Source organism: Lutzomyia longipalpis, chromosome 3 (assembly GCF_024334085.1).
Source record: "Lutzomyia longipalpis isolate SR_M1_2022 chromosome 3, ASM2433408v1".
In the NCBI taxonomy this organism is placed as follows: Eukaryota; Metazoa; Arthropoda; class Insecta; order Diptera; family Psychodidae; genus Lutzomyia; species Lutzomyia longipalpis.
Window position 1 is genome coordinate 27,734,987 of NC_074709.1, and position 285,362 is coordinate 28,020,348.

At 34.6% G+C, this 285,362-nt stretch overlaps 22 protein-coding genes and 1 long non-coding RNA gene across 56 annotated transcripts in view; 9 read left to right on the top strand and 14 right to left on the bottom strand.

The window, feature by feature from the left end:
• The window catches only part of LOC129793599 (homeobox protein rough), a 14,960-nt gene extending 13,032 nt beyond the window's left edge, over positions 1 to 1,928 (bottom strand). The window contains exons 1-3 of the mRNA XM_055833727.1: positions 1,212 to 1,928; positions 117 to 339; positions 1 to 38 (exon numbers count right to left, since the gene is read on the bottom strand). The exon at positions 1 to 38 is cut by the window's left edge and continues 59 nt beyond it. Coding sequence (XP_055689702.1) covers positions 1 to 38; positions 117 to 339; positions 1,212 to 1,651 — 701 coding nt within the window. The 5' untranslated portion in view covers positions 1,652 to 1,928. The remainder of the gene's footprint in view (positions 39 to 116; positions 340 to 1,211) is intronic.
• A 13,144-nt stretch (positions 1,929 to 15,072) lies between these two features.
• Positions 15,073 to 22,161, bottom strand: LOC129793602 (UBX domain-containing protein 4). Of its 2 annotated transcripts, XM_055833731.1 has the most exons (5): positions 22,071 to 22,161; positions 16,976 to 17,105; positions 16,749 to 16,883; positions 15,522 to 16,680; positions 15,073 to 15,454 (listed from the first exon to the last, which is right to left on the bottom strand). In XM_055833731.1, exons 2-5 carry the CDS (start codon positions 17,055 to 17,057, stop codon positions 15,268 to 15,270), a joined length of 1,563 nt encoding a protein of 520 aa, XP_055689706.1. In that variant the 5' UTR covers positions 17,058 to 17,105; positions 22,071 to 22,161; the 3' UTR covers positions 15,073 to 15,267. The 2 variants fall into 2 exon arrangements, with proteins under 2 accessions (XP_055689706.1, XP_055689705.1); XM_055833730.1 differs by lacking the exon at positions 22,071 to 22,161 and having other exon boundaries at positions 16,976 to 17,107.
• Positions 22,162 to 22,192: 31 nt separating this feature from the next.
• Positions 22,193 to 26,501, top strand: LOC129793601 (erythroid differentiation-related factor 1). The gene is made up of 3 exons (XM_055833729.1): positions 22,193 to 22,417; positions 22,505 to 25,001; positions 25,081 to 26,501. The coding sequence occupies exons 1-3, from the start codon at positions 22,373 to 22,375 to the stop codon at positions 26,151 to 26,153; spliced, it is 3,615 nt and encodes a 1,204-aa protein (XP_055689704.1). The 5' UTR covers positions 22,193 to 22,372; the 3' UTR covers positions 26,154 to 26,501.
• On the bottom strand, positions 26,102 to 28,649 carry LOC129793603 (uncharacterized). The gene is made up of 3 exons (XR_008750946.1): positions 28,182 to 28,649; positions 27,935 to 28,109; positions 26,102 to 26,248 (listed from the first exon to the last, which is right to left on the bottom strand). It is a non-coding gene; the product is annotated as an uncharacterized LOC129793603 (long non-coding RNA).
• Positions 28,650 to 30,109: 1,460 nt separating this feature from the next.
• On the bottom strand, positions 30,110 to 31,475 carry LOC129793604 (uncharacterized). Its single transcript, XM_055833732.1, has 2 exons — positions 31,248 to 31,475; positions 30,110 to 31,176 (listed from the first exon to the last, which is right to left on the bottom strand). Exons 1-2 carry the CDS (start codon positions 31,392 to 31,394, stop codon positions 30,163 to 30,165), a joined length of 1,161 nt encoding a protein of 386 aa, XP_055689707.1. The 5' UTR covers positions 31,395 to 31,475; the 3' UTR covers positions 30,110 to 30,162.
• Positions 31,476 to 31,819: 344 nt separating this feature from the next.
• On the top strand, positions 31,820 to 34,261 carry LOC129793607 (uncharacterized). The gene is made up of 3 exons (XM_055833737.1): positions 31,820 to 32,679; positions 32,906 to 33,507; positions 33,928 to 34,261. The coding sequence occupies exons 1-3, from the start codon at positions 32,009 to 32,011 to the stop codon at positions 34,197 to 34,199; spliced, it is 1,545 nt and encodes a 514-aa protein (XP_055689712.1). The 5' UTR covers positions 31,820 to 32,008; the 3' UTR covers positions 34,200 to 34,261.
• A 44-nt stretch (positions 34,262 to 34,305) lies between these two features.
• On the bottom strand, positions 34,306 to 34,973 carry LOC129793608 (zinc finger matrin-type protein 5). Its single transcript, XM_055833738.1, has 2 exons — positions 34,809 to 34,973; positions 34,306 to 34,754 (listed from the first exon to the last, which is right to left on the bottom strand). Exons 1-2 carry the CDS (start codon positions 34,963 to 34,965, stop codon positions 34,378 to 34,380), a joined length of 534 nt encoding a protein of 177 aa, XP_055689713.1. The 5' UTR covers positions 34,966 to 34,973; the 3' UTR covers positions 34,306 to 34,377.
• A 343-nt stretch (positions 34,974 to 35,316) lies between these two features.
• On the bottom strand, positions 35,317 to 40,530 carry LOC129793605 (solute carrier family 12 member 9). Its single transcript, XM_055833733.1, has 3 exons — positions 40,379 to 40,530; positions 39,965 to 40,261; positions 35,317 to 38,449 (listed from the first exon to the last, which is right to left on the bottom strand). Exons 2-3 carry the CDS (start codon positions 40,227 to 40,229, stop codon positions 35,844 to 35,846), a joined length of 2,871 nt encoding a protein of 956 aa, XP_055689708.1. The 5' UTR covers positions 40,230 to 40,261; positions 40,379 to 40,530; the 3' UTR covers positions 35,317 to 35,843.
• A 31-nt stretch (positions 40,531 to 40,561) lies between these two features.
• On the top strand, positions 40,562 to 43,572 carry LOC129793606 (probable ATP-dependent RNA helicase DDX23). Of its 2 annotated transcripts, none has more exons than XM_055833734.1 (2): positions 40,562 to 40,742; positions 40,805 to 43,572. In XM_055833734.1, the coding sequence occupies exon 2, from the start codon at positions 40,822 to 40,824 to the stop codon at positions 43,327 to 43,329; it is 2,508 nt and encodes an 835-aa protein (XP_055689709.1). In that variant the 5' UTR covers positions 40,562 to 40,742; positions 40,805 to 40,821; the 3' UTR covers positions 43,330 to 43,572. The 2 variants fall into 2 exon arrangements, with proteins under 2 accessions (XP_055689709.1, XP_055689710.1); XM_055833735.1 differs by having other exon boundaries at positions 40,566 to 40,742; positions 40,809 to 43,572.
• Positions 43,573 to 46,939: 3,367 nt separating this feature from the next.
• On the top strand, positions 46,940 to 47,503 carry LOC129792340 (basic helix-loop-helix transcription factor amos). Its single transcript, XM_055831252.1, has one exon. It carries the CDS (start codon positions 46,940 to 46,942, stop codon positions 47,501 to 47,503), a length of 564 nt encoding a protein of 187 aa, XP_055687227.1.
• A 12,480-nt stretch (positions 47,504 to 59,983) lies between these two features.
• Positions 59,984 to 60,565, bottom strand: LOC129792341 (transcription factor Atoh7-like). The gene has a single exon (XM_055831253.1). The coding sequence runs from the start codon at positions 60,563 to 60,565 to the stop codon at positions 60,035 to 60,037; it is 531 nt and encodes a 176-aa protein (XP_055687228.1). The 3' UTR covers positions 59,984 to 60,034.
• A 1,255-nt stretch (positions 60,566 to 61,820) lies between these two features.
• Positions 61,821 to 68,640, bottom strand: LOC129793609 (regulation of nuclear pre-mRNA domain-containing protein 2). Of its 2 annotated transcripts, XM_055833740.1 has the most exons (8): positions 68,467 to 68,640; positions 67,974 to 68,396; positions 67,726 to 67,901; positions 65,143 to 66,019; positions 64,753 to 65,066; positions 64,454 to 64,655; positions 62,806 to 63,292; positions 61,821 to 62,038 (listed from the first exon to the last, which is right to left on the bottom strand). In XM_055833740.1, exons 1-8 carry the CDS (start codon positions 68,630 to 68,632, stop codon positions 62,002 to 62,004), a joined length of 2,682 nt encoding a protein of 893 aa, XP_055689715.1. In that variant the 5' UTR covers positions 68,633 to 68,640; the 3' UTR covers positions 61,821 to 62,001. The 2 variants fall into 2 exon arrangements, with proteins under 2 accessions (XP_055689715.1, XP_055689714.1); XM_055833739.1 differs by having other exon boundaries at positions 67,726 to 68,396.
• Positions 68,641 to 69,099: 459 nt separating this feature from the next.
• Positions 69,100 to 70,757, top strand: LOC129793611 (unconventional prefoldin RPB5 interactor-like protein). The gene has a single exon (XM_055833742.1). The coding sequence runs from the start codon at positions 69,256 to 69,258 to the stop codon at positions 70,705 to 70,707; it is 1,452 nt and encodes a 483-aa protein (XP_055689717.1). The 5' UTR covers positions 69,100 to 69,255; the 3' UTR covers positions 70,708 to 70,757.
• A 2-nt stretch (positions 70,758 to 70,759) lies between these two features.
• Positions 70,760 to 73,246, bottom strand: LOC129793610 (dolichyl-diphosphooligosaccharide--protein glycosyltransferase subunit 2). The gene is made up of 2 exons (XM_055833741.1): positions 73,095 to 73,246; positions 70,760 to 72,806 (listed from the first exon to the last, which is right to left on the bottom strand). The coding sequence occupies exons 1-2, from the start codon at positions 73,105 to 73,107 to the stop codon at positions 70,921 to 70,923; spliced, it is 1,899 nt and encodes a 632-aa protein (XP_055689716.1). The 5' UTR covers positions 73,108 to 73,246; the 3' UTR covers positions 70,760 to 70,920.
• A 1,108-nt stretch (positions 73,247 to 74,354) lies between these two features.
• On the bottom strand, positions 74,355 to 225,469 carry LOC129793612 (potassium voltage-gated channel subfamily KQT member 1). Of its 16 annotated transcripts, XM_055833743.1 has the most exons (21): positions 224,367 to 225,469; positions 194,344 to 194,388; positions 177,937 to 178,253; positions 136,985 to 137,173; positions 113,659 to 113,793; positions 112,121 to 112,203; positions 111,876 to 112,051; positions 109,906 to 110,031; positions 109,648 to 109,758; positions 107,616 to 107,803; positions 105,933 to 105,989; positions 104,014 to 104,061; positions 101,741 to 101,922; positions 99,268 to 99,354; positions 93,680 to 93,750; positions 93,111 to 93,238; positions 88,870 to 88,966; positions 88,330 to 88,766; positions 87,230 to 87,426; positions 80,353 to 80,546; positions 74,355 to 79,263 (listed from the first exon to the last, which is right to left on the bottom strand). In XM_055833743.1, the coding sequence occupies exons 3-21, from the start codon at positions 178,242 to 178,244 to the stop codon at positions 79,102 to 79,104; spliced, it is 2,976 nt and encodes a 991-aa protein (XP_055689718.1). In that variant the 5' UTR covers positions 178,245 to 178,253; positions 194,344 to 194,388; positions 224,367 to 225,469; the 3' UTR covers positions 74,355 to 79,101. The 16 variants fall into 16 exon arrangements, with proteins under 16 accessions (XP_055689718.1, XP_055689726.1, XP_055689723.1 ...); XM_055833751.1 differs by lacking the exons at positions 104,014 to 104,061; positions 105,933 to 105,989 and having other exon boundaries at positions 88,330 to 88,475; positions 88,554 to 88,766; positions 101,741 to 101,982; XM_055833748.1 differs by lacking the exon at positions 105,933 to 105,989 and having other exon boundaries at positions 101,741 to 101,907.
• LOC129793629 (flightin) lies at positions 124,743 to 129,572 on the top strand. 2 transcript variants are annotated; one of them, XM_055833789.1, is made up of 5 exons: positions 124,773 to 124,974; positions 126,701 to 126,933; positions 126,999 to 127,151; positions 128,322 to 128,360; positions 128,843 to 129,572. In XM_055833789.1, the coding sequence occupies exons 2-5, from the start codon at positions 126,749 to 126,751 to the stop codon at positions 128,982 to 128,984; spliced, it is 519 nt and encodes a 172-aa protein (XP_055689764.1). In that variant the 5' UTR covers positions 124,773 to 124,974; positions 126,701 to 126,748; the 3' UTR covers positions 128,985 to 129,572. The 2 variants fall into 2 exon arrangements, with proteins under 2 accessions (XP_055689765.1, XP_055689764.1); XM_055833790.1 differs by lacking the exon at positions 128,322 to 128,360 and having other exon boundaries at positions 124,743 to 124,974.
• On the top strand, positions 192,065 to 203,526 carry LOC129793622 (folate transporter 1-like). Of its 5 annotated transcripts, none has more exons than XM_055833779.1 (8): positions 192,065 to 192,471; positions 193,204 to 193,535; positions 194,515 to 194,602; positions 194,692 to 194,905; positions 197,538 to 197,801; positions 197,879 to 198,090; positions 199,196 to 199,485; positions 203,203 to 203,526. In XM_055833779.1, exons 2-8 carry the CDS (start codon positions 193,327 to 193,329, stop codon positions 203,459 to 203,461), a joined length of 1,536 nt encoding a protein of 511 aa, XP_055689754.1. In that variant the 5' UTR covers positions 192,065 to 192,471; positions 193,204 to 193,326; the 3' UTR covers positions 203,462 to 203,526. The 5 variants fall into 5 exon arrangements, with proteins under 5 accessions (XP_055689754.1, XP_055689753.1, XP_055689755.1 ...); XM_055833778.1 differs by having other exon boundaries at positions 193,227 to 193,535; XM_055833780.1 differs by having other exon boundaries at positions 192,086 to 192,467.
• Positions 225,470 to 228,848: 3,379 nt separating the features above from the next.
• LOC129793627 (E3 ubiquitin-protein ligase rnf146-like) lies at positions 228,849 to 232,754 on the bottom strand. 2 transcript variants are annotated; one of them, XM_055833786.1, is made up of 4 exons: positions 232,566 to 232,754; positions 232,376 to 232,491; positions 232,146 to 232,293; positions 228,849 to 230,338 (listed from the first exon to the last, which is right to left on the bottom strand). In XM_055833786.1, exons 1-4 carry the CDS (start codon positions 232,618 to 232,620, stop codon positions 229,803 to 229,805), a joined length of 855 nt encoding a protein of 284 aa, XP_055689761.1. In that variant the 5' UTR covers positions 232,621 to 232,754; the 3' UTR covers positions 228,849 to 229,802. The 2 variants fall into 2 exon arrangements, with proteins under 2 accessions (XP_055689761.1, XP_055689762.1); XM_055833787.1 differs by lacking the exon at positions 228,849 to 230,338 and adding an exon at positions 231,429 to 232,074 and having other exon boundaries at positions 232,566 to 232,740.
• An 839-nt stretch (positions 232,755 to 233,593) lies between these two features.
• Positions 233,594 to 236,415, bottom strand: LOC129793631 (diphosphoinositol polyphosphate phosphohydrolase 2). 3 transcript variants are annotated; one of them, XM_055833793.1, is made up of 4 exons: positions 236,318 to 236,415; positions 235,455 to 235,790; positions 234,969 to 235,124; positions 233,594 to 234,863 (listed from the first exon to the last, which is right to left on the bottom strand). In XM_055833793.1, the coding sequence occupies exons 2-4, from the start codon at positions 235,551 to 235,553 to the stop codon at positions 234,615 to 234,617; spliced, it is 504 nt and encodes a 167-aa protein (XP_055689768.1). In that variant the 5' UTR covers positions 235,554 to 235,790; positions 236,318 to 236,415; the 3' UTR covers positions 233,594 to 234,614. The 3 variants fall into 3 exon arrangements, with proteins under 3 accessions (XP_055689768.1, XP_055689769.1, XP_055689767.1); XM_055833794.1 differs by having other exon boundaries at positions 235,925 to 236,324; XM_055833792.1 differs by lacking the exon at positions 236,318 to 236,415 and adding an exon at positions 235,906 to 236,236.
• Positions 236,416 to 237,065: 650 nt separating this feature from the next.
• On the top strand, positions 237,066 to 248,299 carry LOC129793614 (H(+)/Cl(-) exchange transporter 5). 4 transcript variants are annotated; one of them, XM_055833761.1, is made up of 11 exons: positions 237,076 to 237,240; positions 237,502 to 237,626; positions 240,103 to 240,328; positions 240,512 to 240,586; positions 240,906 to 241,276; positions 242,416 to 242,725; positions 242,797 to 243,794; positions 245,793 to 245,893; positions 245,973 to 246,136; positions 246,212 to 246,425; positions 246,507 to 248,299. In XM_055833761.1, exons 2-11 carry the CDS (start codon positions 237,543 to 237,545, stop codon positions 246,595 to 246,597), a joined length of 2,634 nt encoding a protein of 877 aa, XP_055689736.1. In that variant the 5' UTR covers positions 237,076 to 237,240; positions 237,502 to 237,542; the 3' UTR covers positions 246,598 to 248,299. The 4 variants fall into 4 exon arrangements, with proteins under 4 accessions (XP_055689738.1, XP_055689736.1, XP_055689737.1 ...); XM_055833762.1 differs by having other exon boundaries at positions 237,082 to 237,240; positions 240,103 to 240,295; XM_055833763.1 differs by lacking the exon at positions 240,512 to 240,586 and having other exon boundaries at positions 237,066 to 237,240; positions 240,103 to 240,295.
• A 512-nt stretch (positions 248,300 to 248,811) lies between these two features.
• On the top strand, positions 248,812 to 272,681 carry LOC129793620 (nocturnin). Of its 5 annotated transcripts, none has more exons than XM_055833774.1 (4): positions 248,959 to 249,014; positions 265,615 to 265,996; positions 270,655 to 271,732; positions 272,057 to 272,681. In XM_055833774.1, the coding sequence occupies exons 2-4, from the start codon at positions 265,923 to 265,925 to the stop codon at positions 272,186 to 272,188; spliced, it is 1,284 nt and encodes a 427-aa protein (XP_055689749.1). In that variant the 5' UTR covers positions 248,959 to 249,014; positions 265,615 to 265,922; the 3' UTR covers positions 272,189 to 272,681. The 5 variants fall into 5 exon arrangements, with proteins under 5 accessions (XP_055689750.1, XP_055689749.1, XP_055689748.1 ...); XM_055833773.1 differs by lacking the exon at positions 248,959 to 249,014 and adding an exon at positions 250,573 to 251,545; XM_055833775.1 differs by lacking the exon at positions 265,615 to 265,996 and having other exon boundaries at positions 248,812 to 249,014.
• A 1,394-nt stretch (positions 272,682 to 274,075) lies between these two features.
• Positions 274,076 to 283,392, bottom strand: LOC129793624 (proton-coupled amino acid transporter-like protein CG1139). Its single transcript, XM_055833783.1, has 5 exons — positions 283,014 to 283,392; positions 279,614 to 279,775; positions 279,249 to 279,520; positions 275,999 to 276,629; positions 274,076 to 274,932 (listed from the first exon to the last, which is right to left on the bottom strand). The coding sequence occupies exons 2-5, from the start codon at positions 279,688 to 279,690 to the stop codon at positions 274,515 to 274,517; spliced, it is 1,398 nt and encodes a 465-aa protein (XP_055689758.1). The 5' UTR covers positions 279,691 to 279,775; positions 283,014 to 283,392; the 3' UTR covers positions 274,076 to 274,514.
• A 1,542-nt stretch (positions 283,393 to 284,934) lies between these two features.
• LOC129793615 (CLK4-associating serine/arginine rich protein-like) overlaps positions 284,935 to 285,362 on the bottom strand; it is a 3,643-nt gene continuing 3,215 nt past the window's right edge. The window contains exon 7 of the mRNA XM_055833765.1: positions 284,935 to 285,362. This exon is cut by the window's right edge and continues 12 nt beyond it. Coding sequence (XP_055689740.1) covers positions 285,014 to 285,362 — 349 coding nt within the window. The 3' untranslated portion in view covers positions 284,935 to 285,013.

A 285,362-nucleotide genomic window follows, 5' to 3' on the forward strand; every position in this document is an offset into this window, starting at 1 on the left:
ATGTGTTGTGTCATGAATGCGTGATTTCCCATTGGCATCTAAAAGAGAAGACAAAAAATCAATTAATCAATAATTTATTTTACGCCAAAAAACTCAAAAAAAAAAGAAAAACTTACGGGCAGGGGTTTCATCTCGACGGGCCTCTGAAAGGCCGAACCGCCGGGTATGAGATGATAGGGGTAGTTATTGTAGAGCGGGGAGAAGTCTTGTGGACGCAATTGCGGTGGCATTGGCTTCTTAAAGGGGTCATGCAGGTGCATTTGGTGCATGTGAAGCGATTGCTCCTCACAACCTGGACTAATGGATGGACTAGATCGCTGGGACGAAGGTGATTCAGATCTTGAGAGATGAGAAAAGTTGTCAAGAAAATGTTTTAATCTTCTGTTTAAATTTGAAGATTAAGGAATTAATTTCTTATGAAATATTCTTATAGTCTCATGATACGAATTAATTAACCCAGTTAAGGATTGTTTTATGCATTTTTTTTATTCAATCAAAAAATCTAATTGTAAGCAAAATTAACCCATTTAGGCCAAATTTTCTTCTTTAACACTTTTAATTAATTTTATCATGATCTGAAAAGCTTTTCCTGTTTTCCTATTTTAAAAGGTTAGTTCTTGATTCACAATTTACCTAAAATAGACAAGATTTCCATCACTAATCTTTATTCAAAACCTTTAATTTACAATTTAGCTACCCGAAGATTTATTTTAACCCAAATATGCGCAGTATTTTGATATTCTTATTACAACTCTTTCAAAATGAACCAGAAAAATTAATTCTCAATCAATTTTCTTGAGATTCCCTGCAAAAATCCTTAAACTTCTTCTTTATAATGGAAATATTAAATTTTTCTTTAAATATCTTTACTTAATTCTCTAGAATTGAAGACAGTTCAATTTATTTTAAGCGTAAGGACGTCTCTGGGTTAAATGATCCATGTAAGATTTTTCTCTGACTTTTAGCAGTTTTTAGGTTCAATTTAGATCCTAATTTAGACATGATATTCAATTAATCATTGTGTATGAATTTATTAGTAATCTTTTCTCGTTAGTTTAGCATTTTCCCCGCTGAAAACAGCGCCATTTTAAACCACAAAATTCGAATCAATTTCCAGGGTAATTTTTTTCAATAATTTTAATCCTTTTTTTTCTTCATGAGACTATACAAATATCTTCCATTGAGTTTAAAGGAGTGAAAGAAATCTGTACCGTGGGTACTTTTCTTCGGGGCTCGGTGTAAATTCGCGACGGTCTTCACTGAACACATCATCACTTGGGTAGCGTCCTGCTGAATCCGGTGAATCCACATCAACATGTCGTTTTGCATCCTCATCCGCTGGTGTTGTGTGCCCCTTGGCGAGGAGGGCATCAATGTTAAAGGATTTCCGGATGCTGGGTACGGTGTTCTTTGTAAATTGATTTGTTGTGGCATGAATGAAGTTTGCTTGGTAACTCCCATTTAAATGGTATCCATTTCCGGCGGACGGTGGTGGTGATAGGCTATCCGTCTGTGGCGGGGAATTTGGTGGGGATTTCCCATCGGCACCATCTGGGGAATCTGGAGGTGTTGCTGAATGGTGACTATTCATGTCATTTAATTGGAAATGTCCCAGTTTATTTGGATGCGACACTGACACTGAATTAGACATCTATATAATAGTTTGCTAATTATCCCATTGACCTGCACATACGGGTTAATCCATACACATAATGTTGCAACACTTTTTACACAATAATCCTTCAACTTTATCACCCGCGGAATTTAGAGCCGTTTAACGATTTGAATGATTTGAAATGTTTAATTTTTAAAAAAAAATCACAGTTTTCGTGAGAAAAAAACCTTTTTTTGGGGGAGAAATGAAAAGAGTTCCCTTCTGCGGAACGTCCGTTGCGCGCGTTAACCGATTCGGTACTAAAATTCCCAACCAACTTAATCGTGAGGTCTGATACGAAACTCACATTTGGCGGTGAGAAGTACATAGAGACAGGTACATAAATTCTATGCGCACGTCTCAATGGGAACATGGTGCTGGTGGAAGAGAGACAACAACCACGAACATGTTGCTTCTGTGCAATGTGGCAGCGCGTCCAATAAGCGAGGAGTGGCTTGAAATTGAAGAGTTTCCCGCACTTATGTGAGAGGCGGAGCCACTCAAATCTGTCCTTCTTAAGCGTCCTTTTGCACCATTTGAGCAATTTTCATCCCCCCAACATTTAAGGGGTGAGAACATAACTGTGAGGGAGTAGTAAAAAGGATGCTACCGTTGATGTCGGGGAATATGGAAGGATAATTGTCTCCTTGTGCTATATGGAAGAGCAACACAATGGGAGGTCTGCTGGTGAATGAATGTGCTAAGCGGATGTTGATTTGATCAATTTGTATCTCTAATAATTTTATGATTCATTTGAGATGGTACGGGGAAGAGGAAAACTTATTATCCTCACTACACTGAACTCTCCTCTTGCTCTCATTCACTCCATATATGTGCCAACTCATGCGTAATTAATCCTAAACTCTTTCTCCCACACTCCCCTGCATTGAAAAAAAGGAAGTTTTCGCTCAACAGAGAATCCTTTTCTTCTTTTCTTTCAAATACAAAAAAAATCACCTAAAAAAGCTCCGCTAGAAAAATAATTTTAAGTATTGCGCTTGTGCTGTAAGTAAACACATAACATGGCTTTAATATCATTTATAAGAGGAAATAATTTGTTTGGAACCACTCCCATATTTTCCCTCGGTGTGTGCAAACAAGAATGATTAAAATGGGATAAAATTTCATTTGAAATTCGCGAATGAGTGGACTCCATCAGGGACACGAAGGGGAGGCCCAATTAAAAGTTCTTTATGCAATTTTCATGGTGGAATTGCAGGAAATTCATTTAATTTTATTTATTTTATGAGTTTATTTCGGAAAAAGTTTTTAAAGTACATGAGAAGGGAGAAAAAACTGAAAGTCAATCATAACGCGTCCAGTTATAAGAGTTGGTGTCCCACAACGTGCAAAAGTCTGTTTATGCGTTGTAATTTAATTTCTGAGTTGTATTAGTAGGCAAAATTGATTTTTTTTGTGAAAATCAGTAATTTGATGCATAAAAATGGTCATATCTCTGGTTCTATAACAGCTACAGAAATTTCTTGACTAGTTTTGGAAAGGTATTGAAACGAGCTATAATTTGACATGTAATATAATACTTTTCAAGGTCACATCCAGAACACAAAATGGCGACTTTTTGTTTTACCAAAACAGTTTTTATTATTTTTTGTCCTGAAGGAATGGTTCTAGAGGTTTCTGATGTTTCAGTAAGTTGTAGAGTTTTGCAAAACCTTTAATTTGATACCAAATTGAGCAAAATCGGTCAAGCAGTTCAGAAGTTATGACTCTTAGAACTTTTCAAATTCAAGATTTTTTTAAATAACTATATCTTCTAAACAGCGACATAGATTTTCTTCATTTTTGGACTGGTGAAAGATTATTAGTCTTGCTACAACATATCAAAATTTAAAAGATTTGCCTAATGGGGATTCGGAGATATTGTCCCTTAAAGTTAGGCAATTTTTGTTTTCGATTTTAGCGCCTCTTGCGGATGTTTTTGGAACTTGGAATGTTCTAGAGAGTTGTAGGGCTTCTTGAAACCTTTCATTTGATACCAAGATGGTCAAAATCGGTCAAGCCGTTCTCGAGTTATGTCGAAAAAACACTTTTTGCTTTAGGCCGCCATATTTGCTAAACCGCTTGACCGATTTTCAAGTATGATTTGTTTATGAAAACATCTCACTGAGCTCTACAACATACTATAATTTCTAACCTCTAACTATAAGGGAAGTGGTTGACAGTAGTTCAAAATGGCGGACGGCGGCCATCTTGGATTTTGAAAATGCGAAAAAATGAAATTTTACACCCACATTTCTATAGAAAACTTCAAACCGGAAGTCTCTATCTTTTACCGTTTTCGAGTTATAAGGCAAAGTGTGGGCCAGAGGCCGGCCGGCCGGCAGGCCGGCCGGAACACTTTTTTTTCCACCACCATTTTCGTAATGTGGGATGTCTAAAACGTGCTCATACCAAGTTTGAGCCCGATCTGAGGTGGTCGTTTTTTCCGACGATTACAATACTTGGTGTTGGCCACGAAGTGGAACACCAACTAATACAGTTTGGGGCAGAAAAATGGCAACATTTTGTTTCAATTTATCAAAATAATTCTAAGAATTTGTAAGGAAAATTGTTTTGTAAAAATTGAAAAAACTAAATTTATTTCTAGCAAATGTTATCCTGCTCAACAGTGATGCTGATAATAACTAATTTAGTTTAACCTTTTGTTAAATCAAGTTTCTTTTATTAAAGATTTTTTTCGGAAGAAATAGAAGAGATAAAATTGTTTTCATAACATTTTCATCTTGAACTTAAAAACTCAATACTTTGTTGTTATTCCATTTTGAAAAAAAAATCCTCTTGAGTTCAATCATCGTATTCATGGTGATACTATATGAAGATTATTATTATTATAGGGGTATTATTTCAATCAAGGTAAAGAGTTTTAGCCATATCAATTAATAGATAAATAAATTTCGTAACTAATCAATAATTACACTTTAGTTTTCCATTAAAGAAGTCAAGTAATGACAAATACGGAATATTTCTCTCTGCCACAATACTGGGAAAAAATGTTTTATTTATTTTAAAAAGCAAAAAAAAATTAATTTCCACTCCCAATGCAATATCTTGAGGACTTTTGTACGCGGTGGGTATTATAAATTGTGAAAAGTCAATAGAGCGCAACATTTAATATTTGATATTATGGAATATTTGTGCAATATATTAGTTAATATGTGTGATCAATTAAAGGGGGATTAATGATGGATGGAATGAAAAGAGAAGTAGCCAATAGTTTTAAGTTGAAAGTTGTGTTGCGTTTGATGGATATGTGCTAATTAAATTCTTCATCTTTGCAATTTTCTTTAAAGTGGGGAGCCATAAAGCACGTGATGGAGGAATTGAGAGATAGAGAAATATTAATAAAATTATACGTAATTTACTTTATTAAAAATGTTCAAAAATTCTTCTTGACATTGTATAGAAATTAACTGAATTTTTTGAATATCTGTCACCTAGGTTTGACGTTTGTTTGACAGTTGTGAAAGAATCGTTAAAATAATTACGTCGTTGTCTTTTTTTTCAAATCTTTGGGCGTCTTTCGCAGACTTATTACAACAGTCAACCTTTTCAATAAAAAGAAACTCAAAAAGTATTTATGGAAAAGTTCCAATTGACAGTCCTTTAGTAAGATCATTCACTGCGATATACCTACATATAACACGGTGGAAATTCAAGAGAGACAAAACGAAAAACAGCTCGATAAGGAAAAGTGTAACACGACAAATTCCAGCAATCAATTCCTCAATCTCACGAGTAATATTAACAACAAGTAGCGTTATTAGCTACTGATTAGAAAGAAATTAAATTATAGCGTCAAATGTCAACGTGCGAAGGCACTTGAAGACACCGTATTGCTATCGTTTCCACCTCTATCAATAATAACATCTTCCCTCGCTTTTTTCCACCTTCCATTGACTCCACATGTACATAGCAGTGTAGGTATGTAGTTGATTGAAGGTGTTTGCGGGCTCATTTTTTGCGGATCACTTGTCTGTGATTAATTGGTAATTTTTTTTGATGGGTCACAGGGTAATTCTCCTCAAGAGAAAATTCTTATCGACAGCATTGTCAATCTATTTGAGCTGCTGATACCCCAATACTATGCCCAATCAGTGATATATTGTAGAGAAGAGGAAAAAAAACTCTCACTCTAAACTCAATCAATTTTGGCATATTGCATGGAGGGCTTAATTGTGTAATTAATGGGAAAAGAGAACAACCTGTACGATACATATGTAGCTATATATAGCGAAGGAGCCAAGTAATGCTATACTCGTGACTTCTCTGGCACGATGTAGACAAACTGATAGAGTCAATCACACAGTATGATGAATTGAAATTGATTGTTTATGACCAATCAAATGTCAATTACAAAATTCTATTAGATATCTCTCCTTCGTAGTATATATAGCAAAATATGTGTTTCAGCTACCTTAAATATTCGCACTCTCCTACACAAATTACCTTTATTTTCTTCTTCTTTGATTGCTCGACCGGTGAGTGCTGTTTTTTTGTTAACAAACAAAATGCGCGATGCTTCTGCACTTGTTGGACTTCCTGCACACGCTGCCAAAATACACTTATAAATTGATAACAGAGATTTGCGATAAAAGTCTTGCTGTGTGCAAAAAAATCTCAGGAAAATAGATAAGTGATTTTGCGATTAAATTCTATCGTTAACAAATGTACAACAATTCACATATTGCACCCATATAAGAAGATTATGACTTGACTATTTAACAGTAAGTGTGCCAACCTTTGTGGTATTTCAGGGGTCTCAGAGGGCTCCAAAAATTATTTTTAGTGCAAAAAATATTATTTTAGTATAAAAGAATTCAAGGAAGTATTAAAGGAGATATCGTAAACTAGGGTGATTAGAAACTTTGCTCGTTTAACCCGTGGAAAATTTTGCTGGCCACTGTGGCCAATTTGACTTTTTAAATTGTCACAAAATTAAAAATCTTTTAAAATCTTCGAGATAAATTATTTTTATGTAGGAAAGTTCTTTTACAAAAACATTTTCTTTAGGGAGAAAATTAGCATCAAAGCTTTATGGTTTAGATATTTCGATCCTTCAATGGTTGAAACTTTATATAATTTTTGAGACCTTAACTCTCAACGTTAGATGAAGAATTCCTTTTAAGGAAGATTATTACTAAATTACGCAAGTAAAATAAAGAAAACTAATGGATGAGACTTTATTCTCTCTTAAATCTTCAGAATTATCAAATAATTAAAATTTAATCCTTTGCAGAATATACACTAGAAGGCCAGAGTTTTTAGATATAATTCTTCAAAAAACATTTTTTTAAGTTTTAAAAAGCAGATTTTTTGGGCCTTCACGAACAAATAAAAAGAAAACATCAATGGTTTTTTAGGACGTAATTTGAGGTTAATCACAGTGAGACATGGTTGAATTGATGGTTGTACTGCGAGGCCTCACTGTATTTTTTAATCAATTGAAACAGTCATCAGATTTAAAAATTCAGTTAAATTGTTTAGAATATTTTTTTTACCTCAAAGAGGATAAAAATTCTAGAGAATTGATTGAAATAATGCAGAGGTATATCAACTAAGGAACAACACAATTTTAAGCTTTAAAAGTAGAAATAAAATATCAAAAATTTTTATTCGATTTAGTTATTAAATTTCACATGATTGTCCCATTCTCCTCTACAATTTAACCATTTTTAAAGCCATAAAAGCACATTAATGGATTTCCATTTAATTGCTTCAACATAAAGAAGTTCCGACAACCTTTTTATGTGAATTTGCTGAATAAATTGCAAAATTTTTCAAAGGAAAAGAAATTAATTTACTGCCCATTCATTGATGAAGAATGAATGATTCACATCTCTTTCTTCTAGATAATTTCTCCATTTATTTTGAGTTTGTTTACTTTTAAGTAGCGAAAACTCTATGAATTCACAAGCTCATACAGCAGCTACTAAAAACCTACTTTATGTGCGCGACCGTCATTCACAAAAATCTTCATTTCTCTTCATGCATATTTTTTGTGTGGATAAATATTTGTTTCTAAATTGACAAAAAGAGGATTGGAAAAATTTTTCAGTAAGTATCAATAATTACATTTCTTGTGAACTTCTTCATTTTCTAATACATCGCGCGCATAAGAGTGAGCATTGCGAGAGATGAGAGAGGAAGAGGAGGCTCAAATGCGGTCCATCCGATGCTACAAATAATGAAAGAGGAGGCACATACATACATATAGGTACCTACTCTACACCAAATATTGTACAAATCTCAATGGCACAAAGTTGTGTGGAAGATAATCTCTGGGAAATATAGCGCTACTCCCCGTATATAACGATGGAGCTTTGCGGTTTCCTTTTTCGACTCTTTAAACAAATTAACTGGCGGCGCTTCTTTGACATCAAGCCGTGATTGTTGTTTAATTTGGTTAATAGCCAATTCTGGAGTATTTACAATTCAGTAATTGACATTAAGTGAAATTTTATGTAAATCCTATGCATTCTCGCATAGTTTTTTCTCCTTCAATGCTGCTTCAATCTTCAATTAAATTCATTTAGCATAATTCTATAAAATTATTAGATTTTTTTCTTTGAGATTTGGGTACTTTTAATGTTGGGGAGTTCAATGAAATTTATTTAATTGAAAGGAACTTTTTTGTTAAATTTACCTCAAGGTTTAGCATTGATATTTAATTAAACTTTTAATTAAGAGAAAATCCCTCAGCAACCAATCTTAAAAATAATTTAATATTTTTCTAATTTTTTTGATGAAGAAAACTTAAAAAAAAATCGTTAAGAAAATCCTTATTTTGGCCCATATTCTGGACCAAAGACCAAAATCTTAAAAGATTAAGACATCATTGTATGTACTGTAGATCATCCCAGCTTCAGGTAAGATCAAAAGGCTCTACTGCAATACCCCAAGTGTTTAATTTGTACTTAAAATAGCGTTTTGAATTGTTTTTGTTGAGCACTTCAACGCTAATCGCCATGGGTATAAAATGATTAATTGGTAATCTCCTCATCAGCCTGCCTCCTTAAAAGATTTATTAAACCTCAATGAGACTTGAACAGTCGCACCAAAAAACTGATAAAGAACATTCATTACACTTGAGTGATATTGATCGTGCAATTATGTCGTCATGTTGAGCTGTGAGTTTGTTATTTGACATTCTCATTGGAAAATTTTTATGTTTGCAAAGGTGTTTTTTAATAAATAAAGAAATACACTCACAAGGAGGGAAGAAGCAGCAGCAAAAAAACGGCAGATTATCTGCTTGACATAGCATATTGAAATCAAATTGATTTTTAAAGCGAACGAAATGACTGATATTTAAATGTTTGCTCAAAAATCGTTTGAAAACTCCTTGTTTATGATGTTCTTGCGCAAACAACGGTGTGTTTAAACCATTTCCTATACCTCCTTCTTCTCATACACCCAGTAACTTCATAAATATGTACAAAAATATTGCTTTTTATTTCTCTTTTAGTTGTTCTATCCTCCTCCCCATTTTTTCTCGAAGGAAAACAGTGAATGTCATTTTTCCTACAACAGGAGAGAAGTTTGAGAAAAAAATAATCTCACAGTTGCTGACAATTTTTTTTCCTTCGCTCACTGTCGCCAAACATACACAAATATTAAATTAAACGGTAGAGTTGTAAGTTGATGGGGAGATAGGGCCCCAAGGAAGGTAAGGTACGCGTTTGAGTTTACATTTCAAGATTTTCGGTGTGTGTGTACATAAAACACAATTTAGGGTGACTTTATCAATTTGTTTATTTCATGTCTTAAATACCCTTCTTCTGCTGGTGATTATTATTCACTAAATAACCTTTCATTGCTTTTTTACTTAAAAAGCTTAAAAAGTAATAAAAGGAAAATTCAAAGACCAAAATAGCGCGGAAAAATACTAATTTTAATTATTTTTTGGATATAAAATAAGCGTTGAAATACAGGAATAAATGAGGGCGAGATTGATACATTTTGAAAAAAGATTATTCATTTTGGGACTCTCCTGATTTTACATAAAAATATATGGAGGTATCCAGAGAAAGGAAACCTTTTCAGACTTCAAAAAACTTTTTTAAAAAACTCCTAATCGAATTTTTATTTACCTCTCAGATAAACAAGTAAAGTTTACTTAAAGAAAAATTAAGAAGCCACGCCCCCATTACATATAATTTTGAGTCCTAAGACATGAAGCATATGCATCAATGCTCTAATTAATTAATATGAATTAATGATTTATATTCCTTAATAATAGAGAAAATAAAATAAATTTTCAACGGAAGCTGATATAAAGAAACACTAAGGTACAATAGGGGCGTGGTTTTTGAGCAAAATTTTCTCTAATTATTCCAAGCTGATCTTTAAAGGAATTTAGAAAGTTTTTAACGCTTTTCTTGAATGAATTTTGAGCCTATACAAAAATCAATTCGCCTGAAATCGAGGTCTGAGCAAGAGGGGCAAGAACATTAATAAATAAACTCCTTTATTTGCATTCCCCTTCATATCCTTTCAATTTAAACATGACTTTATAGTGCTTTCACAAAGGGTTTCATCAACCTAAATCTATTACCGTGAGGTGTGGGTGACAAGGCAGACAGGCGCAGGCCAAGCAATCCGATAGAATGAAGAAGTTCATGATAGGGCTCATAGTAGAGGCTCACATTAGCTTTTGCCACTCGCTCTGACTATTGAATAATTGTTATCTGACATTTATGATGACAAATTGATGCGCCTTCCCCCGTCCCTATAAGTCTTGTATAGGTCATTGCGTTATCTCTATCTCTCTGTGTGATTGTAGCAAAAAGTAACGCACGTGAAACTCTTTTGGTTTTTTTTGTCCCACCTCGCGCACGTTGTAATTCTTCTGAAGCCAATATGAGGCAGGAGTGATTAATTTTTAGACCTCAACAATTCGTCAATAATGCGCAATAATATCACTAATTTGGGGGGACATGATTGATGTGGGCAATCCAAACTCACCTAGCACCTTTTCACGCCTATTTGCTATATATCTACATACATATATAGTATCTGTTGATTGCTATGTATGATAACACCGAGAGTTATTAATTACCAAGTCTCTGAGAAATAGAGGATCGTTCAAAAATTTATATTTCAACAATATCTCGAGCTTAGGATGAATTTACTAAAAGCTCAATTAAAACTAGATAAATTGAAACGCTTAGAAAAGCATCAGAAAATCCATATTCAGTGCCCCCCCCCCCCTAATAATAAAATTAATTGATGAAATGCATCCTATATTGAATGAAAGAGAGTGCAAGTGCATAAAATGTAATGTGTGTGAAATCTATACGACAGACAGCGTGATTGACGCTAATCGCCCAATGTTCGATTCAAACTGCAAACATTATTGCACGCCAATAATGTGAACATCTGTCGAAAATTGTTAAATAAACAGAATTGTTATTCACATAATTGTCACACACACACCACTCATCCATCAGTTTTGATTTTCATCTCTATTTCCATTCAATGATTTGATAATTTTGCAAGAATTTCTGATTTTTACTAACAAAAAAATTATTTTGATATTTATTTGTTGTTTTTAAAAATTATAGATGAGGAAAGATTATGGAAAGCCACAAATAAAAAAAAAACCTTTCAAAGTCTTCTCTTGAGCTCTTTGTGACTAATTTGTTAAGTATTTACAGAAGCAATTTTAAAATCAATACAATTTAGCTGTGTGTCAATTAGCTAAAATCAATTTCAATTCAATAAGTGGTTTGGCTTATTCGCTTTGCGGAAATTTCGAGGAAAGCAGTGTGATTGATATACTATTTGTAGTAAGACATTTGGCGCCACATATTGTGGAAAAAATGTTCCATTAGCGCCATCTGTTGCTAAAATAATCATTGCTATTAATGACAATGTTTGTTTAAAACTCAAACGATCTAATTTCTTTAATTCTTTAGCCAAAAGTTGAGTCTTTTCGATCATTTTCACATAAAAAATCAAATATCCTTTAACATCCTCCTTCTAATTAGCTTAATGGGTCGTATATTCTGCGACGGAAATTTTTGAAATTTTCAGAACTTCTTATGTAATTTCAAGAATTTCTTCTGGAATTACAATATTTGTTTCAAAATTATTTTCTTTGAAATTTTAAGAATTTCTTTTGTAATCTCAAGATTTTATCTTTCAATTTAAAAAAAATCTTCTGAAATTTCAAGAATTTCTTCTCAAATTTCTAGAACTTCTTCCAAAATTTAATCTTTAAAATTTAAAGAACTTCCTGATCGTAGAATACGACCCAATATCTCAATAAGAACCCAAATTTTGCATAAAAATAATACAAAATTAATCCAAATTGATTCTAAAATGCCTCTCTGCGTGCAAATCAAACCCATAAAATTATTTTGAAGCCATATGGCGTTGAAAAAAAAAACTGAATATTTGGTTTCAATTAAGTGGTTGAATATTTTTAAAATTATATTTCACACAGCATTTATATTATATCAATTAATGCATGATTTATTGAGGGCATTAAATGCCCCTCCTCACTCTACATTTAGCTAGATTTGCGCGTCGTTTTCCCCGTCGTTTTTGGGGAGTTTATTTGCATGCAGTGAAAATTTGCACCTCATACCAATTTATTTTTATTAACATTGCGTGTATCATTGGCAAAATTACTATTCATTTTGTCACCCATTATAGTGAATTGAAACCCTTTTTGGGGTGTGAATAAATTTTTTAATTTGCCATAAAATGAAGGGAGAGAGAGTTCTGATTATTTCTTTCGTTTTGCTGCGTTAATTTAGTTAGAAAAATTAAATGAATCGATTTAAAAAAAAATATTTTTTTATGTTCTTGTGAGTTTTTGTAGTTTGAGAAAAGTTCTTGGAGAAAATAGAACCTTCCAACAAACTCACCCCGATTGACCGTAATTTATTTCGTTGCGATTTCAGCAAGATTTTCCAACAAAATTCCCCCTTTTCATGGCATTAAAATGAATTTTAAAATAAAAGCAGCAAAAGGTGCGGCACAGCATCCATTTTGGTCAGACATTCAACAAGCGTATTATGCAAATTATATCGGCAATTTTTGTTAACATTTTTAAACCCCTTTCTACACCCCCTTTCTGTTTTTTTTTAACTTTATGTCTCTCATACAAATTAATTTGGGGTGTTGATTTTTTATTCATCGTTTCTCCCCGATAAAAATGTTTGATTGGATAAATAAACAAACAAAAAATGTCGCTTCTGCCTGAAATTAATTAATATTCCCCGCGTAATTTCAGACAATTTTATTGTAATTTTTATTGTGAAAATATTGATGATGGCTTTTACTTTCTTTCGATGTAAAAATATTAACTTTTAATTATTTCTTTTGTCATTGTTTGCGCAAAAAATTGTCAAAGAATTTCCTTTGGGGGTTTAGTAAATTATTTGTGTTTAATTTAAGGGAGTAAAGTTGTAGCAAAAGCTATAAAACTTCTCAATAAAGTTTTTGAGAGTTATTAACCCTTTCTTGTACAAGAGAAGAGAATACGTCGTACCAGAAAATTGTAAATAAAACTTGCGCTTTTAGCTGCCATTTTGAAATATTTCTTTGAAATCTAACAGCTTTTAGCTCAATATCTTAGCTTCTAAAATAGATAAAGACGTGCAATTTTTTACAAAATTTTCCTTTTATGAATCCAATGAAAATCTCATTAAAATTAATTAATAAATTAATTTTTAACACAAACTACTAGCAATACAAAACCCTTTCGTTTCTTCAATGAGCCATTTTAGGGTTAATTACATTGGTTTCTCGCCTTTTTATGCCATTACCCCCCTGAGGACGCACCACAAATGGTGGGAGAGGGAAACTTTATTAATGAAATGTGTCACTGCTTTTCTTCTTCTCCATTTTCCATTTTCATTTTCTCAAAACTTTGAATTTTCCGCGTGTGCTTAAGGGGGATGAAAATTGTATTGCTGGTCCCATGGGGTGGGAGGGGAATGAGTAAAATTAGGAACATGTTTTAAGAGGTAAATTCCCTTGGCATCAATTACTACCATTTTCCACAGCAACGCAGAATATCTGTCTCTGCGCGCGTGTTAATTAAAAGAACCCAAAATGGTGCTAAAAGAGCTCATAAGGAAACGAAGCCCTTTTCCTGCGTGGATTTTCCCGCCAAAAAACCTCACGTTCTTTAATTTTTAATGCCTCACAAAATTTTCCCTATTATATGACGCTCATATCCGTTTTTCATGGCCCAATTCAGTCACAATTTGTACAAAAATACTCCAAGGAATTCGCTGCTGGTTTGTGCTTAATTTCACAGCAGAACTGTGTGAATCGCACCCTCCTCCCTCGCATTTTGAGCACTCAAAAACTTTGCAAGATAATTGAAAGCATAAATGCTCTGGTAATAAGGTCGGGTGAGGAGACAAAGAGAAAATTTAACAAATTTTCCACTCACCCACACCCCGTGGGAGACATTATGTGGGTGGAGTTTAATCCAAAAACTAATTACATTCACGACAGGGAGGGATTTCAACTTCAAACTCCTCACACCCCCCCCCCCCCCCGGCGGCTAAAGCATTTTATACTCCCCCATTCCGTTGGGCAAATATGATAAAGTGGTCCTCTTATGGTACGTTTTATGTGAAAATTGCTTCGAGACGAGGACCTTTTATCTCTAACGGAAATATATTTTAGAGGGGAATGGAAAATTTAGCTTTTTACTTCCTTTTCCGTTACCTAATGAATCAGACTGAATTTTCTTTCACAGGAAAGAATGAAAAAAGAGCAATTTTAATCGTTATTGATGATTTTTAAATGCTAATTAACCATTAAAGAGCTCAGATGAGAAGTGAGGACAAAATTGGCCACTCTGGCCACCTAAAGGATAACTCAACATTTTTTTTTGTAATAATTTTTTTATTAATTTAAACTTAAAATTCCTTTAAGATTCAAGTAAAAATCGAGAGTCGTTTTTGGGTCAGCGTATGACCAAAAAACGCGAAAGGGTTAACCAACTACATAGTTTCGTGTTTTATATTTTTGCGAAACTAGTTTCGAATATTTCTCGTTTTGTTTCGTAATTTTTACGTGTTACGAAACTATAGTTTTGTTGTTTTTATGATTTGTATTTTATTTAATTTCTATTTTAGCCATTTCAATGGTTTAAAAAAAATCATAGACCAGCCGGGTTAAATATTCCATTCAATACATCCATTTTACTACATGTCGCGTAAAAAATAATTTCCGTGTATTTTATCAGTTCCCAACGTGTTGAAACTTTCTCATTTTGCCAATATTTTGGCGAAAGAAATAAATATAAAAATTAAATTATCTAAAAAAAGACATTATGCACAAAATGATGAAGAAAAAATAACTTTTTTGATTAATTTAAAACTTAAAAACATAAAAAATCTATTTTTTGCCATCAAAGAAAAACTCCCTTTTTGGACCATTTAAGATTTTTTAATGAAGAATATAATAATTTTATAATAATAATAGACATTTACAATATGAAAGAATCCTTTTTGGGGATCTAGAAATATCCACAAATCCCATTTCTTTGTTTCTTCTTCATCACACTGTACCTTTGAATCTTGAAGATTGAGAGGAAATAGTAAAAAAAAATGGATTTATCCTTACATCTGTTGCGTTGAGTTCCCATTCCACGTGTTGTTCTCATCGTCGGAATCCTTGCGGTCGTGCAGCCTGTGAATGTTGGAGGCTCCTAGTCGTTTGTAGGCCGCCTCACCGGCTTTAGATGTTGACGGCTGCGGGCCATCGTCTCTGCCATCGCCGGGGAATTGCAAATTCCTTCGTTTTGCGCTGACAAAATCAAGAAAAATGAAAGAAAATCAATTTATTAAGGAGATTTTGAAGGGAGAAAACTTACGCATCGTGGTCTGGAATTTGTTCCTCAGCTGCACGCTTCTGCTGCCCTTGATCCTGACGTGAGAATGCCCAATTCTTGATGTACGTTAGCACCGAAACAACAGGGGAAAGGAAACTCCAAAGGAGCGATGTGATGAAGTGATAAGCCGTCGATCCGGGTGATGCAGTGGCCACTTGGGAAGTCCTCATGGTACCACTAGAAGGTCCTCCACGTCCCTGTGGGATGATGAGGAGTACAGCTGATGGGGTGAGAGAGAGTTCCGTGAGAGTCTGCGTGTTGTGCTCCTCACTAAACTCCCGCCGTGGGAATGTTGTAGCCAATGCAAAATCCCTAATGCCCGATCCCGAGAGAATCTCTTGCTGAACAAAGCTCCTTACCGTGGAGAATTGATCTGTGCTGGCAAAAACATGAACTTCCGTCCCACCGGAGGGTGTTTTGAATTGAATGCGGGACGTATCGCTGGCCACTGGGGCATGATGATTCTGCTTCTCCTCCGCTGGGGGACTCTTTGGGGGGATTGGTGCAAATTTCTGCGCTCTCTCCCGCTTATCTTGCTCAATTTGCTCCAAAATCTTCTTCCGTGCCTCATCTGCTTCCTTCTTCTCGCGCCTTCTGTCCTCCTTGAGTTGCTTCAGCTCCTGATCTTCCTGCCACTTCTTCAGTGCTGCCACATCTTGTCCCTGTCGTCGTCGTTGGAGCTCCTTCTCACGCTCCTGCCGTGCCTCTTCGGCTTCCTTCTCTTTGCGCTTCTTCTCAATCAATTCCTTCGCTCTGGCCACTTTGTCATCAATCGGAGGATCTGCTGCTGCTGACGCAGACGGACTTGGTGCTTCAACACGACGACAAACCCCATCCTCGCATACAACAGTTGTATTTGTTGGACTACTTGAAGACGTTTCCGGACTGGTGGGTTCTGCATCAGTTTTCTTTTCCGGCGTAGCGGATTTTGCTTCCGCAGGAGATTTTGCCTCAGCAGTAGGCTGAGCAGGAGCACTAGCTGATGGCGAACCTCCCGTGGCAGAAGGTGAAGGAATGAGCTTCAGTACCCCATTAATTTTCTTCTCCAAATCCTCAACATTTGTCGTAAGGCTCGTGACAATGTCAAGGGGAGTTCCATTCTGGCCAATAAAGAAAATTGACGGAAGGGGCACAAGTTGGTCTGCAAAAAAAAAGAAGAGAATTTTCAAAGGATTCCCCAGCTGGAAATCTCTCCCCGCAAGAACTTACAGATTTGAGCAAATTGCTGATAAGCCTCGGAGCCGCTTTCAATGCGAATTGCAACGAATTTCTCAGATTCCAAATGCTTCCGGATGATGTCATTGTCAACGAGGGCAGCTAGATTTGTGGACAATTCATCTGGACCTAGTGGAAAGGCAGGAAAATCAATCAATAATGGGGCAAATTAGCATTGAAGGGTGAATGCGAGGAAGCATTACGTGGTGATTTTTCTTTACCTGCAACAAAGACCACGAAGATTGCATTTTTCCTCTTGGACTGCGTAACAGCCTCAGCTATGTTTCCTTTGAACCAATTCATCTTTAGCTAATTTCTCACAGAGTTTTCACACAGATCTTTGCAATTTTTGCCCGGAAATTTTTTTTTTTTTTTTTTTTTTTTTTTATTTTAAAGCTTTACGGCCCCAGCCTTTTCAAGCCACAAGGCCAAACGTCATTTGACGTCTACACACAATATACATATACTCTTATATTACTAGTTTGTTTGAATTTGAATTTTTGTCGTTGGTTTAATTTGTTCTGGGTTTGTTTACTCTTATTTAGGATAGAGTATTATCCTGTTCTATAAGGATGTATCATACCATAATAATATATGGTAAAGTTGTACATTCTTATTGTTACTTATAATATATGAGTGAGTTTGTTTGTGTTTAAATGTCTATGTTGTTTTCCTTGGTGAACTCGTAGATTTCTATCAATTTGTTTGTCTTGTTCTCTTTGAGTATGCTCTGGAGGTCTGGGGCGTTGGTGATAGATTTGTACTTCCTTCTTGAGATATCATACTTTTTACAGTTTATTATGATGTGATTCGCGTTTTCTTCTGTATTGCAAAGATCGCATTGATCGTTTTCGCTTATTTTTATTTTTTTAAGGAATTTCTTATCATAAGAGTGTCCGCTTCTAAGTCTATTTATTAGTTTAGTTGCTCTAGCGTTTAGTTTTTTATTTTTGAACCAGGGTTTATCTTCTAATTTGTTATTTCTTATCTGTTTGTTGTATTTACCTACATTTTCTGTTATGTTTTGATAGTCTGATTTCCATTTAACTTTAAGATTTTCTAGTATTTTTTCTTTATCTAATTCTTCTGTATTTGTTCCAGTTTCTTCAAATTCTTCGTAATTGTTTTTGATGTAGTTTATGTTTTCAAGTTCTCTATATTGGTTTATAATGTTGGGACAGCTGTCTGGCCCTTGTATTCTTCTAATAAGATGTTTTATTGTGTTTTTTTCATGTTCTAATCTAGTTGGCATTTCTCCTACGTCTGCTAACATAGATGTTATTGGTGTGGATTTTGTATATCCCATTACGATTCTGAGGGCTTTATTTTTAACTATTTGTAAAATATTTTTTTCTAATAGATTTTCCTTGTGATCCCATACTACTGGGGCAGCATAGTTGATTCTGGAGTTGATTAGAGATTTATATATCATAGTTAATGATTTTGGATGGGCTCCTCCCCTGCTTCTGCTAAAGATTTTAAGGAGATTTATGTATTTCTCACATTGTGCTTTTATTTCTTTTTTGTGGATTTTGAAATTAAGCTGTTTGTCTATATATACTCCTAGTATTTTGTGGTATCTTTCTTCTTTTATTTTTATATTGTTAATTTTTATTTCACCTTTATTTTTATTTGTGTTATCGAATTGTATGAATTTGCATTTGTTTGGGTTTAGTTCTAGATCTAGTTTTTTCAGTTCTGTATTGAGTGTTTCGCATAATTTATTTGCGTTTTGGTATAGTTTAGTGTTGTTTTTTCCTGAGACTATTAGTGTTATATCGTCTGCGAATTGTAATAGTTTGCAATCTGTTGAGTTAATTTTGTGTAGATTTATGGTATATAAGTTAAATAGTGTTGGGCTTAGTATGCTACCTTGCGGTAGCCCTGTGCTTGTTAATATGGTTTCTGTATAGCTTTCTTCGTCTATTATTATTTCTCTGTTATTGAGTAGGTGTTCGAGCCAGTTTGTTATTTCTGTGGGAAAATTAAGTTCTCTTAGTTTTTTAATTAGTGTTTCAATGTTTACGTTATCGAATGCTTTACTAATATCTGTTATTATAGCTATGCTTTTCATGCCTCTTTTATTATTTTCTTTGATAGTATTTGTTAGATTTAGTAAGTAGTCTGTTGTGTTTCTGTTTTTTCTGAATCCATATGTATTATTTGGTAGTATTTTGTTGTTATATACTAAGTTATTTATTTTGTTTATTAGTATTTTATGAAAATTTTTTGCTAGTACATTGAGGAGTGCTATTGGCCTATAGCTTGTAATGTCCGTTTCATCTTTTTTTGGTTTTAGTATAGGTATTATTTTTGATTTTTTCCAACTGTTAGGAACTATTTGTTCTCTCCATGTCTTGTTATATATATTTGTTATGGCTTTAATGTTTTCGTCCGATAATTTTTTCATCATTTCATGTGAGATTCCGTTTATACCTGGGGTAGTATTTTTGTTTGATTTTATTATTTCTTTTACTTCTTCAAATGAGCAAAAATCATAGTCTATATCTATAGATTGAGTTGTTACCGTTTTGTATTCTTCTTCTATGAAGTTATGTTCTATAAAGTCTATTCCTTGTTCCTTAGTTTCTATAATGTTGTTTCTTCTTTTAATCTTTTTATTGTTAAATCTATTTATTTTCTCCCATATTTCTAAAGGGCTACTCCCTGGATTTATACTCTCTATAAAAGTAATCCATGCTTTCTTCTTTGATTTCTTTATTTCTAGCTTAAGTCTAGCTGTTATTTTTCTAAGTTCTTTAGCTGTGTAATCTGTTTTGTGTTTTTTGTACAGTTTGAATTTTTCTTTTTTTATTTTCCACAGTCTTCCTATTTCTTCAGTCCACCAATATTTTGGTATATATTTGTCATTATTATCTTTGAATGTTTTAATGTTATTGAGTATTATTTTCTTTATTTCTCCTTCGATTTCTTCTGCTGTTGTACATTCGTTTAGATTTAGGTTGTTTTTTAGTTGTATTTTTATTTCGCTTAAGTCTAATTTAGTCTTAAGTTTCTCTTGTAAATTCTGTCTTTCTACACTAATGTTTATATCTATAGGGAAATGGTCTGATCCTATTACTGTTTCGTTTACATTCCATTGAACTTTATCTATTAGGTTGGGGGATATTAGAGTTAAGTCTATAGCTGATGTTGTGTTGCGATGACTGCTGTAGTGGGTGTGTTGTCCGTCATTGATGCATATTAGGTTTGATAATGAGATTAGTTCAGCTATTAAGACGCCTCTTCCGTTGTTTATTGAGTTGTTTTCCCACATATCATGTCTTGCGTTAAAATCACCACCTAGAATCACATTGTTTTTGTTCACTAGCTCATTTAAAAGTTTTCCTAGTTTTTCTTTTATGTCTTTATTTCTTGTTTGGGGTGGGATATAAATTGAGATCAAAATATAGTCTTTATTTTCTTTTTTTATTTGCACTTCTATAACTTCTAGAGGTTCTAGATCACTTCTCACTTTGCTTTTGCTTATTATTTTGTTGTTTATAAGTATACCTACACCTCCGTATCCGTTTTCGCGGCTGTGGAGGTGTTTCCTGAATCCTGCTATATTAATTTTTGATTTTTTGTTTGTCCATATTTCACTTAATAAGGCACATTCGATTTTATTTTCGTTTATGTACTGTTCTAGTAGTGATTTGTTTGATTTTAGGCTTCTTATATTAATTTGTGTTATTTTCATTGGTTAGATTCTGTGTTAGGTTCACTCATTGTGGCTGTAGTGCGTTAGATTGTCTTCCAACGCGTCTCGGATGTACTCGATTGTTTCTTCGAATGTAGTTCCTTGTGAGTATGCCATTTTGCTTATTGTTTGCAAAATGTCGATTAGGATTTTGTTGGTGTTTTTTAGTTTGTCGTTCTCTTGGTTTATTTTTATGACTTGAGCCATGCTTTCATTTTTGATTTGCGTTGGTGTTTTCGGTTTGTCCTCTTTGTTTTCTTCAATCATCTTTATTGCGTCCCGATAATTGCATTTAGCTTCGATCATTTTTGTTTTGATTTTGATCTGCCTCTTTCTTTCTGGGCAGTTCTTGTCGTTTGTTTGGTGTTCTGTTGTATTACAATACTTGCAATAAGTATTGCAGTCATGGTTTTTAGTGTTTTCTTCGGCGCATTTGGGGCACCGTTCCTTGTTTTTGCGGATTTTCTTGAAGTGCCCATAGCATAGGCATTTTTTGCAGTAAGTTGGTGGAGGGACGTATAGCCTCACTCGGAAGCTCGCTCCAAAGATTTTGATTTTTTGGGGGAGTTTGAACGACCTGAAGGTTACTTTCAGTTTGTCCAATTTTTTCAATGATTTGTTTGATGGGTTGTAACTCATCATCCTTTCCATTTTGATTACGATTTCATCGCTTTCTGTTTCCTCTTTTAGTTCATTTTCTCCGAAGTCGATTGGGATGTTGTCAATCACCCCAACTGAGATTATGTACACCTCCGGTACATATATCTTTTTGTATTTTTTGATCCTTAGCAGGTTTGGATCTTGCAGCAGTCTATTTGCTGCATCGTATGTTTTAACTGTGACTTTGTGTTTATATTGTGATAGTTTTTTGACCTCAGCGACCTTATCTCGGCCGACTGAGTTGCATACATCTCTGGCCACTTCTAATGTGCTTGAGGTTTCCTTCTCAAGCATCACAACGAAGGGGCCTTTGTCACTCCTGTTGTACTTCAATTTTTCTTCTTGCTTTGATTTTTTGTTGAGCTCTTCGGTGGAAATTTCGATTTGTGTTGTCTGTCTTTTTTGTTCCTCCATCCTTGGTGTAAGATCCTTTGTTAAAGCTAAGATTTCGGCTGTTTCTTCTTCATCTACGGCCATGGTCGTGCATGTCTCGTCTCTTTGTGTTGAAGAGGATGAGGCCTCCATTTTTTGCTTTTTTGTCTTCTGTGGAGATTTTGATCTGTTTTTTTTCTTTCCTTTGTTCATTGCTTCTGTTGTTTGACTGGAATGTGGAAATAATTCATTATTTTGTATGTTATCATTTCTTTTTGTATTCTTTTTAATTTTGTTTTTTAGTATATTGAGTAGTTCTTTGTTTAATTCTATTTCGTGGTAATTTTTTATTGTTATCACTTCATTGTTAAGTTTCACTTTGTTCGTGCCCTTTTGGGCCACTTTATGTTGGGGAAAGTCACTTAATTTGGGTAATTTTTTATATTCACTGGTGTTTTATTCCTTTCTTATTTGAATTCAATAGTTTATCTTTGATTTACTATATTTATTTTGTGTTTTTAATATATTTTTGTTAGAGCTCTTTTGTTGCACTTCTTTCCACTTTGACAGTCTCGAGAAGATCCGCCCGGAAATTCAGGATAATTTCGTCAGAAAATGTCACAAGAATAATGAGGAAAGCTCCAGGGGCGAACTTGGGGGGTGAACTGTCACTGAATTGTCAATCAGCTGTCAATGCAGTGGCGGCGAAAGAAAAAGAAAATCAACCAAAATCCCAAACAAACCGTTCACGAAAGTTCCAGATTTTTCTCTTCCCGTTGGATTTTGTATAAAAAGTCACGTCCTGAATGTAATCTGGTTTAGTTCATCAGGTCAAGAAACTCCCAAAGCAAACGTGGAGAAGGAAAAATCAAGAATTGCAGTGAAAATGAATCCGTCAGGTGTGAAAAATCAAAAAGACGACGAAGAAGAGGTTAGAATGAAGAATTTCTTCTAGGAAATCCATCCAACGGGGGCTTTCTTTTGTGCATTTACTGACTTTCTGTGCGTTTCTTTGCAGTCATCTGATGGGGAAATAAAATCCCAAGCCGTGGTCAAGTACACCAGTTGCCGACCACCGTCAAACTTCTCCCAGCTTCGATGCAATACGAATTTGAATCTTCTCCCCCCGCCGAATTTCGTGAGGAACTCCATCAATTTCAACGGGATGCAACAGGCGGCTATTCATCGTAGTGGCTTCTCCAGCTTCCGCATGACTCACATGTTCCCGGACTGCATTGGTGGGGTGGACGTTGTGAGCGATGCTGAGATAATTAAGCGTCTCCTGAGGCTCCCCTATGCCCCGAATAGTGCCCTCAGCCTTATGGTTCATCGTATTGGGAATACAATGCTCATTGATGAATTTGATCTGCAGAAGTACCTCCTGTGTCGATCTCCGGTTGAATGGGAATGGCTGAAGAATTTTATGCGCGACAGGATTATCAATAGGATGTCAAATGAGGAGATTCGCTACCTCATTACCAATCGCAGTAGGCATGTTCTGCAGGAGAGGTTGCTGCATCAGAAATTCCTTCAGCATAGCTTGCTGGATGAGGAGGAGGATCAAGCAGAGCCACCGCCGCGGCAGCAGCAGCTGAGGGAGAGCCCTTCGCTGCAACTTCAGGGTCAGGGGCCCATTCTTCCGGAACCGGGTGTGGAACAAAGTGTTCCAGATCCGAGATTCACGCACACCTTCAACAGGAGCATTGTGTGGAATTTCGAGGACATCCGGATGCTCATTGGGACGGATATGCCGATCTTTGGTGGTGGCACGCGGCCGTGTATTAGCCTCCGTCTGCGTGACATGAAGAAACCCATCAATGTCCTCACAGGGATCGACTACTGGCTGGATAATCTAATGTGCAACGTCCCTGAGGTTGTCATGTGCTACCATCTCGACGGGATTGTCCAGAAGTACGAATTAATCAAGACGGAAGATCTTCCCTTCCTGGAGAACTCTCAATTCTCCCCGAAAATCATCCGAAATGTCGCTCAGAATATCCTGGCCTTCCTCAAGGCGAATGCCACAAAGGCCGGGCATACGTATTGGCTCTTTAAACGGCCCAAAGATGACGTTGTGAAGCTGTATGATCTCACAACACTCTGCACCGAAGGAGAGCACAAAACCCCCAAACCTCCGGCAGAACCGACTAGTGAGAAGAATGCAGCAGAAGCAGATGGAGGAAGTGGAGACGTCTCGAATCCCTTTACAATCCCCGTGGCAATGTTACTCTACAGCGTGGCCAGGAATATGAAGAGTTCCGTGGAGAAGATGACCAATCAACAGGCGGGAGCTGTTAAGATGCTCCTTGACAATTGCATAAAGCTCCTCCCGAAGGAGACTCATCCGCAGATTGTTGTCTCATCTCACTACATGCTTTCCGACCTAAACATCCCATCCGGGATTGATCCGCAGAATATTTCCTTCTCATCCGGAAGTGATGAGAGTGAGTATGACGATGAATCTCTCTACGATGAAGATGATTCCGACGTGGAGGACTTCCAGGCCGCATCTTCTCCTCACACAAGTGATGAACTTGTGGACAGTGGTGAGGTGATTGCCGTGAAGACAATCCAGGAAGCCACGGCGGTGCAGAGTAAGAAGAAGAATTGGAAGCACAACACCCGCCCGCCGGCACTGAGTTCAGACACGGAGAGTCGATGCTTTGCTGCCCTGGAGAACATTGTGGCTGGGCTGAAGTGTCTCAAGTACTTCCGGGAATCGGAGCAGCAAACAAATGAGGCTGAGAGGAAGAAGAAGATTCGGAAGGAGGCGGAAAATCTCAATATGGCCAAACCCCTGCAACCCATCCCGCTTCCTTATGAAACCCTCACGCCGCAGCCGATGCTAGTCAATCCGACAGATGTGATTCCTCTTGGGTGGAAGGGAAAGGAGCCGCCATCTGATGCCCAAGGAAGTGCCGGGCGGAAGAAGAATAGAGGACAGAAGGATCAGCAGAAAACGGAGGAGAAGGGGCAGGAAAATCTCCCTGTTGCGGGAAAATTTAAAGCTGTCAAGTGTTGGAGTCTCCACTTGAGGCTACTTCTCCTGGAGAAGGCTACCCTCACGTATAGAGTCCTCGGGGAGCTTGCCTATGGACAGGGAGACCTGGCAAAGGCTTTCCGGTACTTAAATTTGTCTTTTCGTTGCCAAGATGCCGTTCGGAAGTACTGGCCAAGTAATGGGAAGGAAGTGAGTAGTCTCCTGTCCAGAGCAGGGGATTGCTATCTGGAATTTGGGAAGAACTTCAAGAACATCGATGAGACGCAAAAGACAACTAATGCCTTGACGGAGAATGATAGAATTATCGTGGAATTCATTGAGAGTGACGATGAGGATGCTCAACGTTTTGGGCTCCCTCGGGCAGGGGGGACAGCTGAGGGGCTTCTAAAAATTAGCCTCTTTGTGTATGAGAGAGCCCTCAAAATGGACATGGGGATGCTAAGAGGTCATCTAATACGACGAATTGGGAATGTTGTGAATGAAATTGGAACATTCTACATGTCTGAAGCACTCAGTAAGTATCTTCCGGAACAATCTTCCGGACAAGATAATTCAATGAAAAAAAGTCTAATTTCTCTTTATTTTTTTTCCAGCAATGTTCAATAGAAGGAAGCAGGGAGAGCTGAGGGAAGAGGAGAATGTGCAGAAGTATCAAGAGAAGTACCTGAATTACATGGCGGAAGCCCACAAGCATCTCACGCGGAGTATTGAGCTGTTCCAGGAGGTGGATGACAATGTGAATTTGGCACTAATTTACTGCAATATGGGCAGATATAGTCGTCAAATGGCCGATCTGATGACCTTCCCGCTTCATGATCCACGAAGAGTTGAATCAATGACCCGGAAGTATTACAATGAAGCCTTTGGAGCCTACAATACAGCCCTGAGCAAGCTGGAGGAGCGCAAACGAAACCCCGAGATTTGGGATATAGCCCACTGGGAACTCGCAATGGCGACCTTCCTGCTGGCACAGCGCATGCAGGACTTCTGGGATGTAAAATGTGAACGTTACCAGGAAATTATGGAACTCCTCCAGCGATCACTGAAGCTCTGCCAGTCGCACAGTGATGTCGAACGCATGACATCCTACACCTACCGCATGGGGCAGATCTATACGCGCCTTGGGATTGTCTGTGGGTGCGTGGTGAAGTATCAAAGTGGGAGCTGTGATGAGAAGAAGAAGAAGAATATGGTGCAGCTGTGTAGGTTCTACTTTGAGAAAGCTTTCGCCCTATTCCGCGGTAGTTCCAATCACGGCGAATGCTTTGAAGTTCTCACGGAACTCATGGAATTCACAGACAACCAAATGGATACTGTGGGCAGGACAAAGACACTCCAGCAGGCAATCAGCATCCTGCGACAGGCTAAAGACTTCCTCGATACTCTGGCGGGGCTCGATGAGACAGCTGAAGTAAATCTGGGAATGTTTGAATCACAATTTCAGACTGTTTTCAAGAATCTCCTGCGTGCCACAATGGCAGCCAAAGCCGCAGGAGGAGGAGGAGGTGTCAAAGATGCCAGCACAGAGCTCCTCAATGTCCTCAAGAGCATCTACAGCGCCTCCTTGGGAAAGTCAAACAAGGATGAAGCAGCAAAAGAGAAAATTCAACAAAATATCTCAACAATTCTCGAAATTTATTCAAACTTCAACAATAGAAACGTCTAAAAAGCTCCTTTTTTATCCTTTTAACATCCTTCGGGAATCCTTAATTTACGCAGCAATTAATGTTCTTTAAACAACATATGGGTATCCGTAGTATCCTAAAATGAATAAGAATTTAATAATTTAATTTGAATGTTTTGTTTTGTGAATTTAATGAATTTTAGAAACATTTTAAAAAGTTCCTCAATGTTTAAAAAAGAAACTAAATGATGGCGATACTTTGTAATTAATAAGTACCTTACCCACTAAAATAGAGAAATGAATAAAATAAATGATAGATAGGAAAGAATAAAAAAAGTGCTGTGAAGATTTTAATTTCTTGAATAAAGAGTTTAAAAAAATACATAAAAATTGATTTTTAATCATTTAAGAATTTTTAAGGGAATTTTTTGTAGTTGTGTTCGGAATAATAACAGCGATGAAAATTTATTTAGAGGATTCACTGTTTGGTGCAGAAAAAATAGGAATGTTCTACAAAACGGACAAAGAGGATTTTTAGGATTTAATGAACTTAATAAATTTTTTTTGTTCAGAAAGTTAGAGAAAAATTATCAAAATCGGTCAAGGATTGATTTTTCACCTTTTTCACAGATAGGTTTGTTTTGAATTGAACAAATTAGGACAGAAATGAGTTTGGAGAAGAAAAAATAGGAAATCTACAAGAAAAGCTCAAGATAAGGAAATTATTGATGAACTGATCCACAATTTTAACATTTATAAATATTTTTGAAGTTTTTCTTTAAGGAAGAAATGTTGAAAGAAGTTTTTTAGAACAAATTGGGTGTCTTTTGAGCTGACTGAGATTCTTTCGATTTTTTTTCACGACAGTAAGGATTTTTGCATGCATTTATCTGCGTTCTTGTTTGTCAATTTAATAAATTGTTAAAAGAAGGATAATTTTCTATTTTAAATAAGAAACATTGAACAAAATTACAATATCTCGAGAATTTAACACAGATAATTTTCAGAATTTACTAAAATTAACTTTTTTAATGTAATTCGGCAAGTTTTTTTCTTTGAAAAATAATTAAAATATTCATACAGCTTTTTAGGAATTTTTAATACAAAATAGAGTTTAAAAAAAACTTAAAAATGGGCCTTATTTAAGACCAAGAAATCCTTGAAATCTTTGTTTGTACTGAAATTTTAAGATTTCAAGGGAATTTAAAAGGTTTCTTGGTCGTTGAAAAAGGACTAATATCCAAAAAATCAAAGGAATAAACCTTATTTCTTATAAAATTCGTAAAATTCTAACTTTCAGCGCCACACTGAATGAAAGCGTAGTAATGAATTAACGAAACAAATTGATTTTAGTTAGAAGAAATTTTTCCCTTTAATTCTGTGTTCATTGTTATAACATTTTGTTACTACAAACTTTTTATTCGAAAAGAATTACAAGACTTTTCACAGAATGAAAAATATTCTTGGGAAAGAAATTAATTTTTTGTTGTCTGAATTGGACAAAAATTTAATTGAATTAATTAAAAATTTCGATCATAAGTAGCAGAATGGGCTAAATAAGATTAAAAAGTTAATTTTAAGATGTTTTAGACGCTTAACAAGTTAACAATAATAATTTTGCAAAATAGGATTAAAAAATCCTTTGATTCTGTTATTATGCACAGTTCTTTGCTGCTACTATTTCTCTGCACACAACTGTATTTATGCACACACCCATTGAGGAACTTTTCTTATTAATTTTTCACGTGATTAAATAAATGGAAATTCAATGAAAATTGATTAATTTTCTCATCCTGAAAAAGAAGATGAAGAAGGATACTCACCATAGCCAGGATAGGCATATCTATAGGGTGAGTAGTAGCGATAGGGTGATGCTAGATACGGAGAACTGTAGGCTGTGTAGGCAGCATAACCAAATGGAGATGTTGTGAGGGCAATTTGTGGTGAAGGAGCTGCCAATGAGGAAGCCACAAAGATTCCCAAAAGCACCAAAAAGATCTTAAGAAAAAAAGATTTTTTTTTAAATGAATTTTGTGCACAAAATGAATCCTTCGTGATCCTTCCACTCACAGTTAACTTCTGCATTTTTCTCTTCACACACAAAGTTAGCTAATTTGACTAGCAAAGGAGGATCTCTGATTGAGCACTGATTGATGGTAACTGAAGTTCCCAGAAGAGGTTCCCGGAGTTTTTATACCTACTCACAGATCCACTGTTGGGATCGACGATGGTGTGGGCGCGAATGGAAGCAATATAATATCGATGAGTTTGAATTTAACTTTTTTTTTTATTGCAATTGATCGCAAAACGTGACCATTTTATTCATGATACAATGAGGTGCCGAAGAGGAAATATTTTAATTGTGTCTCTCTCACTTTATTGATTTATAAACTTATTACACAAATCCAATTCACCTTGACCCGCAATGCACGCGAAAAGGAAAATTGTGTGACGTTCCTATGCGGAGCACGTTCTCTTGAGCTCGCGCGCGCGCGCTCCTCCACAAAGTTACGATCACTCCGGAATGCTCATGATCGCGTGGTGCTGATCGGTGCTGATGATCGAGCAAAGAAGGATTGATTTTATTTAAATGAGCTTCAATTAAATGAAAGTAAAAGGAGAATGAAAAATTTATGCGATTTTTCCGCAATTCTTTGTTGTGCTGGATGGTGTGCGGCGGAACTCCATTGAGACGATTGAAGAATTTTCTTGTCTTGTTCAACGAATAAATTAGCACAGAATACATGCCACACTCAGCATAAATCTCCAACAGAAGAACATTCTTTTCTATATATTCAATTTACGTCATGATTTTAGAACGTCGTTAGAACGGATCTTCTGTGATTGTGAGAATATAATTCTTTAATTCTCTGTATGACAAAAGAATTTTTAGAAGCTCAATGAAGAAAATTTATGTGCTGACAAAAAAAATAAGAAATTGATTAAAAAAATTAAAATTTTCTGAAAGAATTCTGAAACAGAATTAAAAATTCTGGAATTTTAAACAGAATAAGAAAATTTAGAAACAATAAACTTAAAACGCGAATTAAAAAAATTTTCAGAAGAAGTTTGACAAAGTCCTGAATTGAATGAAGAAAAAAAATATTCAAAAATTAAATTAAAAAAATCAGAAATTGACTTAAAAATTCTGAACCTTCAAAGAAACCAGAATTAATTTAGAAAATTATTGAAACTATCTGAAAATCGAGTTAAAAACTTAAAAAGCTGAATGAAAAGTTCAGAAACGGAACAAAAAGAAACTCAGAAATGAATAAAGAATAATTCTGAAACTAATAAAAAACAACCTACAAACATTATTTAATCAGAATCTGAATGAATAATCAGCATTTAAAGGATTTAAACTAAAATAAAGCGAATTCAGAAGATTCTCATTTTTTCTTGAATTGCTGAATTTTTATTATTCATCTCCTGAATTTCTGTTCATTTTTTTTTTTAACTTTAAGGTTTCTCTGAAAATCTGTTTCAAAAAACTTCAATCGTTTTTTTTTTTATTTATTTAGCCCTTCGATTTTTTCATATAATTTCAATCATTTTCTTAATTAATTTTTGGTTTCTTTGAAGTTACACAATTTTTAAGTCATTTTATCATTTTTAAAGCAAGTTTTGAATATTTTTATTCCTTTTTGAGTTTTTAAATTTTTTTTCTTTTTTTGTTCAATTCAGGATTTTTTCAAGCTTCTTCAGATTTTTTAAACTCGTGTTTCAATTTTATTGTTTCTAATTTTCTAAATCTATTTTAAAAATCAACTTCTTAAGAATTTGTAGAATTTTTTATTCTATTTCTAGTCTTCCGATTTTTGACTTCTTTTCAGTACTTTTCTTTCAGTTTTTGATAATTCCAATCATTTTCTCAATTTTTATTCGACTTCTGTATCTTTTCTTCAGCTCCTGAACTTTTTATTTAGACCCTGATTACCCAAATTTCCCCCCATTGCTGTATCAGTTTGGAAGAATAATAAATCGCAGTAAAACATAGATTTTTTGTAATGAAAAATAAAGAAATTTTATTGAAAATCCCTCTCAGACTATTCTAATCCATAAGTTTAAGAATTTTCTGAATAGCTATTTCACCTTCTTCAATTTCGTATTTCAAATCATCCTCTTTAGCTTTGAGTTCAGCGAGTTTCTGCATCTTCTCTGCATATTTATCCTTGAGATTTTTGTAATTTGCCTCCTTGTCCTTGAGCAGCTTCACAGATTCCCTGACGAGTTCTTTGTTCCTCTGCATTGATTGGGAAATTTTAATCTTTTCGGATTCTTCGATATTCCGAAGTTCACCAACAGCTTGTGCCTCACTTGTCAGCTGCAACTGTAGCTCATTGATTATCTTCTGTGCATCCGCAAAGATGTTCTTCTCGAGGGTTTTCTTCTCGATGAAATCCCGCAGCTGCTGCAGGAGATCCCCAGTTTTCTTAATGGATAAATGGATTTTCTCATTTGTAGCTGTTGCAGCGGTACTGGAGGCTACGTCTGAATCATTAGTTGCCTTCAGTTTTTCCGTTTCCTTCTGCGTGTAGGCAATATCCTCCTGCATCTTCTCAATTTTATCATAAGGAATAAGCTCATTCTGCATCATTTGCACCTTTATATCCAATTTCCGGATCTCCTCCTCCAGTTGCTTCACCTTCTCCTGCCACATGTTCCACCCTTGCTTGATGCCGCTGTGCTTCATCTTCTCCGCCATCATCTTCCCATCCACCTCATTGTCTTCCACCCTGAGTGCCAGCTCTTCCTCCTCCTTCATTCGATTTATGATTTTCTTCTTCTCAATGCGCGTCTGCAAATCCTGCCTACGTGTTGTGAGCTCCTCCATATGATGCCCGGATTCTTTGCTCTTCATGAACACCTTATCCTTGACCATGTCATAGTACAGGACGTAATTGAGGAGATTCTGCTGAAGATGCAGCGTCCTCTTTGGCGATGGCTCAATCAAGTCAAAATAGAAGAATTCATTCTTTTTATCCGACAACTTGTACAGCGAATTGACATCAGCGCACATATCCAGCTTGGCCAGCCGACACAACTCCTCATCCTTAGCCTTGAGCTGGGAAAAAAGGAATGAAAATTTCATTAGGAAAAACCGCTAGAAACGGCAAATTTTCTCTTTTCCGTTACATTAATTGGGACGGCTTTGTTAATCTTAGCAAAGATATTTGTGAGACAATCCATGAGGAATAGCTCATTTGGGGATAGAAGCTGCTGCTCCGAGATCCTGGTTGGCATCACCGTGTTCCACTGCTCAATTAATTCACGCAAAGCCATGATTTTTCCGATTTTTCATTAAAAATTTTCTTGAGAAAGCAAAAGTTGGCGGTTTTGAAATAATTTTGACGTCTCACTGTCAAACTTATCTTAATTTTATACGCGAAAGAGGAAAAATTTTTACGCCACTGTAAAATATTACGTGTTATTATACAGCGGTATGTAATTTAATAAGAATTATTCGATGTTTACTTTGAGTCCTTTGAGTAAAGAATTATTTATTTTTATCTCAATTTTGTCAAAAAAGAGTCAAGAATATAAAACAAACAGATGAAATTGTTTTTCAAAAAGAAAGTTCGGGTAACTTATTCAACAGCAGTTTTTATTACACACAGTGTAATAAAAACAATTCCAAGACATTATTTTACCTCATATAATACCAACTTAACGCCACAAAATTTTCTACACAGCAGCGTATAAAAATCACATGACATCGAATGACATCCTCGCGTAAGACATGAAGTGTTAAAAAACTGATAAGGGGGAAGTCCCCGAAATATTTTGATACGCAGTGATAAGAAATTCGCGAAAAACATTCATTTCTGTGGGATCAATCTCATCGATAAGACGCTACGACGCTCCCCAAGAGGGACACGGAGAAATTCCTCGATTTGATGGCGCAATCCGAAGGGAATACACGGAATGTTGTCAAGCACGTGTCAGTGCTTCCACGGAAATCCTCAAGTGTCACCTCCAGAGCTCCCTCACCGGCGTTGCTCAGTGCGTATAAGGAGTTGCTTGGTGTTGTCTTCAAGATTCCCAATGGAAGTGTCAAAGCGCGTGTTCTTGCTGCCACTTTGGCTGCTCTGAATGGGGAATCCCCGGATTCGTCGAGCAAGTCATTGTGTCACTGCTCCGTTGAACGAATTGATCGCAGTACGCAGACAACCTTGGACGAGGAAGTGCCAAGAGTAGCCACAGATTCCGCGCAAAAACCCCCAATTCTCTCTGTTGGTGGTGTCGTGAAGGGTGGCAGGAAACGGAAGGTACTCACCCCGACAGCCAGTACAGGGAAGGATCTCGGGGTGAGGTTGACGGAGCGACAGAAGTTGCTGCGACAGCAGATCAAGGAACGTCCCGCTGTGAGGTCATCTGAGCGCCTTCCAAGTGAGACTGATCTCACGGAAACAATTGTGGAGGGATTCGAGAGTCTCCCTGATGAGGAAATTGCTGCCATGCTGCGAGATTTGGAGGCCTCAGTGCATCCGGATGTGAATAAGGTTGTGAAGAATTGGATGCTCAAGGACTGGATTGAATGTACGGAATACAATGATGATGGATATTTGTGAGTATCTGCCTTAGATTTAAAATCTGTTTTAAGGGAGTTTAGGGGAGTTCAGTGACCTTGTTATTCGTTCGAGAAAAAAAGTTAATTGGTGAGAATTGAACCCGCGACGTTTCCGTTGATTAGTTGTAGCGCTAACCAATTAACCCAATTGGTGGGAATTATTTGAAAAATGAGGGATTTACAACAAAATTGAATAATTAGCATGAGAAAAACATCCTTCTAGGCCAATTCACACCGCAGCATTGGAGTCAAATGAAACCCTACTAAAGCGCCAATGTTTAACGCTGAATTTTCGCAAATTGGGAGTGGATTTGGAGACACTCCAGGGTCACAGTGCCCTCCAAATTGCCCTAATTAGTCAATCAGACAGCCGAATCATCTCCCTGCTCATCGAAAAGGGTGCAGATGCGACAAAAGTTGACCGGAATGGGAATAATTGTGCCCTCTTGGCTGCCAAGCATGCCCAGAACGTTGAAATCTTCACAACTATCCTCCGGAAGACATCCCTGGCTGAGCTCCAGAGAGAAAATTTCAGTACTCACGGAATTTTCCGCATTGTCGTTGATTCTGGGAAGCTCAGCTTCCTCCATGAGCTTCTACGGTACGTCGATGAATGCCTGGGCTTGCAATCATCCACTCCCGAGCTGAAGGATGAGAAAAACTTCATCACAGCATGCAAGGATAAAATAGCAAAATTCTCCGAGGAAGATCCCGTAAAAATGGCTAGGAGTGTTAAAATTAATGATCTGAAGGCACGAATGATAAATCAACGTGATAGAATGGCTGGAAAAACTCCCCTCTTCTGTGCCGTGGAGAAGCAGAAAGGTAAGATAAATGATATTTAAATTTTGCTCATTGTTCTGCTGATAAGATAATTTTTTAAGAAATGAGGGGATTTTTTGAGAGAGAAAGGGGGTATTCATTGATTTTTTCTGTACACACTAAAACAACTAAAAAGTTGAAGAAAATGGGATTGAATGATAGTTTTAAGTGCCCTGAATGCTTCCAATAATTTCATAATGTTGCAATAGATCCCCTTAAATTGATACTCTGCTCAACTTCTGATTCATTTCCGGAAAATCATGACGCGTTAAATTCTCTAAATTCCATTCTCTTGATTAGTTTTTATTTTTCTTTCAATAAATTCTTCAATTTCATCATCAAATTGGTCATCAATGAAGTGAATCAGTCTTCATTCATAAATCAAGAATGAAATAGAGATTTCTTTTGAACTTCTTCCCACAGAATCCCTCATGTTGGCTCTCCTGGTGAATTATGCTGATCCCCGCGTGAAGACTTTCATCGGCGTGGATGCCTACACAGTGGCCAGTGAGGTATTGATGCAAAAGAAAATCTCCGTTCCCCTTTCCACGATGATGAACATTATTGAAAATATAAATTTGTGCGAAAGACAAGAAGAGGATTTGGCAAAAAGAAGGAAGTCTATTAGAAAAAATTCATCAGAATCCGAAGAGATTCCCTTGACGGGAAAGAAAAGAAGGAAAGTTGCACGCTGAGCGTCCGGAGAGCCCGAAAAAGGTAAGAATAAAGTTATTAAAAAAAAATTGCGTTGAAATTACGTTGGCTTTTTGATTGGAAAAGAAAGGAAAAATTGAGAAAAAAAAAGTTCCATCAAGAATTTATTAATTAAACAAATTCAAAAGATTCCGCACTTTGTGAAGAAATTGAATTTATTCAGCTATAAGAGGTATCATCAGAATTCCCCTCCAAGAGGCTAGGATTAAGTGGTTGCAGGGATGGAGGAAGGTCAGGAAGAGCTTCATATTGCCTTTGGTGGTAGGGATGAGTCCAGAAGGGTTTCACAGAGCATCCATCGCGGACAGCTCTGTCCCAAACTCTCTCCACAAATTTCTCCAACCACTGTGGGTCTGGATTTTGTACTTCCGGATGTTTCCTGGCAGTTTCTGCTTCAATTTGCAAGCGCATACCTTCCAGTTGATCCTTTGTGTAGTGACTGAAGCGACATTCACTTCCAAATTTACACGTTGTCCCCTCAAGGATGCGTTTGCAGGTTTTCTTCCGGGATTCCTCCAGATAAATTTCTTTGATTCCTATAAAAAAGGGTTTTTTGAGTTTCTTTGAAGTCTTGGGAAAGTTTTCTTTACCTTTGAATTGGGCGTGGTATTCTTTGTAGGCTTTCTGATGCTGTAGGCCCTTTAGGTGCTTCTTCCTTGTGGCCAGGATATCCTTGAAGGACTTGTTGCAGTAGTCGCAGTAATAATTTTTGCCCATTTTTCTCTCACTCAAAGTTTCATCAAACATTTCAAATAAAACTTTTAGGTTAAGTTCTTGTGAGGTTATGTTGTTTTTTTTGTAATTGTAACGTATTTTTCCGGGAATTTTCTCAACGAATCTTTTTATTTTTTGAGAATTTAAAATATTTCTCATTTTTCTTTACAAAAAAAAAGTGTTAAAGAGTAACAAAAGAATAAAAGAAAACTCTTGAATTGGAAGAGGATTCGAACTCATATCCTTCACGTTCTAATCCCCCAACGTAAACCAATTGAGCTAATTGGTAGAATATTTCAAAACAAGTTGCTACCATTTTTCCATCAAATTCCATTTACTTTTCTCCCTAAAATTTGAACAAATAACCAAATAAAATCCATAAAATACATTTTCATTGCTAAAAGACATTTTATTGGCGTAATATATTTTGCTAATAATACAAATTTAATGTCATTTCTTTAATTAAAAATAAGAGTTTAAAAATATAATAATCAAATTAAAATTATTTTATTTGTAAAACGGTAGTGAGACGAAAAAAAAAAATAAATGTGTAAATAAATTACAATTTTTCTTTAAAAGTTAGTTATTACAGAAACTGCTGATGTTAAAACAAATAATATTTAATGCATAAATGTGCTAATCACAGTCAGTGTCTGAAGAATGTTTTCCAGTAGAGTGCTCTTGAGAGAAACTTAATTGTTCATGGAAAGAAAACACAAAAAATTAAGAAAATATTGCCTTGAGAAATTAATTAATAAAAAAAAACGATTTTCTCAGGTTCCGCATGAGTTGAGTTGTGGGAGGTAAAACATCTATAGAAAAATATAACATGTTTCATTCTAAATTCATTATTTTTTTTGAATCAGTTTTTTTAGGTTAGTTTTCTTTCAGTTATGGGGCCATCTTGTTTTTTAGAGCGTTGTTGAGTTTACAGCATGAATTCCATGCACGAGAATCGTGGGTGGAAGATCAGCTGTTAGTTCAGTTAGGAGATCTAGGTAGGCGAGGGATTTAATGTGAGCCTGTGGGCCGGATGTGTGCGGTGGGGCTGGTAGGTAGATGAAGGTACAAGCCGTTTGATCGGATCTCTCCCGAATCAATTCATTCACCTTCTGCATGTACATCCGGGACCGATTGAGGTGCTCCTCTGAGATTACTTCCTCTTGTTGTTCATCCACCTGCGTACCAGGGGCCTGCGTGAAGCGCCGCATGACTGCACTGTGACGCGTAAAGTCATCATTCTTTGACCATTCGGGAATTTGGTGAATTGTCGCATTGATCCGGAAGAGTTTCAGCTGCTGACTCAGGCGGAATTCAGCGGAATGATCGAGTGCAGCTGGTGGGGTCATTGTGAAGTTCTCTTGATTATTCTGCGGCGGCTGTTGCGTCTCACAGAGGAACACGCGGACGTGGAGCTTCTTCCAGATGGGCAACATGTTGAGAATGCAGGAGAGTTGCAACATAAATTGGGAGACAACATCAAAGGGATCCTCATTTGTAGGATTGAAGACATTCACTGTCCACACATCGATGTACTTGATGTGATTACTGCGTCCAATGTGCCCTTTGTCCATGCGCTGGAAATGCCTGCAGAGGCAGACATTCTTCCTCATACGCAGCACATCATCCACAATGGCAACGTATTCCCTCGGTGAGAGTTTCTTCGGTGTCGCCTGATCGCGTGTTGGGAAGATCCTCGTGCCCTCGTCGTCGGCAGCATCACTGCGGAAGGCTTGAGTGAAGTACTGGGAATTTTCGGAATCAAAGAAATCATAGAGATTCTCCTCATCGTAGAATCCCATGACAATTGTATTGGGCTTCATGGCACCCATTCCGGAGATTCTGATTAGATGGTGCGTCCCTTCCCGGACGCTCTTAGCCAAGGTGACCTCAGCGAAGGCTTTAACCTTGAGGTGATCAATGAGAGAGAGCCAGTATTTGTATTCGTCAATTGTGGGATCATCATTGTCCTCATAATCGCCTAATTTGACGTGCCCCAGCACGTAGAGCCCGCCCTTCTTGAGATCATTCACAAACTCAATGAGTGGGCAGCATGAGCGTGGACTTGAGACAAGGAGAAGCATCTGTGGACGCCAGAATTTCACATGATCCTTCCGGGAGTCCAACATGAGGAGATACTTTCGCACCTGATGGAACATTAGAGCTTGCGAAATTGATCCCCATTGCGCTCCCTGTGACGCCGGGGAAAAGAGATGCAGCCCAATGACGAGGACAAGGCACAGAATGATGCTGGATGAGGAGTAGATGGGATTAATGACGAACATCATGATGAGTGTGCCAATGAGGCCGAAGAAGCACGTGTGCCAGGAGTAATACTTAAAGGATGGCCGGAAATTTGGGGCTCCGGTCAGCTCAATGCCCAGACAGGCTAAATTCGTCGCCAGGTAGGACAGCATGAAGAGCACCGAGTTGATTTGGGCAATGGTATTGAGGGAACCAATGAGGAGGATCACCTGAACGAGGAACCAGCTCGTAAATACCGCCACCACCGGGTTACCCTTCCACGTTCCCTTAATGACAAAATTAAGGCCACTTCCGTATACTTGGTCCTTTGCTAGGGCTTCCAGCACCCTACTCGACCCAATCATATTGCTCAGTGCTGCCGAAAAGGTTGCCGTTGTGATGCCAATGGCAATGAAGGGCTTCCACAGATTGATTGGCATGAGGAAGAGGAAGTTATTCTGCAGCAGGAAGCGTGAACTTGTTGCCGCCATGAGAATTGCCAGGAGGATGTAGCAGACAAAGGTGAAGGCAACAGCTGACAGAGTTCCCCGTGGAATACTCTGCGAGGGGTTCTTCAGCTCTCCCGACATATTAGCCCCAGCCATGATGCCCGTAACCCCCGAGAAGAGCACCCCGAAGACAATGGCAAAGTTCACCTGACTCCCACCGGATGTATAATCCTGACTGTAGTTGCTGTACAAATTCTCATGGAATGTTATCCGAGAGAGCCCCGTGTAGGCCCCATACGTCACATTCGTTCCATTCTGCACAAGTTGATTCTCCTGCGGGATGGACACCTGCATGGGGCCCTGTGCCAGGAAACTGATGTACGTCGACATGAGGCACAGGGAGACAATACCGAGAATCATGACGGATGTCTTGGCGAACATTGTGGCCCCAATGAGGCAGACAATCAGCATGATGGCATTTATGAGGGAGCAATAGAAGAAGCGCCACCACCTGCTGTCCGGCAATGTAAAGCCCCCCTCCTCAACCAAATACCCCGATGGGCCGAAATTCTCAATTAAACCCTCAGCACAGCCCGTGACACAGAGCCCACATCCCACAACATTGGCCAGGAAGAAGAGCGTACCGATTGAACCACCAAAATCAGCACCCAATGTACGACTGATCATGAAGTAAACACCCCCACCGTCTACAGCACCATTAGTTGAGATTGCACACACAGATGAGACGGTGAAGAGGAGGATGGTGTAAGCAATGGCGAACTGCAGGAGGGTGACGAACAGCCCAGCATTCCCAACGATAAATCCTGCCGAATTTAATGATTTTCTTTAAGGCTTGATTTTGCTCTTTAAATCTCCTTTTTGGATTTGAAGAATTAATTTGAATGTATGAAAAAATATAAGGGAATGTGGGGTCAATTTAAAATAAAAATTATTTTTAAAAAAATTCCAATAAAAAGATGATTTTTATGAAAAGTTGTCAGTTTAACTGATTTTTCTTAGACCATTTTACTCTTTTTTCTGTGAAAAATGCATTTTTTAAAGCTTTTTTGGAACTTCGGCAACAGATAATTAACGGAAATTTCAAAAACTACGGGGCTAGAAAAATCAATACGTTTTCTAAGTCAATTTTGATTTTTTTAAAAGTCGATTTTAAATTAGTTTTCTAAGAAAGATTCGCTACGATTATTTTACTGTATTCAGTAGGACAATTAGTACTATTGGAAAGGTAGGATACTAACTGTCCCACTGCGAAGACAAATTTCCTTATTCTGAAGCCATTTTACCGCGGAGAAGTCTTTTTGACGACGGTCCTACCACGCGATCACGACTGCACTGAAAAACCTATTTTTTTTACAAGTTTAAATTAATATTGCATTTGGGCTTCATACAAATACTTTAAAGGCTGAAAATTAGTCCAAAAGTAGACGATTAAAAAGATCAAATAATTTTTTCAATGAAGTTTATACCTTAAAATCCTTAATGATCCTTTTTGCCCCATGTGAAATTTTCCAATAAAATCATTTGAACAGAAGAAACGGTTAAAGAAATTAAAGAATTGTCGATCAATTTAGCAAGGAGAGATCATAAACTGATTTTTGATATTGCAAAACGTTTTGAAAAAGTTCATTGTGCTGAGGAAAATTCATTTTAGCCCCAAAATTACATGAATAAAAGCCACGTACTTTGTAAAATTCTGGCAAATTAATCGTGAAAGTTCTAAAAAAGCTCTAACAGGGAATATCAATGATTAAATTTTAGAAAAAAGAATAAATTTTTTTTTAAAAATTGACTTAATCTGCCTTATCCTCTACCCCAACTACTCAAAAATAAGAGAAAGGCAAACTCTTCATGAAAAAATCACTTAAAAATGTCTAAAATATTTTTTTTGTTATAAAATTAATTTTTGAACGTTCTAAAAACCTAAAAATCTCACAAGGACAAGGATCAGAAAGATCGGTGAGTCAAGAAGCTCGATCTTTCCTGACTTTTGAATGTATTTTTGCCTCAAAGGCTTCTCTGACATTTCCTTGTGGGCTTAAAGTGGTCCCAAAAATTAAATTCTTTGAAAATAAGGAGAAAAGATCCTTTTCGCAATCCCAGAAAAACTTTTCCTGCACGCAGGATCCTTTCAAAGATTTTTTTTCTTTACGATTAAACCCTTTTAAATCTCCCTGAAATTATGCCTTGATCACATGCATAAGCATGACGTGCATTCGTGGATAAAAAAAATGGAACGGAAATGAATTGATGACGACAAGTGGGAAGAAAAAGAAGAAGAGGAAGCTCATAATTCAAAAGAAGAAAAGAAAGAGACTCACCGACACGAATGAAGATGAGTGCACTGAACATTGAGAGCGCCACAGGGCTGAAGACACCAGCAAATGTGCCCAGAGTCCTTCCGGGAGACCTCTCGGGGTCACTGATGCCGAATTCCACGTACCCATCGGCACCGGATTCGCTGCTTCGTGACGAGAAGATGCCCCCAAAGTTGCGCCACAGACGCCGATTCCCAGCAATTGGGGCGGTTTCTGTGTCCGCGGGGTCCGTATTTGTGCTCATGTTATTAATGCTTGGGGACAGCATAATGGGGTTAACTGGATTGTGTACGGTGTGAACTGGAATAAAGGAGAAATCCGCCGTGAATGAGGCGCGCAATTCCACCCACAATTTCGCGATGACGCATCACCAAACAAAGCTTTTTGAGGGCTTTTTTGCTTTTCCGGACAACTTACCCAATTTTCCTGGAAAGCTGCAAATAAAATCCTTTCCTTCGGTCTTTCTGCAACTATTTTGCAAGCTTATGGGGCTTGTGGGAAACTATTGAAGCGCAAATAGGACCATTTTTCATGGAAATCAAATAAGTGAAATTCCTAAACACTCGCGAATGCCAATCAGCTGATTTTTATCCAAGTTTATCCCAACTTTGCCGCTTAATCAAAACAAACAAATTATCGCTCTTGGAGTTTTTTCCTGCATTTTCTTTGTTTATTCTGTGCTTAATTAAAAAGTTTTGTGTGGAAAATCTCCATAGAGAGGAGAAGTTTGATAAGTGATTGGAAAATAGGGGCAGAGTTCACGAACTTTACGGAAAAAAAGGTAAAAACAGTGACATAACCTCAAAGGGATAAACGTTTAGTAAGGAATTTTTCTTTACACAGGAAGTTTCCACAAGGAAATGGTCAGTGATAAGAAGAGAAGATCCCGTTCAAGGGAGAGGAATGATGGGGTGAAGGAGAGGGAGAGGGGACGTGATAGGGAGAGGCGTCGTTCGCGATCAAAAGAACGTACGGAAAGAATTCGTTCGCGGTCCAGGGAGCGCATTCGTTCACGTTCCAAGGAGCGTGAACGTCCCAAAGATACTCGGTCAGAGCGAAAGGATCCCAAGGAGAGGGAGAAATCTCCAAAGGATCGCACCAAGGAGGTAAAACCCACTCCATCGACGAGCAAAAGTGAGGAGAAGGTAAAAGCTGAAGTGAAGGCGGAGGAAAAGGTCAAAGATGAGGAAATTGAGGAAGTTTCAACAAAGAAAGTTGAACCACTCTCACTGGAAGAACTCCTGGAGAAGAAGAAAGCCGAAGAGGCTGCCAGAAGTCGTCCTGTTTTCATTTCAAAGGAACAACGAGCAGCTGAAGCTCTTAAAAGGCGTCAAGAGCAGGTGGCTGCTCAGCGTGCAGCTCTGGCCAATGTTCCACGCTTTGGGGATGTTCCTCTTACGAATATCGTACCAAGGGAGCGTCCAATGCCGAAGGAGCGTGAACCTCGTGAGCCTGAAGGTCGTGCAGACAGGGAGAGAAGTGATAGGATTGAGAGGAATGAAAGAATGGAGAGAGATCGCGAAAGGAATGATCGGGGTGATAGAAGGGGTGGTGGTGGTGGTGAAAAGGCACCTGAACGTGAGAGAGATGACCGAAGAAAGCCCGCGGTAGCTGATGACATGGCCCCGAAGGATAAGGAGAAGGAACTCGAAGCGATCCGGGAGAGATATTTGGGCATAATTAAGAAAAAACGTCGCGTCCGGCGTCTCAATGACAGGAAGTTTGTCTTTGATTGGGATGCATCGGAAGATACATCTGTGGATTACAATGCTCTGTACAAGGAGAGGCATCATGTGCAGTTCTTTGGGCGTGGGAATATCGCGGGGATTGACATAAAAGAGCAAAAGCGGAAGCAGAGTAAATTCTACGGGGATTTGCTGGAGAAGCGTCGCACGGAGGCGGAGAAGGAGCAGGAGAAGGTGCGACTGAAGAAGGTGAAGCGCAAAGAGGAGAAGCAAAAATGGGATGATAGGCATTGGTCGGAGAAGGAGATTGATGAGATGACTGAGAGGGATTGGCGAATCTTCCGGGAGGATTACAACATCACCATTAAGGGCGGGAAGATTCCCAATCCGTTCCGGACGTGGAAAGAGAGTGGCTTCCAGAAGGAGATTCTGGATATTGTGGAGAAGGTGGGCTACAAGGAGCCAACACCCATTCAGCGTCAAGCTATTCCGATTGGACTGCAGAATAGGGATATTATTGGTGTAGCTGAGACGGGATCCGGGAAGACGTTGGCCTTCCTCATTCCGCTCCTTGCGTGGATTCAGAGCCTGCCGAAGATTGAGCGTCTTGAGGATGCAGATCAGGGTCCGTATGCCATAATCCTGGCCCCAACGCGTGAGTTGGCGCAGCAAATTGAGGAGGAAACTGTGAAATTCGGCACTCCGCTGGGGATTCGCACAGTTGTGGTTGTTGGTGGGTTGTCCAGGGAAGAGCAGGGCTTCCGTTTACGTCTTGGGTGTGAAATTGTCATCGCCACCCCGGGGCGTTTGATTGATGTCCTCGAGAATCGCTACCTTGTCCTCAATCAGTGCACGTACATTGTTCTCGATGAAGCTGATCGAATGATTGACATGGGCTTTGAACCAGATGTTCAGAAGATCCTGGAATTTATGCCTGTCTCCAATCTCAAGCCAGACACGGAGGAAGCAGAAGATGCGCAGAAGTTGATGGCGAATTTCTACACGAAGAAGAAGTACAGACAAACAGTGATGTTTACAGCCACAATGCCTCCAGCTGTGGAACGTCTGGCCAGATCGTACCTCCGTCGTCCGGCCACGGTGTACATTGGCTCCATTGGTAAGCCCACAGAGCGCACGGAACAAATTGCCTACATGATGGGTGAGAATGATAAGCGCAAGAAGCTCATGGAGATCCTATCGCGTGGCATTGAGCCACCAGTGATAATCTTTGTGAATCAGAAGAAGGGCGCCGATGTCCTGGCCAAGGGCCTGGAGAAGCTTGGCTACAACACGTGCACCCTGCACGGTGGCAAGGGTCAGGAGCAGCGTGAGTACGCCCTGGCATCCCTCAAGAATGGCAGCAAGGATATTCTCGTGGCCACTGATGTGGCAGGACGTGGTATTGACATCAAGGATGTCTCTCTGGTCATCAATTACGACATGGCTAAATCCATTGAAGACTACACGCATCGTATTGGACGAACAGGACGTGCAGGGAAGAATGGTGTGGCCATTTCCTTCCTCACAAAGGACGACAGTGCACTCTTCTATGATCTCAAGCAGTGCATCATGTCCAGCCCGGTGTCAGCTTGCCCGCCGGAGCTAATGAATCATCCGGAGGCGCAACACAAACCCGGAACAGTTGTCACGAAGAAGCGTCGAGAGGAGAAGATCTTCGCCTAAAGGCAGCAGCGATATCTCCATTAAAATATCTCCAAAATATCTCTTCAATATCCCCCATTGAGCACTGCGTGAGTAAATAATGTATCTATTTCACTAAACACTGTGCGAGAGAATTTTTGTCTTTTATTCTCTTTCTTTTCTTTTGGGAAATTTTGCATGCAGAGATGGTTCGAAATTGCATTAGGAAATGAAGGAAAATAATTATAAATTTGAGGAGATTAATAAAATAAAATTATATTGAAATTATTTTTCTTTTATTTTATGAAAATTGAGTGAAATTCTGGAATCAAGATCAACAAGATTTTGACTCCCCTGGGGCTGTATTCTCTAAGAATGAAAAACTCTCGTGATAAACTCCCGAAGGCTTTTTGCAGAAAAAGTGAGGTAAACTTAACATGAGCATGATCCTCTAAGAAGAATAATGAATCCGTGATAAACTCCCGTAAGATTTTCCCGGTTTTCACGTTTCTTTTAAAGCGCTAAAACCTTCAGGAGTTTATCACGGGACTTTTTCACTCTTAGAGAATTCATGCCCAGGAGTTTCAAAATTCCTAATTATTCAAAATTGAGTATTTAAAGAAATAAAGATAAGCTACTGAATTATCTGCAGATGAGTTACGGATTTATCTGCAAATAACTACATTTTTGGCCACAGTTATTCTGCATGTGAACTACAATTTAGTCTGCCGATTATCTGCATTATACATACACCCTTCGGAATAGAAGTTAAAAAAAAACTAACATTTAACCCTTTAAGGTTTTTTGGGTCATACGCTGACCCAAACGTGAAACATTTTATTTTTTTCAATTATTTATTAATGTAATTGTTTTTCCATGTTACAAATGCATCAAATTCACGCATAAGGGGCCAAAGAAGACGTTCTGACTGAGAAAAGTCCTCTAAAAAATTCATAGAATAAAAATCGCGATAAAAGAGTGCATGTTTTAATGTTTTTATGTTTCACGTTGGACGTTAAAGGGTTAACAATAATTATTTGACGTGATTCACAATTAATCCAGAAGTTATTTGAGTAAGAAAGATTTGCTTTGTTTTTTGTAATTTTGAAAAATTGTGAACTAACCGATACACTAGTCTTAATAAATTATTATTATCTAAATAAAGACTATTCCTCTAATAGCCACTGAGGATAATACGCAGGGTGTCGAAAGCTCTGGCAATTCAAATGTTTTAATTGCTGAATCGAATTTTACCCGACGCTCACCGGAAAGAATTCCAAAAATTTTCAAACATTTCATTTCTTTCACGTCGGTTTACTACAATATTATTAATAAAGTTCTTGCAATAATTTATCAAAAAATAATAAATTTATCAATTTACCAAATTAGTTAAAAAAAAACGAATGGAGCTTCAATATAAAAAAAAAGTTTAAAAAACATAATTTAGGATACATAGTATGATGGCACAGCAAAAAGAATTTGTATTATGCGGTGTTGTTTTTCGTTCACACTTTAACACGGCGTGTAAAGCGACTCAGCACTGGCTGATGGATCAATTGTTATGATTGTTAAATTAAGGGACCCCAGGAGTGTCTCTCCCCTTAGGTGGTCATACAATAGAAGAGCACAGGAGAGAATACCTTCAATGGGCCCCCGTCTTGCTTTTGCCTTTGTATTCTGCCGTTGTTCCCAAAATATCTTCATTTAATGCTAATTTGATTTTTATTATCGATTCATTCAATACCCTTCTTCGTGCTCTGTGGTCCCTCCTCACAGAAGAATTCAAGATATATTTGAGAAAATTCTTTAAGAGAAATGATTAACTTTTGGTAAAATATTTGATGAGATTTCTTTAGTGCGCGTGTGGCATTAAATCAGCAATCAATAGAGTGCTGGAAGAATGAGAATCAATAAGGAAAAAAAATTGGCCACCCATTGGATTTGAACTCACAGCTTTTGATTAATTAATTGCCACGCGAACCAATTGACCCAACAAGTTTATCATTTTTGCAAGTAATCTACATAATTTTTTGATCAATTTCTGAGTAAAAATCTTTCGTTTTTCTTCATGAGAAAGTCTGAAGAACGCATGGGTGGAGATGTGTTAAAATCCTTAAAAGATCCTGAGCAAAGTCTATAATTTCGCTAAATGTTTCTCACCTTCTTCTGATCTCAATGGGTGTGGACTGCAAAATACCTTCAATTTACCTTTAATTTCCAACACGTTAAAAAGGAGCAAAAATGGTGTGAAAATCCTTGTGATAACGAGAAATGTTCCCTGTCTTGTAATTTATAATCAGATACGCACGATTGTAGGGACTTTTGGGGGAGATTCTATCAGAGGGAACTCAACTTAATCACACGAGGAGGCCCCTGTCAGGATTTTTGTGTGATTGATTGCGCACATCGATCGAGGAAATTCCTCACTGGCGTGCGATCGAAGAAATTTATTTTTGAGAGAGGAAGGAGAAAAAAATGTATCAAATAATGGTCAAGAGGATCTCGTGTGTAGTGGACAGGAGGGACAAAGGAGAGCAAGCAATACTTGCTTGATGTTCTCTAATCTCGATTATTTTGCCATCACTCACTTTTTGCAGCTCCCGTGTCTTTGTCCATTTTCTTTCCTTGCGGGTGTGAAGATTTCTCAAAAAAGCAAAGGGCGGGCGAGTTTCTGCGGCGGAGGGCGCTTTTTTGTTTCTCAAAAGACGCTGTAGATGGCTGTTCTTTGACTCCATTTTGATTCTTTGAATTTCCTTACATTTTTGGTTGTCATTTTGGTTTTAGGAGTTTGATTCTCTTCAAATTGGAATTAAATTGAAGGGAATTTAATTCTGAATGTAAAATATATTAAACAACCATATTTAATTAATTAATTTGCTAATGATCCGATAATAAACTTAATTGCTAATTTTTAAATTATGTCGTATTAAAAATAAAAGAAAGACTTCAATCAATAAAAAAAATGAAAATTATTATCTAAATTTTTCCCCTGGCGTTTGCAAGTCTATTTTTTTCAATAAAATCCTTTTGAATACCAGGCGCCTCCATCTTATTTTTTGGCTTTCATTACTCCTTAAAAGGCACTTGAAGATCATTAAAAATTATTCCTAAATAATTCATTTAATTTTAAAAACATTTCAAAAAGAATACAATCAAAAATGATTTAAAATTAAATCCTAAGAAAAAAGAAATTCCGCCGTCTGATCTTCACGCAGCTTCTGACTCCTCATGGGCCAGACAGCGAAGAGAGAGAGAGAGAGAGAAATTGAGTGAATTATGAGCAGTAGCAGGTATATCACTAACATAAGATGTTTTTTGGGGGTGATCGCATGCGGCGCCTCATGGGCTTTCGGTATTGGCGGGAAGGAAAATTTTAGTGTATTTGTGAGAAGGTGCGAAAGGTACGATAGAAAGGCAATCACAGGCGGAGACTCTCTCTCACTCTCTCATCGGTCCATCAGACTCTTAGCTGTGGAATCTGTGATGATGATCTTCTGTGAGTTGAAGAGATTTCTTCAGCAGCAAAAGCAGTTGAAGAAGAACCTTTGCGGTGATTTGACGTGTATTACTTCTTTTTCTGCTTCCTTCACAACGTGTTGTCGTTGCGTGAGATTTTTTTTAAAAAAAGATTTGTGAGAGATTTTTGTGCACAATGGCCTACCTGGCTTATCATCAGAAGGAACAATTCTCAAGGATCGATGATCTCACAGCGTATCATCCGAATTATCCTCCATCAAATGAAATGGACTATGGGGATCATTATGAGTACAATGGGGCGTACGGGAGCAGTGATGCATCCTCAGTGTGCTCACACAGTCCTAGTGGGAGTCTCGATGGGCTTCAGAGGAATTTCAGCGATATGGCTGTGACGTACAAATCCTCCGCAGATCATCTCACCAGATTCCACGAAATTGAGGCTTATCAGAGGAACTGCACAACGGCCCATCTTTCAAATGAGATGGACTGCAAGACATCCCGTGAGATGACAATTTACAGCCGTCCCAGTGGCCATGGGGGTGTGGATGTGTTCAAGAGGAGACGCCTGGCTGCTAATGCGCGTGAAAGACGCCGCATGAACAACCTCAATGATGCCTTTGATCGTCTCCGCGAAGTGATCCCTTCCCTCGGAAGCGACAGGAAGCTCTCCAAGTTTGAAACACTTCAACTTGCCCAAGCCTACATCTCTGTCCTCGTGGAGCTCCTCAGCAGGGATTAATCACAGGGAATTGCTGAATATGAGAAGAAGGAATGTTTAGTGCTATTTAATCCAGTGCTGTGGAGGAGATTTTCTTGAAATTTTCGAATTTTTGTGCTAATTTGTTGATTTAAAAAAGAACTAAAGGACTGAAATTGTTAATAAGGATAATGGTAAGGATTTGATTGCATTTCAAGTCTTTTTTGTTATGCTCTTCACACACAAAGAGGTTTAAAATTACAGGTAATTTGTATTTTTGGAGTTTAAATTAAGCCTGATTTCTTTCCTTTAATTTAATAGAGATTAATTTATTTGATTAAAAAAATGATTCAGGTATAAAAGATATGAAAGAATTTAAATTTAAATGTTTTAAGGACTTAAATGTTCTCTTAATTTAAATTCATTAATTTTCATTGAGATTTTCCCTCATATGACATCAAAAGGCTGGATTAATTGACTTTATTAATTCCCTTAATTCCGAATCAATTTCCAAAAAAAAAAGAAATTAGGAATTTAAAAAATGTTATTGAGCCTTTAATCTAATTCTTAATTTGATCCAGATTTTTAAGCCTCTAAAAACGGAAGCTTTACAATTTTGGAGGAATCATAGATAAAATCGTTTAAATTAAAAATTAAATTGAATTAATTCAGATTACAATTAATGATTTACAAAATATAATGCCTTCCATAGATTTTTGATTTAAGCCTTGAATATTTTTTTTTTTTAATATAAAAAAACATTAAAATGCGACTTAATTTTCTACTCTAAAGTTGGCATAATTCAATCATTCTTAACCGACAAAGAAATAAAATTAGAATTGATTTTTGCATTGAAACATTTATACATTTTGCCTGAAGAAGTTTTTAAAATAAAGCAAAACGTCGCTTTTTCTATGCAACTACTCCAGGATTATATACTTTATTCTTTACAACCATCTAGTGGAGAATTTTAAAGACAAAAATCATACATTGGGTCTTATTCAGCGACCAAGAAACCCTTGAAATTGGCTTGAAATCTTCAAATTTCAGTACAAAATTCAAAGATTTCAAGGGTTTCTTTGTCGCTGAATTAGGCTCATTCTTTGCAATTAAATAATCCAGTTTTAAACCTATTTGTGTGTGCAGAGCTTTAAGAACAAGAAATTCTCAATTTTTCACAAAGAAAAAACTTTCATTCTAAAGTATATTTAAAAAGAAATTACAAGAAATATTCTCCACAGCATGAATAAAAGAAAGAAAAAATAAACTGATTAGTTTAATTCCTATGTAAATTAAAGAGAAAAAAATTAATGTTATAACTGATTCTTGTGCAATGTTCCAATTTAATAGTTTAAGAATAGAGCTACATATAAGAGAATTTTGTTAATGTATAATTATTTTCTAATATTAAGAAGATTCATTGAGGGGAAGTTTAACAATAAAAATGGAATTTATGAGTAATTTCTGTGGCGTTTTTTTTTTGAGTTGATAAATCATGCGCAACGTTCTTCGCGGTGTGAATGGCATCGCGCAAAAGTTCTACGTTCTTCGGCGTAAGGCCGATGGGCTTCCGTTAGGAAGATTTCGGTAAAAATATTCATATTCACTGTGTGTGGAATAATTATGAAAAGAGGAGTAATTGTTAAATTTGATTACCAATAAATCATTCTTTTTTTTCTTCTTCACCTGCAATTGAGATTTTTCGTCATTTTCTTTGCCTCTTCGATGGAGTTTTTTTTTGTGTGGCGCGATGGTGTCTCTTCAATTGATTTGTGTGTATGTCTGTGCATTTGAAGGAATAATTGGATTGACCAATTGAACTCATACTCAATCAAGAACTTCTTTGAGATGTCTTTTTGATGAACGAGTTTTTTTTTCTTTCTTTCCCAAGTTGAGCAGTTTAAGGATAATAACACCTGAACAATTTCTCCGACTAATTGATCTTATTAATTTGTTCTTATGCTTGTTCAACACGCGGTGTATTGCTCTTTGATTCCCCGCGCGCGCGTTGATCTCACATATTGTCGGAACGATTGACATTGGATTTACACAATCGCACGAGAAGGGAGCAAGAGGAGCGTGTGTTCGATAATTTTCAGCCTGATTCCCCCGACTGATCAAGACAAATATTTAATTCTCGCGACTAATTTTGTAAAAATCGCTCGAAGATGTGCAAAAGGGGAGCTCTTTGCAGCATTGCGGTGGATGATAAGAACAAGCGAGGAATCCATTTGAACTGATTGATTCTGTCGGCACTTTTTGCTGCTCAAAATTCTTTCCAACATTCTCCGGGATTGTGGAAAAATGTTGATTTTTTCACTAAATAATTTTCCACAAAATTCTGCAAAATATTCCGAAATTTCATCCCAAAATCTTCCTTGAGAAGAATTTCCATTCTAAGGAGTTTTAAGAAGATTCTAAAAAGGTTGAAAGGAGCATGGTCTAGCCATAGAGCACGAGAGAGAGAGAGAATTAGTAGGTCATTAACCGTCTGTGTTCGATCAAAATTCGAAAGAAATTATGCCTGAAGCAGGCACATGAGGATTATCTATTTGGGCATTACATACTACCTTTTTTCTCCTCACGCGTCCAATCTAATGCCACGAGCCATGCTCAAACATGCAAATATGTTGCCCATATTCGCCGTAAAGCCCAAAAGCATGAGAAAAAATTGTCTACCCATCAAAATTCATCAGCAAAATGCAAATTTAGAAATTCATGCATCGCAGTTTTTTCTTGGCTGAATTTTGAGGAAGGGAATGAATTCCTTACATTTTTGGGATATTTAGTTACTTAATTTTACTAAATTTCCTTAAAAATGCATAAAAGTGAATAAACTCCTTTTCTCTCCCTCTCCCAACTTCTCTCTCACTTGAAATCCTCAAAAAATTAAAATTAGGGAATCTCCACGGCGGGAAGAGAAACAATGTGCGATGAATGGGAAATGATTAAGATGTATTGATCGATAAATGAAATAATTATCAAATTTGTTGCTTTGTATACATGAAAAGATTTTTTAATAGTTTCCCAATACACCACGCGGTGTAAGAGAGAAAAAAACGCACCTGTAAGAAATCCGCTCGAATTTCTTTGCTGAATCATCGCGCTTGTTTTGTGAAATCATGCGTGAAATATTAAAATGATGCGGGAACAATAAACGCGCAACTCTTGTACACCTCTTCTTGTGTTATACCAACCTTCTGTACACGATACAAGAAGAGTCTGAAGGAGCTACCTCAACGTCCAATGCAGTTAAATTGCAACAAGAAGACGGAAATACTTTCACAGACTTCCCAGCATCCTCCCGCCCTTTATTAAGTTTTCTTCTTTGGAAATTTTCTTTTCTTTTGGCCACTTCCTCTCACGCAGAAAAAAAACTCACCTTTCCCCCGAAAAAAAAGAGGAAGAAAAAATGGTTTACAGCTACAGAAGACATTTAATTTAATTCTACACAACATTCGAGGGGAATTTTGTATTATTAAATATCCATTTTCAATTTATCTTCCACAGGATCTGTGCGAACGGGAGGATGGGAATTTCAGACGAAAGGAATATTTTTTTTAATAGAAAAGAAATAAAATTCAAAAGGTTTGCTATTTGTAGGAAATGATAGTAATTTTATATCAGAAAATTAAATGCATTAAATCGACGGATTTAAAAGCGAAAAAATATATTGCGGTGTTAAAATTCTTTGAGATTCCGAATAAAGATGATAAGGAGGATAAAAATCAAGAACTTTTTTTTTAATCTCTCATCAAATTGAATAAACTCCTTTAACCTCTAGGCCGCCAAGCGGGGTCGTTGAACGACCCCAGCGCTATATTTCGTGTTATATCTCCATAAATATAAAAGATATCATTCCCATCTTTTGGAAATAAGTTCCTTGGTTATCTGAGGAGGTTGTGTAAAAATTTCAGCTCAATCCGACCACCACAAGAAAAGTTATTAAGGAAAATGTAGAAGAAGGGAATTCAAAAATTGGTGTAACGGCCATGCTGCGGAAAATTTCTCAGAATGAAGTTAGTCACATCATAAATCATATGGTTGAAGGGGGTTGAAGGGTTGTGTTTACTTTCTCACTTTACCATCTCAGTGTCAGAATTATCGCGAATAAGTAACATAAACAACATAAAACATAATTAGAAGCATATAAATGTGCAAAACAATAAAGAATATTCGAGAAATATTGCCATTTATCACGGTGCGGGAAGTGAGGGGAATGTGGGGAAGTAGTGAAAAAAATAGCAGTTGCAGTCAACTTCGTGGCAAATTTCTCAAGAAGAAAGTGTGAAAAATGAGTGAAAAATGTTTTTCCCTAATATCTTCTTCTGCGTGTTTCCGGGTGGCGAATTTGTGATGCAAGGGGCAAGAGGACTATATAAGGAGTCTAAAGGTAGTGACCCGACAGTTCCCGGTTTTATAGTTTATGAGAAAATCGACTTCCTTCTTGGGGTCGTTCAACGACCCCACCTTGGCGCTCTAAGGAAGCTCCAAGGTCTTGGCGGCCAGCAGGTTAAAAGCTATGCTCTTTGGCATTGTTTTAATTTTTTTTCATCTTAAAGAAACTCCAGTTGAAATAGCTTTCTATTTCCTCTCTTTGGCATGGAATTGAGTGTAATTGTGGGGGTAAAGCAGGTATAATTTTCACTTCTACTTCATTTCAAACTGAAAATGTAGAGCTCAATCACACTGTGATGGTTCTAATAAACATTCCCGTCAGATTTATTTGAGTATTTTTGACAAAAATATCATTTTAACCACGCGGCGTCTTCTTGTATATGAAATTAATGGTTAGTTTGTTCACTTCAAGAGCAGAATATGCGGTTAAATGTATTATTTGAACTAAACATGAAGATGATAAATTACGAATTAATTGGTTGATTTGAAGTGTTTAAGATTTTTTTCCAATTCTTTTTATTTGAAAGCGCACGCTTTGTGATCATATTCCACGTTGAAGAAGTAACATCAAAATTGAGGCACAAAATGTAATGAATTTAACTGTTAAAGACATTCCTAATTTTCCTCTAAATTCTATTAAGCCCTGCCATTATTATTACTCTTCTTTTTGCTTTTAGCTTTTTTTTTGGAAGGTTTTGAGTTCGTTTTTTTCCCTTCAGCTTCCTCAATTTTAATGATTTTCTTTAAATATTTATTCTTTGTTTTATTTTTTTAAGTTCTTAAGGGAAGTGCTAAATCGAATTACAACGCATAGCCATAGCTCAGAGGAATACCAACTCTCACAACTTCCGTATAGAGAAAAAAAATTAACCAAAATGTTTCATTAAAAAATGCTAAGAAATCCCTTGAAGAAGAAAGAAAAGGAAAAGAAGTGGTATGAATGAGAAGCCCCTAAAATTGATTCATACAAAATTCAGCAGACAATTGAAAATGATTGGCGATGGTGTTTTGGGTTCGAGAGGGCCTCCAAAAGATGATGGGAAAGACGCGGCAATAAAAGAAAATTTAAAGTGTTTTGTGAAGATAAAAAAGAAGGTACCGCAAAACAGGTAGCTCTGTTGCACTTCCTTCAGCAAATCAATTGTCCTCCCATTCAGAGGTACTCCCTCCTAACATCTTCTCAAACTTCTCGCGGTGAATGGCGTTTAATACTTTGTTCCCAACAATGTGGTTTAAGAAATTCCGCCTAAACCTCAAAACTATATTTAAAGTAATTTGAAGTAATTATTTTAGTCTTTTTTTTGGTAAAGAATTAGAGCTTTTTCGGTTCATATTCTGAAGAAGAAAAGAAGATGTTATAAAGTCATTTAAATTTATTCGATATAAGCTCATTAAAACATTAAAATTTACAGAAATATTCTCTATCTTTTGATTTTTGTGAATTGACAAAGGGTTTCAATCCTCTAGTCTGGAGCTAGTCAAACTCCTCAAAGTCCTTAAGATTTTAATTCTAAAGCATCCTTAAATGCCAAAATGTAAAAGAAGACAGCAAAATTAACGACTTTTTGGTTCTCTTCAACCCCTTCTTCAGGTGAAAAATCATTGGGAAAATTAAAATTAAAATTATTGCAATTTCGAAGCAACAGCTTAAGAAAATGCACTGACCTTCATTTCTTCAGGAAGCATAAAGCAAGAGAAATAATTTTTATTAATGTTTAATTTAAATCCATAAATTCCATATTTCACAAAACTGTACGCGCGTTCTCCACTGGATTTAAGGAGAAACTCTATGCACGGAATAAGACTAATCTATTGAATAAATTGAGATGCATACGAAGAAATTAGATGAATAAATTAGTTAGAAGTTTGATAATATATCTCCTTGTGCGCATTTCCACGTGAAACCGGTCGAAAAATCCATTTCGCCGTGAGATGGTAATTTGTTAATGCTCTTGGGGTGATCAGAAGCTCAACTCACGCGTATAGCTCCTTCGGCTGCACCAAGAGCTACAATATTTTGTATGATAAATTCATCGTGCTCAAGCGTGGACTTTTCAGCATTGCGCAGTGAATAAATGATTCGCGATAATCACCTTTGGGTGGCTCTAAAAATGAAAAATCGCTACTCCTGTAGAATGAAAAATAATTTCCCAAAAATATTACTTTTGCGGATCATTTTGCTATTTCATTGCACATTCATTGTGATTTAGCAATGCCACTTTATTATAACATCTCCTTCTTTTAGCTATAGATGGGGGGCTCTAAGTCTGCGCAATAGGAGCGATATGAAAGCATCTAAATTGCGAGCAAATTAAGCTGCTCTCAAATGGCTATGGGAGATATATATTGTCGGTGGATGCGTGAAGTGAATTAATAAGATCAGACATATATAGCTGGCGGAATATGACCTTCAAGGATCATTTTACTAAAAGCCCTATTCTTGAGGAATTTTCTCTCCACATATGTGGGAATCTCCTCTTCATCTCTGGCTTCACTCATTACCATTTCATCGATCATAATCACGTCACACATTAAAAAATTTATTCATCATTTTTATATTAAATCCTCTCATTGGACGAAATAGTTTTTTTTTTAATATAAAGTGAGTGTGAAGAATGCGCTTTAATATTATTTACCAAATATCTCACACAGAAAATGCTCTAAATTCGGGCAATGCGGATATGATTCATGCTAAGATTATTCTCTTTTTTGATTAATTAATTACATGAGAAAGTCAAATAGTCGATAATGGGATATTCTGCATTCTTTTGGAATAATTTTCCCGCCTTGTCTTTTGGGGGAAGATTTTGATAAAAATCTTTTATTTTCTTTTCCAATTTAAAAGTTTTTTTTTAAAGATTTTGACAATTTGAGCTCTTCAGTCATTCTGTTGTCGTTCTATAAAAGAAAAACAATCAAAAAAACTTTAATGAGCCATAGAAAAGTAATTTTCTTTCAGAGATCCGTAGAAAGAAATAAAATGTCAAAATCTTTAAGATTCTTCTTTTCCCAGAATACCAAAAATCTTATAACTCCGAATTTTAAGGAAATAAAAGCAAAGATTTGTATCCGAATCTACCCCAATATCTTCCTTGAAAAATAACTAAAGGAGTCTATTCATTTTTATTCTTTTACAAACAAAAAACATTAAAAAAAAACTTCGAAATGAGTACACTCCTTTTCGCAAGAAGATCGTTATAGAATCCTCCCGGAGTGGGCGTGGTTTTCCCCTGAATTTATTCAATAAACAACATATAAATAAATTAGCTTTTTTATCGAACGCATTGATTGTTAAGAGAAGGGGCAAAAAACAATCCGCACACCATCTGCAAAAAGGATAGCTGACAACCCCTCAGAGGGAGAGAAACTATAAACTAAACCATCTGAATGATGTATCGAAATTCAAAATGAGACGACACACGTTCCTGCTGAAATATTATTGAAATGATCCCAAAAAGTTAAACAACCAAATGTCGCATATTTCAACCTTCTTCTGCACACCCTCCGTGGCCAATTTATTACCTGTATAGAAGGATATTGTACCATTACTTATGGTTTATATTTAACTATATATTTGTGCATCATATATGATCCTCCTGATGGGTCAAAAAGAAGGAGGATCATGATGGCATGCGAGGGTTGTACTCGATCATTAGGGCTGTTGTTGTAAAAAACATTGCGAGGGAGGAAGTCAAGCGTTCGAAAGCACGCGTCATTCATGCTACAGTGATGACCCTTCGGTAAAATGTTAATTTTTTTCCTTTGCCCGATGAGCATAAAAAACACGATCATTATCTAATTACGATGCTCCGTTCCCCATCGATGACTTTTTTGTGTCCCTATTGCAGAGGATAAAAAAATAATGAAGATTTAAAAGGATTCAGGGTGAAATATTGAATTTTTATCAAGAAGGATTCCTTTTATCGATCCTCTACTCCTGAATGGCGCACGTGGCGCATGAGGTGATGATGAGGATGAAAGTGAAAAGAACGAGAAGGTAGCAAACACATAAAAATCACTAATTTATGGCATAATAAATATTTATGTGTGTTCGCCTCTGGATCATTTAGGGCCTTTTGGGCTGTACGGAGGAGGTTCCAGAAGCCTGAAAGAAGTTGAAAATTAAAGAGCAAAGAGATCCTTTGATTTCTTATCTCTCCTTAATGCCCATCCTTTGGTCCTTCTAATGCGTTTTCTTTTTGTCCTTTAACACAAATCCAATCATTTGACCCCAAAAAAATCGTCTCAATGGGTTCAATAGGACTCAATGATGAGCCTGTGAAATGACTTCTTGTCCTTCTTGTAACTTCTTATCGAAAGTTGAGACAAAAAGTGTAAAAAAACGAGATGATTCTTCTTCTTTATCTCGTTCTTCTTCTCAACGAATTGCCTTGTTGATAAGTTCTTCGGTAAAATGGTGTAAAAATTAACAAGAAATGTAACACAAATTCCAAAGGAAAAGACATTTGAAAGAACAATAAAATTGATCCTCTCAACGCTCTCAAGCTTTGAAAAATAATTATCCACTCAAATGATTTATTATTAAAAATATGTCAGTTTTTTCATAAAATAAAATAAAAGAATTCATAAAATAAAATAACAGGGAGTCAATAAATCCTCGACAACAAAGATTAAATCACTAACTAAATTGTATATAGAAAACATTGGCGCCGATATTTCGCGGAAAATAATTCGCATTTCTGCATAAAGTTTTTGGGGCACAAAAAAGGGGAGCAGGGGGATTTGGGAGAAAAATATTTATTAAAAATGAATTTATAATTACATATTTGTCTCATCAAGACGCACCCAAAGACCACAGAAGGTGGGAAAAGAGCGGAGATTGAGGGAGATGTTTGATGAGAGACGAATGAAGAATATGGAATGCCAGTCGCTCATCAAACAGAATTTTTAATTAATAACACAATTTCTGAATATAAATTTCATATTTTCACATACAAACAGCTCATAAAATGCACGAAATCACAGACTCAAGTGGAAAAGGATTAAATGGAATGCATGAGCAATGCCTTTGCTGGAACCATTAGAAGAAAAAAATCTCCTCTGAGCATTGAATTAAATTACCAAACTTATACGCAAAAGTATTTATCCTCTCAAAAAGACTTCTGAGAGTTTTTTTCTTCTTCATCTCATAAAATAGCAAAAATGGAGCAGATAAATATCTTTTTATTCATTTTGTTTGAAAAAAAAATCCATTTCGGGCAATTTTCGAGCATTTTTGTGGCAAAAGGTCTGTAATTTTCCCCTTAATGATAATTTTCAATCTCAATTGAATTAAAATTGCTACGAAAAAATCACCTTAAAGTCCTTCTTTTCACCTCTAAAAGTCTCTTATTATAAATGGGATGTTTATTTTAGAGACAGAGAGAGGCTTCATTATTATTACTATAATGTTGAGGAATAATAAATGGCGAGAAGCACGTGTTCTTTGTGAATGAGAAAAGAAAAACCTTTGGCTATATAATTAGCGAATAAAGGAACATTTTTCACTTTCCCTTCTCTTTATCGGTTTATCGTAAAAAAGAGGCTTTCATTCCGATGACTGACTCAATTTTTTGTAAAGGTTGAAGAAAAAAAAAATAAATTTTAAAATACTTTTTCTCTGATTTTCTTAAGAAGAAATCTTTTTATTTTAGCGATTTTCAAATCTCTCCAGAACTTTACAACGTCTTATTTGAATTTCTCATGAATGTCATTAAAACAACGTAATATGAATTAACTCCTTTCTTCTTCGTTTCACCGCTGCTGGATTCAATCAGCATCCATAACTAATAAACTCCTTGAATTTCTTTTTATTTTTGTTCACCTGAATCCACCTTAAATTGTCTTAAATAAATAAAATTGCAACCAGAGTCAAATGATGTTGTATGAATACTAATTCTCATACACACCGGTAATGATGCGATCTTCACGATCTTCAAATGAGAAAATGAAAAATTCCTTCATTGATTTGCTCTCTGTGTTTTAGAATTTTTGAAGATTCTCAGATCATAACGGTTTGAAATTTTAAACTTCTCCAGCAATTTTTTTTCCTGTAAATAAAAATGAAGAACAGGAAGAAAAATCCGCGGAATGGGAACTAAAATACTTCTTGACTAATGCTCGTGATGCTGGCAGAGAGAGATGTATATAAAAATGTATTTAAAGCCGCTACTTTGGCGTCCCCAATGAATGGATCGCGCGACGCATGAATAAAAGAAAAGGCGCGATGAGGATTCATTTCAATGGGAGAAATGATTTTCTGCATGTTTTCGTTGGGCAAATTATTCAATTCTCGCGTTTGCCCTGTGAGAGTAGAGCCTCGATGGTTCTCTTCATGGGATGCTGGAGGAAAATATTGAGATGATGAAAAAGTGATATCTCTATTAAAAGTCTTGTCAGATATTTTTGGGGGCAAATGATGCAGAGAAGAGCGCCGAAAGAAATTTAGTTTAAAATTCGCCGTGAGAGTTTAAGAAGGAATTCTTCTGCAATCGATAGACTTGCTTGCGTTCTGCCAAGAATGTCGCGTTGATGATGACTCGCGGAGAGATTGAATTTGAGACACTTTTGCTTCGAACTCTTTTTTTGTTCAATTCTTTTTAAAGAAATTTTAACTTCTTTAAAATTGAGGAGAATTTATTTAAATTGCAAAATTGTGACTTCTTCACGAAACTTCTTCGTTCCAATTCAATCATCCCTTCAGGCTCTTTTGCATACTGCTTAAATGCATCTCTTCAAGTATGAAACTAATTATTTCTTTCGTGGTGAGAAGCTTCTTATTCATGCTTAAGAAGACAGTTGGACACAGAAATTTTGCACTTTTAGGGGAAGAAGCTTCTCTGTTTTCTTCAGTCACACAATGCTACCAATTTAACCCCAAAGAGCTCTTTGCCATCGCATTACTTTATCACCCACAATCTAATGGCACGCGCACGCGGGAATTTCTTATAAATAAACATAAGTTGAGGGAAAAGAGGAAGCGCACAGTGACATGAATCGGACAATGTGGCCCGCAAAGGAGGGCTTCTTCCCTGCTTTTGAATTTAATTGGAGTTAATTATCGCGTGGAGTGGCGCACAAAATGTAGGTTCCTCTTCTCTTTTTTTCTTGGCGTGATGTTTTGCCCCGAAAAAGAAGTTAGGAGGCACGCGTTTTCCATGGATGAATGTGCAGGAGACAATAATCCCGAAAATCAACGGTTTTCCTTCTTTGAGTTTACCTTGTAAACTTTTTTTAAATTTAAGATTTCTCTTAAATCTTTGAATTTAAGCCAATAAATTTAGACTTTTGATTGAGAAGCTACATAATTTAATTGATTTGTAAAGGAGATTGGAGTGAAATGAGATAAAATAATGGAGATATTTTTGATTCCTCTTTAACCATTACTCGCTCTTATCAGTGGGGGATGCGACAATTTTTTTTTAGTGAAGCCAAGCAAATTAATGGCGGACGATCTTTTGAAAAAATTTCCTTTGTATCAATGACAATTTATGACTAATTAAATATTATTAAAATCAATTTTAGTTCTTAATCTGAGTGTGTAACATCCCTTAAAGATACTCAATCAAAAGAATATTGAGTTTTCATTTCATTTGAGACAGGAATTTTGAGATTGAAACATCTTCTTAACTGTTTCATGTCGAAAGTTTAGAAATCTGTGACTTTCATGGAAAATATAGGTCAATGTTAAGCTCCTGACCCAAATAGATTAAAAATAATTTATTTTTCTAATAAAAATCAATTTTTTTTCACGAGAAAACCGAACTTATCAGTAATTTTAAAACCAAAATAAATTTTCTTTATTTTTGATTTTTATTGAATTAAAAGCTTCATTTCATTATTATAAATCTTTTATTCAATAGATTTTTTTTTGGTATGTTGCTCCTACAAATTGCTCACGAATTCTGAATTTAATTTTGAGATTTTTCTCCTGAATCTTTCCTTAATTTTATTCACTTTTCTTTCACAATTTCACTTTATTTAATTCATTGAATTAATTAATTAAAATCTCTTGAGATTTCTTTCAATTTTCCTCTGAAGAAAATTGAGTTTTTCATTCGTGCCCTTTGCGCTGAAATTTTCTTAATTTCTTCGAGAGATTTCTGAGTATTTTCATGGACTAGTTTGACTGATCTCCTCCTAATCAGTGTGTTTGAAGGAACAAGAAGTGAATCTTCAGCTGTTGCTCGATCTCAGGAGACTGTAGGTGGTCTCATCGACACCCCTTTCGAGGAGATCACGCAGGGCAGCAATGTAGGTTTGAGCCATTTGGAGGGTTTCAAACTTCGAGAGGCGATGATCAGCATCCAGTGATGGCACAACTTCACGTAGTCGATCAAAGGCCTCATTCAGGCCATTCATGCGCCTCCTTTCGCGCGCATTGGCCGCCAGGCGCCTCTTTCGCATCACTGACGGGCTCAGGGGGGTCACTTTGCCAGCTGTGGTGCTCCGCTGCCGATGTGCCTCCATACGACGTCGCCTCTTGTGCCTCACAGGTGGTTCATGTGGCTGCAGATCTGATCCTTCCATGCAAAAGTCCACCATCAGTGGCCCTTGATGCTGCTCCAGGGCCAAACAGAGTGAATCTGAGCATGTGGATGTGCTCCAGGGTGTGGAGTAGAAGGACAAGGAATCATCTCCGGAATTGTACGTCTCCGCCCCGATGGATGAAGCAGGTTGATAGTGGAAGAATGACGACACTTCCATAGTTTCACTCTCACCACAACACTCGTTTCGTTGTTAGAACTGCTGCTGCTGACTCACAGAACACGAGCCATGTGTGTACACACGATCTGAAGGCACTCACGAGACTGCCTGGACTAAAATTCACCTCAGAGGTGCTCACCCCAAAACAAAAAAAAAATTGATGACCGGCTGCTCCTCGCAATTCTTCGGCAGCTTTCACGTGCAGAGACATTTTTCGCACTTAATTCTTAATTACAATTCCAAAAGCAACGAGAGAGAGGGAGAGAATGAAAGAGAGAGTCCCCTTTGGAGGGACCCCTTTTGCCCCTATTCAAGGTCCCTTAGATTACATATGTGGACTTAATTGCATTTTATTCATTTGTGTGTTAGTAAAATGGAAATTTCATTGAAGAAGAGGGGTCATCTGCTCTTTGGAAGAATTTTCTGTGTTTTTAACATTTTTTAATCTAGGATAAAAATCTCCAGACTAAAAAATATTTAAATTAGCTTTTTTGTAGTTTAATTCGGGGGTGCAAGGAGGGATATATAATTACGTAGGGGAGGATGATTCAAATCGGACTTTTTGGGATTCAGTTTTATTATGTTCTTTGAAAGAATTTTAAGAGAATGAATTAAATAAGAACGGACAACAGGGCAAATAGGCTTAACTATCGCAGAATATTATTTTTCAGCAATAATTTAATCTTCTGCAAAAAAAATGGAAAATAAATAAGAAAATTCATTAAAACCGTTGCAGAGAATTTTCAAAAGAATTTTAACCCTTTAACGTGCTCTTTTAGCTGTGATTAATCACGATATTTACTCTATGGATGCTCTGAGAGGATGTTTCTCAGTCAGAACGTTTTCTTTGGCCTCTCTTGCGTAAAATTAAAGCAATTCTAACGTAAAATAACTGGCCTTGTGGCTTGAAAAGGCTGGGGCCGTAAAGCTTTAAAATAAAAAAAAAAAAAAAAACGTAAAATAACAATAAAACTAACAAAAATTTGGGAAAATAAAATGTGTCATGTATGGGTCTAAAAGAGTACGACCCAAAGAACGCGAAAGGGTTTATAAAGCCTTTGGATCAAAAGAAAATTACTTAAAATGATCAAATTGATAACTCTAGTGGCTTAGGTTTAAGTCTCCAATGTGTGCGAGACTTAAACTACTTTTATGCCTCACTTGCAGTAATTTAAAGCCTTTAAAAAAGCTGTTAAACCATCAAAATTAAATATAAAAGACAATTTTTTTCGCATTCAACGGAACATAAAATTCCTTTTTTTTATTCACAATTTTATTTATTTACAAAAGAGTTCCTTAAATTCTAAAGTGGGTCACATGATTTTTTTTTCTTAAAAAAAGATGAAAATTAAATTTTAAATATTTTTTTTTGTACTTTCTATCAGTATTCAAAGATGTGTGTGTAAAAGAAGGATTTTATTTTGCAATTCTTTTGACTAGAATTTCTTCCTTTTCTTGTATTTCTTTCTCATCCTGCAAAAAGGACAAATTGGGGAATTTTTTGTGTTTGATAAAAATGCTTTTATGGAAGGAAATTCCATGCAATGAATTATAATTTTGGCATCCTTCAGAAGAGAAGTAAAAGAAAAAAAGTTTTTTTTGGATACGGGGATGAGGTGGTTGAGATCCTTTGAAAGACTTTTTAGAAAAATCATTTAATTTGTTCACCCCACCCCCGCCAAATTGAAAATGTACAAAAACTAAAGAAAAACTTCACGAATGAGCTGAAAAAATTAACTGAGACGCTCTTCTTGTGAAATTTATTGAAAAAATCAAATGAAAAATCATTGCAATTACAGTATTTTGTCGGCAAGATAAAAAAAAGATTTATTTGTGAATTAAAATAAAGCAAATTTGTGTGCAAACAAAGCAGATTTTTATATTAATTAAAATTAAAACGACATCAAGGAATTAAAGTAGAACATTAAGCGGGGAAAAACATTTCTTTTATTTCATTTCTAAATATTTTTTTTAATGTTAAAGTTTCTTCAGTTTTTTTATGCTTCTACTTAACGTCTAAAATCATGTTTTGTTTTGCTTTTAAATGGGATTACAATCTGTTTTTTAATTTAAATTTTATCTACTTCTGCAGTTCTTTAATAATATTTTAGTTTTACAATTAAAAGATCCTTTTTAAACTTTTTTCTTTCTCTCTCTACAAGAATGCCAAAATTATCTTTTTTTTTTTTCATTTAAAATGTTTAAAATTCTCCTCAATGAAGGACTCTTAATGTGTTCACCATTTCCCCCCACGACCTCTGCCACGATTTCCTCCTCCTCCGCCGCCGCCTCCACGGAAGAGGGGTCCAGTTCTGAAGGGATGCGGTCGTCCTCGAAGTGGTGGCCTCCCATTTCCACGCATATTCATCCCAGGGCGGAAATTGAAGAGTGGCCCCCCTTGCATCGGGAAGCCCTGCGGTCCTCGCATCCTCTCACCCCCAGCTCCGCCGAAGAATCCACCGCCTCGTGGGAAATTCCCCCCACCACCTGCTGCCGGAGGTCCATTCCAATTACCCGGCGGAGGCCCACCTGGTGGTGTTGGCAGCAGCGGCGGATGCCCTGCAAAATTCATCTGCCCCATAAACGGCATCGGCGGCATCCCCCGTGGACCACCACGATTGTTCTGCATTCCACCATCCATCTCATCCATTTCCTCCTGACCCTCAAGCTCTTCATCCTCTTCCGCTTCTTCTGCTTCCCTTTCCAACAAATCTTCCTCTTCATGCGCTACAAAAACAAAAAATTTACGTGAAAAGAACAATTTTTTAATCCATTTAGTGGCATCAAATCACACAGAAAAAAAACTCAAAAAAGACATAAAATACTCCAACACTTACCACGTGCAAATCCTATTGCGTGTGTGAAAGAGAGAGCATACAACAAGTGAGAGAAGGCATGAAAAAATGATCAGAAAGAAGGTTTGAATTAATTAAAAAATAATAATTAAATTATTGTTTTTAATTTCTTAAGGTATTTTTTTTCTTTTTTGCATAACCCCTTTGAAAGGTGTTTACACACTCTAGTATAGAAATACTCCTCATTCTAAGGATTAATCCGGGCATAGTTGTTTAATTATGTAGAAAAATCAAAGAATAAGAAATCCCCAAAGAAACTTCTGAAAAAAATCGAAAATCCCAAAAAAGACGCTAAATATTCGCCTAAAAATTCAAACAATGACGTCACAATTCTGATTTTTTGTACCATTAAACACATGAAGCACTCGCGCATATGCTTTCTGATGATTTTTGATAAGAAAACTATCTTTTTCTTTAAGATTTGGAGTACAGAATTGTGTAAAAAAAATTAATTTTCTAACAATTCAAAACTCAAAAAATATACTATAAATTTTTTATAGCACAAATGGTTCTATATGCAGGGAAAAATTCAAATATTTATGGGACAATCCAATATTTTATTTAAAAAATTAATTCCCATCCATTTCTGTAAAAATACTCGACTCTGAAGACAATTTATATTTATTCGGTGTGTGTCTGGGGTGCTATAAAAGATGTTTTTTTTTGCCATAATGCAAAATACTAAACAATCTAATTTCATTAGTCGAAAATTAAAGGATAATGACACGAATTCTCTCTGAATTTATCACTCAAATATCTGAGAAAATTTCTTAAATTTATATTTAATTTAAAACTGGTTGTGAGCTAGGATTTTAAGCCAAGACATATAAGCTATAAAATCTAGAACAAGGCTTCTAAAGAACTCTTGAAATCTTCCTTTTTCTTCCAGCTTTTCTTCTATTTTCCCCCCAAAATTGTTAACAAATGAGCCATAAAAATGGAATGTGTGGAGTATGCTCTCTCGCGACAACTCCATCACCAACAATGATCCCCAAAAAGACGTCACTTTTTCTTCTCCAAATGTGATACTTACTATTGTGGTACTCCTCCATGTCCTCATCGGACATCTCCATGTCAACACTCTCCACAATATCTGGCCCATTCTGTGCATTCTTCCCACCCATCATTGCTGCCTTCTGCTGATTCTTCTTCCCTGCCGCACTATTTGGCGGTGGAGGGACGACAAATCCCGGGGGTGGTGTCTGGAAATCCGGCAGCAATGGTGGCCCATCAGCCTGTTAATTTTAGCAAATAAATACAGAAGGGAATCAATGAGAAATACAAAATTATTCAATTTTTTTAAAAGTTTTATCCCATTTCCCACAGACTCACGTTGATGGGTTCTTTGAAGAATTTCCCAAAAGACGGCGGAAGATCCAATGGGATGAGTGCTGGTGGAAGGGGTGGGGGTACAATAACCTCATCACCAGGCCCACCTTCCCCCTCTGCTGGACTTGATTTCCTCTCATTCCCAGCAGGGGTATTTGGCTGCCTCAAATCAACATCTTTCTGCCCTTTTGGTGGCCACAGAAGGGGTGGTGCCACCGGTGGGGGTGGGATGTCCTTCTCAGTGGTCACCTTTGCTCCCGGTGAACCCGTTAAGGAGATCAAATTCCGATGATCAACATCAACAGCACGATTTTTCACTTCAAAAAAACATCCCGCAAATTAATCCCAAAAATTTTCGCGAAGAATCCGGAAGAGCTTCTCTTTGGAACTTACCTTTGGGCGGGACTGCGTGAAGTTCAGACGGGAGATTCAATTGTCTGTGATCAATATCCCCCGCGGATGAACTCTCGGCATTCTCATCGTATTCCAGCATCCCCGTATCCCCGGCAGATGGTTTCCTGTCAAAGTGCGGCGGGGATGTTGGAGTCTCAATGCCATGATCATAGCCTGTGGCTGCATTGTTGCCCATCCATTCGTGCCCTCCCCCACCCCATGATCTCCCATACGCTTCCATGGGATTCTGTGCAATTGGCGGCGGAACGGGTGGAGGCACAATTGAGGGGGCTGCATAGTTGGAGGGGCCGGAATTGGGGCCATACCCACTCCCGTAATTATTATCCGCATTGAATTCCCCCAAATCCAATCCGGGATTGTATGCTGTCTCTGTGTCCGCACTACTCCCCCCCATGTACGGTGGCAGAGAATTCCCCCCAACTGGCGGAACGGGCTGTGGGGGCTCCAACGAGGGGATGTACCCACTTGGGGGTGATGTGTCATTTATGATGTTCTTGAAAATATCACTCACACCCCCATAATCCACTTCCCCCTTTGAACTTCCATGTGATCCAATCACCTGAATCTGCTGCTGGGCTGACGACCTACCACCCTCTGCCCTCTGCTGCGCCATCCTACTGGTATGACTATCCCGATGGAAGTCATTTATATCAAATGGCAACGCCCCACTATCCATGTAGCTCATAAAGCCATTTGAGAAGTTCCCACCACTTCCGGGAAAGTCAAATTCCATCCCATCAGGTTCCGGGGATGGAGCATTAATGTCCGGAGAGGGAATGGGACTGGGTAGCGTCGGCGTGAGCTCCTCCAACTTCTTCTTCATCGTCTTCACGCGATTCCCGAAATTTCTGTAAGCCTACAAAGGGCACACAGAGACATTCTAAGTCATCTGGATTTGATTTGTGTGATTAGAGTCATCCAGCATCATCACTGGATTATCCTTCACACAAATTCAGGGATTGGGCTTAATGTTTATTTGAGCGCAAATTATTATTTATTTTCCAAGAAGATTAAAACAAATATTTTTGCGAAATTTTTTTCTTCATTTTTAATGGATTTTAAAGAAAAGATTAAGAAAAAATATTTTTCAAAGAAAAATAAAAATATTCTTGAAATGTCTGAAAGTAACAAAGTTTAGAACAAACACAAAAAAAAACATATTTAAATTAAAAAAATAAAAATTCAATATAATTCTAAAGAATAAAAAGAAAAATATATTGTTTGTACCTACCTATAAATTATTTTTCAATAAATAATTTTGAAAAAAAAAAAAGAATTTATACTTCAAAATAAATATTTTTAAACAAATTAAAATCTTGGCTTCATCTTGCAAAAAATCTTTCTTTTCTCTTCATCCAACAAGATTTTGTATTATTGCGTAAAAAATAAATATTATAGCACCCTGGATAGGCCATAAAAATCAATTTTGCTAATTTATTGATTCTTAAAAATATGTAATAACTATTATTGATAAAGAATTTATAGAGCTGAGATTAATTTGTACGAAGTTGTTGAAACTTTAAGTACGTTTTATTATTATTTCGTAACTAGAATATTGTAATTTTTATAGCAAAATAATGTGTCTAGACTATGGGATTTTAGGTTAGCCGCAATTGCTATAAAATTAACAATCAGCAATAAATAATTACTGAAATTGCTTCAATTAATTAAAATTATTCCAAATTAACAATTTCTCTTCTGACATTTGTAGTGGCGAAGTTTGAAAGTTCAGCCTTTTATAGCAATTAAAAAGCAAAATTAAAAAAAAAATGAATTTCAAACATTTTAATAATCTATAGATGTATTTTTTTTTACTAAAGTTTAGTTTGGTGATTAAATAATTAATTTTTAATTGTACTATAAAGCTTGAGGCTTCTTAGTCAAGACTCATTACGTGCTATAAAAGTTATTTAATTAAAATTCAAGACGCAATATAGCTTTCATTTCATTCTTGAGGCTCCAACAGATGGACGAGAAATTCCTCGTGCGGTGCGGCGCGGCGAGGATTTCGTGGCCCTTCGTCGCTTCGGATTGGCCGAAAAACGTTCTCGTACGGTGCGGTGAGAATGTGTGTGCCATCTCTCGCTTCTGATTGGCCGAAAACCTCGCCGCGCCGCACCGCACGAGGAATTTCTCGTCCATCTGTTGGAGCCTTTGTTTGAGATTTAGATTGAGACTTAAACCTTTTATCTGACAAAGTTTTAAGGAAGCCCTTGCTTCAAATAAAAAGCTTTCTATCTTACTTTTTTTTAGCTGTGATTTTTTTGAAAAAAAAGAATAGCACAGCTATTGTTTTGTTAAAGTTTCTTTAAATCATTTAAGAGAATTAGAATAAAAATTATTTTCTCATTAATTTAGTCACTTTTCTAGCTCAATTCTCAATTTAAAATTAAAATTCTAAATCAACCGCAAAATATTCTCTCAAAACTACCTCAAAATCACTCAGAATCTTCCCCAAAAATCACTTTCTTTGAGCTTTTTTTCTGTTCTGTGTATTTTCTTTAAAATATTCTTTAACTTTGCAAAGAATTTAAGGGATTAGTTAAGGATTCTTCTACTCACAATCGCCACTGTCTTGACATCCCCTCGTTGGTTGTGATAGAACTCATCCGCTTGAACAAGGGCTGTTATGAGGATACCACGTGCTTTTATCTCAGCCTTCAGGGTTGTCATGTAGGCCTCAAGATGCGTCAAGCAATCCTCCAGCTCCTTCTCAACGTCCTCAACGTGGCTTCGATCTGCAAAGAAATTTATAAAATAAATATTTTCAGGATTCTTTTCTTCTTTTTTTTTTCTCAAGGAAGCCTCACCTTTGAGATTTTGCTTGATATTCTCAATGTCCACTTGGGGGGTTTTCGAGAGGTTCTTGAAGGATTTATCCGTTCGTTCTTGGAGCTTCACGCAATCCCGGATATTCGCAATGAGGGCTGTTGTCTGTGGATCCTCCACTTCGGGAACATTCTCTTTTGCTTCTGTTTGATTCTTCTTCGCCGGTGGTGGCATATTCAGCAAACCAACGAGATCCCCAATGAAGTCATCATTGTACACCCCACGTTGCTCCCAGATCTTGAATATCCGGAGAATCTTATTCTTTACCTTCTCATCGCGTACCATGGTGGTGGCACGCTGAAGGGTTGTCCCCCAACTCTCCACAAATTCATAATTATTCCTCTTGCTGTACTGGATGACATCATTGGCCAGGTAGAACAGCGTTAGCCGGTGCTCAACTTTTACTGCAAAACCAAAAAAAAGAAGAAATTTAGATTCAGAGAATCTTCCTGAAAAAAAGTTTGTCTGGGATACCTTGCTTGAGCACTGTGAGCCAGCTGGAGACAATTTTCTTGTGATGCGACCTCCACTGGAGGCACCAGGACGACAGGGAACTTATACTCTCCTGCGTATCTTTGAGATTACCCAAATTCTTCTCAAACGTCACCGTGTCAAACTCTTCCGCAGCTGTAGTCGTCATTGTTTTTCATTAACTTTCTGATGGGAAAAGTTCTCTCAACCCGGGAAGATCCTCTGCCCACAGAAAAGGAAAAAACTAACCAAACATTTCTTCGGGATCTTCACAAACACCCCAAATCCCGACGCATCTGTACACCAGCACTGTGCTCCACACACCTAATACCACTTTATCCCACTTCCAGGCACTCAGGCGGAACTTTCACACCACGGAAAATGCCCTGGAAACTCCTCTAAATCAGGGATTTTTGCAATTTTCTCAAATCGACGCGGTAAACTTGAGAGGAAGTATCGCAACTTCTTTCCCACAATTTTCATGCACTTTTCACACTCTTATTGGAAATTTTGTATAATTCAAATTCCCTGGAGTCCACTCTTGACACAGACACAATCCACAGCGTGCAGGAAGTGCGTTTTGGGCATTTATTTGGTGAAAATCAAAAACTTCCCGTGATTTTTGAACGCCATAATCTCGTCCAAGGGGCTTTTCACCGATTTTCTTGTCAAATTGCCCGGTGCGAGTGAGACAACTACATGTGTTTTGTATTCCCTTCTCACTCTTGCACACGGGGGAGATATCTGGCTTCTCTCAAGTGAACCACATTGTTTACTTCCGGAAGCAAATAAATGGATATCCGGCAGTGGAGCCTGCAGGAGGGACTGCAGAAGAATGCAGAGGAGTTCAACAGATGGACAGCATTCCGTGGGGATCAAGTGCAGGCAATTGAGAATCTCCACAAGTTCCAGAAGCACCTGGAAGTGGAGATAATGGTGCCAATTGGGAATAAAGCTCTCCTTCCTGGTCACCTCTACCACACAAATGAAGTTCTGGTAACGCACTACAATGGGATCTTCTCAAAGTGCACCGTCCAGAAGGCACATGAGATCCTCCAGGCACGCGTGGAAGTTGCCAGTGAACACCTGAGAGCGTTGGAAACTGAACGGGAGTTGCTTCTCAATCGCCAGGAGCTGCCACAGAATGCCTTCTCAGATGAGACACAGCAGGAGATTATCGAGGAGTACGATGAGGAGAAGGAGAAGGAATGGCGAGTGCGACACCGGGAGAGTGTGAGGAGGCACAAACAGCATGAAGCTGAACTAAGGAAAGCCGGGATCTTTGACGAAGAAGAGAGTCTGGCGCTGTACTTTGAGAGATTGGAAGAACAAGAACTGATTCAGCAGATTGAAGAAATGTTTGCCGATGAAGATGAGGAGGAAAAGCCGGTCAATGATGGAGCAGGAGGAGAGCCATTGGGGGATGAAAAAGAAAAGAGTTTAAGTGATGAAATAAAAGATTTTCCTGTAGATGAAGCTGTGAAAGAGTTTCCTGGAAAAGAAGCAGGAGAAAAGCCTCCGGAAGGTGAAGCAACGAAAGAATTCCCAGGAATTCTTTCTCGAGAAGAATCAACAGAAGAACGACCAGGAAAAGAAGCACAAAAAGAGCCTCCAGGACAAGGACAAGCAAAGGAATCTTCTGGAAAAGCATCATCAGATGATCCTTCAAAAGGTGAAGCATCAAAAAATCCCCCACAAGCAACAGAAGAAGTTCCTTCTGGAGAAATTCTCCGGATCAAAAGGAAGTCTCTGACATTCTCTGATCAAGACTCAATTCAGCTAATTGAGGTTCACGAAGCCCCGTGCAGAGCCTCCCGACAGCTGCCCCCTGAAAACAAACTCAATCCTGACCTTACGCTGCATCTGGAAGTCATCCACACTCCTGCCATCTTCTGCCCACCGAAAACTGAGAATCCGGAAGAAGTAGCAGAGATTACGAGTCCTGCTGACATTTATCGTGTCTTTGGGAACTGCCTGGAATCCCCGGAATGTGTGCCAAAGTCAATTTTGAAGAATAAGGAAGCTGTTGAGCGGGAAATTCATCTCCCAGCAGCGGATCCACCAAAACTGTCAACAAATCGACGTCGTCTCAAGGAAGTTATCTCTGTTGATCATTCCTCCATCCTTGGGGAAATTATTGAGCGGAAACCACGTGGGGAAGAGCCAGGAACCCCTGAAGAAGCCACAAAAGCCTCAAAACGTACAGTGAGTCGCTTCAGGGCTGCCCGGGAGGGGAAATCCTAGCTTCCGGAGAATTTTTTTTGCAAGAAAATAAAGAAAAAAGTTGGTCAGAAGATTGTTTTTCAACTCATTGTTCTTTATTCATCTTCCCCCCGCCCTGAAAATGGTGTTAAAAAGGCCAGAGCCTCGGAGACTCGACTGGGTTGCGCGCCATCCACTGAATTCTGGGGGCGCTGTGAATGTTTTCTGTAAATTTTCCCCTCGGAGGGTTCTCCCTCACTTCTCGTGGGCAGTTCTCTTAGCCGCCAGTGATCGTAGGAGGCGATTCCCGCAGAGGAAGGTGAAGAGTGCGAGGGGCAGGAGGTACCGGATGGTGGTAAACATGTCCAGCTGTACCCAAAAGACAAAGAAGAGGAAAAGGATGGCACCCAGGCCAACGTGGAACCCAATGGCTGAGAGGGAGAAGGGGAAATTGGAAATGTTGACACGCAGACGAATCCACAGGATGAAGAGAATCAGCAGGGGAATGCAGCAGATCCCCGTGAAGAGATCCGAAACAAATCGTGCTGGACGCTTCTCAGGGGCACGGAATTGATGAACAATCTCCTTCTTGGGCTTGTACACGGATTCCTGGGCAGCAGCTGGGCTCCCGTCTTGTGGGAATTTCAGGTTAATATTCGCCACGTGCCAACGGAAGCTGTTTGAGAGTGAAGCATCACCCACAATGAGCTCCATTTGGTACTTCCCGGAAGTGTGGGAGAAGTCACTACTCCTCGCTCCGACATCCATGTCAAACTTGTAGGCTTTACTCGTGTCCTGCTCGGCCACAAAGACAATCTCCTCACCCGTCTGGGCATTCTCGAAGCGCACGAAAGCCTGATGGACGGAAATTGGCTTTCCGGACACCTCATCCACGAGGGATACCTTCATGACGACCTTTTGTTGGGAATCCGCACTCAGAGATGATGAGAGTTTATCTGGGTACGTCACTGATTGCTTCTTAACGGCTGAACTACTGTCTGAATCCCCAATTCCCACCTCCAGGCTGGCCACTTTGACACGTCCGAGAATCTTCAGTTCAACTGTCTGCTTGAAGGTTCCCGCGGTGAGATCGGCAACGTACAGCCCACGTCCGGGTTTTGCTTGTTTCAAATCCAACGCAAAGACTGTCTTGTCCGAGCCCTTGAGCGTCAGCTTCACATCCTTGGCCACGGAAGTACTTCCTGGCTTAGCTGTGACAGAAGCAGTAATGCTGTCCAGAGCCGGTGAGACGGCATTCCCAAGGAGATCAACAACACGGAAATTCACCTGAAGATCCTCCGGTTGGAGCTGCCCATTCCCAATAACCTGTACGCAGATGGGAGCAATCCCCTTCTGCTGATTCAGCGTTGTCAGTGCGTCCAGGAGGACATGAGCTCCCTTTGCCGTCTGCACTGAGCGCCTGGACAGGAAGTAAGTGGCGAATTTTGTAGCCTGCACCGGGGTGATGGGATGTGGCTTCTTCTGGGCAGCTGTGAGCTTCAGGGCCCCACTGAGGACGAGAGCTGTGATACTGAGCCCCCCTTCGAATTGTAACATCTTCCCGTCAACTTCATCAGCCTGTGCGATGGCATCTTCAACGCGATCCAGGATCAACACACCATTCCCACCAGCTTCAGCTGCCACAGCAAAGGCATGCCCGAGATTTGACAGGGAGTCATCCTTTTTGAGGATTGCCTGGAGATTTTTAACAGCACGCAACTTGGCAGCATCATCGAGGGCAATCCCAGCAGCTTTAGCGGCGTAGAAGTTGAAGTAAACCTCAGGAGCTGTGGTGGCATCCTTGGCCAGGGCACCCTCGAGAGTGGAGATGATGCTCGAGGGCACGGGGGTGCTGCATTTGAGCTCAGCATGAATGCCAATCAAGTAGAAATTCTTCTCAAATTCATTGAGCTTCGATTCAGCGTGCAGAGACTTTACGCGTGAGCAGAGAGCTTCCTTCTCAGCACTGGACAGCCGGGAGCCGTAATTGAGGACTGAATAGTAGATTGTTTGTAGGTCTGAGGACTTTACACCATCCAGGAATACCCGCTGGAGGCGCTCATCTGTTGGACTGAGGTAGCTGTTGGTTGTTCGATCAGCGGCACAGCACCACAAATGCAGGATTAGGAACAGAAGGCAATCTGCCGGAGAGAAAATTTCCCTTTAAAATTTGAGGTTATGTTCTCCAGGGTAGGACTTTTTACACAAATCTTGACTTCAGCTCTCAAATCTTAGCCCAAAACTAAAGATTTTCTTTCCCTTGAACCACTTATGGCCAAAATTTCAATGGGAAAGCATCACGTGAGGGAGGAAATTGTGAAAAACCGGCGAGTTTTTCTGCCACCCCACCCGGCAACATTTTTCACCCCCAAAAAATCAATAAACCGGAAGTTTCAGGGGCAGTGAAGGGATTTCAGGGGAATCCTTACATATTTGCCGCATCGCTGAGGTGTGGAGATCTCGAGTTCCGGTGGAAATTCACAGGGAAAATGCAGGAAAATGCAGACTTGTCCTCCTCCAAAAATCTCCACAAACACAAAAACGACACGTCAATAACGTTGACTCAATTAGCGTATTCTATAAAATGTTCTTATAAGAATTCAGTACAAGCAAATACAAAGTCTCTTGATTTAGCCGACGAAAAGTTTTTATTTTTATCAGTTTTCTTGTTTTTCTTGCATTTTCTTTATTTTTAAGGAAGAATAGATTTTTTAAGAGCAAAAAGTTAGATATTTTTAATCTCTTGGAGCGTAGGTACGTAGAAATGTTGAATTAATTCATTTGAAGGTATTTTTCTTTAATTTTTCAAGATTTGAGGTTAGGAATCTTAAAGAAATCTTTAAAAATTACCAGAAGAGACAAATAAAATCTTTCCTTGATTTTACTAGAAAATACAAACAAAAAAAAATCTAAAGAATAACGAAAAATGCAAAAGATAAAAACAAAAGAACATTTTATTAAATACAGAGAATTTAAAAATATTTCTAGAGCTTTCGACCCTTTTGCTTCTCAGTTCTTCAAGCAGCTAAAAATGACTAAGAAACAAGATAGAAAATTGCAAGAGCACCATTGTAACCCTGGAGGATTTTGCTGGACAAACTGGCCAATTCGGCATTTTTCAATCGCTACAGAATTAAAATCTATTTAATATATCGCGATAAATTCCATATCTGTGTATATAGGGGAGTTTTATTACTTCAAAATTGTAGAATTATAGGTTAGAAATCTCGATCCTCCAAGTGTTAAATCTTTTCTTTTGGCTATAACAGATAAATTTAACAGAAAATAAGAAATAAAAAAATCTAAAGAATTAAGAAAAAAAATGCGAAATATATAAACAGAAGAACATTTTATTAAATACAGTGAATTTAAAAATATTTCCAGAGCTTTCGACAATTCTTTAGGTCCTTTTGATCCTCAGGTAGCTAAAAATGATTAAAAAAAACAAAGAAACAAGGCAGAAAATTGCAAGTACACCATTTTAAGAAAAAGAAAACACTTCAAACATTTTTTAAAATCAATAATTTTTATTATCTATCTCGTCATATTTATATATATATTTTTTATAAATTTCCTTTTTACATTTTTTTTCTATTAATATATTTTCATCTTTTAGATAATTTTTTATTTAAATTTAGTAAATATTATTATTTTTTGTTTAGACTGAAACTGGCATAATTAAGCAAAAATTCGAGTAAATGAATTTTTTATTTCGTTCGCTTTTAATTTATTTCTTTTTTTATAATCTGCCTAATAAAGAAATTTTTTACATATTTTTTAAAAACTATTTTTTTCTTTTTCATTTAGCAATCACCGATCAAATCACATGCGATTTTTTTCAAAGAAATCTTTTTACAAAATCAAATTTCTTCTATTTTTTTACAATAAAATATTTTTTGTTCTACTTTTGGCTTTTTATTTGAAGGTGATTTTTTTGTTAAGAGAAAAATCCCTTTTTTGGGGATTTTTTGTGTTGAAGAAAAAGATAATGAAATTGATTGGAAATTAGCAGAAAAATTTAAAGTGCGATTTTTTTCAACTATTCAAATCACTTATTAAAATTCAGATGAAATTAAATTTATCACATTTGAGTTAATTGGTTCATTGATTTTTTTTGTACAATATTATATTCTTTTTTTTTTTAATCTTTCTTTATGCATTTAATAGAGGAAATTAATACTCAATTCAAAGGAACTTTGCACTGAATCAAGACTAAAGTTTCCGTGTTGAAATATCAATGAATAAGAAGAAGAATTAAAGGTTCTCTCTGATTGGCTGACTAAATTCAAAACGAGTGTTCATTGGTTGATTATATAAGTACTATTCACTGAAGCTTCAGTGCAAAGTTGCTTTGAATTAATTATAGGTACAAATATATAGATTTATTTTAAAAGAAAAAGAAATTAATTTAAATTTATAGAATTCATTTTTTATTTGTCAATTTGTGGAAAGTGAATAATTTATTGGATTTTTGTTTTCATTCCGTTTTGGGAATAAAAATTAATAATAAACGTCGAGATTTAACTTTATGGCAATTTAATAGAATTTATCGTTACAATTTGCGTAATTTTTTTTACAGCACCATAAAAATATATATTTTATTTTATCTACATTATATTTGCTGATTTATTTCCCTCTTTATCCCCTTTCTGTTGCGTCCTATATGTAATATTTATTTAATATTCTAAAGTGAAAGAATAAAGAATTATTCGATGGCGCAATAAATGGAAGAAAAACAATGGGCAAATAAAGAGAGGAAAAATGGCGCGTTTAGGAAGTTCACTACACCTTCCTCCTTTGTCCTTTAACTCCTTTTCCTCGTCCTTTTACTTTTTTCTGCTCTTTGTCGTCTATGGAACCTTTTTTTTCACTACTTCACAAAAAAATTGAATGGCATGAGTTGGGAGGAATGAAAGAAGAATTTCACAAAGTTTTCATTTCAAATGTTGGATTTCTTGGAAGAAAATGTTCTTTGTGAATTTTTTTATCATTTAGTTTTCATCCATTTATCTTATTTCAAACTTTCTAAATTGCCTATTAAAAAAATTTATTCTAGAAGCATTAAAAGGTTTTAACTCTAAGAAAATTATAGATTTTCTAGGAAATATTTCAGTTTAAAGACTTAAACACTTGGCCATTCGATTTAGATGATTTAGATCAAAGAATCAAATAAGATTTGACTTATTTTGCAAAATCATCGGATCTGTAAGGGTTTATCCATCAAAATCCCCTTTTGAATCACTAGAAAACCGTTTGACCGTTAAAAAAAACAGAACAATGAAAATTTCAATTCAGAATTATTCTTACTTATCAAAATCGGTCCGAAGATTTTTTTTTAAATTAAAAATTGAATTGATTAGAGGCAATTATCGAGCAAACCAAATATTGAAAAAATGAAACATTTCTTTACTTGGGGAATTGAAATGTTCTCATTTCATGCCTCCCAACCATATTATATACATTTATTTGATTAGGTTCATTTTGCTATACAACATACCATTTCCCCCTCACCCCCGTACAGCACCCCCTCCCGAAACAAAGGTAAATGTATAAAATATTTTTCTATGGCAAATTGAACGACTTTGCTGTACATTTTTGATTACAACTCTTTTCTATTCTTTTCTTCTTGTAATTTGCGGGGTAATTTTTCTTCTTTTTTTCCCTCTCTCGTCTTTTTCTACAAAGAAGAAGGGAATTTTCTTGGGGCTAATTGCTTTTTGTAGGTCGACTTTTACAATTGGACAGCGCTTTTTAGCTTCTGTTTGACCTTTGCTTTGGTGCGTCCATTAAAGCTGTGCGGAGTTTTCACTTTTGCTGAGAATTTTTTTTCTTTAAAGAGAATTCTTTTGATAATGTTTTCTTTGATTTTTTTTGGGAATATTTTGTGCTAAATTTTATTCATTTTAAGTGTTTTAAATCGTTGAGTTAAAAAAGTGATCTTTAAAAACTTTTGAAGCGTTAATTCAAATTGATTTCGTTTGCGTTTTTGATTAATTTTTTTGAACGTTTTCTCATAGCATGAAAGCTCCAAGAAAATTCTTCTCTTTAGCTATAAGTTCTTGTGCTTGCGTTGAAAATATTACTAATTACGGGGTGAATAGGTTACATTTCTAAGATGAATATTTGTTTAAAAAATTTTTGAAAAAAAATCTTTTTTTAGGAATCAAACAATTCTTTTAATTTTTTACATTCTAATCAATTCTATTTAATTTTGAATTGAAGACTTTGTTTTTTTTTTAATACGACCAATTCGCCCGTGCTTGCAATTGCAGCTTGCAACAACAATTATCGTATCAAAATAGGGATTTCTACAGCAGATAGGATAATTACTGTTGCAAGAAGCTTTTTTACAACTGATTAATAAAATTCTAAAAATCTATTTAAAAGAAACCTTTCTAATAAATCTATGGGAAAGCCATTTTGACTTTTACTTTATTTTATAATGATTTTGAATCTGACTAAATTTTTATTTAATAGAAATGTTTTTTTTATTTTTTTTTACTATATAATGAATTAGGTAATATAGTAATTAATATTTATTTTGTTCTTCGTAAAGCTCTTGTACCATTTTGTGATCCCTTTTTCATAATAAGGTTATCATTCACTTTTAAATGTTTTCTTTTTATTAATTGTGTAAATTAATATTTTTTATCCTTTTCATTTGTTTATTTATTTATATTTTTTACAAACTCAAAATTCTACGGAAATTTTTTGAATTTTTCTTTCAAAAACCTTTTTTTTCTTTAGAATACTATAGAAGAGATTTTTTTTGTCATTGTTCTTTCAGTTTAAATGTCTTTGAGATGCAAATACATTTTTTTCTTACTACAGTCAGTTCTTGCAATAGAAAAGTGGAAAAGCAAATGAGTTTATTTTTAGTTTTTCATTTTTTTGTATTTGATATTCCATTCATTGAAGACCTCACTCGTTTAGTACCTATATATATTTCTACAAGAACAATTTGTTTTTTCTCTCATCTAATTTAATATATATAATTCTTTTTATATATTTTAAAACAGTCTATTAAACTTTTTTCTTTCTTTTCACTATATTCGCCTTTTGTGTGAAATTTTTAATTTCAAGTAAAATTAAGTTTTATTTTGTATTTTTTCGCTTTTTTAACCTTAAGTTTATACTTTATTGTATATATATTTTTTAATTCTTCAGTGACATTTTATTTATATTTCTTTATTAGATAAAATCTCGATGATTCTATCAATTTTTTTTATATTCAACGCGCGAATTAATTCTATAGAATAAATTTTTCTTTTTTTATATTAATTTTTATCTAAAGCAGAAGATATTTGTTTAACAAAATAAATGAAAATTTCCCAACAAAGCAATCCCTACAGTTTCATTTCTTCTTCATAGAGTTATTTCCTATATTTTTTATATCACTTTTAAGACTTTTTTTTTGCATCCGCGCATTTATTTCTTCGCATTTCATTTTCCTATTAAAAAACTGAGTTTTGTTTAAAAGAAGGATTTATAGGGAAAATATCAACATTTTTTAAAAATATTTCTTTTTAAAAATAATATAACAATATTAATATTCTTTTTTTTACCATAAAAACGATATGTATTTGCAGTATTCACAATTTTTAACAAATTTATTTGTTTTTAACGAATTAGAAAGAATAAAAGGGGATTGATTCTCTAGGAAATATTTTCTTCTCTTAAAACTTGTGGTTTTATAGGTCTTCTTTCGTCTATTCTGTGAATATGAATTGCAAGATTTGACAGTTCTTGACCTTTTAGCTGAGACACATTTGGTGCTATAAAAGAAAAGCTTTTATCCTTGCAAACAGAAAGAAAATATTTTCAAATGAATCATCCCCAATATTTTGAAAAAAAGAGAATATTTTTCTATTAAAAAATTAAAGATTTTTCAAAAAAAATCAAATATTCGATGAATATCCTTGCTTAAAACAAAGAGATTTAATTTTTCTTCTCGCTTTTCTTCATTGTAAAATTCTACTAATAGCCGAATTTTCCTCTTCAATTTTTTATATAATTTCCTAATTTTAATTGTATAATTATAAATTTTCCATTTTCTTTAATTCCTCGTAGAAAATTTATTTCGCATCAGTAATTCCATTTATTTTGCACGAGGGTCAAATGGGGGTGTAGAGTATGTGTTGTCTGGGTCGTTGACTAAATTCTCTGCAGAGAGTGTTAATCTTACGAGGAAGAATTGAGATTTCACCCAAAAGGTTATTAATTTATTATTAAATGAATTTTCTCTGTCATAATATCTATATGTATATTGTATTAAAATAATTAATATACATATGCACATGGCCTAAGGGGATTTGGTGTGTTTGTGGAGGGGGGCAGGGGAGAGAACGCTTTGCGAAAGTGGAAGGAAAACAAGAATAGAGTGGCGTGATGGTGATGGAAGGGAATTATTGAATAATACACAAGTGAAAGCCAATCTCATACGTCATCTGTGTTGAGAAGTCGATGACTTTGGGCCATTTCGGGCTTCAGAAGGTCCATCCTGGATGATTGAGCACCACCGCTGAATTCTCCGCTACCTCCAATTGCTCTCGCATGCTCTTCAGCTTCCATTCTTGAGATATTCTGCGAAGACGCAACCTTTTGTGCCAAGTGAAAAAAATGGGGAAAGATTAATTGATTAGAATTATACAAAAGATTCATTAAAGGTTCTTGAAATTATTATTAAGAACATTTTCCTTATCTTCGGAATTATTTTGTTGGTGATTTTAGATTAATTTTTTAATCTTTCTACGTTTGTTGAGATTTTTGAATTTTGAAAAACGTTAGAAAAGTTCTAGAACTTTTAGAATAAATTTTGATAAGAACAAATGAGAATCTGGGTGATTTCTGAAAAAGGTTGATAAGCTTGAGAATAATTAATTTAGCAAATTAAATAAGATATCAGCCTCATTTTACCCAATTTTCAGCTCTTTTAACATATTAAGGATCAGTATTATACACAGAAATATTTTTCTACGCGACCAACGTTTATTAAAATTCAATGCAAACGAACCGAGATGTGTTTAATATTCAATTTAAATTAACCCCTTTCATTCCTTTTCAGAAATTCCAACTGAATTGAGTGAGAAATAAAAGAGCTTTATGCATTTTTATGCATTAAACCATAGAATGAGTGCAATCGCCCCCATGACATGTTAAAAATATAATCTCAATGGACATATTTGGGTTAATAAGTTCAATTTTGCATTTCACCCTCGTACCAATTTTCATTTTATTCTTGGTTGAATAATAATTAGAGGAATAACATGGCAGAGGATAGATGGGAAAATGTTAGTAATTTGAAGGAGAAGAAGATGCATAGAAAGGATAATTGGAATGCGGGAGCTAAAATGAAAGGATATAGGGAGAGAACGCGCTAAAGAACTGAGAGTGAATGGATAGGTTAATAATTATAGGAAAAGGATAATTATGCTCAAGGGAAAAATTGACGGGGGCTGCTTGATTATCAATAGCAGACTCCTAACGCCGCATGTTCTATTCTAAATCACTAATTTGTAAGGATTATAGATGAAAGGAAAAATATTAAAAATCATAGAAAAACTTCAATGGGCGATGCTTTAGGGGAGACTTGGGATAAAAAAGTAATTTTAAGAATTTCAATTAGGCTCAGAAATTTCTTATTTTCTCCTGCTGTAATATTTTGAATGTAAAAGCTCTCATACTTACAGGACTAATAGGCGTAACAATAATCTCCGTATTTGCCGCCTTGCTCCTCAGAAGGGCTGTTTCCTCCGTGTCCAGATCCATATCCCCCGTATCCACGTCATACATATCCCATGGCGGTGAATCCGGATCCAGTTCACCCTCAATATCCAGGTCCTCCTCCTCCAAGTCCTCAATCTCCTCGTCCATCATGATGACTGAAAAGGCACACACAGAGCAAGGAGAAAAGAAAAGAAATGCAAAGAAATGTGTTACAAATGAAATTTACAAAAATCTTCAAAATTTTTATCTTGAATTTCAACAAAAAAAATCAGGAAAGATTCCTTTTCTTTAAGAATGAAAGATCAATAAAAAAATAAATAATTTTATGGCAATTGATTTTTTTACTTGCGGAAAACAATGCGTGTTGCATTACAAAACGATTTTTTTGTTTTTTTTTTTACTGATTTTAGTGGAATGGAGTTACTTAAAAAATAAATAATGATAAAAAATAAACTAGATAAATTGCAATTTGCTTAAGATACATTGAAATTTACAGAGGCATATATATAATTTATTTATAATGATATTATTTTGTATACTTTTCGTGAAGATTACAGAAGCAACAGTAGGTAGCAGATTTTCACAGAGAAATTTATTTGCAATAAATTCGGGATGATAATGCGGTGCAAAATGAGATTATTCACTAATTGCTAAATTTTGAAAAGCGCGCCATTTTATTTAACACATCCAGGACGGCTTGACGCACATCGGCGTCCACTGACAGTTCTCAATTCTGTACGCTGTAACAATTTGCCACTCTTTTTGCGTTTGACATTTACCCGGTAGGAAAACTTCTCCAACATTTTTTCAGCCAATTTTGATTGCTGACTCGTAAGGTGTTCATATATGATTAATAAATTTATTATTTATTAAATTTCTGAAATGATTTAGAATCAGCATTTAAAAGATTTCAAATTAGTTGTGACAAGAAAATGGAATTATCTAGAATATTCTATCAATCTTGATATTTACAATAGAACGAATAGAACAATAGAACATTCTGGATATTATTATACTATGAAGGAAAAAATATGAAAAATATCATGTCAGGGGAAATAAAATTTTCAAAACTTAAAAAAAAAACAAGAAATAGCAGATTATTTAGAATATTCTAGATTTTTTAAAATTACTCTATAACAGAGTAGATATTAGCTAAATACATGAATTATGAAGTTTTCAGAATTTTTAGAATAAAAAGGTCAACCTGCTTGTTGACGTTATCATTTATTTTTATTTAATATAAAGTGATATAATAGCTAGAAAATTTTCAAAATGGTTCAGAACGGATGGCGAAGCATCTTTTTTGACATATCTAGCATATTTTCTCGCTTCAACATAACCAAATTTTTTTCTCGTGCCCGAAAAATAGTGAGAATTATAGAATTATAGAAAAGCTTCCAGAAGTTTGCCTTTATGCTACTGATTAACTTCTAGCTAAAAATTTACATTTAAATTTAATTTTAAGTGTTTTGTAGCGGAAAATCTTCATCGCTTAAAACTTTAGGTGAGTTAGGTTATATATTTTGCGAAAAGAAAATTTTCCTCTTACATAACCTCAATTTATTTTTTGTGGTAAAAAAATGCTACATAATGTTTAATAGAATAAAGGAAACTCGTCTGAGAGATTTTCACTGAAATTATCCCATAAATCTGACTTTTTCCCACGTAAATATAAAAGTGCGGTTATGTTGGAATGAGAAAAAAATGCCAAATATGTGCAAAAAATTCTCTTCACCAATATCATACCATTTAAACTATTCCTCTGACTGTTCTGTGAGCTTGAATTTGATGTTCAACATACAACAGTTAGTGAAATCTTAAAGAAAGATTTTTGAAATTTAAATTGTATTTTAATTTGAATATTATTCTTTTTTTTATTGTTTTGTTTTTGATTATTTTATATTAAAAGAATATTTGTGTTTCACTTAAGTGAGTATTCTCTCAAATAAATATTTTCTGATAACGTGCGAAGAACATAAGAACACCATGGTCCCACCGGGTAACATTTCTGGACGCCAGTGACTAATTGTTACATGTCGCGTAAAAAACCTTTGGGAAGTATTTTACCCGTCGTCAGTGTGTTAAGCCATATTTGTGAGTTCGAATCCTGTAATAATTTCTTAAGTTTTATGTTAAATTCGTTTAATTTTATGCGATTTCTTTTTGTTTTATTGGTAGGTTTAATTTTTTAAATTTCTTTTCTATGTAAAAATTTATTCTGTTTTGTTTTTAAAATGAATTATGTTACAGAAAAAAATATAAAATATGTAAAATATATTCCAAAATTTCCCTATTCTTAAAGTTTAATTGTAAAATGAAATAAATAAAATTTCCATATTTTCTAGCAGAGTGTTCTTGATAAATTGAATAAATAAATTAATAATACAGTAGTACCTCGCAGCAATATTACGTTCTCTAATTTTCAGTTTCACTTTAGGACTTTTTCGTGATGTAGAAAATGTTGATTTTAGTTTCAGTCTAGTTTATTTTCTCTGTTAAAAACGTCGCGAAAAAGCCATAATTTCGACTTGAAAGATTTAAAAGAATATTTTAAAGCTAGCAGACATGTATTATTTTGAACAAAATAGGAGGACGTTATACTACGAGGTATCACTGTAAAATCACGCTATCAATAATTATTCAATTTATTTTCAATATGCAGTGAATGTGTGTGAAAAGCATTAAAATCATAATTAGGTTCTATCAATATATTAACATGTCAATTTACCTCAATTAATATTAAATTATTTCCTATTTAAAATTGATTTTTTTTTATCTCAAATAGTATGTGTTGTGTGTTTTTTTTGTACATAATGTAATATTACATTTTGCAACAAATTTAATTTTGAACTGTACAATCTGACTAAATATTTGCATTGGAGAACGATATTCTTTTGTAAATTTGCAGTGGAGCAATAAGAAAAAAATTCTAATAAAAGAGCTCTCAGGAGTGTGGTTGAAGGAGAGATTGTGTCGTAAGAAAAAGAATTGTGTTTTATAGGAAAATTAATCAGCAAAGAAAGAAAAGAGAGGACAGATTATCTTACCAATGAAAGAAATCTTTATTTGCATTATATCGTGATTAATTTATAGGTAGTTATTTTTTGAAAAAAGGACGCTCTCAAATTCATTTTCCTCCTTTTGCTCTTTTGATTTTGGGACAATTTTTGTGTGGAAATAGCTTTATTTCATTTATCCTAAACTCAATGATCGTTCAATAATCGATTTTTCCGCTTCATCGTTTTGCTTTCCTGAAACTAATTAAGAAAATTGCTTTTTCTTCGCATTTTTTTCTCCTTAAAAATAATTTTAAAAAATGAAGAAAAGTTCTATTTGGAAATATTTATTTGATGAAAATAAAAAAAAATAAATAAAATGTTTTTGATGATGATATATAGAGAATGATGGCGTGCAACAAATACCAATTACACACCACATAAAAAAATAAATAATAAATATTTCTCGTGTAAAATATCCAATAAAAAATCATAACAATTGTGAATTTAAAACTTTGTGTGAGCAGACATCCATAAAACGAGCAGGTGAAGGAAACACGAATTGTTTTCTTTATAATCATTCAAACATCCATTCACAAACATTTTTTTTTGGTTCTTCCCTAATAAATGTTCTAATGTTCTGCAACATGTGAAATTAAAAATAAAAATTTCACATTTAATTTTACAGAGAAGAAGGATTCTTTTTGAAAAGAGGGGACAGTGACACGTAAGACAAAAACTCAGGGAGTTTAAATAAGAAAAAGAAAATCCATTTATTGTCTTATTTAACAACAATATGTGTACCAATCACACACCGAGAGAGGTATACATTTGCTGTGTAAGACTCTTAATCTTCTAATAAGAACTACGTTCTTCTTCTTCTTGTTATGAGCACGAATTTTTCTGCGTGCAGCTTCAACTGAGGAATCTTCGTTCATACACATCGATTTACGAGACATTTATTAAAGAATTCTTTATAGGAAATGACGACATAACTTCTCTATTTATATATATTTTTATGCTGAGACAAAACTATGCAAATACATATATAAATTCAATATAAAAGACATTTTCAATTAACAAATTTTCAGGATTCTCCATTATTTCCATGGAGATGTCATTTATACGGGGAAGAAGAATGTAAATTAATTAATTGATTTTGTGTAGGAGAAAAGATGTGCAGTTATCATATTTATTTATTAATTTACTGCAAGAGAATATTTTCATAACTTTCTAATTAATTAATAATGCACGATGAGATAGAAAAGAGAGTTGAAAATATTTTTCTTAATTCATTTTGTTTATCCAGTGACGATATAAATTATTTTTTGGTCAATTTTTAAGATGAGAAATCAATGTTAAAAGGAGTCTATTAATGTTTATTGGTTATACGGAAGTTAGTTGAAACAAGAAGAACTCTAAATAGATCTTTGATACAATTATAAAATCCAAGGAGAATAATTTTGGTTTGAAAATTTGAAAAAAAGAGAACTACATATGAAATTAAAAGGAGTTTATTCATTCTGTCATGTAAAATCATAGAGAAAGCGAGAATCATAGAGAATTCAATTGTAAGCGGTCCTATATAGGTCCGACTTGACTTGAAGACCTTTAGGTGAGGGTGGGATTAATAAAAAAAAACGCATATTCTAAAAAATAAAAATACAAATGAGTTTAAATTAACTCTGACAGTTCGGTGATGAAGTACCTTCATCAGGCCCATCAAAAAAAGTCTTCACCACTGTTTTCCAAAAAAATAATTCATCGTCACTGCGTTAGTTTTCTTTTTAAAAATAAATTTTAAAAACTTCTTTACTTTGCTCGCTTTTTATTAATCTTTTATAATTTTCTTTAATGCTTATTTTAAAAAATCTTTTAGGGATTGAAGGTTATGTCATTGATTTTCTTTAAATTACGACAGTTAAAACCAAAATAATTTAAAAATTTAACGCACATCTCTCGAATGCTTAAAAGACACAAAAGTATTAAATAAAATTTTGCAAGGAAATGGGGTATAGATAAAACATCAAACACGTAAATATTATTTCTTTATCTAACTTTAAACACAGCGATATTTTACCATTTAAGAAATTACTCAGAGAGATAGATAGAGAAGTTTCAAGAAATTAAATTAAATGTTTGAATTTATAGAGAAACAAAAAAATGGAAACAAAAAGAACATTTTTTGGGATTTAATTATGTCAATTTCACTCACACTCTTCATCGAATTTTCGTGTTTGTTTTGATTTATTTTCTTTTCAACGTAGCCAGAGGAAAAAGTGCCACTTTTTTCATGAAATAAATACATTTTCACGAACGGTGTGATGTAAAAAATCAACCATATCGGACAAATTGGGAATTTAATTCACAAACTTTTTTTTCATTCGATTAAATCAAAACTTTATTGAGATAAAATTTTCCACTTATTGTACGCTTCAAATCACAACATTTATCTTTTTTTTCGTCACGATTATATTTTATTTTTTTTGTATATTTTTTATGTATTAATTTTGGGTCAACGTGTGTTTGTTTTTTATTTATTTATTTATTTATTTATTCGTGGAAGAGAAGTTATATGTGAGAAATGATGGAATTTATACTAATTTTTTTATTGATTTATTATATATATTTTTAAAGAATGTGCAAGACACAATATATATTTGTTTTTTTTTTCTTGAAGAAAAAAGTAAAGTTTTGTGTTGAAATAAAGGACATATTTTCCATTTTGGCTACATTGAGGAGGTGCACTTTGATGTTAGAGCGATGTTGATGAGGAGTAATCGTCATATGATGCTGCAAAGTGATATACAGAAAGAGATTATAAAATGTCTCTCTGACCATAAAAAAGTTAAAATTCTTTTGATCAGTAAATTTTGTCTTTTCGTCAGGAGAATATTTTGGCTGATGTTTAATAGTTTAAATGATTTAAATAAAAACCACTTAAAGATTCACATTTAATATAGATTTTCATCCCAAATAATTTTTAATTGGTGTATCATTAATTTTTAAAGAAGTTAGGTAAGAAATTGGTGGTTAAAAATTAAATTCTATTGCCTTGGGTGAGATTCTTTTTCAAAATTCTTTATCAAAAGAACCCTTTCTTCAACCCTTGCCATATTGATAAAAAAAACGTTTTTTCATCACATTTAGCTGTGATTCTTTTTTGGTTTTAAAAGAAAAAAGAAACTGAAGGGTCCCAACGTACCAAAACATCGCGAGAGCTCGCTGTTCGCCTCCTTCCTCACCGTGCTGCCTCTTCTAATATCTATTACTTTACTCACAGTCTTACGTACACTCGAAGGACAGCATCTGGCCCAATAATCAAGTTTCCTTGATCTAAATTGAATATTTGGTTGGATGATCAAAATAAATCATTCCCCTGACTAAAAGAGTAATTTTCTGATCAAAAGATTTTTCCCTTTGACTATAGCAATAATATTGATTACATCTCCCTTTTCTTTTCAGAAAGTTATAATAAATAATGCTTATATGTTATGTAAATATAATTAAGAACATTCACACAGGAGAGATTATATATTGAGTGAAAAAGAGAGATGCTTTATAAAAGCTTTTTTATTTTATGTTTTCAGTGTGCAATAAAGCACTGAAATTCCATGGAAAAAACCTCCGATAAAGAGTCTTCCCACGGTAACATATTTTTAACTGTGTCAACAATATTTTTTTGTTAGCTCTGAAAAGTCTGATTTTACTCACAAAAAAAAAACATAAAATGTTGTGTAGGTATTTTTTTATGCTATACAATGGGGGAGGCGCAAAAGAAGGCAACAGTGGGGGTGGGTATTGTTGTGATATTCGTGTGTATATACACATACAAAACTTACTTGAACTTTCGGTTATTGTCTTGGGGCTGCTGGGCTCCACATCACCCTCCGTCTCAATGCACACGTCTGGAAGTCCCCCGACTACAACGTCGGATTCAATTGGATCACCATCATCTAGGGCATTCACGACTATCACTACATCACCACTTCCGTCATGTTGTTCGTTATTGTTGCTAACATATTGGGTAGGAATGGAACTGAATAGGGAGGAAGAGAGAGATAAAGGTAATCCTTGCATTAGCTTGTTATGTGTTTGAAAATTTATCAAATTTCGATTGGGTTAGTTTAATTCACAGCATATACAAAACACTGAGGAAAATAACTCCTGATAAAATCTTAATTAATTCGTTATTATGTTTTTATATTATTTATATTTTCATTAAAAAATATTTTTTTCTGTTAAAAATGAATTCATAAGCTTGATGAAGGGGACAATAATCTCCGAAAAGTCATGTAATTAAACTCTACCTAAAATGTCAAAGGAAATGTCAAAAATATTACGTCAAAAAATTCAAAAATATTATTTTTAGAAAACTAAACAACAACATAATCAAAAATTTTTATTCCATCTCAAAAGGAAAATCTTTACAAAAAAGCAAATAAATGTCACTTATTAGTGGAAATTATTCAAAACAAAAAAAGAAAAATTAAAAGTCAAAAGGTCCTGTCAAATTATAAGTCAAGAATCGATATTTATTTTACCTTTTTGATCTATGTTAAAATTCGTTTTTTTTTATTTAAGTTAAATTAAATGTCTTACACAACCATTATAAAATTAAATGTCAATATGTTACAACAGAAACGTCAAATATTAAATGTCAAAAGGTACTGTCACTTTTTATGTTTTTCAATAGTATTTTTAATATTTTTTTTTATTTTCGTATCAATTTACGTATCAATCAGTTGATACGTAAAAAACTAAAAAAAATCTTTTTAATAAAAAAAATTCAGTGAATTTAATTTTAAAAAAATTATCAGTGTTAAGATGGGTTAACAACTTTAGCAAACATGTAAGTTCATTAACAGAAATTGACACCCACAAACAATTCCCATTCCCCTGTCCTCAGTCAATGCAATGCAAGGATGAATGGGTTGCTCACCTGAGTGTTACACGCTTCTTCATTCGATTACTGAGATCTGAGAAGCCCCTGTGCATCGGTGGCCTCCGTTGGACGGGCTGTTCAAATGTCTTTGTGATGGGTGAATTTGGTTCTGAGAATTGCTTATCTATGAGAATTGGCTTGGGCTGAAAGGCAGAAGAAAGGGCATCACTACCCTGATGGTAGCCCGTATCACCCGCGGCTTGGTATTTCCCGCCGGCTACCTTCAGTGATCCACTGCTGCCCGAAGACATTGATGTGGTGGCAACGGTTGTTGCACCCGCTGACGCACCCCCACCTCCCGGAGGATTCGGCGGCAGCGGCGGAAGGTTATTGGAATGTTGGGAATCGGAAATAATTGGAAGCGATAGGAATCTCTTTCGATCCTGCATATAGAGATCTATCAGTGTGTCTAGCTTCGTTTCAATATCGTCCACCTGAGAGAAAAAAATATATATTTAATTTTTTTTCTTTGAATTCAAATCTTTTCTTTTCAAATTTTTCATTAAAAGAAAATTCTCTTAAATATGATTCACAAACCTGCCGCTCCACTTTAACGACTCTCGATGCTAAGCTAATTTTCGACGCGTAGACATCCTTTGCTTTTGAGCCTTGCTTACCCAAAATTTGATCCAACCTGTGCATTATATGGAAGAAATAGTAAGTTTCTGTACAGAGGAGGTTCTCATTTAGTCTTCTCTAAGCATGTGATGGAAATTGGGGCAGTGTGAAGTTGATGATTTTGGATTGAATTCAGGGGCAAGAGTATAAGGAGGTAAAGAATAGTTGATCCAGAAGAGAGAATGCAAAAAAAGATGGAGGAAGTTTCATCTACAAATGCATCATTTTAAATTAAAAGCGTACTTACGTAGTATGTACACTATAAGATTAAATTTTTTGTTATTACTACCAACATTTTTATATAATGTTCTATTTCAAGTGAAGAAATTTCTAGCTTCTATTTCAAAGAATTATTAAGAAATTTTGATTGAAAAATATGCTAGATTAATTTATAAAAAAATGTGAGTTTTTCAGAAAATTTCTTTTTACAGTGTAAAACAAAGTCTTGAAGTAAATGAGATATTTTTCTGAAAGATTTTAATAAAATATCTTGAAAAATTCCTTTTGCAAATTAAAAAGAAAAGAGATTTTCAAAATAAAAATCTTTTTGGAAAATTTTGCTTGACAGTGTAATGAGTCTTTATAAATGAAAAATTGAACTTTTTACACAAAATTCATAGAATTTAAATATTTGAATGAATCGCAACGATTTTAAGTGCTCAAAAGATGAAACTACATCCACATTCTTCGTATTCTCTCAAGGTGGATCTATATAAAAATGAGCTGATTTAATTCTTTTTAATAAAAAGTAGTTTTTTTTTGGGAGAAAAATGTAAAAAAGAAACAAACTGAAAGTTTAACTAAAAAATTGCTATAAAAATCAGGTGAATTGAAAGCTCAATGAAAATACTCAACCAAGCATATTGTAAAAAGTATCATAAGAATAATTCAAAAATGACGTATGAGGTATAGCAAAAAATCTACGAGAAAGTTCAAAAAGATTTCTTATTCGTGTCAAATGCTTCATGATAATTTTTTCTTTAAAACAAACTCCAAAAAATCTTGCCAGAAAGAACTCGATAGTTTCTACTTAACTTCTTTACCATTCCAGCAGTGACTGTACAAGATGATTTTAACCTACGATTTTTCTTTTTTTTAGCATTCATGCATTGAGTGCAATTTTTCAAATTTTAAAAGGTTTTCATTTCAAAATTATTAACTGTTTTTGTTTTTAAGAAAAAGTAAAACTTACTTAATGCGAAACTATGTACTTTTGTATAGAGAATTTTCTTGTTGGAAAATCTTGCAGTAAGTATTGAATATGTATAATATACTGTAAGATATTGTATGTAGTTTTAAAAAGAAAAAAAATCTCCTTAAGAGGCTTCTGAATAGAAACTTAAAGAAAAAGCCTTGAATAATTCTAGAGAATTTTATTTTCGAAATTTAAAAGCACAAAAATAGCGATTAATTGATATTTTCTATTAAAAGCATTTTTTTTAATCAAAAATATGTAACCCAGTGAATTTTTTATTTGGTAAAAATTAGAAGCAAAATAGTAAGACGTATTTACTATACTCTCAGTTTATGTTAATAAATACATTTGTTTTAAAGTCTCAACTGAAAGAAATTTAGCAAAATAATGAAAATTATGAATCGTGAAAGAAAAAAGAATGAAACTAATTATTAATTTTTTAATTAATTATTTTTTGAAATCTAAATTTATCAAAGAAGAAATTTTTAACAAAATAAACGTTTTTTGTTGGTCAAAAATGATTGTACCTAATTTGGACATTTTTCACACGCCCGAGAAGATCATTGTACCCGGCTGCGTACTGCTCCATGACGTCTTTTACGTCGTATGGCTTTAGGGCTTCCTTAAACTTCTTGTGGGCGGCAAAGTATTTTAGCTATTGAGGAATTTCAAAATGCGAGGGATATTTTAAAGATTAATATAAATTGTGATTTATTTTGTTTAATTTGTGTATTTAAAACACAATATCACCTCGCAAAAAATTTTTAATTATAAATATTTAATTTGTATAATATATAACGTGATGTTTTGTATTATTTTGATTATGCAACGTTTTAGTTTATTAAACGATTACTGCGTATATGTTTTTGGAATTAAAACAAACATTTACCCAAACTCTATTGGATATTTGCAATGTTTTAGCATAAGTATATATTGTTATGTATTTTTGCAATTTTTTATAGCTGAATTTGTGCAATTTTGCTGGATTTTTCAATTTGAAAATTTCAGTGTTAAAAGAGGTGATTGTGGATATTAAAATGAAATTTCAAAGAATAAACTAAAATACAGGGTTAGATAATAAAGTAAATATAAATTTTTTAATCCAAAATAGTGACTAAATTCTACGATTTTTTATTTTTCAATTTTTAATCAAGTTTATTAAATATTTCACACACATTTAAAAAGAATTATTTAGGTTTGGATTGAAATAGGACGTTTTCTACTCTACGTAAAAGTGCTAGGTCTCGGTGCTAGTCTATGTATTAAAGAAAATCTCCAATTCTTTATGTGAACACTGAAATAAAGATTTGTTTGCAAGGTGCAATTAAAGAAAAAATTCGAAGGAACACGCGATCAGCCTGAAATAGAGAAATTCTAAAAGGATTCTTTTGAAGATTTATTTTGCTGCTAATGGCATTAGCCGAAGGATTTTGTCAGGGGCTATATCCACTTTTGGTTTTCTTTTAACTCTCCACAAACACACGATGAATCTCCCTGAAGGAATCGAAAGGATAATTTTTAAATTTTCTTTTCTGTATTTTTGCTTTTTCAGTTTTAGAACAAAATGGTGCTGAATAAATTTATTTCTTCTTCTTAATCTTTGTGAAATTTTGCAAAATAAAAATAAAACAAAAAAAGTAACAGCCAATGGCATTAAATTGCAAAGCAACATTCAATTTTGGGTTTGAAAACCAATTAAAAATCTTTTAATTTTAATATTTTAATTTTTACTTATAGAAGAAAAAGATTTGTAATTGGTTTTGTGATAAAAATTAAAACTAAAATAACATACATAATATAGAATTAATATTAATGCTATGCCAATATAATTAAAAAATAATTTAGAATTTTGAAAAAATATCTATTTGTCACTGCAAAAGAATATTATATGCCAATTTAGAAGGAAAAGAAAATTCAATCAGAAGAATAAAAACTGCATGAAAATTCGCTGCCAATCAGAGAATTTAAGAATCAAGCATTTTTAGAACTTTTATAGTTTTTTTTAAATTCAATTAAAGTAAAAACATTTCTCACGAGCCAATATCTACAGAAAAGAACTTATTTACATTTTTTTTATATATAATATATATATTTTTTGTAAATTTTCAACAAACACATTTCCTAAATTACGCAAGAAAAGTGTTAAAGAACATTTTTTCAATGTACTCTATTTGTAAAATTTTGTAAATATACGAAGAATAAGTAAAATGTTTTTATATACATAAATAACCAATTTTTCTTTAAATCTCAAATATATACCAAAATCGTGACAAAACTCTCAACGAAACTACATAAGAGAACTCTCAAATAGAATAACGAAACGATCTGTGAGAGAAATCCATGTTCGATGCATTTTTTGTTGCTAATTTAGAGCCAAAGAGGTATATTAACAGGTGGATCAGTAGGGTTAATTTTGGATTATACATTTCAAATGTATATATGTAATAATGTATAGTAGCATAAAAGGTACATAATGCGGGTATTGTGTGTTTGTAAAAAAGAGAAAGAGAGAAAGGAAAAGTTTTTATTGTAATGCTTTCTGAGTATTTAATGTTTGAGCATTCACGACTTTATAGCAATTTAATAGTTTTTCATTTATCTTGAAAATGAATAAATATAAAATTTGAAAAGGAGCTTTTTATAGTGTGAGAAAGTCTGAATGGGTTAAAGCTTAAGGGGGTGTGTTCTTTGATAAACATGGCTAGAGAGAGATTTTATGAAAAGATAAAGAAGATGCGTTAAGATTTTGTAACAGAGATTTCTTTTTTTTTTGGAAATAATCTGCCAAAGAAGGGAGAAATATTTTCTTATTTTTTTTTCATTTAATGGGGGTGTATAGAAAATGAGTATTATGGTTTATTTTTTTTAGAGAGAGAGTTTATGTGCTCAGTCAGTTTTTTTTGGGGGAAAGGGTCAGGAAGAGAGAGAGAGTTTTACATATTTTTGCTTGATGATGATGATGTACCTATTTTGAACATTTTTCACGCGACCCAGCAAATCCACATGTCCAATGGCATATTGCTCCATTACATCTTTTACGTCATACGGCTTAAGAGCTTGCTTGAACTTCCGCCTTGCTACAAAATACTTGAGCTGCAACATCCCGAATACAACAACACCACATAATATGAAAATAAATCACTTTTTTTGAATATTTCTGCAGAGACACACCATATACGATAGAGCTTCCAAAAAAAAAAATAAACAAAGGAAAAGGATGAGAGGAGCGAGAGAAGGGGCTTTCCATGCTCCCACCCACACTCACCGCCCTCCATCATTGCACAATTTTCTACATTGGAGATTAATTCGTTTTTTTAGTCAATTAGACTGTTTTACTTTTAGAAGAAAAATTATTAAAAGGAAAAAAAAGAAATTTGCAAATTGTTATATGTTTTTAGTGCTGGATTTTCTGTCTTATTTAGGGAGAAATTAAGGTGATTTATCTACCTTTTAGACTAATAATATTTTTGATTTTAGATAAATAAGAATTCATTTTAAAAGAAAAAGCAAAAATAATAGATTTGAATGTCTTACCTTTCGGATAAACCTTATGGCCGTTTTGTGCTGATTCGTTAGCTGTATACATCGAGGTTCCTCGTCCTCATCTGTGAAGGAAAGAAATAAACCAAAAGATTTTTCTTTTAAAAATAGATTTGAAAGAAAATTTCAATTTTAGGGATAAGATTGATATTTTCATGAAGTCTGATTTATGAAATTCTCTCCTTTTGATTTGAATTGGAGAACGTAACGAATGACTTTTATTGCTTTGGCCATCATTTGTCACCTCTTTTAACTTAATTTTATATGGAAAAAACAATTTTCAAGCTTTTTTTTTTGAGTTTCTATGCCGAATTCTCCAAAATCTTCCTTAAATCGGATCTATTCGATTTTGTAAAACTTTCAATCATTTTATGCTCTAAACTCTAAAGTAACATTAAAATATTTTATTTTTTCAAAAATCAAATTAATTCAGTTAAAAGAAGGATTCTAGAACTCCCAAACGGAATTTCAAGAATATTGCTTGAGAATTTTATTTTCCGGATTTCTCTTAACAAATTTCGAAATCAGAATTCATGAAAATGTCAGTCAAAAAATTCTAGGGAATATCTGGTTTAATTAGTTTACATAATATTCTAATGGCATAAGCATTTTCTCAAAATTCCTCTTGCAATAAAGCTAAATACTCCATTAATCAAATTACAAATATTTGGCAATACGTACTAAGAGCATAAAGCAGGAATCAAAGCGGTTTATGTAATTTAATACAACACCATACGATATGTTGCCTTTCAAGGGTATACACTTCATAATATAAATGGGTGCACTGATGCATGTAACGTTCTCTTATGTGTGTACAACGAATTATGTGCAGTTAAGCTCAAGATGTTGGTAAAAGCGTCTTGTGTTGAGTAAATAAAAAAGCTTCTTTGCTTAATGGAAAGAATAATACATAAGTATACTGCAAAATGTTCATAAAATGCATGAGAATGTTGAAAAGAAGCTAAAAATTCATAAATTGTTTATAATTAATTTTTTCTGTAATGTCTTTTGTGAATTTTTTCCTTTTGAAATTGTTTATTTACTCAAAAAATTACCTATTTTTATGGATATTTTGAAAGGAATTTAGTTACTTTTTTTCCTTCACAGAGCGTCTTATGTTACGAGGGAAAAATTAGAGGGAAAATGGAATTTTCAGAGAGAAAATTGTATAATAAGGGATGGTCACGTTATTTTGGAAACTCGGGGACTTTCAAGAGCGATTTTCAAGCCAATTTTGAAACCAAAAATTCGAAATTTGCTTGCACTCTTGTTAAATGGCCAAAAACTGATAAGAATTCAGTATTTTCAATTTTGAAAAATAATTTTTGTGCCCAAAAAAATTATTTGAAATTCTCACATTTTGGCCATTTTGTTCCTGTAGAGTTTCCAAAATAACGTGACCATCCCTTAATTTTAATTAAAGGTACCCTAAATACGATAGTTTATGAAGCACACGCTTTTGTAACTTCAGTAGGGGAGGGCGGGGCTAATAAAGTCACTTAAGGGTTTAGAAAAAGCCTAAAATATCATATTTCCTAGCTAGATAGAACAAAATGATCTGAGAAAGAGTTGTAGGGCAGTAAATTTCCTAAAGAAATGAGCTAAACATTTCGCTTTATCCATTTGGGAAATATGATATTTTGAGCTTTTTTTAAACCCTTAAGTGACTTTTTTAACCCCGCTCTCCCCTACACATAAACGCATGTAATGCTGAGGAAAATATATAAAGCTGGAGGAAAATGAGAGGACAAATTTGTGGGAGGGATGCTGCCACACTCAGGTTTGGGTGGAAATTTTAGCGAAAAACTTATAAGCTCGGCGCCATACTCAACTGTGATTCCCCCGCAACGGTGGTACATGGGAAAAAGCTTGTTAAGGTGCTATAACGAACACCTCTTTTAATAGCTAACGCTTCACACAAGTTTGCTCATTGCGAGGTTCTTCATCCCATCTTGTATAGTGTTTCAATTAAGTATAATATGTTATTTCGTAAAGTCAAAGTTGTTTGTTTTGCAAATCCTCCCCCAAATAATTTCCGCTCAAACCAAAAAGGAACTTTCTTCACTTCTCATTGGGCGTTTTGTGAACCTCCAGAGAGAGTAGCGCACGTACAGGTAAAAGCCAAAGGACCCAAATTATCTCCATTTTTATGGTGATTGGAATGGATATCACGTTTAAAAGACATTGCGTGGATTTTTATTAATCTACCTAATCAAATTACTGGCTTGTTGAACAAGGACAAAACACAATATTCTGGTGACCTTTGACGATTTACACTGTAAAATTAAATTTCTTTGAAAATTCACTTGTGGTTGATTTTAGAGAGGATTTTTTTTGAGAAATTTTAATGATATACAGGGTTGCTCTGAAACACAACAACAAAATTTTCAAACTTTAGAAAATCATACAGAGCCTGATGAAGGCAGAAAATGTTTCTTGAAACGTCATTCACGTAGAAAAAAAATCAAAAAATCATTTTAACGGATTTTTCCGAACAATAGAAGCAAAATTTTCATTTTGAGAAGTATTTTCCCTAAAAATTTAATTTTACAGTGTATCAAACAAAGTGTATTGGACAAAATAAATTTCCTACAACGCCACAGGTTGCGTCACAAAGTTCTTCAGTATATATAAATATACGTTTGATGTAAATAACACGTCACAAAATTTCTTAAGTGCCTTTTTTCTGTGAATTACTATTATTGCGTTAGAGTGAGAGAAAATTGCGACACGCACTGATTGGTAATGTTGTCGATGGCTCTGCGGGACCCAAATGCACACTCATCGTATCATCAAATTCAACCATCTCCTGCTGATCCGGCTGCCCATGGAGATGATTCTGCTGGAGGCCACAAATAAGTAGAGGCATTACCCCGGTTGCCCCCAAATGAATCAGCGTTGGATTGCTCGTTGAATTCTCAACAATATCCTCGCCGCGTTTTGCATCTTGCAGGCGATATTTTAGGCTAAAACGCTGCTGCATTGTGTTAAGGGTAGCCGTAGATCGGGTAAATCTACTGCTGATGCCTGAATTTGTCCTGAATAGAATCTTTGATGTTGCAAAGAATCCTTTTTTTTTCGCGGAGAAGGGGAATGAAAAAGGATATTCCAGAGATTTAGTTATATGTAAATTATATTCTTATGTGTTGTGGGTATGTTTAATATATTTCATGTGGAGGCTTTTAAGCCTAGGTAGGTAGTTTCTTTGAAACTAATAGAACAACTCTAACTATCTATGTCTAATCACATAAAATCTACGATTATTCCTTCTGAACGCGTTCAAAGGAAACTCTAAATAAAATTAAAAATTTTACCTTCCTGTCTAAGTTTCTATAAGATCTATAGGAATCTAGGGATTCTATATGGTTCTAGGCTATTTTATTCGTTTATTATTTTCAAAATATATTAAATTACGTTGTAAATACAAAATTAGGTAATATATTGAAATATTTAATGAACCTCTACTAAAATATGGGTTTGAGTGGAGGAAGGAGCAAAAGTTATTGTTTATGATATGCAAAAAGTTATTATTATTTAATTAATAATCATGTATGAGCCTATAGAATTTGGAATGAGAGTCATATGCATACAATTTGTATAGAGAGTGACGTGCTTAATGTGTTCTCATCTCCTCACATTTTAAACCAGTAATATGTAATAAGTTTACATAAAATTGCAATTAAAAACAGATGGTACTGTCGCTTCGTCACTTTAAAGTACATTAAAGTGCTATGTATATTATGTAAGTATATATTTTGTTATGCAAAAGTTTAAACTTTCCAAATGTAGGGAAAGGAGAAACTTCTCCGGGGCTTTGTTAAGCACATGATGGTTTCGAAAAGTGATGTGGTGTTATATAGAACTGAGATTGAATATACAAATCCACCCGGCGACTCCACTAAACTTTGTTTATTAATCACTGTGAAACTCTTTTTTTTCGCCACAAAATTTATTCAACATGTGAAATCAATTAGAGAAAAATTCTACGTATGCACATTTTCCTTCTCTTTGTGTTTTTTTTTGGGTCATCAGGGTGAAAAGATCTGCGCGACGTTATGTTTCTTCAGTTGAGGTGATTTTTTTCAAGGTATTTATGTCATTTATGTACATTTTAAATAAAATAAATAAATCAAGGAGAGAGAGATAAGAGAACGACAGCAACGTAAACAAGGAGAAAGAGAAACTTGAACGACGAATTTCAAAAATAAAAAGAGATTTTTTTGCAATAAGAAACATTCAAGAAATAAAAAAATAGAATTAAATAGGAATTAATACACAGAGGCGAATTATATATAATACACAGGCTGTCTCTTTCCAATGAAGAAAACATACATAACGTTATATACAGAATTAATCTATTGCACATAAATTTAAAGTTGAATTACGCGAAACATAAATTGTGAGATAATTCGTAAGATTTGTGTTAATTGAATCAGCTGCACGTCTTGCTGACAGTGGAGGCGCCAGGTAATCTGCAAGTAAGTAAATACCAGGCGCCTCCATATAAATTTATAGGTAATTGTTATCCATAATCTGCGTTCGTATTGTTAAAAGTTTTATTTCTACGTGGATTTGAATTTGTAATTTTCTTCCTAAGACTTTCTTTTGAGCAGAAAATTATTTAATTGATCAGGAAAAATTCTAAAACGATCAGAATAATATTTTACTTTGATCAGGAGAACGTTTGATTCGATTATTATCGCTTCGGCTAAGGTTTAATCTATTGGCTTTCAAGGTTCTTTATAAATTTTCTTGTTTCTAAATTAATATTCTCTAATTGATTTTGTGCAAAACTAAAGGTGTTCAATTCAATTTAAAGCTAAATAGTTGCGTTGGTAAATTACCAGGCGCCTCCATCTCCCTACAAATTTAATTTTAAACCAAAATAGTCTTGAAGAAAAATAACCAGGCGCCTCCATTTTGCATTTCAATAACAAAACATCTAAATACTAACTTTACTGATAAATCTTTAGCACAAAATAAATTGTTGCTCGTAATCCCTACTGTTTGTCAACTCAAGACCTAAATTCCTTTATTCTTTGAAAATCAAATATTCTAAATCAAGTTCTAAATAGCAGAATCCGTCACAATTTGTCTCTACGAATTTCATATGATCATATGTCGCTAAAAGTAACGTAGGTAATAAATTGATTGAAACAACGAAAGCGAGAAATTTAATATGAAGAGAAAGTAAGAATAAGAAGTTATATGACAACCCGTCATGCTTGAAAAATTCTATATGAAGGTAGGAAATCAACATAATCATATGACTAAGATTTTCCAGGAGGTAAATCCACTCTCGCGTAAGTGTCACGTAAATCTCATCAGAATCTCACAATTTACATCCTTCACGCATTCAACAAAATATATAGAAGAACATCTCAACATTTCTTGCGAGAGTGGAAAATTTTCCATTCAGTTGCCATCATTGCACGATTTTCTATTATTTATCTTTATGTTTTTTCTTTCTTTTAGCTATGCGATAGTACATAACATCGATCAAATCACAAAAATATAAACGAGACTGTTTTTATAACGCTCTATAACGCCATTTGAAACTAAACACTTGATTTGCCACTTACCATCGGAATTCTTTTTCGAGAGTGCCGTCTCAGCAACAGAATCCTCACTCAAGCTGGCATTCATAGGTCTTCCATTATTTGTTACTTCTGTAAAAGTATGTTTGAATGAGAGAGAAAGAAATGTGATGCCTCTTTGTGTCAATCTTCCTCCCGCGTACAGCACTAAACATACTACATAATATCGCGCATTTGGGTGATGTTTGATAAACTTGGCCAAAGAGGTGAGAAAAATTCTTTTATGCTTCTTGTGAGATGCGCGAGGGTGTGGAGCGCAACATCTTTCTTTTCTTTTTTTACATTTAAAATACATCACATTCCACGAGAGAAATGACATCTCGCGCGCCTCTCTTGTTTGTGCGCGAACCTCTTCATTCTGTCGTATTACCATTCAGAAATAGAATAAGAGAAAAAAAGGCTTGGCAACTTTCGAAGGGACGTCGCGCTGAAAATCTTAATCTATTCATCCGTCACGTTCAATGCGCTTTGACGTGAGAGGGGCAGACATGGTATGTGTGTGTGCGGTGGGCTTCTTGCCCTCGATGGATAAGAAGGGGGTGTATAGTTTCTAATAATACGTGTCTAACGAACAATAATCTTCTCTGGGTGATACCACTCTCATTCAAATGAAACAAGAGGTTGTACCTCTTTATCACTATACATTCCTTCCCCTTATTGTTAATTCATATAATCATCTGTACGCATGTTCTACGCTCATTGTCATATTATCTATATTTTATGATTTAAAGTACTTTATGCCATTTAAATTGACATCCAAATGGATTCACCTTAACCTTATGCTATGTACTAATTTGCAACACCTTCATCACCTGGGCAAAATTGCATGATTGCATAATGCATAAGGATGATAGATGAATGTGTTTAAAATTATCTTAACACGTATAAAATTCAAGGAGCTTTTTGTGATTAATGACACAAATGGAGCAACGCAGTGCAGCTTTGATTCATATTGTAGCTTTTGAGGCTTTGTTCTGTGGAGCACACAAAATTCTTGCAATATTCTTTGAATGTAGTTTTATTTTGATAGGAAAGTGGAGACGCCGGGTAAGTACCAGGCGTCTCCATCTTCTCATTAAACATTTTTCATTATTTTTTTAATTCGATTGTTTGATTGACATAAAATGAGTTGAAAAATTGAAAAAGAAATTAAAAGCTCTGCTCCGGTAAAAAATCTTAATTTTGCATTTTTAAAGCTGTACTGCGAAACTCCTCTGTATTTACTTCACTCTACTAAATTGAAGTAATTTATGTAATTTGTCTCAATAAAGAACGTTTAACTTTTGTCTTAATGCATTGAAATTATGTCTATCTCCTGGTACTTTAGAAGCTTTTAATATCCATATTTTGTGTGAAGTTTCCAAATCCGGAAAAGCGCAAAAACGTTCTGAGTCTATTTCGTGTATTTAATTAAAATCTTAAAATATTTTTGGATCTGATAGATTTTTTAGAATCAACAGAAACCGTTAAATTTTCAATTCTATAGCTCATTGAGAAATTCAATGATCAAGAATTTATTTTAAGAGAATTCTAAATCATTTAAAAGCTTCCGTCTTAGAGAAAACTCCGTGAATTTAGCTAGGCCTCAGTTTATGAAAAACATTTAAAGAATTAAAATTAACCAAAGAAGTGCAATAAATTTATTCAAAAATAAATTTCAAAATATCTCTGCGTGTTCGTTAATTTGGTGAAGGTTTTTTTTTTTTTATATAAAATGCATTGTGTAAACGTGACAGTGTTTTATAATTAGTAAATCCATGTGCAAGGAGTTATTAAAATGCATGGAGTGAAAGAAAAACGCGAAGAGATTTTTTTAAAAGTGATAATTTATGTGCAAAAAATCTTTGCATTGTATATTATTTCGTTGTTCGTTAACATTGAATTTTAATTCTTCAAAAAATAAATATTTGTGTCATTTGTGTTTAAAATTGTTCTTAATAAGTGAAAGTGTTTGTCGTATCTTCTACACAGAAAACTCACTAGCTGTATTCTTATTAAAATTCATGATGAATAATAAGACAAAATGCTTTATAAACTGATAAAGGGAAAACATTAATGATAAAGCTGATGGGAATTTATAAAAAAACACACACAATTGGAAAAAATATTTAAAAAGAAGAATTCATAGTTATGAAAGTTTTGAAAAGTCCAGTATTTCAAATATTTCAAAGCGAAAATTTTGAATATTGAATAGATGAATTTTGCAGGAAAAACTATTAAAGAGATTAGACTGAAGCCTAGCATTTCTGATTTATAATGATTTAAGCACATTTTAGAAAGGTTGCTATACTAAACCAATTAGTCCGGATTTATAATACTGAAATACTTGGTCTAATGGACCTTTGTTTGATTTTTAAAAGTTAGTTTCAAAAAAAAATATATATCCAAAAATCTTTATGAAAAATAAATCCCAAAAATAGAAAAATTAACAAAGTAAAATACTTTTTGTGGGACTCACCCAAGTTCTCAGCTGACGCATTGGCCTCTCCCATGGACCGTGGTCCCCTTGTTGATCTGGATGTCACACCCGTTGGTGGCTTGGGGTTCCCAGGTGAGTGCAGCGATTGCGATTTGTGCCTCCGGATGGTCGGTAGTCGCGCCACAAACGATGCGTTGTGTTTGAAACTAGAAGATGCCCGCCTAATCAGCGATTTTTGGTTTGTTCCCGTCCTTTCATTATTTTTTCTTTTACCACTAATTCTAATTTATTTAATTTGTTTTACGTATTTTGTGTAATGTACGTTTTTGTTGTGTAATTTTGTCATATTTTATATTACAAAATTATTTTTTGTGGGATTTTTGTAGTTGTTTTGGATTTGGAATGTTAACAAAAAAAATTATCAGTCAAGGAAATTGCAAAAAATTAAAATTAGTTTGTGCAAAAAAATTAATAAAAAACAAACATTGTGCAAAAAATATAAAGCGTGTTTTTGTACAAAAGTCGGCAAACATTTTGTTTTTAAAACGTTGTTGGTAGAAGGGTATGAAAAAAAAAACAAAGAGAAGCATAAAAAAATTATTAAAGCATAATTTGAATTAAAACACATTAAATAAAAATTAATAAATTAATTAATTTTTGTGAAAGAAATGAAATTAAGAATTATGTTAAATAATTACGTAATTTTTTAAGGAATGTTTTCTGTTCACTTTCTTAGCTTTTTCTTTTATTGAGATTGAGATTTATTTACTAATTTTCATGCCCTCAAGATGGGTTCAATATTCAGTCGAATTATACAAAGAAAGAGCCAAGAAGGAGACGTTTTTCTTAATTTGACAATGGAAAAAGAGAATGAAAAAAAAAAATTGAGAAATGAGTTAAAAAAAAAATTAAGGATTAATCTTCAAAATAAAAGCTCAAAATAATCTTAAAACTTTTTTGCTTTGTAATAATTTTGGAGCATTCAAATTAAAGTCTTGCTGCTGTGTAAGTTTGTGTTTGGCATAAAATGTGATTAAGTGTTAAAATTAAAGACAATTACTTTGATAAAATTCAAGTCAGTGCCTGAGAAAATTCAGGAAAATTACGTAGGAAAATGCAGGATATGTGAAAGCAAATAATCAAGAATAATTGTGTAGAGGTTTTGGTCTTTTGTGTTAATTTGTGTGGGAAAATGTATTTTGGCGTCATTCGGTGATTGCATTTTGTAGGTATTATAAATCTACGGTGAATTTGAGGTTTTATTTTCTTTTATTTGTAATAAGAAGGATTTAAGAAAAATATAGAATTTATAGAGATTTAGCATAAAGAGAAAGTTAAGAATTTAGATAAAGTTTGTAGAAGTAAAAAGCTGCAGCTTCTTAATCATTCATAAAAGCATATAAGAAGAGGTGAAAGAGGTTAATAAAGAATTACTTGAGGGGAAAAATTGTAACTTTTGGCTATTAACATGCCATTTACTTACTACTGGAAGTATTGAGTTAAACTAGAAAAGCAAGAATTTTTAAATATTTTCAAAAATATTGGAACTTATTTGGATTTTTTTTTGATTCTAAGATGACTTCTTTTCGTGATATTTTAAATGGATGACGATTTTCCAATTATTATTTTAAATTGAATGAAAATTATTTAGGAATAATTCTATTTAAAATTTCCGAATTATCGGATTTACGAAGGAAGTAGACGCATCTTTTTTCTCTACATTAAACCCTTAATTTTACAGAAGTTAGACTTGGAGCTCCTTTAAAAATTTGAATCCTTCAAATCCTGTTAATTAATTTAAATAATTTTCATTTAATTATTAAAAACAAATTACTTGAGAAAAAATACAAATTCCTTAAAAGAAAAGCTCCAAGCTAAGGATGTCCCTTAAAAACTAAGTTCTTTTTTCCATTAAAGCCAGTCCTTTGGCGGATAATGTAGATAAAATTGCAATGTACAAGAGAACTTTGCTGTACAACACGGTATATAAACAACATCGAAGCACATCAAAAAACTTTATAAACACACAAAATTCAAAAAAGAGCTTTTTCTTAAAAAAGACAAAAAGCCACATTTTATAAAAATGTACATTTTTTTTACACAAATAGAGAACAATCTAAACGTAATTTATCGTGGAAAAACAAATCCACGAGAACAGAGAAGAAAATGAGATAAAAAATTTATATAAAAGTTAACGTTGTCAGTCAATCAGTCAAATCTAAATGCTATAAAAATCGCTATTTTACAATAAAAACTTTCTAATTAATAAAAGACTTTTTTTTTAATTGCAAATGCTAAGTTTAGGAACTTACATTGCACCGGAACTTGATGGCAATTTATCGGGTGGTTCCAATTTTGAACTGATTTGTTTTGAATTTGATCAATGTTTTTTTTATGGTGGTTTGCCACAAGTTTATGATTTTTTAAATTTGTTTTTGGTTCGGTGAAACCGCATTTCCAATTTGTTTTTTTTTTAATAATTAATTTTTGTATGAAAAATTGAGGCAAATATTTTTTCACGTGGCAGAAGAGCATGATGACGATGACGGCGGCCGAAGATTTTTGCATTTTTGTATTTTTTTGTAATCAATTTTTTTTGTTTTCGATTAGTTGATCAAAAGTGGAATTTTGGATAGAAAAAAAAACGAGAGAGAGAATTTAATTTAGAATCTGTGGGTTCTACCAGCTACATTACTGTCTAATGAATACATATCAAATTCTACGTAAGAGGATAATATTTTCTTTTCAAGGGGTGATTATCTGGGGAAAAAGTATGTGGATATTCGGTTTGGGTTCAAAAGAATTATTTAGAAATATTCGTCAATCCTCAAATTAAACTTCAATATTCGGATTAATCGACACAAAACTCTAAATATTCCTCAGATAAACACCCCTTGGAAATATTTTCTTTCTTTCAAACAAATTCTTCAACAAAAACTCAATAAAAATTAATATAAAACAGGTAAATGTGGTACAATTTTTGGGAGAATTTTTATAGGGAGGTTTTCTAGCTCCTTGAGAATTTATTTAATTTATAAGACAATCATGCACATTGCTCATTGCTTTCAATTGCTGACATTGCATTTTTCTTTAAATATAATTTTAACCATTCACATCGTTGATGCAGAAGGATAGATGTTTGTGCTAAAAGAAAACTCAAAGTAGGAGTTAAATATGATTATAAATAAAAAGGAAAATAAAAAGGGAAAGTTTTCCTTTATTGGTTTTCCATTCTTGAGAATGAAAAGAGATCCCCGGCGAAAGATTCTTCAGAAAAATCTGTTTGTTTTTCACGAATAAATTCCTCTAATTATGTAATTTTTTAGTGAGTTTTTTTTAAAGGAAATTAACAATTTTGGTGAACAGGAAAAAAAGCTCACGTGAGCTTAATTACATAAAAATCAACTCTTGTGTTTTTTTTGTTGGAATTCACAGGGGAACACGTAAAGAAATAATTTATAGTCCACAAGCACACGAAGTGAATCATATTTTGAGCTAAATTCTGTGAGTTTGTAAAAGAATGTCGCCCCCATTGGAATTTATTAATGCTTTTTTGTGCCTTTTTTCCTGATTAAAATCCCATTTTTTTGCACTGTTCTCTATAGCGTTGAAATTCAATTAAACCCCCTCCCGCCCCAACACGTAGGGGGTGGTGCAATTAATTTATGGAATTGTTGATACAATAAATTTGCATATTTTTTTTAAGTTGTAATAAAATTACGCGCCTCGATGGTCAACGCGCAATTTCCCCACACCGCATGATGCTGTGGGTGAGAAAGTGTTTATAGTAATAAAAGTTAATGCAACACACGGAGGGGTTGGAAAAAGTTGTTTACACACTCCCTGGGTGAGGAGGAATTAAATTAGGTCGAATTTCTAAACAAAATGCATGTCACAAACATTAATATTTATATAGGTAGGTTAGGTAACTTGAAGTGTATACATATGTAATGTTCCTAAAAGTGATTTAACAAGGATATATTATTTGCATAAATGGGATCACATCGAGAAAATAAACACTGAGAGAGAGATTAAGAACACAGAGAAAAAGGAAAATTCAGAACATGAAAAAGAATTTCATTAAATACACAAAAAATATACAAATTAGTTTTTCATTTCTTTTTTTTTAATTTTACTAAAAGTGTGTCGTTCATGTTAGAATAAAGTTAATTGTATTTTTTTTTAAATAAGAAGAAAATAAAAGAAGATTGAGCACATGTAAGACACCAACCTTTCCACACCACTGGGATATCGTCTAGTCAATAGGTAAATCTTTTGGCCACGAAAGCTTTCGTACAACAAAATTGAATTTATACAGATGAGAATTCTCATTAAGTTTTGTTTTTTGCTTAACTCAATTTTTATTTAATTTGCTTTTTGTTTCAAATTAATGGGGAGTTTTTGGGGGGTTAAATAAATATAATTTAAGAATTTATACTGAAAGATTTTATTTTGGAAAAAAATAATCTTAAGTTTTTACAATATTTTGGTATATCCGTTAGTTTTAGACCTTGCTTCTTAACCCTTACGTGTTTAGGATTGATTTGTCTAGAAGCGTTTTTTTAAGTTATAAGGGTTAAAAAAATGTTGTTGCCTATAAAATAAAATTTCTACCAAGATTCAAATCAATTCTTTTAATACTTTAGTTTCGGATTTTATTCTTACCCAACGTGTAATAAATTAATTAATACGGTATAAAATTGTTACCCGACTGGCCTAATTATTACATTAACTAATTCACACGCCCAGCGTGTAAAAAACCTTTCAGTCTAGCTTAAAAAAATTTCATTGGATAACAGGAACAATAAAACCTTTAAGAATTAACGATATTAAAACATTATTTAAGGGAATTTTAAAGATTAATTTTAATTTTAAATTTCAATAAAACTTCAATAAAATAAAAACTTTCAAACAAAAATAAAATCTTCAAGACATTAAAGTCAGGCTCGAGGCAGAGATGGGGTTTGCAACTCAAGGAAAATCGGCAGAAAGAGATGCGCAGAGAGTTTCAGTTAAAAGGAGATAATACTGAATTTGGAGTATTTTTCACAAAAAAAAATTCAAGAAGAATTTTTATTTTGGGGGAAATATGCAAACAGAAATTAGGTCAAAAAAAATTTCGAACAAGTGATTTTGCAGTAAAAAAATTGTTTTTTTGTGATTAATAATTTTCATTTCTGTTGTGTTTGAATATTTAATTTTCTTTTAAAGAAGAAAAAGAGAGAATTCTGCCTGCAATTTACCTATATTCACTTAAACCTTTAACCAATCTATCCCAGTACTCAGAACTATAAATAGAACAATAAATTAAGAGTCAGAACATAAAGGGAAAACACTTAGATTGCAATTTTGAAAAGTAAAATTACACCAAAAATATTTTTTTTTATAAATTCAGGAAAATTTCGTAGTTTTGTGGAAATTTTCGGGGTAAGTTCTTAAAGTATTTTTTCACACGAAGAAAATACTTAGATATTCCATATAATAATCCCTTTTTTTGCTTTATTAATAAAGAAGGACTTTTAGAATGCAATATATAAGAAATGTTAATAAAATTCCTCATTTTATAAGGAGAAGAAACACGCCAATTAGAATGTGGAATGATGAAAATTAAATAGAAGGAATTTGTGTGCGACGGAAGGACATTAAAAGATTGCTTAAGGAGGAAGAAAATAAAAAATAAATTACATTTTTTTACTCATCTTTCACACACATTTGAGAAACATTATATAATATCTTTTTTATTTGAAAAGGTGTTTGTTATCAAATTAAAAAATAAAAGTTATTGTCAAGAAAATCAGAAAAAATATAAAGTGGAAGAATTAGCTTTTTTTAGGGGGGTGAAAATGAATAAAAATATAAAACAAAGAGGGGTGGTAAAGTATGGGTTTAATGTGAAATGTGGATGGATACTCACGATGGTGGCGGACTTGGTAGTGGAACTTGATGGATCTTCCACGTGGCCACGGAGACGCTATGCTCATCGGCGGCATAGCACCTCCAGAGTGATTGAATGAGCGTAGCCGCGGGCTGTCGACGGCGTATCATGTGCTTCTGACGCTGTTGTTGCTGGACCTTCAGGGCGAAACCGCTGCCCAGAATGCCCTGAAACGACACAATTTTAAATTAAATCTCGCGCTCCTTGTTTGTTGTACTACAACACCGCGAACATGACCAAGTTTATTTGTTCACAATGTTTCCCACGAATATTTGATTGATATCCCCCACTGCTCTTGCTCTGTTCACTTCACCCACCCACACGTTCATCCACCCCCTCAAGACCACATTTTTGAGGTGGAATTTGAAATGAGTTAATTACAAAACAATCACCGCGAAAGGTATTTTTGACATGTTCCCAGAATGATTTTATATTAAGTATACCTACTTAATTTTGAACATTCTCTAAATTTATTCTTTAAAATTTTTGAGAGTTTAACAGGTCGCAAAAATATCCTTGGAGGCAAAATCGAAAAAAAACAATAAACAATTTCAAGAAAATTATTTAAAAATTTGGGTCAATCGTTAACTCTTCAGTTTTTCAAGCTAAAATTCTCAGGATCGGATCCAGACAGCATCATTTTTTTTAGATCTGAGAGTTTTGAAATTTCAAAGAAAACAATCAGAAAAGGTGAATCGAATAACAAAGAATGAGTTCAAAAAAAAAAATTTGAGAACACAGATAAAATTAATTTGTTAAAGGTTCGTAAAATTCTCAAAATTTTTTGGGAAAGTTCATTTCTAGTTTTGTAAGAAATGTTTTCAGCTCCATTATAAAGGAGAAAATATGTGCATACATATTAAGAAATTAAAAACATTTTAATAAAATTGACAAACTTTTTACAAATTAATTTTTCTGTTAATGTAAAACAACTTTTTGATTTAAAGACTAGTTAATTACTTCAAATAAAAATCAAACTTTAGGTTTTTCCGCTCATTTCTTTCTCAAATATTGTTTTTTACAAATTCTTTACATATTTTTTATATTTTTGTATACTTTACACGCTTTTTACATGTAAAATGTAAAAATCATGTAAACAAATAATTTTACATGAAATTGCCCAACTCTGGTTACAGTCCAAGATTAGTTTAAAGAGAAAATCCATTATCTGCATTACAGGGAATTTCCTCAAAAACTTCACTCTGATAAATCCTCTCTTTCAGTATAGATATATAAATGATGGTAAATATGCTAACAAATTTCCAAATCCTTGAACATTATTATTTTCTATAAAAGCATAATGTCACAAACACTCAACATTTTAGTCTCTCTACAATATATTAGATGAGTTTAAACTTCGCATCTTATTTCTTGGAAAACTGACATGCATGGTGTGTTTGTTGTTAGATAAAATTGAATAATTTGTGGGAGGGGGTGGTGGCGAGGAGACGAAAGGAAGATGAAGGATCAAGACGAAAAGTCATCACATGCTTCAGTTATTTGACCATCCTCCACCAAAATAAATATTAATTTCCATGTGTTTGGGGGAAAATTTTTGCTGTGACATCAGTTATTAAGGTCACAACCAATTATTGGTTAATGGTTTAGCTGGTCATCCATTTGCGGGGCTTCGTGTGCGGCGGAGGTGCCCCATGCGGGGTTTGCTGAAAGAGCAAACAATAAATAACCCTTTCACCAGACCACCACCACCCAAAAGTGACACGATCTGAAATCCATTTGATCCCTTTTGGATTTATAGACATGACTGGAGACTTTGTATGCTTTATGCACCATTCATTAATGACCTCATGTGTGTACTGTACGTAACATGCAAGCGCCAATGGCGATTTTTTTTCAATTCAAATTAAACTCATTAAATTTATATAGTGTTTGCAAAGAGGGTTTGGGGGGAATTTAAGCGGTTGGCGACACACTGATATAAATCACATGTAGATAAAAAAGGATAAAAAGGATTCATTGGTGGGAAAGAGAAAGAGAAAAAAATACTTACAGCCGGCAGTGCGAAAAATGAGATTCCAAGAAGAGCACAGAAGGATGCTATTAATTTTCCTTGCCATGTTTCAGGCACCATATCGCCATATCCCACGGTACACAGCGTTATCTGTGGAAATACGATATCAATATGAAGATTAGAAATTTTCAGTCAATTGAGCATTGATTGGAAATAGATTAATGGGAGGATGTGTGGGTGGAGGAGAGAAAAAAAAACGAAAGAAAAATATATAAAACAAGAGGTATCAACACTTACCACGCCCCACCATAAAGCTTGAGCAAAATTATTAAATTTTTTATTTACATCCTTCTCCATCAAGTATACGAGGAAGGAAGCAAATATAAGGCCAAGGAAACCTATGTACAATGTTGTTATCAGTTCCTGTGGAAGTCAACATGAAAAACAATAGAAAGAGAGAGAAAAAATAAATTATTTTCTGTATCATCAGTTTTTTTTTCATACACACACCAATTCTTATTTAGAAAACAAACATAATTATATTGATCTATTGGTCAAACATTGTGTATGTAATGTATATAATATTGAAGAAGACTCTAAACGCTTTTGTGTGGAGCTTTTTCTTCAATATTGCAAACAACTTCGCATGGCTTAAGTTTGATTTTTCTACATTGGGTCAAGGGGCTGACAAGTTCTTGGGAATTTTACTTCTTGAAAAGGTTTAAAATTTAATAAGGAGGTCTGGATATTGTCTATACCTAAACAATAAATTTCATTTAATTTATATTAATATTTAACCCTATTCAGCAACCAAGAAACCCTTTAAATCCTTAAAATTTGCACTAAAATTTCAAGACTCTTTAACCGAATTTCAAGGGTTTCTTGTTCGCTGAAGAGTCAATTATCTGAGATTTATGAATATTAAAAGATTTATTCCATTTTTTTTAATATTCCCTGAATTTTGCAACTATTACTCGAATATTTAAAGAATTAAGTTCGAATTTGAAAATTATTCTTCGAATTTGAATAAGTATTCTTCGAACTTCGTTAAATATTCTGCAAATTGAATAATTCTTTAAGCTTTGGCAAATATTTTTCTAACTTGAAGAACATTCTTAATCGAAGAATTTTCTTTTAATGATCTCAAATATTTCTCTAAATTCTGTAAAAATTTCTCATCTTAACAAATATTCTTTCAAATTTAACGAATTCTTTTTATTCTCTGAATTTTATGATTATTCGCAAAACATCAGGATATTCTCAGTAATATTCCGAATAAATTTATCCCTTGCTAAGCATGAGTAATCAATTTTCTTCTATACATATTTCGTCCATGAAAGGGATAAATAAGTAAAATTTACTTGCTTTCACTGTAATTTGTTTACATTGCATTACATTTTCCTGAGTGAAATACCCTAATAAATATTTTGAAATTTATTCCACTTTAATTCCTAACGAGCACGAGGCATTCATCTTGCACCACGATGATGGTTGGCATAAATATGAAGAGCATAAGGGTGGAGTTATGTTATGTATAATGGCGCATTTTCAAATTAACTATTCCCCATTATATCGTTCGCACACTTTCATCGTGATATGACTTTAGTTTCTCCACCACCACCCAGTTGTGGGTGGTAAGGGAGTGTGGGGCCTTCACTTTGCTTTCCAATAAATAAACTTGCCTTATGCGTGGAGATGTCTGTGGTGGCTGGGTGGATATGTTTGCTGACAGGCAATTTAAATGACCACATACGGGAAAAATAAGAGCCCATATACGGTGAGGAAGCAGAAATGAATGGGTCAGTGGAGGGACTTATGCAACCATTTTTCTCCATTTCCCTACACCACATATAAATTCAAGGCACAATTTAATATAATAGCCCGTTCTATATACTTAAGAATGGGCAGTCGGCATCATTTCCTCCCACTTTTCTTGCTCTTTTGCTCTCCTTTTCTGTCTATATCCTTCAAACACCACCTAATACGTGCGGTTTATAAGAAAAAGAATATTCTGCGCTCCATTTTGACCCTATTAAGGCAGTACTAAAATTGCTACACAATGTGGGTATATAATTTTTAACTAGATAATATAAAAGGACAATAGAAATTGAGGACAAAAGGATGAAATGTCTCTTGTAAGGGATATTAAATTTGAGTCTTCATAAAAGAATTTAAAAATTCAATTTCAAACACGCGCCTTGTACACAATGTTTCATGAATGTTTCAAAGAGGAAAATCATGTTTTGTTATTCATATTCAGCACTAACCTGTCGATGAGCATAAACGACACTCCCGAGAAGTTTCCACGTTCCACCACGTCGATCCATCCGCACCATTCTTAATATTTGGAAGAAACGAAGGCCTCTCAGTGCACTGGTCGCAAACACCTGTCCCGAAGTTCCCATACCGAGCACCACCAGTGATGCGCATATCGTGATTATGTCTACAAAATTGCAACATTAATTTAGGAAATACAGGAAGGGAGGTAAATTAACATTTTCACTGCACTTACCGATGATACAGAAAGGCCTCTTTAAAAATCGTAAACGCCCGATTGCGCCTTGATATCGAGATCGACATCCTGAAGACCATAACCTGGAAATTAAATTACATTTTGTTTTATGTATATTATTATTGTTTCAGAAGATTAAATGTTGCATAATAAACCAGTTAAAAGGTTTCTATTTTCTTAAAGATTAAATAGATACGCTTAACTTTTTAAGGGTTACTGGGTCTCCTAGGTCTCATACTAACCTCAAATTGGAACTTTCTATTTATTCTAAAATTTTATTTTTTTAAAAAAAGCTAAAGAGATCATGTTTCAAAGCTTAATGTTTCATAAACTTTGAAATAACTATTTTTTCCACAAATAATTTCATAAGTTTGGTTTTGATTTTTATTTATATGCTTCAGATGCTTCATTTGCAAAATTTCCCTTTTAGCTGTGGAGCTGAAAATATGTATTTTTAATGATCTAAATTCAAAATAATTTGGTTTAAATTTTTAATTTATCCTCTCAGCACTTTTTTCTGCAACCCTTTGATGGCGTCATATGAAAGGTATATGAGCTTTCAATGAGCTTTTTTTTTTATTTTTGCGCAAAAACGGAAATATAAAAGTTTAAAACTCTACCATCAATATAAATAAAAAAGAAGGATGTAAAATTTTAATTGCCCAAATACGGTTAATAAAAATTATTTACTTGTGGATTTTTGGTTCAACATTTTACCCAAAAAACTTCTCTTTTGCTGCAACAATTTGAATTTAATTGTTTAACCACCGTGTGGCGGCTTTTTTGCTTAACTGCTGCTGCGTGAATGGAGAAAAAAACACAACCACTCGGAACAACGAAACTCGAGCAACTAATGATTTGTTGGGGAGTTAGGAATGGTTTTATGGAACAAAAGGGACTGAAAAATCCTACATATGAAAGAGAGAAAGTTGTTATTATTTTTCGCGTTTTTTAGTCCAATGTTATGGCTTTTTAATCCATGCTCTGCTGGAAAAACTTTCACTACATGAATCGTAATTAACCCTCTTGTCATGTAAGGTTATGCATGTTTGTATTGTATGTTATGTTGGTTTTTTTTTACTAATGTTGAAACATGTGGAAAATCAATAGATATTTAATGAGAATTTATGTTATTTTTTTGCATTCGATTTTAAAGTGTTCTGAACAATGAAAAATCCCTGAAAAATTGTATTTTATGCGGTGTAGATGAAAGGTAATTTTTTGAGGGCAACCTTGCTCTTTAAATTGCACTGATCCACTTTGCCCCACCAATCATTTATGAACAAAATCAACAGAATCGTGGAAACAGTTAAATTATCGGAAAAAAATGAGAGAAAATTCATAATCAGAGTTTGCATAGGAATACCCATAAATTAATTAATGATTAATGGGAAGGTGTTAAAAAAATGTGAGAAGTTTTAACCCCTAGAAAAATGTCTTTAAACTTCAAACAAAGATCATAATTCAAATCCTTCAAGCTTGTCTAAAAAAGCTCCAATTATCCCTATTTATAAAATGCGATAATGGTGGAAACTCACCGTAAAAAAAATTCAATTGTAAACCAAATCACCACGATAATCTCCATCCTGAAAAGGAGATCAATCGCTTGGTCCTCGTATTCTTGTATTGTAGAAAACACACTTAAGGCCAGGCATGTGAACACCATTAAAAATCTGCAAAGAAAAGAGATTTTCATTAATTTTTTAATTAAAAAAATCAAAAAAAAACATAGGCCATCAGGGGTAAGGAATGGGTTAATTTGGAGCTTTTTGACTTTCTTATTGTGCAAGAAGCTCATTTGCAGACATAATCCCTTGACCACTTGTTCAAGAAGTTTGAAAAAACAAACAGAATCTTCCTAATTCCCCCACATCTTCCTGAACAAGATCTTTTTGTCAGATATAGCAGCATAAGGATATCATCACAAAGAATATAAATCAACTGCGCAAAAGAAAAACCCCAATGCGGATGTGAAAAAGTTTCATCGCTGTATAATTCAAAAAGCTCAATAAAAGTTTATTTAATTTCCTTAATTTGCACTTGATCCGTGGAAAATTTTATGCGGAAGTCCCTTTTGAGGAGTAGCTAAGTTTATGTATTATGCGTGGAAATGGGAACTTTAGCCCTCGCGCGGAAGCATCGCGCTGCGTGTCAACGTCCAATAAAGCTCACTGAGCGAAAGAAGCTAAAAGAGCTCGAGGGGATGTGGAAGATACTTAAACCACCAAAGAAAGAAAAACGGAAAAAGGAAGTTGATGCAAATTAAGACTACGCGCGGTGTGTGGTAAAGTTAAATAACGCAAGAAAATGAGATTCCTTAATGTATTAATTAAGATGGCACAAGAAGTGATTGAAATTTGTACCCATAACACAGACATTTATTTGTTTCTTCACCACTCCTCTGAATCATCTTCAAAAACATAAATTTCTGCAAGCAAAAGTTCATGTCTTTTGCAAAAGTTTTATGTGTATACGTACATCCCCTGCGGGGGATTTAACTGCCGACTGCGGTGAAGAAGTGTTTGCTATATAATAAATTTATTTTTCAACTGTCTTTTACTCCATGAGCTTTTTGCAATGGATTTCTTGCGCAGAAGAGTAATTATTTTCCACATGATTCATCCCTAATTTTATTTTTCGACTCTTCTAATAAATTTTATGGTGTGATATACATTTCTTCCCTGGTTTCTCGCTAATGGCACATGATTAATCTCCGTGGAAAAATATACATTAAATTTTCTTTTATAGTCTCTCCATTTGATAGAATTATTGTGAGAAAATATAAATTTTCTTCTATTTTTTTTTGTTTGGAGAGAGGGGTTGAGAAAGAAAATCAAAATGAAAATGTTTCAAGTGGTGGAAAGGACAAAGGCGATATGTGTTATTGGGCAGAAAGTCAAGGAAAATTCTCAAGTGAAACTCCTTTCTTTACCTTCTATGAGTCAGGAAATGACATGAAAATTTTGCGGAATATGTGGTGTTTTTTGTTTGATGGTAAAAAAAAAGTCCAACAAAAGGTCATGTTTTGTGTCTGTCCCCATGTTAGCTACATGTTGTGCTACATACCCCGTGTGGGCATTTCCAAATCCCCAACACACATATCTTTGCCTTAAAAATAAACAATGCATAGCCCGGATGGTACACCATGTTGGAAAGCGAGAACATAAGTCACATATTTCGCCATGAGAAAATCTACGTTAATTCCCTTTCCAGTTCTACTGGCCTCTCTCGCTCTCCATATAATAATTTATAAGGTGAGCACAGCATGAGGATTCTTGTTCATAAATCAATCGTATAATACATACAACCTATGAATTTTCCTTCGGAAGCATCAAAGAGAGGAGAACCTAAAACATAAAACCCACCATTTGATCAGAAAAGCTTCCCACAAATCACGAGCCGAAAAAAAAGATCTCTAAAAATACTTCATCAACTTCCTAAAATAACCCTTCCCTACAAAAAATTATTTTCGAGGAAAATCACTTTTTTTAACAGTTTGAAAAGTGTTTGGAAAATAAAAAAATATATGCGGCATTAAATTAACTATATAGAATGAAGCATAAACTTTCCCCCTGCATAAACGCATGCAGTGATATCGCATGAAACGTTAAAAGTATCACGACTTTTATGCCGCTTTTCACTTAATTTAATTAATTTTAAGTGAAACACATCACAATGCTGCACGATAGCGGGTGAAATGTGAAAAAATATATAGCGTGAATTTTAATTACATTTAAAATAATGCCATCTCTTTCAACACATTTCACTTTTCACGCGTGTGGTACACTCAGAACAATTTTTGTTCTATAGCTTTGTGTTTAAGGGAAAAATTCCCAAAGTTGCTGTAAGAGCTTCTTTAGTCTCGGAGCTTAAATCTTGACTAACATTAAAAGGACAAAAGCTCAAGTTTCTGGTCTAAAGAAGGTTTAAGCTTAATTAGTGAATTTATGAAAGTTTGAGAGCTGGATTAAATATGGAATTTAATAAGAAAAGTAAAATATTTTATGGATTCTTCAGACCTTAGGCTAACGTATTTTCACTTGAGACTAAAATCTAGGCTCTGCAGAGGGTAGAATTTATTTTTTAAGTGATCTTAGAGACTTATTTTTTTATGATGTTTAATTATTTCCTAATATATTTGATTAAAATTATGTCAATTTTCATTCAATTTTTAACGGTTTTTAACCGTTTTCAGTCTCTCATAAATTTATTTCAAATTAAAATCACTCAAAGAAAATTTAATTAATTCAAAGGCTAATCTTCCCATCAAAAAGAACTTCCGCTTCCCATCTGCTTCTTCTTAATTTAATATTCTTTATTTTCAACCATTTTTTTTGTCTGAGTGTACCCTCATCCTTCTCACTCCACAAAGTCCCTCTTTTGCCAATGGAATGAAAGAAAATGAAAGTGACTGAAGCTTTTTTTCTCCTGTTTTTTTTTTTATTTCTATTGTAATATACACGAAGGACTTTTAATGCATTTTTGATAAGCGCAAAAGGGAGGTTCTACAGGGGGGTGGGGTAGGGAAGAAAATGCGATCGTATCTGGGAGAGACACGAGGGCCTAACTCATTTGATTTTTTTGTGTGCCCCCCGTGTTTTCCACAATTCATTTTCCTTCTCTTTGCTTTACCTGCTTTTTCCACCACCGCACTAATAAAAATGTTACGAGGCTATTTTTCTTCTCTTTGGCACAGATTAAGGTCCGTCACGGAATTTCGCGGTAGTGTAGTGTTAACATTAATATGCCCATTATGCGGACACTTTTTTCCGCTTTTTATTCGCTCCCTAATTAACCAGAGCATTTAGGGGGGTTGTTTTTTATGTTTGTGATTTTTTTTGGTTTCATTTTTTTGAGCAATTTGAATTTTTTCGCTGAAACTGCAGTGATTGTGAGTGTCAAAAGGTTAAAAAGTCAGCACATGTTTATTTTAGAAGATTTTATGACAATTTAATGATCGATTGTTGTGTGAATTTGATTAAATTAATAAATATTGAAATGTGATTTAATAAGATTCAAATTGATAGTGATAAATCATCTGAGGTTTGAGTATGTTTCTCATGCAAAATTCTTCCATCTGCCAAGAATATCAATGAGCAATTTTTTGTGCTGCCTCTCTCTCTGTACTTTGCCGCAGGAGACAAAATGTACCGAAACGAAAAAAAAAATCTCAAGAATTATTTGAGTCATTTGCCTTCGTGATTCAATTTCCATGTTTTTGCCTTTCTCAATTTTTCTCATACGTGATATTCAATATAACTTCATTTTATCCATTTTATCCGATATGTTGCACGTACATATGGAGGAATTTTATTAAAATGAACTCTCTCTTGGAGAATTCTTCGAGATATTTTATCCACTTTTTGAACATTTAGATGAATTTTATTGGGAATTTAAAGCAATTTTCTTTCTGAATGCTGAGCCGAAAATTGAGCTTTTTTTGCACATGAATTAACTGAATTAATTTTCCTTTTCTGGCAAGAATTTTCCTCATCCGAAAGTCTCTTAAGAATTTTGCCAATCTTCCTCGGACACGTTGTCCTTCAAACATAATTTTCCTTATCACAAGTGTGATGTCCTTCCTTTCCATCCGTGTTACACAGCCTATAGGGCCTCTGGTATATACCTATAATAACTTATCGAACATGTATTAAAAACCCTTTCGATGCAATTTCGATATTGCTGTCTCTTGGGAAATTCCCAGGGCCCTGAGATATCGCAAATTCCATCTTCAGACGCCGGCGACCTCGGCTCATGGAGGCGGAAATATTTTGAACTAAACTATGTTCTTTGAAACGCTGAAACTATTGAAACATATACCCACCAAAAAAACGCAATATGACATTTCCGCGGAAAGTCGTTGGAAAATTCCATCAAATTAAATATTTTATTTTTATGAAATAAAATTATAAATAAATTGAACATAAATTAATTTATAAGTAATAATATCCCATCTCAAGTGCCAGAATTTCCATTTTTAGACATTACGGGAGAATTAGGGGGGAAAATTCAAAGAATTCTGGTAAATTTTTTGGTCACTTCTGTTTTCTAATAATGAAGTGATTCTTATATGTTCTGGCGGTTCTGACTACAAGAATTTTTATCTCTTGATTTCATTCCAAAGAGTCAGAACTTCCATATTCTCGACAATCAGATGTTCTTAATGAAAAAATTGTTTTTTTAAGTTAGATTTGAGGTCACTTTACAGTACCACTTTCTTTTCCATTAACCCAATAATTCTTCAGACGAATAAAATCATTCCAAAATCACGAATCAATCCTTTTTTTCTCAACAAATATACTAATTATTCCTAAAGGGTTCTTTTCTTCTTCAAAATATCTTTAAAAAAATCTTTAAAAGAATAAAATCATTCTAAAATCAAGAATTATTTCTTTTTTTTTCTCCACAAATATTAATTATTCTTAAAAGGTTCTTTCCTTCTTCCAAATTTCTTTAAAAAAATCTTTATTAGAACAAAATCATTCTAAAATCAAGAATAAATTCTATTTTTTTCGCGACAAATATGCTAATTATTCTTAACCTCTAGGCCGCCAAGCGGGGTCGTTGAACGACCCCAGCCCTATATTTCGTGCTATAACTTGACAAATAAAAGTTAGCGTTCCCATCTTTTGGAAATAAGTTCCTTGGTTATCTGAGGAGGTTGTGTAAAAATTTCAGCTCAATCCGACCACCACAAGAAAAGTTATCAAGGAAAATGTAGAAGAAGGGAATTCAAAAATTGGTGTAACGGCCATGCTGCCGAAAATTTCTTAGAATGAAGTTAGTCACATCATAAATCATATGGTTGAAGGGTTGTGTTTACTTTCTCACTTTACCTTCTCAGTGTCAGAATTATCGCGAATAAGTAACATAAACAACATAAAACATAATTAGAAGCATATAAATGTGCAAAACAATAAAGAATATTCGAGAAATATTGCCATTTATCACGGTGCGGGAAGTGAGGGGAATGTGGGGAAGTAGTGAAAAAAAATAGCAGTTGCGGTCAACTTCGTGGCAAATTTCTCACGAAGAAAGTGTGAAAAATGAGTGAAAAAAGTTTTTCCCTAATATCTTCTTCTGCGTGTTTCCGGGTGGCGAATTTGTGATGCAAAGGGCAAGAGGACTATATAAGGAGTCTAAAGGTAGTGACCCGACAGTTCCCAGTTATATAGTTTATGAGAAAATCGACTTCCTTCTTGGGGTCGTTTAACGACCCCACCTTGGCGCTCTAAGGAAGTTCCAAGGTCTTGGCGGCCAGCAGGTTAAAGCGTTCTTTTTTTTCTTCAAAATATATTTTAAAAAAACCTTGAAAAGAATAAAATTATTCTAAAATCAAGAATAAATTCTATTTTTTTCGCGACAAATATGCTAATTATTCTTAAAGCGTTCTTTTTTTTCTTCAAAATAGATTTTAAAAAAACCTTGAAAAGAATAAAATTATTCTAAAATCAAGAATTAATTCTTTTTTTTTTCGCGACAAATATACTAATTATTCTTAAAGTGTTCTTTTCTTCTTCAAAATATCTTTTTAAAAAATCTATATTAGAATAAAATCATAAATTCTTGAATTAGGAATGATTAAGCTGTGTTTCTTTCAGACACAGCTTTTGTGTACCGAGCAAAATCGAAAGTCGTCAGGTCGTGCTCAAACTTGAAACGAGCACGAATTAGTGTCCGCACATTCCAAAAAACGTATGCGCCAAACATATTTTTCCGGGCGTCTGTAGTACAAAGCTAAATTGCGAGAGAACGTTGATAGATAGTGACTTGCGGTCAACGGAAAAGTTAAAATATCGACTGAAAGACATCCGATTATGAGGTCAAACCAACCCCCCCCCACACCTCCATCCGCCATTTTGAATAACCCCAAATTTTGTTTTCGCTATATCTTATCCCCTATTATAGCTAGAGGTCTGAAATTTTCATATGTTGTCAAGCCAATAGTGTCAGTCAATATGGCCGCCACAATTTTTTATTAATATATTTGTCAAGAAAAAAAAATAGAATTAATTCTTGATTTTATTCTTTTAAAAATTTTTTAAAATATATTTTGAAGAAAAAAAAGAACGCTTTAAGAATAATTAGCATATTTGTCGCGAAAAAAATAGAATTAATTCTTGATTTTAGAATGATTTTGTTCTAATAAAGATTTTTTTAAAGAAATTTGGAAGAAGGAAAGAACCTTTTAAGAATAATTAATATATTTGTGGAGAAAAAAAAGAAATAATTCTTGATTTTAGAATGATTTTATTCTTTTAAAGATTTTTTTAAAGATATTTTGAAGAAGAAAAGAACCCTTTAGGAATAATTAGTATATTTGTTGAGAAAAAAAGGATTGATTCGTGATTTTGGAATGATTTTATTCGTCTGAAGAATTATTGGGTTAATGGAAAAGAAAGTGGTACTGTAAAGTGACCTCAAATCTAACTTAAAAAAACAATTTTTTCATTAAGAACATCTGATTGTCGAGAATATGGAAGTTCTGACTCTTTGGAACACGGAAAAAAATGAATAGCCAAGGTAGACACAAAAAATATGTCTCCCAGCTATTTGGCGTTAGAATATAATAATGTCCAGGGTAGAAATGAATTATGTCTCTCCCAGGCATTTGAAATTTCTAGCTCAGAAATTTTAGAGAAAAATCAAAACATTCAAAAATTAGGTTATGTGATGGTGTTGTTGACTTTCTCTGAAGAAGTGCAATTTTCCTGTGGACCCATTTACAATAACATCTCATGATTTGTCGGAAAATCTCACAGTTTTCTCGGTGACTTATGAAAATGACCATGTTTATGTGTGTATTGGGAAAAAATGACAAAATTTGTGAGGCAGTTAAAATTCTTTTGTAGCCGAGACTGGAACTATAAGTGGCTCGAGTACAAATTATGCGTGGCAGAGACATATAAGAATTTCTGGCTTGGATATATGTCAATTTCTGTACCGTACAACTTTTTTTTTCCGTGAATGAAATCAAGAGATAAAAATTCTTGTAGTCAGAACCGCCAGAACATATAAGAATCACTTCATTATTAGAAAACAGAAGTGACCAAAAAATTTACCAGAATTCTTTGAATTTTCCCCCCTAATTCTCCCGTAATGTCTAAAAATGGAAATTCTGGCACTTGAGATGGGATATTATTACTTATAAATTAATTTATGTTCAATTTATTTATAATTTTATTTCATAAAAATAAAATATTTAATTTGATGGAATTTTCCAACGACTTTCCGCGGAAATGTCATATTGTGTTTTTTTGGTGGGTATATGTTTCAATAGTTTCAGCGTTTCAAAGAACATAGTTTAGTTCAAAATATTTCCGCCTCCATGAGCCGGGGGCGCCGGTGTAAAAGCATAAAATTGTACTGAACAAAGCTTTACACCAGGGCCCTGGTGAGAAGGAAGGACGTGCTGTGGTGTCAACGAGAGGGCAAAAGTGTGGATGAAAAAGCAACCCCCCCATGCAATTCCATTATGTGACGATTATGGTGTGACACACACATAATTCTCTTTCGCATCCAAAAAGCTTCATGCTGTGTGCGCCACTTGAATTTGAATACGCCACCATAAGTGAGCTTAAAAACGCGGAAAATATGCTTTAAAACTTTTGCTCCTTTTGTTGAATTTTCCTTGTCGTCACACCACCCCCGCTGTGGTTTTTGGCTAAAATGCTCCACGTATCGGAAACCCACCACGCTTCTGACGTCAACTTATGTGCCTAATCCTAGAGATATGGAAAATTTATACGCGAAAAAAGATTATTTTGGAATCATTTTTCGGGGATTTTTTTTCTTCCCTCGCTTAGATGTCTTTTTCGTCTTTTTTAGTGAAGTTTTTGGATGTATTAAGGACTTAATTTTTCATGCTAGTTAACCTTTAGTGTGCCAGGGGTAAGAAAAATAACGTACAGTGTCATGGAGAGGTCTTTATTGACCCTAAAAGCTTTGACGATTTTATTTTCGTACTTCTTATTGCCAAAATGATTTTTTATCGATGTTCAATTAAATCTTTCAAGAAAATTATTATGAAAAGAAAATCGGTTCTTTTTTTTTAGGTTAGACTGACTTAGAAGCTTTTTCTCTCTATATATTTGTCTGTGAAAAAAAAATATAAAAACATTCTAAACGAATTTTCTTTTAAAAAATTTTGAAAAGAAAAATTAAAAAGTTCCTAGTTGATGTCAAAAAAATGTTTATCTATATTGAGATTCAACCAAACCCTAGATCGGCTCTTTAAGGGTTAATAGCTTTTACACTGTATCTTTAAACCTTTAAAGAAACTAATTTTCTTGAAGTAAAATTTATCTTCTTTCCAATTCAAACAATTCTTCTGACAATTTTCCACGTAAATACACCACAAATTAAGTTTCTTTCAATACAGAAAGAAGGTTCTTTTAAAAGTCAAATTCAAAAGGAATTAAGCATATTTGCAATTGAAATGCGCGTTGGTGGGTGACACAATATCAATGAACCCACGAGGAATTTTTTCCAAGAAAATGGTGTTACAAATTTCGGCACTTTATGAGGAAAATTTGTATAAAATTTGACAATGTTCCGTATGGAAAATTATACGTGGAGGGGTGCCGTTTGCTCGCTATATACGCAACCACCCATTCAGGCATTGCCACCACCCTGTAGGCGTTACGGAATTGGGAATAAAAAAAAACGAAGAATATTGTTGTGCGTTTGTGGCCAAAAATAAAATGAATATTTATCAAGTGGCGGAAAGTGAGAGAGAGAGAGCTTTTTTCTTGCCTCCTAAATATCTCCCTGAGTGAAATTTATTTACTCTCTTTATTTCCTCTAGGCATATGTACACATTGTGCTATGTGTCCACCCCCATAATTTTATGACTTTTCCTCGCTTTTTCACTGTGAACTTCTTCCCCCAACTCCCTCACAGCATAAGGGAGGGAGAACACAGCTTAATTTTCCGATCCTTTAGCATGCCCTTATTTTTCTCAATGCAAAGAGTTGTGAAAAAGCCTGGCGAATAATTTCAAAACAATTTGGTACATTTTATGCGTGCCTTATGAGGGTTCGTATTTTTTTTTCAATTGAAAATTTATTGAAGGGTGGAATTTGCTTAAATTTTCATATTTGAAGGGAGAGCAAAAGGAAAAAATAGAGAAATTACTTTTTGATAAGTTTGACGGTCTTTTCTGGTTTACAAAGTTCTCTTTAATGGGATTTTGTAACGTCGGGAAAAGGGATAATTTAATCGTTTAATTCGTCTCAATTGAACTCAAAACGGCAGGACGGCGGGAAATGTTTATGTGGCAACAACATTTTGCTTTTATTGATACAACAAATTATGTTGATTTCAATTAAATATGAAATTTCATTACAATTTCAACTTTTCCTTTTTGGATTTGCTGAATTTTCTCATGTTTAGACAACATAAAATGATTCCAAAACTTGAGCTATATTTTATGCAATTCCCCTCAAGTGTTATTCATGAAGAAAAATATGAGAAATTGCCTCTCCTTGTTTTGCAATTAAATTAAATGTTAAAATTTCTCCAAGGATTCCTCATACTCTGCAAAAGGCATTCACTTTGCATTTGCAACTCAACCCCCTCCCCCTTCCCCACAAAATGCAAAAGTTTTTGCAGCATTTGATGAAGCAGTTGGTTGAATTTTACATTTGGTGGCAAATATGTTGATGCAAGCATAATGTATGATTTCCATAAATGTTCTTTGATGTTTCTCATTTAAACTGTATGCAAATTCATGCTAAAATTCAACCCCCACAGGAGGCTATGTTTTGATTAATTTTCGACGCAAATTTAATTTGAAACTTTCACCCACATTATTGGGAAGGTAGCCTCATTTTATTTCCCAACAGCTAAGAAAGTTTTCGTTTGTTTTGCAATGGAGCTCCCTAAAATTTATGTTTTATGACAAATTAAATTGAATTTCTATGTAAAAGACTTTGCTTTATCTTCCTACAAATTAAAATTGTTATAAATAGACTAAATATCTTGTCTTCAATTAATTTTCTTCATTGTTCGCGTGTCTTTATTGGATTTCTTTTGAAAATTAATTATTCCTTCATATCATCAATTGAAAGAAATAAAATTTTTCATTAAAGGCTCAATATATGTCTTGAAAATTTTCCCTTCCAGTAATTACCCGGCGTCTCTATTGCAATATCAATATTTTCTTCGATTGTTTTGGCAATCTCAACACACAAGACATAAGGAAATGTTTAAAAATTAAAACTCTTCCCAGTCTATGAAAAAAAATAAACAAATAAACAAATAAAAAAATAATATTGTTTTGCATAAAAAATATAAATAAATTGTGAATGATCAAAGCGTCGTGTGAGAGCAAATCTCTCAGCAAAATTTTATTCAGATGTCAATCAGCAATTCTCACAAATTTCCGTCTCGTCTCAACACCTATCCCATGCTATGTATGTATGTATATTGTGTATATATCTACCTCCTCATAATATGGCTGTAAGAGCGTGAATCCCCAGCCAAATAGCCCCACGTCTGTCTTATGGTACAGAGAAAAGTCAGAAGGTTTAATAATATAAAAGCGGGCAGCAGGAGCAAACATAATGTATGAGCACATGTGCCCACATAGGTGCAGGCAATAACCAATTGATTTTGATTCGTTACAATATTGTAAATCAATCCACAATTGCGGATTGAGTGTTAAAGATAGGACACGGGTGTGAGGCGAGATTTCGCACCATTAGAAATAAAATATAAATGATCTTGTTTTAGCGATCTGGTGTGCGCATTTCCACCGTGTGACACTTGCTAATCTCTCGGTAGAGTTTCATAAATAAAGTTAGTCTTGTCTTACCATCCTCAGGATACACAAGTCGATTGCCCCGCAAGAGGTATTTTTAGCTGGGTGGTTTTATCAAGAAAATTCTTCAACCTCACAAAACTCCTTTTCCCCTCCAAAAAAAAAACATTCTAATCAGTACCAGAAATGTGAAAACTTTTTTTTCTTGTGCGTCAATCTTGCATCATCTAATTTTCCATTCTTTTCTCCGTGACGTGGAGACGTCCCTCCCACCACCCACCTGCGTGCGATTCTTTCCTCCTAAATAATTTCTGCAAAATTATTCTTCGAAAAAAAAAAAACTGAAGATTCTACAAAAAAGTAAATTTGTTTGGTGCGAGTGCGGGATTTGCGCAAAGGAAGAAATAAATAAATAAATCATTTTGTGTGTTGGAAAATATTATTAACAAAGTGCGTGAAGCATTGGGCAGAATATCGCTCAAATAGTTTCAACGGGAAATATTCCCACAGAGACACTGAGAAAATTACGTAAGGCTTCGGCTTTGAAGAAGATCAAATTTCCTAATGCTGCGTGACCCAACAGTGCCATTTCACTTTCCGTGCACTCACATCAAAGCCCCTCTTCTTCACGGCAGCTCCGCGGAAATGGATTAAATGATGAAAAAAAAGCCAACGCATCTGTTGGTCCATATTTGTGATGTGAAATTCCTTCCAGGACATCGTGTGCTTTAGCCAAGTCTTCACAGCAAATTCTTCCACAAATTTTATATGCCTGTAGTAATTTGTTAAACTCCTACGGACTTTGTAGCCAAAGCAAGTGGTATCGGTGGTTGATTTATGATTCGATTAGATTTAGAACTATGAATAGGAACGGAAGAGATTTTGCTACGCACTCACACCTCAAATTGATGTGGAAGTTTTCATTTGACATTGGTTTCTATCGGACTTAGATGAAAATCAAAATATTTCTTTTTCCCCCAACTAATTTATGCACAAACCCATAAATCCCATTGATTTTTCCCACTCATCTTCTCCCAAGCTAAAAGTGAAAATTTTTGTTGAATTTTGAAGTATTTATATTGAAAAAGCTGCAAGTTCTCTTTTACATGGATATTTTGTTGGATGAAAGTGAAGAGAAGTGATGGGAAATTCAATGATTTTTCTTAAAAAAAAAAATTAAATTAATTTAATGGGAATAATTGAATAGTTTGTTCAGAAAGGACTTTAATTGGAAGTAGAAAAATCTTCAGGTGGTTAGAATTTCAGTGAAGATTAGGAATTAAAAAAAATCAGTTCGAGAAAAATTCTAAAGATATTTAGATTAATTTTCATTAGATTATCTAAATAGTATTTTTTAAAAAGAATTCTATAATTTTTATATTTTTATTTAAAAAGACTTTTTGAATTCTTTGAGATCTTCTAGATTCCAACTTAAACTATAAGGTTCAAACTGTTTTAGTTCTTCTTATAAACAGAAGAATTTTGTAACGAATCTTTAGATTCTAAATAGTTTTTCAAAAACAATCAAATGGATTCTTATCATTTCTTCCTATGCATCCAGTATAGTTTAAGTGTTTTACCAATATTCTAGCCAAATTAAAAATTCGAATAACTCTTCAAAAATTTTTTTTTCAATTTATTTAATCAGTTTTTATTTATTTTCTAATTTTTTTTATCAAAAAACCTCTAAAAGTCTTGTTTATAAGAGAATCTAAAAAAAAAAATAAAAAAAGGACTTGTGGCGTTTTCCAATGAAACACTTCAATATTGAGCTTCACGTTAATCCCTGTTTTCATTCTCAATCCCATCATACACAGGCCGTACTCTCAAAGCACAAAAAACTTAGAAGGGAGATTTAGAAAAAAATGGCTGAGGACGATCCATGGGCATTCGACGAGGGTGATATTCAACCAGAGCCTGAAGCACCAGCAGCTGCTGCCGCAGCCGATGGTGCAGCCACCGATGCTGCTGGACGCCCCGAAGAGGAAGTCCCTTCAGGCGATGACTCACACTATCGTAAACCAATAAAGTGGAACAGGCACTGGGTTAGGTAAGTCCCTTAATTTTCCTCAAATTCTCTTCTATTTGGGCTAAAATGTCGGGGAAATCTTCTAGGCCGCAATTTCTACAGTACAACTATATGTACGACTACCGAACCAATTACTACGACGATGTAATTGAGTACTTGGATAAGAAGAATCGAGGCTTGAAACCAGAAGTTCCACGGGCACAGACGTGGGCCGAAAGAGTGCTCAGGACGCACACAAGGTAACCAAAACTAAATATTTTTGGGGCTGGCAGAAATTTTTGATGCGAAACAAATTATAAAAGTGTCGGAGAGAATTAAAAGTGGATGGTTATGATATAAAGGAACTTTTGCTTTCATTCGGCAAAAGCAAAATGAAGAAATATTGCATAAGATGTTGAAAACAGTGCAAATTAGGGTAAAATTGTATACACGGTCTGGGATTCTCATGTGATCAGTTAAAAAATTTTTAATTAATTTTTCTTCAGAAGGTTAATTGCATTGAACCCTAAAGAAAATTGGGTTGTGTTAAGGTCAGTGAAAATGGGATTTTTTTTTAACAACTCTATTTTAGGGCTATTGCGGTGTTGGATAAGTGTACGACGACAAGAGAGTGAGGGGAGAATACCTTTGGGAACGGCTGACCAATTTAAATTGCAATCTAAATTAGATTTTTATTAGACAAAGAGTATTTGAGGTCAAAGCCTAGCTAAGATGGCGTCACTAACGGACGCTCGAGTGAAACGTATCAACATCACAGAGAATGATTATAGCTCTTTTACAATGTTAAAGAAAACACCAATCATGTGCTCTCAATCCAAATTTTTCAATGTGATTCACCAACAAAGCATTGGTGATGAATTTTTGTGCACGAATAGCAAGAGATCTAGGATATCTGATCATTGTGAAGATTCTCGTGGTTTCGGCTAAAAATAGCAATGGGGGGTAGAAGCCAATAAGGCGGAATAAGCCAGGAAAAAACGCAAGAGAATTGAATTATATAATTGTAAAAGAAAAGAAGAAAAAAAAAAAGAGGTGATTAGAATGTCCCTCATTTCGACGCTGTTTATTATCGTTCGCGAACCATTTTGTCACACTGCCAGACTCTCATTGTTCCTCCTAAATTTACCAACTCCTCTCGATTTCCTCAATCATCGGCATAGCCCTGACTAAGAATACATAATATTGCTTTTTCCTCACAACCACAAAAGCCTCCGCGCACGGCGGCATTCGCAGGTATACAATACAGCACAATTCATTATAATTGTTTATGCTTTTCAGTAATTTCGAGAGACGAAGCATTTATTTTATTAACAACCATATCTAATGAATTTTTGACTCTCACTACCTACATATATATTTTTTCTATATATAAATTGTCTCTTTTCTCTAAAATATTCATTATATTGCAGAATTGATGACGTTTACAATTACATGTCCGACTATAGGAGGTGAATAACTCAATTATGATTTAATACAGTGCGTCACATTCATTGGACTACTCCTTCTTTCACGTTTAATATTCTTGAAGTGATTAATTTTATAAATTGCTCGAAAAGGAGTTTATTCACATTTCATCACATCTTGGTGAATAAACTCCTTTTTAATCATTAAAATTTCTCAAGAAAGTTTAATGAATGTTGCGTACTGTTTTCTATCTCTGTTATTCTAAAATGATTTTTTCTTTATTTTAAATGCTTCTTATATGCTATTCTATCCAAACAATTGCTTCGAACTATTCCTACATGAAAATTTCAAAGAAAAATTTAAAATATAACGTTTCTTTTCTCGTTACAATTAACCCACTCTGCTGCAAAATTAATTTATTTTCTTTCTAAATAATTAAAGCTTTTTGGCATTTTGATTTTTTTAACTAACCACAAAAAGGGCGAACTTTCAAAATTAAATTTGTAAAATCTATGTATCTTTTTAGCAAACACCGACCTGTGTTTGAATGCTGCACACCAATGAAGAAGGGCGACAGCAAATTGATTCAAACACTAAGTTCATCCATTAAGGCTCACAACTACCACTCGAGAGCCTACATTAGCCGGAAGTATTCCAGCATTTTGTAAAACAAGTGGACATTGCGAAGAGAATAAAAAAAATCATCAAAAATGAATTCGAAATGCAAAATGTACGAAAAATTTTGAAAAAATAAAATTTATAAATTGAGAATCTCAAATGAGAATCAAAAACAAAATGATTTTAGATTAAATCTGACCCAAAATGGAGCAAAAAAAAACATTTTCAGAGTCATCCCAATGAGAAAATGACTTTTTGAAAAATGTTTAAAAGAATAATAAAAAAAAAGAAAAAGCTAAATGTACGTTACGTCGTTTCAAATCTCGTCTCTTTCTGTAAAAAAAGTAAATAAACAACAAGAAGAAATTATGAAGAGCACCTCAATAAAACTTAAAAAGAAATGAAAAATTGTTATAAAAAAATGTTTTTAAGAAAAGAGAAAATAATAGTAGATTTTATAATTTTGAGCGGGACTTTAGTTGCATCGCAATAAAAATAAATTATTTATTTAAATGTAAATTACGTGAAAAAAATGAATTTGTGGATTTAAAGGAGTTCTGTCGGATTATATCTAGTTTAAGTCCTTTGTCAGAGAATTTAATGAATGTAGAAATAAATGAGTTTTAATGTTAAAAAAATTGTTTTCTTTTCTTCAAAGTTATTTCTTGTGATTTCTGTACGATTTATGTCTTTTTTGGAAGTTTTATTTACTGAAAAGCTTCTCAAAAAAGCTCAGACAAAACATTTTTTGAATATAGGTACAGCAGAGAACTTTAAAAGAAAGCTAAAGCTTTCCCCAGAATTTTAAATCTCTCCAATTTTTTTATAATCAAAATCAAGTTATTAGATCCAAAAATTATATTTGTTTCATTAAATTTCAACGACAAAATTAAATTTTCAACCCAGCTTGAAGAAGGAATTTTTTAATTAATTTTTCTCTACCATTTTGAACTAACATTTGAGCTAAAATTCAATTTTTCCGCATAGGAAATAAATTCTCTGGGAAATTCATGATAAAAACAAACATATTTCTGATACATTTATTAAAATATTTCACACGATAAGGTAATAAAAAACCCAACATTTTAAAATAAATAAAATATGTAAACAAAAAATAAATAAGCGATTGTACGGATAAAACGCGTGGAAAATGGTGTTGGAATAATTCAATAACGACTATCGAATAAATTGATCACCATCACCTAATATTTCAGTGGGAACCACACCCCCCTTTCCACCCGTGCTGTGTGCAAAAGTATGCAGCAGTGGCATTTCATGATTCCCCCGAATAAATCACCATTGCACCAATAGAGCACCCCCGAGTGGGTGATGGGTTGGCGCGAAAGAGCTTCCGTGTTGGAGCTTTTCCTGCTCAACGAGGTAGAAATATGTATGCTAGTGAAAAGAACCCACATCGCGGAACTTCCTTCTAATTTGCGAATTTTTCCGCTTTTCGCAAAATAAAGAAGAGAAGAAAAAAAAAACATTTTTTTTCACTCATTCCACCCCAAGCGGTATATTTATATCAATACGTGGTTGTGTATGAATTTGGTAAATGAAACTGAAAATTTATTTTCAATTGCAATGTGTCATGTTTGCACAGATGAAGAAGAAGTGGAAAAAATAGCGAGAGAAAAGCCTGTAATGAGGAAAGATAGGAAAATGAGGGAGAAAATTTGTGCCCATAGCTAACAAATATTTACAAACATACATTGGCTCGTCACAGCACGGAGGGTGGTGTTGTGTGAGAAAACAGTGATGATTCGTATAACAGATTTGCAATTTTTTCTTATTTGGACATAGCTTGAAGTGAATTCTTTTGAATTTCGTTGGAAGTAAAGTTTTAATGTTATTTGAATGGGAAAAAATTAATTAGATTGAATAAGATCTACAGTGATGATTCGCATAATAATTTCATTTAAAAAGTTTCAAATACATTCCTTTTAATTTTGTTTCGAAAAGTAACTTAAAATACGGTAGAATAGTCTCCTAAAGTGTTTAAAATTGTCTTTGAAACAGAGAATAAAATTATAGAGAAAAACGAATTTGTTCAAATAGATTTGAGATAACCTCAAAATTCGTCGTGATCTCTTTAAAGAATGAATAGAAGAATTTAAAATAAAGAAAGAAACGTCACAGTTTTCTTTTTAAATCTAAGATTGATTCATGAAAATAAATTAAATTCAAATGTATCACAAGAAATTCTCGACACCGAGATAGAGATATTAAATACTTTAACGAGAAGAAATAAATATTTTAAAGCTAATAAATGCGTTTAAGAATGAATCTTTCATTCAAAAATCGTATTTTAAATGAAAATAATATATTTTATCGTTTCCTTTAGCGATTGTTTTGGCAGAATTAATCAATTTAAACCCGGATTTTCGATTGATTTGTGTTTTAATAAATCTGCTTCATACAACAAACAAATCCACACGACATTAAATTATGTGTGCACTCCGTGTCACCAGTGTTTATTTATATCGAAAAGCGTGAGGGTCTCGTTTTTTTAATAAAACTTTTTTTTTTGCTGAATGATTACTCAGCAATGCAGATATTCGTGTCTGAAAGGACGCCCAGCAGTGGGTACAGAGAGAGTGGGAGTGAGGACATGGCATTTGGCAGTGTGTGGAGATGGGTAGACGTTGAAGAAATTCCTCAAGAGCGGCTCCCCTTTAAGTTTTATGGAACAGCTGCAATTTATTCCATGCATTTTCTATGTAAATATCAAATAAATTTTCCCTTTTTTTGCCCTCTCCGAAACTTTTGGGGCGGGGAAGGAGCTGTAAAACGCTAAAGTGTGACTTTAGACTTTTTGGACAGGTGATGTCACGGTTTGCGGCACGAAAGGAGCTTTCACTGCAGTACTTGATTGCATTTACTTTTTGGGAAGGTACTCGCACACATTCCGTGTGCCCAAGTTTTGTGAAATTGAATAAAAAGCTCCTTCTGTGTGTGGTTGAAAAGTACATATGTATATTTAGTTTATTTATATTTGAACAGGAAGTGTCGTGAGCTTTCTCACTCAGAGGGAGCTTTTATCTTGAAATATTTTCTCACCATGGAGGAAATAAACTTTTGCAAATATAAGGAACTATTTGAAAAGTTAATATAAGGGGAAATCAATTTTATAGCACAATAAAGAAACTTTTTCACACTGGCAATATTATAGGCGAGAATGAATTTGATTTGTAATAAAATTCCCTCCATGATTTTCCATTTGAATACCAATCTAACGTTTCCAGCTCAAAATTTAATCTCGCGCTTAAATGCGCCAACGGCAATTGAATTTTTTTTTTGAGGAAAAGGCATTTTTCATTTCGTTTTCATTGCATCTGCCTTTGGAGATTAGGTTTTAAAAATTCATGCCGACACAACACCATTTTTACAGAAAAAAGCCTCTCCCTCTCTATCGTTGAGGTGGTGCTACATGGCATTTTATCTTGAACCATCCAACACGATCCTTGAAATCAACACCCTCCACTTGTACGCTATATATAGTTGGGAAAAGCTCCAACACCATTTCTTCCGGTGTACTCCATCTCATTATTGAATAGCAATTTTCCACCTTCTTTCATTCACATTGTGTGGGCTACATTGTGAATTTCCACCAACGGTTTTTTCTCTCTCAATCCGGTGAGATTTGGCGAGAGATATTGAGAAATGAATAAAATAGCATTACTCACGTGGGAGCATCGCAACCCTCCGCCCCATGAGGTGCTCGTTTAATAATTTCACAAACGTCGGGGAAAAAAAGAGAATTCACCGGAAAAAGAATCCGGAAAAGGAGTTTTCCACGTGTGAATGTAATTACTTTTCCAACACACACCCTGTGCTCACACAGCTTCTCAAATTGAAAGGATGAGATTGATTCTCGTTTATCGTTTTAGCACTCAATATGGTGTATTAATGCTTAACACGCCAAAGCCCTCAAATTCCTCAAATTCACTTTGTAATTTCGCAAAATTGATGGAAATTTAACAAACTTTATACATTCGCGATGGCACGCCTCCGCCACGTTTGGAAATTAATAAATAAATTACACAAAGAGTGGAGATTTGATAAAGAAACATCCATATTTTGTACTCTAAGAAACAGAGAAATGGGAAAGGTTTTCCCCCTTGTCTTGTACCCTAGTGGAATTAGGGGTTGCGTGGAGGGGGCAGAGTACAGAAGAGGTTACAACAATCATAAAATAAAAGTATACAGCATGTTCCATTAACTTTGACAAAGTGTTCCATTATGAAGTAGTAGACGAAATAAAAGGGATGAAGGATGAAATTGATCGTGAATTTAACTTAACTTTCAAGAGCTTCAACTTCTAACTGCCACTTGAAAGCACGAAAAAAGGGAGAGAGGGGCAAATTCTTCTACTATATACCTCGCAAAACAGACCACTTTCAATGACTATGGAGAAACATTAAGAGGATATTTTGTGCGCAATCTCAGCTATGAAGGTATTTTATTGTGTTCAATTTCATTGGGAAAGTTGATTGGATTTCTGACGACAACTCAGACCACGCAATACCTGATGAAGGGTTGCAAATTAATACGAAATGATTCAATGGAATTCACTGTTCATTGTTTCAACTTTCTCATTGAGCGAGGAAGTCTTTAATCGAAAGCAAACAATTTCTTTTTTAAAAATTCCAATAAACGGAATTTGCAATAGAAAAGGAGATTTTGAATAAATAGGGGAGGATGGTATAATTTTGACCTTAAAAGCTTTATGAAAGATCGATAAAGAGAGAGAAAACTAAGAGTAAGAAAAATATATTTTTTTAAGAAATTAATAATTGTGAAGCCTAAATTTTTGTTTAATTTCTTTCCATTAATTTTGTTTAATTTTTTTTGATTTCTCGGGTAATACAAAACCTTATTTTGGTTCCTGCAGTTTAGTGAAGCAATTTTTGGGTTTTGTGGAACAATTTTCAGGTTTTTTTTCTAGAATTTTTGGACTATTCTTTAGGTATCACAAAGAACAATTTTCAAGTTTCCTAAGATTTTCAAAGGGATATTTCTTTCAAGTTTCGTGCAACGATTTAAAAATTTTTAATATTCCATGCATCGCTTTTATTATTTCTCAAGCTCCACTCCCAATTTATTCGTTTCTCTCCTTTTTCTGAATATTTTTTTAATGTTTCTTTGAAATCTTCATTTAATTCTGCAATTAAATTCAACTCTTACAGTGAGGATCATGTCAAAAATCAATTAATTGGTGATATATTGCAGATTTTTCCACACTCTGATTGCATGGTGGAGATAAATTTGCATTTTCTGGCGTGAAAGCACTGAAAGCTCGCATAGAAAATTTTCATTAAGAATTCCTCTCACGTGTAATTCAATGGGCATTCCATTTTTGGCAAGAAGATAGGCGATGTAAGGGTATTAGGAGCTTCTAAGAATTGCTATAAATTTCCTCATACGTACGAAATTCCTACGCGCTTGAATGTAAACTTTAATGAATTGTTTTCCATCAATTATGAGGATTTTAGAGATATAAATTCCACATTTTCTTCCAAGGTGGGTGGAATTTAAATCACAGACAGGGGTGTCCCTTAAAAAATGACATGAATTAAGTTTTAATTAGGTCTGGAGAGTTCTCTGCTGTCTTCTTGTATCCCTGGTTGGTGGTGGGAACCCTCATATCGAAGTTTTCGTACATATGGTAATTTCATAGTGAAATTTACTGTTTTAATCTTCCCAACCAGGTACATATTTATCCCTGTGCGACGGTGTACCATTGAGATGCCCCAATAACGCTTCAGTTTGTCTGTGGAACAAAAGGAATTGAGAAATATGTATGCGTAAAACTTATACGACAATGGAGAATCTTCCTTTTGCTGTTAACCCTTTCTTTAGTTTTGTGCGCATCCCCCCCGTCCCGCGCACAACACCTTTTTGGCAAATTGTAGGGCATCAAGCTCATGCCAGTGCCTTCGCCCGTGAACTCCCCCGCATCGTTGCCCGTTGTGGAAATAATTTACCTTCGTGCTTTGGGGAAAATTTAATTCATTTTCTTGTGGAGTTTAATTTTCGTGGGTAAAATTAAATTCAATCAAATTTACAATGCCGAATTGGGTGAGATTGAAGACAAGGGGTGGGAGGGGTGTTGAGAAGTGGTGGCTTTGAAGACCCTTTCATGTGGGTGGGTGGGTGGTACACAACCCCCATTGTGTGTGCGTGTGGGAGTGCGAGGAAAGATTGTTGCTATCTCCCAACCCTAATCGCTTCATTTTCACTTTTCCCATCTCCGTCTAATGGGAAATCAATGTGGCGCGGTGTTGGTGGTGTGAGCCAATAATTTGATGGTTTTTCTATGAAGGGCCAAGCGAGAAAATACGTCATCCATGAAATCATCGTCATTTGGTGCGATAAAAAGTCAATATTCTCAAGTTCTTCTCTTCGTCCCTCGAGAGAGCCTTCCTTATCCCTCACAGTCAAATTGTTTGTGTCCTTGTCACAATAATAATGTTACACTTCACAGAGCAATTTTCGCAGTCCTCCCTCCCTCCGTACCACCCACCACGGCGTTGAAAGAAGGCAAAAAAGATTAACGAAGCACTACCGCAGCATGCCCAATCATCTATCCCTTTTTTCGTGTCCCCAAAATATCCCCTTTTCATAATGCTAATGCATTTTTTCTGTTACATACCAACGTCTATAAAACTTTTCTCTCTATTTATATAATGTACATAGCAAACTGGATACCTACATAAATTGATGAAGTTTTAGAGTTTTGCACAGGGATTGAGACTGACTGGCACACATTACATTATTAAAGCTCCAACGTGGTGCAACAGAGTAAGTTTCGCCCCGGCAAAAGTGCAAAACACTCAAGTTATATACTATTATATGTACATACATATACTGAGAGAAAATATTAACTAATAAAGTTAACTTTTGAAAGGAAAAGTGCATCGACATGTTAATCAATTTCATTATAGGTATACATTTTCTCCAACATCAACACTTCAAGTCAAACGTTCATGTGGAGAAAATTAACTTTTTAAGTAAATACCTAAATTATATGTAAAGCATATGGAGTATATAGCAAAATACATAGAATAGGAACTGATAGATTCCATTAATTTATTACACTTGAGTTGATTAATCAGGAAAACTCAGGGTGGGTATTGCTGAATTTTCTATGTATTAACTTTGACTGAACTTCTGAGGATTATTCTCCTCAATTTCCAAATGATTAAGAATTCTTGAAAAAAAAAATCAAAAGATCCTCTCCAGCCTAATCTATCCAAATTTATTTATATCTTTAAATTAAAAGAAATAAAAATTATTTTAAGGTATATTTCGAAATTTTATGAAAAATAATATTTGAATTTGGCGCGCACTCGAAGCGAGATAATAATAGTGGTGAAAATAGAGAAGTGGGAAAAAAGGACTGACTTGGCGGCAAAATAACAGATTGAATTTAAAAGGCAAGGTGTACGGTTAAATAGTCTCATTTAATAGACGAAAAAACCCGGAACAAACCTTTTGCTATGAATCCTTCAAACCAGCTCTTTAAGAATAAACCCTTCCGGAACCTTTCCGAATGCTCCAATTTTCCTACGAAAAAAATATCCGAAAACTAACCTAAAAATACAAACCATCCTCGAATTGAATAAAAATAATATCCGGACTTTCGGAATGTCTAATAAAAAAAACTTCATTATATTTTCGCGCATTAAAATATATAAAACTGTTTGTATTTTTCAAATGCGACACATTTTTCTCAATATACACTTGGAAGGTTTTTTATAGGGCTATTCAGAATTTAAGGATCCTTCTGCTGTTGAAGATATTCACTCTTTTTCTTCCCCCTTCGCACCCCACCCCTTTGTGACTTTTTATAATCCTCGTAAAAAAAAGTCTTCGCTTTCTCTGTAATATCTCCGCAGTCGTCGGCACTATTAAGTTTTGATTAATGGCCCCTTTGCCTTGTTAAGCACAATACAATGGGGTGGGTGGGGGAGTTGGGTTAAAGAAAAGGGGTGGTTTTGACAGGGGCGGGCAGTTGGTGGCGACTACAATGGACGGTTTTACTTACACTAGAACGTGGTAAAAAACTGCCGGAAACCCACGGGGGCGCTCCAGAAAGTTGTAGACTCTCGACTGTAGGCGGCGGTAGCGGGCATCTCGACGTGCGCCCCTGTTGTAATTAAGTGGCTTCCCCAACAGAGACATTCGGGGCCTGGCAAGCCGATCGGCCGAATGTTTGTCAGAGAGCTTGCAAGCACTGAAAGAAATAAAAAAAAAAAGTGAAAATTTATTAATTAAATATTCGAATAACACAGTGATATAATATCTCGGTGAATTTTCTCAAAAGATGGCGCTGAGTGGTGAATTTTGTTTCAACAGATGGCGCAGAAGTCAGGTAAAGATTATTTTCTTTAATGATTTTCAGATAAATCGTATTTCAATTGAAATTTTAAATTACAGTGTGATAAAATTAAATCATCCCTTATCGAAAATGCTGAATTTCAGGGGTTGAATTGGTTAATTTTACATTTTGCGGAAGAATTTTGTAATCAATTTTGATTTGCATTTGATATTTGCACAAAATATTGCGAAAGTGGGAATTTACTATGTGCAAAATTTCAATTTAAAATGCAAATTTACAAATTTTCATTGCATTATAATTATTTATAAACACGCATAAATCAATAAATTGTCAAAGTGTCTAATTTCTAATATACATATTTGCTGTGTTATGTTGCTTATGATATATTTTGCATATTTTCACAAATAATTTAGCATCTGTTGGAATCATGCCATCTAAAATATTTTGTGAGCAACAGCTTTAATCTAGCCCAATGGGTATGTATTTATGCTGTGTGCTGCAACAAATTAAATTGTCTAACCAATAGAGATTCTTGTCATATGAAATCCACCTCAATGGACGCATTCTAGGGTCTTTATGCATGTGCAGGCGTATGCCTATTTATTAGGAGGTGCAGGAGTTGCACTAAAGTACAGTGAAGAAGCCTCTTCGGGCCAGGCCATGCACCGTAGAGAGAGAAGCGCCTGCGAGGATGCAAAATTCGTTGGAAATATTCCATAAAATGTTTATTAACGATGAATCTATTTCACACCTGTTTCACCCCAAAGGTGTTCTTATTCATAAATTTCACAATTTACGTGCACATTTGGGTTTGTTGAAATAGAGCTCTTTTTACTCCCCCCTCAGGGGTCATAAATAGTTATGTTCCATTTCAATGCTCCCACAAAATATATTTCAAAAGCATTTTTGCAATAAAGCAGAAACTATGACATACGCTATGTATGTAGGTAGCACTGGGGGTGGTTGCAATGTACATTTTTAGGTATTCCCATGGTGCATGTTATTTTTTCTTTCACTTTTTTTTTTATAAATCCGCAACGCTCCTTTTTCTTGTGAGATAAATTTGCATTCATTGCTAAACATTTCCTGCGGGGGTGGATTAAAGAAGAACTTGATGTGCTTTCCCACAGGAAAAGTTCACCTTGCTGTATTGTTGGAGCTTTGTTAGTTATATATACATAACTGACTCTATGTATTTCGGATAAGGCTTAAAGAATACAAAGAATTTGCTTTAAAAATAACTTTTTATAAAAGAGTATTTCAGTGTATTAAAACAAATAGAATCTCTGTCCTTAATCCTTCAAAGTTTGGTTTTGAAAATTCTCAAAAGGTCGGATTTGGGCCATCTTCCCCCCATATGTACGTAACTTCCGGTGTATGTTGGGTATTTAGTTTTTCCCTCAATCATTCCAGGAAAAGCCATTAACGGTAACCCTTCAAAAGTTGGAAAGTTTTACCCATTTTATGGGGAAAAGATTAAAAAAAAATTAATGGATTTTTGAAATCCCCTAACTTTTCTAAAAGCCACAAAGCTTTTCCAAAACTATCTGGATTCAGTAAAATCTATCAATTAGTTTACTTTTTGGTTAATTATTTTGTGAGCCATTGGAAAACATTTTTATTTATGAATTTATTTATCAAAATACTATTTAAATTAGAAAAGCTTCGAAAATTTATTCGACTATTGGCTCAAAAAGCACTAAATTGTTGAAGGTTTTAACTTAATATTTTTTAAAAACCGAAGCCGCGTGAAAATTGCATCAGAAGTTGATTTTATTGAAATCCTCTCAATACCTGAATCCTTCTAAAATTTCCCACTGTAAACAGAATATTTTCTGCGTTGTTATTTCTGTTTTTTTCCCACCTCGACTTACGATTCCCAGCGAAAAGTTATGGAAAAGTGGTGCAAGAAGAAAAAAAAGTGGAAAATGGAGACTTGTTACAATTCAAAGAAAGAAACTCTAACAAGCGATTTCCATCTTCCACATTTCAAAAACATTTTATCTCTCGTTACGACGGCATGTTTTTTCTTCCACTTGCCTCCACAAGAAGGAAAACTATTTTATATATAAATTTCTAAAGTAATTTTAAAAGAGAAACTCATACCGCTTAGGCGGTAACAGAAGATGAAATTTCAAACTTTGTGTGTCTGTGCAAGAAGACGTTTAATTAAGAAATATTTATTATTAAACTACACTGTGCAGAACTTTAATTTGTATTCTATGCTTGGCATTTTGCAAGACAAGAAAATTCTTGCATTATACTAGACACTTTATACGTTAGAATTTTAATTTGAACATCGAAGAACTTTTCCAAGGAGGAGGGAAAAGTGTTGTCCGACACCTCTTTGTTTAAAATAACCACACAGAATTCACGCAAAAGTCTCTTAGTGAGTGGTTTTTAGTCTACATAGTTTTTCTATGTTCTGAAGGGCATCCAAACTGTGGCACACGAAATGTATATAAACAAGAGGTTTTGGTAAAAGTTCAAACCTCTGTATGGAGAGCCGTGAAAGTCTGTCAGAATTTACAGAATCACTTTCTGAATTTCCATCGTCTGTGGCACCATCGAGGGCTTCGTCGAGTATCAACTGAATTATGGGTACCCCAATGTGATGGGTATTGCTCAAATCAGAGGTCATGAAAGTGGAGTCCTTTGGCAGAGCTGTAAATGATTCATTGACTCGTCACACAGGGCAAGGGGCCGAAAGTTCCTCTCATTGACAATGATGGGACATATGCGGAATTAATTGTTAGACCATTTCAACAACGACGAGCGCTAAATGCAACAATAAAAGGAAGAGTGGCAAAATGCCAAAAACACTTAAAATTAATGTACTTTTTGCTTTACACCAGAAAAGCTTACAGCTGGCTAAAGAAAGCACACCATAGGGTGTCCCATGAGAAGTGTATAAATCTTTTAAAAAAAATTATGGGAATATCTCGATAATTTGCTGAGGAATTTATTAAAGCTTTAAGTAAATAGAAAAGATTCGTTAAAGAGTTATTTTATTAGAGCTTTTAGAGATCTATGAGCTTTTTAAAAAATCCAAAAATGCCGAAACATTTGAAAAATTATAATTAAATAGTTTGATATGAAGCATAATATGTAGTTTTAGCTGTGATTCTTTCTTGAAAGAAGCACAGCTTCTGTGTACACTCTAAAATGCAAAGTCGTCAGATCGGGCTCAAACTTGGGATGAGCACGAATTAGGGTCCCCACATTCCAAAAAACGTATGCGCCAAAAATGTGTCCGGCCGGCCGGCCGGCCGGCCGGAATATAACGCTAAATTGTGAGAGAATGGTAATAGATAGAAACTTGCGGTCAACGGCAAAGTTCATATATCGGGTGGAAGACATCCGATTATGACGTCAGATCCGACCCCCCACCCCCCCGTCCGCCATTTTGAATAACCCACAAATTTTGTTTTCGCTATATCTCAGTCACTATTATAGCTAGAGGTCTGAAATTTTGATATGTTGTAGGGGCCATCAAGACCTTTCCAACGATACCTCATTTTCGAAAATCGGCCAAGCCGTTTAGCCAATATGGCCGCCACAATTTTTCATCGAAAATCGGCCATAACTCGAGAACGGCTTGACCGATTTTGATCAACTCGGGCTCAAATGAAAGATATTAATGAGCCCTACAACTGCTCGGAACATTGCAAGTTCAAAAAATGACCGCAAGTGGCGCTAAAATCGAAAACAAAATTTTCGATGAGTTTTCGATGAATATCTCGAGCACCGCTTTATAGAATTGCTTCAAATTTTGATATGTTATAGCTGGCTATAATATATTTTATCATGCCAAAAATGAAGAAAATCTATGTAGCCGTTCCGGAGATATCGCGTTTCAAAGTTAACATGTCATATCTTGAGGTGTATAAAACCAACGCCCCGCGAAGCGGGGCGTTTTATATATACACATATAAAAGTAAAGTAAAATATATATAAATGCATAAATATATACATTATATATACATATAAAAATGCAAAGATAAAAATTAAATATAGCATGGATGGAACAGTATAAAGCGAAAGAACGGTAAGTAAAACTTACGGGCTGTGATTCTTTCTTTGTCAGTGAAATGTGAAGATGGCTGAAAATTGAGGATGGGCAAATTTTGAGGAGAGAATTACTCGTGAGCCGAATCACAGCCAACGCCCGCCACGATTAAGGATTTCTTTAAAATTTCTGCGCGTTGGCTGTGATTCGGCTCGCGAGTAATTCTCTCCTCAAAATTTGCCCATCCTCAATTTTCAGCCATCTTCACATTTCACTGACAAAGAAAGAATCACAGCCCGTAAGTTTTACTTACCGTTCTTTCGCTTTATACTGTTCCATCCATGCTATATTTAATTTTTATCTTTGCATTTTTTATATAAGAATGCCTAAAATTCAATAAAATTTTAATGGAGATATAGCTTTCTATTTTTTTACACACACTTTAGCTTCAAAATTAGCATTATGTATAAAAATAGAGGCGCCTGGTAGTGTAAGGAATATGCAATTTTATTTAATAAAAAAACTTTAAATTGTGTGAGTTCAAACGATTATTTTCTTACGGACCTTCATTTAAGTCCAATATTAATATAAATTAGGGTATTTTACACTTGACGTGTAACAAAATCATTGCCAGCCGGGTAACTGTAAAAATTACTGTAAAAATTACTATCAAATGAACATTTTGTAATAATTTTTTACAGCGAAGAAAAATAAAAATGCTCAGAGACGTCTCAAGATGAAGCCGAGATGAGTTAATATTTTCAAAAATCTGTTCATAAAATCCTTTCTGATCCTTTTAGTTCCTCGATGTATTAAAATATTTTTGCACACCCTGTTTTATTTATATTAATTTCGGCAGATTTTGCTATTATTCCCCCCATGAAATAAAATAGATATTTCACCATAACCAATGTGGAGGTAACTACATATTTAATTCCACTGTTAAAAATATTCTCTTCCGCTTTGCTGTATGTTATGCTTTGTGAGTGAGTTCCAATTATTGATTGTGTGCGATACAATTAAATGTAAGAGGAGCATTTAAGTGGAGGTGTGAAAAAAACTGATCTTTGAAAGTTTATTTATGCTATTTTTAGGTCTTGAAGCATGATTTTGCAGATATAAATATAAACACACTATCAAAAAGTGATACACATTTCTTTTTTTTTTGCTGTCTCCTCCTGTCTGACCGTCTCTAATTTTATACATAGGCGCGTTTTTTTTGTTTGGGCTTTTTTTTGTCTGAAAGTCTTGGGAAAACACGAGGGAGGAATTTTTTTTTTCTGAGTTGGAGAAGATGTGAAATCTTTCCACAAAGGTTATGGCTGGAGTGTGTGTGTGTGTGGGAGACTACACTCCATGTGTGGGGGTGGAAAATGAGATGAAAATAAAGAAAAAAAATTAATGTGAACGGAAATGGGATATACATAGTGCTGTCAATATTATGACTTGTTGCAATTGCTACATTGTATATAAACACACCGTCATTGATGTTTCAAACACAATGGATGTAGTTAAGACATTTTGCGAGGCACATAAACACATTTTAAGCATTTTCTCACAGCTTTTGCACACAGCTTAAATTTAGCATTAGGAGGCGTTTTGTTTGAGAAATTAGTGGGGAGGTTTGAGCACTTTTTTCTTTTTTTTTATTTTTAAAAATATATATAGGTAGGAGAGCACCACACATAAGGATCACACTTGAAATTGAAATCTCCGGCAATCGCGTCGGGTTATACACGCTAATCTATCGCCAATTCACTTTTGTTGGCAAATGATGTCGCGGCGGTGTCACTGCACGTTGCCAAAAAATTTGAAATTAACTTTTGTGTGAAAATTTTCATGTATTTTATGCTGCAGAGACAAGCAATGTGAAATAGAGCTGAATAACCACGAAAATCACTGTCGTGCGCTCCTTTAGAACAAAGGCACATTTAATGCTCAGCAGACACCACAAGTGGTTTGCACGAGATTATTTCTAATCTTATTTTCTGCCTTTTCGCTTTGCCCCACGAATAACCCGAAAATGTTGGGTTTCTTTGTGTGCCGAATCAAAATTGATACTATTCGTGTTATTTGAAACAGTCTCCGCCGCACTCTCTCCCAGAAAGAAAAAAAAACTTAAAACCATTCACATAGAAGCTCCCCAAAAATTCCCAACACTCCTTCACAAATTTTATAGTATATTTTCAAATCTTGTGCGGAATAAAATGGAGCAAAGATAATCAGACGTTTTATTCATTCGTTTCTCGCTTCTCTCCTTCCAACATTCAAAATTTATTATTATCAAACTTTTCTATCTATTTTACTTGTGTTTTTGCTCTCATCATCTTGTTTTGCTCTCCTCCTCATCCAGAGTGGAGTGAATTACTCTCTATTTTCCATTTTCTTCCCACAAAACATTGCATATTTTTCACGATATTTTTTCCATTCAAATGCAACCACAAACATTCAGGGGTTTTTCTTTCTAAAAAGGCTCTTTTAATGCTTTCAATTAGTCGGAAAAACTAAATGAAAATATTCAAAGAATTCTAATTAAACTTTAAAGAATGATGCTCTAAAACACAGAATTTTATTTATTTTTTTAAGTCTTATTCAAGTTTTTTTTTAGATAAAAGAACAAGAGAATGACCAGGCGTCTCCATTGCAATTTTCTTTTACGGAAGAATAAGTGCAATGAACAATCACATATAATAGACAACTATTAAATTACCAGGCGTCTCCATTGCAATTTTCCTATATATATTTGTTTTCATTTTAAAAGAAGCTTTATTAAGTCTCTTTAGTTTCTTAACTGAATGTGTCTGAAAAGCTCCAAAAATATTTCCAAAGATCAATTTTTTAACAGCTTTTCAATTAAAAAAAAAAGAATGAGACAAAATGGAAACTTTGATGAATTAAATAAATTAAATTATGTTCGTCTGGATTTTCATGCAGAATTTTTAAGAAAAACTATCCAGCTATGTATAGTAAAAAATTTCCTGGTAACTATGTGGAAAAGCTTTCCACATACGTAACAGAAAAGCTCCTAAATTTTGCAGCAGAAGAATGAATGAGAATTTTCTTTCTTATAAATTCCTAAATTAATTTGTTAATTTTCTTTATGAGTTTTCTCGATACTTTAAGGAAAGTAAGCAAGAAAATCCTTAAATATAAATATTCCTGAAAATTCTGTGAATAGTTTTCGATATTTCTTCAAACAGTTTAATCACCAAACTTACAAATTCGATTATCTTAAATCAAACCTTTAAGTTTCTGAAAGTCAGTATAAATTCCTTTCAAAAAATTTCCCTGAGAAAGTATCTTTCCAAAGATCATAAAGTGTGTAATAAAAAGCCACAAAAGCTGTGATTAATTTCCCTCTCATTGTCACAAACTTTCCCCACAGTAGTTCCACTCAAGAAACTTTTCCCCCAAAAACTTCGTGAAAAAGAAGGGAAAGGTACGAGGTAGTACCACCTAATTTTCCCGGAAATAAATTCAAACTGCATTGTCACACTAAACTTTACAACTTGGAGTGATTTTAAAAGAAAACTTAAATAAGATTTTCTCCCTTTCCCCCCATGTTCATATTAGCGCAAATGATGCTATAAAATCTTTTTTGGTGGAGCGAACTTTCTGCGATTCGCTCCACTAGTTGAATCACCCGGTTGAGTTTGTGATTTTATTTTAAGCTGCCTCAATGCACTTTTCCACATGACGTCATCGATGACGGCACGACACGGTGCTGTGTGAACTCTAGCATGGAAAGCAAAGAGCCAAATGTGAAGGTTCTATAAATAAAATGTATGCCGTGTGTGAGTAAATAGAAACAAGAGCATTTTGGTGGAATTTCCTCCACGGTGTGTGTGCAATTTGGCAGAGAGGAAAAAAAAATGAGCATGTGTACATGTTTTCCTTTTTCTTCCCATTTCCTCTGCAATTTTCTCAATTGCTAAATGGTCAATACATGGTAATGTATTTTCCTTTATTGAATATTTTGGCTTTGCAATTGCATAGAGAGGGTAATGTTGTACATTTTTTAAGAGAGATTTTATCCACATAGATACACTCATTAAATTGAATGGCTCTGGATGGTTTTCACTTTAGAATATTAATTAGGAAAATGCAATAGAATTTTAAATTGATAATTTGTAAAAAGCTTTTAAGCTTTCAAATACAAATAAAATGCAATGAAAATGGGTCAAAATAAATGTGACGGAAATTGGTAAGAATAGTTATCTATTTCCGCTCATTTAGTTGTTTAAATACTTTCAAATATTTCTTCTGCTTTATATTGCTTTCAATGTTGCACATAAATACTCTGTAGAATGTTACAGTGAAATGTTGCATTAGTGAAATGAGATAAATAACGAATAAACCCAAAAATTATGTTTAAAATTGATCTTAATTCGACGTGTTTTAACAAAAATTTCAAAAAGCATTAAGAATAACTAAACTCCTTTCCTTTCTTTATATTCTTTTTTTTGTAACCCCCCTTCTTTATATTCAGTTCAATAAAAATTCCCAGAATACTTTGAACTTCCAATTCCAAATTTAAAATTCCAACAGAAAAATCTTCTTTCTTGTTTAACATTTCCTTTTGATTTTTGCATCAAGGAAAAACCCAACAAGTTGTTCTACTGATGTTCCTTCCTTTCTCTAGCTGGGTGAAACCGCTTTCCTAACACCCCTTTCTCATACAGTAGTGGAGTAAATAATGTGTTATTCATGGGAATTTGGTGTTTGGTATTGGGAGGAGGGAGGGTTATAGGATAGAACGGGGGAATGTTGCAGTGAAAATTCAACTTGCAATATGAGATTCTCGTTCTGTGTTTTCTCCATTCGTATTTGAGCAACAACACTTTTCGTATTTGAATATTTAATTCACATTCAGTACATGATGAAAGGGTAGACGGGGCATGGGGGAAGCTGGGATTCCTCTGGAGGATGTGCGCTGTTGCATTGGAGGGCAGGCTACACATGCCACATATGCAATATACTCAAATCCCCATGATTACATTCGGGATTGCGGTATCCCTTCACATCCTGAAAAATCAATGAAGTCGCCGAGGTGAGGTATTCTTTTGAATTTTTCATCAACAAAAAAAAACCAACAAAATGCATAATAAACTTTCCGTCTGAGCTTGACAGGTAATTCGTGAGCTAAAATGTAATTTAAATGTATTTTTTTGCTACTATTGCGAATGGCTATGTGCGGGGGAAAAAGACGTTGAACATGAGAAATCAATCGCCAAAGGGTGGGATTGTAGCATGCACATAGGGGTGTATGTTGCGGGGAAAATTGCGGAGAAAGATGATGAAGGAAATAATACGTTAGGGAGGAAAATCAAGTATGGGATTTCTCTGGGAAAATGTCGATATGTATATATTTTTGCTGTGTCGAATACAAAAGGGATATGACGGTGTGGGAGCCCTGGGGGTGGGTTGGTTGTTGGTAGTATATAGTTGTGTTGGGATAACACAATAGAGAAAGTCTTGAAATGTAAATAAAGCGCATCCTTAAAAAGAAAGTTTTGATTACACCGAACCAAAAGGATCGTTTCAGTTTAACTTTCTAGGTAGATACATAAGATTTAAAGTAAATACTCAAATATTGTTCCAAAGATCCTCCTCAATGGGCTCTCCTCTGCTCCTCTTGACAATATAGATATCACAACACACACACAGTATTAAGTCTCTTCTCTACAAGATATTGAGTTTAATTTCTTGCCTAGCCACCACGTAAACAACCATCTTAACCATGTTGCCGAAGCATCAGCAAGAAAGCTTCCACACCACAAGTGCAAGAGGTTTAAATGTTACAAAAAAAAGTCTTTTATGGAGCTTTATTTGGCGGAAGGACAACAACAAAAAGGGGGGTGGGGAGACGTTTGCAAGTAGAACACGCGGGCAATTAGTTCTATCCTTTTTGCTCGTGATTCCCTAGCTTCCCTTTGTTTGTTTTCTACAGAAAATGTATTACATCGTATGTTATTTCATACCCAAAGACGGGGAGACATTCACAAGAAGTTTTCCAAGATTTGTAGCTTCACTACAAAATTGTTTGTTGGTCAATGCGACGTGAACAAATCACGCTACATTGCAAAGCAGCAAACTTACTTCTTGTGCACAAACAGATTTTTAAAGCTCACCGACGACCTGTGCACCCCTCGCGAAAGTAAATATAGAGCGTGAGACAGAGCTGAAATGAATCTCTGCAAACTTGAACTACAACACTGAGTGATTTATTTAGGTGAAAGAATCAAATGCGAGAATTTTGTGATTGAAAGAAGGTGGAATCACTTTGCAAAAAAAAGCGAATGAATATTTATACTTCTTGTTGAAGCTTTTGCTATATATCTACATACAAGGTATAAGTGTTAGGTGGGTAAGAAGATTAATGAGATAAGACGTTGATGGAAGCATTGTGGATTAAAAAAATCATTGAAATGAGATAATAAATGAAATGAGGGGAAATTAAGTAGAATTAAAAATCTCTCTCTCTCATTCATATAAAGCTCTTTTTATCAGACATATTTGATGAGGTGAGATATATTGAAAAACCCGACGTCTCCACTGATGATTTCTTGGATTTATTTTTTTTACATTGAAATAAAATGATTCTATAATGTGAGAAGTAAGTCAGATCTTTTTTCATGAGAAGAAAAACTCATGGAAGCGTTGGCAGATTTCCTGCATCTTAATCCACCCAGATTAAAACAGCTTTATCTGGAGCTTTCGACGCAAAATTGCGCGACGATCGCATCACAATTTTTGTGCTCTAAGGCCGAAGCTTCCGGAAGATTTTTTTTCTCCTGAAAAAAGCTTTGCACTTACTCGCCGGAGAAACTTTTTACAGGAAGTAAGATAAGCTATAAACAAATTTTCCATTTCTTTATCTCTTCCAAAATTAAGATAAAATAGGGGCGTGGCTAAAATCTTTAAAGGATAAAGCTCACGCTAAAAAACCGAGAAAAAACAAAGAGAAAAATCTATTAAAGCTTTCTTTGTGTTAAATTAGAATTAAATTATTTGACCCAAAATAGTTATGAGTTTGTTTTTTGATTAAATTTTCATCTCTTCTGAATATAAGGGATGGTCACGTTATTTTGGAAACTCTACAGGAACAAAATGGCTAAAATGTGAGAATTTCAAATAATTTTTTTGAGCACAAAAATTTATTTTCAAAATTGAAAATACTGAATTCTTATCAATATTTGGCCATTTAACAAGAGTGCAAGCAAATTTCGAATTTTTGGTTTCAAAATTGGTTTGAAAATCGCTCTTGAAAGTCCCCGAGTTTCCAAAATAACGTGACCATCCCTTAGTTATTTAAAATGTTTTAATTTAGTGTTCAAATGTTTTCTCATTATATTTCTGCGGATGAATAAACAATATTAAATTTTATTGAAGGTCACTTTTCCGGAAAATTTACTTCTGCGGTGCACCAACTATGTCCATTAACTCTCTCCACTGTGTATGATCTATTTCAAACCAAAGTCATTTTGAATTCTATTGACGAGCATAAATAAGCTAATTACGCCCTTGTGGCTTAGTGGTAAGCCCTGTGTGAGATCTGTGGGTGTAGTACTCCCTTCCACAGAGGCAGAGATTTGCCCATGATGATGGTAAATATACATACATATGAAGCATAAATATATAGCATTGGCAATCGCATATTTATATTGATAAATTCAAAGGGGTCGTCACATTGATACTGATGTGCAAGTCAATTTAATTCGATGCGTGTTTGTATTTAGTATCAATGAACAGAAGATAAGCGCAAATCTGTCGCTTTGAGCACGATGACCTCATCACGTAGTGTATGAAGTGTGTGCATTGTGTGTGAGACATTCAAATGATGTGCGGTTGGGAAGTTATGGGAGCATCGTGTGGTGCTGAAGAAAATTCATGCATCTCACCAATTGGATTAGATTTCATTTCAAATTGGCATGGCGAATTGTTGATCTCAATTGTTGACATTTTTCACTTTGTCCCTCATACTGAAAAAGCTTCACTACGTACTGAGGGGATGGGGGAGTGAGGGTGGAATTTGGGGCGCTCTTACACTGTTGCTCCACCACACTCTCTTAGCAATCATTTTCACATTAGAAATTCACACCGTGACTGCCAAAATAGCCCTGTTATTGGACTCTCTCTTCTTCTCTCCGTCAGAGCTTTTCAACTTGATGGGATTTTCTAAAGGGAATGAAGGGAAAATTCGGTGATTGTGACTTTGCAGAATGCTCAATGTTTGAAATAAAAGAGATCTCATTGCGAAAATTGAGATGCTGGAAGCTTTTTGTTTGCTATATATCGCTTGCTATATAGTAAAGTGCCTGATGGAAAAAGTTAAGCTCTTCCTATTAAACTTTGCAACTTTTATAATACCTCCCTAATCTAATTTTCACCCAAAAGGGTAGTGGATGCTGTAAATTCCAACACAACTCTTGCAAATTTTGCATTCTCTCACTTCCTGTTCAATCCAATTGCATCGTAAAGTAATTTAGCTTCCTTTTTTAACGGACTTTTTTGTTATATACTTTTAAACTTTTTCCCCGTCCGCAATGACTATATTTGTGCTCCTTGTGGTATATTCCAGCGATTGCCAAAGCGAGTTTGTGGTGCAAAAACATTCACGATTTATAATAAATTTCATCAATTGCATGACGCAAGGAGAGAATATAAATTTTAAACAATTCAATTCACACTTGAGGCTAATAATAAAATTCTGCAAATCACATTTTGATGAATTTTGAAGTTTTGAGTGCAATTTTGCTGTGTGATTGGGGTTAACGAGAACGTGAAAAGTTTTCCGCCGTCACACAATGAAAATGATCTGAAAAATCGGGCCCCATAAAACTATTCATTTTTCACCCTGAGATTCCACAATCTATTTTTTTTGCAAAAGGAACTTTTTCATGGGCAATTTGGCAAACGTTGTGGGAAATTTGCAAGAAAGTTTTTGATGCTAATAATCATAGCGTGGGGTTGATATCAACATAGACATTATACATAATGCTACTCAATTATTCAATAACGACCGGAAAGTCGGAACTGTGACCACGCGGAAGGCGAGGAAGCTTCAAAAAGGACGATGGGAGGCGGTAACCGCACACAGGAGTAAAAGAAAATTAATTGCAAAATAAGTTGAGAAAAGTTTTTCGCCAGGAGATACTTTGTTGGCGACACAGCGCCTTGCGACAAAATGCTAAAAGAGGCAGTTGATTCGTTTAAGAGGGAAATTTTCATCAAAAGCTCCCACGATCTCCTCCCTCCCACCCACCATCATTTCTCCTTTGAACTTTGCCACTCACCCCCAGCATAAAAGTCTCCGTGTTGGAAAGCATAGCAATAATAATAAAGTGTAACAATATTACTTTGCAACTTTTATGAAATTTGCATCATTATTTATGGAAAAAGTGTAATTGAACCCAAAGAACTGACAAAATGAGCGCTCTGGGAAAAGCATAGTATGTTATGTATATATGCACGGAAAATGTTTGAGAGGACGGAAGTGTTAAGAGGGACACATGTTGGTTAGGAAAAAGTTATAAAGCTATGCTAAGAGGGAATAAAATGAGCCTCAATTTGCCCCAGACTTCCCCTTTCAAGCAGGATTAGTTGAATTAGTTGGTTTAGTGGTACTTTCCATGTTTTTCATGAGAATGTTACACAGTTTTTAAAAAGTAATTTCATCACAACTGAGCTTTTCTTTTGCAAAAAAATTCCATCAAAAGAAATTTTTCTTTGAAAGAAATCAATCGAATCATCCGTTAATTTGATTTTATTTCAAAAATTTAAATTTCATTCAAAAAGCCTGATGAAAGAACGAAATTAATACGAATTGTCATAAAGAAAAGAAGAATGGGGAACAAGGAAATCCACAATTATTTCATTTGTTATTTAATTACTTCTTTAAGTAGCGGAAATAAAGCTTTTCCTTTGAAGAAAAGAAAACAGCAAGAAAGTTAAGAAACAACCAGTAAAACACAAACAACAATCTCAAATAATCCCCCATCCTTGAAATTCGAATTAAGAGCAAATCCTTCGCAAAGCTTCATCCTCTCCTGTCCAAAGTCTCCGTAAGTTAAGTCTGGCCACTTGTACGTGGTCATATACACTTTGGTATTTCTTAGCTCCTCCAGTATAGTCCGTAAGAAGGAGGAACTTGGCATGGAGTGTGTGTATGTGCGTCATTTGGGATGCGATGTGGGGGCGAGAGAAAAAGGGAAAAAGCAACTGGTGGTGTAATAATTTTGATGGATGGACATCTAGTCACGTGTACAATTTATTAATGAAATGGATGAAAAGCCATGCTTGGATGCGAAGGGAATTCCTCCACCATCTCTCTGCATGTCCGGAAGGAGAAACGTGCCAGGAAACACTATCCCTCCTCCTGCACTGAGAAAACTCTTTTGTTGTTCCTCCATAACCAACTTCCTTCGCTCTGCCCGAGACTTTTCCTCTTTTTCGAGGGTCAACGATAAATTTTGCTACTGAAAGTCTCTCCACCTTCTCCCATCTTACACCCCATCCAATTGAGCAACGTGTACAACATGAAATTGGCCACAAAGAGGCTATCAAATAGCAACAAGAATCTCTTAATTAGGAACTTTTTTTTTGCGACCGCATATAAATTATATCCCAAAGTTTGAGTGTTTGTGCCAATTTTGCGCGTCTGCAACTGAAGAAAAAAAAACTTTTTCTGTGAGACTCGAAGAGTTTTGTTTGTTTTGGAAGTTCAAGACCATAATGTCGTTATATATAGCTTCTTAAATTAATAGAAATATTGAATGGGGATTATTTACTTTGTGAACCCATCTCCCACTTCAACCAATTGAGTGTTTTTGCAAAGAAAGTTTATCGTTCAAGTACTTCTCTTCATTAATTGTGCTGGGATTTTCTTTTCAAATGTTCCTTGTGAAGATAAATTGAAGAAATGCGATCAAACTTTGTTTCTAAGTGCTTCTAGATAATAATTTGGAAATTTTTAGGTTTCTTTTAAGTGAATATAAACTATAAAATCAAAAACTTAAAATTACATTGGAGCTCCAATTACTAGAATAAAGTTACAAGGGTTGAAATAAAGTTTTTTTTTGTATTTTTAGACTAGAAAAAATAAAGTATTTTAATGCAAAAAAATCAAAATTAAATTATGGACTTGAGGAAAAGGAAAAATACCCTTGAAACGTCTTATGATTATATAGGACTGAGAAAAACTTTAAAAAAATCTATTTCCTGTGCTTTTCTTCCATTAAAAATTGAGTTTAAAATTTAATTTTACGTGTAAATTAAACAAAATTATTTAATTAATATTTCAAAGTATAAAATTCTCAAAATATCTGTCAGAAAAAGCCAGAAAACTTCAAAAAAAGCCCTCATTTTCCAAATTCCCAAAACAACCTTTAAAGCTGTACCCATACCTTTTGCTAAAAAGACGGTGTTCGTTGTTTTTTCTCACTTGCTCATTGTCAAATTGTATCGCGCTGTCACTGTTAAACAAGAAACGCGGTTATAAAACATAGAAATAATAAATAATAAAACATAGAAACATAGAAATAATTTATTTTTCACAGTTGAAATAAAATTGAAGAAAGTGCCTAAAATTGATTGAACAAACACCTCAATTCGCCTCAATCTGTGCCACTTAATTACTAACCGACAGGTGGCAATAAAGATGGATTGCTATCGCAAAAATTAACCATGTCCGGCAACAAAAAAGCCGGCGAAAAAACAAGCCGGTAAAACACTTTATACGGCATATTGTACGTGTGTTTAGTTCCATAAATTAAAACTCAATATACTGCCCTAAAGGAGAAAAAACAACAATTTGCTTTGTGCTATTTATTGCTACACTATTGGCCGCAATTAAAGCACCCCATAGTGTGCCCCCAGTGTGTGTGGATTTTATATATATCTTGATGATATGTAGATTTGTTTACCGTGCTGCTGAATACAGGAAAAAACAGAGAGAGAGACTAAAGTAAATAACTTTAGTCGTTGGAGCAATGTTTGCCATTAATTTAGTTGGGGAGATTTTTATTTTTGCGCGGGAAATTACAATTTTTAATTCTTCAAAAAATTATGTTTAGTCAGCTGAAAGTTTTCCCTATGTTCTGGTAGTTTCAGCGCATTTAGGTTGAAGAAGGAGTGAAAGAGGACAAGACGATTGACAGGATAACGACGTTACCCTTTCAATTTGAACCCCTAGAAAAAAAAGTTCTACAAAAATTTGAAAATCAATTCTTGTGCGACATTTCAGGCTCTCTTCGGGATCTTCGTCAAAACATGGACATGATTGTTAAAATCTGTGTCACAATTCCACGAAAAGGGGGTTGTGGATGGCATTTCAGAGACATAGGTATGGTTGAGTGAGGAAAACATCCATATATAGGGGTAGATTCAAACCGAACGAAAAAAAAACGAGAATTGGGGCTAAAAGGGGTGGAGGTGTCAGAAATGTTTAGACGCAAAATACAAACGAGATTAGAGAATTTAATTTTTGGCTCCTTTCTCTACTTTCTCCACCTAACTATACTCGTTTACTCACCCACCTACACCCCCTCCGGAGCTTAACTTTTAGCTGTGTTTCTATTTCTTTTTTTTTCTAGTTCTTTGTAGACCCTGTGTGACTATCCACCCTCAACTTTTTTGTGCTTTCTTTGCCCCTCGCGAGGGAGGGTTTGCTTGAAAATTTCTCACAGAGAAAACTCTCAAAGCCATATTTCCGGAAATCTTTTTTCCCTCAAGTTTTTTTTGTGTCTGTGTGTTTCAAGGGGATTTAGACATCTCACAGCTATACGAGTCCTTTGGCCATATAAAAAAAAAGTTTATAAATTATTAGGATATATAATTCCACAACTAGGTCATGAGAGATTATTTTCAACTACACACAAGAAGCAAAAAGAAGGAACGTTCTCTTTATTAATATTTCAAAATTTAACATCATTAGCAATGGATGGAGCTGCTATAAGTAATTGATAGCTCATCTACACGCGGACCGTTGATGACGACGTGGAGGGAGATTTAAATTACAATTTCATGAGAATTCCTTCATGTCACCAATTTCTGGGGTAATACACAAACTCACCCCCTGCCCCCAGCCCCACCAGCGTTCTGGGGGTGAAAATTCCTCGCTCTTGAAATTAAGTTCATCTCGGTACACAATGGGGATTTCCCACTGTGTGTCGACAGTTCCATGGGAAATCAATAATTCAGGCGAATTACTCTTTGGCGGAATAAATTAGCGTGTTTGAAAATTTGGGATTGGCTCGTTTGATGGATGAAGTGGAGGTAAATTGTTGCCATAACAGGCGCTCGCTCTATCGAACCGTGTCAATTCCACCGTGCGAATGGGAAATATTCATCCACGAAAAGTGCTTTCCATAACGAGATTATGGGGACTTTCTTACTCTCTTTTTCCCACAATATCTCGACAATTTTCTACCGTAGAATTGGGTGAGTTTGCCTGAGAATTTTTAATGCTTCCCTTGGATTGTTTTTCATTGAAATTAACGAATAATTAGTTTGATTTTTAGGGCTTAAAGCCTTCCGCGCTCCGTAACATTTTAAACAATAAAAATCACAAAACAAAACAAAGAAAAGCTCCCAATTTTTCCAGGCAAAATTTTCCAGACTTTACGGTAATTTAATTTTTGCATTGATGGGGGATGAGAAATTACCAGGAAGAGGGTGAAAAGGAAGAGCGAGAGAGGTTAAACAACCCACCCAAACAGCACATAAAGGGGGTGGTGTACGGTACAACTTCCCTCTCCCTATATATCCATTGACCGTACAAAAAGCATTAAAATTGCTCTTTCCATGTAATTGCCAAAAGGAAATTTACCCACAATAGACTTTTGTGAGAGCCCCATATCTCCCTTAACGATAGAATGGGATTTTCCCTCCAACAGGTATACACAATTTTTCTCAAGTACCTAATTAAGCGTAAATTGGAACAAAAATCGAAGGAGATTTATACAAAGTGAGTGCTATTATGGAGCACTTTGTATAAGAACTCAAAACGAAGATATAAAAAGTAAAGTTGATCAATTTGAATTAATTTTTGAGAGGTGAAAAAGCTTCACTCAGAAGAACATTTCGATTAAATTCAATCAAAGGACAAATTATGAAATTTAATTTCGATTTTTTTTGATTGATAAATTAATGAAAGTTTAATGACTTTCATAGGTAAATTAATCATAAAAGTAATATTGAATCTCAGTAATAAAATTGAGCTTCAGCAAAACTTTCCTTTAGAAGTTTTCTTTGTTGATTTACAAATGTTTTAAAAATAATTTCTCTGAGCTTTTAATTAGGAGAGATATATAGTTGAATTTTTTTTCTATCCAACTGAGCTTTGAATGTTTTTCTAAATAAATTCGTAAGTGAATAAAAATTCTCAAAACCCAGAAAAGTAAATTAAAAGTATCTCAAGGTTATCGTTAATACTTTGTAATCTTTTTCGCTTTTTCAAAGCTATAATTTCTTGTAAATTTTAATTTAAAAAATCTTATGCAATCAATACCTTTCTAGGATTAGATTCTTTAAATGATACGTTATTTATAATTTTTTTTAATTACCAATTAAGGACGAACATTTCAAAACTAGAACCATTCAATACTGGCAAATTTCCTTTTAAATTTAAATTGCTTTGTATGATTACATATTTCCAAAGGGAAATTATTTGAGAGCCATGAAATTTTCTAAATGTTAAGTCCTCTGCAAAGCAGCTTTAGGGATTTTTCAATTTACAACCAAATAATAGCCCTTTGATCTAAGCCTTTTTACATGCAATATTTAGGTAATCCTACGCGTCTATTTTCCTCCTCCGCATTGTCCAAATATGTACAATATATCCTAACAAATAAGCTCTATGGAATTTGATTTTTTCCCCTTTTTGCAAAATGAAACGCTTAAAGCGTCCTTTGAAGTCAGCAAAATCGCTCATTTTGCGTAGTGTGTGCTGCTCCATTCAGCAATGTCACTTTGGTGAGCTCTGAAAAACTTTGTAAAGGAGACAGCTTATGTGCTTGAGGGGGTATATAATACATGGCATTAAAGTAATTGAAAAAATTGACTGCCAACCTCTTGGAGCAGATTCACTTTATACGCCCTCAATTTCACTTTTTTTTGTTCCTTCTTTTAGAACATTTTGTAGGAATATATTATGTGGTTACATGTGGGATACTATGTATGTATGTATACGTATTTCAACAAATTCAAGCTTGGTATACGTTAACCTTATGTTTACAGAGAGGGCGGTATGTGGTGAAAAAGACACCTTTTTATGATAGAATCGTGAGGATTTTTTTCTCTTCTTCCCACTCTATTCTCGTTGGCAATGGAGAGGTGCTTCATTGCAATGGAATTGCGCGCGAGGATATCAATTTAGATGAACTCCAAAATGAACTGTTGCGGTGTGTTTATTTTTCTTCTTAAACATACAATAACACATGTTTAATTTTGCTTACTTCTCTCTACAATCTCTGGGCTAAGCTTAGCACTAAAAGGGATTTGCAGAAATAATACGATGCTGAATGTAAATATGAACAGTCCGAATTGGACGGTGTGTGTGTGAATATTTTACTCATTAGAATTTCTGTATGAATTTCCATTAAAAAGTTTTCCCTTTTAATCTAAATTCCACTAATTTTGCTCAAATAGTTGCATAGAATTTTCATTTAGTTTTCAAACAAAGTTAAGAATATTTAATGATTTTTTGTAAGTATGTTTTTGAGGGTATTTGTGAAGAGTTACAGTGGAGGCGCCTGGTATGATCTGTTGATCTTCTTATCAACTTTGCGTTGTCTGCAATCTCAGTATTAGTTCTAAATTCCCTGAAGAGACGCCAGAAGATATCTCATAAATATTTTTCAAAATTTCTTAGGAATGGGAAAAAGTAAAAAAAAAAATACTTTGAAGAAAATCCTTTCAAAATCAAAACGTCGCTAGAGAACTAAACGAAAAGAGAAGATGACGCAATTCTGCATTTTGCATCAACCCATTAAAAATTCTTCATTTCCCCACAAAATATATCACAAAAATCATTCACAGTGGCAGTTTTATTAACAACCACAACCTCCCACTAAACTAAAATTATGACCTAACATTTACCAATTCATTTTAGTGCATGTGCTCTCCTCCTAAAAACAGGATGTTAATCCTCGAATGTTTCACACACAATTATGCATGACTATGACCCACCATTACTCACTATTGCCCGCACACACACAAGTTTGCCAATTTAAAATGAAAATGGTTTGGGAATAAAATGTGAAAGGACCATAAAATTAACAAACATTTCCTAGTTTATATAGACCTAGCAATCATACACGGTGTTTTAACATTTTATTGTTGGTGTACTAAATCACCGCCAATGGCATAATTACCGGATAAAATCTCTCAATTCACATAAATTAGGCAATTTGAGGGGCAGGAATCATTTCATAAAATAATTACAGTGATGCATCGCAGTATGGAGTGATTTATTTTTAAAGTTTTTTATGATATTGAGAGCTTTTCTGGGATGTTAACTGAGGAGAAATTTTCTCAGTATGCCTTCAAAATCATCTTGAAAAATAAATTTCCAACAAACATTCTTTAAATTTCGAACAAAAAGTTCTAAAAATCGGTCTTTAAATGAATCTTTTCTACTTTTGTGAAAATAAAGTTTTTTTTTGCAACTTTTGTGCTCTCAAAGTCAAGCATGAAAATTCAGAGCGTACTAAATATATTACAAAATGAAAAATCGAGGTTAAAACAACAATTTCTGGCGCTCCAGGAAAATTCAAAAATTAACCAGAACTGAAAACAAATTGACGTAATACTGCGAGGCATCACTGTAAATTATAAAACAGGTAGTTAAAGTAGTTATGTTTATGCTTAAATGACCACAATTTCAACCGCAGGGATTTAGTTGCATTTGTACTTCTATTTCTATGTGTTTTCTATGGATGTTTGAAGTTTTCATTTTATTCTAAATCCCTCATCTAATTATAAATCTCCTGCGGGTTGCAATAGGAAATTATTTTAATGGAAAAGCCTGCAATGTAAGGGCTTAAAGTTATGCTAAAATGCACCCCTAAATGCATTCCATGTGACAGAGTTATCGTAGATAGTAGTTTTAAGAGCAACATGAAACTCAGAAAGTATTTTAATCTTCCAAATAGCAAAATGTATGTGCTTGGCATGCTCTTAAGGTTCTCCCTTTGTAATCAATCCCATGGGTGAAATGGTAGAGTTTGTATCGGACAAAGTATGTATTCAGATTGTGTGATGAATACGGTGAAGGAGTGAATTTTCGAATAGACAATCCTCGGGACAAGGATCCGTGTGCGAAGTGGATGAAAGAATGAATTGCTCACAGGATATTGTGAGGATATGGCGCTTCTGGGGGAGATTTGGGGATGGGGGTGGGTCATGTGAGAGTGGATGAAGGGATATCCGAAAAGTCTATGAAGCGAAAACAAACAGCATAAAGGGTTGGGGGTGGAAAAGAGAGGAAGTGTGACCAGCAAACAGATTCTATTTCCATCTTTTCAATCTAACCTCCCACTCCCCCATTCCAGCGTACGTGTCATCAACCTCCCTTTTGCGTGCCATACACAATCCACCCATTTTTCGTCAATCCCCATAATGAACAATGAGTGCCATTTTTATCCACCCCCACAACTCCCAACCTAACCAAAACCCCCTTGTGCAAAATATTTCGCATTATATACACGAGGAAACAGAAAACCATCGGATTTAAATATTCAATTGAAAGGGATTCGCACAAAAAAAGGTTCCATTGAAAAATTTATGTACACACACCACGCGGAGTACAACCGATTTATTGATATTTTTGGGGGCAATAATGGGCAAATTGCATCACTTCTTTTATTCATGGGAGCTTCACAGAGTGGATTTATCCGGATCCCAACCATTATTCCCTCGACAACAACAACAAAAAAAACTTACAAAGTTGAATGAGAAAAGCTGTGTTTGACATTTTTTTCTCTCTCTCGAAAAGAACCCGATAGGAATATTTTATCGTGGGAAAATGCAAAAGTTTCACAGATATTTTTATCAATTTTACAACATACAGTGATGTCACGCTGTATGAACTTTATTTTTCTAAAAGAAAATGTTCATTTTTTCTTAAATAATTTTCTTTTCTTCACCGTCATGATAATGTTTAAATGTTGAGTTAAATTGAAAGACTCGACTCGAAATGAAGGATAATAGAGGACGTTGTGCAGCGTGATACTACTGTATTTTTTATCCATGAAGAGAATCACAAATCCATATTGAGAATGATTATTTTTATCTTTATTTTTCCTCTTCAATTCTCCATCCCAGTATTCGTGAAAAAATAGGATGGAAAATTACACTAATTGAATTCTTCCTCTAAATGAACTTTTAATCTCATTTTGAACATCAAAGAACTTCCGGAAGTAATAAAAGGCATTGTGATGAATTTCCTTTAGGGAAACGTGGTAGGTACATATATTTTTAATTTGAGAAAAAGGAAATATCAATCGATTTTCCCGGGGTGGGAAATTCCGCAAAATACGAGGAATTTATCTTATGAATATTTTATGGGATATTCCTGGAATAATATTTATAATTGATTATCCATTATTGGCAAAGAAAAATATGGGAATTTTCTTTCTACGTACAGCTTTAATTCTTTAAGAATTTTTTCTTTAATTTTCAGTTAAATTGAGTGTTTGATATCTCAAAATTTAATATAAAATTTAATCAGTTAATTTTGAGAATGAAGAAAAGTCTACAAACATGAGAAAATGCATTCATTGTGCAAGCTATTGCCAAAAGGAAATTCGAGGTTGACCAAATATCTCCATAAAGTCTGCTTTCACGGGGGAGTTTCTTGACCACTTTATGTGAGTAATAAATATCATCACTATGCAGGATATTTGAGCTTATAGAGAAATGAGATTTTACTTCAAGCTCCCCTAAATTAGGATGGTATAACCATGAATTCCTATATTATCAACTTGGCATTCACATTATATATAGAGCTACATATGAATATGGTGGCTTTAAATCAAATTGCACAATTAGGGAATGAATATTGCTATGTATGTTCTAAGTGTGCTACATGTAGCGTATTTGATGCGAAGGAGGAAATCTTATGGTGTATCTTTCGAGTGAGGTGAAAATGTTCCCTGTAACAAGGGTAAGAGTGTAACACTATTGTTGGGGTTCATGTCTTCCGCTACCACGGAAGCTTCTGCGGTGAGGAAATTTAATTGAAATCTAAAGTGAGAGGGTCTCTGGAAATGAGGGGATGAAAAAAATACCAAGTGAGACAAAAAGCTCCGACACACCCTTCAGGCGAGGCTCTGATGGTATGAACATTTTCCATCTATCATATTATCACACATACACAGACACCACAAGCACTGATGATGATTCTTGTGGGCTGGAACTTTTGGAGGAAGCAAAGGAGGTGTGGGAGCTTTTGAATTTTATACTAAAACACGATCCGCAATAAATGTGTGTGGTGTATATGAATGTTGAAGAGGCGGAAGTTGTACGTAAAAGAGAGAGGAGAGACGTAATGGGAACCCCAAAAAGGGAGCAACAATGCCTCCTCTGTGTGTGATATATACACATGAGGAGCATTAGAATTGTATATAGCATGCGAGATGGAACTTACAGTTAGTCAAGTTTCGCTGACGTCCACCACTTTGGGTCTGCTTGAAGACTTCTTGTGAGCTTTGAACTTCGCACTTGTCATCATTATTTCCTTGATTATATTCTCGTTCCTCTACACCACCATGAGGTCTAACTTTACAACTTTCATTTCAAGTACTTTTATTTGCACTTTTTACCTCTTTTTTGCTTCTTTCTTCTTTTCGTAACTCTCAACACTCGCCTACAGGGTATGATGCTCTCTGGTATGACAATTAAGTTCTCACTTTTTTCTTTCCTCTGCTTTTGCTACTTGCAATTTCAACACACTAATTTCGTATGCTCTGGCTGTGCTATATATGTAGGTAATATATTGGAAAACTGGGTGAGTTATTGCATCGGCTGTTGTCAACCAAATTGGTCTTCGATTTAAACAATGCACCAAACAATAGCACGAGACAGAAATTGAATATTAGAGTATCCTCTCTTATGGCATAGGGTGTCCCAATTGATGTGTTTTAGGCGGGAAAATATTGGTTTGTCTAATATTTATCCGAATTTCTAACCAAACATTTTTACCATTACATTTAATGGGTATGAATGAGACAGAAAATCAAAAGTGTACTGAATTTATGTGAATATGTTAGGTTAGAAATCCGTGTAAATATTGGACAAACCAATATTAAAACAAAAAACATGATTTGAATAATTCCAGTCAATGGTGATGAAGCTTTTGATACTTTTTAAATATTTTTCTCTAATGAGAATTATCAAATAAATCTTAAGGTTATGATTTTTGCAATATTGATTGAATTTGGCGCAATTATTGCTCAAGCACATGCAGTTCAATTGCACCCCACTACAATTATTCATTTGAAATAATTGCAGTGTAATTTCCTTTCAATTCACATTTCGAGGAGCTTCTCATGCAACGCAATAATAATGTTTGGGTAATGCCAATAAATGTGACTCTGAGCAATATAAATTTGCCAATAAAACACCCGCAGACGATCACGCTTCTTCATTGTTTCGTGATGTAATTTTCTACCTCAATATTAAATCCCTCCAATACTATTAATTTACCCCAATTTTCCATCCACTTTGTCACTCAACCCTGAAAAAGGATTCACATCATATGATGGCATACATATGTATACAATTTCACGACATATATTCACCCCCCATGACGTATTACATATACTTGGATGTGCAAACTAAAAACATATTGCAAAAAATCGATTTTTCCACGACAAAAAGGTCACAAAAAAAGAATTTATTACCACGCGCCGTAGTAAAGTTTTATTTAGTCCACAATTTGGTTATAAGAAGCCAAGAAGTTTCGGACATTTGGAGGTATTTTTGGAACGAAAAAGTGAGAACATGGAACGAAATGGCCGGAGACATCATGTTGGGGGTGACCCCAAACATACGCCACTGGGGTGATGATGGTTTTGTTGCCCGACATCGCCACCCCCACGCCTCCCCCCGATCTTGCAACCCTCAATGGCACATTAATTCGACCACCAACATTTTTTATTATCCACATAGCTTAATTTTCGCTCAGTCTCTCCCTCCCGCATTCTCCACCCTTAGAGCCATATAGAGAAATTTTGTTGTTTGTCTCGTAATTATTCTTGTTATGTTGTAGGAATAAATAGAGAAAATAAATTTTGAGTGGATTAGATACACCGCCGTGTGCAAAAGCACAAACCCTATATACTCGCCCTTTTAGTAAACCCTCCCACATTCCCACACACACACACGCCATGCAGAACGGCTTCACCCCGAAAAAGCTCCACGAACTTTCATTGAATTATAACATTTTTATTGGGAGAAGGCACCGACAAGTGGAAAATATTCTTTGCCATTTCTCTCCACCATTTAATGGGAGATTTATTGTTTGTTGCTCAATGAAATGAATTTCCATTCAATATTTCGCTGTGTGCACGTATCCACAGCGCGGGGCAACACTGTGGCGTATGTAATGTGGCTTGTAATCATTTGAATTTGCAACTTTTATTGCCACTCTAGACCATGTTATTTTATGTGTACTCGCAGTCACAAAATATTCTTACTCGTTTTAATCTCAATGTCTTTTAAAGGTTCATTTAAAACGCCACACTGATTCCAACATTGTGTGGCATTTTAACGGGCACTTTGGAAACGAATTTATTACGCAGACATGGAGGTTTGATGTCTGTGAGAGGACAAAAAACTTAGATAGTTTATTAACTACAAAGTGTTCTTGGAGGAATTTTTATTTTGAGAAATTTTAATGTAAAATTCAATGAGTTAAAAGGAGTTTATTCATCGTTATTTGAGTCAAGATTTCATTCGAGGAAATAATTAAGACGCACGTAATGTTGTAAAAAAATTAAAAGAATTAAAAGAATTCGTTGGTTACAAATGCAAACAATGACGTCACTGTGAAACATATCAATGAAACATCAGCGGAAATGTTTAATGAATTTCATGAATCTTTAAAGGAAGTTTAATGAATTATTCTTTTTTATTAATTTAAAAATTTTTGTTCAGAAAAAAAAAATGTTTCGCCTTTTAATCAGCCAAATGACCTATTAGACGCGAAAGTGTTAAAACAGACACAATGGTGACGTCATTGTTTAAATTTTTAGCAAATCTTTACCGGTATCAAATTCAATCACTTCAATGGAAAATGAAAAAAATCTGTTTGACGATTTATAAAAAAAATATTTTGATGAATAAACTCCTATATTGATCTTTAAATTTAAATTTCGTCCTTCTCATTGCCTCTGAGTGCAACAAAAAGGCCCCTAAATACCGACAATACTACAACTTTTAGCCTTTTATATTGACCAATGTCTTCACATGATAATGATCTGACTATATAAATAAAATGTACATAATGAGTCAAGCTTGTAACGCTGAAGACATTGATTAATGTCTCATTGTTTCATAGAGCAGCAGAAAACCGCTTAAATGTATGTAATTTGAAATGTGTCATGCCTACAGTTATGCTCTTCTACTTAGCAGTGAATTCTAATGATTTTAACACTAATCACGACTAAATTCTAAATAAAAACGTGAAGAATATAGAATAGAATCTAAAAGAAAACTTTAAAAAAAATTCTTGTTTAATCTAGAATTAAAAATTAAAAAAAAAAAAGTGATAATAAATAAAATCTTGAAACTCCTTTCTTTTAATCCAAACCACCCTCTCTTTGCTCTTTGCTTTCTGTGGATTTTCTCGAGGATTTTAAGTCTAAGAATCTTCTTCTTAACTCTAAAAGTCTCCTTTTGAACATCTCAAGTACGTACAATATACCAAAAATATTCAACAAAGCTCCTCATTTTCCATTTTAGGAGGATCTTATTAATTTTCAGTGTCGCCTGTTTTTCCACGCTGATCCTTTCTTCCTTCCACGCGCATTTGTTTTTCCTTTTCATCCAACGGAAGCAACCACAAGTCGATTGTAAAATGATTTTATGCTCCCCCACCCCCACCGTTCTTGGCGTGTTTATGCAAAATTGTTGCGGTGAAAATGTTCGTCTCCTTGTTTATTTTCTATAGAATGGTGCCGATGGAAGCTTTTTTTCCCGGTACTCTCCGCCCTTCACAAAAGCTTCCATTGCGGGTGAGGGTTGAAAATTGATGCTCGAGGGTTGGATGCTCTCTAACACACATATACGCTTAAATATGCTTCTTATGAATAAATTAATAGGAATGGCACTAATTTGCACAGAGAGAAAAAACCCTGCGCATTCGAGGGAGGTACATACATGTATATCTACACGGAAAATAAAAAAAAAAAGAGATCAAGATGAGATGCGAAAGAAGGGGAATGAGCGAGTAAAAATTATCAAGTTGTGTATCAGTGGTGGCACTCTCAGGGTGCTAAATAGAATGGATAGCATCTCAAATTGTTTGTATTTTATTCGGTGTGGGATACCACGGATATAATTAATTATGTACCAAGCCAAAAGTGAGGAGATTTCTCTATATTATACAACACATATTGCTCTGAAACTATTTATATGGTTTCTAAAAACCAAAACCAACTGCGGAATACCTCCCCAATGCCATGATGTTTAATGCAGTGTGTTGTGTATGTATTTGATATGGAAAATTGGTCTGTGTGGTTTTCCGGGAAATTTACAGTGTACCCACTTTTCTCTGTAACCGTTGAATATTTTTCATTTGCTCGTATGATACTTCTTTTTTCCACCATTGTTTACATTGTATATCAATAAATGAAATCACTGAATTAATTATCAGCGCACAAATAATTCCATCAATTGGATGAAGAGTGGAAAATACATTATTTTTAATTAAAAAAAAAGCAAATGAAAATTTATATTTTGGACCGGAAGTCTGTTGGAATGAGGCTTGATGCCAATTTTAAAAATTGACATTGCGTTTTAATTCACGAAGCTTATGTTAATTTAAACTGTTTTTAAACTTCCAATTGTATGGATTTGTTCAATTTATTTTTTTTTAAATAGCTTTTGATGCTGGGAAAAAAGTTAGTACGAGATAATTGTAAAAAATAAAAATATTTGGGGTTTAATTAGTTAGTTTGTCAGTTCATTCATTGATCAATTTATAAATTAAAAAATTAATAGACAAAAATTAAAGAGAAAATCAAATTTTGTAATTATGATTGCGCCAGAATATATGCAATTTGCCGTATTGTCTTCATATGATTAAAAAATTTAAACAATATAAAAAAATGAGTCATTCTATGGACCACAACGTCTATACTACATAGCAATACAACACAACCAAATACCAAACAGAGATCAAAATTTACTCCCTTTTCATTTACAAACTACCCTCAAAGTGCAATAAATATGCCAAAAAGTATGCAATTTTCAATAGAATGATGCCAATTTTCTCCTAAAATTATGCAAATTAATTCATGACGTCTTTCTTCGAGGTTTTCTTTTGCTGGAAATCTCTTTAAAAACTTGACACTATGCCAAAAAAATTGATTACTCTATGATAAAAGTAAAAAATTGACAGTTTACATTCAGGAGCACGTTTCAAGGAGATAAGATAATTCGCCCCCCAAAAATGTAAAAAAAAAACAGAATGAAGCAAATCTGACCATATTTGTATTTCAGCAGTTTTTTCATTGATAAGAAAACTTCTGTTTGGGTGAAAAAAAAAACTCCTAAGTCTGTCTTTTTCTTCACCAATACACATTTACCCGAACTTCCTTACTATTGTGGGAAAAAGAGAGGTCTTATCGGAAAAAGAAAAATCTATGGAAGGGAAATGAGAAAAGTATGTGGCGATAGGTACAACTGGTTGTTGTCGATATTATTGAATAATATACAATATTATTATTGCATTATCGCAAGACGGCCGAGAGACAGTAAAAGTAGATTCCAGAGGGTCATAATTGGCCGATCAAATCGCTCCAATCAATAACACTCCACGTCAAGTGGGATATAATGATTGTGAATTTATATACGCTACACACGGTTGACGGAAAAATATTGTCTAGTATGTTTTATACTCAAATTTCTCTCGAGAAAAAACTGGAGAGTTTATCTCGAGGGCTATATATTGTGTCTCTCCATGAATTTGATACTATGTGTACCAAGAGGGCTTAGATAAATAAATAACTACAATATTTGATTAAAGAGCTTTTGTTTTTAGACTTAAATATCTCCGACTTCGAAAAGCTACATTAATCCCCTTTCCAAAACCTACAAATTTATCAAAATCGGTCAAAGAGTTGATTTTTTACAGTCATTCAAAATGAATCATCCTCAAATTTCTCACATTCTCTTTAGGGCATCGCTAAAATTAAACGGACTAACCGATTTTCTTAAATTTATCATCATTGGAAAAGGGATGAATGTAGCTTTCAGAATCTGTGCTATTTATAAAAATCAGACACCCACAGCCAGAGATATTTAACCTAAAGATGAAGGTCTAAAAAAATTATATTAGTGGCCAAGAGACATTGTTTTTCACTTGACGTGCAAATTGGAGCGTAAAAGTAAAAATTACGAAATATGACGTATGTGGGCACTTTAAAATGTAACTGTCATTAGTCGCTCAATTAGCAACATACTAAATATTTACATAAAATGTGCTAAAATGTTCTCTGTTGGGGACTTTGTTACTCACAAATCACGTGTATGTTACGCTTAATTGCTGCAAATAATTCTTTTCGTCCACCAAAAGTTTTTTAGAAGAAAAAACATCAGCTAAATTACCATCTGGTGGGGTTAAAAATATATTACATACTTCTGTGTGGGCCTCTAATGGAGCGAAAATAAATTGATTTTTTTTCTTCATCATAAATCATTAGCGAAATTATTACCCATTGAGGGTTTTAATTAGTAAATTTTAATGACGCGAGTAACTGCGAGGTTGTTGCTGATTTTCAACGGAAAAAAGTCCACAAATTATGAAAAATTGAGATAAAATTCTAATTTTCTTTTAAGCGATAAGTGTCTCACAGAAAGCTCTCAAAGAGCAAAGGCAAAAGACATCGTCGCATAAACTGAAAAAAGTTTCTATTTTGTATGAAAATCAAAGACAAAAGAGATGAAAATTTCATTAAAAACTCCTTTTGCATTTAATTAGCAAGAGCATTCAACAATTTGCAGCAATAAATATTCCTAAATGGAGATGTTGCAGTGCGGGGGGTGAAATATGAAGAAAATTATTGCAATTTCCGGCAATGAGAGCTATTCATAATCAATTTGTACCTCATACATTATAATGTGGCATGTCAACTCATAATGAATTATGCAATATCAATTATATCTGAATAATGTTTAATGCATGGGGGTGGGGGAGAATGTTTTGTGCGAAGGAAAAATTTTGTAGGCTGTGAGAAAATAAAATTTAAATTAATTTTTGAATGGGAAAATTCAAAGGAAAATACGCAATATTCTCAGACTATAAAAAAATCGTTTGAAAAAATATTTAAAAAAATTGTTTTTGATAAAATTCTGTCTATAAGAATTAAGGCAAAATATTAATTTATTTCTTTTCCCTTGAAGAAAAAAATTTCCAATATTTCTCATCATTTGAGGCATTCAGTGAAGTTGAAAAAAAAATGTTTACAGAAGATTTGGCTAAAGGTGGATGACGCATTGGCGGGCAAAAAAAATGAGAAATGAGAGAACACCCATCAAAAATTTGTTAATGCTTCATGGTTCCGTCAATTTTCTTATCAGAGTTAGCTTAAGGAAGCTCAACGATGGATTAGAAAATCGACCAGCAGTGATTTCAGCCCTACCCACACACCCAAAAAATGCATGAATTTTCCACAATTTGTCCACGCAAAATTGACCAAAATGAAATGCTTTCTGTGAGAGCTTTTTTTGGGCCTTTTGGGTGATTGGGGGGCAAGAGTGTGTGGGTGGGGTATGTGCGAGACAACGTTGACATTAATTTTTGATAGGGAAGAGATTGACTTTGATACCTGTTCCAGAGGAGAGTGTACGTACATACTCACTCTGTGGGGGTATCAATTAGTCAATTAGGAATTGGTACAAATCGATTTTCCGTCAACCCCCCCACCTGCCTTCCATCCCACGTGGGAATTTTCCAGGCTGGCGGGAAATCTCCTGCACTACCCATTCGCATTTTCGTCAATCACCACACATTGTGGCTTCCCTTGCATGTTGGGTTAGTCTTCTCTCTCACATTTTGGACAAATACAAATGGGTGACTAAACGCAAACGGACGCGCGTTCTCTCTCCAAGCAAATTTCACCAAAAATACCAACACTCCAACTATATACACGGGAGCAGGAGGGGCAGGAAGGGCAGGAGGAGGTTGTGGTGGAGAATAAAGGCTAGAATAGGGTGTGTGTGTGTGGGCTAGCAGTAGCGCGGAACAACAGAGCATAGGAACAACATAAATTTCGTTTATGTGTTTAATTGCCACTAAGGGTAGGCGCATGTGATTACTACAGACTGTAGTCGAGAGCAACTCCGTATGTCGTATTTAATCAACGAATAACATGTCAGTTAATGCCTATCAATTTAGAATTCATGTACACAGTTCACCCACCTAAGCTCCCACCCCCTCCCACCCTTCGCACATAAGTTTAACATTCATTTCGTCTCTACAATTAATTCATTTCGTCACCCACGAAATTCTTGATGCAACACCATCTTGCATACGTCGTGGGAATACCTCTACTGTAGCACATTAAACATTCAAAGAAGGTATATACAGGTAGCACAGCAGGGATTTAATACACCTTAAAATCACACCGAGCCTCGTCAGGAATTCATTTTGTCGGTGGGAAATTATTTAGTAGCAGCCCCAGCACCCGCAAGAAAATTGGTGGCTTTTGTGGATTTTGCAATGAATCACCCTGTGTGTGTGAGAAGGGTTAAAATCTTTGACACAAAGTGCCACTGACTTTTTAAAGACTCTCTGCGAATTGATTAATTAATTGAGGGTTCCGTGGCAAAGGCACCTCTGCCATATGACGGAACATCTTCATTTAACCCATTTCCGACGAGGGTTTCATTTATTTTTTACAGGTAATTTAATTAATTAATTTTTTTAAGGTAATTAATCTTGGATGTAATTGTCTTAATTTTATTTTTTTTTCTTAAGAAATATTTAATTATGCCTCTTGATGCAGAAATTGATTGATCTTCGACTTTGTATCTGATCGACAAAATTTTATCAAAAAAGAGATTTTTATTTAAGAAAAAATCTTTACGATTCATTTTCTTTTCTAGGTAAACGATTTTTCGTTAGATTTTAATTCAGATTTCTTAGAAATAAATATTATGTTTTTGTATGGAAAATTTCTCAATCCAAATTTGAGACAAAAGTTTTATTTTCAAGGAACAAAATTTTTAATTTTCTGAGTTTTTTTTTGTATTTCTTGCTCATTCTTCTTTACTCCTGACTTGATTAATTCCATTCTTAATTAATTTAAAATAAGAGATTTCTTACAAATTAAGAAAATCGTCAATTTCCTTCAAAAGAAAATGAAGAAAACTGACTGAGAGAAAGATTTTACAACCTAAAAAAATATAAAAATTATAAAAAAATTATATAAAAATTATAATAATAAAAAATATTAAAAAAATATATATTTGAAAATCTTTTAACAAACTCATCTACATACTTAATTTAAAAAATTAATAAAAATGTTTCTTAGGAAAAATCAGTTTTCCTTTAAACATTCAGATTCAAAAAAAAACTTTTTCATGATTTTTTTAAAGAAAACTTTATTTGAATTAAACAAATATGTAAAAGAAAAACAAATAAAATTCTATTTTCTTTAGCTTTTCTTTCACTCCATCCCCCAAATCTCTTTCCTTCTTCTAATCCAGTCTAAAACACGTAAACTTTTTGGGTTCTGTCATCATTTTATTTGCACTACATCATTTCTTCTGATTCCAACTGAATGTAATTCAATTATCTATGAGAGAGCGAACGAGGGAATGGCGATGTAGGACAGCACACACATGTCACAGTGATAAGGGAAGTTTTGCTGATTGGGATTAAATCACAGTGAGAGAGAGAAAGAGGAGAATTTTGAAGTTTTCAAAAGACAAATTTGAAGGAAAATTCTGCTGGTTTTGCCAACTTTATTCCGGCACATTTAATACACGAGACACGCGAGATTATGGGTTCATCATTTTGGTGGGTAAAATATATTCGTTCTGTCTGTAAACTTAATTAAAAGTGGATTTTATCGTGAATTGTCTCGTGATGCGGACTTTGCAGCATCGTACGCGTATTGTTCCTAATCCCAACAACAGCACTAAATCACTGATCATTTTTCTTGTGTTTTTTTTTTGTTCCTTAAGACGTTGGGAAGATAAACAAAAACAAGGAAAGAAGAAAAAACATTCTAAGCAAAAAAAATTTGGGGAAGGAGATAAAGGAAAAGGAAAAGGAACAAATAAATAAAAAAAAGTGGAAAAAAACTCACCCATATCTATCAATTAAAATAATATTGAAATTGTCTGTCATTGCTGTGTGGGCGGTTAGTTTTGTGCCTCCTTTCGATAGCAGATCAATAAAATAGTTTTCTCATGCAACGAAGCAAAGCATATCAGGTTGTGCATCTGAATTGGCAATGGGCGTTTGAACATATAGGCTCGTTTATGTACAAAATGTGAAGACAAACCAATTTTTTTTACGTTCGAAGAGATAGAGCGGAAAGTTAACGAAATAATTTTTCGCGCAATTGGCACTTGGCGAGCAATATGTAGCACCACACACAAACTTTACATTGTACGGTCTGAATTTAAACTGAAAATGATATTTTTGATATTTTGTGACAAAACCTCAAGTTTCCCCCACTCCATTTCTCTTTCTTCGAAACAAAAACACTCTCATTGATGAAGATTTCTAAGCGTATGCCACGAGAATGCCTCGAAAGCTTGATGCCAAGTTGAATGTGCCAGAGTGAGATGGGCAAAAGGCAGTTGGATTAGTATTGGTTTATATATAAATATTTTTTTTCTTTAAATACCAATATTGATAAGGCTCGCGATAAGAAATGCCGTCGTAGACATTAAGATCGCGGGACATGTTGTATATAAATTCAAAAGTCTGACCGCGTGCTGACCAACCACAATGACAAGAAACTTTTCTTTTCGCGTCACTTCATTGTCTCTCATGTACACAAACTTTTTTTTTGCTTCAAAATAGGGGCCCATCGTTTAGTAAATTATTTCATTTTATACCTTCTCTCTGTGACTCACTTCGCGCATTGAAATGCCCTCCATCCGGTAAATAAATCACACGAGTTTTGCCTCTGCATGCGATTGATTTGAAATTTTTATTGAATTATTGAACAATTTTATGCACGCGGTTGTCTGAATATATGAGAATTCAATAGAAGGTAGAATATAGTTTCCATTTCATAAGAAAACTATATATCGTATGGGAAAATGGGCAAATAGTAATTTTAGTTAATTAAAGTCTTCTCCTCTATCGTGTTTTCATTTCTCCAGAATGTGTGCAAACTCTCAGTGTGGAAACTTTATTCATCAATTTCAAATTAATCGGCATATTATGTACATATTCAGGTATTTTCTTGAAAATCTTCGTTAGAATTTTCTTAGGATTTTTCTGGTTTTGCTATATTTATTAAATTTTATTTTCTTAGTAATAGATTTTTACAAAAGAATTAAAAATATCAAATATTTTCCAATAAATTCCATCTGTTTACCATCCTCCGCACACTTCTCCCATGTCTATAAAAGAAAAAGTTTTTACTTTATTCGAAGAGCAGCATATATTAAGGTCTATTTCTGGTTCCGATTGTGCGTATTGTGTTTCAACATTAAACTTATTTTGGCTGATTCCTTCAGAATCTAAAAAACCTATGGTTTTATGACGAATACGATACAAAACTTATTTGATTTGGAAGTCTTGTCGTTAAACGAAGAAACATCCACTGAAGTGTTCAAACTTACCGAAGGTGATGAAACTACTTTAACATGCGGATCAGCCTTAGGAAGAAACTATACCTGGACCCACAATGGAAAAGTAGTTAACAGTGAATCTCAGTCTTCATCAGATAACTCAGATCAGACTGAAGACTTTAACATCCTTAAAGTTATCGGACACTTTGGCAGCAATGGGCTCTATCAATGCAGCTTCCTTGATGATTCTGAACAGATCCAAAAAGAGGAAACAATCCTTTTGGTAAAACCTAAAGGTGTACCTAAATTATCAGCAGTTCTTCAACCAGATAGACTTATGAAGGCTACTATTGAGACAGGAAGCTCCCAGTCAAATATCACAGTTCATCGGGACTTTCTGATGTGCCAGGACTCCATTACATTTGAATGCCGGTGCACGGAAAGCTGCTTTCCTCTTCTAAACTACACTTGGAAGCTGCCAGAAAACTGCTCAGTTGACAATGTAGCAGAAAATCTTGTGTTTGACGAAGAAACTGACGACAACATCATCTACAGTCTCACTGTACCAATTACAAATGAATGCCAAGGACTCTTTATATATGAGATTGAAAATTCTAAAGGAATAACTCAATATGGATATAATGTTAGAACTCACTACGCGCAATCTGAACTAGACCTCAATATATACTGCTCTGGCAGCAAAGTGCGTAATTACGATTCTGAAAGACTTTGTGGAGGATGGTAAATTAAGGAACTGTAGGTATATAATTTCTTTACACAAAAAATTGTTTTCTTGTCTATTGCAATATAAAATTTGTAAACATAGAATTTTTTTTTAATTACTAAAAGATTTTATGAAGAAAATATTGTGTGTTTAACTTATTTATATATAAATTTTCCAGTTCACTTCTTCGCCAAAATATATTTATTTTAAAAAGTTTTATTTTTAATTAAAAACTTTCAATGCTTTTTAAAATCACAATCAAATAGTTTTCTAATTTTCCACCTGTCAATAGCTTTTACCTATCATACTTAATTAGCTGTTTAATTTATTTATTGAAGTTGGTTGAGTTCGTTAAATAATCTTTTATATATATACCTATCCACATAAATTTAAACATAAATCCCTCATGTTTGTCAAACAAATTAAAAAGTATGAAGGAAATTTTTTCATTCAAAAATAAACTTCAGAACTCCCTCAAAACTCTCCATCAATTTCTGCCCTTTCAGAATGTTTCGAATAAAATTCAAATCAATCGCCTTAGATCATTCACAGGCACAACGTTAACATCAATTTTCTGTAAACGTACATACGTTGATGTAACATAAATTGCCCATTTTGGTATAGAGATAGGTTTTGTAGTTTCACTGTCAATCACAAAAAGGATCAAAACTTATGAACTCATCAATGTGCCGTCACATGCAGAGGAACATTTTTTTATCCGCTTGATGGTGAAAAAAAATTGAATTAAGCTCTTTGAAAGTTTTATAAGGATTCGCGCTTTGCTGGAGCACTAAACTAAAGCACAAAACCCTGTGCAATTCCCATATTGCCCAGAGGGAGTGCGCGACGTTGCAATAGAGCGACAAAAGGGTTGAACTTTGAGTGTTGAATTCTCAGCGGATGTGAGGGATTTTTTTTCTTGTTGTAATATAAAAATCACCATTGACCGGAATAGATAGAGTTTATATGCGGGAAACTTTTCTCTCTGTTTTGAGGGGTGAGTTGTAATAGAGTTTCTCCGCGCAGTATGAGGCTATAGAAATGGGGTGGAAAGAAAAAGCTCTTCGCCGTCCTTCGATGGACACACTTTTACGACATTTTCATCAACTTGTTGGAAAAACTCGTCTATACAAAGAATGAGGAATAATAAAAAAAAGAAAGATTGTTTAGAGACCCACATTTTCTGTGCGGTGTGACACAAGTTTCTGTCTCGTGCTGGATTAAAATTAAGTAATTACTATTCACTTTGATTAAAATTCACCTCACGACACATTAGCGACACAATTTAAATAATAACGTATACATAGTGTGAGCACGATTTTTGATAAATAAAAGTAACAAACTAAAAAAAGAACAAAACCATATAAAACTCTGTCGCCAAACAGGGCCAGGAGATTCGCTATAATTGATAAAATATCCACACACACAGCACTGATTAGATGGTGTCTTTCATTAAGGAGGATGTGCCATGCTATTTTTAGAAGCACATTTTGATGACAATCCGGAATAATGGTTGTTGTTTTTCCTCTCAGGTTTGCAAGCGCGACGATGATGTTCCTTTCGATGCTTCAACTATATATATTTACATACATAACACACACTATTTGCACAAATGCAAAGGATGCAGAAACTTTACTTTTTTCCTTCTTATAATAATTTTTTTTTGGTAGTCACAGAATATACATTTATTGCGTGAAAACGATGAATTTTTAAAAATATTTATTTTAGGGGACACAGCACTTTAGATGACCCAACAATAGTGATGGGGGTGGAGGAAAAAAGGAGTTCACACACATTCACTTTTTTTTTTAAGAGAGACAGAGACGATAAATAGGGGCAAGTAAAATACTTTATTTGACTTTGACGGTGAAATTGTGGGAAATTTTTGTGTGATGGGCACTCCGAAAGCGGGTCATTCCGCATGGAAAACAACCGCCACTTTGAGTGGTACTTGCGAGACTAACCGTCACTTTTCATGGTATTTACTCGACTATCGTATTCTGAGCTGCGCCTTTGGTGGTTGTAATTTTCACTCATTTCTCACTCTCAGTAGATCCTCTCGCAACTCACAATCATTTTCCACATCAAAACACCATCCTTCGTGGCACCTTATCACACACGGAGAGAGAGGAAAATGCCCCACGAGAGAGAGAATAATTTTGTGGAACTTATGAAAGCTCTCTCTCACTGTACATTCCAAATAGAGGATCATCTCTCCCACCCTAAAAGTAGGGGAAATTTCACGATTTTTCCCGCTTTTCCACGCTTTTCCACAAAATTTAAATTTTCAAATAAATCCCCTTTCCACCGCCAACAACCAATTCCCACCCCACACACAAGGATTTTCAATCTATTTTCCCAAAAGTGTTTCCATCCCCCGCACATCCTTGAGAAAAGCTCCCAATAAAAACAGCGAAAGAACAAAAAAAAAAGCTCATGAAGGGAGATATATAATTTTTGCAGTAAAAGTGGGAAAAATTTCATCTCATACGTGTTGATATTTGCATATAAAGCGTGGTGAGATTGAATTGGTTGGAAACGTCATGAATATGACTCCCTCAAGCAGCTGCAACTGAAGTTGCAAAATCACAAAAAAGTATGTGCAAAATAATGCGCACACACTTTATGCCATCGATGAAATTCTTCACACAGCTGCAATGGCATTCAATTTTCATTTTCAACTCGGAAGTCTTTCACACACAATTCTCAAAAATCTCTTGATCCATTTTTCACATGCAAATCGTCCCATTGCAAAGAAAGGGGTGTGCAATTTAGCTTCAAGAAGGATTTTATTCACACTTCAAGAGGAATTAATGAGGATTGAGAAGTGAAAAGAATATTGGTACAGTTGTGTCATGTAGTACAGACATTTAATGTATGTAAAAATGGTCTTAGAATAAGACAAAGTTAAAACAAAAGTTTAAAACGTTAAAAAAGACTTATCAAAATTTAGAAACGTCCAACGTTAGAAAATGAATGTTAAACGACAAGAAATATGCTGAAAGTTAGAAAAGAATCATCAATCGTTAGAAGAATAAAAAAAATGACAAACTTTAGAAAATGAATGTCAAACGTTAGACAAAAAATATCAGAGCGACAATGTTAGAAAAACAAATATTAATTCTTCGTTAAATCGTAAAATGTTTAAAAAGAATCATCAAACGTTAGGAAAAAACGTCAAATATTATAAAAAATCGTCAAATATTCTCCAAAGCTCATCATAAACTTATAATTCAAATTAAAGTTGAAAGCTTAAAATATTATGAAAAATTTCCCTAAAAATCTGCCATTTAGCCGCCCTTTTCTTCTTATTAATCTCACTTTTCGCATAAAGCGCGCATACAGACATTCTTTTTAGCCTTGCTCCCCACAGCTGATTTGTGGCACAAAATTAAAATATTTATAGCATTTGATATGCAGACGTGAGCTAAAATTAAGCAAATTGAGCCCCGAAATGCACTCCTTCTGTATATATTTTAGCACAATTGTAGCACTAAATGAACATATGTATGTTATGTATGGATGTATATACCCCAAGTGGCCATTAATGCGGCAAATCTCGTGAGAGATTCAGCCAAAAATATTCCATGTAAAAGTGCATTGATAAGAAACAGCTTATTGAGCAGAAATTTTCTTCTATCAACTACATGCAAAGTGGTATTAAAAGTGTATATAGATTTGGTGTTTGTTTGCTTCATGGTGGGACGCTCGCTGTGGCCAAGAAAGACAAAACATGCAGTGACGACAAGCACTTTTCATGGCTTATGTGTGTAGCACCGCATGTTCTGCTGACTCAATGGAAAATTCAATACATTTCACCTAAATATTGCTTTTTTTTCTCCCACTCTCTCTCCCATTTTTGCCCAGATGAGAGCCACTTCTCGTTGTCTGGCACCCACAAGGAGAAATCCCTCATTGAATGAATAAGCCAGAGAACGAGCAGAGATGGCCCCAAAAACTGACAAATGTTTAACTTTTGTGTCTTATAAACTGTTTTCAGACATCCACACACGATTCCCCATCGTTGTGCTCTTGAGAATTCTACATAAGTATGAGTGTGGGTGGATGGATGGGGGAGAGGTAGTAGTAGAGAGAAAGTTGCTGAAGAAAGCAAATGAAAAAATATTTTATATATATCTGGGGATAAATGATTGGGACGGTGGGTTATTCAATATGATTGAACAATTCTACGAAAATTCATAATAATCAAATATTGCTCTGTCGTCGTTGCTTTGCTTGTTTTCTTCTGACTTTCTCTGAGTTAACTTGAGAGATAAGTCAGATGGAGACGAAGTTTCTTAGTTTCATGGTGAAGTACAGAGCAGAACTCCAAAGTTTTAATCAATAAGAATTAATAGAAATATTAATATTTTTTAAGATATTAATTCTATTTTTATTTTACAATTTGATTAAATTTTTAATTGAGTTTTTGTGCTCAATTTTTACCTCCTTCATTAGACCTTAAGTTTGAATTTCAATTTAAAGCTACCAGGCGCCTCCACTATTGTTGGAAATATATAGGGGAGACTGGAAGCAAAATCGAGACAAAACTTTCACGAAAGTTTAGGAAGGAATTTAAAGCATATAATCTAAGTTCTAGTAAGTTCTTAATGAGCTCAGAATATTTTTTTTTAATTATAAAAAAAATTTAGTTTAATCCTTATCTACGTATCTGTCCTATCCTTAAATATTAAACTAATGCCTTCCTAGAACTAAAAATTCTAGGCGAATAATTTTACCTTAAATATTATTTCTCCCTCAAAACTCAAAATCCCAAAAGGTCTAATTTTCAATACAAAAACAGTTTTTCAAAATTTAAAAGAATATTAAATTGAAAAATTTCTTCATTCTTCAAAAATTCTCAGAGATTTTATTCGCCAAAAAAATCAGCAGAATACTTTGGGAGCGAATTTTCTTAAGAGGAAATAGTGTTGTACTCACTTCCGTATCTCATCAAAAATTTTGGCGCGGACGGCATCATCTCGATCTTCCAGATTGATGGGTTTATCAGTGGAGTCCACCTCGACAAATTCCACCCTCGCTGTTTTCTTTCGGGGCGGCAAGTGGATGATTGGCGGCGTTTCGGGGGGATGAATGAGGGAGGTGGGCGAGAGAGAATCCTCCTCGCAGCTGTTTTCGAAGATGTCCCCAATGACGCATCCTTCCGCACCTACGACGCCACTCTCCAAACTGCCTACCGTCAATAAATTCCGACTTGGTTCAGACATTCTGGAGACACGGCCCACCATCAAGGGTAGCTGAAAAATTGAGATAAACAATTTTTTTTGTCATTCTCAACACTTTTCCTCGTACACAGCAACGCAAAAGATCCCTCAAATGAAATAATAAGGAAAAACCGAGAGGATTTTTTTCTTCATCTCTTTTCTCTCTCTCTCACGACCTGATTGTATATATTGATTCCATTGTAAGCAAGGAAGAAAAAAGTAGATAAACGTCTTGTTCACTAAAAGAAAATTGAATTGGAAAAGCTTTTGGTTGAATTAAGAGATCACCCGGGAAATGAGATAAGAAGGTGCGAGATGAGCTTTCAATGACACTTCCTATACCCGGGGTTCTATATATCATATTTCCCAAAACATGTCACAGGCCATTAGAAGAAAAATATATACGTAAGTTTCAAAAGCCAATGGTAGTGTGAAAGAAAATTAAATTTTCCCCCTAAAGGATGTCATGCACAATACAAGGGCGAAGTACCTAATTGAAGGAAACGCAGAAAACAATTTTAACCTACCCAGTCTTGTAGGGAATCAAAAAAGGATAAAGAATCGCCAAAAATATTCACCATTTTCCACTGGGGTCACAACGAAAAAAGGCAATAAAGTTTTGTAAAAATTCAAAAAAATTAGCCGCCATTCGCCATTTTGTTCATTTCAATGCATGAAGCATATGTTTCAATGCTTCGTCAATATGAGCTTGTCGATGGGAGTTTGACATTTCATTTTTTTGGGAGAAAATAAAAAAAATTGCGTATTTTTTTAGTTTAATTATCGTGGTAAATGTGTTTTACGTGTTGTTCAAGAGTGATTTTTATATCTGAATACCTGGGATGAATTCCCGCACAACTTGTGACCGTCTCAGCGAGCACATCATTGGTCGTGGAAAAGGTCTTGGGAAAGGTGGTGCCAAGAAACATCGTAAGGTTTTGCGTGACATCATCCAGGGAATCACAAAACCAGCAATCCATCGTCTTGTCCGTCGTGGTGGTGTGAAACGCAAAGGATTCCAGCGCAGAGGATCTTTCAATTCGTGAAAAAGTCATCTTCAAGACGATCCACGACCATTGTTTTTGGATTGCTTTGTTTTGTAATGAGAGATGTGCTCGCTGAGACGGTCACAAACTGTGCGGGAATTAATCCTTCAGGTATTCAGACATAAAAATCACTTTCGAACAACACGTAAAACACATTTACCACGATAATTAAACTAAAAAATACGCAATTTTTTTTATTTTTTCCCAAAAAAAATGAATGAAATGTCAAACTCTCATAGACAAGCTCATGACGAAGCATTGAAACATATGCTTCATGCATTGAAATGAACAAAATGGCGAATGGCGGCTAATTTTTTTGAATTTTTACAAAACTTTATTGCCGTTTTTCGTTGTGACCCCAGTGGAAAATGGTGAATATTTTTGGCGATTCTTTATCCTTTTTTGATTCCCTACAAGACTGGGTAGGTTAAAATTGTTTTCTGCGTTTCCTTCAATTAGGTACTTCGCCCTTGTATTGTGCATGACATCCTTTATATACAAAATCTCACCAAAGAAAAAGCTCAATACGAAAAAGTTTTCATTTGTAAATCGGTCGTGGTATTGAGAATTTTTCTTTGGAATTCTCTCCCCAACTCCATGTGAATAGGAAAGAAAACTTTTCCACTCAATCCAAATAAAAATTTTGATACCCACACACCGTGTTTACGCAAAAATTATTCACCGCAGCCATGAAAGAGAGAAAAAAATAACATTTAGGTCTCTGAATGGGAAAAATGTTATCTCTTCTGGAAATTTTCTCATCCCCCCATCGACACTTGGAGGCTTTTTCCCTTTTCTGATCCATAAATTTCATCATATTTTCTTCCTTAATGTAACGCAAAATCTATCGTGAAATGTGTTGAGATGAATAAACATTGTATATTTCGTAAAAAAGAAACTTTTACGTTTTTACTTTGCTTTCACGGGGGCGGGAGCTAACAGGGGAGGATAGGGATATTCTCATGGGGGAACCATTATACACACCTCATATTTACTGAATATATTTAGGGGAGTTTGGGTTACAAATTGAGGGCATATTCGGCACATATTTGTCCGTAATTTAACCATCAATTTGAATCCATAGTTTGTACCAAAAATTCGTGTATAAAAATTTATTTTCTTGATCACTTTTGCTTCTGCTTTAAGAAGTTAACCCTTGCAGGACATTTGGGTATTTCATAATAAAGAGAATACAAACAAAACTTAAAAATGACGTCATTGTTTTCATTTTTTAGCAAATATTTCCCAGTTTTATTTTTCATAAAGAAACGAATAAACTTCTTTCTGTTTGAAACATAATTTTTCCTTGATTTATTTCGTTAAATTAATCCAAGAAAAATAAAACAAAAAGCTCTTCCATAAATTGCAAAATATATATTTCTTTGTTTATCCCTTCAAGGATTTCTTTTTTGAATTTACTGGCTATTTGCAAGCAATTTTCAACGTCATTTGTCTGTCGTTATCATGTTCTCAATATCTCTTCCATTTGCAAAATCTCTCGGAATTCTTCCTCAAGTCAGGGATATCCAATAAGTTGTCAGTCTGCTAGCTCAATTCAATACCAATATATAGGAGAAATAAACTTGAAAAAAAAAGACATTCCATGAACGATACAAATTCTTTTCCAAATAAAATCCCTTTCAGGGCCCTTCAATATGGGAGAAAAGATTGAGTCAATGAGCCATCAGTAGAAGCGACATGTCTTCATCACATTGCAAATGCCAGAGCGAATCTTCGTTGCATTGAATTGCAAAGGCAATTTATCATCGAAGCAGCGTATAAAATCTATCAAAATGAGCATCGATTTATCAAAGCGTTTTGCTTCTTTTTTTTATTCTTCTTTCATTTTGCTTCCTCGCCCCCGCAGAATGATGACTAAATATCGAATTTCTCTCAATACTCGACCTTTTCATGTCAGAAAACTCCACCTTCGTCCCGCTTGCAGGGGATTGATTAATACTTCCCTGTACTTCCGGGTGGTGAGAAGAAGACAAATGACAAACCCTCTTGATGTGCATCAATTGCAGACAACAATGACATTCTCATGTGCATGCAGAGTGTATTCTTGTGCTTTCCACCCCCATATGCACTCTTCACTGTTTGCATTCATACACATATATATGCGAGCTTTTTTGTGTGTAGATTCTGAATAATCCAAAGAAAGCTCTCTCGGTGCATTGCATTGTTAAAAAAAAAAGAAGAAGAAATTTCCCACAATTTTCCTGATGCTGCATAATATTGCTTATGAAGAAATTTTTTCGAGAGGAAAATGAGAAGAAGAAAATGATAAGAAAAGCTTTCAGAATTTTCTCAAATTACTTTTTCATTATTCAGGAAATTCTTCTTTTCCTGAAAGTTTTTTTCTGATAACAGTTTTTTAAATTGTCGCGGGAATAAATATTTAACTTCTATATCAGAGCTTTTTTGAGCTTCTTCTTTGAATTCAAAGAGCTCAATTTTATTAAATAAATCCCGACAAAACTGCTCAAAAAATAACTTCACAAGAGAACTAAAAAAAAATTCTTTTCAGACTTTACCAGAATTTTTTTTGCTCTTCAACCAAAAAAAAACGAAGAAAACTTTTGAAGAAGCTCTTAAAAGAATTTGTTGCAAATTAACCCCATCAATCCCCTTTCAGTGAAAAAAAAAAAGAAAAACAGCTCAACATAAGATGAGGATAATTGTGAAAATTCTCTGAAGAATGTTGTCTATTTTCCAAGCTTCTTCATCGTATATACACATCCTTTTACTTTCATTTAGCATTTTCAGACACAAATTCCTCCTGCAGGATCATCACCCTCATTCCAAGCTCCAAAGTTCTTTCTTTTCTTTGCCACAATATATACTCAATTTCCGTGAAGATACTTTTATGAGGAAGAAAGAACATTCTTGGAAAACACATGGATATTCCCAGATGGAGGTAAAATTCATGGAAAATGCACTACCTTGACACCCTCTGTTGTGAGTGGAAAATGTTTCATTTGGGATTTTTAAAAGTGTTGCACATGACCACCATTTATGCCTCGATTTATATTGCTTCTCAAGCACAAGAAAATCATGAATTTGATGAGAAAAACGAACGAGGTTTGAAACAATTTCATGTAGGCAGTTTAGATTTATTGAGAGAATCCATCCCAAGCACCATTTGTCTAATTTAGCAATTTATCTACTGTGAACGATAAGCTTTTGAGAAACGATAAGCACAAAGAAATGCGAGGGAAAAGCTTTTTGCGTTTAAAAAAATCAAAGTTCAAGCTGCTTTCCTTGACACCTCCTCAGGGGTGTGGGAAAAGGTTAAAGTTCATTGTTAACTTAAAGGAATGTCAATTGAAAATTTAAGCTTCTTTCTATTCTTGGAATTGAGAGAAAAATTGAAGCTTTTTTTACGATTTTATTCGGGATTTTTTTCTTTAACATTTTAATGTCAATTCTCGTCTATTTCAATGAACTTTTCATCCTTTGTAGGAGGAGAGTTAAGTAAGAATTGATCAATGAAAATTCTATTTAGATATATTAAGCCAATATGGAAGAAACTTTTAATTTTTCTTCTTCATTCATCAAGAAATTTTAGTTGTAATTTTATTAGAAAATTAATTTGATTCTTCCCCCGCATTTCTTCAAACTTTTGCAGCGATATTGCAAAATTTCTTTAAAGTTAAATAAATTATTAAATTGAATTTATTTCTTCTTAATAAAAACACGAAAAATAGCATTAAATAAACCGGAAAATGTAATTTTATGACGGAAATTTATCAACTAAAAATTGAGAGAAATGTCAGTAATAAAGTTCATTGAAGAGCTTTTGGAAAATCATCACGAAAACCCACCAGGAAGTCCCATTTATGTTCACAAAACTTCCCACAGAAATTCTCCCACGTACATATGCTCGGTGGTTTAGGGAAAAATTGATTCGGATGCAGTAGTTGTGTGGTATGTAGTTTGCAAAAGTTCACGTATTCCACATATAGTGTGTGCTTAAAGCTCATAATATTTAACAAACCCCCAAGCGCACACACATTTGAGGTTCAATTGAATTTGCAGTACAAAATTAGTGGTATTTTAGTGTTCCAAATAAATATTCTTCCCTCTGCAGCGTCAACCTTCAAATCCCTTTCCCAAAATGTGTGGTGCAACACATAAAGTTTGCACAGAAAGCTCCTCCATACACCCACCCATCCAATGAGCTAAACTCTCGGCGTGTGCTTTGGGAATTATTCAGAAATTGCGGTTTTAGAGCAAGTTCAGTCGCCCGCACGCGCTAATTTTAGCACCCGAAGGCAAAAGAGAAATTTCTAAACGTATCATGTGCGGTGGTATTAAATGGTGCATTAATCAATATGACAATTTCTGCATTGGATAGCAAACACTTGTTGATACTGCGACGAGCGCAAGCTTGACGACGCCGCGGGGTGGGCTCATGTACGTGGGTTTGCACACACACTCTATGATGGCAAAAGAGGCGCCAACAATTAACTCCCCGGCTCTAACATCAATTTAGCGTGTCACATTTGGCATATTTGCTGCATTGAATTGTGCATGAATTACCTAAATATTGCTGAATTGACCTTAAAATTGCTGCTGAATCAATTCATGCAATCTCAATAAATTACACACTCGCTAAAGTAAATTGAGCTCCCACTGCAATCTTCACATTCTCTGCGGAAATGATGGTTTAGGTCAAGAACTTGACTTTTGTGTGTGTGAAGATTTCCGATATCATGCGAAGAAGCACCAATTTGTGAGACATTATTTAGTGGAATTTGCTGAATTGCAAAGTATTTGCGTGGGGTTCTTAAGAAAATCGAATGCAGCGTGTGATATTTCGCTGTAAAATAGGGGAGAGCATTCCAATCTTGACCTTATTGATTTTTCTTAAATTATTCTCAAATATTTTATTGAAAATTTTTTTTTTTTTTACTTTTCTTGTCGATTAATTTTTGCCGATAAGTTTTATTACATTCTTAACTGATCAGTAAACGGACTGAATAACTAACAAAAGAACCCGCTTAAAAATTAAAGAATTAAATAAAATGATTTATAACGATTTTCTTTACGTCTAAATATTTCAAAAAAATTCTCAAACTTCTCTGACTTTCAGAAGCAAATTGCTTAATTCCTTAACTCAGCAATGATATGTATGTACATAATATATAGCTTACAAAGCTCACAACAAATTTATTACATAAATAATAATGACATAACACTTGGGAAAAGCCCCCTGAGTCAATGCGAGAAACTTTCTCATGAGCACATAAAGCTTCCAAAGAAAAAATATTCTGCTTTGGAAGAATTGTGTCTTGTGTAGGTAATCGCCGGAAGTTGAGTGGAAAAAAGTCGCAGGAAAGTCACACGCATTAGGTGTAGCACGAAAAGTCAGGGGTGACACTGAGTCCTTCGTGGGAAGGGCGGGGATATTGGTGAAATGTATATATGAGACGGAAATAGGAAAATCACAAATGATTTTCCGGGAGAAAATATGAACTTCCAGCCCCGCAATCCTTTTTTTCCCAGCCAAATGGGGGTGGGGGTGAGTGGTAGGATATGTAGTTGCGGTGGAATCATATCCCGGGCATTCAATTTCAGATGGTGGTATCTCTGAAAGTATCATATTTGCAAAATAAACCGACAAGAAGCCACCCTCCTTAATATTGAATACATTTTGGGATCATTCCGGAATCATCTCCGTATAAAGTTCAGGTGAAATTTGGGGGGTGGGAAAGCTGTGGCATATTTGTGAGGTCTTTGGGAGGGGGAAAGCACCCGTATTGTATGGGGAGGATGATGTCAAGTGCAAGAGGAAATAAAAGGAAAATATGTTGGGGGGATATTTGAGTGGTGTATTTGATTGTAAAATGAAAGAAAAATTCAGCGTTTTATTTTACATCATTTCCTTCTACCCCACTGTGAATGAATCAAATATTCCCTTTTTATTTTTCCATCTCGCACCATGAAAATTCCACGCACTCTTTGGCTTTTCCTCTCTTCCACACCACATGGGCACAGCGAGAGAGAGAAAAAATTGTAGAATTTGTGGAGGGAAAATCTTTTCTGCAATTTTCACAGTTTTCCCTGCTGCTCACTAGAGTTCTCTCTCACTCACTTGAAAATCATTCAAGAAACATTCTGGGTTTGAATTGTTGATAAAATGTGTGGAACTTGTTTTCAAATTGCAAACATATAAACGCCTTTTCTCGTATAAAACTTGAAAGTTTCGTCGAAAGTTTTGCTATATATATACATATATATATATATTTTTTTTTTTTTTGAAAGTATGTAGCACAGAGCTTTTATTGGTATTATTTGTTTTTAAATTACTTAATTGTTGCAATTTTATTTCGAAAGAAATTTTATCAATTAATTTAAATTATTGCTTCAATAAAAATAAAATTTGTATTGGCGAATAAAAAATTAATTTTCTGGGAAATTTCATTTCAATTCATTTCAATTTTGATGACAAAAAAAAATTAAAAATTTAAAAACAAAAATAATTTTTTTAAATGAAAATTAATTCTAAATAAAATGCAAATTATTCTTAATAATAAATTCTTTTTAAAAACTGAAGGGTTAAGCTAGAAACGTGCCTAAAACATATTTAAAAAATCTTTTTTTTTTCTTCAGATTTTGTAGTTCAAATCCTCCTTTTTTCATAGATTTTTTTAATTAGATAAAAATAAAAATTCCTTAATTCCAATGAATGAGATAAATACGTTAAATGACATTCAAACTTAAGACTACAAATAACTTAATTTTCCCTAAAGATTCTCCTTTCGCGCAAAGTTTACGAAGAAACTTTATCATCTAATTAATTTACAGGATTCTATATAAACAATTTGCGGTGTATTGAGGTTTTCCCATAAGTACTAACAAAACTTTAACGTAGCTTACATATTTCAAAAGCAATAAGAAAATTGTTTTATATAGTTCTCTGCTGAGTTTATTCTCTTCAGCTTTTTTTCCTTATTCATTTAAATGTTTTTTTTCTACTTTTTTGTGATAAGAAACTTTTAGTTTTTTTTTCTAACAAGTACAAGTTGGAGACTATGTTGTAAAGTCTAACAGAAGCTTTGTACTCTTTTTCCTTGTATTCCTTACACACCGACATAAATCCACATTTTTATGAAATCCATTTCCAGCAATTTAACTTTCTTTCAAAGCAATTTTCCCAAGCTATTTTCCTTGGATATGTATTTTTTTCTTTCTCTCTTTCTCCTTGCACCCAATGGAGCTTTTTCATCCCACGTGTGAAGAGGAGGAGAATGGTGGAAAAAAAGAGAAGTGGTTCAGAACTATTGAACTTGAGATTTATCGCGATTACGACATTTCAAGGGTATGAGGGTGGAATTGAAACAAAGGGAAGCGTACGAACATGTGGGATGTGTACAGGAAAAGTGAATTACTCAACAGGGGCACACGTGGAAATGATCAGGTGGATGAACCCCGAGAATTCTGCAAAGAAGAACTTTAACGAAGGATGAGAGGATAATTTTTCTCCGAGTTAATTGTTATTGGAAGGAGGAGCTTTCGTCAATCGCCGTCCATTTGGTCAGTCCGTGGGGCATAGAATCCGAAAGGGGGGAAGAAAAGTAATTGATGGTGATCCCATTTTGGGGAGGAAGGGTGTATATGCCTCTGTTAGCGACTTAATGCCGCCTCCCAATGTAATGAAAACGTCACACAATATTTATATGGCACCAGAGAGACGACATTCTTTGAATTTGCCATGTGTGTATTAACTTAGAAAACTTCTATACAATTTCGCTTTGATTTTTTTCCAATAAATCAGTTTCCCTCCATTATTGGGGTCTTTGGTACGTTTTTTTTTTAAATTGATGCCAAAAATTTGTAATATATTTCAATAGAGCCAAATTGTGGGGGAGTTTAGGAGGAAGAACTTTGCCAAATTGATTGATTTTATAATTTTTTGTGTGCAGAGAAAATTGGTCCAATTTGTCATTTTTATGGGTAATCCTATTCAATGGCGTTCTAGGCGTCCCCTTTACTTACTGCAGCGCCACTGTCTTGAAATTCTTATGTATCTTGACAGTTATATTCAAAATTTAAGCAATTGGATTATTAGTCGTTAATAAAACTTATTTTACAAAGAATATTCTAAAAATTGAATTATTCTTCTAATTATTGAAATATTTCTATTATCAATATTCTAATTAGTTTCCTTCCATCCTCTTCACCTACATCAGCGCCATTGATTGAATTGATTCCCACGGTGATGGCGCTGCAATAGCACTAAGGGACGCCAGAAAAAAATTCTTCTTTTTACCACCATTTAATGCTGAAGAGAAACCAAAAATAAATATTTTGGTTTGTTTTGTATTCATTTCAGCTTAAAATAACATCCTGGATTATCATTAACACCGCCGTATTAGGCCATGATGAGAGACAATGGGTGTTGAATACGAAATGACTTTAACATATTTTTCATTTGTCTCCTCTCACCCCCCCCCCCACAATGAAGACAGCATGTTGTCGTCCATGTTAACCCCACACTTCCACCTCAATCACACCACAAATCTCATCTCCCACTGATGACACATCTTTAGCGTATCATCAATTTCCCACATCCCCTCTTAACCACGTTTCCCATTCAATCAAAAGGAGAAAGGACTCCTTCTCTCCTTACTCTGCGTATGGTTGAAGTGACAAGACCATCCGCAGCATCCTTCCCACATCTTCTCACAGTCAGAACACTCCACCCCCTCCCCCCGTCAGACATTCCCAATGGGCTCGCTAAGAGGCACAATAAAGGAGCATCTGTGAAGGAGGAAGTTGAAGGGAAAAAAACACAAAGGTGTGGGGAAAAATGTTCTCGTTGACATTATATGACAGGTACAAGCTTAACTTTTCTCTTCCTCTTCCCGCCCACATGTTACGCGACGGCTCATGCACCTTAAGGCGAATGAATACGAGATTGGATATTAAACGGCAGGAACAAAGACGGAATGGTGGGACAAAAAAAACGAACGATACATGGAGAAGAAAGAAAAGGTATTTTCCCACATTTTCCACTTGCGTGAATTCGACAATGTTGCTCCTACCGAACGTTAAAGCTTTTACCGGGAAAAAAAGCTCCCCCAGTCATACACGTTCAACAGATAAGATAAATCCCCCGTGCTAGTTCCAATTAGTTGAAAATTCACCTGTATAAGGTTTAAAAATTAAAACACAAAGTCCTAATTAAACGGAGCTTTGCCGTACACTCTGTGCCAATTATTATCTTTGCATGCGAATCTCAACGTGCCTCTAGGGTGCTCGTATATGCATAAGCAAAAGCTCAACGGAAAAAAAAAACAAAAAGCAAGGAAAAAGTATATCATGTTCATTAAAGAGATTATTGAACTTGTACACAGAGGAAGCATGAATGGGAAGGTTGAACCATCCTCCAAAAAAAAGGGGGGAAATTAAGCAAATAATAACATTTGCACGTGATTTGCAAAAGAAAAAGTAATTCATTCAGCAGAAATTTTGACAGAGGGTGTAGGAAAGTTCATGGACATTTTTAGCTGTGTTTCTTTCAGACACAGCTTTTGTGTACCGAGCAAAATCGAAAGTCGTCAGATCGGGCTCAAACTTGGGATGAGCACGAATTAGGGCCCCCACATTCCAAAAAACGTATGCGCCAAAAAATTTTTTCCGGCCGGCCGGCCGGCCGGCCGGCCGTCCGTCCGTCCGTCCGGAACCTTTTGCTAAATTACAAGAGAACGGTAATAGATAGAGACTTGCGGTAAACGGCAAAGTTTAAAAGTCGACTGGAAGACGTCAGATTATGACGTCAAATTTTACCCCCCACCCCCGCGTCCGCCATTTTGAATAACCTCAAAATTTTGTTTTCGCTATATCTCAGCCGCTATTATAGCTAGAGGGCTGAAATTTTGATATGTTGTAGGGGCCATCAAGAGCTTTCCAACGATACCTCATTTTCGAAAATCGGTCAAGCCGTTTAGTCAATATGGCCGTCACAATTTTTCATCGAAAATCGACCATAACTCGAAAACGGCTTGACCGATTTTGATCAACCCGGGCTCAAATGAAAGATCTCAACAAACCCTACAACTCTCTAGAACATCCGAAGTTTCAAAAGTGACCGCTAGAGGGCCAAAAATCAAAAACAAAATTTTCGATGAGTTTTCGATGAATATCTCGAAAACGACGACATAAATTTTTTTCATTTTTTGATATGTTGTAGCTGACCATATTATCTAGCTTCATGCCAAAAATGAAGAAAATCTATGGATCCGTTCTCGAGATATAGCCTTCCAAAGTTGGCATGTCATATCTCGGGTTCTACATGTCCGATCTTGATCAACTCAAGCGCAAATGAAAGGTTTCGTGAAACCCTACAAATGTCTAGAACATTACAACTTCGAAAAATGTCCGCAAGAGGCGCTAAAATCGAAAACAAAGTTTTCGAAAATTTCGAACTCGAATTTTTCGAAAATGGCGACATAGATTTTTTTCATTTTTCGATATGTTATAGCTGACTTCAAGACCTTTCAAACAAAAAAAAATTTATGAAAATCTATGGATCCGTTCTCGAGATATGGCCTTCTAAAAATTTATTAGCGTATGACTTTAATACTATTCCAGACTTTGCGCGTATTTAAATTAATTCGCGTTCTAGTTTGCTCTCACAAAATTGGTACACTGAAAGAAACACAGCTCCCGTAAGCTTGGTCAGCTTACCAGTACATTTATCAATGAATTCTTTAAGTTTTATCAAGATTTATTTAAGAAAAGTCTTCGATTTCTTATGCTTACTATCTTAGAGTTTTTTCTAAAATTTTCTTGGTTAAAGCTCTTCTATTTAAATTGCTAATTAAGCTTAAATCTTTACGCCCCATATGGATCCAATTCAGCCTCATATTCAGTTTTCTTTCACTCCTAAGAATTCAATTTAATTTTATCTCTATTCCACATCGCGACTTGTTATTTTGGAATTAATTCCAAACTAATAAAGAAAGCGCCATTTCAGCTACGAAGATATCGGCATTGCAAAAAACTTTCTAGCCTAGCAATCTTCCTATCCCATTCATTTTTATCTGAGAGAGGCACACACAGCCGTATAAACAAGAAGAAAATCAATGAGTCAAACATTCGATAATTTATCGATACAACAGTGGAACCCCCCGGATGAGGGTGCTGGAGAAAACATTAAAAGAGGAAATAAAACGGGATGAAAAGTGTGTGTGTGTAGAAGGATAAACTTTAACAGAAATAGGGAGAATGGGGGATGGTAAAAAGGATTGTTTTCCCATGTGCCCAATACTTGTTTTAGGAGGAAGATGCTCGTGACTTTCCCCAGATTACCTATCACATTTATTTGCCCAATCCATCCCTTATTTCCATTTATGTGGAAATTCCGTCGTCGTCGTGGAACTTTGGGTCAACTTTCTATGCTCAAACACATTCGGATACCAGAGAGGACGAGGGCGATTCGGGTGATAAAGAGGAAGTCACCAGAGAGAATAACCCAACAACGACCAAACATTGCGGTTTGGAAGAGGAGAGTTTTCGAAATACTTACATTCGGGCAGGAAATGAAAGTTACACGGTGCGCTCCCCAAAATTGCTTATTACACATTTGAACTCAAATTTAATCTCAATCACTTTCAAGGTGTTCCAGACACATGGAGTTTTGTATGTATACAGTTTTTTTTAGGTCAGGAAAAAGGTAACGATTATTGTCGTAACCGTCGCAACAAATCCATTCGTTCCCTCATCCTCTAATTTAGGAAAAATTTCAAATGTTGTAACAGAGCTTTCGGCTCTTCTAAAAAGGCTCATTGAAAGCTCTTCTTCAGTAAAATTTTCATGTCTCGATGTCGTTCTAGAAGAGTTAGAACGTTTCTAAATTTAAAAAAAACTCCACTCGAATGAAACAAAACAATTTGTCTCAATTATCTTGATGAATTGCTTTAGACACAGCACTTGAACCATTTGAGCCAACAATTCAATTTACAAGCAATGTGAAATGGTACGAAGAGAACGAAAGAATAACGATGGAGGAAACATTCTATCGGGTTTGTACATTTTTGTTGGATTTAGAATAATGTTTTCACTCCAAACACCTCGTAGATGGAATTCTTCAGAAAACACCAAGCAAAGGTTTTAGAGGGAAACAATAAGGTTCTACAGGCGTCCCTTTACGCAGGGAGTGACCTGAAAATTTCCCATCGAACCCTTTTCTTTATTTAAAGTTTATAATTACCTCCTTATTGGTTACCGTTTGCCCTCTCAGCGTGTAAATTCAAAACCAATTTTCTCTTGTTTATTTTTCATTGCAAACTTAACCCAAAGAAAATGTTCCCATCCAATATTTCATCCCTAAAATTTTCCCTCCTCCACCGAAATTTTCTCACGAAAATATATAACCCAAAATTTACATGATAATAGATTTTGCTTCTCATTCTGCTCTGACTTTCAATCGTACTGTGATTGCTACTAAATACTGGCAATCAATTCTCTGTGAATATGGACAATTAATTGGATTTCTCAGCCCCACAGTGACCAACGCAGAAGCGCCGTGTCCCGATCATTTAGCAGAGACAAGGCTGTGTGGAAGTTTTCATGACGTCACCCACAACACGTGCTTCTGTGACGCCGAAGCGAGCCCCTCGCCGGCATATCAGGGGCAACACAGGCACACAGACGAGCTTTATCAGTTGAGTAGAATAATGTACATACAGCAGTATATTCGCGACATTCTTACAAATTATATGAGTCTGTCGGCGTATTTTGAAATGCTCAAGACGTCGAGCTGAGGCACGAGGTGGCCACGCATTTAGTCACTTGGCAGTGTTCGTTGAAGCGCGCAAATCCCATTGAGGAGGAAGCACAATTCTCGTATAAGATAGAATTTTGCGGAAAAGCGTCTTGAGAACATTTTATTATATTTGCAATAGAGACGTATTTCAGTTGTAGAGAGCTTGCAAATATTTCATTGCAAGCTTCTCTCACCAAAGTGGAGGAAGTTCGCATCACTTGAATGCTCTAAAGGGGTTAATAATTCTCCCAAAGTGGGCACTCGAGTGTGTCAATATAAATACACCCTCAAAGTGAAGTTATAGGTATTTAATTCCGATTGCATAATTGAGGAGGAAATCACGAAAATACCCTTCGGGAGCTTCTTGGAAAATTCTGCATTTTGGAGAGCTTTGGGCATTCCCCAATGAAAGCTGACTAAGAAGTTGGTAAAAAAAAAAGAAAAATTATTTATAGCAGAAAAACCTTCATTTGTGTGATTAATCTGATGAATATTAAATTTTAAGATTGGCATAGCGATATGATATTTTGAGAACACAATACGAAATGATAAGAAAACGCGCCACCCCCAACACCTTAACGGAAAAGAACCAATGAAAGATATTTTAGATAGTCAAACAACAGACCCTGGGGGAAAATTCTTGAACATGTTTTCTAAGAACTTTTCTCTCTATTTAGAGAATTTTAAATTCATTGAAGAAAAATAATTAGTATTAGTAACAATAATAAATTTTTAGATAAATGAAGACGTTAAAAATAATAAAGAGGGAAACTCAAAAATTACACAGTTGCTAAAAATTTCCTAAAAATAACGAACGAGATAAATATATTACGAAATATTTCATTCATAATTTAAGCATGTATTTTTTTTCAATTTAAAGCGAAATTTCATAATTTTTCAAAGTCGTTCTAAACAGTCTTCCTAAAATAATTTTTTCTAGGTTAAAAATCATTTAAAAAAAATTAAATCATTTTTATATTATTCATTGAAAGAAAAAGATTTTTAACGAATTTTGTTTCAATATTTTTCGCATTGGTCTGTATCTCGCGTGCAACATTGTTACCAGACACTTTTTTTGTCAAGTAGCACCTTGAAAATCGCTATCTAATCCACAAGATTACATACTAAACGCCAATAGTAATCCCGTGGTGTGCTTCAGGTATTACATTTATTGTAATTTAGATAAATTCCCATTGCGGCGTTGGAGCCCGAATTGACGACTCCTTCTGCTTGTGAGTGCTTGGTATTGGTGGAAAGGACAAGAAAGGGTTAAGCTGACAGGATGGATCAGTGGTTAAAAGTATCTCTTATGCTGTGCACATTTGGCTTCTTCCGCGAGTATCGACCATCTGAGCCATTTGTGTTTGAATTTATGTCCGGACCATGGAGGAATATTTCGGCAGAAGTGATAAACCGTGAAATTTATCCCATGGGAACGTACTTCTATTTGGGCTTACTCGTGCTGGTCTTCCTTGTCACGGATATGCTGAGGTAAGGATGTCTGCACATGCCATTTTCCTTCATAACATAATATAAAAATTGAATTGCTTGTCACAAGCAGTTGTCTATTTGAAATTTATTGAGTTCAAAATCGATCCAGAAGTTTATAAGTGAGAACAAACTATCGGCACTTGAAGAAAGTTTCGCGAGAAAGTTTTGTACGTGTTAATCTTATTTTTTATGTCATTGGCTATCAAATTATTTCCGGAAGAATAATTCAGCGAACTATTGAAGGCAAGATGAAGTTTTTCTATCTTATTATCATCATCTTTTGGTATCTTATCAGTGTGATTTCGTCAATTTCCTAATTTGCTCTTCAAAGTTTAATTCAATTTTTTATGACTCTATTCATTCTACATACTCTATCTTCCGTCTATTCTCTATCTATTCTTTGCTAATTAAAGTTAAGATAAAGTCATTTAAATTATTTTCAACGAGGAGAAGTTCTTAAGAAGATTCTTGGGGAAGGGGGGTGTTGTATGACCCGGCGCCTCCACTGTTAATTTGAATTCTTAAAGCTCAATTTAACTTATTCTTAAAAACTCAATGATTGGCTGATCAGTTCCGACAAAGCATTCTCATTGGTAATCCCGATTTCCCTACGTCACAATCAGGTGGAGCTTTGATGAACAAATTACTTTTAAAAGAGTAATTAAAATTTTACTTGAAAGCTTTGCATTTTATATATTTTTGAGCATAGAATTGACAGCTTTAGACGCAATATTAAGCTCACTGTCAAAGTCATCCAATATAGCCATTTGTAGGTATTTAATAAAATTCAAAAATTATTTAAACTCACCCTCTATCGAGAAACATTTCTGCTTTCACTCCAGCAATGCAAAATCTGCAAGAAAAAATAGATTAGAGAAATTAATAGTAAAATTATTGAGCTTTCACTAAAACTAGAAAATTATTGCTAAAATGGTCATATTAAGGTCAACTTCCCCTACAATTTATCATTTATTTGCAGATATAAACCAATTATCGTTCTGTCAGCAATTTCCGGCATCTGCCTTTGGGCTATTCTTCTGTGGACCTACACACTTCAGTGGCTCTATGTGAGTGTTTTCTGTTTTCTGTTTATAAATTCCTAACGACTTTTAACGATGACTCATTATTAATCATTTAAAATTCAAACAAAAAATAGGTGACACAGTTCTTTTATGGATTCTTTATGGCCGCCGAAGTGGCCTATTACACCTACATCTATGCCAAAGTCGACCGGCATCGCTATCAACAGGTTACAGGGCACACACGGTCAGCAATCCTCACGGGACGCTTCCTGGCCGGCACAACGGCTCAACTGTTGGTTTCCTTTGAACTTATGGATTTCCGGGATCTCAACTATATTTCCTTCGGAAGTGAGTATAATTGCTGACGGGTGGAAGCTTCTTATTATCTCTCTCTTTCTGTCTGGCAAGGTTGCCTGGGGGTTAAGTCAACCACATGGCATGGCTGTGAGTGGGAGAGTAGCTTATACAGCGCATCCCATCCATAAATTCATAATCACGTAGAATGAACAATTTCTCCTCCTTTCTCTCCGTAACATTTTAAGGATTCACATTTTATCTCTGTGAGAATATGTCATGATAAGTTTTATTAAAGCCATCGAGCTGAAAATGTATTTGCACCCCTTCTGGGGAAAATCTTTTATCCACCCCCGCGTGTGAGACGTACTACGTGTGAGGCGGTGGAGGGCAGAAAAAAAGGAAGAGTAAATCATATGTTGTCGTATAGTCTGTGAAAATCCTTTCACATGGCGTATGTAGAGACACGTTCGACTCCTATTCCAGGGTGTGAGAAGTAAATACTTCATATGGCACATAAAGAAGATTTGGCAAATATTTTCCAATACTAAAGCTCTATCCTACACGCGTAAATAAACTTCCTGATTTCCCTCCTTTTCTTGTAGTCACTACCACACATACCTAATATTTTCCATGCAAGGATGTCAATTTATTCTGGGGATTTTCATCTTCTATTGTTGAGAAGATTTAGGAATTTTCACATAATTTGTATTGCATAAATTCTCCATTAAAATTCATCCCAAAATCACATTTAAATGTTTACCAATTGAAGCATAGCTAAGCATAGCCCAACATTAGAATATTTTCCTTATATATTTCCATGTCATGCTTTGGGAATTAAAACAGAAACTCCTTAATCACTGAATTGCTATTTAGAGAAAACTTGTTTCAATTTGTTTATAATACGGAGAAAACATAAATTACAGTGTTGAATAAATAAACAGATATTCAGGAAAAAAGACTCAAGAAAATTTTGTAGAAGAGAGAAACTCTGAATGTTTTTGATTCTGAAATATGCATTTTGTATATGAAAAGCTGCATTTTGTAACATTGAGGTGGAATTTTTAACCGAGGGGTGTCTAACTGACTAAGAAAATTGTTGAATAAAAATAAATTTTCATTCGGAAAATTATGTTAAAAATTCGATGAAAATCTGCGATTAAACAACCCAGAATATCACTGTTAAGCAAAAAAAATACTTTAATATTTAGGGAAGAAATGTCAAATGTTAAATAAGAAACTTCAAACGTTAGAAAATAAACGTCAACCGGAGCAAACAAACGTTAGAATAAGGAACATTAGAATAATCATAAACTGTTCAAATAATCGTCAACCGTTTAAATACTTATCAAACATTAGAAGAGGAACGTCAATCGCCTCAAAAGAAACGTCAAAAATTAAGATAAACGTCATTAATGAACATTAATTGTCAAAAATTCAAATATTTAATTTATAGTCAGTTTTCGGGGAAAAATAGAAGAAAATCGCTGATTATTTTTACTTTTCGCAAATATTTAGAATATATGAAAAATAATCTCAAATTACTTCTATATTACGTTTAAAAGCTTTGTCAAAATAGACCAAATATAACCTGAAATATTCACCCCTTCATTTTGACATATGTATACATCCATAATGATACATATTTTTCCCCAAAAATATTATGAATTTCTGTGAAAGAGGAAACTTTACAAATGCCATTCATGAGAGTTATAAAATAAATAAAATCTTTGCCCTTCTTTAAATCTTTTACACATAAATTGATGCAAACATATGATTCAGAAATCTAGATTAATCTACAATTAGAATTCAATTGGAAAACTATGTGGATGCTATTCGAGAAGAAGAGCAATAAATATAATTTTCAAATCAATCAGGAATCAATCAAAGCTCACCCGGAGCTTTGTTAGCAATGATGCTTTCAAAAGCTTCAATAGAAGTGAATTTCATTAAATTTCATAAGCGAAGCTTGTGAGCTCTGCTTGACATCATTTATGTGCTTCATGTGCATTAAATTTAATCGAATTTTTTTCAGTTCATCACATTCAATTTATTGAGAATCATCAGCATTAAAAGCTCTCTCTGTGCAACAAGAAACTACATACGCGAATACACCTGCCCCATAAACAATCTTTCAACCTCTCCTCACAAATGAAAATTGATTTTTCATTGCACCCCCTCCGTTGCTTATGAAAAGCCAAACCATTGAATATTATGGACTGTGTACACACTTCACACGCGGACGAGCTATAAAATATTCTTTTTCAGTCAGTGATGAACTTTGTAATGAATGCTTCAGCGTGTATTTATAGACAATTAAGCCGCACCAAGTATATCCTTTTTATGCTTTTGCCCTCCTCCACCCACGATGAAAAATATTTATTAAAAGTGATTATCGTAAAATTTAACAGGGTGTGAAAGCACACTCCTCATTGAAGAGAACATGAAAATTTTAACTTCAATTTCGCACAATTCGACTGACAAATTAATTAGACATTAATTGATTTTATAACTTTGTGACCTTTCATCGCCCTGGCTGAGAGCAAATTTGACTCTCATTTATCGCGCAGAGGCGCCAGGAAAATTCCATATATAATAGATTCTGCGTTGAGGGGTGAAAAGTGGACCCTATTGTGCTCCATCACACCCCCCGTGCGCTTGCTAATTGAGATGAATCTCTTTGCAGGTCAAGTTGTGTCTTTGGGCATATCAATTGTTCTCCCATCGGTGGGCATAAGTCTCTATTTTTACGCGAGGAAAGCTCCCCCCATTGAGAGTGTGGAGGTAGTTCCGAGTGCACCTGCTGCAGAGGAAAAGCCTGAGGATCCACCACAGACGGACCTCCATTCATACACAAATCACGCAGCAGATCTTGACGATGAGAAAGAGTCAAATATGGTTGTTAGGAGGCGTTTTGAGGAATCAGATGCTGCTGATGCAGTGAAATCAAGTAAAAAGGACATTTAAATTCCTTTAAGGATCATGTACCCCCCATCTCACAAACTTAATATCCCACCCATTTCCCAGAGACTGATGGGGACGGGAATACTCCGACAAATGGCAGAGCCATCACAGACATCCCAAATGCTGATTCATCATCCATTAAGGAGGAGAAAATTCGCTTCTCATGCCAGCGTGCGACTCTCCTCCTGTGGCAGCACTTTATTGCCGGCTACAGCAATCGAACTGTCTTCCAGTGGAGCTTGTGGTGGGCACTGGCCATGTGTGGATTCCTCCAGGTTTGTTAAAATCAGAAATTCTTCATAAAATTCATTTGAAGACTTTTTTCTCAAAGATTTTAGCGGTTTTCTCAAAGAAAGATTAACGGAAAAATTCAAAATTTATCTATGGGCCTAGTCTTAAATTTTCTTTAGGAATTTTCCTTAACTTTCAAAGATAGATAACTTACAAAAATCTATTATAGGGACATCATAAACACCGCAGAAGATGTTTGAATTTTTAGAGATTTTTTGAATTACTTTTTAAAATAAAATACTTAAAACAAAAATTGAAAGAAAAAAATATTTAATGAAAAACTGCCGCAAAAGTTCGCACATTTAAATCAGGATTAAGCAAACTTTATAAAGCATTAAATATTTTATTGAGTCAGTTAAAAGCATAACGAAATCCTTGATTCTCCTAAAGGACCAAATCATCCTTTTCACAATACGACGATGCAGATATTCCATGAAAGGATAATCGGCTATAAAACATAACACAATATACCCACAATCTGTATGGTCAATACCTTCAAAATTTTACGAGACCTCCTTAAGGGTCATTTTACTGACGTCAACGATGAAAATGGCAGCTTCATGAGCTGAGATTCCTCGCATTGGATATCCCCCCATATTCGGGGTGGCCTCATTAAAATCTCGTGGCAATTAAAAAGCTCTGCATGAATTCATCATTACCACCAAGCATCAAAGTTATGGAGAGAAAATTTGTAAATCCATCCATACAATGTGCTTGACAGAAGGCGAATGAAGAGGTGAAAGTGGCGTATTTATTTTCTTATATACGTATAATTCCCTCACATGCAATTTAATGGCACCCAACCCCTAACTATTGTATTACCGCCGCATTCAGCCCCCATTTTGTGCGACATTTATTGCTCTTGGTGGGCTTTGGACGCCACAAACTACACATAAAATTGATGTTAAAGACCAACGAGCCAATTCCCGGAGCAACCCTCTCTCGAGAGAGAGAACATAGACTTTACCACGGAAGCCGTAATAAAGAAAACCTGTAGGCGAAATGGAGCTTGAGGGTGGGGGAATAATTTTGTGCGTGTAGTTCATGGTTAATTGAGTACATTTTGCGATTTTCCACATATAATTCCAGGTGCAGACGTACATTCAGCCACTATGGCAGCAGATCGATTATGGGAGGGAAACATTCTGGAATGGAGCTGTGGAAGCCATTTTGACGCTCCTAGGGGCACTAAGTGCCCTCTTAGCGGGCTCCCTGAATGCTCGTTTGATTGAAAAATGGGATCTGTGGATTCTTACCATATGCTCACTCGTAGAGGGCGCTCTCATTCTTGGAGCTGCCTTCACGCAATACGTAATGGTGGCCTATGTCACCTACATCCTCTTTGGGACTCTCTATCACTTCATGATCACCATTGCCAGGTGAGTTTTCTTACTTTTCTAATTTACACTTTATTTATTAAAGCAAACAAACAACCTAAACGTTAATTAACGATTCAATTGTCTGTCCATCAAAATGGTCGTCAGTTAATTATCAAAACAAACTTTCATTGCAACAAAACTAATGGTAATTAATCATTATTTCCCTCAAATTCAACGCTATTTCGTATAGAATATCGGAGCAAAATATCGAATATATCGAGTGACTTTTATAATAGGCTGTAAACATAGGAAATCAACATATAATTTTAATAATTTATTCCAAAATTGAACTTGTGAATTTCACATGTTGTTTAGTCATCCGAAATATTGTGCTAATTGCAATTTATAATTTTATTTACATCACTGCAATTTTGATTTTCTTATGCTCCAATTAACTATTTCTCAATATCCTGTGTCAAATACTGTGTGATTTGAAGCATAGTAAATAAACAACATTTGTAATACATTTTCTGGGTATGTTGTGTAATTTATATTGAGACGAGGTAAATTGTCGCTTCGCTCCAATTTACCTCGCCCCGCTTCGCGGGATTTGTTGCGCTTCGCGCAAATTTCAGAGAGAAGATAAATTATGATGGTTTAAAGGCAGATTAAGGCCACTTATCGATCCCAAAAAAAAAAAATTGCAAAGAGGAGAAATCATTTTCATACAACATATCGGGCGCGAAATTAAAAAATTTGCAAAAAATGCATGACTTTTATATGGGGGCTACCTGAAGGGGGGCTTTGGGGGGAAAATGAATACGGCCATTCGAAAGCGCCTGATATAAGGAGTCTCTGTACCAAATTTCATCACGATCGGTCAAACGGTGTAGATTTGTATAGCTGTACAGACACGAAATCCTTTCTTTATTATATAGATTTTCAATAACAGTTTAATTTTGAAAATTTTGACAAAGAATTTCAAAACATTAAATGTTAAGGATGTGTCAAAATACTGCTGTCAAATTTTATTTAATCAAAATTAACGCAAATTAATTAAAATTGGTGATTAATGAAGCTTTGAGAATGCTGATGATGATTAAATTAACGTGCAATAATCAAATAAGAAAGGAAATTTTAATTAATCTTGAAAAATCATCATAAAATGACAAAAATGTTGAAAAAAATATAAAATTTCAACGCAAATTAGAGCAATATACTTAAATTCACAAGATAAATTGTGGGTGGTACTTGAAAGTTTAATTTCCAAAGTGATACTCCCGCATTTTGCTGAAGAGAATTCGATTGCAATTAAATGAAAATTTCCCGCTTTTCACGGAAGGATATAAAATTCACATAAAGATGATAAAGTCAGTCGAATGCCGCGAGTTGGAAGTAAAGTGCCGTGAAAGATGAGTTTATTTTGTTGCTTCTTTCATTTTCGGTATATACGTGCCCATTTATCTGCTTTCCCAAATCTCAAGATGATATTCCTCTATCAGCGCTTCAATGTAATAAATGGGTAAATAAATGAGCAACATCGTAAGGAATTAGGAATATATACATTTTTCAGTCTTTGAGAAGAACTTTTCTCTCTTCTCTGTGTCTCTCTTGCTTTACATTATTTATAGAGATTATATGCTATTTCTGAAAATACTTAAAATATAACCGGCAAGATAATTTAAAAGCTTAATGTTTATTTACATTATCGGGCGTTTTATTTAGTAGAAAAATTATGTGATAGCCCGGACACAAATTTTGTTGAAAGTTGTGTCTAAGATTCCTAAACATGTTCAAAATAACACGTTTAAAAGGGAAATTGTTTTCTTACTTTAATTAATTTTATATATTTCTCCAGATTTTTGTGGTATTTCGTCATTCTTAAAGCTTTCATACATTCGCTTAAAGTTTATATAAACAAAATAAACTAAATCGAGGAAAAATTGGTATGTGTCTCGACTATCTTGTCAGTTGAAGTACCTCCTCAAATTATTTAAATCATTCTTCAGAAAATTTAAATTCAAAAGATTCCAACATAACAAAAACACTCCACAACGATTGAGACAATCAAAAGCAAGAGCGATGCTCTCCATTTTTTTTCTCGTGCTACAAATAGCCCCAAAGAGGGACCTTTTCTCGGATCAGCATATTTTTTTGTCACATCCAGTACCCAACCCTCGACTTATTGTATATTCTCAGCGTGCTCGTGACACACATAATGTGAGGAGAGACACAATTTTTGTCTCATTGACCAGCACCCCAGAAGATGAGGAAAAAAAACATTTAGATATTTCAAATATTTCTTTCACGTGCCGTGCTTTCTTGCCCCGTCTTCCAAACGGGTGTCTTCTTTCACTATGGTGTCCTGCTAAAGTGACGACAAATTTCTTTATTTACTTATGGCTCATTTCATATACAGCACGTGCCTCGTATTGTCAAGAAAAAATTAAGAGTCAGCTGGGGGATGCTGGGGGTGAGTTTATTCAATGCTGATGTGAAAGTTTTGGTAGTTTTGCTATAATTTCAAGCCTTCATTGTTGTCGTTGATTATTCAGATTATTCAAAAAAGACCGAAAAGAAGCCGAACAGAACACGAACAGAGGCCGAACGTACCACGAAAGCGAACAAGATAAATTCCCGCGTTTTTATTGGTTTACTAACCTCATTTATTACCCATCGTTAGTAGGTATACTAAAAATTTGATGAAAAATCTCTACATTTGTTTAAAAAAATTAGGGAAAAACTTTTTTAAAATAAAGATAAACATAAAAATTAATAAGAAAATCTATCTTCCAAAAATTAAAATATTTTCTAATTTAATAAAATAAATCAATAGCTTTTTCTGTTTTATTTCCATCAGTATTTCCCACCTCTGTTTCAGTTCAAATGAACCATGAATGCAATTTTATGCACAGAGAAAATTCATCTTTTATAAAAAAAAATATGTACGACAATGCACCTTTTCCCAACATGCAAAGGAATAAGAAAAGAATATGGGCAAAAGCAAGAAAATTTGAAAAGAAAACGAAGAGAAAGAAAATCATAAAACTTTTGAACATTCAACATAGCGTAACCCTGTGTGGAGAAAAATCAAGAAGAATCACAATGAATATGTATATAACGTCTTCATCGAATAGGGGAGAAAAAAGGAATGTTTCCACAGTGGGTGGGAAGAAAAATTGCACCTACTGGCACATTTTTATCATAGTCTCTTCATTTTATTCCTACAATAAACAACAATATTTTTCCTTTTTCCACGCTTTTCCTCACATTCTCGCCTTGTCGCTTTAATAATGTTTTGTGTGTGTGTCTTTTTGTATTAACTTTGCGTACAATGCAAATTCATGGCAAATTCTGGGCTTGAAAAAAAAAGAATGGTTAACATGAACAAATGGGAAGAAGAGCAATATTTGTTTAATTTTCCATGCTTCGTGGAATTCTTCTTATCGTTTCACATTAGTTTTCCGGGATTTTCTTTATTTTTTTTGGAAATTTTTCCAGAAGATTTCTTGAGAGAACCATTAATTGTTAATAAATCAAAAATTTTAGTATTTCTTCATAGTTTTATAAATTAAGGGATAATTTGTTTAATAGAAAAAAAAATAATCCAGGAAAATTTTTCGACAGAATTTTCTTTATTTGTTGCAACGTCGTGTAAAAATATAATTTTCTAGTGAACTACTGGCTTTTGTAATATAAAAAAAAATCTTTAAACAAGAATTTTCTAACGTCTAAAACGTTTTTTTTCTCTAATCTACTGTGTTCTTTTATTTTCAGCGCAACTGTGGCAAAGTACCTCGTGGAGGACAGTTTTGCACTAATTTTCGGCATTAACACGATGTTTGCGCTTCTTTTTCAAACAATTATGACAATCATTGTAATATCCGATGTGGGCTTTGCATTGGATCCACGAGGACAATTCCAAGTCTTCGGGTGGTACTTTGTGTGCTTGGCAGCTATTTTTGGAGCAACAGGAGTAGTGAAGATTGTAAATAGGAAATGCCGTGGGGGGACATTTCAATTAGCTTCCAACTGAACACCATCCCAGTCTGTGCTTCCAACGGTAAGAAATTAAAATAAAGTTGTACAAGAAGAAATTTATATTCCAACACGTTGGTTGTTTAAATATTTAACACAAGCAAAGGAAGGAAAGGTGTCCATCCGTGTAGCTTTCAAGCTCTCACCCTCTAACAGAGATGGAAAGTATATAATTTTACAAATGGAAGTTTTCTAATGATAAATTAGGGGAATGAAAGAATTCTTTGAGGTACAATAAGCATTAAATTCATTGAGCTATTTTCCAGCTCTTTCATCATTTTCTCTTTTTTTCTTGTATTTTTTCACGTATTATCATGATTTCATGCGTGATATTTGTAGCATTCGCTACCTAATGGATTCATACATAATAATCTTTTGAAGTCTCTCTGGCATTTGCTCATAAATTTGAGTCATTTGACGATGAGGTTAAATGAGCCGTTTATAAATTATTTATTGTGCTTTAGCTCTGGCTTATATTTCAATCCCATATTGCCTTTAATCTACGATTTTCAGGCTCTCTCTGCAATTATTTACTTAAGCACACGCCGACGTTTTCGGGGGGTGGTGCGTGGGTGAGTGGTAAATAAGTAAAGATGATGTAGAAAAGGGGTGTTCAAAATTTTATGCTTACTTAATTAATGAAAATATGTAGTACGTGAAAGTCTGAAAGCTTTCTCTGTGCTTTAAAGTGGCCTATATACATTACATAATTTTCCAAGAGAATGTTTGCAAATTCCTGACATTGCGGACAAAATATAAATAAAAGCCATTTAAGAGGTAAATCGACACGAGTTGATGAAATTTAACATATTTGTGATGTGAGAGAGAGAGAGAGAGAGAGAGAGAGGTTTAGAGCTTTTGCGGTGAATGTATATAATTTTACGTTAGAGTCAAAACCAAGCAGTGACTTTTAGGCCTTTGCAGAATTAATAAAATATGATCTAATGAATTTTTTTGTTTAAAAAATTCCTGTTTTTTTTTTTAATATTTTCATTAAATTAAAGTAAGGAAATGAAAATTTTTAATTTAAAAAAATGAATTATTAGTTAAACGTTCAATTTAGTGAGCTAAATAGTATTAAATAAATTATGAGAAAGTAATATTTAATTCTAAAATTAAATCTTCTTTTCAATGCTGATTGAACGAAAAGAAATTATTCAGTCCTAATTATTTATTTTTTCTTTATTAAATTCCTTTTAATAAATTAATTAATGATTCTAATTTTTCTTCAATTCCTTCTTAATTATTAATTCGTTAAATTGATTATATTTGTAGCTTTGAAAATAAAGAAATTGAGCTTTTATGTTTTCTTTTAAAAGAAACTTATAGAAGAAATTTAATGAACAAAATAAAATGATAAAAAGCTCAAAATTCTATTTTATAAAAATTAGCAAAATCTTCTCCAACTTCTTTGCTCTCTTTGCAAAAAAAAAGAGATTAAGACATTCAATAAAATGGAAATTTCTCGTCTGATACGAATGTAATACCACTAAATCCTCATGAGATTTTAAAATGAATCTCAATTGCGGCTTATGAGATTTTGATGCCACTTAAATCTCCTCCGCCCCATCCTGATAAGATAACTCACTCATTGTCTGTGCTGGAAAGTTCCTCTTTAATCAATTAAAATTGAATAAAGTGATAAAACTTTTCTTGTCTCCTCGTTCTGACGCTCAATGCATTTTCTTGCGGATTTTTTTCCTTTCCACCAATCTCGTTTATAGAATGAAGCAGCTGCAAGTTGGGAATTTTATTTGCAATTTAGAATATTATACGATTCTGTGGGGATTTTTCTTTTGTGTTAATTAACTTTTTCTTTGGGGAGGGGGCGGGGGAATGGGGTGATTTTCAATGCATGAGGAGAGGGATTAATGTAAAATAAATTTAGTTGAAATTTGAACTTTTGCAAGCATCTCATGCGAATACATCAGCCACAGGGTTTGCTATCATCACCATCATTGACATCTGAGTCCTCTCAAATTACCTTTCTCTCCCACCCCTCACATGCGGGAACTTTTGCATGGGTTTTGCATGAATTTCAAAGGAGTTTCACCTCCGCAGCAAGAGGTGGGAACAAAATACCGCATGTATACAAAGAAGTCAGGATTCCACCATCATCCAATAGAGAGAAAGCTCAAAAGCTCATCTCAAATTCCAATAAATTAATATCGGACGAAGGGTGCATAGTATAGAGTCAAACTCTAACCACATATGTGGTTCAACTTGTGGTTCAAAGGGTATTTAGGTCAACACAACATAACCGTCAGCAGATTTATTTGCATTTAACAAAATAATTTTTTTTAATTCGCATTGCATAAGAGATTAAGTAAATACATATTGTACAAAATAATCCTCCCTCTGTGACCTTCTATTAATGCTTAATTCGAACATTTTCCCAACGCACACCTGGGAATCTTCTAGTTGGGTCCCTGAAGTGATGACTTCCGAGTAAATCAGTCCATCAATCTCGACAGATCAATTCATTATAGTCAATTTATATCGCATCACACGTCACTCATCCATTGAAATGCCTTAACAATGTGATGAGGGGGTGGGATCGTCCGTTTTGCCTCCCCTCAAAGGGAAAGACTGAGAAAATCACCAGAGAGTTGAGATTGGGGTGATAGGAGGACCAGCAAGGAGGGTTCCTTATCCAATCTTAAAATGTAATTGATTATAGTCTCGTGCTTTGGCATTCTTTTAAGTTCTTTCCCTCTGATTCGATAGATTTTTTTGTCGAGGAATTCTTTATTTTTCGATTTTTGTTTAAAGAAATTTACACAAAAAGCTTGTAAATGTTCTTTTCAAACTATTTAAATGGAAATTAATTAAAATACGCCCAAACATTCCATATGCCATTACGCTGCTCTGTCCTGGCTTTTTTCTCAACCCTCTTAAAACATTTTAGTCCGTAATGAATTTTATTTATACGCGAATTCCCCTGATTTTCCAACTTTTACACTTGAAATTGAATTTCAATTGATTTTATTGCCAATTTTGTTGTCAATTCCAGAATGTAGAATTCATGGGATTTATTTGCAAAATACACCAGCATTTTATTAGTAGTTTAGTGTTGTTGTACAACTGCTGATGGTCACACTTGTCCTTGTTGTTTGTTCTACATTTAACTGATGTTGATGATGATCAAAAGGACCTCACACATGTGGGTTGGATACATAAACAAACCCCTCTTCCCCCATAATGTAGGTCATCACAATTTATTCGCATTGTTTTTGAGCTTTTCTGGGGAGGAAGGGGGGGGGGGTTTAAGATGATTGCTAGAAGTGGGCAAGGAGGGCTTTAGGATGATTGCTGGATGGGAAACATAAGGAACTAAAAGGAGAAGATATGCATGATGAATGCTTAGAGCTGGCACAAACAATTAATCATTTTCTCCCTCATTATGCCAAAAATTCATTTTGGCACTTGAAGCTTCGGCCAGGATTTACTAATCCCCTTTACCATGATATTTTTCCCCATTTTTTCCTTCATCTTCTCTTCGGAATAGTTTTTCATCGCTCAAGCCTCAATCTTGTGGCTTTTTGCTGCCCTTGAGTTTTCTTCCTTTCCCCCACATTCGTGTGAGACTTACGACAAGGGAAGCTCAATAGTTGCTCCCAAAACCATTGACCGGAATTATTTGGTATATACACACAGTCCTTAGGGGAGGATGGGGAAAAACCCTCCACCACTACCTTCCATTCTGTGCTCATTCAATTTACCAACATTGGTGGTACAAACACTCGTATGTGTATGCCCGGATGTGGATGATGCCGATGAAGCAGCACAGTGCAAATTCGTAGTGAAAAGAAAGCACACAAAAGCTCCTCCACATAGCCACGAGACATTCACAATGTACATAACATGGGTGGAAGGGGGGGATATCAAAGTTTTCACCATAATTTTATTTCCTCGCCAATGTGGATTTTGCAGAGAAAGACAAAATATTATTTACATGATAATTTTCGGCGCCACGGAGATGTGTGCTAAATGGAGTAATATCTTACATTATTTCATGTCTCTCCCACCCCCTGCCCATCACCACTTTTTATGATCCACCCCCTCCCTGTACCCAGAAGAGAGTACATTTGATTACAGCGTGCTTCCCAATAATACCCCCAAATTGGACATCAATAAACTCTGGTCTGGAAATAATGGCCAAACCAACTTTCCTTTCTTCGTCTTAGAATTTTTTTTTCTTTTCACAGTGAAACTTCCTCAAGATTCCTCTTTATTTTTTTTTCTTTCTCTCTAAAGAAATTTTAGATTATAGTGGCGGAAATGAGCGTAGAAAGTTGACCTAAAAGTTCATCCCCTTCACGGGTGGAAGATGAGAATTGACGGAATGACATAGTTGAAGCACAGTGGGCGAAAGAGATTGAATGATGCTCATACTTTTTCTCAAGTTCATCCACTTAAGATTTTCATCTTGAAGCATTTTCGATTTTTCGTTTAACAATTTGTCATTCTTCTTATACGAAGCTTTTCAGCAAACAAACCATTAGTCGGGTGGGGGCGGTAGGATGGCCGTGAAGGGTGCAAGAAAAGCATCATCCGCACAACGATGGACTCAAGTCACTAAATAAACTAACATACATTATATACTAATAACCCCTGACTTGCATCCTTGCCAGGGGCGTAGCTAGAAATACATTAAGGAAAGTTTTGTTGAAAATTTTCCCATAATTCTAACAATTGATTATTCTTTTCAAAATAAGTTTCTTCGAGAAACTTATGAAGTAAAATGATATTTGAATTTGGCGCGCAATCAAAGTGGTGAATTCCAGTGGGGAAAATAAAGAATGTGGGGAAAAAGGAACCATTTGGCGGCAAAAATGACAGACCGGATTTAGAAGGCAAAGTGTACGGATGAAAACGTGCTTGCTCGTGTAATTTATCGCGTAAAATACGGAAACTTTGCGAAAATTTATAAGAGTGCGCGCCAAATTCAAATATTTTTTTTTCATAAGTTTCTAGAACAGGTTAACGGTTCTTCTCTAAAGTTTCTTCTTTTCCAACGTTTGACATTTCTTTTTTAGCGTTTGATATATTTTTTTAACGTTCAACCTTGATTTTCGGTAGTTTAACGTTTATTCTCCATATTTATTAGCTGAATTAGCAGCTTATGACATTTCTTTTCTAAAGTTTTTATACTCCCAAAAACTCTCTCTGGCTACGCCACTGCGTACTCTCATAAACTAAATTGCACTTTAACCCAAAGAAGGGTTGAGAATTTTGCTAGAAGTTCAAGCCGAGGTGCTTTACATCAAATATTCAATTTCAAGGAAAAAGACGAAGATTTTGTATGCTTTGCATGTTAGTGCCATTAACAGATTAAGATTTACGATAGGTCTTGGATTTTTCTTTATATTTTTTAAGTTTTTTTCTTGACTTTCTTATCGTATTTTCTTTTGAGTTTTAACAATAAAAACAAAAAAAAAAGAAAATGATCAAAGTTAATCTGAAATGAAGGACTTATTTATTCCCACAAGCTCTCAAATTCGATTAAATTGTAAATAATGTGTCTAAAAAATTTGCCTAAAATATTTTCTCCACATGAATCATATTTTCAATTTTTTTTTCACTTCCGGAGAATTCCTCGAAAAATCCTCAAATATGCCATAAATTCCTGAGCTTCACGAGAAGAGAAAAAAAGGTAGGAGGAGGAATTTCAGCAATGGCATTTGAGGAATGTATGTATTTGTGAAAGGAATCACTTTAAATAACAATGCATTATTGGGAATCGTGACAGCGAAAGGCAGAAGCTTTCACTCGTGAATGCTTCCCTTTTATCGAAAAATTATGGGATTGACGTGCTTCACGCGGGGATGGTCCATGAAATATTTATGATGTAACATAAAATCCATTAAATGGAATATAACACAGAAGCGCGGACAAAACGACGTGAGCAAATAACCCAAAAAAATATAATATATACAACTATATGACGACAATTCTGTGGGAAAAACGGGACGCGTGCCCACGGGGGAATTATGTACATACATAGCAATTTTTCTTCAAGAAGAAAGAAAGAAAGGAATCCTAGGGAGGAAATTACTTTTCAATGCAGTCACGTTGTATGGCAAATTGCCGCCTAAACGAGAAGATCAATTGTAATGATATTTTTATATTTATTCTTCACCCTTTTTACGTGCTTTTCACGGAGCGAGCTTTTTTTATGTTTGTATGAGAATAAAAAGTTCGCCCATTAATCAAAATTGTCTCTCTGTATGATCCACATATTCACGTCTATTTGCGGATGAAAATTTTTAATTGCCGCTCAAGGGGATTCATCTCTGCTGATTACAAAATAATACATAGCGAGAGGCGGAGAACAATGTAGAAAATTGATGAAACTTTGCACCACAAACAAAACTATAAAATGCAACATAATAAATATTAATTTTTCAAAATGTCTTGCCTCGAGATGCGAAGAGAAAACTTTGTAAGTTTTCTTTCTTGTATTATCTGCGGTGAAATGTGCATTAAGCTCTGTAAAGCAACTGCAAAGCTTGGTGGGGGATGATTTCCCATCCAAGATTTTTCTCTAACAGAGTGTGTGAAAAATTCATCACTTATGTAAAATTAAATAAATATTTTCTTCTCTAAAGAGAAAAAAAATAAACAATCAACGCCCTTTATGTATTAAAAAGTTTTTCTGAAAGTTCTCCTGCAGAGAGCTTTATGCAAAGCAATATGGGGGAATACGGTACATCCCATTAGATTTGCAATTTTCTTGATAAATAGCATAAAAAGTGATTTCCCTTCTGAGCTTTACCGATGATTGATAGGTTAGTGATCTCTGTGAGTATTTTTCTTTCTTTCTCCCCCATTGCATTCATTTCTTTTATGGAGCTTTTCTCTCTTTACTTTGCATAACATTTTTCTCCACATTACTGTATCGTACAGAGTTTTCCAGAAAAGAACAATATGAGCTATTTATGTAAAAATTCCATCCCACTTATTCGAAACCCCATTATTCCACGCACATATTTGCTATGGGGCCCCTCCCCCGCAGCCCCAGCCATCATGTATAATTCCAATATTAATAATTCATGAAAAAGGAAACAGAAGCACAGAAAATCTTATATGAGAGAGAAAAAGTAAACCACCTATCTGTCATCTAATATGTATTGTTTGTTGAGAATTTTTTTTTGCTCCACCTCAACCCCCACTCCTCTAAAAATGTGAAAAATGTCGTGAAAAATTCATTCCAGCCCAATCACATCTCCACACAAAACACAAAATGGGAAAGCTTTTTTTTGCTGGGTAGGGGTGGTGCTCTCGGAAAATTTAATCATACTTTCAAAACGAATGTAGCATTAAAATGCTTTTTTTTTTAACATGAAGTGGATGTGACTTTAATATTTGCGTGTTGGTACAAATTCAGCGGCAACATTGCGAACTTTTGTAGGGCAAGGTCGACAAAAGGACATGTAAATAAGCAAAAGGCAGACGACCTCGCATTTTGTGGGTTGAATTCCCAAAATATTTAATTTTTTTTTGGCAATTGAAGGTGTAGAATTCAATTTAAAATACATGGTGACCTTTTTTGATTTGTTTTTCCTATTTTAAGAGAAGAAGATTTTCATCAAGCCCTAAATTTTTATAACTCGATCATTTTTCTATTTGCTTGATTTTTATTTTAATTAATATTATTTTTTTCTGGGTATAGAAAAATGATTAAAGTGAAAATAAAACGTTTTAAAAATAACCAAAAAAATTGGCTAAAATCTACTAAAGCGTCGCTGGAAAGCATAAAACGGCGGTGCTTTTATTTTTAATTCGAGAATTAAACATTCTGGTAGTAGTCTTTAATATTTTCCTTATTTTAATATGACGTTTTCGTGTTCTTTTCACTCAGAACTTATCCATTATTCTCATCAAAAAGTTTATTAAGTGCTCAATTAAGTAATAATTCAATAAATCAAATATTGTCATATAATTGATCCATTAGCAATTGATTTAATATTAAGCTGAAAATGTTTTAAAAAGCTATTGTCTTCCGATTAAAATAAATTCAATTTAATTGCCATCAAATTGCTCTATTTTTGAGTAAATTAATTGACACTGAAAGTTAATTTTTTGTTAAATCAATGAGAAAATTGAAAAATAAAATTTACTGAATGAATAATAAAATTAAACTGATTTAAAAGAGAACTTTTCTAAAACAAATATGTTTGTTGAAGAAAAATAAGAACTTCAGTTTGTCAGAGATTATGGGAAAGTTTTTGAATTTAAACTAGAAAGAATACCTCGGAGAAAATCCTTTTTTTCTTTATTTTTCGTTTTTCTTTTTAAATTAAAGTTCTGCAAACTCGTATTTTCTTCTATTGATCTTCTCAATCCTCTCCATACGTACTCTGGAGCTAATTTAAACTTTGTTCAGTGTCAATTGGCACTCAATGCCAATCGAAATACGAGAGATATGTTTGCACGGAGTACATCGCATGAGATCTCTCTCATGCTAATGTTGCGGATATTTCTCCTCAATTCCCCAATGATTTCCAATCGTATTGACAATGTTCTTGTAAAATTTAATTGCTCCCATAGACAAAACTATTTCATACCAAGATTCATTGTCGTATTGATTTAAGCTCCCATCGTTTCCCTCCTGTCGTTGTAATTAAATAGAACACGGATTTATTCGCAAAATTCCTTCAAACTGCTCTTCTTGATGCACATAAATTTGCAGAAGAGCTTTTTTTCTTGCTGATACTTTACATTCTACAAAATCCACATCATAACGAAAAAATATAGTGTGCATAAAGTTTTTTTTCTCGGGTGATTTTGTAGTGTTATTTGAAGCGAAAGTGCACTTCTTTATCCAATTTTCCATGAATGTGGCTTGGAAAAGCACCGCTGGCATCTTTGTCAATATAATAAATGACAGGATGTCTCGTAAGTGAAGCTGTGAAAAGTTCTCACTTGCTTATGTTAAAGAAAGGAATCTTTTTATGTGAAAAAAAAACTGACAGGATGAAGGAAAATCTGTCTTCAAATTTTCTTAAGTGAATTTCCCAAACATATTTCTAATATCTCATCACTTCTCTTGCTCAGTTTTAATAAATAATTCACAAAAAAATCAAAGCATTTTTCAGGACATCCTGTAGCTTAAAAAAAAAGCTACTATTTTGTTAGCTCTTAAGCTCTGTTGAACCATATTGAATATCTCATTGTTAAAGCTTTCTGTTCTACCAGCAAACCCCTCAAAGAGCGATGATGGAAATAAATTGTGTAAAATGTGAAGAATCCTCCAACATTGATTTTCCGATGATTTTCAATGTGAGAAAATTTCCCTTTTAAGGAAAATTCTTCAGCCTCCCCTTTGAATAATATTATCATTGGAAATTCACAGTGTCGTGTCAATTTGTCTCCCTTTTTTTCCAAATTGAATTAATCTCGTCGCTTTAGAACTTTTTTCTTGCCTCCATTACCTTTTCAATTGGAATTTAATAAAGTATATAATTATAATTCCATTCGTCATTGAGCAAATTCAAACTTTTGCGATTGAATAAATACACAAAGGCGGTTGCAAATGAAATGTGTTGACAAGAGGCATGCAGGCAGGGATTTAAATGATCACAATATGCTTTCTTTAGAGGGGAGAATGGGGTACAGTAAGCAAACTTAGCTAGAGTCTAATAATTTATTTTGCAAAAATCTTTAAATAAATTTTCAATTTCTACCAAAAAAGATTTCTTTCTTCAGAGCTTTTTAACTTTCTCAAACTTTCACACATCACCCCAGTTTCCCCTATTAAATTTTTACGGTGTTTGAATTAAATTGAGATGAAATATTCAAAAGTACTCAGCAGTGCAATCGTTCAATTTTCCTTTGGAAAATTATTCACGCTGGCAATTTATTAGGTGCGCCCCATTACCATTTGGGATTCTTCTGCCACAAAAATACAGGACTATAGTGTAGCATGGTGTTGGTGTGAATTATAAATGGAAGATGAGGATGAATTTTCTTCATGCCGGAAGGATGAAAATCCACAACAAATTCCCTTTTTAGTTTTAATACAATAAATATTCATTACAAAGCATTGCTCGCCTCATTCCTTTTTGCATTTTACAAATGGCGAGGTGATATTTCTTTCCACACCCACCTCCACCCCAAAAACACACAATTTAAATTTCTCTAGAAAATTCACGAGTAGAGGAGGAGGGAAAAGGGAACGTATAAGATGGACGTGGGAAATACAGCGTGAGAATTGGAGAAGAGTTGGGGCAAGTAAGTGGTAGAGAGAGTTTTGAATGGGAAAAGGAGAGAAAATGGAAAGAAGAAGAAAATCAAGTTGAAAAGATTTTCTCAAAATGAAACCATATAACTACATACCGCACACTCCACACAGTTTATTCCTTTTTAGCATTTTATTAATGATACGGGGATGACAATAGTACACGGTCCGAGCCCAAAAGTCTCTCCCCACGTGGCGGAGAGACCCTCAGAAGCTCACCCTCAGAAAGAACATGATAATGAAGGACAATGGCAAACAGACGGTTAGGGCAAAAGGGGATGCAAATAGAGAGAGAAAAAAGAAGTGATTATGACCACCCCTCATTCCCATAACTGCCTTGAATATGAAATTAGATTAGTTGAACTCGTCATTGTTGTTGGCCATCATTGCCAAAGCTCAAATGGTTTTCCACCACTTTTCCCTCAGCGACCACCCCCCTCCCTCCCCCAGAGTATATGGCCTTAATGAAATAAGTTGCTAGAGTGGAAAATGGGGACTAGATGCTTTTCTTTTCAAACCTTCAACCCCCTCATTCATTCCTCCAAGACAACAAGGGGAAAAAAGCTTCCCAGAGGCAGAAATTCTACTTAAACCAACCCTTTTTTGGTTTACTTCTTGACGTAGTGGTGTGTTGTAGTATATTTTAGCATTTTAGAACTTCATGAGACATGATACATACATTTATAACTGTGCCTGATGTCTACCCTCCTTGACTTTTCAATTCACTTAAAGTTCCCTTCTTCCTTGCCTCGCGTCTTGGCAGTATGACAAGAAAAATCATTCCTCAGGCTTATGACCTTTTATAAAAACAATCTGTTTTGGTTTTGCCATTTCCTCACAAACTTTTAGAAAAATTCTAATTTTTAACGGAGAGAGAGACAAATAAATGTCAAGTGGGTGAAATTTTTCTCAAGAAAAGCTCGCCGAGAGAGAGTTTAATTTAGCATGTAGAACCAATATAATATGCAAATTGATGAATATAGCTCCTGGCGAAACATCCAGCACGCCATAACATGCGGTGATTCCTTTGGTATGTCCTTAATAAAAGTTAAGAAACCTCTTTAGGCAGATGGCTCAACAAACACTATGCGAAGAAAGTTTTCACAAAGAATTTTAATACCAGAAATAATTTACATTCTCAAGTGATTTGGGCAAAACTTTTGTTTATGCATGGATTTAAATAATCTCCCAAGACTTTTGGGGAAGAAGGTTAAAGGATTCTTCGAAGGAATTTTTCCAAGAATAAACCTCAGGACACAATATTTTCTTATTAAGTCCTTCGTTACTTTTGGAGAAAGTTCTTTGATTTAAATTGAGTAAAATTTTTATCTTTAACATTACATTAAATAAGAATTAATTTGTTATCTATGGGACCGATTCTGATAGAAATATTTTCTTTTCTTTTCTAACAACTTAAAAGTTTTTGTAAGAATTTGAAAGATGGTGACAAAATGTCGTTTTATGAAGATAAATAAATAAATAAATAGACAGAAAGATCTTTAAAAAGCACTGTAAAAGTAATTTTCTTTTAAAAAAAAACACCAATTAAAGAAATTCTAAAAAAATGTCAAAATTTTATAAGATTTTTTTCCAGAATACCAAAAATCTTATAACTAACAAATTGTAAGAAAAGAAAAGAAAAGAATTTCATCAGAATCCACCCCTATATTTTAGTCTTAATTTTAATACCAAAAAGCTTAACTCGAATACATATCGTCTGATTTTAACAAGTCAGTTGTATTTTTTATTAACCGATTTGCGTAAAAAATGACGCACGTTTTCATGGATAATGTTTAAAGTATTGTGCATAGCAGCTCTCACAGAAGGATTTTATTCCCTTTTCATGGTTCACATGGGCCCCACATGAGTTGGCTGCCACCAACAGACGTCGTAAACATCAAAATCACCCACACATAGTCTTTCAGAAGCACTTCATCTTCATGTTAAACATTCATGGGGGATGTATGGTCGATATTTTGACCACACACATACACACGGGGGAGCCCACCACCCCCATACGCCGAGTGGTTTGCCATTTCAAGATGTGCACGATGAATATTTATTTTATTCAATGCACGTGCAATTGGGCAAACCACGTGATGAGTACACCTCCCACCCACTGAGAGGATCACAGAATGTTTGTTTATTCCACCCCCACCTACCTATAAAACTGCGGGCTTTCAATTGGAAAACTTTTAAGTTAGACAAAGAAGCTGCAACTTTCTCTTTGAAGCTATTAAGTGAACTTAAAACCAATGTACATGACAGGTAGAGCAATGTCAAGAGCTTTTTCTTATTCACAGAGTAGAGCAAATCTTTTATGCAGCTTTTGTGGCTGAAGTGAAAACAACGAGTTAAAAATAATTCAAGTGTTGCTTGTGAGCTTTTTAAGCAGTCACGTTGCACTTAATTCTCACTCGTAGATGAAGATCTAATCAACTACCGAAGCTTTTTAAAACACCTCCGAGAGTTAGTTCTTGCACAGAAAAACATTTAACTCCGGTGTGGGTGATTAATTTTGTTCGGCAAAACGTTTTATTTTCTCACAAAGCATTAAAACATAAAATTGATGGGATATAAAATGTTGTTTATGTTTTTTTTTTCTTTGTTATTTTTATGGTTAAAGATTGAGTATGGATAAATGGAAACAAAGTCCAACAAAACGGTTGTCTTGTTTTGAATTCTTATCAATTACAATATTTTCTAGAAGAGTTATTACAGAACTTTCAAAAGCATTTTTTGAGTAAGCTGTGAGTTAGGTAAAATTTATAAAAAAATTGTAGATATTTAGACGAATATTGAGAAAGTTTTAATCTATTTTTAAGAGCTTTAATAATTTTCGTTCTCTGAAAAATTGAGTTCGAAAAAAGTTAAAATTCTAATCCAACCTGGAATGGAAACTCAGACAATACCACCCCTGAATACTTGGAAGAATATTATTTATTTTTCTCTAAATATTTTATAAGAGGAAATTTGGACATGCTCAAGAAATCTCAACTAACTTTTGAAATATGAAATGTCAGGAAAATATTTCGTAGCATAAAAGCGAAACTATTCATCTCTATGTTTTCATGACATGACAACCTATCCAAATCCTTGTGACGTAGTGCTTAAAATTCAGTCTTTTGCACATAATAAAACTTTATGGAACTGTTAGAAAATTTATTGAAGATTTTCTACTCTAGATATTCGCATAGATTAGTGTGTCAATTGGCTCCTCCATGCTATTGTCTTTGGGGGAGGAAGCTGTGGGCTTGAAATGCGCGCGTGAATGAAGAGGATGCTAACAGAAGATACTTCAATTAGGTCATGATAATATCTCGGTCGGTTTTATGTATATAATACGCGTTCCCAACTATCATCTTTCCCAGAATGTAAGAATATATCTTCTACGTAACATATATTTATTTAAAGAGAGCTGTGCTGCTGGGGATAAGAGCGGAAAGTGCCTATTTATACGGGTTTTCCGGATTGTTTAGCCCTTAATTATCATCTTGATTTTCCTAATTATTTCATCGGACACAACCCCATCCGCCATAGATCGAGATTCATGCGGCATTTATGCTCTCGATTTTACTTTCGTATTCATCCCACGCATTCCCTGTGCGTTAGCATTTTGCGGAAAGTGGGGCACAGGGTGGGCGGAAGTATATAAAATTCATCACACTGATACTCCGCACTGTGTAGCCATATTTCCATAATAGGAAGCCTATAAAAAATAGCCCCAAAAAACCCCCAGCTATGCTTTTTTCGGAGGCGGGGACGCCTCCCAAGAGGCAAATGGGGCACATTTACACAAAAAGGCAAATAGCAGGGCAATAAGTGATACGGGAGTGCTGCTCTAGGCAACATTGTGGCCTCTCTAGGGTTGGATTTACCTCAGTCAAATTCAATTCTCTACCGGATATTCCCACAATTTTATTTCTCACACCCCGCAAAAGTCTGCAGTATTCAACGCAATTTCCCCCCCATTTCCTCCATTTCATTCACCCCACCGCACTGTGCACATCGTTTAAATCTGAAATTTATATTATTTCCCACATCACTAAATCGACTACAATCTCTTTAACTCCTTTTACACGCTGATTCCCTTTGCACACACACCCCATATATTCACGCAGAGATAAAAGCTCAAATCTCTCGAGCTTTGGAGCTTTTTTTTTTCAATCTGCTCTGCGGAATTTTTTTTTCGGTGCTCTAAATCTGGTTAAATTCCTCTGAACTGTGAAGAGGGTGAAAATAGATATATTTTGGAAAGAATTTATAGTGCGGGTGAATAAACATTTATCTTTTAAATTTTATTTTAATTCTTTTCTCTTTGGATGGGATTTTTTTAATTCATTTTAGGTTTAATTTATTTTAATTTAAATCATTTGTTCCAAGCAATGACGTTTAGTTACACCTGGCGCCTCCACCGAAATAAGTTTAAGAAAACTTTAACATTTAAGTCAAAATAAAATTCTTCAAAAAAGTTTCAAGAAAAAGCTTCAAGAATTACAGATAAGTACAATAATTTGTTCTAGTAAATGAACACAATGATGGTCATACAAATTAGTTTCAACAGCTTAATTGACGATGGTGGTGGTGGTTTTGTGATAAAAAGCATCATGATGGGGTGAATGATGGACATTATAGCTCACCCTCCTCTCTCTATGCTACTTTGCACGGGTGTCAGCTGGATGAGAGCCGATAAAATAGGTGAGTGATATTCAATTTTGCTTTTGTTGTCATCACCAATTTTCCTTCTGCCATCATCCACATTCACTACGTGATAAAATGCGTCATGAAAATAATTTTCGAACGTTTTGCTTTTTTGATTTTCCGCCTATGTTCGTTTAGAAAATTTATATTTTTTTTTCGCTGCACAAGAGCAATTATTTGTTGAAAAAAAAATTAATTTTTGCTTTTTTATTTGGTGAGTATTTTTTTTTTAATTGGAGTTTTTTGTTATTTATTTAAAAAATCTTTCCTCCTCTTAAAACTCTGTGGAAAGAATATTGATTTTCTCTCTTGACAAAATTGGATCATTCCTCTTTATTATCAACATAATAGTGCTACAACGTTATGACGGGAAATAACTTGAAAATTTTCTCCTGGTGTATTTTATGAAATGGTGTAGCATAGATGAAATTTGTTTGCGTGCCTTTTCAACAGTAATATGTACTACATACAGTACATAAAAACATAAGTGTCTTTTGTTCCCCAACATGCGTGATTAAATTATAACCCACGGCTATGTTATGAGCATATTTTAGTGAAATTTTGTATATATTAAGGGCTCACACAATTTCCTTATTTTTCCTCATTTGGTGCACAAATTAAGAGATGTGTGAGTGGGAGAAAAAAAAATGGAAATTTGTAGGTTTTATTCAATGAAACTTTGCACTGTGCCTCTACCAATTTTTTAAAGAAATTGTGGCTGGAAAATTCAAACAAACTCTTCATGTTGGTTAATTTTCACTCTTTTAGACGTTTTTCCGGGTTTTCGTTGATTAAATAGGGGTTTCAACCCAGAAAAACTCACGTTTTCTAGAGCTTTTGGCTCCGTTTTTTTTTACATTTGTAGGTGGAACTTAGCTATCTATTGATTTAAACAGATTATAATGGGTTTTCAGATAATTTTCCTTTGAATTTTCCACCTGAAATTCCCAACAAAAGACACGGTGGGACATAAAACAAAGTTCTGCATGAAATTTATCAATACATGCCTTGTGGGCTTTTAATTAAGCTCTCTCAATGCATTTTGATGACGCGCGCGGAGGAGGGTGGTTGTTTAGTTTCATCTATAAATTCAAATAAATCTGCACCTGGTATGTGCATGTCATTAAATTTATATTCAGTAGTATGTTAAACGTTATGCTTTGAACGTCTTGTTTGGTTCCAAAATGATGCAAATACGATTGATTTTGCTTGCCTTTCCCGCATAAGCTTCATCTCCCAATTTATGCGAAATCTAACAATATGTATCTTCCATATATAGGGGGTAGTTTAGGGTAAATGTATACGTTGTAAGACTACTCTATACACACTATGATAAATCCCTTGGAGGAAATTGGGGAATTATTCGGGTGGGGGGAGGTCATCGTGCATTGTTAACCATCCTTCCGGCATTTGGATCTTCAATTGGGGATGATGGGCCTAAATAAATAAAAAAAGAACCCCCCAACACACCTCAATGGGGTTTGTGTTTGTTACGTGGAAAAGGTATCGGAAAACGAATCTGATTACTCTTCTATTTATCCACCATGTGTTTTTGCTCCTTTACATCCCTTTTTCACCTTCACATTCAACGCTTCTCCCCAAGAGCTTTTTTTACTCACCGCCCAATTATGCTCACAACACTTCCACCGACTTTTGTGGGTGGAAGAAAGAAGGAAAAAAGCAGGCGATGATGGCTTCTGTGCACAATCTAAATTGAGTGCGAAATCTAAATGAGAAAGTGATTTTGTGGGAAAATAAAATGATTGGAATAATCTTCTTTTGCGGGTGAAGAATGAAAGGAAAACCAATTCAATTATTAAGTGCTTTAGGTTTTTCTTAACGTCTAATAAAGTCTCTTTTACTATGGACTGAATTTGAGCAAGTTAGAGGCGAATTTTATTTTTTAAAAAATCATTTTTCAAATTCAAAATCACAAAATCCGCCATTAAAGGGTTAAATAATTTATAATTATGTAAATTAGCTATTTAGATAAACAATTTCCTCTTCCCTAATATACCTTTTTGTGCATCAAATGACATGGAAAAACAGATAAATTTACACGCATTTTAATTGAAAATTAATTCAATTAGCCACCCCTCCCCTTGTTGATTTGGTTTCTCCCATAAAATTAGCCACGGCTTTGTGGTAACAAATGTAATTTTGCAAAATTCATACGCAGAAACCTCGTGGTGCATGTTTTGTGCAATATTAGCTGTGCAAAATTACCCTCTAAACCTAAAATTAGGTATTCTAATTCCTAATATTTCTGTGGTTGCCTCCACGTAATTAAATGACAATTTAATTACACGCAGTACGAGTTATTTTACACCATTCTCGCTCTGGAAGTCTCTGAATTTATCTTCCTGTAAGTTTTTCCTTGTTTCTAACTCTTCCTGAGAGTTTTTTCGAAAGCTTCATAGGAACTTTCTTTTAGTTATATGAGAAACTTCAGTAAAGGATTCATTTTTAAATAAAACTCGAAGTAATATATTGTTTAAAATGTCTTTTATATCCTTTCAATTTCAATCATTGAATTCAGTAGAACTTTTTTGAACAAATAATGTTACCTATGAACGAAATAATTCCCTCTGAGCGTAAATATCTGAATAAAAAGTTTCAGAAAACTTTCTGTTAAAGCTTCATTTTACATTTCTGATTCACATTAAATGATGAAAATCCTTCAACACATTAAATGGGGTTTTTTGTCTCTGACCAGCGACTAAACTTTCTGCTACACCAAAGTGTTTTAAAAGTGAATTTTTGTTTTAAAAGCTTCTGCTTTTAATTACAACATAGAAGAAGCGACAGATGTAGCCATTTACCACACTCATGCATGAAAAATGTTACCAAAAAATGGACTGAAATTATCTTTCTATTAAAATTTTGATCAATTCCACGCTTTAGGGGAGAAGGGGGAGACTGAGGTAAGGTGGGTTTATGCAGAGGTTTCACAACTACTCAGAAAAAATCATTGAAGACATTGTAGAGATGACTAAAAGGAGTTTATTCGTGTTTTTTTACTTAAACAGAATTTTGCTAATTTATTTTGCAATAAAAAAAAGTTAACTAATTAAACCCCGGTGTTCCCTATACTGTTGACAAACATCATGTATTACACCTAACGACAAATTGAATATGCTAATGCCCAGGGGGTAGACAAAGTCCTTTTTGACCCGAACACAGCAAATAATGGCGGACGGTTTGCAGAGAAATTAAAGGGAGAAAATGACGTCACTTTATTTCCAAAAAGTGCATCAAAATTTTTAAAATCAGTTTTAGTGCATTAATCTTCGTGAGACACCCCTCAAAAGCTATCAATCGATAGAATAATAAATTATCTATCCAGTGGTGGTGGATTTTTTCAGATTGAAGCATTTTCCTGGGTGTCTCAGCGAGTGAGCAGTGAATTCCTATGGAAATAGAGTCTGTGTCTACCCCCTGCTAATGCCTCTTGGATTTCACAATGCGGATGGTTCTAGATATGCCCTCGCATGGGGATTTTGTTGCCCATGTTCGAGGGACTTGGGAATGGGATTCGAGAAGCAACGTATTGTGCATTCATCTGCTATATATGCGTGCAATGCATACGCTTAAATTGCATTTTTATGCCATATTGCATGGATAATTTGCATAAACTATAGTCAAGCATTGAACTATGCTGGCAAATCGATAAAATAGGATGATGATTTTATAGCTGAAGGGGCCTTCGTGTAGTAGCTAAATTTTTTTCACCATGTGGATTTTTTTCCTTCCTCTCGTGGACCCCCAATCGCGTGTGTTCCCTCGCCAGGTTCAGCTCTTTCCCTGTTTATACCACCCATTGCCACGTCACGGGAATACATACTCTATACCGTCCTTTGGGGGCATGTGTGGCACCCACATTAAATTTTCAGTACTCCCCAACAGGGGCCCCCCAGGCTCGCCCTCCCCTCCTCTAAGCTCCGGTGGTGCAATTAATTTCACAGCAATTTACCGATTGGGCGTGACATTCATATGAATAAGTGATAATGTTGATCTAATACCGCAAAACCAACCCTTCAAAAGTTTCATATTAAATTTTTTCTCCATCCATACATGTTACAACAATTTTCCAACCCCTTTTTGCATTTTAAAAATTCACTCGTGCTTCAATATTGTGAATTTTTCCTTATTTTCCACATCATTTCTATATTGTAAACATGAGGGAATATTTTATTTAAATACCATGCACGTGAGTTTGTTTGTTCACCCCCTCCCCTATGTTAAGGACAACTGTGTTCTTTAAGGGAGATTTTTTTACAAGTTCAGGGCATTCAATCTTGATTAGAAAAAAGAAAATTTTTCTTTAAGAATGCTCTGTAAAAATTAATAAAAAAAATTTGATAAACTTTATGGAGAAAATGTGCTAAAATTTACACAGAGAAGTGTTAAGTAAATCACAGATTGTCAAGTACTAAAAATTTATTAATTAAAATGGAATGTCAGGAATTTCATATCAAAATTCCTTGCAACTCTCCCGGAAGTTTATGAGAATTCATCAGGGGATGCTTCTCTAATACTGAATAACTTTCATATTACTGGCCTCATACACTCATTCCCTTTGATATGGGTTAATAAATGAAGAATGAGTGCAAATCCTTTTGCATGATTTCAGTTCATTATTTAATTAGATATAAGAATAAATTATTAATTTTCACTCTCTCAGATACTTAATATGTAATTAATTTCGCAAGAACTTTTGAAAGCTGCGAAAGCTCGCCTTATTCCGCTCTGTGATTACTTTTATGAGAGTCTGGAGGTGAAGTCAGTTGATAAAAACCTTTGAGGGAGCTCTAAAAATGTATATTTATTTTTTAGATTGAATAGAATATTCCACAAAAGAGGTTTGTAAGATGAAAGATGAAAGCATTGAAACTAATATTTCCCGAATAAGTGTGGAGAAAACTATAATATAATTTTCCTCCTAATTAAAAGTAAAACTTTCAGCAATGAATTTCCTCATTTTACAATCTCATTTGAAGGAGAAAATAATAATTATATTCTCAAACTTTCCCCAGTAAAATTACAACACATCTCTTGAATATTTAATCATGGTCCTAAAACAACTTATTAACTAATAAAATTTTTAGAGGAAACTACAATGGAGAAGGTTAACTATTCAGAAAACTATTTCTGTATTGTTATATATTAGTTTTATGAGAAATTTTCATCCCTATTCCATTTTATTTTAGAACCCTTTTAATCTTGACAGAAAATACAGAAAAATTCTTACACTAACCCTTATCTACCCTAAAAATATTTCCAAAAAATAAACTTTGTGATTTAATCTCATATTTAGGTGCATAATATCCTTCTCTGGACATTTTTTTTCATGTCTTGGTCATATTTGATTTAAAATTTACGAACTTTGTGAGGAATTTTCTCTTTTCTGTACCACACAAACTTTATTACTAATTTATTATTTCATTAAATTATAAACTTGTGTTAGGAAACTGAAGATGATGCGATAATGGAAAGCTCACCCTCTCTCCCAATGAGAGCGAGAGCTTGAGAAGAAAATTCTTCGTGTCCTTTTCAGCAGTGTGGAAAATTTTCTAATTAATTTCATTAAAAACCTACTCTTGAATCACCCTGTATCTAATAGAACTTTGTTTCTTCCCTTAAAAACATGGAAAAAATTAAGTCTCACAGCAATTTTTTAATCTCTGTAACTTTTGAGTGACTTTTTGGGTGCCAACACCGTGTCTAATAGCAAGGCGAGATTTTCTTTTTTCTTCTTCTTTTCCACAATGAGAGGAAGATAAAGTTTATATTGTTGTGTAGTGTGCCACTTCCTTGAGGTTTTGTACATAATAAATTGAGAACTCTATGTATAGCATGGAACAATTTGGACCATTTCTTTTGGCAAGTTGTCCTCGTGCAGAAAACATATTTAATCCTTCTTGAATTGAGTGAAGTGTTCTAATGAAATTTTCCTTACCCCCCAAAAAAAAAAGAAAAAGAATGGAGAAAATTATCTTCGTTGGTTGTTCTTCTCAGCTACTGCACAATCTCTCAAATTTCATGGAAGACGATGGGTTTTTCCGTGTAAAACTGCACTCATGCGAAAAAGCATCAAATCCACATCTTTTTCACATTAAAATTGTAAATGTTTATTGTTGCAATAATTCTCTTTTAGTTGGATTATCTCACTCTTCACCCACTTTTTGATTAATCTCCACACACACACACACTTTGTGCTGAATAAACTAAAATTTAGATCAATTCATTTCCTCCATTCAACGAGCACTTCTTCATCATCCCTTTTTGGGAAAATTTTGCGAGGGAAAATTGCAAAAGTTAACGAATCAAAGTTACATCACATATTGGCTTTTGATGCAAATTTTAGAGATTTTCCAGGAGGGGGGATGCGTGAATTTTCCTGAAGTGTGGGGGTGGTGGTTTTGTGCAGAAGCAAAAATTCATAACACTAACGATGCTTGCCTTTTCCTCCGGAAAAACTTTCTCTCTCCACCACTACCATGGGGAAATTAAATAAATCCACTCATATAGTCCACTTTTGGTCACTAAAATTCTTGTAGAAAAAAAATCTCATAACTCCCGCGAGAATTTTCTAAAACACGCACAAAATATTGGATTTTTTCTCACCATTCTGTATTTCTTTTTTTATTTACTTCTTTCCGTCCCACCTAGACGATAGTTTAATGAAATTTTAGCACTGAACGAGCTAGATTTTTTTATTCTTAATTAATTAATTTAGAGCGTGTGTGTGAGGGACTCACTTTACAGAAGAAAATTCCTCTTGAAAATCCTCCGCACTTAATTTATGACTCCTCACCCGGAGAGATGTGTCTTGCAAGAGGAATTTTATTTTTAATCTCACCACTTGGAAAGATAATCCATCTTTTTATTGGAAAAAAAAGCGGGAAAAGCTCCTCTTGCTGGGGCAGATTTAATCAACACCCACGCATAAATGCACCTCAATGATTAATATTCAATATAAGAAGGATTCAGGGCGCAAAGGAAGGTTCAAAATCCGTTTTTTTTTGTTCTAACCGAAACACCGTTCAACGTTCAACCTCTCGGCACCGAGTGGAAATGTTAACTGAGCCACGCTGAAGAGACTTTTCCTCATCATACCTCCTACATCCCCGGCGCGCAAAGAGGAAAACTCTCACAGTTCCACGCGCGCGATTCTGAGATTGCGGGAGAGGATTTTCAAAAAAAAAAAGAAGAAAATCTTTTCTTGCCTCACAAAACATACAAAAGACATGAAGCCATCAATTCGTCTTACAACTTGGTGGGAAAATGGGAGAGATGGGAGAAATTGTGTGTGGCTGCAGAGACCGCGTGGTATTAATATCTGCTCTACACACATACTCCACAAGCTGGGAGTTTAGTAAATAAAAGAGAGGAGAGAGAGAGTATGACTAAGAGAGATGATAAATTAGCAAAAAGTGGCGAAAGGAAAGCCAAATGAGCCAAAGAATGTGACTTTTTTGTATTTCAGAAGGAAATCACATGGGAATAAAATGTGGAGATTTGTTAGAAATTCCGAGGACATGTCATAGGATACTGTGGAAGCTAGGTAAGGTACTAACTTCTAATTTTTCCTGAAATTTTATAAAAATTGAAAGAGAAAGAATAAAATTGGATTGAATTAGATGTAAATTGGATAAGTTAGAGGATTTATCAAAATCGGTCAAATTTTCTTACTTTTAAAAGAATTTTAAATATAATGTTAACAATAGAAAACAACCAGAGAAAAAAGTAAAGATTGCATTAACTTTAACTCATAAACTAATTAATATAAACCCTTGGGGGATATAACGAAAACTTTAAAAACGATTTTCTTATCATTCTTCTAAGTCTTCCAGGTTTAGTAAAATCGGACACAGACGTTAAAACAATCATTTCAAAACACAAAAGCTGTGTCTGAAAGAAACACAGATAACTCTTAAAAAAACTCAATGTAACAAAAATCGCAAAATTATATAATTTTTTGGGTTTTTAAGTAATTTTTAATTAAAACGATTCCTTGAAACGATTTTGATAAAAAAGAAACATTTTATGATTTTTCTTAAAGTTGAAACAGTTGAGAATTAAGAATTATCACAAAGAAGATAATAAAATAAGTAATAGAAAATAAATCTAATAAATGAAAGATAATTTATTAAAACATTTGATCTGTTTTTTTTCCTAATCCTTGTAACCGATTTTGATAAATCTAATGTTTTAAATAAAAAAATCGTTAATTTAAATCTTCAAAAATACAATCTGGGAGAAAAATAAATATAAAAAAATGAAGAATGAATTCTTTAAATTTTGCAAGGAAAACAATCAAGAAAATTTTTGATTTTCATTTTTGATAAGCAAACCGATTTTGATAAGTTGACTACGTTTAATAATTTTAAATTTTGATGAACAAAAAGGATTTACAAAACACATTGAAAAGAAAGGATTTAAAGGATAATTTTTAAATTTAAAAAAATTAAAGAAAATGTAACAAAAACTGATTTATTTAATCCGATTTTGATAACTTCTTCAAAGCCAAACACAGCACAAAATCGCTCCCCTTTTTAATCAATTCTTCCCCTACAAATTCATCATTTTTTCAGAATAAAATGATTGATTATTGATTAGAAATTCCAAAATAAAAAACCCATTGAGAGCCAGAAGAGTTTTGGCAATGAGAACCAACCAATGCGGCTTGTTAGCTAACTCGCTAAAAATATATCACATTTTTTTGCTGCACGGAAACCACCCCCAATCGCCCCCTAGTATTGAAAAAAAATCCATTGAAAATTTGTTGCGAAAGAGAATTGAATTTTGATGATGAAGAAGCACCAACAACAACGAAAAAATACTTTGCACGAGTTCTCCCCAAGATATGCTGCCCCAATTAGCAATTATGATAAATCATAAATAAATATGGAAAAAGACTGGTGTGTATTTGTTCGTGCGCTAATTTGCATTTCACGATTGATCAAAAATACATTGAGAACACAGAGAGACGCAAGAGTGTCGTGCAGTCGTCAATTATTTGCATTTTGTAGTGAAGAAAAAAAAAGGAAAACTGCGGAAAAGATGGAAAATTCTCCTCATTAAAATGCACCGTGAGGGATGTTTCTCTGATCAACAAGTAAAAAAAAACGGTAAGTAAAACTTACGGGCTGTGATTCTTTCTTTGTCAGTAAAATGTGAAATTGACGGAAAATTGAGGATGGGCAAATTTTGAGGAAGGCTTTCTCGCGCACCGAATCACAGCCAACGCGCAGATAATTTGTGAGAAGCCCTAATCGTGGGCGTTGGCTGTGATTCGGTACGCGAGAAAGCCTTCCTCAAAATTTGCCCATCCTCAATTTTCCGTCAATTTCACATTTTACTGACAAAGAAAGAATCACAGCCCGTAAGTTTTACTTACCGTTCTTTCGCTTTATACTGTTCCATCCATGCTATATTTAATTTTTATCTTTGCAGTTTATATATATTTATCTTTGCATTTTTATATGTATATATATAATGTATATATCTATGCATTTATATATATTTTATTTTATTTTATATGTGTATATATAAAACGCCCCGCTTCGCGGGGCGTTGGACTTATGCAACTCAGGATATGACATGTAAACTTTAAAACGCGATATCTCCGGAACGGCTACATAGATTTTCTTCATTTTTGGCATGGTGATAGATACTATAGTCAACTATAACATATCAAAATATGAAGTAATTCTATAAAGCGGTGCTCGAGATATTCATCGAAAACTCATCGAAAATTTTGTTTTTCATTTTAAGCCCTCTAGCGGTGACTTTAGAAACTTCCGATGTTCTAAAGAGTTGCAGGGTTTGTTGAGATCTTTCATTTGACCCCGGGTTGATCAAAATCGGTCAAGCCGTTCTCGAGTTATGGTCGATTTTCGATGAAAAATTGTGGCGGCCATATTGGCTAAACGGCTTGGCCGATTTTCGAAAATGAGGTATCGTTGGAAAGGTCTTGATGGCCCCTACAACATATCAAAATTTCAAACCTCTAGCCATAATAGGGCCTGAGATATAGTGAAAACAAAATTTTGGGGTTATTCAAAATGGCGGACGCGGGGGTGGGGGGGTAGATTTGACCTCATAATCGGATGTCTTCCAGTCGATATATGAACTTTGCCGTTGACCGCAAGTCTCTATCTATTACCGTTCTCTTGTAATTCAGCGAAAGGTTCCGGCCGGACGGACGGCCGGCCGGACGGACGGAAAGATTTTGGGCGCATACGTTTTTTGGAATGTAGGGATCATAATTCGTGGTCATCCCAAGTTTGAGCCCGATCTGACGACTTTGAATTTTAGAGTGTACACAGAAGCTGTGCTTCTTTGAAGAAAGAATCACAGCTAAAAAGGAAAATTCTTCTTCGCGCGGGATCAATTAGAAGACTTTGCGAAGGAAAAGGAAAAAAATGAAACAAACTTTGAAGATGCAGAAGTACACTGAATGGAATTTATTCACCATTCACACACAAATTTCGCCCTTTGTCCTCAACACCTTCACACGTAATGAACGGAGAATTGCTGAGGTGAATATTTTCCAACACACTATTTTTATCACAATAACTTATCAATCAAACAAATTACAAATATATATTGCGAACTTGCACCCCAAATATAACAAAAAGTACAGCCTTTTTAGACAACAGTTTTTTTTTTGAATCGATTATGATTTTATGTAAAATTTTCTTTTAATCCTTTGAAAATATGCTCAAAATTCGAAAAGTTCTCCCCCCTCCCCAAAAAGCTCGCAGCGCCGCGAATGGAATTAATTTATAAATATTTTTTAAATATAACCGTTTTTAGCAACTGGAAGTTGGTACACTTTTCTATCCGGAACGGTTGGATGTACTTCCCGGAAAGTGCCATAAGTGGATGGAAGTTGTACATTCATCCTGCCCATTGCATCAGAAAGTTTTTAAGGGATCTTCTGAACCTTCTTTTCAACACCCGGCTGATCTTTCATTTCATCTTTGGGTCCAAATCTGTCCATTTAGAAAATCCCCTTTGGAATTGCGTGAAGCATTTTTATAAACTCAGATTTTGTCCTGAAAATGGCATCAAGGATTAGCCGGGTGTTAAAAAAGAAGTTCCTAAAATCCCTTAGAAACTTCCTGATGCAATGGGGAGGATCACTGCACAACTTCCAACCACTTATGGCACTTTCCGGGAACATATCAAACCGTTCCGGGAAGAAAACTGTACAAACTTCAAGTTACTACTGTTTTTTTTTTCTTTTTTTTAATGGACAAACACCCCCTCATGCACGTTTTTTTTTTCTTCATCAAGGAAAGCAAAAATTCATTTTTTTACAGCAAAAGACACGAGAGCCTCTTTAGATGGGACGAGCCTGTGGCAAGCCGATGATGGACCCCATTCAGTGACCAATCTCAAGATCACTGTCTGTATCGCTGGATTCTTCACCGAAGTTGCGCAGAGTGAGATTCCGAATGCCCTCGAGGAGATCTCCGGAGTCGTCGAAGATCTCCTGACTGATGTCGCGGCTTGTCTCATCGGACGATTGGTAGTCATCGGATTGCGTGAGCATGGAATCGAGGAGATGCGAAGCAATCCGGAGGGCAGCATCGGTGGCAGTGTGCGATGACGCCGGGTTGGGATTGGCGGAAATAGGAACTGGTTCACTTGTTGTGATCTCCGACGTGGTCGGCGTGGCGTCCGTCACGACGACATTATTGCTATCTATTCGAAGCCCCGCGACACCCTTCTTGGGCACCGAAGCTAAATCACGCTTCACCCGGCGGCGCCTGGATGGGTCATCCTGACGTATTTGGATCATTGATTCAAAATCCACGCAGTACAGGTAGCCAGCCACGAGGATTGTGCACGTCTTCTCCTTCCGTGCGTAGGCTTCCTCAATCTCCTGACTTGTGCGCACATCGTACTGCCACCAGCCTGTGATTCAAGACACACCAGATTCGGGCAAAATTGAAAGAAAATTAAGAAGAATCTTCATTAGATTTTCCTGATTTTCACAGAAATATTTTTTGGGAATTTTCTCCAAGGAATTTGTTAGATTTATTCGCTTAATGGAAGCTTGATCGCTTCATTACGAGTACAGAAACTTCCTAGTTTTGTTTAGGTCTTTTAAAATTAAACCGTCATCGTAATGTCTTGAAAAGTAGTCTGACTTTAAAACTCTGAAGCAATAATGAATAAAAACGTTTAAATAAACATAAAATGCATTAAAAAACCCTAAAGATTTCTTTAAAGAAGATAATGTAGATAGAATTAGGTTTAGTTTTGTCGGCTGACAAGGTAAATGAACCAGAATTTAAGCCATTCACGATAGGTGTTCAAACTCTTGGATCTAGCTGACCTAGGACCTCTATTTACTAAAACTTAACTACACTGAAAAATATTAAGTAAAACCATTTTTAATCCATAAGGTCGATTGTACGTTAAAAAATGAATCTAGTTTTAAAAGAATCTGCTTTAATTTTAAACCTTAAATTGAAAATGGATTAAAATAAACTGCTAAACCCCTGACGAACAGACAAATCCAACGAGAACTGTATTTTCGAAAATATTTAGAAATTCATTAAAGTTATAGGTTTTAGAACTCCTAGACCTAGGACCTAGATTTATTTAAACTTTCTTAATTAAACCAAAATATTAAAGATGTTGAAAAGAAATTTTTACGTTCCACAGGGGCTCCAGAACAGCTTCAAAAAAATCTGGTTCAATTTAAAACCTAGTTGCTGAACTTCTAAGTCTAGGATATCGACCTAGGACCTAGAATTTCTGAAAATTCTTAATTCCACCGTTTGTAAAAAAAAAACAAATTATAAAAAGGAATTTTTGGGCCCAGGGGCTTCGGAACTTTAGCATCCTTAAGTCTTATTTAAAAAAAAACTGGTTTATGTCTTAACCTTTTTAGGACTATTGGACAAATGGATCGAATTTTATCCCCAAAGAAAATCTTCTAAAAAGCCAGCAGAAACAGTGAAGGAAGGAAAGAAACCTTAAAGCTTTTTCTTAATAATTTTATTGCAAAATAATAACATTTCTTATAATGAAAACCCTAAAATCTATTAAAAATGCTTTTTTTTCAACTCTTTGTTAATACTCAAGAATTTTACAGCAGTGTAGAAAATTCAATGAAGAGAAACATTCATAGTTTTTCCAAGCAAAGGAAATTCTTAAAAAAAAAAAAAACATTTAATTCGTGCAAGAAATGTAGAAAAATAAAGGAAAAATCTTCAAGGAATTTTTTTTAAGGACCTTCAAGGACCTTTTCTTTGTTCTTTCTCTCTGTGCTAAAAGAGACTTTAATATTATATGTACATTAAGAATTAGGAAGAATCGCACAGAGACGCATCAGGAGACGAACAAATGAGGATATTTTTTATAGAGAGAGGAGAGAGACTACTCCAGTTCTTCCTCATCCAAAGGGACATCATCCTCCTCAACAACAATTCCCGCCACCCCACGCACCCAGAGCTCCGGTTCGGGGCCTTCGCGCCTGATGCGCCTCTTCCGTCGCGGATGATCTTTGGGATATTGCACCATCTGCTGGAAATCAATCTCATACGCATTGCCACAGATGATGGTTGTCATGCTGAGGACGCCTAATTTGTAGTTCACCTCAAGCTCTTCCCGCGTACGAACTTCATATTCCCACCACCCGCCTTCAAAGCGAACCAATAAGTCAGTCGATGCGTGGTCAGGAAGTTTAATGAGCAACAGAGCAACTACTCACCATTTCTGCCTTCGTAGAACCATCGGATTTCACTGCCAGCACTCGTACTGAGATCCTGAACACCCCGCACCAGTTCCGGATGTTCGAGGCATTCAGCTGGGATGTCACGACGACACAGGGCGCATCTGCGATTCTTACTGGCCACCCCCTACGAAGGAATAAATCCCACAAAAAACGTCAAATCTCCCGGAAAGATTTCCTCAAACAAAAAAAAATCTTTCCGGACTCACCTTGACGCAGAGGAAGCAAAAGATGTGTCCACATGGGAGACGTGTGGGGTGGATGCACGACTGAAGACAAATGGGGCAGTCAATGTTATCCGAAAGGGTAGACTGAGACTGCAGCACTGTTGGCCAGGAAAATCAAGAAAGGTTTGTTTTGAAAAAAAAAGGAAAATTTTCTCAAGAGAAAAATTCTTACATTTATCCTTTTCTTCGCCCTCAATTGGCGTGCTCACATCGAGGGATTCCGCCATCGCAACTAAACTTCCTCCTGGGATGCAATTTACAGTTCTCCCAGTCCCGAAAGAAGAATTAAAACTGCAAAATTGCCTTTTGTTGGGAAATGGAAACTTTTTGACAACAAACTAATGACATGTGTGCGTGGGAAAGAGATGACTATCTAATTGAAGAAATGGGGAAATCGCACGAGAAGAAAAGAGATAAATGTAATGTGGGTCAAAGCATTTTTACCCGACTGGAGGAAAAGTTACAATTTTGGGGTTTTCATGGATTTCAATGATTTTATCAATTTTATAAAAAGAAAATGAACCCTTTCGCGTTTTTTTTATGACATACGTAGACCCAAACATGAAACATTTCATTTTCCCATTTTTTTATGAATTTAATGCATTTTCCAAGTTAGGAATGCATTAAATTCACGCAAAAAGAGACTGAAAAAGACATTCTGATCGTTGTAACTGAAAACAAATTCTTCTGAAAGCATTCACAGAAAGAATAATGTGTTAAAACAGTCTATGTTTCAATGTTTCTATGTTTTATTCAATTGGACGTAAAAGGGTTAAAGGACGCATGTTTCAATGTTTTTATGTTTCACGTTGGGCGCGAAGGGTTAAGATTGCATGATTCGTGTCTGCATGAAGCACAGAAACAGCCGATCTTGAATGAATTATGAATTTTGTTAGCCAATAAAACCTTTTTATTTATTCATTCTAGAATCTAGATTGCATGTTTCAATGTTTTTATGTTTCATGCAGACGCGAAAGGGTTAATCCTGCGTGAATTTTTTCCTGATTTCAACTTAAAATCATTTAAGTTGAAATCCTGTATACCTAAACTAAAAAATAATTTTAAGACGAATAAGTATTTCCGTTAAAACAATATTGAGGTTATGTCTGTAAATTAATCAAAATCAGAAAATTAATTTGAAAGAAAATTGCAACAAGTAGCCCAAATGTCCCCTAATTAATTTTTTTTCCAATAAACACATTTTTTTTTCAATTTATGATCATTTTTATTCAAAATATCAATATTTTTTAAAGTATATTTTCACCATTTTTATGTTTTTTTCTCTTAAAATATAAAAAGTGTTTACCCATTGATATAATTTTTTTTATAATTTCCTTGCATAATTTCATTCCTATATTCATTTTTTTTTAATTTTATTTCTCATCGTTTTTAAAGTAAAGGATTCGAGAATGGAACTTTTTTTTTAAGTACCTTCTTGTTCTTTTTTTCTTTAGTTTCTGCATTCTGCAATTCTTCTTTTTCTGCATTCAAATTAAAAATTTTAGGGGAGCATTTTCTTTGTTTAATTTTCCTTTACTTGCATTTCTAATATTTTCTTCATTTTTTATATATTTAGCAATATAGAGTATCTTTGATACATTTTTTATATATCATTTCCTAAAATAATAAAACAAAGTTTATCTATAAAATGAAATTAATAAAACCACTAAATTGAAAATGTTTTGTTTTCCTACGAAATCTCTTCATCAAAAAATTCCTCCAAAAAATCTTTTTAAATTTTTATTTTAAAATTTTTTTACAGCTCTATCGAGTTTGATTTCTTTGTTTTTTTATCTATACAAATTACAATTCCGCTTGTTAATTTTTGGGGGGAAGAAAAAGAAATTCTTTTTTTTTATGAAATTTTGGTTTTTAGAATTGAACTAAATCGATTTGGTCGATTTAGTTAATTTTTTTTTTTTTTGAAAATCTTCCTTTTTTCGCTTGAAATTGCTGCCGAGTAAATTTTAATATTTTTTTGTTTGTAAATTGCAAAAGAATAGATAAAATGTAGATTTAGTTCCTATTTATATATATATTTTTTAAATTACTACGCTTTATCCATCTTCTTTCTTTTATTAATTTCTATTAAAATCTATTTATTTTTCTTTTAATTTCATTTAGTGTTTTGTGTGTCTGTTTTGTCTGAGAAGAAGTATATGTTGTTGAGGTGGAGGAGGATGGTGTTTGAGAGACAAGGAAGGGAGGGGATGTCGTGTCTTCATGTCTCGTCAGCTGAGGAAGCTGTAGTCGTGGAGTCGGCCTCAGTGTTGTCCGGATGGGATTTTGAGTGTTTCAACTTTTGCAGATAGTGTCTCTGGATGGGCTTGTGGAGGGCCAGCTGCGTGAGTGCCTCATCCACAGAGAACCACTGTCTTTTCCTACCAATCGACCGGCTGTCCTCCCATTCGTCCAGCTCCTTTGTCACCGTGAGAACGAACACCTCTGTCCGGTGCATGTGTTCCCGATTCTACATTTTTAACACTTTATTAATTTTCTTTTCTTCTATTCCCTTCTGGACTTTCCGGAAGTTCCGGAAGTCCTTTAAAAATTCCCTGGAAAAAGGAAATTTTACCTCAAAGACGCCAAGACAGCGACCAAGCTGACCAACAACTCCTGCTTCCTCCAGAACTTCACGTTCTGCCGTTGCAGAACTCTCCTCATCTGGCTCAACGCCCCCTCCCGGAACTATCCACAATTCCGGGCGTCGCGATGAGGTCACCAGGAGAACCTGGGAGCAATAATTATTTAACCAACTACACCACAATCTCCCCTAATTTCCCTACAAATCCAAAATTTTATTTTTATTTCTTTAAAATCCGCAAAATGTTAGAAAGTAAGCTGATAAAAAATATTTCAATACCATGAAAATTAATAAAGATTTACTAACTCAACCCCTGTCTTCCCTAACGTATGGAAATGGCACAAATACTTGCAAAAATATCGCGTAAACAATATTTTTTTAAAGAATCTTCTAACCAATACTTATGCAAAAAAAGCCCACAAGAGGAGAATTTTCACGGAAATGTAAAGAAAATGTTTCGATTAGGGAAATTCCTACCTCAGTTTCAGCTTCTGATCGAACACAGATGCAGGCAGCACGCAGCCGGAAGCCATCCTTGTCGTAAATTCGCACAGAATTCGGCTTCTCCTTCACCATTTCTTCACCCTCCACAGTTAACCCCCCGTAGTTGGTGGTTAGTTAAACACACAAAAGGTGCTTTGCCGTTGATCCCCGCTGCTGGAGCTCCGTTACAGCTGATCCAGTGATCCCCTGAGCTTCCTGCTGGCGATCTGTGGGCTCGTTTTGCTTCACGACACCCCCTGGGACGGTGAGAGTTTGTGAATTTGTGGGCGTCTGCGGTTGCCTGCAACTCGTCCCTTTGCCCAAGATTGTCTGGAAGGAAGCAAAAAAAAAAAACAAAATTACTTTGAGGACGATTCCCGGAGAGAGACGAAGATGGTTAGGAGATTCCGGGAAATCACAATGAACACGTATTTTGTCAACAAACTTTGAGAATTTTACCCCACAACACAAAACAACTGCTGGGCTGGTACGCCCACGACAGGAAGATTTCAAGACAGAGTGTGTGGATGAATCCGGAGGATGCGCAAGAAAGCACTGCCACGTGATAATCCACAGAGTTTCCGGGAAATTCGTGCATCTCCTTGGAAACCTTCCTCGTCTTTAGCACCTCGCCACGTCTTATCACCACATTGGAGCCCACATGAATGGATGTTTTCCACAAATTCCTTATCAAAACATTCAGGGAACCTCCTTTGGGCACAAAATCCACCACACAAACCCCCATCCGGATGAGCTTCCCTCACAAAATCCCCACATTTAGCACAAACATCCGGCGCGAGGATTTACATGGCATCAACAGGGGGGAACAACGGATGTGGGAGTTGGGGAATATTTACCTGTTTTGGCCAGAAAACTCGAAAATTCTTTTTGTTGTGATTTAAAATTTTACATCGCCGCCGGCCGCCGTATTTGACAGCTTGCCCATTAACTAATTGGCAAGAAGGAAAAAAATAGATGTTCTACGGAGGTATCCGATGGAATTATACAAGAAATACAAGAAATGTGGGAGGAATTTTTTTGTTGAGAAATATGGAAAATCTTTAAAATTAAAAGAAATAACAAAATTAAAGAAAAAAATTTAAATTTTTAATATGAAATTTAAACTAAGAAAGCTAGATTTTGCACTAATAAACTCTGAAGATATGAATTAATTTGTTTTAGGGGTTGTAGTCGATTCAGTTAATTTAATTTATAGTTTTTAAAACAATTTAAGTCAATTTATTTTAGAAAATTAAGTCAAAACATCTTGGTCTGGAATATTTGAACAATTTGTATTTTATCTGGGTAGAGAATTTTATTTCTTGAGATCCTTAATTTTAGAAACAACGGATATGAGCATGAAACATCTGTGTCAATGTTTCAATGTTTCAATGAGGTCAGAAATTGGATAAAAAAAAAGAAAAGAATTAAAATGAGAAAAGGCGCCTGGTTATTATTTGGTTGATTTGGTTAGAAAATTTAATATTTTCCTCATTTTCCTGAATGAAAATACCGGGAAGTCGAAAAAATCGCCCCTTCTATCCAACACTTTTTAAGCTCAAGATATTCTTACGACATGTCGTAAGAACATCCAAAGCGAATGTCAAAGAAATTAGGACACATTTGAGGGGGCGAGTCAAGTTGTTTTGGTTTTTGGCACAGAGAAAAATTTCTTCTCATCCAAAAAGGAAAATTCCCCAAAAAACCCGGAAAATTGGTGTGAAAAGTGTGTGAATAGTGAAGAGAGGAACTCGGCTGTGGTACGTGGAGCAAGTTGAAAGTAAGAAAATGCATTGGGAGGCGTGAAAATGTGTGTTACGAGTCTTTGTTTGAAGCAAAAAATGGCACTTTACTACGTCATCTCATTTTTACAAGGAAAAAGATCATTTTGCATGGAATTTATTTCATTCTATTTGGGGCAATTTGGTTGTGGAAATTAGGGGGGCACCATAAAGGATATCACGCGCCCCGTGAATTGCTGCGCCAATTAATTGCGTGTATGTGGCAACTTTTTTTTGGCCACAAATCTTTGGCTCCGCAGATGGTGACTGAAAGTTGGGCCGTGAAGAAGGTTTTTCAATTATGGAAAAATTCCCACTGAGGGGCGGACGCTCAGCAACTTCTTCCGCAGCATCTGGACACAACTACCAGGCAGTCACGAAAAAGGTGATTAATTTCCACATTTCTCGTTTGCCCGTGATTTTCTTGGGAATACTTTTTCGGTTATCAACGCCCTGATAGTGAACTTTCCGCCCTTTTTTTCACCCAACCATCTCATGCATTTCCTGCTCTGCAAAGACAAGGCAGATGGGCTCTCTTGGGCAGCTTGCATTCCTTGCAAATCCAACACGCGTGAAAGTTTGTGCAAAAATGAAAGAGTTTGCGCCGTACGCTGCCACGGCGATCGATTTTCCTTCCGCCCCCGCCTGGAAAGCCCACTAAATCCTTCCCACGCTGCTTCCACCCCCTTTGCAAGAAATTTGCAGACCACGTCCTACAACTTTTTTGGCAATATATTTCTTCCTCCATCTGCTCCCTCAGGAGGACCTCGAGATACTCCTCCTCGTAAATCTCTTTTCCTCCTGCCAGCTTCTCTTAAACTTTTCCATGGAATTTCTGGGAAAATGTTGCATCATTCCGATTAAAAGGAATTCCCTCCCCCTTTGTGCTTGTATTTTGTAAATAATTCACAGCACATGGCACCAATTCATTCTTTCCACACCACAAAAAGTTATCAAATAACCTGTTGATGAAAATTATGAGTCAGTGTTTTGCTTTTGAGGCCTCCGCAACTTTATTATTCTTTATTTAAACTCATAAGAAATGCATTTAAATATTAATGCGAAGGGGAAGTGTCTCAGAAATTGAAGGATCTCTGAGGGATCCTTCTTCAGGAGGATCAGCAGGAGTTTGTTTACCTTGTCGTACGATGGAAAGTTTTAAATGTCACAGACAGTTTGATAGCAGAAGAAGCATTTTGATTATAAACTACTTGAGATAAGATTAGGAGCTTTGTCTACGTGAATTGATTGCCAAAAACTGGTGCAATTTTATCTTTCAACACGTACTATTGAAGCTTTGTTTGGGATAAAAAGGAAAGTAAAAATTGCAAGTGGTTGGATTTGAACTCGCGGAGTTTAGCATAAGACTCTGACGTCTAAACAATTAGACTAATTGTTTCTTTATTCCTTTTTTGATGCTACTTTTGCTGAATTATGAGTTTTAGAAGCTTTTTGGAGAGTTAATTAATTGTTAAGGGTCATTCTTAAGATGTTTTGAGAATTATTTACCTTTGAAGTTTTAATTGGATTGTATTCTATTATATTTTTTTTGTGGATTTCTAAAGAAGATTATTTAGAATAATTCAACTTTTTAAAAATCCAAAATTTTTAAACAATATTCGAAATGTTATTGACTCATACTATGAGAATAATTCTGATCAGAACAAGAACTCTTAATTTCTAATTTGTTTAACTTAAAAATTATCTAATCTATTTTTTTTAATGTAATTTTAATGTCGTTTTTTTATAAAATTTAAAAATAATAATAAAAATCTTTATTTTTTTAATAAAGTTTGGTCAAGAATATTTTTTTAAATTATTTTTTGACGGTTGTACAACCGTCAAATGATTCGCTTATTGTTATTTTATGTAAAACAGATTGCGAATAAAACATGAGATTATAAAAAAAAAAATATATTTCTTAAAGTTTAACAGAAAAATTTCTAAAGAAAGTCTTCCTTATTGCCCAGAAACTATTTCTTAACGTCATTTTTACTTAATTTCATTGCCAAAATATTGATTTAAATTCTGATTAATTTGAGTGCCTGATGAAGGGTAAAAGGGTCCTCGAAACTTCACATAAAAATAAGACAAATCATCTTTTCTGCGGTTAAAAAATCCTTCTTTGCTGTCTCTTTAACTTTATTTTAAAACTAAAAAATCAATTTCTCATCCTAAAGGAAAGGAACACTGAAATTCCTTAAAATCCCAACTTCCTTAACCTTTAAAACCCTTAAAAATAACTCCCAAAATTCCTAAAGACATTTCCCACTCATTGACTCCACGTTGATAAAAATTCATGTTAATTTGCCATTCTCTTCTTCCATTCAATATTGATTTTTAATTATGCTATTTATATCTTTTTTCATTAGCAATAATCATTGTTTTTCCACATAAAGAAGCTAAAAGAAAACTTTTTGCTTCTTTTGTAACCGAGAAAGGGCTCTTCATTGAGGTATTTTTGGGTCTTTTCTTCTTGCATTAAATTCATGAAAGTCTTCTTCATAGTTGGATGAGTTTTTTTCTCTTCTTCACGCCTCAATGGAGATTTCTCTCGTGTGGCGAGTTTTGCACTCTCAAAGAATTTATTTCAAGTTCAAACGCCTCATTTTCGCACCATATTTACGCGCGACAAATAAAAGCTTTAATTGAGTCATATTCCAGGTGTTTGCCGACGCTCAATCATGTGACTATCACGGGGCTAATGCGGGACTTTTTTTTGTAGTTTTCTTTTGTAGAGCTTCAGCTTGAAAATTTTGCGAAATTTGAAAGCTTTTTTTGTTGCTTTGTGGCTCAACGTGGTTTTTTTTGCTCTTGATGCTCAATCGATGCCTTTGCCATCTTCTTTGCATATCTTCCAGTCAAACGGACACGGGCAGAGCTCCGCATTGACAACTACAACGTCTCTGAGTAATCTGCCACAGGAAGATGAAATGATTGACATCACACCGACGGACGAAAATTCACGCAATAGCACCACAATGATGTCCACCAATGATCGCCATCCGTCCCCGACTCATTCACCTTTTGGCAGAGATTTTAACGATCACGACGGTGAGTGGATTGCATTGCTGAATGTAGAACAAAGTAGGATTTCCGTAGATTTATTTTCTTATTTTATTCCACATTTTGTATATAATTTTGAATATTCTTTTTCTTTTCTTTCATCTTCAACAATAAACTCTTTAATCCCGCACAACTTCCCATAAAAACATCCACAAAATTAAACTAAAAATCAACAAAATGCACAAACTAAAACTTTTATTGTAGACAAAGATGTAGATAAAGATGAAAAAGATGAGGTAACTGTAAGATTTTCCACATCTTTCGATGGGCCTGATGAAGGTAAGATGGTGTCAGCGGTGGGCTACAAATGCAAAGCCTCCTCTGTTCTCGTGGCTCTTCGTGTTGTCTTTTATGTGATTTTATACTACTTCAAAACAAAAGCACCTTAATACACGTCTAACACTCCATTTATGTTTAGTTGACGATGAATGCCTTAACTTTTTTTAACCCTTTAACCCCTTAACTGCTTAAAATTGAAGCCCTGTTTAAATCCCAATTAGAATGGATTTTTTTTTCGTAGTTCGTGTGGCAGAGTTTTTGACTCAAAAAGAAATAAAAGAAAAATCTAAAATAAAAATTATTTATGCCTCAATATTAGGGGGAATCTCCTTTGCCGGAATGACGGACAATAGTGACGACATTCCGGGCATTGGGCAGTACGATGACTTCCACACAATCGATTGGCAGCGTGATATAGCACGCGATCGCATGCGGCATCGCTATATCATAAAGAAGCGCCAAAATTCGCTGTTGGACCTCATAAAGGGGGCCCACGATGCGTGGTCCGGATGGCTGTGCGTCCTCCTTGTGGGCGTAACAGCTGGCTGTGTGGCGGGTGTCGTTGATATCGGTGCCAGTTGGATGGCAGACCTCAAGTTTGGCATCTGCCCTCAAGCATTCTGGCTCAATCGCGAGCAGTGCTGTTGGTCATCCAATGAGACGACCTTCGATAGTGGAAATTGTTCACAGGTAAGAAGATTCTCAAGACTGATTGATTGATTGTTTAGAAAAACCCGGAAAAGTCCTTTAAAATGTCTAGCTATTGAATGAATTCATTTGTCCAGAAATTCCTGAAATTCTCCATTAATTCCTGAGATGTTCGTTCAGAAAATTCTAGTTTTCTTCAGATCCTAGACTTCCTAATTTCAGAAATTCTTCAATAGATAATTTTCTAAATCCTGAAAATTCTTTAATCTGGGAATATAGGAGCATTATCCCGAAATTTCTGAATCTATTAACTTCTTATCCTAGAAAAAAAACTATATTTAGAAATTTCTGAAGTTTGTATTTGATAATTTTATTAAAGGCAAACTTCAGGAATTTCTAGATTTAGCTGATCATCCAGAAAATGCTATCCTATCTATTTAGAAATTTTTTATTCATTAAAAATATTTCTAGGTGCAAGACTCATGTTTGTTTTTCTAGAATTTCTTTTAATTTTTAACCTAGATTGACAAAAACTGGAAATTCTTCATTCTTCAAACAAAACCTATTTCTCTTTTCAAACTTAGAATAATTGAATTCTGAGCCCATGAGTGTTTTCTAGCTAGAAATTCTATTATTTTATAAAAATCCTATTTTTTTTCTTTTTTCTTTTCAAATGCTTTCAGAAATTCCGAATTTCAGTAAATAAATATGGAAAATTCTGATCTCTGAAAGAGATTCTCTGTAATAAATTCTTAAGTTCCTTTTTCTAGAAACCCTTGATCTTCAATTATTTAGATCCAAGAATTTCTACTCCTAGAATCCGGGAATATAAATCCAGAACATTCAAAGTCCGAAGTTTCCAGATCAGGTTCCTTTTTCTATAAACTCTTGATCCTAGAAATATCTAGATCCCAGATTTCCTAATTGTAGAATTCCTAAATACGAAACTTCCTAAATCTGTTTTCTTAATTCTAGAAATACGTAAATCTACGATTTTTTTGTTTTAGTAATATTTCTGTTCAGAATATCTGATCCCAACTTCCAGAATATCCAGAATTCTTTAAGATCTTCCTAAATCCGGAATCTTCCTTAATCTAGTTCCTTCCTTAGTTTAAAAGACTTCAGTTCCCCTAAAGAACTCTCCTTTACAATAAAAACTTTCTTTACGTTGCCTTCGACAGTGGCTGATGTGGCCGGAAGTCTTTTCCCAATCAAGGGAAGGTGTCGGCTCCTACATCATCTCCTACTTTTTCTACATCTTCTGGGCAATGTCCTTTGCAGCCTTGGCTGCATCGCTTGTGCGTCAATTTGCCCCCTATGCCTGTGGTTCAGGTATTCCGGAGATTAAGACAATCTTATCGGGATTCATCATCCGTGGCTATCTGGGCAAGTGGACGCTCATTATAAAATCCGTGGGTATTATGCTATCCGTCTCGGCGGGTTTGTGTTTGGGCAAGGAAGGTCCAATGGTACACATAGCCAGCTGTATTGGTAAGTTTCAGGAGGTTTTGGGATCTTCCTGGAGGTTGAATGACGTCTGATTGTTGTTTTGCCGTTTATAGGAAATATTCTTTCGTACCTCTTTCCGAAGTACGGGAAGAATGAGGCGAAGAAGAGGGAAATCCTGTCGGCGGCAGCAGCTGCGGGTGTTTCGGTGGCTTTTGGTGCCCCCATTGGTGGGGTATTGTTCAGCTTAGAGGAAGTTTCGTACTACTTCCCCCTCAAGACGCTGTGGCGTTCATTCTTCTGTGCCCTCATTGCTGCTTTCATTTTGCGTTCGATTAACCCCTTTGGGAACAATCATACGGTGATGTTTTTCGTGGAGTACAAGCAACCGTGGATATTCTTTGAGTTGATCCCTTTCGTGGGGTTGGGGATTCTTGGGGGGATCTTTGGGACGATCTTCATTAAGGCGAACTTGAAGTGGTGCCGGTATAGGAAGTTTAGCCGCCTTGGGCAGTACCCAGTGGCTGAAGTTCTCGCCGTGACTCTCATTACGGCCGTTATTGCATATCCAAATCCCTACACGAGGATGAATATGAGTGAGCTGATCTTCTTGCTCTTCAAGCAGTGCGGCATCAGCAATAGTGATCCACTTTGTGACTACAATCGCAATTTTACGGACGTTAATTCGGCCATTGAGATTGCAGCTGCCGGTCCGGGAGTTTATCATGCCATCTGGCTCCTCATACTCACCTTCATTCTCAAGCTCTTCCTTACGATATTCACGTTCGGCATTAAGGTTCCCTGCGGGCTGTTTATCCCGTCGCTGTGCTTGGGGGCGATTATGGGGCGTATTGTGGGGATTGGGATGGAACAGTTGGCCTACAACTACCCTAAAATGTGGATCTTCACCGGGGAATGCTCAACGGGGGAGAATTGCATCACACCCGGGCTGTACGCCATGGTGGGTGCTGCGGCATTCCTGGGCGGTGTGACGCGCATGACGGTGTCACTGGTGGTGATAATGTTTGAACTGACTGGTGGGGTGCTCTACATTGTGCCCCTCATGGCGGCCGCAATGTCCGCCAAATGGGTAGGAGATGCTCTTGGGCGTCAGGTGAGTTCATTTCCTGCCTCTTTTGCTCCATCATGTAATTGCCTAAATTACTTTTTATTATTTTATTTGATCTGAAGACTGAAATGAGAGAGATTTTTTGTTTCTTCCTTGAGCTTTTTCACGGTCAAGTTCTTTGCTTGAAGCTTTCAAACATTAACCGTTAATTTTGTGAGAAAATAAAATGAAAATTTCCCTAAGAATTAAAGGATTTTCCTTAATAATTCTTTAGAAAAAAAATCCAGTTAAAGAGCTTGAAAAATTCAAAAAAGAATTCCCTAAAAAAGCGTTAAATTGCATTAGCTAGCAGTCATTAAGGAAGCAAAACGAACACACAACGCAAGACAGAGATAAATTCACGCCAGTCAATAAAAAATGGTGTTGTAACGGCAACAAAAAAAAACTACAAACATTAATCAAAAAAACAACAAACGATATAAATTCTAAATAGCGCGCGTAAAAGTCATAAAACAAACCAAGAATGAGAGAGATAATTTACAAATGAGATTAATATTTTGTTGAAAACCAGAAATTCCCAGATTTTTCCAACAAATTCACATTTAACCTTCATTAAATTAAAAATTCATTTCTTGGATTTTACTTAAAGAAAAAAAATTGTTTGGTGATAATAATGTTGAATTTTAATAGCCTAATAAATTACACTGGGTGAAAATTTTTTTATTAAAGAAAATATGAGTTTTTTCCTTCATTTTAATAGGAAAAAAGAATGCATAAAAATCCCCAAAAAGTTGAACAACAAATTTTATTAAGGGGTCTTAATTTAATGAAAATTGTTAGAGGCTGAAGAGCAAAAGCCTAAGAAGTACTAAATTAAAGCCCCAAAAGTAGTAAATTCAAGTCGAAGAGTTACTAAATTTAAGCCTAAAAAGTTCTAAATTATAACCGAAATGGTAGTAAATTCAATCGTAAAAAATATTAAATTTAAATCCCTAAAGTACTAACTTCAAACGTTAGAAGTACTAAATTCAAGTCAAAGATGTACTAAATTCTAGCGGAGAAAAATAGTAAATTAAATTCAAAAAGGACTAAATTGAAGCTACAGATGTACTAAATTCTAACAGAGAAAGAACAGTAAATCAAGTTAAAAAGTACTAAAAATAAGCCTAAAATGTACTAAATTCTATCCGAATTGGTATTAAATTCAATTATAAAAAATAATCAATTTAAGTTCTTAAAGTACTAAATTTAACCCTCAAAAGTACTAAATCAAAGTCGAAAAGTATTAAATTCTAACAGAGAAAGAATATAAGTTCAAGTAAAAAAAGTAATGAAATTAGGCCAAAGAAGTACTAAATTCTAGCGGAGAAAAAACTGAAAATTTTAGTCAGAAAAATAATATAATTAATAATAATAATAAATTTATTAATGTCCCAAATAATAAAATTACAAATTAATAAATTCTAACGAAGAAAAAATAGTAAATTTAAGCCTTAAGGTTACTTAATTTTAGCCAAAAAAAGTACTAAATTCTATCTGAAAAAGTACTAAACTTTAGTCAAAATATTCAGCAGTTAAACACCCCTTGAATTTTGTCGATCGGTGTACATTTTACACGAGAATTATTCAAATGAAATATTCCACAGAAATTCATTATATTTCTCTCAGAAGCATCAATGATGGGTCTTTCCACCTAATATTTCTTGTTGTGTAAAATTCCCTTCTTGTGCCCAACTTGATGAGCTTCAAATAAGGGAATTTCCCATCAAGAAAAATCCCCAAATTTAATCAAAAGAAGATAAATTCCTATTAAGAAATAATTTTCTGAGAAATCTTTCTCTTTCCTCAATGTGGATTGCGTCAGAATTCTCTCAACAACATGAGGAAGCTGACAAAGTGCTGATTTCTCTCTCTTTCTGAACTTCATTGACGCATTATGCGCATTATGCTTATTTCTTTGATAAAAAAGAAATCAGAAATGATTTTATTGAGGAACTTTTTATCTTCAATGAAGGTCATTTTCTTTTGCATGAAATGTTGTAGGGAATCTACGATGCTCACATAAGTCTGAACGGGTATCCATTCTTAGACAGTAAGGATGAATTTGCTCACACAACATTGGCAGCGGATGTGATGCAGCCAAAGTGAGTAGAAGGGTGTGCGGGAATTGAAAGGATTTTTGCGATTTTTGAGGGATTTTTTTTCTCAATGTTAATTTTATAGGCGCAATGAGACGTTGTCCGTCATCACGCAGGATTCAATGACAGTGGATGATGTGGAGTCGTTGCTCAAGGAAACTGAGCACAATGGCTATCCGGTTGTTGTGTCCAAGGAGAGTCAGTATTTGGTTGGATTTGTCGTGAGGAGGAATCTCAATTTGGCCATCGGTACGATCCTTTCAGGAATAAAAGAATCAAAGAAAAGTCAAAAATAAAATTAATTTTGTTGAATTTTTGGTATAGAAAACGCCAAGAGGATGATCGATGGGATTTGTGGGCAATCCCTGGTGCTATTCACGTCTGGCAATCACGTCCAGACACTCGGACCGCCACCGTTGAAAATGAAGAAAATCCTCGACATGGCACCCATCACAGTCACAGACCAGACGCCCATGGAGACCGTTGTGGACATGTTCAGAAAATTGGGACTCCGTCAGACTCTCGTGACGCACAACGGGTGAGTTTTTCCTCCCATGAAAATCCCTCCGCCGAAAAATCCACGAGAAAATTAACTTTTTTTCGTATTTTTTTCATTCAGTCGCTTATTGGGCGTTATTACGAAGAAGGACGTACTGAGACATATAAAGCAAATGGACAATGAGGATCCCAACACTGTTCTATTTAATTAAAAATTTAACATAAAACGCGATCCAACAGTCCCTTTAGGAACAAACAAAAAACATCAAAGAATTTTCTCTTTGTGTCCACATCACGGTGTCAACAATTTATCGTTTTCTCTGTTTGTATTATAAAGAAAAATGAAAATATTATGAAAATGAAAAAATATCAACAACATAATATTTAGTACGGTAATTTAAGTAAAAAAAAAAGGAAGAAATGAAAGTAATTTTATATTAATTTCCTCCTCGAACGGATAAGGTGAGATTTATACACGAATTTCTTATGATAATTTTCCTTAATCACTTTGCAAAGTTTTATTTTAGATGCGCCTAGAAAAACTCAGGAGATGAAAATGTGTGCAATTTTAGAGGGAAGGAAAGTTTATTAATTAATTTTTTACATTATTTTCAAGCGGAAGTTGTGAAAAAATTTTTTGTTTTTCATAATTTCAGATAAGTGGTTAAAGAAACAATTGTGTGCAATAAAATAGCAGCATTCATTTATTAGGAAAAGAAAAATATTTTTATTATCTTGCAAGCAAAATTTATTTAATTTTTATTTATTACAAAATACATTGAAAACTAGAGAATGAATTAATTTTATTTAATTTACAATTTTTACAAAAAAAAATACACAGATGTGCAATAAAATAGCATCACTACTTTACAGGATTTGACATAAGTCGAAAATTAGCTGAGTTTATAAAGATAAAAATATATTTTGGTTTTTATTATAAAAAACTATTCACAAATAAATTAAAACTAGGTTTGAAACAAAAAAATCATCGCAAAATAGAAAATCACTGAAATTATTATTTTTTTTGTTAAAAACAAGGTAATTATTTAAATCTTTTTATTATTCTTGAACTTCCATTATTAATTTAATCAATCACTAAAAACTGCTTTAAAAACTACTTAAAAGCTCTACTTATCCGATTTTGATAATTTTTAGATGAAATTCTGGAGTCAAAACAATTTCAAGTTATAAAAAAATTGGATTTTCTTTTCAGAATTAACTCCTTTATTAGCTTTTCCCAATTTTCCTTCAATATTTATGCCCGAAATTGCATTCTTGTGTGCAAAAACTCACCAAAACGCAAATATGGATGATTTTCTCTTCTTTGAGACAGAAAGATAAATAACTTCTTGTGCTTTGGCTTTCGTGCTGCTGTTTTTCCGAAGAGCCTTGTTAGAAAGAATCCTCTTTTGACTTTCTTTCGCGTCTTTCTTTGATCTTTCCATGCCATCCACAGCATCAATTGAGCTGCTATATTTTTGCACATGACTGTAAAATGGAGAATTTTCTTTTAAGGATTTTAGGAGAATTTTTTTTCTACACCGTAAAATTGCACACAAAACACACCGAGAGATTATCACGAATTTCCTTTTAAATAAAATTTTTCTTTAATATAAAATAGAAGAAGAAATAGATAATTATTTAATATCACATCCAGTTTATTGAAGATTTACATTTCGAATGCGCGCGTTACGACGGAGAAAATTCTTTTGAGTGAGAGAAATGGAAAGAAAAGTCTTTGAGAACAAAACATATTAATAGGAGATTTAGAGGAAGAAAAGAAAAAAACAATTTTTTAGCGAAAGGGAAAAAGAAAGAAAAGAAGTGGAGAGAAAGAAAAGTGAAAATTAACATGGAAAACAACTTTACGACAGAATGATGATTGTAAATATATTAGAAAATTATTTAAATGTAGGAAGATCTTGTTTTGTTTTGTTTCATCTGCAAATTGCGTTTGTGCCTCACGTGGAAGTTGCCTGAGATCAATTAATGCACACCTCTGAATTTTTATCTATTATTTTTTTTTAAAGGTAATTCGTGCTTGGAGGGAGAGAGGAAAAAATTTTGCGTGATTCGCCTGGCGGAAATCGATCTAACAGTTGGGACGGAGAATTTTTCTTCCAGTGAAAGCTGATTTTCCATACGAAGCTGAGCTTTTTTCTTCATTTTTATTTTAATTTAAAGTTTTTTGTGTGTTTGTGGTGCGTTGGGACACAGGATGGACCTGGAGGAGAGACAGGATACGCTTGACATTTCAAGGATTCTCAATAGGTGAGTGTTTACTGCAACAGAAATGCACCAAATTCTCATCCCACGCAAATGCGCGAGGGCACCACCGCCCCCCACCCACATTTGAGCGCGCATGTGGAGGCGCAGAGAAGCATCACAAATTCTCCGGCACTATCGCTTGATGAATTCCGGTATTCGCGTGACGTCACTCCTGGCCACATACTCTCAATCCCTCCTCCAAAAAAAAAAGTCAAAGCAAAGAAGAAGCATCACAGGCAATTCCACAAGCTCTCTCCACAGTGTGTGACAAGTGATGAGAGAAAAGAGGAGGACCATCCATGAAGTGGAGGCACAAATTGCACATTTGTGTGTTTTCTCGGCCACATTCAGCGACAATCACGTAAGTTTTTCTTTCAACCCCTTTTTTGTGTGACTTTTAACCCCTCATCCACTGCCCCCTGAGCAAAACGTTAAACAACCATCATCCCCCGCGCGTGAAAGTGATCGAGCCTCCCAAAAGTAAACTCTTAATGACAATTTTGGCCTTCGTGAGAGAAACTAATCGCGAGTGTTGGCACGATTTTTTCCTCTATATCTGTGGGGCATATCCATGTGAAGTTGTGGGGTCAAGAGTGGGGTTCCCAACACAATACGCCACAAGTGTGAGCAATTTTCCCCTGTGTGCCAGCGAAGCCCCACAAATGTTTCGCAGATTCCCGCGCAATTTGTCGAGAAATGTTGTACAGCTAATTTACAAGCAAGTGCTAAAAATAGTGAAGCACACCATCATTGGGGAATTTTATTCTTTGATCAGAAAAATTGTTCTTTTTGTCAGAAGAACGTTTTGTTGTGCGAACAGGAGATTTTATTGGTTGGTCCAAGTTTTATTCGGATTAAAACCACTACAAGGAAAAAAAATCAATTTAAATGGAACAAATCAGAATCATTGTGGGAGAGCAAAATATTATTTTATTGAGGAAGAATTCTTCGATAAGAAAATATGTCATTTGATCAGAAAAATCTCCCAATTGATCAGAATAATTTGAAATTGATCAGTGAAACGGATAAATGATCAAGAAAATACAAGAAGAAAAATTCTTCTGATCAAATGGAAGATTATTCTGAAGCATTTCTTTATGAGATTACATAATTTATTTAATCAAGAAAATAGACAATTGAAGTAAAAAATGAATTTTATTCTGATCAGAAAATAATTTTTTTATGTCAGAAAAATGTGTTGAGTGATCAGTAAATTATAGATAGAATATTATTTTATTAGGAGAATTCGGGAAAAAAAACAGGGAAATAATCAAATTGATCAGACGATTATATTCTATTTTGATCAGGAAAATATTCTTTTTGTCAGAAGAATGTTTTATTTTGATCAGGAAAAAAGGAAAATTGGAAGAAAAGTTTTTTTTAGAGCTCTAAAAATATTCTACTCTGTTCTTTGTTTGTTGTAGTTTTTGTCTCTAAAATTGAATTTCTTCAAATATATAAATCTTTAAATTGGATAACGGTTCTAATCGTTTTGACTTTAACAACAAACGCCATCTGGTGTGAATTCTAAAATTAAAGATTATTTGAATGTCTCAGCAAATAAGTTAAGGACAGAGTTCTAATTCCAAGGATTAATTTAAAACAAACCTGAAGCTATTTAATGAATCTTTTATATCTTCCGGCATCAATTTGAGCTCAACAATTAGCGCCATCTAGTATCAAACAACCTTTGCGCTTTTTGTACAAAAGTAATTCATCCCTTTAACTTTCTAATTTGTTTTTAAAATTAATTAAAATGAGCGTGATTCACCACATTTGTCACGGGCCTGTGTCCAAATTCCGGCACATCATTCCTAAAAACAAAACGAACGACGACAGCATTATGCAACTGGCCTCTGTTGCATGGATGCATGTGGCATAGAGATGGCTTTTCAGTGTGGTTAAAAATAAAACATTTAACACTGCGCTTCAGTTCAACCGCTTCATGTTTATTCGGCCCCAATTTCCTCCTATTTTCAAACATAAAACTCTCGCTCTCTCCCCGAAAATACTTTTATTATTGTATTTAGTTTAAATCACATGCGGAAGAAATGGCAAGAGTGCGAGAGAGATGAGTGTAGTGTGGAGTGATGTCCAATTGGCTTTTTTCTTTCTCTCAATTAATATTTTGTACATTTTGTACTTGAGTTCAGTCTGATAAGAACCACCAGAGAGACGCTTTTCTCGCTCGCGCAGCACTGATAACGCGCCACAGATATCAAGCCGGGAGTTGAAGCGAAATTACACAATTCCTCGCGGACCTTGCAGCTGGACGGAGCTCTCCTTCAAGAAGAGAAAAAGGGAAAGTTTGTCCTTTTTTCCTTGATTTTTTTGTGTGAAAGTTCTTCTAAAGTTCTCTGAAAGAAAAGCTCTTGGAAGTTTAAACGAAGTTTTCAAAAATTTAACGATATTTTAACCTAAAAATTAAGTGGAAGAGTTTGAAAAGAAGAAAGTGTTGAGTTTTTAAAGCAAAAAGTAAATTTGATTAAATTAGTGCACAAGGAAGCTAAAAAGAGGAAAAGAAAAAAATATCATGGAGGTTATCAGTGCGGTGTGATTAATTTTTATATTTATACGAGCAATATGGGGCGATAAAAATCTGTCTACTACCAATTTTATCAACATTGTTTGGAAGACATTAGTTCAGTCTTTGAACGGATTAAGCTCAAGGACAGGACGTTTTGCTTCTCCGCGCTGTTCTTGGCGGTTACGACTAGTTTCTATTAATCATCTATTTGAAGTACAAACTCTACATACATATAAAGTATAAAGCTTTCTGTCAACGCGAAGCTTCCAGACAAAGAGCCACGCTTTGAGAATTTTTTTCCCGGTAGACATCTTGTCCGACATTTTTATTTTTGAAATTTAGGCTTCCATTTCGCAAGAAAAATGGTGAGTTGACTGTTTTATTACAAAATTTTGTAAATGTAAAAAAAACGAAAATAACGTGTGAATGTGCTGATAAATGATGAAATTGGGTGAGATTCAGTGAGATATGTGTTGTTGTGTATGATATAAGAAGCTGAGAGAGAGGCAGAGAGTGAAAGTTCTTTGCACCCCAATGTGTGAGGATGTTGTGTATGAATCAGCGCGCGGGGAAATTGCTTAACAACAGCATGATTTATTTAACTATGCCGCTCATCCGTTTGTATGCGTGTTTGTCCTCGAGAATGTTGATCAATTTGTTTACAACTTTCTTCACCCACTTCTTATTGGGTGATAACGCAAACATTCCCTCTGCTGTTGCACACTCCTCCCAAGATGATGCACCATCACAACTTGCTGCCATAAACTCATCATTGCAAGTTCATCGAATCCCTTATCGTGGAGACAAACACACAGCGCGGACAATGCTTCTGCAAACAATGACGTCAATGCGTCCTTTTTGCTTAACTAAAATTCATTTCTTTCCAACATGGCGGACAAATCCAGCGATTTGTGGTGAATTGGATTTTTAGTCAGCTCTACTTTGTTTTACTTGCCGGTGCACCAAAAAAAACAAAGCAATTTTTGATAAGCTCTATCAGTCTTCAACTGTCTGCCATGTTTGATCTAAAAAAGACCTTAGTTAGCGAAGAAAAAACAATATAGTTACGCACGCAGAGAGACAATTTGTGAGAGATAAAAAGATTGGACGGGAAGATTTACAACAATGAGGTTAATTCTAATTTAAGAAAAGACAAGATATCACTTTCATAATATTCTGTTGTTGCTGATACTCTGGGGATTTTGTTATGAAATTTTTGTGAGTTTAAGCCGTTTAAGCTCTGTTTGTGGGAAAATTCAGGATTTATAATCTTTTTGTAATGAGATTGAATTAAATTAAAGATTAATGATCTTCAAACTAAAAAAAACTGCTTAGAAAGACTGTTGATTTAAAAAAAAAATTAACGAATAAAAACGATCAATTTAATTGAGGTTATGTACCAAAGTCCGCGCAAGTTTTGTAAACCAATTGCAAACTTTGCACATTATTTTCTCAGAAACAATCACAATTTATGCAACATCATTGCTCATGAGATATAGCTGTGTGGTGAGCAAACATAAAAACCGGATCTTTTATGAGTTTTAATCACAAAATTAGTCAAAATACAAATAAGTAGATAAAAGTTGGCAGTTTTCTTCGTATAATCTTATTGTAAATAGAAAGTTAATTAATATTCGGAATTAAGTGTAATTTTTGACTAATTAAGAATTTAAATACAATTTAACAAAAGCTAAGTCCATCAGCTCCTTCAGAAGTAAATAAACCTGAGTTAGAAGCAAAGGCGTGATCAAAATTTACACATTAGAATTTTTTTCTTAACGTAAAGTTCTTCTTTTTCAATGATAAATTTTAAATTCATTAAAATTATGGAATTACATGCATTAAGAAATTGAAAACATTTTTATAGGGATAAAAGGGTAATAATTCTTATTTTTGCTTAATAATTTTTAGACACTAGATGGTGCTAGTTGTTAAGATTGACTGTGAACAATACAACGCAGTGGCTTGTCTGCTGTGTAACTTGCTTAAGCAATTCAGAATAAATAAATAAATTTATAAATGCGAAAAGAGAAGATTTAATGCTAAGAACTGGCTAGGGAAGTTAATTGAGAAGATTCTAGCCGTTAATGATTCTTCTCATAGATGGCGCTAGTTGATAAGATTAACCTTTTCTTTGTTCAAAATTGATCTTTCTATAATAAGCTTTCCTTGGAAACCAAGACAATTTTTGCACAAAAAATTTCAAATAGAAAGTTCTTGAGGGTTTGAAACTATTCAACTCAACCGACAAATGGTTAAAATTTTGTTCAATTTAGTGGCATTTTGTGGCGGAACTCGAGGAAGAAATGAATATTTCTTCGATTAATTTAATTGTTGCATCATAAAACTCAAACACACTGATCATTTTAATTTCTGGTGAGTTCATCGATTCCGTCAACAAAAATGACTCCATTTATTTGTTTGTTATTCAATGTAACTTTTGGGGGAAAACTATACATATTCTGGATCACTTTTATGACGCATTTAATGTGATTCAGTTCGTCAATCTCAATTTTTCCGTCATCTCTCTCTTCTAGACGTCTTAAGAAAATTTGAATAAGAAACTTCTGAAAGAAAAATTTATTTCTGCATAAATTTCCTTTGCGAGATATTTCCCAAACGCAAAACCAGTTATAAAACGAATGAATTGCGAACTTTAAATTCAATTCTGGGCTCTATTTAAATTTTAATCATCAATAAATCAATGATTTTTTGTTCACATTTTGAATAGTTTTGTGATCTGTATCACTGTTAAGAGAAGGAAAAAATTAAGAAGCTATTCATGATTTTTTCTTTGATTCTTTGACGATTTTCGTGGCGCGAAAAGGTTGATCTTTGAACCTCTTCGTGTGATTATTTAAATTTGTTTTATCTTAAAACTAGAGGGTTCTTTTTTGAGAACAATCAGATAAGAGCACGGCGTGTAGTAATTTATTGGCATTCCACTTGATTGTGAAGATTAAGAGCAAATGAGCTGACTGTGGGGGGAAATTGCAAAAAGGAGTGTATGCATTGTAAATTTATTTTTGACTGATAACGCAACTTCGGTGCGAGGTGATAAAGTGCGAATTGATGTCATATTGTCTGCGAGACAAAATGGGAATATTCCGCTTAAAACACTTCTTAATCATCGCGACGCGTTTTTTCTTCCCCCTTAAACACAATAAAAGGAAAAATTTCCGTAAGAGAAAAGGTCTTTGTCTCTTTGAAGATAAATATTTAAAGTACAGAAGGAAAGGAAATTAAATAAAAATGACTCAAACAATCCTCCAGAAGGATTAATAATCTCTCACAGAAGCTCTGAAGCTCTGTTCTAGTATTTTCTCAGTGTAAATTTCTTGAGAAAGAAGAGAGAAAAATAACATTTTGTATTTTCAAATGCTCCATGATAAGGAATATGTACGTTACTTCATTTGATAAAGTTTTCCAGAGTTTTCGAAGAACTTTGTGCGATTGTACCGAAAAAGCTCGCTAGAAGGTTCAGGTTCAATTTGGTTTGCTTTTCACCCCAACCAGATATTTTCCGAACCAACTGGAAAAATTATTGCGATTTTGCACTCGGCGCTGTCTTAACAATGTTTCAGAAGAGCTATCGTGAATCACCTTTGCACACAGCATGAACATTTTGATAACATTATTTTAGCACTTCATGGACCTCTTAAAGGTTAAACTTTTTATTATATTTTACATGAGAAAAAAATCCAGAGTGATTCGGAAAAATATTTTTCTCAACATCTGAATCAACTCAATGTGAAGAAAACACGGAGAAATAATGAAGAATTTATCGCAGAACATTGAGATGGTTTACGTGAAAATTCTAAAGAAATCTTCACTGAATGTTAAAGAATTTTTGAGTTTTAGTGCTTCAAAACTATGTGAAGGAAAAGGAGTTTATTCACAGTTGTCTGTGCGAAATTTTGGCTTGAAAATTAGGCATCATAATATTATTTAAGTCTCTGCGTTATTTTTTTTTTTTTTAATTAAGAGAATAATTTTTTTATTAGAAAGAAAATTGAAAAAATAGGGTCCTAAATGAAAAATCTCAAAATATGTTTTTAAGCACTGAAAAATTATTTAACTAACAATTATTTAAGCCTCAAAAATGATAAAATTTTCCAGATTTTCTTAGAATATTTTTCAAAAAGAACTAATCTCATTTTTCATTATTTTCTCATTTTTCTTATTAAATGAAAATTCACAAATTATGTACAAACATAGCACAGCGCCATCTCATGTCCCCTGACATTAAGCAGAAAATTCAAAAAAAGCTCCAACTAATGAATGAAAGCACAATGTTAATTAGTTAATTTTCTTTGATGTTTTCCCCACATTTCCTCATTTATTTAAATCTTCCCATGAACCTGGATGTTCGATGGTAATATGATAAACAAACTACAATCCACGTGCTTCAGTTTTAACTTCTTCTCAACATGAAAATGAGAAGAAAAAAAATCGTGAAGATGAGGGAGGATGAGGGTCGTTATGTAAACTATATTTCAAAGAAATATATACCTACAGCATAAAATGTATGAAAATATATATAGCACGCGTGTAGCTGTTTCTCCGCGGTATCGTGTTGTCTGTGGGCAATAAAAGAGCCGTTTTCTTGGTGTGTTACCTTATACATAAGTGATGTGAAAATGTATATAAAAATATACTTCAAGTACTTTAAATGTCTGAAATCAAGCGAGTCAATGTCACTTACAGCATAAAGTAATCAATACGTGTGAGCGAATTCTTGAGACTCTCGGAAGTAATTTAACAGAGAGGAATCAATTGACTTTTACAAGATTGATAATTAGCAGCTGTTTCCTTTTTTTTCTCTTACAAACTAAAACTAATACAGAAGCTTTTAACTATGTATAATAGCCCACATGGGGCAATTTTAAGTGATTCTTTGTTAAATTTGCTCTTTAATATTGCGGAATTTGGAGTAGAGCACTTGTTGGTATGAAACAGAATTCCCGCCAAAAGAGATTGACAAAGAGGTAGAATGAGAAAAAATAGTTTTATATGGATTACATAGGGAATGATTGTGGTAAGCTTCACTTACGGGGTTTGTGAGTATTTTTCTGTTCTTTCAGAAGCTTCAAGATTAATAGAGATTGCAAAGAACCAGAAGAAACATAAGAAACACAAGAAGTATGTAGGTAAATTGTAAAAATAATGAATAAATTAGTGGAATAATCAACCTAATTAGAGCATCAGAAAAATCCCTCAAGTATTTTACATTAAATCCCCCAATAAGCCAAGTTTCAGCCCAATCCCACATTCATGAGCTTTTAAGCTCTCTACATAAGCTGCCCCCTCTCAATTTAATGAATGAAACATATATACCGCTAAAACGATAAAGTTCAGGGACTCTCAATCAATTAATTCAAATTTTATTCACTCTCAGCCATCAATGTGTGAGAGATTTTTTGAAGAGACGAAGCAGCGGCAAAAAAAAGAAGAATTAGACACAAAATACTTCACAATTTCCTCGTGTCGAGACAAATGGGCACCGCATGTGCAAAAAGAAAGACCAAAGAAAAGTCCCTGAAGAAAGTCAGAGCGCAGCAGCAAGCAAAAGTTCCAATGACGAATGCACTTCCGGTGCTGCAGCGATGACCCAACTTGATGGGAAATTGCTCAGCGCAGGAAGCATGATAAATGATCTCAACTCTCCTCCATGCTATTTACTTTCATTACAAAAAAAAGTAAGTTCATTAATAAAAAAAGAGATCGCCGCAAGATCGCGAGTAAGAATGAAAGAAAAAAAACCGGCAGCCTCAGGAAATTAAACAAAGACTTTGTTGGGAATTTTTTTGCGGTAAGAAAATTGACGTCAAATGTGCAAGAAAATCAGCAAATATCGCAAAATAATTCCTATTTATTCAGCAGAATTTTTCAACAGTACATTTGACTCCAAGTTCGATTGCGTGTGCTCATTTGTCCACCTCTGCGGCTTTGAGAAAATTATCTAATCGCTCTTTTTGACAATAATTTGACGATTGAATTAATTAAATGACACATGAATACCTTTTTTATTGCGGAGAGAAAAGAAAAGTGAGATTGTTGTATCAAATTTGGCAATCTTGCTACTTTTTTTACGAGAGAGAAAGAAAAAGAATATTTAAATGGTCAAACGCAGACGGAGATCGTTGACTCTACGATCTATAGAAAATTATTGTAGAATTTTTATAATTAGGACAAGAGATGGCGCTGTTTAATATTTGTTTAATATATTGTAAAAGTTTGTTAAGTAAAGCACTTGATTTGGAAACTTTAAAAGTAGCTTAAAATGCGTTTTTTTTAATCAAAGATTTGTCTTTAAATTATTTTAATAAATTGTCTGTGTTGCTTCGAGTTTTGCTATTTCGTTCATCAGGTATTAGTTCTTAATAAAAAAAATCTTAATTAATTTTCAATGAAAGATTTTTGTGTGTTTTTGACCACAATTTCATACTCTTTTATTCTATAATGAACAATCAGCGCCAATTCAGTTCTAAAGCTCTTTACAAGAATGAAAACTAAGCTTAAAAATTAAAGAAAAAGATAATTCATCATTCATTCTTAATCTTAAAATTTTGCATATTACCGCCATCTAACAACAGAAACATCAAATCTAAATTCTTTACTATTTCAATGTAATAAACAATGAATCTTCATTAGGAAGTTTTCTTCATAACAAGAACGTTTTATCTTACGAAATTTCAAACGAATTTTTCTCAGACAATAATAAACAATTTAAATTTCTCTCCATGTTTTTTCCCATAAGGAAATATGTGAGTCACATTTGCGCTCTAATGAGAGTATTTTACCACCATTTAGTGCTGAAGGAGATGAAAAAAAAAAGAGAATCAAGGCAAAAAAAATTGTATCATCCCATGTGATGAAGTGAAGATGATGGGTTCTGCTTATTGCATGATTAATTGGCTTATTAGCCCACAAGAACATCATTTACGCTTACGCGTGATTTCTGGTGCTAAAATGCATGACGCAAATTGGCTGGATTTTTTTTTGTGTGCACTCATTCAAGAAGACTAATTAGGCGAATTGAGGAAAATTTTTATACTCACAAAGCAAGAAAGGAAAGTTCAAAATGCTGCGCTTGGGCTTCTTGGTAGCGATGTGAGATACATATGTGAGTAGGGCACGTTGAGGGGTATTCACCGGCAGGTGGATTAGTAAGACGTAAAAGTTTTTAAGCCTTGGAGGATTTTGCTGGCCAAAATGGCCAAATCGACTTTTTTCGATCGCCTCAGAATGAAAATCTATTTAACATTTCGTGATAAATTCTATGTCTGTGTATAGGAAAGTTTCATTACTTCAATATCGTCGAAAGAGAACTTGGAAAAATATTTTCTCTTGAGGTAGCATGAAGGTCAAACTTTTGAGGTTAGAAACCTCGATCCTCCAAGTGTTAAGGAGATTTAAAATATTTCTGTTAACTAAAAATGATCACGTTTTTTTTTTTAAACAAAAAGACTCGTTTATTTAAAAACTCTTCCCCTGTTCTAGATTAAAATTGATATCTTTTAAATTATTGAGGTTAGAAATCATTTACTCCGCTTACGTTTACTCCACAATTCCATTACTTATGTCTTTGTCTTACATTCTTATGTAAGTTCTGCTAATGAAAAGTCTTTAACAGGCGCTAAATTAATTATTTTTTCTATCTACTCGTTTTCTTGCATCCCTATTTTTTTATATTGGAATTGTTTTAGTAAATGAGGTAATTGTGAGTAACCCTAATAAAAATTTCGACCATGAAGCGACTCCGCTAAAAAATTCTATTGTCCCCTCTTTTTTCTTGTCTTATAGTAAACTCTTCAAGTAAGGAATCGCTTTGTTTGTAAATAAAGTCAAATAATGTTTATTTAGACGTCTTATCACGTACTTTTTTTTTGCCCACACAAAAACCGCGAGGAAATTTTTCTCTTCTTTTTTTTCCACACACAACTTGGAAGAAAACTTCTTCATAATTTTTCCCTCCAGCACTTTGTCAATTGCAGCTCGGAGGGAAAGTTTGTGGTTTTGAGGGGATTATTTTTTTTTATTTAGTTAAATTTGTCGTGAAAAGTGCATTTTAGTGGCGGTTTGAATTTTTTTTCGGCGCACTACTGGAAATTTTTCTTGATACTATATACAATTTAGCATAAAGCTGTGTGTGTTGACGATCTTGAGGAGATTTTGTGTATAAAGCACACGCGGTGCTCGCACATACAGCGTCGAGTCAATAAAAAAGGCATATATATGCCCAAAGAGACGTCAGACTCCGAGCCTGTGATTCTATATAAAAGATCCGATCGACTCGGTGGCAGTAATCAGTAACACGTTACCTTTTGTCTCGAGAACCAAACTCCTCCGTCTCTCGAGAGAGAGCTCTTTGGCTTTAATTCTTTCTTATTAAAAAAAAATCTGTGATAAAGTTTTTGTGTTTTAGAACACTTACAAGAAACTCTTCAAAAGCTTTTTGAGATCCTTTTGTATATAGCAAAAGAAAAAAAAGCTCCACACGAGGAGCTTTTTTGCACGTTGAGACATTTTTTTCGAAAGAAGAAGAAAAACAAATCAACATTCAATGTGCGAATCGTGCAAAGTGATTGTGGCGGGAATTTTCACGAAAAACGTGCTGTTTGTGAAGCATTGAAGGAGGTAGAAATAAAAAAAACGATCGGACACATCTCTTGGAAGCATCCCAAGTTGTTATAATCTCCTGCAATCTCGCGTTGTTTATTTTGCATTGTGCCGTGAACATACAAAGTGTGTGAAGTCTCGCGCTGTGAAAATTCTATTTACAATAAAAAATCACAAAGTCGTGATTTTTGCAACTTTTTTTGCAATTCTTTTTGCGATATTAATTCTTGCAAATTAGACAGTAATTTTCTCGAAGTAAATAGCAATCAAAGTGAAGAGTGTGTGCAAAAAAAAAGGTGGCTAATCATCTCACAAATTACCACTCAGGTGCGAGAGACAAATTAAGTGTTGAAGAGACTTTTAATAATTTAAAATTATTACTCGTGAGACGAGAAAATTGGCCACACAGATCGCACGAGTGCAAACGATGGAGACATTGGTGAGGAAAACTCACCATCAGCGACAACCTTCGCTGGGGAAATCAATGCCAATGTCATCGTTGATCATTGATCTCAATGGAAATAAAAATATCACCATCGCACAAGATGGACGATCACCCGATCATGACACAACCACGATCCTCTTCCCAGTGCCTGAGGAGCCAACGACGGAGTGCGAGAGTGTAGCACTGAGGATGGACTTGATGAATCCCATGCTAGCTGAGGCAATCACAAAGACATCCATGCTCACGTCTCCGGCAGCAAGGCGGCGTCTTGTTGCCAGAAAAATGGAAATGGATGCCAATGCGTACATCAGTGGGCATCAAGATGACCTGGATTATGTTCCACCCCGCGATCTTCTTGTCTACCTCGTCAGGTAAAATAAATATATGCATTTAATGTGTGTGCGATGGACAAAAATTCGCACTTCCGCAAAACCTGCTGTCTCTCATGCGATGATACGTCTTTTGCGTGGTTCGGAAAGAAAGAAGAGGGGCAACAAAATGATGCAAAATATATATTAGCAATGAAAAGTCACAAAGTTCTCCTTCAATAAATTAATATTTTCTTGAGATTTTTTTTTTACAAAAATATTGGAATTATTTATGAATTTTCTTTTATAAAAATTAAAGAGCTTTTTAAGAATGAAAATTAAAATAAATCGAACTAGAATATTTTCTTTGGGAATGGATTTTCAGTATGGGTAACTATTTAACAATATCGTCACGTAGTAAAGCCTGAATTCATGGAATTTTGAGCGTTTCACTTAAGGATCATTTTTATGTGATTTTTCTCTAAATTTGTTCTTTATTAATGATTCTGTGAATGCCAAATTTCAATGAGAAATTGAAGATGATAACTTCAGGCTTTTTCCTCATTTTTACTGAAATCTTCAATAATTTTTGAACATGAAAATAGAATTTAATGACTGCTAAATATTAACCAAAATGTCTCTGGAGAGCTCGAAAGTGACGTTTTGTACTTTATGACGAGATTTTCTTACTAGAATAATTGAAAAGTTTATGATTGAAGAATTTTTTTTCTCTTATTAGAAAATTTTAAAACTTCTGTAAAAAAATATTCTTTTCCACAATGAAGCTTTACAGCAAAGCTCCACTGTACATGACAAATATTATTAAAAATATTTCAAACAACGAAAAGCAATGGGAAAAGGGAAACTTCATTATACATTATATGACAAAAAAATTAACATATAATAGCAAGTTCAACTTTACTATCTTTTGCAACAAAAACAATTAATTTTCCACTCTAAAATGAAGGGAAATGAATGCAAAAAAAAAGAAAACAAAACAAGTTTCGTATAAATTTTAATGTTTGTCAAGTAATTTATAAGTTATCAGAATAAAAAAGACGTAGAAGACAGCTTGAAAAAAATATAAACACTATAATTACGGGAATACAAATGAGGAAAATAATAAAGTTTTATCATTAGCTAATTAACCATTTTTTTTTTTACAATTTCTACTTTAAATTTAGTTAGTAAAAATAAGATTAATCTTTTATTTGATTGTAAAATTTAATTTAAAATATTCTGATTATTCGGTTTAGCATTTGGACCCAAAATCGAATAACTTTACTTAACCAAATCGAAGCCTGAAGAAGGTTAAAAAATTATCAAATTAGTTAATTTGTCTGTCTTGCAAATTCGTTAAGAATCTTTCAAAGTATTGCGCCTTAAAATTAAAAAGAAAACACTTGAGACACTTTCTTTTATAAGAACCATAAAACGCATTATCACAGTCATTAGTTTTATGATTAGGTATGCCAGTTAAAGCCAGTTATTGCTGACTTTTGATCTTGTTTAAGGTTTTTATTATCTCCATTAACTCACGTAATAATGCAAAAGATAAAGCTTTTTATACTTTCTCTAGAAAATACTAGGCTGAAATGGCTTTAAAACTCTCTTAAAAGACAAATTTTGCAACTTTAACCGAAACGGTATCCGTTTAACCATCTTAAGGTGCGCTACTTAACAATTAAGTCGTTATTTTATAACTAAGGAAAATACAATTTAAGTATTTTGACGTCAAAACATCAAAATATAGGCCTTTTTTGTATTTATCTGAGAGGTGAAAAAATATACATTTAATGATCTTTTGTTTACTCAATTAGTTAAACTAATTTCGCAATTAATTAAATTGTTTTATCTCCATGGAAAAAGTTCTTTAAAAGGCGATAATTCAGCATAAAAGAATACATAGTTTGAAAAAAAAGAGTTTGACGCAAATCCTTAAAAATCTCTGACGTCCATAGCCAAAAAATTACCCATCTTTTATTTTCTGTATAATTTTTGTCTTTTATTAATTAAAATTATTATTTAATTCATCTTGTGATTCCCGGAATTAATTAATATTTTTACGAATAATAAAAATCTAGAGCACAAAGTCTACCTTAGCTCCAGATTAAGACCATCTTCCTTTAAGGAAATTTCCAAACAAACCTCTCAATGAGCTTAATGGGGATAGAATTGATGGAAATATTGGTGGTTTTTGGGATTTTCCTTCAAATCTTGTTTCTCTTGAGCCACTATTTCGCTTATCTTTCACTCTCAAAAGTTTCCAGACAACACCAGACATTATCTTCCACTGCAAAGCTCGTGGAATTTTCTCTCAGTGTTTGCGCACACACTTTTAGAAGAAAAAAAGAAGAAGCCCGCGAAGAAAAAGTACTCGACCGTTTTCTTTAAACATTTTACGCGCGCCATGGAAAATATATACACAGAAAGTCACTTGGAGTTGTCCTCTTTGAACCAGTTTCGCGGTATATCTCCTCGTCTATTGTTCTTTTATACTACCTGACACTATCAGGTAATTTATGGGAATTTCTATTACTTCATACACGATAGCGACCAGCACCTGTGTCTGCAATATTCCTTCGGCCATTCCGTCGTGGAACAGGTATTTCTTTCAGTGCCAAAGATGTAAACAATATTGATACAAATACATAATATTGACTGCTTGAAGAAGGAAGGGAGGATAGAGCTCAAAGAGTGGGAGAGAATCCACAATTTGAGTACGCGCCGTTGTGTTGCCGGAACAACCCAAAAACCGGAAGACACACAACGCCATATTGAGTCGTTAATAATTCATAATAAAATCACTGAATAGCTATATATAAAACAACCTGGCGTGGTGATCATAATTTTATGTAAAAATCTATAGAAAAAAATTCCCATTAACAATAAAATTGTGTCTGGTTGCACAAGAAGAAGTGAGTCAAGGGGGACACACTTTTGCCCACTTTGCAGATCACGCTCTGACTTCTTCCGCAACCGGAAGTTTAATCAATTGCATGACACACGATGCCAAAACCATCATTCATGTCGTGCCGGACGATCATGTTCTGATCTTATTTCTGAAAGCTTCTCACGTTCATTCTGAGAGCTTTTTCCCCTGTCTGCATGTATGGAAGGGCGAAAGAAAGATAACTCCGCGTGTGTGTGTATGAAAGCTCTGCGTCAAGGTTGCTTTTATGATTTATGTGTACAACATTGTGTGTTATACATTTTGCAGAGTGAATGAAGAGATATGGAAGAAAAAAAATAGCACCGCAAAGATGAAAAGATCCAGAGTGAGGAAGTGATTTTCTTTTAAGCGAGTATTTATCGGTTAAACTTGAATTTCATGATCATTGTCAGTGAATGATTCTTTTTTTTTCTCTTGTTTGAGCCTCTCTTTGCTCATTATTCGTACAATTTCTCATTCTTTTTATTTTCTCCCTGTGAATCTTCACAATTGCGGTGTTTTTTTCTTCACCTGTTTCCACTTTTCCAATTGACTACATAATCTCAAAGTCATGGGGAGGGATTGTTGACGAATTTTTATTGTTTACGCGTCGTCAATTGAATGCTGTGTTGTTTTCTTTTAATTTATTTTTGAAAGCAAGGAAAAAGACATTAAGAAATAATCTTTGGAGGAAAAATCATTTCCAGAAGTAGATTATTTATAAATTGCAATGGAGGCGCCTGGTTGAATCATGCTCTTTGATTTTACTTTGAAAATAAATATTTAAGGAAGATGGAGGCGCCTGGTTAAACTTTATTCATTAATTTTACATTAAAAAAGATTTTTTTCTATATGTAGACTTTGAATTAAATATTTCTATTTCATTTTAAAGACGCTTGGTTAAAGCGTTTCATTTTAAGGATTGATAAAAAAAAAGAAATAGAATTTAATAATGAAAGCGCCTAGTTTTATTATATGCCTCGAAGTTTTACTTTAAAGGATCAAAAGGAGAAAAATTCTTTTTACTTTAAAATAAAACTTTGAATCACGATGGAGGCGCCTGGTCAAACTATTCTCTTTGATTTCGCTTCAAACGCAAAATATTGAGTCGCGATGGAGGCGCCTGGTTAAACTTTTCTCTTTCATTTGACTTTGAAATTAAGCTTTGGTGGTGCCTGGTAGTCACCGGGCGCCTCCACTGTTATGTTATTAACTGTTTGTTATTAAAAGAAAACAGACAAATAATTACTGATTATCTCTTCATTCTCTCTCCATCATTAAAGTAATCAATGAGACATCATAATTTTCTTTAAAAAAAAACGTAATTTACCCCTTCATTTAAGAAAAAATCACAGAAAAATAAATTAAAATTCTAGTGAATTTATAAAATTATCAGCACACGATTGCATTAGCTAAATTAAATCTATACTCTGTGTCCTCTGTTGACATTCACACTGGGAAGAAAAATAGAAATGTAATTAAATGGAGACGCCAGGTGACAACCAGGCGTCTCCATCTCAATCTATCTATTTTTAGACAAATAATTACCTACTTTGTATGACTGATCATGTGGGGTAATTTGAAAACCAAACTAGCAATTAATAATGATTTAATTGACTGATGAGGAAGAAGAGGAAAACAACTAGACAAAAATACTCCTCCCATTGCAATTAATCCATTGATTACCCAAAGATTGTCATCAATGCATGCTGACACGTAATGAATGAACGCATCCGTTTTCTCAAATGAAAAAAACAAAACAAACCTGTGTGTGAGCTTGCAATTATTTGTGTTTACAATTTTTTTTCGCCTCTCTCTTCACTCCAACTTAATTGAAGAGACCAGCAGTTGGAGGTATTTTTTGAGTTATGTAATAAATAAATATTTTCAAACATCCACATTGGATCTAATGGGAAAAAAGTCACCATTTATTGGTATTTTATGCAATTTGAGTGAGAAAAACAAGTCGTATGTGTATGGATGGATGGTGTGTGGTGTGAGCTTTTATGGTGTTTTTAGGTAATTCTTTTGCGTCTATTTTGTGGTGTGTGCGCGCTCGAATGGTGGACAAACACCAACATTGGGAATGCAAATAGAGAAACTTTTACTTTTTTGTGTTGTTTGTAGGACATCGAACCAGAAATTGCAGTCTTCGACCTCATGATACCAATCAGTTGATTCGTGCAAGTTGACCAAAGTGCTTCGCAGCTCCCCAAGAAAATCTTCTTTCCATCCTCCCCAAAGAAAAAGAATATTTTCTCGAAAAAGCACCTCTCTCTCTGCTTTGAATTGAATTGTGAAAAGCAGCAAAGAAGTAAAGTTTAGAGAGCAAAAGAGAAAAAATTGCAACAAAAATATCCTCAAAAGTGAAGAAGTTTTGTGAGCAAATACTCAAATTTTGCAAAAAAGAAAAAGAGAAGAATCAGAGAGAGAAAATGGGGCTTCTTGTGAGGCAAATGAAGTTCTTCGTGACTTCAAGATACTTTACGCGTCATCTTTCAATTCCAAGGTAAATCTTGCGCATTTAATCATTTCTTTCATTCCTCCCTCACCTTCATAGGAAAAAAATCATTCACAGTGTTTCGTTGGATTTGTAATTTAATGGAAAAAAATAATTTGAGTTTAACAAAACAGTGAAAGATTTACTGAAAAATGGTTTTCTTAATTCTAAATTAAGTCTCTGTAATACATAACTTCTTGAGCGTAGAAGCTTTTAATTGAGAGCCAAGAAATATTTTTTTCTCGTTCGTTAATCCGAATTTAAGCTGCTAATTAAACGTCTTAATTTAATAATAAATAGTTTTAGTCAAATCTGTCATTTTAATGTTTTTAAGAAATTTATCTATTTAAAATAATTTTTAAATAAGTTAAAAATTAAACTTTTGGAATGTTCTTTGAAAAATTCGTTTGCGTTTATTTTTTAAATCTTTCTCGGTTTGTATTACATGTAAATAAATTGAATTTAGTTTTAAATTATCTTAAATAAAATTGAAGTAAAATAAAAATTTTAATTAAATTTTCTATGTAAAATTGGGCTAATTAATATTTTTTTATAATGAAAAAAAAATTAAATAAATCATTTTTAATCAAGAAATAATATTCAATTAAAATTAGTAAAAACTTACATATTTTCTACTTAAATTATTTGATTAACCCGAATAAAAAATTTAATCAAGAAAAATCAATTTTCAATCAAAGAAGAAAACCCATTTTAAAGTGATTTCCCTGAAAAGCTTAAGGAAATTTCCCAAAATAATCATTTAAAAGTTCCATAAATTAAATAACAATCAATAGTAGTCAACAATGGGTTAATTTTGGGGACTTTTCACCCCTATTAGTACCAAATATTGATGTGTACCCAACATATTTGGCTTTGTTGGTTTATTTTTGCAAACAAATATTCCATACGACGTGATTCAGCTGTTAAATATTATTCATCATCGCGCCTTCCCCATCTGGGTGGAAGTGTGGAAGTGAGAGAAGAGACAGCTGAAAAATGTTAATGAGGAAATTTGAAAAGATTGGCAATTTATTGCGCCAGGGAGGTCACGTACAGGTCATCAATGTTTGTATTGCGCAATGATTTTGAGTTTGCGCGCAAAAATTTTATGAGACTCAAAGTTTTATTTTCTCACAAAAAAAAATTTTAATGAACTTTTTGCCTCTTTAAGTGCTTCTAAAAAAAATGTGAAGAATGCGAAGAATTCAAATTCAATTTAATTATAATTTCACTGAATAATTATTTGTACGAGAGAGACGCTCTGCGGTTGCACCTTGACCGTCGTCGTGTGTCTCCTTGTTCTGCCATCAAGAACTTTCTGTGGCGTGGGGGCAAAAATTGATCATAATTTATCACTTCTCCCCAATGAAGTGCATCTCTATTCGCAATGTGAGATTAATTGTTGCGACGAGGACGCGTCTAATCATTTTAGCGGTCAATTTATTTAAAGCAAAATACTGAAAAAGGCTCAATGTACGGTAAAATGGCCAATTAATTAACTAACTGCCTTGTCACAGCTTAATGAGGGGCGCGCTCGTGCGCTAAAATAGTCGGGAAGTATTGCTGCAAGTCACGGAGTTATTGGAAATTCATATTATTCAAAAGTTGTAAAATAAAAATAGTTTGTAGAACATGCGGAGTTCTTATTTATTAATTGACATGATCGGGAGACAATGTTGCGCGCAAACACGTGGCCAATGGCGGGGTGAAAAAAATGCCGTTAAACAAGAGAATTAATTTGAATTTAAACGCCCTCGGAAATGTGTAAACACACGATCGTGCCGAGCGCAATGACAACGGACTATTATGCTAAATAACAGTGTATTTATCGGTATGTCATTAAACTAGTATTTGTTTTGTGATTTAATCATTAGTTTAATGCACATTATGTCACTTTCCTTTTCACTCGTTAAAATGCAAATTGAGATTTATTTTTTTATTTCATTTAAACCGTTTGTTTTCCTAATTAAATATGGCGTACTAAGCGTTCTAGGACGAGGCTAAATGGACGTTTAAGTTTTAAATTTAAATTTAATTTAATTAACCTTTACCATGAGGACTGTTAATTTGCATAAAAATAAGTTCCAGATCATGTAAGATCTTCTCTTGAAAGAAACGAGAAAGAAAGTTTCAAGAAATGATTCATGATGTTTTCTTTTAAATATATTCACAATTCTCTTATTCAACTATTCATTAAGACAGAAATGAATGGAAAAGGTTGGAGTTGAGTCATCCTCCTTTATTCGAAAGTTTATCTTCTTTGAAATACTTTCAAGAACATTTTATTCTATTCAATGAATGCATCAAATTCTAAGAAGAGTTAAGAAAAATAAACTTATAATTTGAATTTAAAAAGTTATTTAGATTTTTTTCTATTCCTATGAGGCTGAAGATAAAGAATGAAATGGTGTTTTCAATTCGATTCAAATGATTAAAACTTTAAGAATTTATTCTTCCAATAATTTACGTCTTTTATTTTTATAATAAATCTCCAGACTTATTTTAATACTACTTCCTTATTTTGTGGTTAAAAGATTTCACTAAAGACAGCAGTAAAGACAATATTAATGGAGATTCGTTTAATTGCTTTAACCACAAAGTTATGTTTTATTGAAAAATACTTGAAAATAACGTTTTATAATTTTCTATTTGTTAATTAATCGTTTTGTAGCTTCTTCGTTACTATCTTGTGACCATTTCCTGATTATAATGGTTAATTTTTAGACAATTTCTTATTAATTTATTAATTATTTTAACGATGTTTAGGATAAAACCGATTTAGATGTAAACTGAGTGCACATTAGGCAATAGTTTCGTCCAAATAAGGAATTTTCTAGTCCCAATAAGACATATTGGGTCTGAATTATATGTTACTTGAGTCACAATTTAGAGCCATTCTTTTTCGTATTATTCTCGTTAATTAAACGCCTTAAAAACTCAATTCCTTTTTTCATAAACCCCTAAAGACTTTTCCCTTAAAATCTTTCATCTAATTTGTCTTAGAATCTCAATTCTAGAACTCAATTTTCAGTCAATCTTTAGTCTCTTTTTAGTCGCAGATTTTTTTCGTTTTGCTGAATTGAATACTGCATTGGATGACGCCACTCCATATTCAGAGCTTTGTACTATCACAACACACATAGAGTAACCTTCATTAACCCCACATTTATGTATTGGCGCGCGAATGCTGAACTGAAAGCAGCATAAAATAAATCATCATCTGCAATTCAAACAGATGTCGCCTTGCAATGGGAGTTTGTTAGTCACAAAATGTTAAATAAAAAAAAAATATTCCCAAAGAAATTCATGAGGATCTTTAATGAAAAAAGAATTTTCTAAATGAATGGAAATGGAAATGACGGAAGATTGTGGTGAGAATAGAAGATCTGACCTGATCTTTCACTTGATCTCTTGTCACTTACATTGTCCATTTTTCTTTCAAAATGGATGGAATTTTAAAAGAGTTTGTGACCCTCCCTGTTGTGGCATCCCCTTTTGAAGCTTGTCAGGGATCTTGGGGAAAATATTTCCATCAGTTGAGATTCGTTCGGGTTCCGAAACAGACGCGTGAAAAGTTGGGAAAAAGATGTTACGAAAAGCAGTTCTCCGGGAATGGACAGAGAAGAATCCTTCTGCAAAAGGCGATCGGAAGACGCACCTGCAGAAGGTCGCCCTTCAGAGGTTATCTGCCCAAATACAGTTCCTTTGTGATCCTTACTATTTATTCGCGTTTTGTGAATTTCAGATCTTTGTGATCTCTTTGATCATGTTACGGAATATTTCTGAGATATATGTAGATTTGATCTTTACGATCTTGCAGATTGAGTTGATCTGCAACCTTTTTTTCATTTTAGATTCTCGCGATTTTATATCCTTACGATCTCTCATAATCTTGCAAAATTTTCAAATTCTATCGATCTCAGATTGTTGATCTCTAAAATCTATGTGATCGACGTGAATCTTGCGATCGATTTGATCCCATAGTTATGTCTTTAATTCTCATGATCTCTCTTGTTTTATCTCAGATCTTTGTGATCTCTTTGATTTTTTTAAGTCTGTCAGAGCTAAGAAATCAAAGAGATCACAAAGATCTGAGGAATTGATAAAGGATCAAGAGAATTTAAGAGATTACAAGGATCAAATCGATCGCAAGATTCTTGTCGATCACACAGATCTTAGAGATTACAACAATCTACGATCTATCGTAGATTATAGTATATGATCTCCAAGTTCTTTTTGAACTTAAATTTTCGTGATCCTACAATTTCCACAAGGTCTCAGTTACAAGCGATCTCTTAAATTCCTGAAGAGATCAGGCAATGCATGGATTTTAACGCTTAGGAAGAATTTGGGTCGTATTCAGCCACCAAGAAATCCTTCAAATTTTAAGAATTTCTTGGTGGATGAATACAACCCTTATATGATTTTTATGATCGATCTCTTTCATACGATCGCTTTAATTTCTATACGATCTTTTTTGATCTTTTCGTCCTATCTCTCTCGGATTTTTACGATCTAAAACTGTTGCGATCTTTAAACACTTATGATCTATAGGGTCCTCTAGGTCCTTCATGTTGAATTAAACAATTATTATTCTTCCCCAATACAAATAAATATTAATTTAAATTCTCAAATTAAAGAAAAATCTTCTTGTTATTTCCTTCCAGAATGGGCTCATTCAACTCATCGCCCAAGTTCAACAACGAAGACAACCAGGACGACGATGTGGAGATCCCATCGGGACTCACAACGAGTGATCTTGTCCATCACTGTCGCATGATGCGTGGCGATCAGCGTCCACAGCTGCTCACGCGGTACTTCCTCAACCCCACAGATCGCTCCTTTGGCCCGCAGGATCTCACAAATGGGATGCGTGTCCTCAATCTCGATGCTGTGTCGAAGATCTGCAGTGCCCCGGTGTCGTCACCGCAGCACATCCGTGTCCTGCAGTGGAATGTCCTTTCGCAGTCGCTGGGTGAGAAGAATGATGGCTTTGTGAATTGCCCCGATGAGGCACTCACGTGGGAATGCCGGAAGTACCAAATAGTGCAGGAGATCATTCAGAATGATCCGGATGTGGTGTGCCTACAGGAGGTGGATCACTTCAAGTTCCTCCAGATGACGCTGGGTAGTCAGAACTACGAGGGGGTCTTCTTCCCGAAGCCCGACTCCCCGTGCTTGTATGTGCAATCCAACAATGGTCCCGATGGGTGTGCCATCTTCTACAAGAAGAACAAATTCGATCTCGTCACGTATGCCACGCGTGTGCTGCAGGTGTGGCGCGTGCAGAGCAACCAGGTGGCCATTGCGGCCATTCTGCGTGTGCGGCAGAGTGGCCGGGAGGTGTGCGTGGGCACGACACACCTGAAAGCTCGTCACAGTGCTCTCCTGTCGAAGTTGCGCAATGAACAGGGGAAGGATCTCATGCGATTCGTGGCGGAAGTGGCCGCCGGGAGGCCTGTTATCCTCTCCGGGGACTTCAATGCGGAACCCGTGGAGCCTGTTTACAGTACAATCCTCAATTATGTGCCCCTGGGGCTGGCTAGTGCCTATGCGGATGCCCTCGATGCACCCCTGTCCGCTGCGGAGACGTCACACACAGAGTGCCATCGCGATGGGGATAGCCTCACGAGACCCGAGATTTCAGCACGTCACGAACCACCCTATACTACGTGGAAGATCCGTGAAGATGGTGAGGTATGCCACACCATTGACTATGTCTTCTACTCCAAAGAGAAAATGAAGGTGAGCTCGATATTTTTTGAAATTTTCCGTTTAATTTTACTTTCAAATTCTTTCTTTTCATATTATTTTTTATTCAAATAAAATTAGAAAAGAAAAACTCAAGAAAATCTATTTTTATGATTTTAATTTGGCTTAAAATTAAGCTTTAGAAAGGCGTCAAACAAACTATTTTTAAACCCATAAAAATAAATAAGAAAACTCGCTCCAAAAACAAGATTTTGCATCGAGAAATTCAAAAACAAACATTCAATGAAATATTCAACCTTGCCCAATAAAATATCATAAATTTATTAATAAAAAATTGTTTATTTTCTTGCATTTCAGGTTAACAATTGCCTCATGTTTCCGCAAGATAATGAAATTGGAAAGGACCGCGTACCGAGCTTCCAATACCCCTCCGACCACTTTTCCCTTGTTTGTGACTTTGAGTTCCTGGACAGCGATGGGGCGGTGTAGGCTATCCATACAAAATTAAACTTTAATAAATAAAAAACAAATTAAAAGAAGAAAAGAAAGAACTTATCCCAAAAAACAGGTGAAGGATCTTCCAGTATAGGCAGACAACGAGAGATTTTTCCCTTATGGAAAGCACTCAAATTCTTTTCTTGGAGATTTTCTTTTATTTTATTTACAATTTGCGAAATTAACGAGAGAAAATGAAGGTTTATTTTCTCTCTAAAATTACGAACAAGAACAAAATGGAACAAATTTACAGGATTTATGTGATTCTGAATTAATTCAGAACAAAAATCTTATTTTTTTTGCAAAATTTTCCGTGGAAGGAAAAATAAGGAAATGTAAATAAGCAAACTTTATGGAATTATTTATTAAAAAAAAAAAAATAATATTAATTAATTATTATTTTGATATAAGAGGAGGCAGTATCATGTTGAAATACACATAATGTGAATTGTTGGAGAGAGAAGAAATAAATTATTTTTCTATGAAATTCATTTTTCTTTTATTTTTATGGGGGGTGGGGTAAAGTAATTTTCAGGAGGAGATTCTTTAAATAAATTTTTTCGAAAATATCAGCATGTTATTCTAAAATAAAATGAAAGCTTAATGGAGGCAATTTTGGGCTTCAAAGAGGATTTTTTTTTATTGATATACGAATATTCTACTGAAGGGGCATTTATCTGTCAAAATTTTATGATTTATTCTTTGCTAAAAAATTCCGAATTACTGACGAATTATTTGAGGAGTTATAATCCAATGAACATCATCGATAAAAAATTAAATGTTAGAATACTTTAAAAAAAAAAAACATTTTTCAAACAGAATATCATGCTACATAAATATCTTAGAAATCTGATGGAAGTGATGAGAAGTCCGGTTTTGATTTTAATTATTTGAAGAGAAAAATTCGGTTATTTTTGTTTGACGAATCTTTGCCATTTCATAACGAAAGAAAGAAATAATCTTCGTCTCAACAATGCCTGTTACATTGTCAATTTCCTCATGGTTTGGCAAGTACTTGTGAGTTTTCGAATTAAATTCCTTCCGCATTTATTTGTAATGTCTCTCACAACTTCGTGAATAACAATCGGGCAACTTTGGGAATTATCTGCAATAATCGTACTGAGATCTTCAGAGGTGAGCTCTATTATTCCGTGATTTGTCCCGAATTCTTGAATGTCGGCTTCATCGATATCCATGTTAAGAGCAACACCAAGTGAGAGGATTTCCCTTGTGACATTTTTAAGTTTTTGAATTTTTAAGTTTTCTTAAGAACGTCTTAAGTTTTAATATAATTTCTTTAATACTTTCGCTGAAGAAAACTTAAAAATCTTAAATTTTTCATAGGAAACTTTAAGTTTTTTCTTAAAGAATCTTAAGAAAATTTATGAAAGCTTTATACATTCTTAAGAAAATTTAAGTCTTTTTTAAGGAAACTTAAGTCTATCTGACATAGTGCAGCCATTATATTTTCTTGAATTTTAATTTAATTCATGTCAATTTCTAGAAATATTCCTTATTAGTTGTTTAAAATTCCGAATATTTATATATTATTCGAACAGATAAACACCCCTTCACTCTCTATAAATATTATCTTTTTATCCGTAGAGGCACAGAAAGTTCTTATCGAATTAATTTTATTAAATAAATGGATTTTTTCTTACCTTTCTGGTCGCTCTGAAGTTGATCTTTTAATTATTTTTGAATCAATAAAAATAAGAAAAAATCAGGATTTTAAGAATAGTTGGAAATTTTCTCAAAAGTCTGCCGTCAAAATTGTTTAAAAAAGACAATTTTTAACCGAAATTCTTGCAATTTCGAATAAGAAGTTCTAAAATTCTTCCTTTAGTCAAATCCGTTTTAATTTTCTAAAAAAAAAAACTCTTCTTCATCATAAAATTTTGTCCTTTATTTTCCTTACAATCTGCAATATATATGTATAATTATGTATAATGCTTTGACTACATCAAAAATTGTTTTTTTTTTGCGTTTTGGATGCAATGATGTAACAAATTCAACAATATAATCAATATAATCGACTATGTCATCATCACGAGATTGAATTGGCTCTTTTTTGGAGCTGATTTAGGGCCTCAGGCTGGCTGATTAATTAAACTCTATTTAATCTTCTTTTCTTCTTTTTTTTTAGTTAGCAAAGGGCGCGTGTAAATGCTTTTTTAGTTTTATTTGTTTTTGTAGTGAGTATGCAACGGATTCCTTTTGTTTGGTGAGATTCTTTCCCTGCTTTGTTGTGCGCATTCCCTTCCGCGTGGGCGTGCGTGGGCTACTTCTTCTTCTCATTTTATTCAGCACGACTGTTAGACTACATAAAGCTGAGAATTATGTCGCGAACACTAACGTACGTGCCCGCAACGAGGCCCACAATGCCAAAGATAATTAGGGCGATATCGCGGTAGAGAACGAAGCGACACGGGCCGAGTTTATCTGGCCACAGCACGCAGATCTCCATGATGGCGGGAAAGGCCAGCCCCAGGGCGGACAGGCAGAGTGCTCCAAAGAGGGAGATAAAGAGCCCCAAACGCGGGATGGCCACAGCCAGGAGGAATGTCATGATCACCACCACAATACGCGTTACAAATTCCATCATGAGCTTCTTCGGGGAGTCCTCGAAGCGCTTCAGGAGGTACTGATTCCAGATTATCTCCACGGGAACGTAGCACTGCAGCCCGTATGAGATGAAGATGGCAACGGCGAAGATTATTGTGATGGCTTGGGCAGTTCTTTGAGGAGCAAAAGAAGAAAAAAAGCTCAAATTCATTGAAATTCTTTTACTTTTTTTTAAGACTATTTTGAAGAGAAAGTTTTTAATAAAAAATTTAAAGTATGAATTGTTCATTAAAAATGATTTCTGAGAGATTTTGAAAATGAGAGGAAAGATTAAAAATTTCATTTAATTTGGTTACTGAAAAAATCCTTTCTTCATTAGAACAGAATAAAAATAATTTAAAGAGGCCAAAAACTTTCGTTAAAATAAAATAAAAGAGATTTTTTTTATTTCTTTTTTAACAATAAAAAACTCATATTGTTTAAATTATGAATATTTTTAATTTATTAATTACTTTTTATTAATCCAGATTTGTCCAGAAATATTTTTTTATTTATTTTTCACGATGTCTGATTTCGAGATCGTCTAATATTCTATTTTCGTTCAAAATTCTTGAAATTTTGCACAAAAACGTTCTAAATCTCATCCTTTAATCAAATCCATTTGATTTTTTATGAAAAGAAACATTTATTATGCTGCATTTATGCACTCAAAGTTAACAAACTTTTCAATTAAATTACCTTACATATAGTTTGTCAGAACAGCATGAAAAGCATCCGAATAAATTCTCCCAAACATAAACTCAATTACTAAAATACAAAATCATTCATGCTGAAAAGTCGAACAACATTTAAGCTACAAACATACAAATTGGCCCAAATGTTGAAAGTGGATTAAAAATAAATTTATTTTGAGGTGGAAAATCAATAATTTTGTGTCCCTGGCTTCACTTCCTTTACTGTGAAAAGCTCCCTCCCCCAAAAAGCACGAATATTTTGTAAATCAATTCATGAAACAACTTTTTCCATGTTTTGTGCCAAGAATTTGGCCATTTTTCTCTTGAAAGTTTCTATTCGGGAGTTATTAAGAGTAGAGATTTTCTGGAAGATTAAACGGAAGAGAAGGAGGAGTTTCGTAGAGATAAAATACCAGATAATTCAACAAGTTTAAAAAGAAGCTGAAGGAAAGAAGCTTCCATTTGGTTAAAAGCCAAAAAAAAGGAAGAAAAGTGATAAACTTACGGTTCCATTTGCGGGATGTTGAGCGTTATGCTCCCTTTGGCATCTGTGCCGAACTTTAGGTAGCCAAGGAAGCCAATGATGGCGTACAGGATGGTAATGACGAACATTCCAATGTTGAGTACCCCAAAGTAGCCCCCAAAGTTCTTCGGGGTCTTCATGTTATTCTCCACGGCAATCACAACACCCACAGCTTCCAGGGCAAACAGTACAGTCCCAAAGAAGAGAGGAAACTTCCCGATAGGCGCCACAGCATCCCTGACACTTGGTCCCGGCATATCGTCCAGGATGTACGTTAGAATGAGCCCCAATCCAACGAAAGTGATGACATTGGCAAAGGACGAGAAAGGGGCGAGAAGTTTGAGATTCCGAATGCAATTGAGGCCAATTAGGGGCAGCAGGAGGATAAGCATGTGGAGCTTCACGTCAAAATCCACCCAGTAGTAGTCAACTAATTGCTTAATATTCGTCGCCACGAAGACAATGTACACACAGCAGATGCCCAATTGGTAGATTATGAGGAAAACATCCACAATGATTGCCGAGGCGCGAGCATACGGCCTTAGGGGCTTTGGACCCTGCTCCAGGGCTATTTGCATTGAAGCAGGAAATGTGAGGATTGGCAGGCGATTCCCTGAAAAACAGAAATTCCCATCAGAAGATCTTTTGATCAGAAAAATATTCTGCGTTTGGTCAAAAGAATATTTCTTTGAATACTCTTCTGATCAAGAGATTTAATCCATGAAAGCTCGTAAAAAATCCTCCAAGAATTTCCCACAAAAATTATTTATTTTCTTTAAAGCAAAAAAAATCCTATAAATACTTTTTCGACACAAATAAATATTATCCAAGAATTTAAATTTAGAACGCAAAGAGAGAGTTTTGGCACACTTTTGGCAAAAATTCTTCAAGAAGATTTCGTTGCAAATTGATGAATTTGGGGTAAATTCTAAAGCAATAAATATGTTTAGTTGAATAGACGATTGTCTGAATATATTCAAAAATGACTCATAAGAGACAAACTTGCTGCTTAAAAGATCATTTAAAAGCTTCGCGAAGAATGAGGCACAAGAATGATTGATATGAGACATTTGGGATTGAGTTATGTGTGCCGAAGAAAATTCTTCTCTCTTTCTCTCTCTTGTTAATCTCAATTAATATAACCAATATTTGCCATAGGGTGTCTCATCAATGAACGTATGAATAATTTGCAATTTAATTTTATTGTGAATAAAATTAAATTGAAGGGAAATTTAAGAGATGATTCGGTTAAAAATATATTCCAATTTTACAGTTTTTTAGAACTTTAGGTATTCTGTGAAGAAGAATTGAAAGATTTGAGTCTTGAAAAATTAGTACTAAATTTTAGAACTTTTAAATCAAAATGCATTGTTCATAAGAATGCACAAATTAAAGAGCAAGGGCCTAAAAAACTCTAAAATTCAAATCTAAAAAAGTTCTTTTTTGGTTATTTTGTTCTAAAAAAAATTTCAAATTCAGGATTCAGATCCTAAAAAGTACTAAATTAATCTCGGAAAAAGTTCAGCTGGAATCACTGGACTCTTATTATGTATGTTCCTATTGTACTAATTTTTATAACCTATGAGTTAAAAAAGAACGAATGCAAATCTTCTTTTACACGAATTATTAGAACATTTAGAACTCTTCTCAATCTTTTCAAAAAAAGAATAAAGAAAACTTAGTGATCCAGATTTTTTCTTCAAAGAAAGATTCCGAATATAGAAATTTAGAATTCTAGAAAAACTTTGCTTTTGCTCAGAGCGCTCAGAGCAAAATTCTGAATTATTCTTGCGGTTATTGAGATTAAAAATTCTTTGTTAAACACAGATTTATTATATATAAAAATCAATTGTGAGGATTAAAAATAGTTTATGTCCAGACTATCATGAGATTTTCTTTTCAAAAGTGTTCTAAAAATTTTAAATGGTTTTTTTTTTGTGAGTAATTTTAAATGGTAGGGGAGACCGGGGTAAAAAGAATCATTTTCGAATTTTCAAATGCCAATTTCTCCCAAGTTATAAATCGGAAAAATCGGAAAAAATTAGGGTAGAAAGCCCTATACACCTACAATTTTTGACAGTAATTTGGAGGTTATGTGATCAGTACTTTGGGAGTTAAAAAAGAAAATAAATTTTTGGCCCATTTCCCAAACTTGCGTATTGAGAAAAACGAGTTTTCCGAAGTTTTCCTTCAGCAATTTTCCAATCTGATAATTTTTCTCACTAGCTGGGTTACTTCAGAAAACGTTGCCAAGGTGTATTTTTCACTAACTTTTAATGATTTTTCTGAACAATTATTTGAATCAAAACATACCCCTTGGGGTAGATCGGGTCAACCCATGTAAATCATATGGGAGATCGAAATTTTTGACATATTTTCTATCCATTTGTTGCAAAATGGCGTGTTTGAGAAAATCGCAAAATTCTCTGTTTTAGTGCGTATAAAAGTGAAATTCCTTGTCGCGGATCAAAAGGTGAGAAGTTTAGCTATCAACTACTATCAATCTCTCAGGCGGAAAATCATTGGAAATGTCGGAAAATTCGACCGACTTTATTTAGCCAACTGGTGACTATATTTACCCGCCGCGTTTAAAAAAAGTCAGAAGCGGAAGGGTTCAGAAAAAGCTCGAAAACTCATATTTCCCGTGGAGATAGAGAAAAGTGGTCTGAGACAAAGTTGTAGGCAAGAAAATTTCCTATAAGAATGACCTATCGAGGAAATTTTCTTGCCCTTGGGGAATCCTGCAGATAAGGATTTATGCAAATTGACTTTTTTTACCCCGGTCTCCCCTATTGAAATGCCTTTTATTGCATCAATTAATTAAAGAATTTAACCATTTTTTCTATTTTTCTAATAATAATAATGATAAGATAAAAATAAGCAGAAATTAAACATTTTAAATGATGTTTAGGAATTTTCTAGATTTTTAAACCATTCTCGAAAAGTTTTCTACCTCTAAAAAATATTTAAAGATTTTTAATCACCTCAAAATTTTCTATAAAAGTTAATTCTCAACTGAAATTCTTGAAATTTTGTTTACAATGTTTTAAAACTCTTCATTGAACTGAAACAATTCAATTTTTTTGAAAATGTGATCTTTTTTTGTCCCATTTCTATGTTAAAAATGAAATTTTTCTGAGGGCAAATTTGAGTTAAAATTATTTACGACAACCTCTTTCCCCAGTTTCCCTTAAAAAGATTCTAATTTCCCCCTTCAAGTGTAGGTACTTACTTTTGCAAATAATATATTGAGTGCGTACGAGAATGTGGAGGCAGTAGGTGCAGAGGGCCCCAATAATGATGGTATTGATGAAACCTGAAACGTATCCTGAGTTGGCGAAAGCTTCGGGCATGGCTAAGATACCCGTGCCGAGGGATCCCTTGAGGATGTGCACCAAGGTCTCCATATTCGATGTGGGATGAGGCACATTCCGGTGCAAATGGGGGTCATAGTCCTCCGAGCTGAGGGGTGCACTCTCCCCATCTTCGTGATGGACTGAATTACTGCAATTTCCCCACACACACACACTCCCCCGCAATTACTCGAATATTCTTAGATAGATAGATTGAGGAGAATCTAGGGCATGCGATACTTACTTGTAGGCGCCCTTCTCTCCATCCCCGACCAATTGCAAATTAACTCCTTCTTCGCGCGTCTCCTTTGGCGAACTCATCCTGCTGCTGCACTAATTTCTTCCTTCTTCTGGGCGGGAGCTCTTTCTCTCTCTGCGTCCCAGATCCGCGTCAATTGGCAGCCAACTGAACGAGAAGATCATGAATGAAATTAGTTGCATGGAGGGAAAAATGAAGAGCAATCAGCGGTCAAATAAATCGTTAAATTAGCATAAATTGAAATGTACATTGAAGGCGTCAAGAAATGGAAAACTTATTGCATTTCCATCCGCATTTTCTCCCTCCGTTCCTCTCTCGAATTCTTTCCTATCTTCGCCCCATTCAATGAGGCAACATTGTTGCACCACTGTGGGGCCAAAGGGGCCACACAGAATCGAAAGAATTTTCGGTAGTGCTGCGACAAAGTGCGCAAATGAAGCGAAAAGAGCGAGATAAAGTTTCACACAAAATTGAGAAAAAAAAATTCTCTCAATTCCCAACAATTGAGCACGCAATGCGCAAGTGGCTTTTCACTTTGCCCCCATCGTTGGGCAAGATAATTCCTCACCAGAGCAATAAGATCGTTTGATCTTGATCTTCTGATCTCTTTATGTGAAATGTTATGATTATATTTTTTCCCGCGCGATAATGTGCACGAAAGCTTCTGTTTTGCCACAAAATTCCTCTGAATTCAATTTTTAAATTAACATGGGTGCTGGGAGAGATTCTCAAGCCAGACGTCTGGAAGGTGTTGATTTTTGAAATAAATTAAAATTGAATTAAATAAACAAAGTTGGAATGCTCAGAGATTTATTTTTAAAAATATTTTCGTTACATTTGAGCTTTCAAATTCAGCTTCTGTGAGCTTTGCTCTTGATCTTCCGCCCCTTTTGAGCTTTTCCTTTTGAACTTTAATCGCTCGCGCGCCCAATTGAACGAATAATAATAAAATGAAATTCAACGACGTCATGAAAAAGTGGTTTGTAAATTAAATTCTTGGCACTGAACACACCCTCCGAAAAATGTTCTAATCCACGTGTTGGATTAAACAACAAACTGCGACAAAGTGCTGCGTGAATAAGTTGAAGTGAATTGGCATTGAGAGCCCACACAGTTATTAAACTACAGAAAAGGGTCAGTGATTTATTTAAGCTTCATTTAAACGTTTCCTAATTCTATTTTTGGGGGAAAAACGTTAGAATTAGATTGGGTTTGTTCTGTTAAGAATTATTTGTTCGTTAGAGGCATAGACGGAGAGTTTTTGAGTGTCTAAATTACATTAAAAGATTAAGATTCTTAAAAGGAATTGACAGTTAAAAAGATATTTTTAAATAGATAAAGAAACGTCAAACGTTAGAAAAATATCTTAATAAAATTATCATGATAAATAAAATTGGACAACATTTTAAAGTTAGTCATTTAGAATAAATTTCAAACGATACAAAAGAAGACATTAAACGTTATAAAATAAACGTCAATCTTTGAACTAGGAAATGAACGTTTAAATATAAAAGGAACAAGTTCAGAGAAAAGAAACGTCAAATATCAGAAAAGAATCTTCATTATGTTAAAAAGAAAAAAAAACGTTAGGAATAAAAAAAAAGTTTGAACATTTTAAAATAAGTACGTTAGAACAAACTTCAAACGAAATAAAAGAAAACGTCAAACGTTTTAAAAAGAAAGTCAATATTTGAAAAAGAAACGAAAAAAGCTAGAAATGGAATGTTAAAATTTAAAAGAAATATCAACCATAATAAAATTTCAATATCAGAATTACACAAATAAATTCATTAAAAAAAACTTCTAATTACAATTCATACCAACTTCTGACAATTAATTTCTACAATTCTACCAACTTTTTGGTAGATATTTGAAAATTAAATTTTTGGATTAATTTTGCTTCTAAAATATTTTATTTAAAACTGTCGTTATTTCATTTTTCAACGATTGACAGTTACTTTTGAACGTTTGACATTTGAAAATCGGTTTTTAAATTTTTTTAAAGTTATTTTCAGCATTAAAATAACTTATTTCAGTCAGAATTGTATGTATTTTTAGATTATTTAGACACTCACACAGTTTAGACAATGTCATGAGAGCTCTGGAAGCCTCAAAATGACTAAACTCCTTTTACACAGATGTACCCAAAATTCTCCAAAAAAATCAATTCTCAATTTAAAATTTCTCTAAATCTTCTTCTCAAACTGAATTAAATCAATTTTCTTATTTAAAAGAAAAACTTCTTACAGCATTTTTATTAAATCTCAGCTTCAACACAGATTAAAAATCCACAATTTTAGTAAACACACGAGGAGGGAATTCAGCTTGAGAGATTAAGTGGCTTCACTTGCACAGCTCAAATAGCTCGTCATGACGCTCACATAATAATTTTTCTCTTCATCTAATCCAAACAACATCTATATTTTATTATCTGACTCTCCTCTATTGCTAGATTATAACTCTCATTACACATCTTAATGCATATTTCTGTGTGGAAGGTCACAAATGCACTTAAAATTTCTTCTTAAAATCCCCTTTTTGTTGTTTAGTCAAAATTTAATTTCTTACGGCCTTTTGCGCGCTCTAAATTCTCTGTGATTTGCATGCTCATTGCTCATTGCTTTTGTCTCTTCTTCTTTTGTAAATAATTCTTTCCCCGCGTGATGGTTTTATGTGGACAATGTAAAAAGAAAGAAAAAGAGCGCCCCTTTTGCATTATTAAATATGTATGTAGGTATGATAGTTAGGGTTGGGTTGCCAGACACGTTTTTTGTGCATTTCGCACGACTTCCGAGACGAAGAAGAAGAATTTTTAGCAATAGGTTGAGAAGTGCAGGCAATGGGTCAATTTTCAAACGTGCGCAGATATAAATAAAACTCGAAGGAAAATTAATTGAATTGACCAGTTGAGTGAAAATTGCTCTTAAAAAAAGCATTCAGAGGCTATATACAACAAAGAGCGAGATGTTGAGAATAAATGGGATAACATTGCGTATTTCCGGTGGCTTCGTACTGCCATTTAATCCGCGCGCTCTCTGGGTGGATTGTTATGTAATTCCAATCACTTTCTCACTCCTCTATTCCTTCTCTTAATGCAGAAAATCCACACTCAAAAGGCTTCTTCTTCGTCGTTCATCATTCTCATCTACTTTGAACGAATTGAGAGACATTTCCCACACACTTTTCACCATGAAGAAAAAACTCTGTTTTTTATATTACTTCTTAGCACTCAAAGTTGAGGAAAAAAGGCGCACAGACAGAAATAATCTCTCGGAAAAACTTTCACAACAATTTTCCGAGGATTTTCTCTTTTTTTTCTCTAAATTATTGAGAAATTCCTCCGAAGAAGGAAAATCCAGCACTTAAAGTATTTTTTTTGCCCTACCAGACGCTAGACTTCCTCCCCAGAGTCTGCCAAAAGAATCCTTTTTTTCTACGCTGCAACCTCCTCCTTTTCCCTGGGCTGGGGTTCCAGGAGAAAATTCTGTGTAGGAAATTAAAGGAAAATATTCTTCTTTCCACACACACAGCCGTACACTTCACATGCGGACCGCGAAATGCTCACACCCCGAAGTTGGGAGTCAGAATGCTCAATGCTGGGTCTTTCAGAGAACGGTGTGTGTGCAACCGCCAATGTTACATCACATGCACGCGTGAGTACATTCGCGCTTTTTTTCTTCTCACAAAACGGGCGCGTTTTTCTTGTGCAAACTGTCCACGTCCCACTTTTGCAGACTTACTGGCGTGAAAAACTTTTACTACATACATACATATTTCTCCCGTGTTTGTAGCTTTTCGGCGTCAATGAAACATGTTCATGCGCAACAAAAAAGCTCCCCAGGCTGGGAGAAGAACAGACAGGTGCAAAAATGTCCCTTTAGTGGAAGCATTGAAGCTTCATAGAGATGATTAAGACTCAAGGATAGAGGAAAAATTTTAGAGGGAAGACTTTGCAGTTATAAAAATAAGTCGTTAAAAGTTAGAAAAATTTCAAATTTTAAAAAAGAAACGTCAAAAATTACAGAAAAAACGTCAAAAGTTAAAGATAAATGTCGAACGGATAAAAAGAAACGTCTAACGTAAGAAATGGACTACAAAACTCAAAACAATAGTTAGGTATATAATTTTTTTTTCAAATGTTTTAATAAGACGTTAAAAAATGCCATAAAACGTTAGAAAAGAAATGTCAAATTTTTTAAAGATTAAATTCTTTTAATCTCCATATTATTAATTCAAATTTCGCCATTATATTTCAAACACATCTTTACAACTGAACTGTCTGCAAAATTGCAAAAAAATCTTAAATTAAAAAAAAAAAAGAAATTCCTAAGTAAGAAAATTAACTTCTCAAGCACGAAGTTTGTGCAAAAGCAATAAAAACACTTGAACATTTTTATGACCCACGTCTTTTTTTTTAAATTGTTTCAAAAAATAAATCTTTTTATCCATTTATTTTTCTCTTTTTTAGCTGTGATTCTTTCGAAGAAAAGAATATTTAATTCTGTGTCATAGACAATCTCTCGATCCAATTTGCAACAAGAATTGAAGGAATTCGTGAAATAGAAAAATCGTGCAGTAAATTTAATTTCTTTTCCTCCAAACTTAAAAAAAAACATATTTTACGATTTTTATAGTCAGTTTTGAAGACGAACTTATTGTAACTGTAACAATGGAAGGTGCACTAAAGATTTCTCTAATTGTTTTCCTGATTTTCTTTGTTCAACAATTTGGTGAGAAGTTTTTTTCTTTAATTTTTTTGTCAATGAAATAAAGGAATTTTTGATAAAAGTGAATTTTTCTGCAGGTTCAATATCAGCAAGGCCTAATCCTTCCCCTTTGCTCAACGGATGTACGTAGTTACATTATTTAGTTAAAATCTTTTTAAAGTTTATTTTCTTTTAGCTTTCGTTTTTGATGCTATATTAACTGCATTGGGACGAGCGGTACGTATAATAATTTTAACAAAAACTTCGAATAAAAAAGAAAATATTAATTTTCCTTTATTTATCAAGTTACGAGGCCAATAATAGGAGAAGAAAATCAGGAATGGAGATTTCTTTTCAAAATGGCGATGATGACAAACTTTGGGATGAAGCAAAAAGGATTTATCGGACAGATCGTAGCGTTATTTCATCAAATTTTAATTTTTGAATGAGTCGAATGAGTAAAAAAACGTTATAATAAAATATTTCTTGCTTAAAATAAACTTTTAATTACATTATCCACGAAATGAGAAGTGAGGTTAATATAAATTAATTTTAAACAGCATACTAAGCAAAGTAAAGTAAAAAAAACAACTTGATGTATATTCAACCACCCCCTCCACCACAAGAGGGGGAAACAAAACATTTATTTCCTTTATTTCCTTCATATGTGCAATAATTATCAATAATCGACAAGTTTTTTAACAGACTTCTGGGAATGGTGGTCCCGTGAGCTGGAGCGTCGACTTCTGCGTGAACGTGATCGCCTTGCCCGTCTGCTGCGACTCGCGCTCCTACTTCTGCGGTAACGGCTGTGACTTTCACGAGAACGCCCACGCGAACGTCTTCGGCTGCGCGATCGTTCCCGATGGCGCCGTACGCGGTCTTCGGAGCGTCTTCGACTCCCCGAACGCTCTCGATCGCGACTTTGAGCCTTCTCGCGTGGTACTCGCGCCTCATCGTCATCATTTGCGGGGGAGCGCGATTGAGATCGACTCCTGCTACTCGAAGGAGTTCCGTATTTGTGACGA

Coding starts and splice junctions, on each gene's coding strand:
- LOC129793602 (XM_055833731.1), bottom strand. CDS start 17,057: ATGAATTGGTTCAAAGGAAACATAGCTGAGGCTGTTACGCAGTCCAAG. Junction 16,681..16,748: donor TCAGCAATTTGCTCAAATCT/GTAAGTTCTTGC, acceptor TTTTTTTTGCAG/ACCAACTTGTGCCCCTTCCG. Junction 15,455..15,521: donor CAAATTCCAGACCACGATGC/GTAAGTTTTCTC, acceptor TGATTTTGTCAG/CGCAAAACGAAGGAATTTGC.
- LOC129793601 (XM_055833729.1), top strand. CDS start 22,373: ATGAATCCGTCAGGTGTGAAAAATCAAAAAGACGACGAAGAAGAG. Junction 22,418..22,504: donor AAAAAGACGACGAAGAAGAG/GTTAGAATGAAG, acceptor GTTTCTTTGCAG/TCATCTGATGGGGAAATAAA. Junction 25,002..25,080: donor CTACATGTCTGAAGCACTCA/GTAAGTATCTTC, acceptor TTTTTTTTCCAG/CAATGTTCAATAGAAGGAAG.
- LOC129793604 (XM_055833732.1), bottom strand. CDS start 31,394: ATGGCTTTGCGTGAATTAATTGAGCAGTGGAACACGGTGATGCCAACC. Junction 31,177..31,247: donor ACAAAGCCGTCCCAATTAAT/GTAACGGAAAAG, acceptor CTTTTTTCCCAG/CTCAAGGCTAAGGATGAGGA.
- LOC129793607 (XM_055833737.1), top strand. CDS start 32,009: ATGGCGCAATCCGAAGGGAATACACGGAATGTTGTCAAGCACGTGTCA. Junction 32,680..32,905: donor TACAATGATGATGGATATTT/GTGAGTATCTGC, acceptor ACATCCTTCTAG/GCCAATTCACACCGCAGCAT. Junction 33,508..33,927: donor TGCCGTGGAGAAGCAGAAAG/GTAAGATAAATG, acceptor TTCTTCCCACAG/AATCCCTCATGTTGGCTCTC.
- LOC129793608 (XM_055833738.1), bottom strand. CDS start 34,965: ATGTTTGATGAAACTTTGAGTGAGAGAAAAATGGGCAAAAATTATTAC. Junction 34,755..34,808: donor ATACCACGCCCAATTCAAAG/GTAAAGAAAACT, acceptor CCTTTTTTATAG/GAATCAAAGAAATTTATCTG.
- LOC129793605 (XM_055833733.1), bottom strand. CDS start 40,229: ATGCTGTCCCCAAGCATTAATAACATGAGCACAAATACGGACCCCGCG. Junction 38,450..39,964: donor ACTCATCTTCATTCGTGTCG/GTGAGTCTCTTT, acceptor TAAATTCGGCAG/GATTTATCGTTGGGAATGCT.
- LOC129793606 (XM_055833734.1), top strand. CDS start 40,822: ATGGTCAGTGATAAGAAGAGAAGATCCCGTTCAAGGGAGAGGAATGAT.
- LOC129792340 (XM_055831252.1), top strand. CDS start 46,940: ATGGCCTACCTGGCTTATCATCAGAAGGAACAATTCTCAAGGATCGAT.
- LOC129792341 (XM_055831253.1), bottom strand. CDS start 60,565: ATGGAAGTGTCGTCATTCTTCCACTATCAACCTGCTTCATCCATCGGG.
- LOC129793609 (XM_055833739.1), bottom strand. CDS start 68,632: ATGACGACTACAGCTGCGGAAGAGTTTGACACGGTGACGTTTGAGAAG. Junction 66,020..67,725: donor ATGTCAAGACAGTGGCGATT/GTGAGTAGAAGA, acceptor TGCCCTTTGTAG/GCTTACAGAAATTTCGGGAA. Junction 65,067..65,142: donor TCACGCAGTCCCGCCCAAAG/GTAAGTTCCAAA, acceptor GTTTTTTTGAAG/TGAAAAATCGTGCTGTTGAT.
- LOC129793611 (XM_055833742.1), top strand. CDS start 69,256: ATGGATATCCGGCAGTGGAGCCTGCAGGAGGGACTGCAGAAGAATGCA.
- LOC129793629 (XM_055833789.1), top strand. CDS start 126,749: ATGGCTGAGGACGATCCATGGGCATTCGACGAGGGTGATATTCAACCA. Junction 126,934..126,998: donor TGGAACAGGCACTGGGTTAG/GTAAGTCCCTTA, acceptor GAAATCTTCTAG/GCCGCAATTTCTACAGTACA. Junction 128,361..128,842: donor TACATGTCCGACTATAGGAG/GTGAATAACTCA, acceptor GTATCTTTTTAG/CAAACACCGACCTGTGTTTG.
- LOC129793612 (XM_055833743.1), bottom strand. CDS start 178,244: ATGGTGGGCCGTGTCTCCAGAATGTCTGAACCAAGTCGGAATTTATTG. Junction 113,794..136,984: donor GTTTTTTACCACGTTCTAGT/GTAAGTAAAACC, acceptor TTTTCTTTGCAG/ATTTTTAATGGTGTTCACAT. Junction 99,355..101,740: donor TGCGTCAGCTGAGAACTTGG/GTGAGTCCCACA, acceptor ATACTTTTACAG/AAGTAACAAATAATGGAAGA.
- LOC129793622 (XM_055833779.1), top strand. CDS start 193,327: ATGGATCAGTGGTTAAAAGTATCTCTTATGCTGTGCACATTTGGCTTC. Junction 193,536..194,514: donor CTTGTCACGGATATGCTGAG/GTAAGGATGTCT, acceptor ATTTATTTGCAG/ATATAAACCAATTATCGTTC. Junction 194,906..197,537: donor CAACTATATTTCCTTCGGAA/GTGAGTATAATT, acceptor ATCTCTTTGCAG/GTCAAGTTGTGTCTTTGGGC.
- LOC129793627 (XM_055833786.1), bottom strand. CDS start 232,620: ATGGCGGAATCCCTCGATGTGAGCACGCCAATTGAGGGCGAAGAAAAG. Junction 232,492..232,565: donor GGGCGAAGAAAAGGATAAAT/GTAAGAATTTTT, acceptor CCTGGCCAACAG/TGCTGCAGTCTCAGTCTACC. Junction 230,339..232,145: donor GTTCTACGAAGGCAGAAATG/GTGAGTAGTTGC, acceptor CTTGAATCACAG/GCTGGTGGCAGTACGATGTG.
- LOC129793631 (XM_055833793.1), bottom strand. CDS start 235,553: ATGGTGAAGGAGAAGCCGAATTCTGTGCGAATTTACGACAAGGATGGC. Junction 235,125..235,454: donor GATCAGAAGCTGAAACTGAG/GTAGGAATTTCC, acceptor TATTGCTCCCAG/GTTCTCCTGGTGACCTCATC. Junction 234,864..234,968: donor GCTGTCTTGGCGTCTTTGAG/GTAAAATTTCCT, acceptor TTAAAAATGTAG/AATCGGGAACACATGCACCG.
- LOC129793614 (XM_055833761.1), top strand. CDS start 237,543: ATGGAAAAATTCCCACTGAGGGGCGGACGCTCAGCAACTTCTTCCGCA. Junction 240,329..240,511: donor ATTGCTGAATGTAGAACAAA/GTAGGATTTCCG, acceptor CTTTTATTGTAG/ACAAAGATGTAGATAAAGAT. Junction 246,137..246,211: donor GAATCTCAATTTGGCCATCG/GTACGATCCTTT, acceptor TTTTTGGTATAG/AAAACGCCAAGAGGATGATC.
- LOC129793620 (XM_055833771.1), top strand. CDS start 260,230: ATGGAGACATTGGTGAGGAAAACTCACCATCAGCGACAACCTTCGCTG. Junction 260,619..270,654: donor CTTCTTGTCTACCTCGTCAG/GTAAAATAAATA, acceptor ATTTCCTTCCAG/AATGGGCTCATTCAACTCAT. Junction 271,733..272,056: donor ACTCCAAAGAGAAAATGAAG/GTGAGCTCGATA, acceptor CTTGCATTTCAG/GTTAACAATTGCCTCATGTT.
- LOC129793624 (XM_055833783.1), bottom strand. CDS start 279,690: ATGAGTTCGCCAAAGGAGACGCGCGAAGAAGGAGTTAATTTGCAATTG. Junction 279,521..279,613: donor GGAGAGAAGGGCGCCTACAA/GTAAGTATCGCA, acceptor GGGAAATTGCAG/TAATTCAGTCCATCACGAAG. Junction 274,933..275,998: donor AACATCCCGCAAATGGAACC/GTAAGTTTATCA, acceptor TGCTCCTCAAAG/AACTGCCCAAGCCATCACAA.